Source organism: Gallinula chloropus (assembly GCF_964237585.1).
Source record: "Gallinula chloropus genome assembly, chromosome: 7".
NCBI lineage: Eukaryota > Metazoa > Chordata > Aves > Gruiformes > Rallidae > Gallinula > Gallinula chloropus.
The window spans coordinates 8,518,175-8,806,532 of NC_140092.1; the positions used below are offsets into that span (position 1 = coordinate 8,518,175).

At 42.1% G+C, this 288,358-nt stretch overlaps 1 protein-coding gene across 3 annotated transcripts; it reads right to left on the bottom strand.

Moving 5' to 3' along the window:
• Nucleotides 1–13,484: 13,484 nt before the first annotated feature.
• Nucleotides 13,485–180,554, bottom strand: PPARGC1A (PPARG coactivator 1 alpha; the record flags this gene model as incomplete). 3 transcript variants are annotated; one of them, XM_084266775.1, is made up of 13 exons in its annotated part: nucleotides 13,485–16,196; nucleotides 18,564–18,709; nucleotides 19,069–19,190; nucleotides 27,459–27,579; nucleotides 27,716–27,820; nucleotides 28,399–29,311; nucleotides 36,950–37,023; nucleotides 37,132–37,177; nucleotides 41,298–41,502; nucleotides 42,403–42,525; nucleotides 43,487–43,681; nucleotides 72,077–72,256; nucleotides 180,474–180,554. In XM_084266775.1, the coding sequence occupies 13 exons, from the start codon at nucleotides 180,552–180,554 to the stop codon at nucleotides 16,093–16,095; spliced, it is 2,415 nt and encodes an 804-aa protein (XP_084122901.1). In that variant the 3' UTR covers nucleotides 13,485–16,092. The 3 variants fall into 3 exon arrangements, with proteins under 3 accessions (XP_084122901.1, XP_084122899.1, XP_084122900.1); XM_084266773.1 differs by having other exon boundaries at nucleotides 18,564–18,715; XM_084266774.1 differs by lacking the exon at nucleotides 180,474–180,554 and adding an exon at nucleotides 77,391–77,438 and having other exon boundaries at nucleotides 18,564–18,715.
• Nucleotides 180,555–288,358: the final 107,804 nt, after the last annotated feature.

Consider the following 288,358-nt stretch of genomic DNA (forward strand, 5'->3'; position numbering starts at 1 on the left):
AGATTATTTGGCTTTCCATTCATTAAATAAAAATGCTTCATTGAGGTAATAGCTGATTTTCAATTTCCCTCCTCCTTTCAGTTTTAACACACCAGGCACTCAAAAACAGAGGACAAAAGCTGATTTTTTTTTTTTAAATGACATTTTCTATTTTATTCACAAGGAAGAGGGAGATGCAAGAAACCAGCTGATGGACTGCCTTTAGGTGTTTATTTTGGCTATGAGACTGAGAAAAACAGGGCTTGTAGTAACCGGAGATGCAAGGCTGGGGAGGAGCAGAGACCTGTGGGCCCATCAGTGATGGTGGAGGCTTCTCCTGAGGATACCTTTGCACAACTGTCAACACAGATATACCCAAATACACAAGCTCACAGAGGAAATTCTTATCCATCTGTGGTACTATATCAGTTCCTGGTTTAAGGTACAATACAAATCTAGGAGTCTGATCTGGGAGCAGTGACCTAAATTGGACCAGATTGCATAATCTGCCCATTCTTCAGGAGGAAGAACTCCACCTGCTCCATCAGGTCAAAAGAGGGGCATTAGATGAGAAGAACAAAGTGAATCTAGGCCAACAGCAGGGTGAATAAAAAACTCTTATAATCCCAAAGATGGAAATAGTTGTCTGTGGTTGTTCAGCCCCCACCAGTGGCTGAGCACCACACACAGGCTCACTTGCTCCCAGAGGAAAAGCAGACAGAGCCTCCGCGGGTTGGGATAAGGACAGTTTACTGACAAAAGAACCGTGAAAGGGGAACAATTAACACCCAGTGGCAAATTACACTCACACCCGGTGAAAACACAGAGTACTTTACTGACCTGACAATATCACAGAGCACCAACTGATGTGAGGACCAACTTGACATCCCAGCCACACCCAGCCTGTCCTAGAGGCACCCAAGAATATCCTTCCCCAACCAACCCCTTTTATAGGGGAGTGATGACAGGTGGTTTGGAAACTCAGGTCACCTGGACTAACTCAGCTCACCTGGGCTGGCTGCTTGGGGAAGTTGACTCTGGCCTGGCCAGAATCAGGACACTGTCATATGGGAAACAGCAGAACCAAGGAGAAAGGAGCAGAGGGAGCACTGCAGGGCTTTCCAGCATGTTGTCCAGGAACCCCTCAGGTTACTTAAAATGGATCTATGAAGGAGAATTAAGGAAAGTAAACCTACACCATACTGGGTTAAAATTAATGTCAGGTGTCTGCACTTCCACTAGAAAATGCTTAGGGACTTAAAGTTGGCAAAAGCTGAAAGGGCTGGTTTTAGAGAACTGTATTTCCAGCAGCCTGTTTTCCCCCATCACTGAACCCAAATTTTGATTGCACTCCTTGGCCTAATATTTGGCCTTTGTTTGCTTATGTAAATCAGGATGTTTATTGCAAATTAACATTATTGAAAAACAATTGCCATCCAAATTAACATTCTGCCTTTCATTTTACACCAAACCTGCTGGGCTTTTTTAGATAAACCCTGAATCAACTTAGCTGTAGTGTTTATGACTAAATGGATTCATTTTTTGGCAAAGTAGTGCTGTTTCTCCAATAGGAAAATGCCAGTAGCAATTCGTATCTATCAGACCATCCTCGAGGGTCAGCTGGGGTTGTTCCTGTGAAAGATATTATGCAGCTCTTTCCAGAATTTGTTCTTCCTATTCAAGCTGGGAGTATTTTCAGTGTACAGATATATACACACATATGCCCACATAAACATGTGTTTACACACACATACTCATGTATGTACACATACCATGGTTTATCTACATATTGTCAGAAGGGAGCATTGCATAACAAGGAGAAGGACAAAGGAGGGAAAGTAAAACAATGCCTGACTGCAAAAGGATGCCAAATATTAATCCACAAGAGGTTTTTAATTTCACATATCCAGCCGAATGGGCTGGCTGGAGGCTCTGCTCTGTTCTATTGTATGATTGTTATGAAGCTCAGCAAGGAGGCAGGAAAAGCCCTTTGTTACATATGCCCTAGGAAAACAGGTAAAAAAAAAAAAAAAAAGTCTTTTTATAGTAATATGATGAAAATGATATTGTAACTCTGAAGATTTCTGATGAACATTTTATCCTCAAAAAGCAGTTAATTCACAAAAGAACATCTCTCCAGCAAAGTAACCCAAACCCTAGAGAAACAATACGAGCATTTGCAAAGACTTTGTAGTATCACCAGAGAGGTCTAAATATGAGGACTGTTAAAGCATGAGCATCTTTGGAACAAGTGTCTTTGGGATCTCAGATAAAGCACTTTCCTAGAGCTTGGTTTTCTCGTGATTTCATCAAGGAGGTGATTTCATCAAAAGCTAAAGGAAAGCTAGTGCAATGCTGAAGTGATAAAAACACAAGGAAGAGATTGTAAAGCCATTGAAGGGTGCAGCAGGGGTATCTTCAAATCTTTAAATACTTTTTCCCTTAATAATAGACATTCAGTTGAACTGAGCAATTATTTCCCTTTACAGATCTGAATGGAAAGGTTTCTTAAATGGGAGCAGCTAGAGCTTATTAAATAAATCAGATGGTGCCACATGTTGTAAATGCAGTCAGATATAATCGAAAGAAATGACATTCACTAACTTACCCCTGAAGAGTCGTGGCAGCAACACTCAAAACTAGAGTGGGATCTTTGAATGCTGAGCCTGCCTGTGACACAGTACAAAGCTCAGACTTTAGCATAATTGTCGGTGTGGGTGTCCTGAGCACACCTGTAGAAGTCAACGTGTTCCCACCATTTTCTGCAAAGCTATAGCAATTTGAGGTGATCTAGGAAGGCTGCACTGAGAAGCAACCTCCTGCTGTTGTATCTAACATTAACTATTTCCATACAGAGATGCTATTGAGAAGTACCAAAGTGTGCTGTAATAAATAAATGAATGAACAAACAAACACGTTCTTAAATGTAGGAGCTGGAACAAATCCTTCCACCTCTGTGAACTGAATGGGTTGAAGGTGTTGAATGTGTTTCCTGGCTTATGACCAGGGACTAGAAACAACATTTAAAATACCGCAGCCAGCTATGAATTTAATAATAGAATGAACATATGGAAATGGTGAAAATAACTCAAACCCCTGCTCAGCTGCCAGATATGGCCCTGTATAACTGGAGGAAGAGTTTCGTAGGAGTTTATTAGCTAAAAGTGTCTATTAACAGTTCACATATCTTAGACTGGATACACCATCCCAGATTTAAGGAAATGAGAATTTCATTAAAGTTGAAGTGTTCCCTGATTCTACCCACACTGTGATGAGCCTGGGACTCTTTGCATCCCCAGGCCAATTTCCACTCTCAGGAAGGAGCCAAGGTGGTGTGGAAGTGCTTTGGACTCTACAGTCTTGGGGACACATGGTACAGGCAGAGCAATTTCAGTAGGTGTTAGGTCAGCGCGAACAAACAGCAGGTACTGCCGCTTTCCAACTTTTAACTGTTTGTAGGCTTATTGGGTTAAACTCAGAGAACCTGAGTCTGCCCATTACCAACAGCTTATAGAGCACACAAATCTCTTTCTGAATAACACCTCAAGGTGTTATTTCTTTTTCAGGCAGCTCTGAACTCAGTTACTATGACTGCAAAAATGTAGAAAATAAATTTGAGACAAATGACTAGAAACAATCGAATTACCACAAGTTAAGCAGGTTCTGCATCTTCTGACCACTTTGCAAACAATTCTGGTGAGCTCTCAGGACCAGAAAGCAGAAGGCATCCCCATTCATGATGGACCCAGGCAGGAAGGCTCTTTGCAATCATATTAGCCAGGGTGCAAGTGGAATCAGAATGCTTTGCTGGCCTGCGGGAAGTAATTCTTCCACAACATAAGGCTGTAGATGCAGCCTATAGCCTTGTTCAGAGAGAAAACTGTTACTGGAGTTTATGTTTTATTGTAACAGATGAGTTTTTCAGTGATGAATCACAGATAAGAAGTCTACCTGCACCTACATATTCTACATAACAGGGTATTGATATGTATATGTGCATATATACACACATCTAAACATGCAGAGGTGTGCCTACCTTGGCTGAAGAACAGGCATGCCAGACGGTTACTGAAGATTAAACACACCTTAAAAGGTTAAATGTTAAACAAGTCTTGCAGCCCTAGTAAAGGAACCAAACATCCGTATGACTTTCAGTCTGACCAAAGGAATAGTTTCCTTGGCGTTACCTGAACCTGTGCGAGCAAAACGGAGCAATGGAAATATTGCGTAATGTTTCTCTGCACACAGGAAATAAATAGTTCCAAGGGCCAGATACTGCCCTTGGCAGTATAAAGTAATAAAGACAGACATAACCAGGAGAAAGAGAAAGTATTTCCTGTTCTTTCAAGAAAAGCCACTTTAACAAGACTTGACAATCCACCTTCCCATATTCAGAGGCACTTGAATTGACAATATCAGCTCTGTAGCAAACGACATAATCTCTGGACATCACCATATCCCCACTTTACTATGTTCTATTATCATTGAACGTTATGACTGGTTCTTCTAGAGATTCACCACTAACAAGCATAATAACAGACAGATTTCCATGCTGCCTGTTGCTCTGGATTTTGCACAGATCTTCAGATCATTGCCCTGTCCAGTTAAACCTAATTTTATTTTTCTCTATCTGCAGCATTTTTGAGCATGGAACATCTTAATTTCATGTTTTTGTAGAACTGTTCCATGCACATTGTGGCACAGAAAAGACCCTAAATCTAAATAAAAATAATGAAAGCCAATAATTAACTTTTCTATTAGCGAGTGAAAGTAGCATCTGTGTGTTACATGCAATAAACACAAATAAGCCAGAATAATCTCCAGCCTTGTATTAAGATGCGAATCATCTATTTATTACTTTGAGTATAAATGTTCCATTGCTATTTGCACAATGATTAAGGGTAGTTTTCAGAAAATAAATCTGTTTCTTAATAGTGCAAAGAATGAGAAGGATGGAGAATAAATGGGAGTTTAAGGGGATGCTAAAGTTCTCCCATGAGCTTGTATGAGATTTATGTGCAATGTGAATAAAAAATGTATATGACAGCACAGGATTCACTTCGTTGTTGGTTCCTATTCCATTTGTCTAGCCTAGCTGTATTCTCTGCCTCCCAGACATGTAGTGAGTCTGGCATTGTTGAGCAAGTGATGGGAATAAAGTGCCAGTCAGCAGCTATTCGTGGCAGCTTAACCTCACGCGATCTCATCAGACCCAATGTTGTAGAGCAAGACCAGTGCCATGAGATTCAGCGTAAAAGCATAAATAACTACCTGCAGAGCTACTTCTGCTAGGAAGAGGCATCCTAGGAGGCTCACTGCAGAACAGTCTTATTATTGCTATGCCTTTTCCATTGTTAAATGAATATGTAGGTTCTTCGATTATATATCAGCTTTCATATAATGTCAACAGCTTAGTAACAGCACAAGTAAGAGCTGGTGGGACTGTGATATACATCTGATAAGCCTCTCCTGGCAGCTTCAGAGCTATGAGGCTTCATGCTCAATTCTTCATGTCCATTCCCTGTCCAGTCTCATTAAAGTTTCCTCAAAAATCTCACTACAGTTGCCCAGTTATAAATATTCAAATGTCTAAATCCAAAACTACTGCCACCTTATTAGTTAGATGGACAGCGTTTGAGTGGCTAGGAAATAATACCAATGTTATTGAGCCCCCAAAGCAGAGGATTCCATTGGGGTTTTTTCCCCCTCATCTCCTAAGGGGATGAGTCTCAGGTGCTTCTGCCTCCTGCCCATGTTGTTTCCATGATGTTCCTATTGCTCACACGCTCCTTCTGCCTCCATTGTTTCCTTCGGACTCCCTTTCCCCAGTATCTTCTGACCATGTCAATCCATTTCAGCAGGATTTGGCTGTGAGATAGAAGCCTTCAACATACTGCAATCTAGCATCCCACCTTCCCTGGATGTGTTTTAAAAAAGGGTAGATAAGGTACTCTGGGATATGGTTTAGCATAGGATGGGAACGGTTGGACTTGATGAACTTAAAGGTCTTTTCCAACCTTGTGATTTTTATTTCATGAAACCAGGGGAAGAGGCAGAGGCAGAGACAGAGCCACTCTCCGTTATCACCACTGCAGAAGGAAAGGCTGCAGAGCCACCTTGTTGAGATTATTACAAATCAGAGAATCCACATGGGAGAGTGCTGCAGTAAATCAGCCCATGCATGATCTACTGCTCAAGGAACTATTTGTGGAAGAAACCCCCTATTTGTTAGCTGCAGAATTATGCCAGCTGTTGGCTCAGGGTATGACAGCCATTACATGAATGGATTCCTCCCATGGTGCTATGGCCACCCTCCCACCGGGGTGTCGGCATGCTCTGCCAGGCCCCTGGCACCCCACAATGTGTCTCATGGTTGCCTTGTGCTCGTTGAAAGGGCGCATAGCACTCCATCATGATTTGCATAACTGTCATGTATCAGAGGGCAAAGCGGTGGCTGAGGCCATGACATTGCTAGCGGGTAAAGCCGAGGGCTGTGGGAAATGTCAGGAGAAATATCTGCCAAGCTGGTTGCAACATGGTGCCATTTGCTGGTCTTACCCCCCAAAACCCTTTCCTAGCTCCATGTAAGTACATAATTGTGCTAGAGACTGCTGATGAGCTGGCCATGGGAGGCAGTTTATTCATGGCTGTGTACATGGAGTAGGAACCCACACCACACAAGAAAATCCACCTCATTCATAGGAAAACACCAAGTTTCATTCCAGAGTCATGCTGATGTATAAACCATACCGTAACAGTTTGTCCTTCTTGAGACAACAATGGACAAAATGAGTAGTCTGACCAAAAGTATTTCCTGAACATGGACACACGCAACTTCTTTAGGAGTGTCCAAAGCATGGGTCTCAAACCACACACATCCTTGCCTGTTCAAATGTGGCTCCTCACTCCAAGTCATCCTACGAGACCAAATCAGGGCAATTCTTTTGTGGGACTGCTGGGTGATCCAGATCACTGCAGTGTAAGAGAATGACTGTGGAAGATTTGTCTCATAGACTGACTACAGCTATGGGCCCCAACTTGTGAAATCACCCTGCCTGCTAGATCATGTGTTAGTCGCATGAGCAGTGCGTGAAGAGCAGGAGTGGAGCCACATGGAGTAGGTACGGCGAAGGCCTATCCTTCATTGCGCGGAACGTGGCGCTGTGCCAAAACTTGACTGGGTGCCCTGACCCTGAACAAGAGATAAAAAAAAGAACTTGCTGAAATAAAGACTGCGTGATCACCCACTGCCAGACAATGAGAGACTTGGACACTGTGGATACATGGTGGTGACTACTCTTGGGACTCTATCCTGACTACTTGCTTAATTGCTACCTTTTCATTTCATTCTGTCCTATCACTGCTACTTTCCCTTCTTTTTATAATGAATGCTGTTTGAGGTGAATGGCATTTGCCCTTGTTTGTGTCTTAAGCTTGCTTTTGGGATAACATCGGGAACATCCCCAACATTGGATCAGTACATGCACAAGGGAAGAAGATGACACAGGCTGCTGCAGCTATGTTAGCTGTATTGCTGTGGGATATAGATTCACACCCAGACCGAAACAAGAGAAGGCCTATGATTTACTGGAGTACAACTCTACAGTTCTAGCAGCTAAAACTTCTGCAGCTTGGTCAAAGAGCTTGACTAGCAAGCACATTAGTGGCACATAAGCAACTTCAAAGTAGTGCGTGGATCCTGGTAAGTCACATGCCTCCTGCTGAGATCAGGCAGGACTAGATGTCACTGCTCTGACATGGGTGCTGCCAGTAGTAGTCTCAGAAACCCTTGCCTAAGCATGGCCAAGCATTTCTTGTTTTCCAAAGAGTAGGATCTAAGAACAAGTAGATCTTTTTTCCCTCTAGCGTTCAGAAAAGCTGTGGCTCTATGTTTTAGAATGGCACTTCTGAATACTCTTCTTCCTTTGACCACACAACAAAGTACAATATATTGCAAAACTCTGATTCCCTGTTCACCCTTCCCAGGTCAGACAGGTGTGAGCATATGCAGGTATGCTTACCCTGTACTGCAAGTGAACTCCTTGAAACGAGGAATTGCACCCCTGCTTCCCACTGAGAGTTTGGGCATGCTTCAGCAAAGCATCCCACTCACATTGCTGTCACACAGTGGGAGCTGAGTCCCTCCCACAGTTTGCCAGCAAGCTGTCACGGGGCAATCCTGCAAAGCCGCAGCTAGAGGTTCCTGAAGAAGCCATCACACTGTTTTTAGCCAAAATGCCAGCATTGCAGAAGGAGCAATGGCAGCACTGCAGCACTGCAGTGAAGTTTTGCACCCTCTGCAAACAGGATACGTAAATAAATGGGTTTCTATCTATATGCCATTGTGTGCAGATTTGGACAAAAGAATTGTTGTGATGTGCATCATTATGTCTCATTATGTGATTGCAAGTAACCTTTTGTGTAGCAGACACAATCCACGTAACACGCTGTGTGACCAGTTTACAAAACCAGGCTCCTTCAGAAGGGCAAGTAATTAATCATTATTCAGCAACAGCACTCACCACTCCACTACTTGCTGGCAGGAGTGTATAACTGAGGGCATGCCTAGCGACGACAATGCATTATTCATGCAACAGAAAACTACAGTTAGCTGGGGTGCTCTTCCAATAAATGGTTAAAGAAAGGAAGCACTCTGGTAGTTTTCAAGTGTGTGGCTAAATATTTTTGAGGTCTTTTTTTTTAATTATTTTTTTTTTTAAATTTACTGCCAACACATTGCATGAATAAGCATAGGCCTGAGTTGCAAATGCAGTAGGAAAGAATTAGTGTAAGGCACCAACGTGCATTTTTCATAATGCCAAAGTCAATAATCCGAGGAGAGCGAGATCTCTCGAATGCCTTGCCTTGAAGGTATAGCGCAGTAACTTTATGTCTGTAGCAATTTTATTACTTTATCAAGCGCTAATTTAATAGACAATGGAATGCACATTGTCAAAAATAGATTGTAGCAAACACCTTATTTGATTAAGAGTCCTAATAGCAATTTACATAGTGCACTCTTTAGGACATGGTTTTCTTCATATTTAGCTTTGGCTTTCATTTACACTACATCTGGCCGATGATCTATCATGACGCAAATAAGGCACATGAGATTATTTACATTTGATCACTGTCCACTATTTATACAAGCCGGGGTTAATGCAAGAGGCTGATGAGGGCTTAGTCGCTGATTTTGGAGAGGCTGGGATTGTACCTGTTTTCTGTTCAGCTGCCTCTGTCACAGAGCAGCTCAGTTCCTCTCCACTAGCAAATAACGTAAGAAAAGAGTACACAGACTCTTCTATTGTCTTCTTCACCATGTGTCCATTCCAGAAAGATACAGTCACTTTCAAATTCCATTATTTACCACACCCAGCTGTATGACTTTTCCAGTTGAGGGCATTAGTGAAATTTATTTTTGTTTTTCTTTATATGGGAGTCTTTATTTTGCTTTTAATTCTCTCTGAATTTGGAAGAGCTTAATTCCTCAGGCCAAATCATGTCATAAAGGTTATATATATATTTTTTTAAATAAAAGGGAATCAGAAATGCCTTTGTAAAACTATAATTTCAGAACCATGCTGAAAGCAAGCTGCAATAATTAAAGGGAAACTCAAAAGTTAAACGTGTTGAGGAATATGTTTGCAGCTGCAGAAGCAATATTCATAACTTCATCATATTTTGTAACTGGAAAACAACCGACCTCGCATTTTGCTTTGGGTTCAGAGATCGCTAAGATTTTGGGTTGAGGTTATTCGACTAAAAAAAGCATCAGTCGAGGAATAAACATCGATCGAGTGCAACATTTCCGATTTATATATATGTATTCCACCCAGCTGCAGTTTCCATAATTGCATTGCACAGACACCAGCCATTCAGCGGAGCACATCATGTCCCCAAAAATGAGTCTGCTTTCTCTTTTTTTTCCAGCAGAGTGGTGTAAGGAGAGCACAGCGACGGGAAGCGCCGAGGATATATTCGCTTCCTTTCGTGGAGGATTTCATTTTCTTCTTTGCTGAGAAGACTAGTCTCCTTTGTCCTGAAGTATTAACAAATATACCATCTCCCAGTGAAGACAGGCTGCCCTATGTCTATCAATAGAATCTATATAGAATCTTTTCCCTTAGGGATTAATTCAACTTTTGATTCAATCTTTCTGAGCTTTAAATTACGATGTTACAAACCTCCAAGGAACTACTGTACTATTTGTGACCTTCTTTATTACTTTCTGCTGTTTGATAAAGTAGAGAAAATTGATTTATAGTTTAGTTTGCTTGTGAACATGGAATATCAATGGTGAGAGTGTGATTCACGGAAAAGCAGGCGAAGTTTGCATTGGTTAAAGTTTAATATAGCAGTTTATTAATTAATGGCGAAAGACAATAGATAATAATCTGGAAGTGTAACCTGAGATAATACCGATGAAGCAAGGCATCTTGCTAGAGTTGGATTTTAAATTTCCAAACCATTTTCTGCAAGGAAGAATTGTGTCCACCACTTCCACTTCTCTTCCCTAAACCTCCCACTCTTCCTGTTGTGACCTGACAGGTGCTTCTGTGTTTTCTGTAAGCATTAAAGGTTAAAGGCAGCAGGCAAGGCCGAAGTTTTCCAAATGGAGCCTAAAATTAGGTGTTGGTGTCTGTATTTGGATTCTTAGGCCCCAATCCAGGAGTCTATTTTTATTCAAAGCAGCCGAGCACTTGACTTCAATAGATCTAAAACCACTTGCGCTTAAGTGCTTTGCTGAATCAGGATGGACTTAAGCACAAATGTAAATGCTGTGCTGAATTGGGGTTCTAAATATGTGGCTTGATTTTAAAAGTGCTGAGGCCCGGCAGGTCTAATTGAAGTCAATGGGAGCTGGGAGGTGCTCAGTGTTTCCGAAAATCAGGCCACTCGCTGCAGCGCCTGAATCTGATTTCAGGCGCTCAGCCTGAGCAGTCACCGTGAGAGAAAATGGCAACCCAGGAGAACAGGAGGTGGGAGGGATGACTTCTTAATAAGTGAGATCCTGATTTTATGCAATAAACCGTAATAACATAAAATGAGGGGCCGGGAGCAATTTTTTCCTGGAAACCCAATAGAGTGCTTCTTTGCCTGCATCACAGTGCTGTGCAAAAGTATGAAACACACAAACACATCCAATTAAAAAGCGGAGTAACTGGAGAAATACTGGGATAAATTCACGCCTTGTGGAACTGCAGCAACACCGACAAAGTACATCAGGGATGGATTTGGCCCACTATGTTTTGAGCATTAATTTGGTCAGGAGCAGTGAGTCAACCACGCAAATCCCAGGCAGCGAAGAACTTGGTGCCACTCCAAGCACCAAGCACACCACTGCAGCTGAGTAAACGGTAAAAACGCAAAAGCCAGATTTTTTTGCAAGTGAAAAGACATAATTACAGAGTATGAAATAAACGGTGATGTTAGGAACACAGATGAGGTGGAGGTTAGTTGTCTTGAGAAAGGCAATTCTTTAAAGTGACTTCAGTGGTCTTCTCTACCTAAAGAACACAACCAGCCTACCAATGAGCTGCGTAGGCGGCCCTGCACTGCTCCTTGCATCACACCTAGGTACCTTCTGAGGCACACTTCAAGATGAGAAGACTCAGTCATACAGGTTTGTGCCACTAAGCCCCCAGAGAAGCTGTTGACACAGTGGGATATGCCTATAGCAGTAGGAACTGACCCTGGGCAAAGCAAAGCAAAGCAATTCCTTTCCCTTTTTATGTCCATCTGAATGAGAGAGCTGTGAATGCCATTTACTGGTCCAACCTCCAGCTGTTGTCCGACAATGCCAGCGTGGAAGTCCACAATGACACACCCTTTACTATCCAGGAACAATTCAGAAAACCCATGCTTGTGCATCCACCTACCTGTCTGATCCTCCTAGCCTATTTGCTGAGACAGAGAGGCAGGTGAAGGACAATCGCGGTGGTGCTCTTTCCTGGTCCAGGTATTGATCATCTCAGGATGGAAGATACCAACCATTGTGGACTTATCAGTCCTTACACCACCTGCACAACTTGGATCCAAGCAAAGCATGGCCACACAGAAAAGTCTTTACATTCCCCACCCTTTCCTAATTCAAGCCAGCAACTCTTAAAACTCCACTGAGCATTTTTATAAAGTTTTCCCACCAGGCTAATGTCATCCCTTTAAAAGCCTTGTGTACTCACAGGAGAAAGGCAGGTACCACCTTTCTACTGTTGAATAAATAAAACCAGTGGTTATGTCCCCTGCCCAAAGTGCAGCAATGCAGACACCATCAGGACTACTATTTGAAACCAACTAGGATGTTAGGAAGAGTACTAGAAAACAGGTGGAGGGAGGGGAACCTGTCACTTGTGATAAAAAAGAGAAACAGAAATGGTTTTGGAACATTCGTTTCCCTTTATTTGCTCAGTGAGGCTGATGTGTACTGCACATTAGAAAAAAAAAAAGAAAATCACAGGAATTTTCATACAATGAATTAAACCACAAAAGTACATGTAGAATTGGCAGGTGGAAAACAGCCCAGCTTGGGCTTAACTAATATCTTGCTTTCCCTGTTCAGCATCGTCCAACCAATAGCTTTACATGTTCATCTACTGTACAAATCTTACAGTAGCTTCAGCAGGTCAGTGATTCACATTATTGAAAATGTCTGTCACATAGGTACAAATTTAGACTCATCACATTATATTACATGGCTATTCTAGGCCATTTATAGATCAGATCTTATACTACAGTGATTGAAGTTGTCATTACAGCCATCAAAAAGGACACATAATCATTACCTACTGTAAGCTCACATCTGAAGGGATGAGAAGAAGGTGTGGTTGGTTTTGGATTTTTGGTTTGTTGGGTTTTTTTTTTTCCAACTGACCCAAGTCTTACACCCCAGAGGCACAAACTTTCCTCTCAGTGCTGCTCTTGGCAATGGCAGCCCAACTGCTTTTCAAGTATTCTTCCTCAATCTTAGCCTCCCTCTGCTTGGATTCGGATCATTTTATGTTATGTAGGCGTTACTTGCTTACAGCTCAGGGAAAGAGCATAGTTTCTAAGTACCAGTTCAGTTACCTGTATTGCAGATGTGGTACTTACCACAGCATGAAAGCAACAGTACAATCTTCATCTAAAAGACACACAGAGCTATGCTGCAATTTGCCTCTGGTGACAATGCAGTACATGTGCTAACTGAAATGTTCTTGGGGGAGAAAAAAAAAGAAAAAGAAACACCGAGGTTATATTTTGATGGGTTACGTACTACAGTGTCTACAAAGGATACAAATAGCTTTATTCAGCATCCTAGCTCTACATTAATTTCATACGTAATTTGTAAATCCACAGAGGAAAGCCGTCTTCAAGATGAGAATGTTTGCCAGGCCAGTGAAAAAAAAAAAAAAAAAGAAAAAGCTCATGTCATTATGCTTGCTTGGTGAAAAAGAAATATCCCCCCCAAGCCCCACACCAATTTATTTGTGTCAGCAATCTAGGGCAAAAGAGAATGTATTTAAAATTCAATCACAGAAATTTAAAGGCAAAATAGGTAATGCATCTGGTCCTTGAACACATAATATGATATACTAAATATTGATTTCTTAAAAATAATTTATTGCTTTTAATATTTTTCTTTACAACAGAAGATACTCAAAATCCAGAAAGGAAAATTGTAAACTTTTAGTTTGGCATTCACACAAAGTTAAAATACCTGCATTTTTAACCTACAGAGCAACAACAAGAATTATGCAGATTAGAGAATGTTACAGTTGTAACACAGAACCTTCGAAAAAGTTCTTTTTCTTCTTTTTTTTTTTATTTTTTTTATTTTATTGCTATCTATCTACTGAGAAATAAGAAGCCAAAAAATCAAGCAAGCATCCAACAGGACAGACAGTGGAATCTCTCAGAACACAATATGCTGGTGATAAAATGAATGCAGCCATCAAAATTAACTGCACCGGCATGGGGGTAGAATCAGTTTTGTAAGATTGGGAGTGGGAAAGGAGATTAAATAGTTAGGCGTGCCATACCTTTAAGTGGAGTCATGAATGCCAAACAGTAATAGAATACCAAATCTATACATTCGCAAGCAAATTCCAAACTTTGCTGATTCAGTCTAGAGACTCCGAGTTCAGATGAAATTCTGATGCTCAGAATAGCAGTAGTTTACTCTTGTGGTTTTTTTCTTTCCTGAAGTTTCTATTTAATTTAGCAGAAGCAATGTCATCAGCAACAATGTCATGGGCACATCTGAGGCCATGCTAGTGCATAGTGAAAAAAAAGAAAAAAACCCAAACAACCCACTGCTTCTGCAAAAGCTGAATTTCCAAACGAAGCACTTACTCCAAACTGACAATCCTCATGCATCCTAGGTATAAAATTTCCACTGGCCTTTTTCTTATTTTAGTCATCTCATAATTTATAATAAATAGGATAATTGTAACTGATAAATATGTCTCTTTAGTAAACAAAGGAATGAAGGATCGGTATTTATACAGGATGCATAACTGTAAAAAATATAGATAAATACCATCATTAAACTCCGCCAATGAAAAGATTACTGGCTTCAAGAACAGTGTTTACACACAGAATTACTGTAAAAATCATACTGTACTTAGTACCTCAGCATATTTTTATCAAATTAAAATCACAAAAATTAAAACAAAACAGCATTTTAAAAAGATTTTTGACTTCTAGTTCCAAAACTACTGTTGATACATAAAATAAAAACATTTCTTAATGATCACCCATTTGAGAGACTTTACATAAAATTATGATATCTCCTAGAAAAATTTAGATGAGAAAATTTCATTCCCCTAACAAATTCAGTGTATAAAACTGCAAAAGAAAATCAAGCAATGAGAAAAATGTGGAAAAATACTGCAGAAGTGGTTAATACCTTTTGGGCTAGGATAAGTCTTGACAAAATTCTTACATATGCTCACCAAAGAAGGGATGAATGTGTGTAAAGCGTTTCTGCACTCACACGCGCACGCACATGTAGACACGCACACCCTCACCCGCACGCTCTTCTCTTGTTTTTTTACAATCAAATATATATAAGCGTAAGTTCAGCTTTCTACATATGTTAGTGTACAATAATTGTTTCACCTCATATAATTACATTTGAGTATTCTTGATTAAGAAAAATTCAGCAGTTTTTGAAAAGAAGGCTGCATTTACAGTGCATAGCTGTAACAAAAAAGAACATCGTCATACAGTATGTACATAAATAAAAATACTCCATTTAACATTTGTAAATACTCAACTACTTTAGAGAATGTAGCAAATAAACTATCTGTGCACACACCCAGATAGTTATATCCAACTCTCATTAATAATGTAACACCACGTCCGCTCATTAGAATAAATCGCTGAACAAGCTGCACATTTGACCATTAACAAGGCTTTGAAAATTTTGCTGTGGAAGATCAACATTGTAGACATTTACATGGGTGTCAGAATTAAAAGATGAAACTTCAAAATATTAAGGAAGCTTGAGCCTTTCATTTTCCCTTCTGCAAGGACTAAAAACAAAAACCCAAACCCCAAAAAACCAAAAAAAAAAAAAAAAGAGAGAAAAGAAAAACCTTAAAACACAGCTAAAACAGATTGTAGGCTGCTGGGGCCTGTGGGTTCTTCTGGATTGTCGTATTATCACTGTGTTGTGAGAAGAAGCTTCATTTAAAAAAAAAATATAATGCAGTGTCTGATTCCCAGACAGCAGCCGTGGTTCTCAAATATTTTTTTTTGTTTGTTTTTTGTTCTTTTTTTTGTTAAAATGCAATATGTACAGATTTTGCAGTTCATCGTTGTATGCGTATCTCTGTGGAACTGCTGCCATGTCTCGTGGTTTGCATCGAACTTGCGAGGAACGCCCGGCTCCCCCGCCACCGATCACCCGCGAAAACAAAGCTGACACCCATGGACACGTGTGTGCTTACTGGACAGCCATCCTGCCTCTCCACTCGTCGAGCAGCTGTGTTCATGTAAACCATGGTTTTCAACAGAGAGTGTAAAGTAGGAGAAATTCCTAAGTATGACTTTTTTAATTGTCCATTATTGAAGGACGTGATGTCCGTGAGGTATTCGCCATCCCTCCATTTTCCTCAGGTGTGATGCATGTTACCTACGCAGGCTCCGCTGTGCCTCTTTAAGTAAACTATCAAAATCCATGGAGTCATACTTGCTTTTAGTGGAAGCAGGATCAAAATCATCTGAGTTTGAATCTGAAACCCAAAGAGAAGCAAGTTCAGGTCAGAGGCCAGAGTGGCTGGCGAGTACTTGCATTATTTTCTTTGTACAACGGTACGAATGAAACACTGCAGAAACAATCCACTCATGACCACAGCTTGGGATGATAAAAGCCCAGAAATGGTTATTGGAGAAGCTTTATATACCAACAGGGCTTTCTGGTAAGAATCAGGACTTCACAAAAGCAGTACACTCCGTTGAGGGGGACATACCATAAACTGCATTTGCATACAGAGCAGGTAAAACCAAAACAGTTTCTCCAAGGACTTGAGCACCAACACACGGCTGTGGATAGATCTCAGAGTAGTCTGGATAATCTTGATAGATGTTTTACCCAAAACTCTACCATTGTTTTGTAGCTGTTGTTTTGCAAAACACAATATCCAAGACTCACTTTTCCTGAGAAAGGCAACAGGAGGTGGTTCTCAGAAAGCCGGGCAGCTGGTGGGCAGAGGACACCACTGCTTCTGCCTGCTCTGCTTTGGGGTCTGTACAAGTCACTACACCTCCATAAATCTGTTTTTGCCTCTGCTCTGACTTGGTTTGGAGTTTGCTTGTTTAGAGCATGAGCGACTCATGGCAGGGCCTCTGCACTGCCATAGAAGCAATAGCTGGTGGGCTCCTCAGCTTTTTGCAGCATATGTGGTAAGTCACAGCAGCAGTAATGGTCCAACTCCTGTGACCTGTGATGCCTGCTACAGCTTCACTAGTTGTTCAGACACAGCCATCAGTCTGTTCCTAGCACAGAGGAGGGATTGTACGTTTGTGGTCATACAGCTCCCGTATGGCAATTATTGACGTGGCTGCAAGCACTGAATTTCCTTTTGGAGTCATCTCTGCTTAACACTGACTCTCCCTGGTTCCTGTGTCACAGCTCCTTTATGAGAGTGCCCTTTACTTGCCATTTCTTGTGTTGAATTAATGAGAACTCCCCATCTACCACTATAAGACACATTGTGCATTAAATGTTCATTACAAGTTCTGTTAAGACAATATCTTCTCACAGAGGAGAGGTGTTAAACTTCTGACTACTATTTTCAAGTGTTTTCTTTCTTCTGTACTCAACCCAAGGCTGATTAATTCTCTCTGTCCTTGTACTAGCTCATGAATTTTAAAGTTCATCCTGCCATTTCCTTAGGTAGCTCTATCAGATACTCTGCAAAACACAGGGAATGCACTCTGAAGTAGAGAAACTCAAGCTGTCAGCAGGACAAAGAGAAAATACTTTGCTCACAGATACTCTGGGAATCCCACTCAGTACGGAGAGACCTGCCAGGGAATACTCCCAGTGATGAATAATGTTCAAGAGGGTTCCCTTCAGACAACTTATTTTAAACCCCAGATTTTCTGAGATACAGAGATGACCCTGGCTTCTACTGCTGAAGATAAGTCAAATCAAGTCAAGACTTCAATCTGTTTTTACTGTTTTTATCAGCCTACATTTCGACAAATGCCTTGCTACCTTTTATATTTTCAACATCAACCCTATATCTCTTCAGCAGTCAATTGCCTTTTCTTAGCTTCACATTATCTGTTTAGCCACTGAAGTGAATTATAGCATATTCATTGTGAACAATGCGTATCATCTTTATCATTTATTCTGAAAAGACATCAATTTGTTAGAGAAAAATATATCTGTATTCACTTCCTGCGTTGTACCAAACCAAGGGCAGCAGATACAAGAATTCATTAGCACTATGTTACAGGGTTATGAGAGGTTTTAATAACTGTGGTCATTTATTCATAAAATCCCACAATATCTGATTAATACAGATTCAACAGCAAAATATCCTTTGCTGTATTATTCAGAAAAGAGTATCTATCTCCCATACCTTCAGTTCCTTCATATAGATAGGTATCAGGACAGGTTTAACATTTAAAGAATACTTCAAAGTTTAAACGGTAATTGAGTAAGAGGTGAATTTATAATATATTATGATATTACAGGGGATGTTTTGGTAGCCTGTGTGGTCTCTTTACGCCTATATTTAATATCAGTGTTCCTGCTGCAAGAGTCTGAACATCTGCAAACATCCCTGCAAGGGGAAGCATCACACCTTGACCCAGAGCCCAGGCAGAACCATACATTTTTGCCCAGGTAGGACTAGGACTCAGCTTTCAAACCTGAGGGACTATGGATTGTGTTTAAGGAGTGTCTCTGGTAGGTTCTACATATCTGCAGCACAACTCACAGCAAAGTAAGAATCACAAGGTAAGGCATCTACTTTGTTTTCTGCATTTAAACAATAGAAGCAGTAAACAAAAAAGAAGCAAACCCTACCTACTGCTGAGTTACAAAGTTCCAGTTATGTACTTTAATTCACATAAAGAAAAATACATACCTAGGTCTGCATAGTTAGACTTGCAAAATTGCTTGCGTCCACAAAAGTACAGCTCAAAGTCAGGTTCATTTGACCTGCGTAAAGTGTATCCATTTTCAAGAGCAGCAAAGGCGTCACAAGTATAGCGGTAGGTGATGAAACCATAGCTGTCTCTGCAAATGAGAAATACAGTTGTGAACAAAAGCTGAAAAGAGTTAATGTGCATTAGTGTAACCCTTTCCTGAAAGCAAAACTTGCAGGAGATCCAGCAGTGGAAATGCCAGAAGTACTGCATCCATTTATCAGCATGATTGTCCTGTCATGCAGCTAAATACTTATTTCTGGGACAGGAAATCTCAACTAGCGAGATTAATAAATAAGGATGAAAGAAAATAAATAAGGTTTTGAACTCAGCATGTCATCTGTCACAGCACTTACACTGGTAACTCCCATACCAGTAATCCTACTGCCATAATTTTTTACATATGGCAGCTCCCAAACAAGAAGTAATCTCAAAAGTTCTTACCCATCATCCCGCAAATTTACTGTGCACTCCTCAATTTCACCAAAAACTTCAAACCGGTCCCTCAGTTCTGTTCGAGTTGTGTCAGGTCTGATTTTACCCAGATAAATCACACGACGTTCTTCCTATTGAGAAAGAGCAACAGGGAAGGCGTATTTTTAACAAATGTGTAATAGAGATGAACTTATACATATATGCATGCAAATAGACACACACCGATGTGCTGAGGATGCATAATTATATTAATAGTCTCCTGTGGAAGACGTACTGTGTATTGCTTATAAGTCAAATAGTTCTCTCCTGGAAAGCATCTATGGTATTTAAATGACACTACATTTGTCAGGCGGTGCGCTCCTGGAACGTTTCTCTGCTTGCTGTCACTGTTCTGCTGTACACTGACAGCTCCCTTTGTGTCCTACTGCACCTTCTTCCCTTCAACCTCCTTCTACCACTTCCCCTCCAAGGCTGTAAACTCTTCCAAGACCAAGAGCTCCCTTCTCCTTGCCATCTATGCAGTAGTGGACAAAACCCATCTTAGTTGCGCAGTACTAAAATGTACGGACAAATACTTTTCTGAGGATAGAGCCATTTAGTGAGCTGCAAGCAAAATGAAGAGCAGAAGAGAGATCTTCAAACCAGGGACCTTAAGGTAATCAGGGCAAAGAACCACCAGCTCCACACGGCTTGGGTGCTCAGCCTCCCTGTCTCAGATTGCTTCTGGCCTGAAGAACCCTGGCACTACCAGCCCTCCTGCTCATCCTTTACACACCCGCACATTTGTCCCATAAATTGAACCACCACCACCACCACCACATTCTCAGCTGGCGTAAATCTGTCAGTCAGCAGAGCAATGTCAGTTTAAACCATCATCTTTGGCACCTGAGACTTGTGCAGAATTTAGGTGCCGAATGCCGAAGGAGCTATACTGACTGCTGAGAATTCATGACTATCGTAACCTGGAGGTGCCTAAAGGCTAATGGCACCTCAATGTGCGATGCAAAAGGCTCTAGGGACCTAAATATAGACTTGCATTTCTGCACAGAAACATCCTAGCCTGAAGAGACAGGTAGCTTATAGTGTTACAATTCAGATATAGCATGAAATGTAGCTTTTCCATGAGTCCCCACAGTGGTATAAGGCACAAGTCATTCTTGGACCACGGACAATAGGACTGGTATCAGATCAAAACACAAGTAGAAACAGAAATGATCCTGATGCTTCTTTTTCACTTTTTTGAGTGCTCATTTGAGATAAAGAGTTATGGGGGCCAAAAATCTTGGCTTACTGTTCCCAGGAGAACACTCTTGGGAACTGTTTAATGCAAAATAAATAAACAATTCCTTCAGAAGGAAGCTGAAACTAACATAACTGCCTCCCAACAGAAACTCCTCACTATCACACTCAGTCAATTGGTTTTGTTGACTCTTTTTCTGGCCTCTCAAATCTCAGGGGCTCAGAACCAGTTAATTTAAGCTGCTGAGAAACAAAAGTGAGTTCAAAGCTACAGAAAACAGATTCAAGAATCAAACATTCCTACCCAAAAATAACACCTACTAAGGTATGGGACAAAAAACGACCACTGCAACCACCTGGGCTCTTTCTAGCTCTGCAATCTGCCCAGCAAAGTATCTGGTTGATTTGATTTACTCAAGTATATTGTCTCCTTAATCAATGGGATCAAGTAAGTACCTCATTTAGATGCTTGAAAATACTCCCTCTTTTGGTTATATCAGGTGACTGCCTTGGTAGTCCTCTATAACCCTATTGGGACAGACATTTTAATTTTTAAATGTTATGCCCTCTGAAGTACGTAGTCTAAAAGCTGCACTTGTTCCTCTGCCATAGCAGGGTGTTCTGGGGAAGCTAGCATGGCTAAAAAAAGTCTAAGTGTGCTCATGGGTAGCCATAAATTTAGGCAAGAGGGGTACTTTACAGACAGCTGCTGCTTTTTATCTGTCTCTACTGTGTCCCAACCCAGAGCCCTGACCCTCCTGACAGAGGAGTGTCAGTGGGGCTTCTATGATCTAGGGACTGTAGGGCACAAACAAGGGACATCTGCACTTCTTCCATTTTCCCACTTCTGATTCTGCTTACTTTCAGTATGGTTGGGTGCCATAAACTTCAAAACCAGGGAAATCTGCATATGCACAGTAATTACTTTTTCAGACTGCTTTACCAAATCAAGGATTTAACCGCACTGAAACACTTGATAAGAAACAATTCCATTGATACTTGCTATTGAACCTAAATGACTGACCAGATGGAGCAGAACATAACATAGCAGACTGTCTAATATACTTTAGCTGAGATAATACATCTCGACTGAAAAAACATAATGTTTCACTCACTGACATGGAGATTGTTATATTACAGTGTGATGGAAATAACTACTGCACGCGCTTCCACAAGTCTGTGTGCATGCCTGTGCAATTCCTCCTTCTTCTACCCCTCTAATAACCTTTATATCTCTAATATCCCTTTAAGACAACTGTAATAAAACAAAACTGAACAATTAAAAAAAAAAGCCTGTTAAACTATCATTAAGGGAATAAGTTAAACTTGCAAAATTAAGGAAATTCAAATTTAAAGCTGAAATGTACCATATGTCCTCCAGTGCGCACACATGAAGAGATGTTCTTTCAGGCATTTTTTTAAAGCAGAGTGTCAAGATAGCATAAGATACTGAAGAATAGAGGAGTCATACAGCCCTGTCTTTGTCCTGGCTATGGTTTATTTAAAGCAACTATGAAGAAATTTATTTGTATTCACAGAGACATGTGTCTTTTATTCCCATTAATAACAAGAGCTATACAAGCCTAACAAGATTACAACATACCTCTAAATGTTAAAGACCTTTATTTTATAACAAGTTACATGCATAAGTCCATATGTGCATATTAAGTATGCTTTTTACTGCACATCAGAGGAGATGATATATGACTTGGGAACCTAGAGAACTGCAGAGAAAAGCTTTTCTTTTCAGTTCAATGTGGGCAGAGGGAACCTGCAGGAAAGCCCAGAAGATAGTGTTCGTATCTCCCTCCCAAAAGAGCAGATGATTTATTTTGCATCATAACCTTTAAGGTAATTCATTGCTTTGCCAGGTAAATAAAGGAAGAAAGAAAAGTCCAGCCAACTTCCTTGGGCCTAGCATGTCTGTCTTCTTTCAGCTTCACTAAAGCTCTTATTAATTTTGCTTTTTATTCCTTGCAGTAAAAACATTTGAATATGATGTGGCAGAAAATCTCAGACTGAAAAAGGAATATTTAAAGTCTCAAATGAAAATACTGCAACATCAGCATGCCAAAACAGGAGCAGGATATACCTTACACATCTAAGGGTCAATAAAGGAACTGCTCATCCTGTAAAGTGTTCACTGGAGCCAAGGTTCCTTTTGTCTTGCAAGAGCTTTCTCCAAAATGTTACTGCTTTCCCTTCCTCATTCTTAATCCTTTATTTCCCACAGAACTACAGTGCAGCCCATTAGGTGTATTAGTTTTTATGCACGCTTTTGCACTATGCTTCTTCACCCCAACCCTTGTTTGCTTTGCCTGCCTATGGTGCTGCTAAGTGGGGTCTGTGGGAACTGAAGGCAGCCACTCCAGGGGTAGCACCACACAGTGCTACTGTCCCTGTTTTCCCTACAGCTTTTTGTCTGCATGTCTGTGGTGTGTGCCCCTAGTTCTCCAAGACCCGGGTAATGCTCTTTATGAAGCTGAAAGAAGAAAGCTGGGGGCATTTTAAAGCTGGAATCTACCACAGCCTTGCCAAAGACTCTGATGCTTCCTCCAGCTAGCTGAGTGCCTTCCATGCCAAATGACTTCTCTTCCAGCAGAAAGCCATGAAGACTGCTTTCCTTAGAGCTGGAGACCAAACACCACTTTGAAAGTGCAATGGGACTAGTCGGATAGAAATGCAATGGATAGAAAAAGACAACAAATCTTAAGATTCTGACATAACAGGAAAAAATATTTTAGATTTTGTATTGAAGAAGAATACTGGACTAAATATGACCTGTGGACAAGCATGAATGGCAAAAGGGAGATTCATGAAGACTGGAAAAGAAAGAAAGAACATTGCACAGAATTTTCAACTGCTGCTGGGTGGCTGAGGACTGGTGCAGTGCAGCCATCCTCCATGGTGGCTGCTAGAAAAATAATGATGGACTAGTAAAACTCACGATCTAGGTAATCTATTTGATAGGTTTTCAGCAAAGGTGAAGTGGCTGGGACCAAAGCCATGAAGATGAGCAATGGCAAAGAAAGTCCAAACTCAATATACAATGTATATCGGCTCCTTCATTAGTGGGAATGCACTCCATTATAGGCTGACTCTGGGTTTAGACTTCAGAGAAGCCAAGCACTCATTTCTGAAACCACCTTTCTCCTGCCTTCCTGTTGTAGAGCAATTTAGGTTTTTTTTGTTTTGAAACCATGTGTTTCCTTCTGCTTCACAGTGGACTCACAGTGCATTCATCTTCTTATGTCTGTAAGCTCTCTGGGACAGGGACTCTTGATACTAGCCTGATGGAGATTGCCAGCACTTAGAAATGAAAAGCAGTAATGTTAATAGTAATTTTCTACTCAGGTATAAAGCTGATTTTGCCATACCCCTGGCAGCAGCCAGCACACACAGTAAATGAGCAGAAGAGAGGATGTGACAGTCTATATCGCTGCCACAGCAGCAGAGGAGTGGGGATCCAGAACACCAGGCTAATCCTCAGACAGTTTAACCTCCCAGCCCTGGTGCACCACATCAATGGGGAACCATGAACTGGTGACTCCATTGACTGAACTCTACTGACTGTATTTCTGAATTTCCCTTGGAAAGTATTTGCTGCAAGGTCTGATGAGATGCTGGACTAAAAGCCCACATGACTCAGAAATTTCCTGTGCTGTATCAGAAGACAAAAATGGGTCCTCAGTCTTCTTAGCAAAACACTGTGATCTGCTTTGGTTGGGTGTTGTATCCCAGTTTCTACAAAGCCCTGAGTAGGCTGCCCTGCCCTGTAGTTACCCCTTAAGTTTCCCGATGAAACTATATCCACTATGATCTGGTTAGCATTATAAAGTTAAGCAAGTCTTGGTATCAGAGCATCCTTATATTCAAGGAGGATCCATTCTAAAAGAAAATGGGGACACAGTGAAATAAATCAAGATCGAACTAGATTATATTAATATTTTCTCAGGAAAAAGAGAAGAGGAGAAAGAGAAAGCGAAAGAGAAAGAGAAAGCGAAAGAGAAAGAGGAGAGAGGAGAGAGGAGTGAAAAGAGAGGAGAGAGGATTTTTTTCTCACTCTCTAACTGGAAAATCCTTTTGAGCTCAGCCCATATTTTTCAGATGTGACTGCACAAAATTACAACCCACAGCACAATAAAGGCACTGAATCTCCAGTACCCATAGAGCGGAAAAGAAGAACAAGGAAGAGGAGAAGAATGTTAGTACCTTTTGAAGTCAAGCCATCTGTATATATAGCTGTAAGCCTGGGTAGGAATTCAGGAATCCATAGAGTGAAATCCTAGCCCAGGCTCCTAGCTGACCTGAAGCTGCTGCAGCAAAGGTGCTGTGAGCGAGACTGTCAGGGCAGCCATTTAAACACGCCTCTGCCACATGGCATGAGCACAATCTTCTAAAACAAGGCTCCTCAGCATTCTGCCAATGTGCCTTCACATCTGCCAAAATACAAGCTGTGCAGTCAGAGGGCACTGCTGTATGTATGGTTTTGAGAGATCAAAATATGTGATTTTTCTTTCTCATTACTTTTTCCTAGGTTTCCTACTTTTTGTTACATGGAGGCTAATTCTAGATTTGAACCAATAATACCTGAATGGATTTTAGCTCAGTCATAATTTCCATTCCCTTTCCACTGTGCATCCTTTCTACTGCTAACTCCTGAGACCTTAGGACTGTGCTTCTCATGGAGAAAAGCCATATGCCCCGTGCAACACCTGAGGCATTAGTACTGCCCAATTTTGGGCCACTCTTTTAAGAATATCTGGAGGTACATGGCCATGAATCAAATCTTGCAGCACAAGAATGGGCTAAAAAGAAAATAAAAAGATTCCCCAATGCAGAGAGCAAAGAAATCTAAATTTATGGGACTGTAGAAAGAGCTCAAGGAAAGAAAGGAGTTTCTTGTGTCTAAAAAATAAATGAGTTGAGTCCCTCAAGAAAGAATAGAGTGACACAGAAGAGACCCGTAAGCCAAAAGGAGTATAAAAAGGAGCAGAGAATGTTAGCAATAATACAAATTTTATCACTGACATCATGAGATCAAGGGTCTCCTTTCTCTGCTGTCCCATAACCCCCACTTATTTGCAGAGGGAATAAACTGTCATGATTCAATACCAATTTTTAAAGTGCTGATAGACTTTGGAGAAAGGAGTTAATAGGATTTCATCCACCTCTCCTGCAGCTCTTAGAAGGTTGACTGGATTTAAAGTTTTTTGCAATGTTCTGTTTATTGATAATTAATTTTTATTTCTGATTTATTTATGTTTATTAATAAATAATTTAAGTTAATTATCATGAAAATGCTCACTTTAGAAAGAAAATAAGTTCAACCTTCGTTTTGAAATGTCTAGGATTCTTAACATAGGAAGTTATGATGCAGCATATCTGCAGCTTTTAAAATTTTTCTTTTTGTTTTTTTCTTTTCCCTTGATGAGCTAGTTGCCAAATATTTGTTTGCATTAAACTAAATCAAATTTTCTACCTCCTCAGGAGGTTTCAGGTTTATTTATGCCAGGAAGGTACCGTAAATGAGAAGTAGCGAGATACACCCATGACAGAGGTCTACTTGAATCTCTAATTTGTGTTAGATCTGAGAGAGAACAGCCAGTGTAAGTTATGATTGCTGGAAGGTAGTGTTCATCTCTAAGCAGATGGAAGCCAGATATTTTAAAACTAACTACAACAATTGACTTAAATATAGCCCTGTCTGAAGCCAAGCAAAATCATTCCATTGCTTTCACTGAGTTGCAGATCAGCACAGCAGAGCGTGTTACAGCTCTAAATCTCATGCGTTACAAAAGACGTGTTATCACCCACACTTTCTAGATAGGGCACCTGAAGCAGAGAAAAGTGAAGCAATTTGATGAAGCTCACAAAGAACAACAGTAGCAGAGAGGAAAGTCAGAAAATAAAGGTGTCTACTCTCTGCCGTAACTTCCCATTGCCACAGATTACACCAGTATCTGCCACTCAACACACTCCCAGTTCTGTAGGTTTAAATATTAGGAGAAACGCTGCCCAGTGTGTGACAAATCACTTTTTACTACAAAGTCCACTGGAAAAAAAGACCTGTTCATTTTGGTGAGCCTTGGACAGAACACTAAGGGAAAATCTGGAAACGATGCAGTGTCCCAGTCTGCCCCAGCTCATGGAAAAGCCAGAGCATGGCCATAACAGCAGTAAAGGTACAGCAGAACAGAAAGAGCTGGACACAGAAAAACAACCATAAAATGTTAAGGCAAGCTACCAAATGGGCTTTAACAACTACAAGAAGAGTCCAGATTTACAGCAGCTCCCAATATAATTTATCAAAACCATCACATAGTTGCCAATGGGGAACTAAAAAGGGGCAAAAGCCACCTGTCCATTTAATAGCCATTTTTCTGTCCTGCTGCTACGACAGCCAAGAGAGTCACTCATCCCCACATGGGTATTTCCTTCGCCTCAGGTATTTCAGTTGTTCCACACAGAACATTGATGAACAAAATAATTAAATAGTACATATTCATTATGAAAGGGCCAGTGTTAAGTGACATTTTCAAATTGCATCATGTCTTCAGACTATTTGTTTTGCTAAAAATAACTAAAAAATTAACCGAGTCATAGACAGGAAAAAAATTAAACTCATGCCTTTGAATTCTAGTTTTGAATTGTTATCTGCACTGTCTGTCTAGACAATTACAGCTACTATAAAAGTCCAGCAATTGGTATTGAAGCTGACTCCTTACATTGCTTATGTAAAAAACCAGAAATATAGAAAATAGACATTGATTACTGGCCTTCTGATAGGTGATATATGGTATAGAATGCAGGTTCACTGACAGATCTGTGTAACAAATGGACCAGTTCACTTTTTACAGCCTGTTGTTTGGGATGAAACCTTTTTCCAGTAAGACCTTTGTATCTGTTGACTGCGATAAACTTAGAGACTTCCAATTTACAGAACCAGAAAAAATTAGTATTGAAACATCAAAACACAAATAGTTATGAAAACACATATTTGCCTAAAATTCTAAATACCAAGAAATACAGATAAGCAGATTTTTGTATTTTTCCTGTTATAGAAAAGGAAGAAAATAAAGTCTGAGTTCTCGCTTTAGAAATCTATGAAAAGAAACAGAAATCTACTTCAAAATGAAAGTTATCTTCACAGTGCTTACAATTGCTTTCTGCCTCTGTCTCTCCCTTTGTTTGGCCCTTTCAGATTCCCGTTTTTCATACTCTTTGCGGTATTCTTCCCTCTTCAGCCTTTCATGCTGATATTCCTCATAGCTGTCATATCTAGGAAACATAACTTAGTCATTAAATCAAGCACCTGCATTTGTGAATGTAAAATTAGTAATACAGTTTCTGGAAAGCTTCATTATCTCTTGAAAACCATCTGCAGAGCAAACTAAACGCATGCAATATGCACTACCTGGGTCTGCGACTGCACGGTGATCTGGACCGCGATCTTGCACGTAAGGGAGAACTTCTGTATGCTCGGTGTCTACAGTGGCTGGACTCATAATAGCAACAAGATCTGCAGGAAGAAACACATTCACCTCTGTCATTCAGCTTGAATCCATTGACACCATTTTATATCTCTTCCCTGAACTTACAATTTCTTCTAAGCTGCCAGTGAGATTTTCCAGTGACAATTTGCGATCTCCTCCTCAACTAAGGGGCCTCAAGTGATTTCCCCCTCTTGCCCTTCTGTAATGTTCCTTATTGAGGCTAACACAGAGGAGAGAGTCAGCCACTGTCAACTTCATCTGATAGGGACTGCAGCTAGATTGGCACTGGGCAGCTCGCAGATAATGGGAAAGGTTAGTTGTGTACATCTCTCACCAATTGCTCTGCTGCTGACCTGACCGGCTCCACTCAGAAAGTGTAAACTTGGCAAATTTAAAGGATAATGGCAACAAGTGGTTCTGCAGCGACCCTGTAACCTTCAGACTTAATCAGCTCAGGAGCAATAAAACAAGGTGCACTGGTTAAGTTATTTCTTATATTTTCCTTTCTGTCTTTCATTCTTTCTTTCCTTTAAGTTGCTTTATGTTTTGGCTGGTTTCCTGCCTCTTAACTGTGATGATGATATATGAATTTGCTGTACTGTACCTTGAAGAGGATCTACTACAGGGCGACCTTGATCTCGATCGGGAATATGGAGAACGGGAACAAGACCTGCGTTGAGGAAAGGACCTTGATCTAGAGCGTGTCCTTTGGGATCTTTGAGAAAATAAGGATTTGGGTGGAGACACTGAATCTCTGCATGGAGAGTTAAAAGAAGAGCAAGAAGGCGATACATCAAATAATGAATAGGCTTGTGTCCCATCCCAAGGGTAGCATAGTTTATCACTTTCATCTTCACTGTCATCAAAGAGACCATCCATTGCTAGTCCTGAATTTATAAACATAGGTAGTTTGGAGAATTGTTCATTACTGTAATCACTGTCCCTTAGTTCTCTGGTCTTATCTGCTTCTTCATCAAAAACAGCTTGGCTGGGGTGACCAAAATGCTTATTCAGTTCAGCCCGAATTTCCTGGTCTTGGAGCTGTTTTCTATTATTACCATGGGATCCCTGCTTACTTGTCTGTAGAGTCTCTTTCTTGAAATACTGGTCTTGTTCTAAAGAAGAACAAATCTGACACTGCCACCCAGGTGAAGAATCCTTAAATTCTAGTTGTCTGGAGTCCTGAAGTTCCTGGGATATTTTAATGTGTATTTCCGATTTTGAATTCACAGATTGACAGTAGTCATGGTCACCAAACAGCCGCAAACTGGGCCGTTTTGTCTTTCTCTCCTCATGTCCACTGGACAGTACTGTAGTCTTGCTGAGCTGTGCATACAGCTCAGACTGTTCTGGACCCTTCTTGATTGGGTTATTTCCTTGAGAACCGGAAGACTCACTATAGCGGGGCTTTTTTGAAGGTGGTACAACAGTCTTGCATGATGACTTCGGCTTAGGTGAAGTCCTAAAAGGATTATCCTGGTTGGCTTTATGAGGAGGGGTCGTAGGTGGAGTTAGGCCTAAGGAGAAAAAAAGGATGAACAGAGTATTTTTAAGCAATGGTTATAAAGGTGGGTCATGTGCTTCTTTAAAACAGACACAAAGCAAGACCCATTCTGTGTCACTTCAATTTAACACTACTAATACTGGAAATGAGAGTATTTAGGGTGTGAGACACCAAAGGTCTGGTACCAACAATAGCAACAGTACTAATGCATTGCCATTAACCGACACCGTAATTTCTGCCCCTCCCTTCCTCCCCAGAAATACGCCTGCCTTTCTCTCTGTAGATTTTGATAAAGAAGATCAAGAGAGAAAAACCAAAAGACGTTTTTGTTACAAATCAAAAAGATTTTGATATAAAAAAAAATCAAAAGTCAAAAGTCTGGCACTGTCAGAAACCTAAAGAAATTAGCAGACAAAAACCTGAATAAAAGCAAGCCCAAGAAAAATACATGAATGCTCCCAAAGAAACCTGGGCAGGACCCAGAACTTGAATGTAAGGAAGTACAGCAACTCTACAACTTGACTGCACTGACTCTTTGTCTTCACAGTTCATTAACTTAGTAAACCATTGCTGTTTGTATAATACATTCTTGTAAGCATAACTAACACACTTTACCTGAAATGTGGTTCTGCAGCTGAAACCCAAGTGAACAATAGGACAACTGCAACTATAATGAACCATCGCCTTTCTAGCTAAATGTTAGCAAGAGTCATGAAGGAGAGAGTCAAAGTGAAGCAGGCAAGTATTCAAAGACGAAAGATACCACTAACTACCAGGATTTTTCACATAACTGTAATAGATTATATCGTTATGGTGAGACAAAATTGCAGGAAGGACTACAGACTATTGCAGTGAAACCTGGGAAGCAAAGCAGCATGTTCCAATTATTTCTATAAGGCTAGAATATAACTGTCAAGGTTTTCTGTAGAAATCACAGAACTTCTTCAGACTTTATAAAAGGATAATGCAGGACACTAGTGCAGAGTAACAGCAAGCTGTGACCACTGTTCAGGAAATAATTACTCTTCAGGAAGGTTGCGTTTTTAAAATTTGCTTCTGCACTCCAGCGGTCAATGCTGTCCAAGATTTCTTCTAGCCTGAGCAATGAGCTTTCCATTACTTCCTCAGTGAGAATGAAAAGAGAGTGCAGGAGGCTTACAGGAAATGTGTATTTCAAACATGGCTATAGAATTTTGTTTTGCATTTTTAACCTGGCAACAGAGCTCAGCAGATCAATGCAAATGGAACGTGTTTTATAGTGTTTTTCTGTAAAGAAGGAAAAACGTCCATCAATGTGCAGTGCTCCCTAAGGAGCATAAATGGAGACTGGGAGTCCCATTGAATTAACTGCAATGAATTTGTTCCAGGAAAAGAAGAGGAGATAGGAGTTCCAGGGCATGAATACTTGATGTAGGAGAGAAGTTTGATTTTTGGTTCATGGTTATGGCTATGTGAAGACTTTGTCTAAAGCCACCAAAGTCAGGGAAACTAAGGCTGATGCCTAAAACTCCAGCTACTCCAAATTTTATTTGAAAAATGAAAACATTTTGTGCAAGTCATCACTGCTAAACCATTACAATCCTCATTTTTTCTTCCCAAAAATTCATTAGTCTGCATATTTTACACCTTATCCACCTCCTCACTAATGAAGATTTTTGACTACTAAAAGAATTTTTGATAAAATGAAGAGAAAATTCCTCTTCAAAACTCTGCAGTATGTAATTTCTGGGTTAAAAATTCAGGCTTGGATTCGACAACAATTTGTGTAAGCAACAACTGTCCAGTAAAAAAATTTAGATATCTCACCCTTACTCGTGAAATTATATAGCCCCAGAGAAGCTCTGGCATTAGTCACTGAATTTTTGGATGTAGTTTTAAAGAAAGAGCAAACCAGGTGAATATCAATTCCAGGCCCTCCTTGTTACTTCCAGCAACCACTCCACAATGAGCATGCATATTTAAGAATTTCAGGCAAAGAAACTCCAGAGATAATCCAATATTCAAAATAAAATATTGTTTCCAATTCCACTTCTTTAATGCTAGCCCTGGCAGGCAGTAAGCTAAACACAGAGCACAGTGATTCCAGAAGCCCTACAAGGAGTCCAACAGTCTTTAGAGGGGGCGGGGGGAACCGATGATAAAAACCCTCGCGAAAGTACAGACTGAGCTAAATTTACTGGCACTTCTCTTGCTGGCAGAACTGTGCTGGGGACATCCTAAGAAAGGGCTTCCTCGTGGCATTTTGGCTTTTTTCCTGGTTTTCAGCAGAAGCAGGAAGCGCACAGGCAAGTAGGAACAGATAAAAGTTGGAAAACGTTCATTTAACGTTTTGAACAATCCTCCATCGGGGAATGGAGGGGGTGGGAGTGAAGTTTTGAATTCCTGTCACCGCTACAGAGTCCACCCTCAGCATGTCCCATGACCAGCGGTCCAAGCCATGAACTTTGAGAAAATCAGTCGACTGTACGCTTGCTCATCTTCCCACTAATCCCCGGTAATCTTCACGGAGGGCCGTGATCCCGCATCAACAGCGTTACAACATTCTATAACCATTGGATTATTTCATACACACCAATTTCTCCACCAATGTGTACATTTTAGCGTTGACAGTACAAGGTATATTCTGTGCTCTCTCTTGAACTTAGCAGGTTTTGACAGATTTATGGAAGGACAGATGGCCATTACGGGCTGAAGGCTGACAAGAGGCAGTTCAGAGCATTGTTAACACACTTGCACAAACTCTCAGCAGTGCAGCGCTGTGCAGAATGTAATTCAGACTATAGCTTTTTTATTGCTGCCTATTTTCTTTTGTCAAAAGAGCCTGCTGTGCACAGCAACAAATGGCTGCCATTACCCAGAATGTAATGGGTGTCAGACAAATCACGTAACACAAACAATCAAGAGTATGTAGGTCATATTTCAACAGAGCACAACCTTAGCAATATTTATGATTACTGCATTGAAATGTGCTCTATAATAAACAAGTACCTCTACATCACTCACACTTATGTACTTCTGCACAGCAAATCTGTTAGAAGTGGTACATACTCTACAATCATCCCCCTTAAACAGTCTTTTTTCTTTTTAAAGTAAAAGGCAAGTATTTTTTCATGACATGCTATAAAACCATTTTCTTTGTAGGGACTTTTCTTTAATTGAATGGCTTCGGTAAATGGTACGTTTGCACTTTGCCTTGCTCTGTCTATATACTACGAACTCACTCGGTGATCTTGCGCTTGAAAATAGAGTACATCAATTTGCCAGCACTGCTGCCAAAGCAGCACCCTCCTCCCTGTGTCTGTGCAACAAAAGGTGTTTGCATGTGTGCCGACTGCTGCCTTGGCCGAGTGACTTCTTCCAAGAAAATCTCTGGGAGAGTTTTGATACATTCCAAAACTCCACTAAAAAAACACCTTAACTGATTTAGCCCAGCTAGGTCGATAAGCAGAAATGAGGGGAGTGTCTTTGCATAGAATGTGGCATCTCGACTTTTTACAACTGATATGCAATGCTGTTTTACATAGACACTGATCTTTCTAAAACTCTACTGTACCTGTTAGCATTTAAATGTTTTATGACGTTTGTTGTGCTTTGAGGGGGCTGGGAATGAGTGTCTGTTGGGGAATGCAGCCCTGGAACCTTTCTGCATGTGCACTGGGCTTTTGAGAGGCATTGAAAATGAATTCTGTTATACCTTTTAAGTTTGAAAATGGTATGTCAAGGGAAACATTATTTAAGGCCACTTAAAACACTAAACACAAGGTAACAGCTCAATTCAGTATAAGAATCAGATGAGCTTTTGTGTGGCACGAGATTACAGAAACCAGGAAAAAAAATAATACAATTAAATAGCCAGCATACAATAAAAAAGCCCTACATGCTTGTTGAGTATTCAGTTTAATCCTGTTGTCAGTGCTGCAGAGAATAAACACAGATGCCTGAAAATATCAAATAATTTACTAGATTTTATTCCCTCTGGACAACTCTGCATCTCACATCACATTTTATCAGAAATCATTCTGAGGTTAAAGAAGTTCTTATATGATAGATTTTAAGTATTTGTTCTGACAACTAAGAGGTAACACAGATCTAGAGGTGGGCAAAAGTAGGGTATAAGTATCCTTGAGGATGCTTGTGAATTTCAAATCACTATTCAAGCTGATTGTGTTCATACAGCCTTTTCTGTCAGCTTTTTGGAGAAATCAAATTTTGCACCCAAGAAAGGCTGGTGCTCAGGTAAATTATAGGGTTCTGTGTGCAAATGAGAGACTTTTCACCAAGTCACCTGTTGTAGAGAAGAGCCTTCCACTTACTGGTTGAGCCTTAACCATGTAAACTCTATCTGATGACTTTGAGTATTTAGGAGTGAAGGGTTAAAAAGACACTGAGAGAACAGAGTGCCATGAATTTAAAATGCTTAGGAACCATGCCATCTAACTTCTGGCATTTAGAAGTTCAGCAGAAAGTCTAAGACAATAATTGAGGGGCCACTTGTCACCAAGAGAAACAGAGCCACCTCCAGAGGGCGAGTCCTCCTCCTAGTCCCTCTGTCGGCTGGTGCCCCCTCATCCTGACAGGTAACAGAGAGGAAAGAGGTCTTCTGGTGACACAGAAATGTCCCATGTTGCCAGAAGACATTAGAGAGGTTCCAGCCCACGGCCTTTTAGCAAGGCATTGGCGATGCAGCCTGCTGTAGAAAAGGGAAAAGTAGCTCTTGCACATCTCATACTCAGAATGAGACTTGCCTTATCCAGCACTTGTGATCCACTACATTATCATCACCTAGGACTTCCTCTATATTATGATGTTCTGTACCATTTTCCTTTAAATAGCACTAGAAATCAGCTTCAAGAGTCGAGATTTTAGATAACAGTGGACTTATCCCTCTATTGTAGGCCATTTATTTAAAGTGTATTCAAAGAATTCTTATGTGTGGCTTGAAAACACTTTAAAAAAATGTTTGTTCCTCGAATTTGACAAATTAATGATTTGACAGTTTTAGGGAAGACAAAGTTACATTCCCAACTCCTAACAAATCTGTTCTAAAGCTAGATATAACATCGGCAAGAGAACAGTTTCAGTTTGACTTTAGATACATGAATCCAAAATGTGCGTGTGACGAAGATTGATGGCTCATGTGGGAAATGTTTTTATTTATTTATTTTTCTACTTTATAGTTAATTCATCAGTGAAGGAACCAATGTTGTTTTCAGCAGAGAGATCAAGGGAGCTGCTATTTATATTAAAATACTTTGTGCTTCGATAGTGCGAGCAGCACTGCTAATGGTCTTTTCAATTCAGCAGTGAGATCAAGGTAACTCCTATTTAAATTATAATAAATAGAGCTTGTACAGTGCAAGCTGCCCTATATAAGGACAATGAGCAATGCGGTTATCTGGATATAATTTGGAGTTGCCAGGGTCTCACTAAAGAACTCCAAGGTATTATTAATCACTACTGCCACTATTTTTTTCCACATTTTTTAGGTTTGGGTCTGTTTTGTATTTTTTTAAACTGAAGTGGGTCCCAATTCTGCCATGATTTACTCGCATACGCTCCAAGTTCTTCAGCACTTGAGGTTGTTTCTGTTATGTACTAGTCTGCTTCCAGCACAAGCAAGCCCATGGCACAAGACACTACTGCAATACCAATGAGTTAAAAAGACATGCATAACCACTCATCCTTTACAGATTTATATACTTATATGAATATAAAAATAAAATCTATGTGTATCTAAAGGCAAAGATTAATGCAGCTACCATGTGTTGAAATTCAATCTCCTGAAACCTTCTCACCAGGCACTGTGAAGACCAGACAAGTGGACATCCAACAGTCACCATCACGTTGCTTGGTAATACTGCCCCGACTCCCTGGCCACACGTGCTCCACCAACTCATTTCTCCCGATTATCATCAGTACACTTTCCAGCTACAACTCTATTTACTTCAAGAGGGGAAAAAATCATGTTTTCATAGTACAATATTCCTGTTCATGTATTTGTCCTGTTGTGATGTTTCATCATTTCTGATGTATTTTTTAATGTAGCATTCCTGGTTATATCATCAAAAACAACTACAGAAACATTTTCTTTCCTTCTCTTTGCACAGATGATGTAGCAGAATGAATTTGGTAATACCAAGACCATTCCCATTGCCATTTTGGAGGCAACACCAGACACTATACAGGCATCAGACCAGCTTTTTCTAGTCAGCTGATGGGAAGAGCAGGCTGCTGACTTTCTGGCTGGGAGAAAACAGTGCTCCCTTCAGTGATTTCAACAGCTGCTTGTACCATTTTGCTGTGGTCACCTCATCTGCCCCTTTCAGTTGGCAGCACTAAGCGTCGACTTACCAGTGTGCTTACAAATGGGCACCCTCGTGCAGATTTGCTCTCCAGTAATGATAAAAGAGGCTTCTCCATGCTTCAAGCCTACTGGCACTGAACGGGATTATCCTGCTGCATACAGTGAATTTTGCCATGTTCGTGTGGGTTTTGCAAAAAAGACAGTGTGTTGGAAGGATGCTTCCTTTTTTTCATGAGAGGAATGATTAAGACTGTGGGTTTTCAGGACATGGCAGAGGAAAGCGTGCATGGTTTAATGATGAACCAACAGAGAAGTTGCCGAGAAAGTGAAATCATAGTTGTAGGGAGGTGAAAGCCCAAAGCACATACACAAATCCGGTGCTTGGGCCTGCTCATTTGTAAAGCTGCCACAGACATATTTTGCAGTGCCCCCCAAAAAAGCTAGAGATCACATCATTTACAATCCACTGTTATCCTGAGAGATACACACGCCAAGTCTTATTTTTCAGTATTACGCAACTGAGAAAGGAAACACTCTTGGCAACAGCTCAGGTGGAGCTCAATGTGTGCTCTTGTGCTTAGTTCTGGACACCTCAGGAAAATGGAGGCAGAACAGAGTTCAGAGAAAAGCAATAAACCAGATCTGAAGGGATTGACTTCAGCGGAAAGAAGAGCAGATGAATAAAATGAGTGCAATGGGTGATGCATGAACTAAACCAGCACATGATAAAAAAGAAAGTCTACAAATCTTTAAAAGGTACAAACACCAGGGATTTGAAAGGAGGATAAAGGGAGGTTGTGTGAAGTGTGCTAATGGAAAAAAGAAAGAGAAAGCAAGAATCTAAAATGAATACCAATTGAAAAAATTACCTCTAAGCTATGGAACATTTTTTTTTTTCAGTGGTAGTGGAGAAAGCTGTTATTTGTGACATATTAATCTAGAATTGACAAAGCACTGAAACATGCAGTCACGTACAGCCCTAGACCGGCCTGGAGACAGACTGGATGACATAACTTTTCCATCTGTAACATCTATTACACTGTGCTGTGGGGTTTGTCTTTGAAAGATGGTGCTCAGCAGTACACAAATCTATGGGGAAATGGGGAAGTATAACAGATAAATGGTTTCATTCATATTTTCCCAGAAATTATGCCCTCTTGTGTAGGTTTGGAGCCATATTTTCAAACACATCCCTTCTCAGGTTACTGGATAAAAACTCAATGCTAAACTGCACTGAAGTTAATCTACTGGAGATGTCTGTGAGATTGCGGTGTACATGTGGTATATTAAAATGAACAAGCACACACACCATGCTTAAAGGAAGAGCCAGCGCTCCCCACTTCTCACCTGCAGTTCCAGAGAGTTCCACACTTAAGGTTTGTTCAATAGTCTTGTTCTCAAATGGGGAACCCTTGGGATCACTGGAAGACAGGGCACATTTATAAAAACAAGCTGAAATGGAGTTGCTGTAGCCAAAATCTATTGAACCCCCCTCCCTTTTATAAATGTTTGCACTTTTTAGTACTTACTTTGGTGACTCGGGCGTCAATGGAAGTGATAAACTTGTTGGTTTGGCTAAAGGGAAAAAGAAAATGGTTACAGAATATTTGAACACTCCATAACATCCACTAAAAAGATTTCTTTTTATTTTGGTGCTGAAATCCCACATTAATCAGTTAGGGCTGAGCTCTGATAGCTCAATAGTCATTTCAGTGGATCTTAGATAAATAAGGAGACTCATCCTGATGCCCTCTTACTGGTACCAAAAGGGCACCTCAATTTCAACGATGATTTACATCAGTTACTGTACCTCTGAAGTACAGTACACAACCCAAATGCCAAGAACCTTTCAGAAGAAGAGTGGTACATGTTAAAAATCAATGAAGAACTCTACGGGATACACTGTGAAAATGTTATTTCTCTTAGAGTTAATTTAGACTACAGTTCACGTTTTATTTGGAAACAGGAGCAGCAGAATAACTACAAAGTAACAGAACGTTATGAATATTCAGTTAATTTTACTTCTACAATATACAATTTTATATATAGCACTGAGAATAGGTTGTTTCTGTGAGGCCAGAGTCCAACCAGTTACAGTCCAAATTTCTGCAAATTATCCTGCAAACTGTGACAAGGCACGGACATAGTCACAGATGGTTAAAAATGGGGTTGAAGCTCTCAGCACTACAATCCCAACGTACACAAAAAAACAAAGGTCTAGCTATTAAAAGAAAAAAAAAGTCTTTGTAGCTTTTATTCATGCAAACTTGTATTTTCCCAAAGCAAGCCAAGAACCAGGATATCATAATACAACTAAGATTCCCTTAATTGCCAGTAAAATGTTTAAAAATTAAAAATAATATTACTTGCAAATTTTACTTTTCAGAAGTTAGATTGATGTTTAAACGCAGAGCGCATTGTACCAAGAACAACAGCAGGGGATCTCTTCTGCAAATTAATTACTTAAGACAAAATGTTCCCCTTGAACACTCCTGCACTGCAGATCTTTTGTCCAGAGTGTCACTACTGCGTATTTCATATTCATTCCAGGCTTGGAGCTCCCATCAACATTAAAGGATTTTATATGCAAATTGATTACTTTTATAAGCTCTAGAGCTTTCCTGAAGTAATATTACTTTTTTTTTTTTTATTTTTTAAATTAACTCAATTCTCAAGAGCTGCATATTGTTTCTCCTCCTCCCCATATGAAAGTTGGGAATGGAAGCTCAGGTGTTCACCTCGGGTTCACCTTCCTCAGGAGTCATTGCTGGAACAAGGAGATGCACCTCAACGAGTTATTGCACTGCCTCTGGTTTGTGCAGAAAACCAAGTGTGGTAGGACTGAATGTAACCCAACACACCTTTGTGTGTATTTTACATTCATCTAGGGATATTCATGTTTGCCGGTGGCTACCTAAAAGTAAAACTGGCTTAAAAACCCCAGACCTCACAGCTAGGCTCTAGAATAAAGTTTTATAGAAAGATTTCCACATTTTTTTTTAGAGGATAAAAAAAATCTACATACTCTTACCCAGTTCAGGTTTTCTAAGGAAGTTTAATGTGTAAGAGGCATTTAAGCCTCTAAAAAGTCTCATTCTAGCTCTCATTAGTCCTGCAGACTAGTCCTACATCAGAATATATACACAAAATTCTGAAGCACTGAGACAGAGTGGAAATCTGCCAGAGATGGGCACAGAACCAAGGTGTTATCTCACACTCATGTGTATTCATTTTAGGCACATATCACTAAGCTCTCTCACCGAGAAATTCAAATACCAAAACACCCGTCAGTTTTCTTACTGCTAGGCAAGGGCTTGACCAAACAGTATTCCTGCAAAGGATTCGACCTCACACACAGCTATTGATAGTGTAAATATTTAGACAAGAAACTATCATTTTCCATGGTGCCTGTTTATTAGAGTTTCAAGGTGTGCTGCACTGTTTTTTCTTATTAAAAAGGATTCACATGAAGTTGCTTGTCCCTGTAAATTGAAAACATTCAGGTTCAAAAGAACCAAGTTTTCCTCATGGGCAAATTTCAATGCAAAACCACAGATGATCTCTGGCATGAATGGGTTTGTGGACTTTCCCGTGGGTCTGCAATATGTTTGCAACATTAACCCTAAAGGAAAATACCATTTGACTTATCCTTTGTGAGCTTTCCCTAACTTTGAAAGAAAATATCAGATCCTGATCTTTTTTTTTTTTTTAAAGAAGGAGCCAATTTTCTTATACTTTTGATTAAATGTATGAACAAATGAGTGCAGGTCTCTGAATACTGGTTAAATTTGCAAGGTTGATTCTGCATGAACTGACTGTCCAAGCTGAAAGCATTATATTCTTGTATTTGTATTACATGCTAATCCATTGATATTGAAGTCATATATTGGTGTATGAGGCAAATTTGATGAAAAAACAACATTTCAGAAACCTGTAAATTAAACTGCAGGAATTAAAGGAGAGAGCAATTTCTCTCTGCCTGCAATTTCACCTGCAATACTGCCAAAGTCACAGTCATCTGTTAAACACTGGTAAGTTAGCTATACGTCCCTTTGGACCTTCCTAACCTCTCCTTCTGCATTGTTTCCACAACCCAATGTGCCTTGCTTCTTTGCACTGAATCTACACGATCGCCTCAGCTGGGGAAAAAAAATTAAGCTCTGACTTGAATAGGAAGATATTACAACCTGTATTTATGTGTGTGCACATATGTCTATGTATGGGTATAACATACATGTGCATATAGCATGTTATATGTGATACAGCTTATTCATGCATCACCTGAACCCCCGAATCTGTTAATAAAGCCACTCCCCTCCCCAACTTCTGGCAGGTCTATGTTTCAGTACCATTCCAGTAAGAGACCCAGATTTTACACGTACAGTTCCGCCTGGATTTTGCTGTGAAACAGACTGCTGGAGCCATCCAGAAGGAGTGGCAGTTGGCATCTAAGAAGCTCTAGGGGCAGCTGGATTTCTTTCTTACAAGAAACATTGTTCAGAGAATTTGAGACCATAATGGGGAAAACTGTACTTAGGATGTCAGAATGTACAGCTGTGAGAAGGGTATTTAGTGGTGGGAAGGGAAGATTATTTTTATTAAGTTTGCTTGTACTTCCTAGTGAAGAGTGAAAAATTAGATTTGAAGGGGGTTGAAAAAGCAGAGAGGAACGAAAGGAAAAGGAGAAAAAAAACATACAGAGTCTGCATTCTGCTTTAAAAATACCAGATTAACACAGTTAGGGGCATATCCTGATCTCTGTTGCAGTCAGATAACTTCCATTGACTTTAGCAGAGTCATCCAGGATTTGCACTGATGTGACTGAGCAATGCACCTGGTCTTACAGATGCCAGGCCAGTATGTATACATAATTGTGTTTTAAAGTAAGAGTAACTTTGAAAAAAAAAAAAAGCTCCCTTTGGCCTCGAAAGCTTTAACAGCTTTCCTTTATCTTGGGAAAACAGGCAAGGACAAGGGGGAGAGAAAGAGAGAGGGAGGGCTCTAAGTTTGTGCCTCTCTGTCACAGAATCTACTTGTAATACAGACCAGTTCGTTATGCATCAGGGGATACTAAAAGTCAACACAAGTCTTTAGTTTGGGCCATAAAGAATCTAAAAAGAAAAAGAAAGATCAGGATGGCAGCTAAACTTTCAACTATTTACAAAATAAAATTACAAACTGGCATTCCAGCTTTAACAGGAATGACACATTTATTGCTTTCTCTGTAGCAGGGAGAGCACTATTTATTGTCTCTGAAGGACTATGTGGCAGGTTAACAATGCCTTCAGTTTTACACTAGCAAAAAAAGAAAGAAGCTCACTAATGAACTGGCCTGCCCAGCTTGTTTAGGGGTATAATGATTTCTTAGTGGTACAGTACTCCATGAATAAATATCTCCAGCTAGCTTGGTACGTTACCATGCGCTGTTTGTTAAAACTTTTTTCCCCTCTGAGGTTCCTTTGCTGAGGTTGAGGGAGATGGAGACAGGATTAAAACTATTTAAAAGCTAAATCTAGCTAACTAATTCTCACTTCATTTTACGGTTTTAAAACTCTCCCTACACAGAAGAGATGCTGGATTTACAGTACTAATCCAAAGAACAGAAGAGGTACCGAGGGCATTCACAACTGCGGTATTTCAGCTTCCCTTCGCTGCTGCTTGGCACCAAAGCTGTGCTCTGTGGTCCCACACCTACCTTGCAGATGATTTGTCTGAGACTGCAGATGGGGCTTCCTTTTGGAGGTGCATTTCTCTTTGCTGCTATTCCTGTTCTCTGCTGGTTTGGTCTGAGGAGGGTCATCATTCGTAGTCAGATATTTGAGAAGTTCAGAGCAGGGACGTCTTTGAGGCTTTTGCTGTTGACAAATGCTCTTCGCTTTATTGCTCCATGAATTCTCAGTCTTAAAAACAGGGCATAATAAAATAAAATAAAAAAAAGCTAAAATTAGTGAGCTGAACCTTATCAGAATGGATATAGGTTTTCTGAAGAGATGAGATTTTCAATGAAGTGTTCAGTCTAAGTGTACTAGATCTATGAGCTGTGAATAATTGTTTGCAGAACAAGGAAAGAAAATTACATTTAAAATTCCTAAATGACATTTATGCAGCTTTTTATTTCATTTCTCCTACATTTCAATGTTCCTACTCAGCAACATGTAACTAACAAGACCCTACAGCGCCTTTACTGTGAACAAAAAAATAAGCTGGTTTAAACCTTAATTTGCTGCTGATTGCTTGAGCCCAGTATTCACAACTCTCTTAAGTACCCCTAAACGCTCCGTTTTCAGTTACAGTGAACGGCAAGACAAACATTGTTTAATACTGCCTGCTAACAGAATTATGTCAGAGTCCCCATTCTATCCAATTAATGGCTGATATACATCTTTTGCCAAGAATCCAGTGTCATTTTTCTTAGCTCAGACAGCTGGTAAAATGGCAGTCCCACATCCTGGAGTCACTCATAAACAACACCAGCCCATCAGCAAATTTTATCGTACCCCCTACTACTCTGTGTATCAATAAAGAAGGCAAGAGTAACAGACAGTGGGACTACAACTGAACTACGCCAAGAGAAAAAGCATAAATGAAATATTCAGAGCATAAAGGAGCTCAGGTGATTTTCTGGAACCCAGTCTATAATCTGCTCACTTTTTTTTTTTTTAAAAGCAGATGCAAGATAGTAAGCAGATTAATACAATACATATAGATCTACAGCTTGCTTGGCTGCTGAAAGCATAAAAGATCTTGTTACACTACTTTTTTTTCTCTTTTTTTCGTTATTACAAAGATTAAGTTTGTACCTTAACAACCACAGGGCTTGTTCTGATCCTGTGATTAGTGTTTGCATGGTTTTGTGTGCTGAGACCGCTGCATTCATTGTAATTTAGCTGAGTGTTGGCTGGAGCCAGCAAGAGCTTCTTAAGCTACAAACACATCAGGGAAAGGGAGGTGGAAGGAAAAGAGTAAAGTTATGCATCTTTATGGATTAAAATGACTTATCTACATTTTCGCATAGTTACTTAAAATTAGCCATATCAATTTCAGCAAGCAAAGTGCAATAAAACAGAAAGAAAGGCTAGATATTCCCCAGAGCAAACTGATTTCATTTTCTTCTGGCTGGGCAGCGTATTCCTGCTGCCTTTACTGCAGTATACTGCAGGGCAAGCAGAAATGGCAGGGGTCTTGGATTTCCAACTCCACGGCAAAACTAAATTCTCGGTGATCTGTTTGACAGAAGAGGCCTCTGATCTAAACAGAGATGCCAACTTCGACAGACTAATGGTTACAGTGGTAAGACACAAGCACCTGGCTCTGCTTCCGCAAAAGCCACCGATAAGGGGCTTTCAGCAGAAACAGAATCACATCTCAAACTGGTTTTACTGCATAAAATGCATATAAGGTTTCACTCACATCCTCATGCAAGGTTCAGGTTTGCCCTGATTAGCACTAAGCTGGTGCACACTGGTCAAATCAATGTTTAAGGCACAAAATTAGCCCCACATCCCGCCAGACTCAATGGTCCTTCCCTTACAGATCACCAAAAGTGACATCTAAGCATACATACAAAAAGAGCCCCAAGAAATGAAACATGATTTGAAAACCATTGCCCTGACTTATTTAAACAGAATGATAAGCAAAAGTGTCAGCCATTAGCACAAGAATCTCAAAACCAATCTCTTCAACACACTTTTTAATAGATTCTCTTATTAGTCATCTCATGGCTATTTGGTGGGGGTTTTTCCCCACTAAATTTTCAGTTCTTCACTTGATTTTCCTTTCCAGTCTAAATGAAAAGTCCAGACCATACTGTGACTACATCATACCCATGCAGCGGGTAGCCAGAGGCACATCCAATTCCTGTTAAACAGTAGGAAGGGTTCTTACTAGAGACGGCTCTTCTGCCTCCTGAGTTGGAGGGGTGCCGTCGGGCATTGGGGAAGGGCTAGTGGCATTTTCGTTGGTCACATCTCCATCTGTCAGTGCATCAAATGAAGGCAATCCATCCTCATCCACAGGGATGCTGTCCAGTGTTTCAGTGAGAACGGCTAGCAGGTTTGCCTCGCTCTCTTCATCTATCTTCTGTGGGAGGGGATAAAACAAAGAGCAGAACGAGGTGAGAAGAGAAAAGGAACAAAAGGATACCTCCATATGTTAAAAAGCAATCAAAACATAGATAGACCAGCCATTGAAAGAGTAACCTGCAACAGAATCTCAGAAGATGTAATTATTGGCAATAAAATGATCCATCTCTGCATTCAAGAGAAATACCTTGGCACTTGCAGTATACTGGTCTAGTTTACTTTTCTTCCACAATTCTTTTTTTTCAATCTGGTGTTAAGAACAGTAAGTAATTACCCAGAGATTGCATTACAGGATGCGCCTAAGCTGCTGACACCTAATGATGGTGTCAGCCCAGGCTGTCTCTTTCTTTCTCTCTTCAACACCAAACACCAGCTAATTGACCTGACAAAATTACAAGAATCAGAGTGTAAGACAGCTAATCAGAAGACCGAAATGAATCACCAGTGAAATTTTGAAAACCTTTTTCACATACATGGCCTGGTGTTAGTGAGAAAGGGTTTCCCTTCTATACCTCTGGAAATCCTTGCTCCAAACCTGAAATGAACACCTTCTCCTTCCTGAGCGTTCTGGCACAAGAATAGGGATCGGGACTCATATTGTAAATGGCAGGCTCTTTGGGTTTCTTTTAAAGTAGTGTGTTAGACAGGTTGCCTTTGAAGCTGTCCTTTCGAGTTATGTCATTTGAATGCTCAGTGTGACTATTGTATGCATTTGTCTAATTCAGCCTGCAATTACAAAAAGTAGATTAATTCCTAATCAGATGTGGCTGTAATGTTAATTTGTATTAGATATCCTATTTCAGCAACAAGACTTCTTTTTGTCAAATTGAGTAAATTTAAATGCCTTCCAATTTTTTAATGAAATATCGTCCCTACTGTATATTAAGGTACAGGGCCTTTTTGGAGTACTGGAAGTTCTGAGGAATGGAATTGTGTAAAAATCATTATATTTATTTTTCAGAAAGATTGGAAATTGATCTTGACAGATCAATTATCTAGGATTCCTAGGCTGATCCTAGTGCTGTTCAAGTAAATGAAAAGCCTTTCACTGATTCTAGGGATATCAAATTGGGAGCTTTTCCACCAGCTTCAGAGTGGCTCATCATTCTCCAGGTTCACACTGTGAAGAGATTTCAGCTGAGTTCAAATCAGTTGAGTTTAAAAGTGAGCCAGCAAGAAATATACCAGTAAGAGAAACAAAGTTAAAAAGTCATCAACAAAACACTGCCAGTTACACCTCAGGAAAAAAAATTAAAATCAAGTGAATCTGGGTATCCTCATAGCATGACTTTTTTCAGTAATACTTTTACCAACCGGACTCCAACCAGAGATACTCATAAACCACACAGATAATTGCTCCTGCCAGGCTCCTCTGCCAAATCACACCTAACGGCTTTGTACAGAAAAACTGTCTTTGAGCTCAAAAGCTATGGCAGGGCACAAACTGTTCTGGTGCTTACAGCATCATCCCCAAGAAACAAATAAACACTCAGGCAAAGCTAATGCCAAGGAGAAGCATTTGCTTAAAAGGCCAAAAGGGGCTTGGCCACTGAGAAAAAGAGTCTAAGTTACATGCTCTGGTGATCTTCACCATACCGGGCAGACACGTGCACGGTGTGGTGATAACTCCGTGTGCAGAGGATGGAAATACGCAGAGGGGAGCTACCTTGTGAATAAAACCATGCTCCAAATCCAGCTGTTCACAGACACTTTTTGAAAAGAAGAGAGGAAAACTATGGTATAATTTCTAGAAGAGTCAAAAAAGCCTATATTGGGGAAAAAAAAAGAGCTTTGCAATGTAACGAAGCACTGACTTTTTTTTCCCAGTTGTATTTTAAGCCCCTTGCAAGCAGTGGGTGGTGAGAGCCACTCCTCAGCCTCGAGGTGGCCACGGGTGTTCTGGTTGTCTGACCCTCAGCCCCGCACCAGGAACTTCTCCAGCAAGCCTAGCTGGTGGGGTGCACTGCTAAGCCCTGCAGCTTATAAAACTGACAATGAAGTTGGATGTGTTTCTATTTCTAACAGGGAATGCCTTCTTTAGTAATAGCATGCCAGAAGAAACCCTGATATTTGCTATTAGCTGCTCAGCTCTCATGCTTTAAACAGACATTCAAGTGCGCTGACATTCAAGAACAGAAAGTTGAGTGGACACTGGTCCTCATCACAGCAATTTCAATTAGTTTTGTACAAGTTTCAACATTCAAACACCCTAGAGAAAGCACAGGATGTGACAAAGAGGACTCTGTTAAACAATTAATGTCACTTTCCATTATTGCTTCAGTCCCAATTTACAGAGCAAATAAATCAAAGTCACCACAGATGAAGCACACTAGCTGGCTAACACATGTCTATTCACAAACGACATGGCAGCAGGAACACATTAGTCAAGAAAATGACATTGCGAGATAACCTTTTAAAGGTTTAACTACGCTATTGCTCCTAAATTGCTGTTTATAAAGAAAAAACATTATTAGATACAGCAGAAATGGTGCTAAGGGGAGATGCGAAGGGAGAGATGGTTGGGTACATCAACGTCTGAACAATAATCACTGAAGCAGCAGTTTTCTGCTTTGCTATCGCAACCTGAGTCTTGGTGTTGACAGCACTGGGGAGAAGCAATGCCACGGCCAAATGCAGGTTCTTTCACAGTTTCAGCACTGTCACCGCAGAAGTTCATGTTTCAGACTGGCATCCAACTTGAGCATTGCACAGGCTCAGTGAATCAAGAGGAGCTGAGCACCTTTGATCTCCACTGAGGTGAGAAGCAGCACTGTGTGCTCTCAGAACTTCACTCTGCCGCATCCCTTACTTCCAAGCAGGATCACACTGAAAGGGTTTGCTTCCGTCTAAAGGAGGAGATCCCTAGTATTGAGACCACCTAAACAAACTACAATGTCTAAGGAGAAGGGGTGGAGGATAATCTTGAAAGCAAAGCTGCATGGCAAATACATGCCATAATTAAAGATTTATAAACACAATTCATAATGGCTGCACCTTGCTAAGAAATGGATCTTTTGAATGCAGAAGCAGTTAACCATCACTTTCCAGCCACACCACAGAAACTTCTTAACATCCTTGGTCATTAGTTTAACAGAAAGACTTAGGGGCCAGAGGATTTTTGCCCCATGTAAATTTTCACCACAGACACTTCCACATTTCTGACAGCAAAACTTTCTAGTGTATCAGAATATTATTAGTTCTGAAAAAAAAATGAGATTTGGCATGGGTGTCACTGTGCATGGGCAAATGCAATGGGGAAAGCTGGCTAGTGCTGCAGAGTGACAGAACACCAACCAGTCTTCAAAAACAAGTGACTGAGGTGCCTAAAGAGCATGAAGAATTTCTGACTGTGCTTTTCTCTGCCTTTGCATGTTTTGCTCTAATGCTTTAATATTTCTGCAGCACTAAGAATAATTCTTTGTCTGAAAACACTTTATTAGTTGTGTAACAATCTTATTCTAATTGGGTTTCTGCCTTCAGTAAAATGTCTCCAGAGATATTCTCTCTTTGGCCAGTGAAAAGCTATATGAAATGAGTTGGTAATTTACCCACACAAAGGTATTTAAATCTTCTACCCCTGATAATTCTTTCTCTTTTGCTTATTCTTCCTATTGATGGAGCTGGGTTCACCTCATGGTTAGCTTTTTATGTCTGTAATACCTGTTACTTTTTGCCGATCCTATTACAGAGGCCAAACACTGAGCTGTAGTGGGGACTCAGCCACATGTGTCCCTTCAGGGTGCACATATTCAGCAAAGTTGTGATTTTATTTTTCCTCAGAATTCCCTTCCTCTAAAAAAGTCATGCAAAATTTTAAAAACATCGTCATTACCATCACCAGCCCCTTCTTAAAAGCCCTGAAGCCAGAGTGCAGATGTCCTCCTGACTGAGGACTCTTCCGTAGCTCTATCACAGTCAGCAGCACAGTTATGCTGATTCACTCAAGAGAAGGGTCAAGTCCAGCATTTAGAAAATCTTTTCCAAATGTTAATACTATCTCCAACATCTTCCCTCTGGTTGATTCCCCCCCACCTTTCATTTGCAGTTATTACATGCACAGCTTTTGCTTACTGTATCTTGAGGACTGAAATCAGCCAAACAAATGATGGTTCTAAAGTTTCTTTGCTGGTAACTTGCACAGCACAGGGGCCTGTTGTGTTTCATACTGAAAGATCAGGGTCTAAACTGCAGTACTAATCCATGGCCCCAAGGAGCTGGGAGCAGTGGCAGCTTGCCACATCTTCTTAAAAAGCCCAAGAAACTTTGGGACAGATCCGCAGCTGGCAGAAGCTGTCACCGCTCCAGCAGCCCAGCTCAGTAGGCAATTCCGAGCAGCCAGGTGTACACCTGAACTCATGAGGGATTACCATTTCAACATACAGCCTCAGTAGCCTAAGATCTATTCATAGCACAATTAACAAAGAAAATAAAAGATTCTCCTCCAGCTGAAAATATCCAAGCGATCTAAAAATACTAATAACATTATGGCACTACTTTCAAAAGCACAAAAATGACTTGTGAGCACATCTGGGATTTAATTCCTTAATGACACATTTTGAAATAAGAATGTCCTTAAGATTCACACCCCTAGGAGAAATGAGGGGTAAAATTCATCCCCTTTTTGCACACAGGGATGCCCAGCCCCCAGCAGCTGCCATCAGCAAACACGCAGGAGGAGGGGCAGATGGTATCCAAGTTTTGCCAACTGAGTGTAAGGAGCCACAGGCTGGGCAGAAACACAGGGAAAGTAGTAGGAGGGAAGGGATTAGGATGCAGGCTGCTTCCTGCTCCTGCTAGTGAAAAAGAAGAGCTGAGGTCAGGGATGGTAAAAGGGAAGAATTACAGCCCAAGTTTTCCCTTTTCTGGAGCATAAGAACCCAACCTCCCCTGGCACCGGCACACACAGAGCTGTCATGGTGATTTTGCTGCCTTCTCAATATGCTGAGCAAGGCCTCCTTCTCCTCAGCTTAGAGGTGGCTGTACCTGGAAACATCTTCTCCCAGGGCCAAAGAGGAACCAGTGGTCCAAGTAGAGCATCACTTGTTTCACCCTGCCTGCTCACAACCAGCCCCATGCCATTGCATTTCAGCTTTCATTTTACTGTTAAATGGCTTTGCAAATCCTCAGCGTCCTGCGCTGTCTTACAGTAAAAATCCACATGATGCATTTGCATTAGAACGTTTTTCCAAGGTCTGTTAGTCTGGTCCCCAAGAGACACTCTCATAATTGAAATGCTTAAGTCCAGAGCTATCAATTATCTTTAAAAACAAAATGGAGTCCCACTAGGAGAAAATTACAGCCAGGTTTCTTTATATGTAGTAGAAATGCGGGGATTAATTATCACCACCCCTGTGCAAATGCCTTTAGGGTATGGGAAGGAAACAAGAGATCTTTTCTTCTTGAAGGAGACAGCTATACTCACATGCACCTGTAGGCAAGGACCAGTTGAATCCAGTGCTTGCCTTCTGATTTCTGCAGTCCCATTGTCCAACATACGGACTGTACATATATCTCATCTATAGGACCAAACACATGCCTGTATTTACATAAAAGTATCACTCCAGCTTGATTTCTGGAGATACTGTACAGACGTGAAGCATTATTCTCTCTCATCCTACTCTCCCTCCAAATGATGTTAAATAGTGTAATTATACACAGTGAGGATACAGCAATGCTTAACCTCCAGAGCTAGATCCTTGGGGAGGAACGATCTCCTAGCATCGCTCCAAGGGACATTATGGCACCACAGGAAGGACCTGTGCAAGGTCTGCAGGCTGGAGGAGACAGGAGCACCTGAGGCATCTATTTTGCCCCTCCCTTCTCCAGGACATAACAACATAAATGTAACAATATTCACATACTCAACATTGTGTATATTTCCATATTTTTCAAAAAGTTCTCATGTTTAACATTGGTTACTGATCTCAGGTTACTTTATCTCTGGAAGAGAGAGCTGCTCACCTGACACTGTAAAGCTTCTGTCGAGTACCTGGGATTAAAGCATCACAACGCAAAACCACAGCACAGCCCATTGGCAAAGAGGGTTTTCTTTAAGATCGTGCCCTCAGTCACCTGCAGTATTGCCACCATAGCTCCTGTGAAATGGACTATCTTTTCAGGCAACCCCCTAAACTTTCTGCTATAAGCCAAACATGTCAGTTTAAAAGAGCCTACTAAATATTCTTCTACCACAAAGTCACTTTTTTTTATTGCTTCTAACGAGTTGTTGCAGTTCAGAAGTTTCCATTACAGCCTGGCAATTAAGTTTCTAATAAACTGAAGAGCTACTAATTGACTTATTCATCTCACAAACGGAGGATCTAGCTAGCAACCTGTAACCTGTTTTACATCTTCTGGCCAAAATTCATTCACGTTTTGCAAGCCATTCCAAACTTCATTTGCGTAAACTGCACCCTTCCCCTTCACGATAGTAATCTTTGATTCTGGGGAAAAGACAGAACAAACAAAAAAATCATCTGAGAGAAAGCTATGGTGCCATTGACTGTGTTAAGGGGACAAGGATAAGATATTGCTGTGTTGGAATCAGTGCAGCGACAGTAGACCCAATATCAAAAATTTATGGTAATTGAAATCACAGAATCTTTGGAAATGCAGTCAATTTGACTCAGTATCAGAAGGTCACTCTATTCAATTTATACTTGATGCTGAGCACAATATTGAGAAAACACCTGAAAGCAAATCATCTTATCAGCAGTTTGGGCCTCAACATTTACTGACTGTAGAGGCTAATTTGCTGATTACTAAATAAATGCATTACCTATGTTTTGGGCCAGGTTAGCTCACCAGAGGGGCTTTTTAACTTGTACAGAACTTGACACTGTGAAAGCATTACCAGGAACCGCGTGTCCATAATGCTGTGGCACATCATGGACATGCTAGTGTGCTGTCTTGCCCAGCGCCAGGGAAGACCACCTGGTCTTCAAAGGAGGGAAGCTGTAGCAGGAGAAGATTTGTCATGTCTTCTTGTCCAGTTTGCAGTGGGCTAGGTTTGGGCAAGCTCTACACTACTGAGGCACAAGACAAAGCTACCCAGATCTCTGGTGAGGGGAAGAAAAGCAGGGAAAGGGCTGAAGTGCAAAGTTGGGGGGAGAGCCTGATGAAGAGCTGCAGAAAAAAGAAAGGCTGGGAGAGTTTTCCTTCACTGTGCAAGACGGACAGAGAAGCAAAGGAGGAGGTGAAGCTTGCATGCTGCCAGCACTGCTGGGGAAGCAAGGGCGAGCAGAGGAGCAGGTGAGATGCCTCTGGGGAGGGGGATGCAGGATGGGCAGCCTGACCTGCATGAGTGGCTCACTGCCTGGGGTGAGAGAGGTTGCACAGGCTGCCCTCTAAGCCCACCACCCCAGAGCTTTCCCCTGGAGCAGCACATGGTACCTCTGACCCATTCTCCCTTTCCCTTTTACAGGCAATCGTTCATGCACATAAGGTCCCGAGCAACACCTGAGACAGAGATTTTTAATTATTATTATGCACCTAAAATATACATGAGGATCAAGTCTCACAGTTCCTGACCAAGGGTGCCAATCCAGGCAAGGCCTAACTGGGAATCGGTATAGCAGAATGACAGAAGCAGGGGGGGGAGTAAGACTACAGTGTCAGGTAGGGAAGACGTTTGGGACTCTCCCTGTTGCAGAGCTTTCAGTGATGGTGTCAGCAATATTTCAGTCCAAATATTCAAACACTGCTTGCTCAGATTTATTTATTTACTTGATTTATGGTACATGCCCACACTAATCTCTCTATGCACCGACATCAAATTTTTCACCATTCATATACCTTTGTTAGGCAGCGTGGCATGTTCTGGGGAAAAAAAAGAACCCCATATACTTTGCAGTGATTATTTCACACACATAATTGATGTAAAAAACTTCTTTTTCCTCTTGATAATGACAGATATCTCTAGAAAATGCCCTTGAGTGGTAGTATAGGCCCTTCTTTTGCAAACTATGAAGCATAATCTTGTCGCTTTTGTTCATTCTCTATTCCAATGTTGCATTTGTTTTAGTTTTAATTATATTGGATGTGTCAGGATGTCTATCATAATCCCTACTTCTTTCTAGAGATTTATGACTCTACATAACTATAAATTTCAGAGTAAAATTATGTACAATATAGCAAAGGAGTTACATATATTTTTTAATTTTGTTCAATTATGCAGAGACTGTGTTTTGTGTGAACGGAACACACACTCAAAAATTCCTTTTTAAACTGCAAAATAAGACACTGCTATCTGGTGCTTTTACTGTTAGAAAATTGGAATTTAATTTGACCAGGAAATTAGCATTTGTAAAGTATCAACTTCATTAAATGCTTTTTATGATGCTTTAATTTTTCAGTTTGTTCAGCTTCATCAAACTACCACCAGGCCTGCTGAACAGGTACAACAAACACAGGTCATTTCTCACAGAAAGAAAAATACCAGTTTTCCTTAGACCTACAGCTTGAATGGATCAGTTCATCATTAACACATCTGGGCTTCCCATCAACTTTTACTGTGATCTAACTGGGTGGCTGCCATGTGGTCTGAGCTGGCAGAGTTTATTCCGACACAACACAAAAAACTTGTTTATGAGGCTAAAGATGCCTTTACTCTACTTGTTTTACCTATGCAGTTGTACTCCTGTCTTTAAGTGTCACAGCAATGGCTCCGACAGCCTCCTGGTATGTACCAGCAGATGTGTTGAGTGAAACACATACCATTTAGGGTGGTAGTTCAGCTAGATAAAACAATGAAAGATAGCAGTCTTTATCCCTAAAAACCCCATGTGCTCCACTCTTAACAGGCTGAAAAAGTCTCAAAAAACATCAGTGGCATTCCCATGTCTAACAAGATGCTCAGCTTAGAGAACACCCCAGGTACCCATACTGGAAGCGTCCTAGGCTGAAAGCAGTAACAGGCTCCTTTATAACGAAGCACCAAGTGAGAACGTGGAGACGCCACAGTAAGGAAGGTGCTAACAGGTATAGGGTTTAACACAGCACTGAGATCACAGGTGCTTTTTGCCAGGCTTTTCAGTTGGCTTTTACAGTCCCATGAAAACAAAATGTAAGCTTGTCCCAGCAGGCAAATAAGCACTCACCTCAAAAAGCAGCAGTTGAACAGTGCATCCTGGTAAAGCCCTACAGCCACCGAGGACACTCTCCAGATGAGGAGATGTGTCTGCATTTTCTGCCACTTAAGCATTTGGATTCATTTAGATGTCCCATAATATCCTTAACTATGTATTTCCTTGATTTGTCACTAGGTGTTAAAACTTTAATGTTCTTTCAATGCAATTTTGTGTATGTGAATAGAATCATAAACTAGAGATGGAGATTTTAAGGCAGAAAACGTTAAAAAAAAAAGATCAGAGCAGAGCTATCTGTTGCAAAGCATCCTCTAGAGTACGTCCACTGCTGGCTTGTTTCTAAGTTTCCTGGAACTCAATCGTCTTCACAGAATATGTTGATAAAATGGCACTGAACCTAAAATACAAAAATAATTTGCACTGTGGTGCATGCTACAGTTCCCACCACAGTTGCACCTCTTCCATTTATTTCTTAGTCAAAACTGAATATATTGCTCATTCTCTGGTAGTCTTTTAAAAGTGCATGTTCCTGATCACCAGCTCTCCATCTGTACAATGAAAAAGACTATTTTTCTTTATGAGGCACTGATGTTAACCAGTCCCTGTTGCATCAGAAACAGGGAAAATCAACCTGGGCATTTTTTTTTCCCCTCTTCTCTTCAAAAACGTCCCATGACGAGCAGTGAAGTCCATCTGTACTTATCAGTGAACTAAGTATCATTATTAATTAGCCCATAAGTTCCTTTAGGCAGGGACTGTCTTTTTGTTATGTGTTCACACAACCCCTTTCACAATGGTGTCCTGATTTACAATTGAGCTTTGAGATGCTGCCACAGCATCTATAATAAATAATTTTGGGTACTTCTATTTAAACCTGCTTGTAATCAAAAGAAAAAGAACTTGGGCCCAGATGTTCAGCCGCTGTAAATTAGGGCCTCTCCACAGGTTTTAATGGAGCTATGAAGATTTACGCTATCTGGGGACCTGGTCCTCTGCTCTTCAGGTATGTTGATGCCGGAGATGAGAGCAGCAGCTCCTGCATACTGTATCTGTACCAACCTGTCCTGCCAGTAATGGCAGTCCATCCAGAGGTCAGCAAGGGCTAATTCTTCCTCCTTATCAAGTGAGTTTTCAAGCTGCATTGCTATGACCAAGAAGATGAGTTTAAAAGCGGCTTGGGTTCTTCTTGCCTATGATGTGGTAGATGCTGTGCTCACATTTCCTAATGGAAATGCACTGATGTATTTGTTTATGTGAAGTGTATCTTCAATCTAAACATTATCCCCACTGAAGTTAACACAAGTTATAATTTGAGCCTATATAGCTGCTAGATGCACAGCCAACCTCCACCACGCCCCTACTCCCCCCCCCCAGGATGTGCCTAACCCCAGGAACAGTAAGTGAATTGCAGCCATGTGACTACCAAAACAAAAGTGGGAACCTGCAGCTCACTGACTTCAACACAGCCCACATTTGAAGTCAGTGAGCTGCAGGTTCAAAATGAGGGGGAAGAAAGAAAGAAGCTGTGGCCTGGAAACAGCCCAAGATGCAGGAGCAACACTACTGATCCAGTGTCCTGGGAAGGGAAAACTTGTTTAAGTGACAATTCTGGGGACAGAAGGCTGAAGTTGCTACCCTACCAATAACCCAGGCAGCACAACCTCTGTTTCTGCCTATTGTGGTCAGAGGGTGGGATACCACACCCAAGGCTTGCTCAGCGTGCTGAGAGGAGCGGGTGGGACCACTCATGTTTAGGTAGCAATAAAATCCTGTTTTGTAAATGTAGGTAAGGATTACACATACACACACCACTGGAGGCGGGGGGGTGTTGGGGGGGGTGGGGCAGGAGGAAAGGAGAGACAAGAAGCAGGGAGAGAGAAGTAGACATGGTAGCACTTCATTCTATACAATGGGTGGGGGGGAGGAACCATACAGTATTGCTACTAAAAAAGAGCTATCAGTAAGTGAATACTGTTGCAAAGCTTTATCCACCTGAAGAACAAACCACCAGCGTGCAATGAGCACCACAGCATTTTACAGCTGCATGTGGCCTTGACCCCCTTGTTGCAACAGCAACGGGTGCCCCAAACCCGAGTGCCAGCAGCACAGGGAGCGTAACACCGACCCCAGCTTGACTCTCCCTGGGATTAGAGCGCCACAAACCAAGCGTCACCAGGGGAAGTCAATGGAGTTAAACCAGGACAGATTAAGTGTAAGTGAGAAGCGAATCAGTCCCTTTATGTCTGCCTTTCCTTCCCCGAGAAGAACAAGGTATGTCGCTTTCTCCTCAGGCACATCGATAGCAAGGTCCTAAACTGCCCCGACTGGGTTTCACTGGTGGCAGTGCAGAAACGTTTCATTCCACTGGGCTGGGCTGTAAAATCCTCCTTTCATTCCTATGGTTCCACAATTTCCACACAGCAAAAGCCTGACATTTTGGTCTCTGACAAGCAACGCTTAATACTGGTGCCTTTGAAAAAAATGTCTGTATGAAGAAAGCTCTTAAGACAAGGCTGGGCGTTTTCACCACAAAAGGTTTGTTTTAGCTATCTCTCTGCCTCCTGTAAGACGGAAATCAGACAGCTTACTGGCTTAGCTTGTTAGGCCAGGTTAAAGGGATGCAATGCTGAAAGGCTCTTACAGAAGCTTACCCTTGGACTAAAAATAGCAGGCACTAGAGAATTATCTTAAATACTACCAAACTTGTTCTGCACTGTGAATGCAGATAACTGTAATATGTTTCCATTTTTGGTAGTTTTAGAGCTTTTTAAAGTTATGCTCGCTTTAGCTGACTATTTAATTAGTTTCTGATTCTATTTGCCACTTTTTCTCTCAGAGATATAGCCTGAGGGGTACTTTGCCTATGAATCCTTTGTATTTAGCAGCGTTGCTATTGTTAACATCTAATGAGCTGTTGGATTTGCCAAACACTCGGTATAGGTACAAACGCTTCTTTGAAATATAAATGTTTAACACATAGCAAATAGCAAATCAAAAGATACTCTAACGCAGCGTCCTCACTCTCTCATTGCGAGTCTCATCAAAAGAGAATAAAAATAAAAATCTGCTTTATAACATTTAATTCTGAAATTCCAAAGTGCGTATCTGAGTGAGACATTTTTAGCTCGCTGCCCGGGACTTCAGAAGAAAACTAAATGATTTTTGGTACTCGCACATATGGGCAAGGCTCCACAGTCTGACGCAGTTCCCTCTCAGCTGAACTGTGCAGCTATCAGTGTTTTCTTGGGGGTTAAAACCGCAAGACCCTACAGTCTTTAATAAAGTTATCTCATCTTGAAAACATATAAAATAAGCTGTTTGTTGTTTTGGGTTTTTTTTTTAAGGCTACAAGCAGTTCTCTCTAAATAGTCTTAGAGCAGGACACTGGATCATTCATTCCTCATTGAAAACAATGAAAATACTTCAAAACAAAGAAACTCTAAAGCAAAGTATCAATGTTGTCAGTCTTTCCTTACATTTTACTCATTCCACAGCCAATCTTAAAGGCATCACCAAAGAAATCAGTCATGCGGTGTAATGTCCCTTCTCAGCTCTCTGCACTTCTGCAGATAACACCATTGTGGGTACTTGCTAAACAAGCACAGATCAGGAATGTTACCAGAGGCAAGCAGCAAGTGTCTCTGCACACTGATTCTTGCCCATTGCCTTCCACACACTGTCCCAGGTTCTATGCCAGTCACTGTTAATATAATTTAAAACCCCCACCTTGGGTAAGGCCAACTTCTAGAGACAAACACTGGGCAAGGTAAAGCTACAACTCAACCAGCTGAACCAGTCCCTTCCCTTACTGGGCAGGCTTTGCATCTGACTGCCATGGAGCTGGCAGAGCCTGTCCTCCCAGACACAATTTTTCTTTGACTCTCTTTTCAGGGTGAGAAATGTTTTCACTCTTAAATAGTGGTGGAATTCACAGATTCCTTTACCAGATATATACCCAATGCTTTTACAAGCTCGCGCATCGTGGCATAACCTAGCCACATGTCTTGCAAGTGCTGTTAAAACCCTCCATATGTCTTCATTTGGGAAGCAAGTTTTCTTTTTGAGTCAGGAGTTAAGTTCACAGCCTCTCTGTCAAGTAAACAACATGTCTGTTGTCACCTGGCTGCTGAGCAAGCCCTGTCTTCGAAAATATGCACTCAGTGATTTTCGCCATCTATTTCTTAGCCTTTCCTGCTACAGTCACGCACCAAAAATAATGCTCCATCTTCCTCATGATGATTAACATTACTATCCACCTCCTGCAATTTAAAGTTCTTCTGGTTAAGTGTTACCCTAGCACCTCAAAGACAACCCCACTGTGCTGAACCATCTCCAGATACATCAGAAGGGAAAGTATCTACAGAAAGTACTCACAGATCAAACAGACAAGATCAAGAAAGGAGGATTATAATCCTCACTTTATAGCAGGGGATTTGATGTATGGAGATTAGTCAACGTCTCCAGGCCCGAGAGTGCCAATAGGCACGGTGGAGGGCAGGGCTCCAGCCAGTAACACCAGGCTCCCCTTCAAGCAGGGCACATTATTTCACCAATGCCAACAGTGCACACACTGCACAAAAGAGACAAGTTTGGACAAGGGGGAAAGAATACAATCATGACCAAGTTCAGCAGTGAGCACAGAGAAAATCTAGCTTAACATGAAAAGCTGGGCCACAGCATGTGTGTGTGTGTGCCCTCCCCCCAGCCCCCACCAAACCACAGGAGGAAGATGCTATAATAAAACAGCAACTCAACAAGCATCTTGGGGGAAAAAAGTGTCCACAAAAGATATTTTTTGAGTGGGGTCTCATCATTTTGTGTAACTTACATTGGGAAGATAAAAATCAGAAAACATCCAAAGCTGGTTGGTTTAAGTCATTACCAGTACACCTGTCACACAGACAGGTTTGCCCCTCAGAAAGACAAGCAGAGTGCACAGGACAGTTTATGGGGTGCCTGCAATGTCCAACCACTTTCCAACCAGAAAAAGAGAGAAAAAGCTGTTGAACTACTGACCCCTTTTTAATGTATACTTTTCCCATTCTTTTCTTTGCTAGCGAAGACACTACACTTCCTGGCTACAGTAATAGCTCAAGATCAGGGATCTTCTGAGCAGAAGTGACAGCCTGAGATGTGGCACTTGTTTGTGGACTTTTGTATGTAAGACTCTGTAATCCTGCAAAGGTCATTACGAAGTCCATAGGAAGCCAGACAACAGCAATGGAAGAAGAAAGTGTCATTGGCACAGGATCAGGGATAAAATACTTTCTCAAAGGCATTTGTGGGATATCAGGCAGAGTGAATTGGAATTAGGATGACGAATCATGCCATTAATGCCAGCAACAGATTAAGTCCTGATGAGTTTCCTTGTGTATCAGGTGGGAGAAGCCAGGCTAGACATTGTGCGTGTATTGAAGCAAGAAGGTTAGTGATAAGATATAATCTAACCAAATCACAGAATGCAATTTGGGAAGATATTAAAGAGCTACAGAGGCTGCATTAGCGGGTATGTCTACTACCTATAGGTACAATTACACCCTGATGCAAAACAACTATTGGCTTCCAGAGAGGGAGAAATAAGGTGAAGCGGCCATGATCCTTCACTAGCTGAGTAGCACTCAGGACCAGAAAGGACACCTGAATATACCCAAAGGCAGAAGTACTCATGAAGCAGGAGGTAGACACCTCCAGGAATTTAGAAGTGTGCAAGTTTGGCACCAGAAGACACATTTTCTTTGGAGAGAAATAATTCAGATGGATCTGAATATCTATATAATGGTCAACAATATTTTGTAGGTTTTAATTCCAAGTCTATGAGCATTTTGATTCCTTTACTACTAAAGAAAAGCATGTTATCATGCCACACTGTTGTCCTGACATCTTCCATATACATGATTATTTTGCTAAGGCTTTTCCCATAAAAAAAGGTCTGGCCTACCCATTAGCAGTTTCAAAGGTAAGAAATGTATAATTTTAGAACCAAACCCAGCACTTCCAATGAAAACTACAATGAAGCCATGCAAAATTTGACCAATTTGCTGTCTTAAAGCATCATAAGAGAACTTTGGCTAGCCGTACATGGTTCCTGTGTGAAATGTAAAAGGTTGCAATGAAATCTGCTTTTCTTTTTTCAGGTCAACCATGCTTAACTTTTAGATTTGACTCTCTAGGGGCAACCATGATGAGGACTAGTGTGGACTATCACCAGATCCCAGATACTTTAATTTTCACAGAGATCTGAATTCTTTTTTTAAACTGGGAATATACTAGTATTGTTAGGGAGGGACTGTAAAGAAATAACAGTACATGACAAGCCTTGATCAGAAATGACTAGAGAATAGAATGCAGTTCTGGACCATACATTTGAGGGATGTCTTTATAAGAGCTCTTTTAAAGACTGATTTGGGAGGAATTGGGAAAACCTAGCTGCTCTGTGAAAAGGGAGAGAAGGGCAATGAGTTTTACTGTAGTATCTTGTCTTTTGCTGACTCAGTGAACACACATTTGTCATTCAAAGACAAATTAGAAAAGGGCATGGATCGTGCTACATAGATGCTCAGTCTCAGTTATCAGCCAGGTACAGGCAGCTTCCAACGTATCTACCTCCAAGTGCATCTGAAAAAAAGGCAATCTCTTTTGGTGGATGTGGACAGAACGTCTTTGTCAAAATTTCAGTTTGAGCAAATACTGCAAAGCGGTTTAGCGCAGGGAGGATTTGTCCTCACAGAAATTGACACAAATTCCTTTAGGACAGGGGCAGCCACCCCAACCACATAGCTGGGATTGCCAGCAGATAGAATTAGGAAAACTGGAAGATAACACTGTGGCCTAATGTAAACTCTTAAATCTGCTGTAAACAGAGCGGTAACATTGGCACACAATAAAACTGGTATCTGTCATTGCACTCCGAGAAGCAGGTGTAGGGAAGGACAAGAGACATGGGTGGATTTTTGTTCATCCATATGAATTATGGTTGGGGAAACAGCAAATTGAAGGAAGCTGTGGCAAGTATCTGACATTACAGTGAAGGAGGGCAAGCTGGAATGATGGTGTAGGAGGGAATAATGGGATCAAGTGAAAGGGTCTAGTTTGAGGTTCCTGCTACAGGTGTGGTGCAACCTGGAAAAACAGGCTTGGGAAGGTAGCATTCTTGCATGTTTAAAGCTGGACTGACAGAAAAGCCCAATACCTACAAAAACATATTCTAAAGACTTTCTGACAGGCCTGTTGGACCAAGACGATCTTTAAGAATATAAATATACACACACACACAATTTTCAAAAACAAAGATTAGGAAATGGAAAATATCATAGGTTGAAGTTTAGGGGTAGTTTAGGGATAGGTCATCTCTAGCCAGAGTTCATGGCCCCACAGGATCCCAACTGCCTCTTGTAGATTTACTCCAGTGTCCCTCCATCACTTTCCCTGTGTCCTGCAGGAGAAGTTTGCTCTCTCTTAGAACAGAGCCTAGGAGAAACATCAATATTGAGTGAAAGCTAATAAATCCACCCAAAGCACTATGCAGAGGCATACTTATGGCCTTGCAAAAACTAGTCCTTATCTGCCTGTAAGAGCAGTGTATCAGAGCTAACAAGCCCTGTCTGACTAGTTAAAGGGTAGTGGAGTATCTTCTAAATGACAGGATTTCTTAGTTTCCTAGTCTTCTGGGGACTTTGGCTGGTTGGTTTTTAAAATCTTAATGATTATTATTGTTCTTAGGTCTGGATGTAAACAAGTCTCCATGTTGATATGTACTAGTAAAGACAGCTTCTCCCCAGGTTTAGTAGCACCAAATCATGTTGACACAAGTGCAACTTCAAACTAGCATCGCCTTGCCATGTTGTAGGTTAGAACTTTATTCCCTGGGCTGGGCAAGCTCAGCAGGCTGTAACTGCCTCTAGCTGGCTGGGAGGAAGAGTAGCCTGGTTAGACAGCAGTGCTCCCAGCCCTCTAAAGGAAGAGTAACTTGAGTTTATCTTCACTTATAAGCCCCAAGGATCAGCTCTTCATTCACTACCTTTGCTCCTTCCACAGACTTCAAAGTGCACGCCATAAAAGAGGGAGAGGCTGGTCACTAGTACACACAGACTATCCCCCTACTACAGGGGTTTTAGGCACTACCACGAGACAGGTGAATAAAAACTGTGTTTAGTAACTGGGAAAAATAAAATAAAATAGAAAAAGTATGGCCTGGCATCACAGCCAAGGAACCCAGTATGCCAGCTACTAAAAGCTCACATGGAAGTACTGCAATTAACTTTAATTCATGGGATGAGATTTTCAGGAGGGTTAGGTATCCAGTGACGAATGCACAAAGAAGTAATGTGCTGCCAGAACTGTAACAGGAAGATTGCACAGAAAGTTATGCCTTATGGATGATTTAGCAATATCATAGATAGCGCAGGCTCCAGCAAAAAGAGTGAAATCATCCCTATCTTCCCATTTGTCGGCAGAATTTTAACAAGGGGCTCCTGGGAGCTCTTGGGGGCTTCTCCATGGCTCACCAGACAAATTAACTCATCAAAGGGAAGGTAGGGATGATTAACTAACAAGAGCCCCCTCCAGCCCATCACTGGCACATGGTTATTTCACCCAGATGGTGTTCACCTACCTGAAACTGGTAATGACAGTCTTGGATTGGATTTACAGAAAAACATAGATAATAAGGTGCTGCAAGAGTGACACGATAGGAGTTATTGGTCTGTGATGCTCTAGACTGTGCCAGAGGCAACAGCGCCGTTTTGTAACGTTAGCCTCTGTTTTGTAATGTTATCCTCTCCACCCGAGAGATTTCCTGCTGCAAATGGGAGACTTGTCTCCAGAGAGGCATTTGACCTGACCCTTCCTATATGAGAGTGGCATCAGCAGCAAAGAAAATGACAAGAGATGGCAACGCTCCCATCACATACAAGCAGAAGCAGTTTGACACCCTTTCACTGGAAATGGATGAGTGTCTCCTGTAGTGCTAAGGACCATACACTATTTTCTTATGCCTTAGAAAAAAAAACTCCCCAAGTTCTCCTGGCATTTCTCCAGATGCAATTGAAGTGACAATCGGTAATGTTTTGCCTGATATCTTCATATTAGTGTGAAGAGTGCTTGTTGGGCAGTCAATACAGCCATGAAAATCCACATCAGTCCTTGTGGGGGGCAGACACAAAACACGAAAAAGAATTTCAAAAATGCATAAGCATTTTTCTACCAGATAGGTAGAAATAACAGCCTATTGCTCTCTTTGTGCATGCCTGGAGGGTCAAATGCCTTACAGGGCACATCCGACCAAATGTCAATAAACACTTAAGTAGTCTTGTTTTATAAAAATTTTTTTACCTGACAACTTCAAGATTTCACTAGTCTGACAACAAACCTGTGAAAACAGACAAGCTAAGGACCTGTGGAAGCTAAGACTAGCCCAAGAGGTATGTTTCCTTACATGAAAACTTGACATGAAAACCAAGGATAGATAGGGAACACTCTTGAATGCCACCCACTTTCCTCTGAAAACTAGGATCAGTCATGATGGGCTTCTTGCAACAGACATACATACCTCCTAGAGATTCCATAGTTGCTTAAGACTATAGCATAAGATTTTACAAATGGGTTCAGGAACTGATCACCAATGCTAATAAAGTATCATTGGCATATGCCAGGGAAGCGGCAGCAGAGGAACGCAGGAATTATTCCTCAACTTCTGGTTCTAGGTGGCCCTGGCTGAGCAGGTGGGGTTGGTCCAAACGACCTCCTGAGGTCCCTTCCCCCTTCAACCACTCAGTGATTCTGCAAAGCCCTCCCCTGCTTGAAGGTTCATCCTTCATCCTTTTACCATCCACAATGTCACCTGCACACCTCACAAACAAGTTCTCCTGAAGTGGAGACAACAGACCCAAGGTCCTCTTCACTTGTCTCAACCCACAGAGCCTGGCAGAGTGGAGCACATTAACAAGCATTTATACCTACATGCAGCTAGAATAAATTCTGAATACTAGAAGACTTTAAAAACTCTCATCATACCTGCTTTTCCCTTATGGTCTCTGACTGCTCTGCAGAAACATGCAAGCCTGTAGTGTTCTCACCAAAGCAAAAATACCTATGTGAAGAGATGTCACTTCCTCTATGTTTATTACCTGTGCTCTCAGATGCAGCACCTGGATCATTATGTCATTACTTAACTTGGGAGAACAACATTATTATTGTTATTATTATTTTCCATAAAGGTTTAGGAGTACTTTCAGAAACAATTCTGATTCCCTCCAGGAGAAACTACTGTTCCAGGATAAAACTCCCATTGTTCCTTCTAGAAGCTCACAGGGAATTAGAATGTGCCTCTGACCAAAGGAATCCTCCAGATAAGCTTTACCACCACTTCCTTACAAGTAATCTCTTGGGTGAGAAAGAAGTTTTGCACCCAATTTCTCTATTTTCAGGCAAGTATATCTCCTGGAGGAGAGATTTGCAGCCTATCAGACCATTTGATGGGACTACCCCTCCAAATCTTATAAAGATTTAATATTGCTGAGCTCTCAAGAAGCAGATGTGATAGCAAGAAGTGTAGAGGTGTAGGAAGTTCTCTCTGCCCATATGACATCTCTAACCCTGTAATGTGCTTGGAAAGGCTGATCCTCCTGAACTTCATGTGATGAGCATGATGGCGGGGAGCAGTTCAGGAAACTCAAAGGCATCATAAATCAATAAGTCAGTAACATTTGCCCAAGGCTGCCACTGTAGCTCCTCACAGAAAATACTCTGTTCTTCTCATTATTGTCTTAGTGACTAGAAGTACCCATTACGGACCAGCGCCCCATTGTGTTACTTACAGTAAAGCACAAAAGCACAGATGTGTGTGAGGAAATGGAAGCATTACTCCAGTGCACCACACGGCTCAAGCTTCAAGAGAGTGCCAAAATCTCAATAGATTTTGGTTTTGTGCTTTCATAAACAAACCAATCATGGCCCTTCAGACTGATCAGCCAAAGCCACCAACTCTGCGTTGCAAAGGGGTTGATTTCCACCAAGACCCGAAACCAGTCCGCAAGGCTGAGCGGGCGCATGCACAGACAGGTGCCCATGGGTGCCGACGCTGCAGTCTGTCACTTGCAAACATAGGCATTAGGATCCCAAATGCACCTGTACAAAACTACTGAAATAAAAGCCAGGAACTGGAGAAGAAAGAAAAAAAAAGCCCCAAAAGCTGGCCAGGGCACTCCGGCAGAAAGGTTGTAAATTTCTAGTGCATCTGAGTGTTTACCACTGTAGTATAACAAGAGCTAGGAGTGGGTAAGTTTTTCACAGACACAGACACACACTCTCTTTTTTTGTATATTTTTTTTTCTCCTGCTCGTAGGGAAAAAAATAGTTTGAGACGATTCAATACCAAAACTTTCTCCCTGCAACAAATTCCCTCCATGTGATTTCCTCCTCCTGACCTACGCTTCCACAATAGGTCAGTGGCACTAAGAAAAAAAAAATTCCTAAATTAAACCTCACTATGATTTTATCCTTCTGTAATGGCGTGGGCCTGAGTTAATGTTAAGTGGGATAGGGCAGCAGGGAAAGAGGTTAAGATGGTTAAGATGGAGTGTTTAGTAGCAATTAGCAATGATGCACAGTGCAAAAATAGCAACAATTAAAAAAAAAAAAGAAAAAAGGTTACACTAGAAATAAAAGCATTAAGGGAAATAAATTTAACAGTTTAGCCAATTAGCATTTGTCCAAGAAAGGCAAACTTTCTGTTGCTGTTGTTAAGCAAACAGGGAAGAAAAAAACCAGAAAAATCTTATCAGGAATATTTACTTCCCACTAGCAATAACTCCGGGAATGTTTTTCTAACAAAAGACAGAGTCACTGTCCCACTTTTCTGCGACCCTCTCTGCAGTTCTAGGGAGAAAATATTTAGTTCAACATTATCGTAAGCTAGAATATGGCTCTATTTATGTGACAAGTTGACAACATACAATTTCATGCTTGTTGAACTGATCTGTGTTATATATTCACTGCGAATATTATGAAGCCTCACCATTATAAATATGAAACAGTATACACTTATTCAAAATAACTCCAGCAGTAGCAATTTATAGCTTGGTTGTTTGCGTGCTTATGAAGTCCAAATGCCACCTTAAGAAGCTGCATCTCACTAAAACAGATGTGGAGTGTGACTGTGACCAAAGTGGATTTAAAATGACCTCTGTGAAAGGAGGCTATTACATTTTTGTCTGTATGGCAGCTGACACCAGTTTGTATTTAGATACGTAGCCAGCGGGAACACAGTGTAACACGGTGTCCTCAAGGGCTGGTTTTAACATGGGCCAAGACATTTGTCTAATGACCTAATTAGCTTACTACTGCTCTGGTGAGTGTTAGTCTTCCCTCTTGCAAAAAGGACAGGTGCTCAGCTGAGCAGAGTATATCAAGCCACGGCTGCTCCAGGTGAAATATCTCCTTAATGGGACTGTGAAGGGGATCAGTTGCATTTTCTTGATCGCACGCCCGGGGAATGGTCTTGGTGGCCTCATACATCAAACAATAAGCTCTCAAAGCAATTGTTTTTTGCTCATTTGGGACTTCCTGCCTGCCTGAAGGTTTCAGCCAGCGTGCAAGGTTCTTGCATTAAAACAGAGATGCGTTTAGACAGTTTGTAGTTTGTCCAAGCGGGAAAGAAAAGGGAGCAGCAGCAGCACACCTTGCTCACGCTAGATACAGAACATTTGCATAAACTCTTCCCAATTACATAGCAGCTGGTTCGAGTAAAATAAATTCCACTTACTGTTTGAGCCTTTCTAAATGTCAGCATAGCTAGTCATAGATCATAGTTTACATACATCATCCCCATAGATGTAACGTTATTGTGCTGGGCTCCTACTTGGTAGACACAGAAACCCGAATCAGGCCAGAGACATCGGAAAAGGTACCGTGTTGGAACACACAAGAAAGGTGATGCTGCTCCATTAGGAATACAACATTTCTGGCACTTTCGCCCAGCCTCTGGTATATTCTTCCCTGGAGCTGAGGGTCTTTCTCCTACTTTCAGAAGCTGCTTTTATGATACATTGTTACCTTTTATTGTTCTTATAAAGTTTCCTATCCCAAATCTGCATCTTTTGCCTTTTATGTTTATTGTTGTATTAAACCTACAATGTTGTCTGTTTCCCTACTAAATCTATCCCGTAACCACATACTGTACATTCATTTCTCTAGGACCTCAGTAGCTCTTATCTGTTTGCTTTTATGATCTCTTATGAACTGCTAGGAATAGCAATTTGCAGCGCTGTTTGTAAAGTCATCTCAGCCTGAACTCAGCCTTCCCCTTTTTTTGCTACACTGCGATACTCTCTGCAGCGAAATCCCATTTGCCGTAGAATCATTTCATTACAGGATGCATTTGAGAAGGACACAAGTTCCCAAGTACACCATGTGTGCTTATCATGTAAAACATTCAATATGTATGAATCTGAATTTCAAAAACCCCTCCCTATTTATTAGGGCAGGAAACTACATGTTGATAGGAGAAGGTCCTGCGCTACCTTCAGATTCACCGGTATGCTGCCCGCTCTACGTCACTGCCCAGAGCTATTTGGTTTGTGCTCTCTGAGGCCTCAGACACGCTGCTATGCTGTTCACACAATCTCAGTGCTTTTAAGCACTTTGATAAGCTTTATTCTGCCATTATACCATCTAGAACATTAAACACAATGTTTAAGTTCTATGTTAAATCACAATCAGTTCCTATTAACTGTTCCAAGCTCCTCATTTTTATCAACAGTTACTTTATTAAATCCTTAATAATATAGATGGAATAGTTAGTTAATTTGTGTGTTGAGCCATGGATGTTAATTTGTAAACATAATAACATACTGCAATCATTTGCATAATAGCATTTTAATCTTTTTAGTAAAAGCTGTAATTCCCTACAAAGTACGCTGCAGTAGAAACTAAGTGACTATTGGTAATAATAAAAAAGGCCTTAAAATTCTGATCCTATTATAGTGTTGGAACATACCCAAACTGCTACCATAATCTCTGAAATGTTACTGTTCTCTGATTTAGGTGTCTGTGTCAAGAATAAAAATGAAGTATAACTGGTAGCAGTAGACTATTTCCTAAATGTAATTTAGTATTCACTAAGCACCAGCACTTTGCAAATAGCTCTGAGGCTTTCCTTCAAAGTTCAGAGCTCTAGTTATGCATATTGTGCGAGGTACACCATGCAGCTCACCTCCAGCCTCTGTTGTGCTGAATAGATGGCTACGATAAATCATGCTGATTTGGCACTGAAGGGCATCAGCCATCAAGGATTTGACTACTATGTCTTTTTTTTTCCCTGAGATTATATCTCCTTGAACTGCCTGCCCTGGGCTACTAGTTTTGGAGAAAATTAAAAAGTGGAAAAAATGCCAGGGGAGGCCAGTACAGAAAGTCTATACAGGCTCGGCTCTCTGGAAACCCATTAACACCAGTCACAAGACTGGCAAAGAAAACATTGGTGGCTGTTTAAAAGTCAGGCCAAGTCATTTTACGCAAGATCTGGTAATTCATTAATCAATCTGGCTGCAAACCTTGAATGAATAACATGAATCACAGAATCTTAGAATCTTAGGGGTTGGAAGGGACCTCAAGAGATCATCGGGTCCAACCCCCCTGCCAAAGCAGGCTCCCTATCTCATATTACACAGATAGGCATCCAGACGAGACTTGAATATCTCCAGAGAAGGAGACTCAACCACCTCCCTGGGCAGCCTATTCCACTGCTCCGTCACCCTCACTGTGAAAAAGTTCTTCCGCATGTTGGTGCGGAACTTCCTATGCTCCAGCTTACAGCCATTGCCCCTAGTCCTGTCCCCACAGACCACTGAAAAGGGGCTGGCCAAATCCCCCTGCGTCCCAAGTCTAAGATATTTATAAACACTAATTAGGTCTCCCCTAAGCCTTCTTTTCTCCAGGCTGAACAGACCCAGCTTACTCAGCCTTTCCTCATATGGGAGATGTTCCAGGCCCTTAATCATCTTCGTGGAAATAGTGAAAGAGACTGGCAGCACCACAGAACACGAGAGAGTGTATAATCTGAACCAATGCAAATCATCCTGATGATGTTTGACTCCCCTCTACCCATCATCATCTTCCTGATGCAAACCCTTCCAAATAAATAAGAAATCATTTATCTCCATGTATTTCCCTGCTGCCAGGGGCAAGCCAGTATGCATTTCACTGTGCATCTCCTTCTCTCCCCACATTCTCATTGCTTGTAATGCAGAATTTTTTGGCAGCCTACAATAAAACATAGTAGCCTATTTAGGCTTTCCAAATTCATGGCATGTAGCACGGTCTTGAAAAGTAACCTGAGCTACACCTGTGCAAAACAATTAAAAATGAAGTCATCAAATACGGTGAGCATCTCTCTGGAATACAGAGTTATGTAAATAAATGAAAACCACAGAAGGGCAAAGCAATGCGTGTTTTCTGAAGCCTTTTTAAAGGCTGAAGTGTTTTGCCAAGTATGAGAATACCACACTTGCCAACCTTTATGATTTTACAAAAGTTCTTTATACTTTAACAGGTTATGACCTAACTCCGGGCTGCATTTGCTCTTAACATTAGTTTTTGTAAGCAGTACTAACAAACAGATATAGCCACCATAGATACCTTTTTTTCTCCATAATGCTAGGCATGGTGCATAAATAATTTTCAGTATGCCCAAACTTACATGATAGGGTTTGGTATATTTGAAGATGCCTTGGGTGACAACAGCTTTCACCAACAAAAAGCCTCATTTGTGCCACGTTAAGTTGTACAGTTGTTCATGTTTTTGTATAGTATTGGCTGTGAGAACAAAAACTAAATGTGCTGATCTTCTAAAAGCAGCCAAATGAGTTTTTTACAAATACGATTTTTTAAAGTCTTGCTCTTCACAAAAGCAAATCATGCAAGTGAATGATGCAGTGAACCAACTACATAACTGCTCCTGGGTGACTTGTTAACTATTTACTTGCATGAACTTGTGTCAATAGACAGTGCCCTCAGGGGCAAGAACTCCTTCATTTTATCTTTCCAGTAGTCAGAACAACAGGCAAAGAAAATTAGGTGAAAACCAGAAGCGACCAAGCCGTGAATAGAAAGAACCAACCAATTCACAACATGCATATGTACACACATTGATAAGAAGTGCTTCCATGCTGGGGCAAACGGTAGGTACAGGCTTGATTTGGGACTCGCATCGGTTACATTGGCATGTGAGTAGAATAACACAGTGATGAATTAGGTGTGTCTACAAGATACCGGTGTGTTTTAATAATAGGGTGAAGGCCAGTATCTCATCACACCTAAGCGGCTGCGAGCAGGGATTTATACTCAACAGTTACATACTATCTAGGCTAATTGGACGTTTATCTCAGTTGGCTCCTGGTTGTTACCATAACTATTAATAATTTCTAGTCTGTGAGACTCCCAGTGCTACTGGGAGTGTCCAGGCTTGTGGGTGCTTGGCTCAAGTGAGCTTCCAGGAACATGATTTGCAGAAAGCCTGAAAACTCAATGTCTGAACTGCAAGCCTTCAAAAAAGAGGGCACCAGCTTTTGTAAAGGGCTTTTGAACAGCGGCGCTCATCTAGACAATGCCACATGTACTACATTAATACCTCAAAGGAGAGTGCGCTTCACTCAAGGTTAGGTTTCGCAATTAACACTTGTGCAATTAACACTGCTTTTGTACTTCTCCACATTCACTTGCCATTCTGATTTTTTCCCTTCCACGCTGAACAGACCGTATTTCTATTCTTGTATGACAAGGCCTCATCTGGAAGCTGCAATTAGATACTATTCCAAAGGCAGGAGAGTAAAAAGTGGAAAAAAAAGAAGGTTTTTTTAAAAATGAAAGCTAATGTAGATCAATATGGAAAAATCTAGAGATTACCAAATGGGAAATTCAACAAAACATCCGTTCTCTCAGCTAAAACAAATAGTTCCTCACAGAGTATGTGAGAGCGTCTCTGGAGGAAGAAGACATCTTCTTCTGTTCTTGAGCACCCCCAGTTGTCACATTACAGAGCGGCAGAGGCAAGAAATAGTGCAAGGTATCCAGCTGCACGATGGAGAATGGGGACAGGGTTAACGTATGGGAGGAGAACATAACGGTTTCACTCCCAAAATCCTAGGCCCAGCAACGTAAATAGAACACGCTAGGAAGCTGAGAATAGTCTGATCTCGCACTGCAGCATCACGAATTGCTAATAGAGCATAGTGTGTCCCTACAGGTTACGCATGGGCCAAGTGGTGCTGTCAGAGAGCGCCGCTGAGTGCAAGGAAATCCAGGTATCTGCAAAGAGGACATTAGAAATTGCCCATTGGGAAAGAAGCAGCGTATTTTCATTTCCAAACTATTATTTCTGATATACTAGCTGCTGACTAGAAGTACTTCCCCCATTGCACGGCACCTATTTCTTCACACTGGGGCTGCTCAGACTGCACCTGAACAGGCTGGTGAGAGGCGACATGCCATGACCAGTACCTGGTGTCACCGTTTCCCAACAAGGCTACATACAAGCTTTTCTGTGTGCCTTGCTGTTTGCAACATGCTTTGATTTTTCAGAACAGGAATTGTCTTATATAGGAAGTGACACTTCCTATACAAGGTGTATAGGGGAATCATCACTACCCATATGAGACAATTTCATACTTAGCAGATGTGGCCACCACAGTCAAGCAATGAGCCTGTGGTCAAGTTCCACTCGTTTTACTGGAACGATTTGTGTGCTTCAAGGCAGTAGATGCTTAATTATATTACTTCTCAGGAACTTACATTTTGAAAGTGCGTATCTTCAACTGATTCTCCCAAAAGAAACATGTCTCTGCACTTGGCTTTCAACGAATGAGGAAAAATAAATCTCGGTTATGTGAAAAGCAAAACCATGTCCTCTCACACCAGCTGCAAACGTGTCCGCTGCCTCCCTGCTAACAACCATGCAGACCAGCACACCAACACCCGGTACCCTGCCTGAGGCAATACAACTGCAATTCAAGAACAAGCCGGGTTTGGAAACTTTGTAAAACAAGGCACGGAACATTATACAACTAATGAAAACAGAGGGCCTAAGCACAGGGTTTTGCAGGGATAATTTCATTTTGATTTGAATAAAATTAATTCCAAGCTACTTGGGTGTAAATTATAGAAATTTAATAGAGAGGACCAGTTTCTGCTATCAGTTACACTGGTATAAATCCAGAGCAACTTCATCTGCATCAGGGAGAGCACTGTGGGTTTAGGGCTGTATACAAAAAAGAAAAATTTCATTCAGGACATCTTGGGTAAGCATTTTGCTCTACGGTTTCAGTTAATCTTTTCCAGCCTTTAAACTTCACCGTGATAATTCGGGGCTTCCCCAAGCCAGCGGGCTATCTGTACTTCCTGGAGCTGCAGTACCTGCTGTATTACAGGCAGTACCATGGCTTGCTGTTGCATAAGATCTTCCTGCCAGCTAATCAATTTATTGTCCAATTTCCTAGTCAGTGGATGATCTATGGCATCTCCAGTCATCAAGAAGGGAAGGTTAGGGTTCAACAGGGCCATGGCTGTCCCATAGCCATGGGTAGAGAATTACAGAGGGTTTACACCACAAAAGAAAGAAGACTGGCGGCTAAGAGAATGAATGTAACTCCTCTCGTACACCCTGATCCTCAAGGCATAACTGTAAAGAAAACTTTTAAATCTCTCCTGCCACCTTTCAGCTCCTACTTTAAGACTGCTCTCCACCATGAGATCTACGAAACACACCAAACTACGTGCTGGTTCCTGAGCTATGGACTGCCTTCTCTGCCACATCCACTTTTTTTCTCTCCTATACATCAACTACGGGGACCTCTCAATTTCTGTGCAAGTAGAGAGTGGTAGAAACCTTTACTAGAAATGTTCCAGCTACTCATCAGCTACCTGCTGTGCTGCACCCTGCCTCTTATCAGGGAATGCAAGTGGAAGACAACAAACATGTTTTGACTTTTGTTGTTCTTTGCAGCTGACAGTTGTGCAATTCTTTGCTGTGATGCCCTAAGCAGTGTGCACTAGGGCCCGTTAGCCATTGCCTTTCAAAAATCAAAAGTTCTGTTTAACAACTTTCAAGACATTTTCCCCTCTCTCCTGATCGCAGGCCTGGTTTTGATCACAAGGATTAAGGGTGCCAGTCAGAACCCTGTAACACACACCACTGCATTTGTTGTCTCTTAATGGGATAAAAAAATAAAACTGTTGTCCACTGGGTAAAAAAAAAAAAGTAGAGAAAAAACCCAAGCAAGGACTTTGCAATGTGCATTTGCATTGCCTTGCCTTACCTCAAATATATTGGCAGATTCATTGTTGTACTGATTGGAGATGATCTCCGACTGGTCGCTGTACCACTTGAGTCCCCCCAGAAAGCTGTCTGCATCCAGGTCGTTTACATCTAGTTCAGAGAGGTCAAGTTCTGGGAGATCTGGGCAGAGAGGCTGGTCTTCGCCAACCAGAGCAGCACACTGCAGGAAACAGCAACACAGAAATAGTTTCATTAATTACCGGGAATCTATTAACTTTATTATCATGTGATAAGAATTAAACCTCAATTAAGCTATGGCATAAGGTCACTAAAATTGACTCTTGTTTTCTGAAAAAAAGAAAACAACCCCACACCACTAAGTATTAGATCACTGTTTGCTCTATGCAGGTATGCAAAGGCAGGGGGGAGGGGGCAACAGAAGGGCATGAGCCACCTCCTCTATCACATCTCTGTCCTGGGGCAATGGCTTTCTTTCTCTCTCTACTCTTTGATAACAACAGTGTTCAAAACTTTATTAAATCCAACAGCAGAGGCCAAAGCATGGCCTTATTCTCCTGCTTCAGAGCAAACCAGTGCAGGTAGAAGTTACAGATGAATACCTCTGGGCAAGGTCTGTCACGCATTTCCTGATGCATTCAGGTTAAAGAGGCACAGCCTGTTACAGCCTTCAGCCCTGGAGGCTAGCTCAAGCTGGAGATAGTCACACTTTTACTTCTACGGATCCTCACTGTAATCCTTGAGGTCAGTCATGATGGTGGCTACCATATGGGCATAAAACGTACGGGTCAGTGATGCTGCTGTGTGCTCTTTCCCTGATGCACTCAAAGATGACCACAGACACCCAGTTACATGCCAGGGTCCCAGCAATCAAACTGTGTCCTGAATATCCCTGTTCACCTTTGGGTGACAGGCATAATAGTTCACACCAGCTTTCACCTACTTGGTGTGAACACATATATTGTCCCAGTCGGCTTCCTATGTATCCCCAGACAGTGGCTGCAGTGAGGGAACACAATGGATTTTCCTCCTCTGGCAGCCTCTGATTCAGCAATCCTAATGTAAAGGGTCTGTGAAACATTTGGGTTGAGGTAGTAAACAAAGTCTAGTCTGCATGGATCCTCTTCATCAGTGCAAAATGGTTTTGTCTCCACGACTTATGAAGAGTGCAGTAGTAAATAGAAATAAACCAGAAATAAGTGTCCTTTTATATGCTAGTATGAAGCTAGATAGGGTATTGACTGACCTACTAAGCAAGAAAAAATTAGTAACACACATCCACTTCAGCATGGCAATTGAAATGTTAAAGAGTATCCACCAAAGCCATTTCCTAATTATGGAAAACACGTAGTAACAGCTTGGCAAATAGCGGAGCCCCATACGTCAATGCTGCTTGATGAAGCAATTCCTCCTGCACTGCACTGTACCACGTACCCTTGTAACTCATCTCTGAAAATGTACGCTGATGTGGGCATACTGCAAACCGCACACACAAAACTGCAGAGGCACCAGGCACTGAATGGTTAAAGCCATTTAAAGTCAGCTGAGTCTAAGGGCTTCCAGCCTGAGTATTTCTAGCGCTGTGTTAGGAACGGCCAACAGCAGGTCCTCCTCGCCTCCCCGTCAGTTGACTGGGTGGTTTGAACGATTTCCCAACTTCTGTTTGGACTGAAGTCAACCCAGAAAGTGCCACTTTCTGCAGAGATGTCTGTAGGGCACTAACAGAGTGTCTGTGGATGTGAATCGCTCGGTACGGGTTATGTCACTCTCGCAAGGACCGCCTTTCCCACCAACGCGAGCGGGAGCTGCTGAAGGTGCATTTCATTGAGGTTTTTGTCCCCGGGAATCTGGGCGCGTCTGCAGTGCGCGGGCTGGATGCAGCAGCGCAGCCACGAGCAAAGATTTTGTCTGTTGGCACAAAGACCCGGTGCAGCTGGTGCGAGCTATAATTTACCAGACAACTTCTACATCTACCAGGCCACTACGAGATAATCACAGAATAGGCCAAGGGGCAAGGGATCTGCGGGGCTGCAAAATGAGGCTCTGAAATAGCACTCGCTTTTCTTCCTATTATTTTAAGGGGCTGCAGAACTTTAAGAAGTCAAAACCCCACTTAAATAATTTTCAGCACACACAATTTTTATCATTATTTCGGTAATAGGGAAAAAAATATAAAAGAGAAGAAAAAAATTAGAGAGTTCCCTCTTCTTTAGTGCGAGACACAACCTTCCGGCAGCAGTCTTATAATGCAGAGATGACCTTTTTTGATGCTTGGCTGAAATCTCTGATCTCATTAAAGGATAATCTAGTTTTTGACTGAAAAGGTAGATTCTCAGCATCATTCTCAGGTTTGTGTTGCGGAGGTCAGTGGCTTATAACTGATGCCGTAGACTTCTAAAGTATCCTGCTGATCTGTTACTGCTTTCGTTTGTAAAAATAGCTTCACTCTGTGAACCATCTACTTAAACATGTTTACTTTTGGTAATCTGCATTTTTAAATTCCTACAGCAGGCTTCTGAAGCAATATAAACAATGGTATTAAAAAAATAATAATATAATCCTGCTCATGGCAGGTTTCATTTGCCTATAGCGATTGCAATGTCCCCTAAAAATATAGAATTGCTGAAATGAAGTATATATGCTCTTGCCAATGTTGACATGATAATAAAATCAATGTTTCTGAATATGACATTATGCTTCTAATCTGAGACACATTAGTAGCAAGTGTTCCTGTTATTAATTTATATTTGGCCTTTGGATGATGCCAGATTTAACACTCCAAGTCCTAAAACTGTCCTCATCTGACACGCTGATATTTACTGTTTGCCTATACATCTGTAACAGGTGCAGCTGCATTGCTAGCATACATTTTACTGTCTTCCCACCGTTATTTGATATGATAGTTACTCCACAACTGTAGCCTTAATTTTATAGTAATATTTAGGAGGATAAAGCAGTCACTAAACACAAAAGACTAATTACTGTGCGCTATTTCACTCCAACAGACTTTTTTTCTCTTAGTTCAGGCGCAAACAATAAATTAGCTTAACTGCACTGATGATAATGAATCATTATAATTAAGTATAATTCTCCATTAACCTTTTGGACGTTTTTGTGCCTTTGAAGGTAAATTAAAAAAAAAAGAAAGAAAAAAGAAAAAAAAAAGACTGGACTTGTGCCATACTAATTATATTAATGAAAATATAATCTGCTTTTTATTTTTAACAAGTTTTTCAAACAGCCAAGGGGATGAACTCAGGAAAGAAAGAGAGACTTGACAGAAATGTGTGTCATGTGGATTCTCTCTATCAATCTTCGGAACCTTACTGTACATCACCTTCATTAAGCTGTGAAGCACTGGGGACACTGATCAGCTACAGTGATGCAGGCCTTTAATAAGCAACACGCCGTCCTGTCATTATGTGAGCGAGAATATAATACATTTTACGTTGACAACAAACATTAATGATTCCAAAAATGAAAGCTGCCTCCAGTACCTGCCGCCCGCGATATTTTAGATCGGTAAAGGTGATCCCCGGAGCCAAAGCAGCACGCAGACGCCTCTATGCTACAGGAAGTGCAATGCAGGAGCACGTTGGTAAAATCCTACCCACAGTTAATCCAGCCACCACACAATTAATATTAAGATCAAACCCTTTGTTTTTCTTACACCCCCCCCTCGCCCCCGCACTATGAAAAAGTCATTGACATAAATTATCTATTCTGTTACTCGATTGAAATTATTGCAGGAACTCCAGTGATTAAAATAAATCTTCAGTATTTCCATGTAAGCTGGTTCCTCAATCAGCTCCTAGCAGCATCAGGAATAATACATGATGGAAAAATGAAGCTACGGCAGCTGAGACCCATGCTACAAGCCAGACAACAACCCACAGGATACTCCAGCTACTCAGAAACAATTAGGACTTTGGAGCCAGAAAGTCATCCACTTACAGCCTTGACTCATAATAGCTACAGGACATATGAATTATCCATATCTATTCCACTTTACCAAGAAATCAAAACAAGATAAGAGCAATTACAATATGCAAACAGAAATCAGCGGATACAATGGCAAGCTGCAAATACTTAAAACACGACAAAAAGACTCGAGAATCCTCATGCATGCTCCTCCAGATAGGAAAAAGAGGTTGAAGAACAGGGTAACATTTTTACTTTAGATGGGTAGCTTTCTACAGCACGCACATCTTGTTTAAAAAGCATTGCCTGTAACCTGTTTTTCCCTCCCCCGTTGCCCGAGGGGAGCATTTTAAGCACTTATTCCGAGCTTGCAGCCAGAGGGTTAGTTCCTTGGAGCAGGTCTGTATTTGGGCTTCCTCTCCGTGGGGTCCAAAGAAAGTTTGCCTCGCTTCCCAAGTTGCCCGAACTTTGAGGTAATGCTCCGTTCTGCCGAATGCAAACATGCAGAAATCCTCAAACCTCACTTTATACTCCAGAGATTACCAGGGAGCTGCTTGCCTTTTTATTTTTTTTTCCTCCCTGTATGAATTGTAGCCAGCAGAAGCTGTGGATTTGATGTATTGCCGTCTATTTTTACACAAGCAGCAGCAGCGGCGGCAGCAGCAGCAGCAGTTCACACAGTCCTGCATAAACTCTATTCTCATGGTTCATCCTGTTGTCTCTGCTGTACAGTGGGATTTAACCGTTTGTGGGACTACTCGGATTGACTGCGAACCCTGCTCTACGGGACATTAGCTACAGCGTCATTATTCCGACACCACAAGAAGCAGGGAAACGTCTCCTTCCAGAAATCTCTTTTAAAAGCTTCTAAAGCCAAACAACAGGGTATTCATTCTTGTGTGTGCGTTTGAATTCTGCAGCTGATAAACAAGGAAAAGATCTTTGACAGAGCACAGCGAAACAGGCGATTAAAATACGAAGCCGTTGGGTAATCTTAACTTCTTATTTTTTTTCTCTCCCCCCCCCCCCTCTTTTTTTTGAAAAAGAAATGTTAATCTTATTCTAAATAAACATGGCATTTTTCCAACCAGGCCACTAAACGCCACTGGAAAGACTTCAGACACCGATTCATATCAATATCTTAGAGCATAAATATTGCATATGACAGGAAAACGAGCCAGAGGCACATGAAAATAGTTTCCAACTGCAGGAGATACTGATGACAGGAGCTCGGCTTTGATTTGCTCAAGGCATCGCAGAGTAACCTTAAAATAGCAAACTTACTGGAGTTAAGATAAGATTCGGACTTGTTTGCAAAGTACGCTGCCCCGGCCGTCCTGCCGGCTCCCTGACAAGCCCACCAGCCCCGCCACTCACCCGCACCCCACACACCGCCCACGCCACGCACCCCTCACCTCGAGATCACTCCATACAGAGTCCTGGTTGCACATGTCCCACGCCATCCAGCTGCGGAGCGACGGCAGGAAAGCTGGCAAACTACAGTCCAGAGTCAGGCAGGCAGGCAGCAGACACTCATGCAGGCAACGAGACCCTCTCTGAGAGTGAACCGAAGGCACCTGTCTTACTACTGTTCCCCGTCACATGACAAAGCTATTAAAAAGTAGGCTGGGCTGTCACTCATCCAGCCTTCTGGTGCCGCTGCTCCAGCCCGTGACGTCACCCAGGGGCAGACCCAGCCTGAAGTGAAGTAAATCTTTGCGAAACCCGCTCAGACCTCAGCGGCCGCGGCACCACGCTGTGATTCAAAGCAGATTTCCACGCCACACCCCCGAAACTCTGCTCCTGCCACTGCGTAGCTCCTCTCTCTCACCATCATTTTAATTTCTTCGCTTGCTTGATTTTTCTCCCCCCTCCTCTCTCTCCCTTCCCCCCCTCTCCCCTCCCACCCCCCCCCCCAAAAAAAAAAAACCCGACAGGCAGAGCTGTGCTTATTATAAGGAAAAAGGGAACTAACTCCAAGCCAAGCTACAGCCTGTGAGCACTGAAAAGCCTGAGCCTAACCTCTGCAAGCACCCACCCCAGCTCGGTGGCACAGTTTCCTTCAGAGAGGCTAGCCCAGAGTTTGGCAAAAGTTACACCACCTCTGAACATTACCCCTCCCCTTCCCCTCCCCCCCCCCCCCCCCCGTGAGATTTTGCATTGCCTCAAGTATTTGGGTTAGGCTAACGGAGTCTCCACGATGTCAATGCCACTTGGTTTTTCCACACCAAATGCATCAGAACTACCCCCTCCTCCTTCCTCCCCCCCGCAGCATATCCCAGGAATGGAGCAAGCATCTATAAAAGACATTCATACAGTTATCTCACCTGCTCCAAGGAGGGAGCCTGATCCTGTTCCCAGCTAGATTACAGTATTTCTCAGCTGCTCTTTAATCACTTCTTTATCTCAGTGTTCTCCCCCTAGAAACCAGGGTGCTTTTTCCTATAAGCACCGTTGCCCCGGGGTGCATTTCTGTTTAAACGCTATGCACCGACCTCTCTGACCCAGATCCAGTGTTTTCTCACAGAAAATAAATTCTAAAAAAAAAATTCCCCATCCCTCTGGTCATGCAAAAACCCAGACAGGCCGTTAGCAGAAGCCTCTCCTCCTGGAAGCCTTTCCCAGATAGGGGCTGCTGCAGGTGCAACTGGTTTATGTTGCCCCATTGCAACGCGTACCAACAAACTCCAGGCATCAAACTGAACCACAAAACATTGCCTGCAACAGGGAAAAAAAAAAAAAACAAAACCCCAAACAAACCACAAATAAAGGGCTTGCTTAACTATCCCCACCTGCCTACTTATTGTCTTAAGTTGCAGGGCTTTTTTTAATTAGCCGGGCGCAGAAAGTCTCGTGAAATGTAAGCACTGGCTCCGTCACGCTGGGCTACCAGTCAAAGTCACAAAACTATAATTGATCATCTTCCTTGTCATGAAATATTCATTTTCATTGTTATTTGCAAACTTGAGTATTCTAAAGGCTAAATGAATTCAATTATTATACAAGGCTATGGTGATTTTTGCCGAGAGAAAAAAAATAAATAAAAAGAAGTACAATTCTTGCAATAGCCTTTTTCCCGCAGACACTGGAAGCTTCAGAAATGGTAGGAGGTCTCAGATATATTCTTAGCTTATTTGTGTTCCCTTGTAATTCATTATTGCCAGTCCCGATAAAATGTACACTTTTCCCAGCTTACGCTTAAGTTGCAAATCACATCACACTGTCATATTTTCAGCAAGCACAGATGACAAAAATGGCATTGTTTTTACTTTACTTAATTAAAAAAAACCACAGCAACATACCGAATGACTACAGAAAGCCTTTCCTACAAATGATTAAATTAACGGTATTGCTTTGCTCTCGTGACGAAAAAAACCTCATTTCCTTCCCAATTATACGCTGATTTAATGATAAAACTGCAGTAAATTATTAAGATCTGGGGCAAAGGTGAGTACCTCTACCCCTCGAACAGTCAACTGTGAAATAATGCTGGGCACCTGCCTGCCTGGAGTGGAGTCGGTTCTTATTAATTATTATCTGTGGATCCATGGTTGGTGGAATATTCTCCTTCAATACCTACTTATAATTGTGTTCATTGACTGTGCCGAATCCATCATCTGTTTTTTTTGAAGTTTCATTCACACCTTTTATAGAAATGTATTTACACTGGAACATTTCATATTGCTGTTTTGGATATTTTGACCTGCTCATGTAGTTTCTATTTTCTACATTTCTACTTCACTGCTTTCCCTTCAAATTAGCAAGTTAACTGATAAATATAAACTGTGACCTTAGCGGTGCTCTCGCCACACAAGCTTTAAAGATTGGAGAACTTTCTTAGCGCGCTGTAGACAGTGCGAGCAATAGGTAATAATAACAACAGAGTCCCCCTGAGCTTTTCTATGGCCCTGTCCATATTAGAGCTTGAACTTTGCTGGCAGTTCCAGCATTACCTGGAAGGGATGCCAAGCACGCGTCCAACTACAAAAGACTGCAAGGTTTCAACGAGGGTTCCCCATTGCTTGGGAAGATTTTTAAATGTTTTTTTTCTATTTTTAAATCACAGTGTAATCCCAGCCATGGTATAAATTTACTCACTAGGACTTCTTCCTCCCTCCCCCCCCCCATGTTTTAATGTGGGGTTTTTTGAGTGTGGCGCCCCTAAGAGTGGAAAAGCGAGGAAAGGCTGTTGCAGGGGTGTAGTTTGGAAATGGCACAGCCTGGGCATATGTAAATGAATCCTGTGAAACCCAGCCAGTACCTAAGCTGCTCTCCTCAAAGGAAACCTTGTCTTCTGAACATTCCTTAGTAACTTTAGCAATGCTCTCCCCTCCTGTTTTGACAACACGAAAGAATTGCACAAACATCTTTCCTGGGGCAGTATCTGGGCACGCACACCTTATTTGGTTCCATAACAAACACATACAAAGAAAACCCTCTTTCACCTGCCTCAGTCTGCTGCTTCGTTTGACCCAGTCTGCCCTGCTGAAACGTCTGTCATCAGACCACCTCCTCGATCACTGCGCTCTCCGTTTGCACGTTCCTTTGAACCCGGACTCAGCGATTCCCAAACCTGGCCTTTTCTTCTGCAAGGGCCATAATTCAAGAAAGTTCTGGCAAGCCTTCCACCAGCATTTGGGCACAAATTCCCAAATCCTGATACATTTTTTAACAGGACAGGAAGGTATGGCTGCCTGCAACAACAGGGAACAGAATTTAAAGGCCAAAGCCTTCAACCTTCTGTCCTTGACTTTTTCCTGGATTCAGCAATCATTTTATATCTTCTTTCCTCTTCTTTCACCCACACTGTCTGACTATGCTCATGTTTCTATTCCCTGTAATTTAGATTTCTCAAAGAAACTGTTAATTTTAAAGCCTCTGTGATTTTGAAATCCAAAATTCATTCCCTTCATCGTGACATTCCTTGCCTCCAAGACCATGGTACTTGCTGCTTTTCAGCAAAGTTTGTTACTGTTTCAGCGCAGTGAGGACAACCAAACTTGCATATAAGTAGTGCTGGAGTTTCAGCAAACTGAGGTTTGCAAACCACTTCTCACACCAGTTCAGCCCCTTCTGCTCGACCCTCCAAGAGCAACCGACCTTACAGCAGAAAATCAGCCAGTGCTGTATATAACTGCACTCCAAAGGTGTGTTAGCATGAATGGTGTTCTATATAAAGTATATGTACCCTATTAATTTTTTATGAGAAATCTTCCTTCTGTGCATCTTTACTCTTATTTTTTTGCACAGTCCAGTGTTTGTTTTCCACCTCATTCTCTCTGTTCTACTTCTGTTTGTTTGCTGACTTTTTTTTTCCTTCTCAGCTTCTTTTCCTTATTTATCTAGTTTTTCCAACCCAGAATATGCCCTCAAGAGCATAATGCAGTGAGTTAAACTCCTTGAACCTCTGGGTTCATCAGTGCAGTAATTCTATAATGGAATAAAGGAGAATGCTCTCTCCCATTTTGTTAGGGCAGTTATAAACTGAGTTTTTTGGGTTTTGTTTTGGTTTGGTTTTTAACAGATGGAAAACACAATAGTGCTCAGTACCATCTCTCTGAAAAACTCAAGAGATCTGGGTCAAATTAATTCCCGGCCCAGCTCTGGGCCACAGGCTGCTGTCTGAGGAGCTGTATATGACAGAGTCCAAAATAACTTGCTCTGAACAGCAATGAGTTACTGACATTACTGACACCAGGCTGAATTTTGCCACAACTGCCTCCACAGAGCAAGGGCTGGAACAAACAGCACCGAATGCCAGGGGAATACACTTGCTTGGTCACGTGTAAATGGGCCTGACTGAATATTAGCGTTAACCAGGCTTACAGATATGCAACTCCTAACTGGGTACCTGTAGTAAAACCTTCCAGGAGTGCCTAAGCGAACCAGGAGCACAGGCACCCACTACAAGAAATCTCCCTAAATTTCCCCATACCTCCCTGAACATCTCCGTCTTCACAAGCATATTTCACTTACTCATTACTGAAACAAGAAAAGCAAAAGTCACTCCAGCTGATTGCATAAAATATACATTTGTCACTTGTTTCCCCCAACATTTGGAGCATATGTTCTCCAGGACCCACATTTGCTGTGATTTGCAGGAAAAATCCAGCTTGTCAGGCCTGTTAAAAGCAGAATGAACAATGTCTTTCACTTGGGTGTTACTGTTTCACAGAGAGACTCATCTGAAAAAGAGCATCCCCATTTAAATTTATTGCCCCTATATGTTTGAGAAACAGAGCCATGAAACACATCAGTTTCCTGGGGAGGCTTTGGTGCTGTTTGAGCACAGACACACAGACGAGCCAAGGAGACATATTCCTATTTGGCAGCTTCTTGCATGTTTGCAGGGCCGGCAGGACCACATCAAAATCGTAGACTGTTGCAGATCTTCATTGTCTCTCCTTTACTCACCTAACCGCTGATATTTCCTTGGAATAGAAGACATGACAAAGTTCTTCCCCTCCCCGCTTTTCCAACCACATTATTAAACCTCTGGGAAGAGACCAAAACATGCTCATGCCTGATGCTCTCAGACCCAGGGAACTGGTTTCTGGAATTCCTGTTTAGCAGCTGGGGGCATCCCCCCTGCACTTAGAAGCTATTCTCCTTCCAGTTCCCTTCCTAGTCTTTCTGGGATACTCCCACAGCCCTTCTGGGGTCAGACAAGTGTCTTCTCCAGCTCCAGCCACAAAAGTTAGAACCTAGTGAATCTTGAGGGGTACACCTTCTATTTGTAACCCTGGAAAACCCCACCCAGATCCTTCTCCTTACTCTTATTACCATCCACTTTACACCATCTGCCCTGTGGCACCTCTAGTATTACTCTGGAGCTCTTGTTTCCTAACCTCTTCCTCACTAATACCAACCTAGTTTTTACTGAGGTTTTTTTTTGGAGAGATATCTGAAGAGGATGATCCCAGGAACAACCACCATGGGTTTGATATCTTAGGGTACAGTAAAGATTCCCTGATCCAACCGTAAGCAATTCAGGAGGAGCTGAGGCTGCCCCAAAGCTACCATCCCTCGCTGAGGCTGCCACCCAGCTGCCACACTGCCTGTGGCTTTGTTTTCCCACCTGGACATTTTAGTCACCAAGCTGGGACCTCTGGAGCTCAGAGGGAAGCCGTGGTGCTTGGGCTGCCACAGCAGCGCAGGAGAGCACGCTCCTTGCCAGCTCCACACAAAGGATCTGGTTGAAGCTGGCTTGCGGTAGGTAGTTGAAAGAGAAACCATCTCCTATTTCCATAACATAGCCTATCTGTTCTCTACCAAGGCTGGGGAGGCGGCTGCAGTGGAGCACGCAGGAGTCTGCAGCACAGCACTGGAGAGAACAGTAACCTTTAAATACTCTAAAATCAAATCTTGTTTTACACAAAACCGCTATGGTAAAGTCGATGTGAATGAAGCACCTTTGAGTGAAGGAACAGAGGGAAAGGCAGTGGACAGCTTTACTGCCTCCTAGCAATTTTTTTTAATAAACTAGAGATGACAGACAGCCTTACCAACACATCTCTCATCTTCAAATAAGACTTTCTTCAGACAGAGCTCAGTGGAACTGAGTCAGCCTTTTTTCTTGGGCCTAGCTCTTGGCATTTTTCATGTTAAAACAAAGTATAATGTGGAAATAATTCTGAATTGTGCTCATCTGATAGGATTTTAGTAACACAGGCCACAGATGTGCTCTGCTGCAAATTTAGGCAAACAAAATAAAATTAAGATATCCCACAAAAGTACTGGAGTTGTTGGGTGGGTTTTTTTGGTGGTTTTTTTTTTTGTTATTGTTGTTGTTTTGGTTTGGGTTTTTTGTTTTTAAATAAAAAACCTGCTTATGCACTAAGTCACCCTTTATAGGGCTATGCCTGGCTGCATGAGCTCCTGCAGACTTCTCTTGGTGGGCTGCAGAGCTTCAAGTGTGCAGCAGCTAGCACACATCACTTGGCCTCTGATGGTCCTGGACTGCAGGAAATGCCCCATTCCACCACTGCCCACAGCCCCTGCACCCCATTTTCCTGAGTCAGCCAAGGACAGGCCAAGAGGAGATGGGGTCACCTCACTACAAGAGCCAGTGCAGTCTCACACAGACAAGGCTCCTGAAGGATCAGCTTCCCCTGACCTCCTAACTAGTAGTTCCTGCCAGCCAGAATTGAGCCCTGAAGATATTTTTAGACAGAACCCTTCATGAATTGCAGTTAACTTGCAATATGCAAACTAGTGACTAGTGCTAGAGGAATCCCTATGGGTTTTGTGGTTCCACTCTCTGCTCAAAAGTCCAATTATTCATTTTTCTTGGAGCTGCAATATTAATCTAAAAAAGTTGCACAAATGGCAAGAGATGTCATCCTCCCTTCATCCCCAATTCAGATAGTTGAAATAAAGGAAGATAAGCATTTAGCCCAGGGGTTACTAGCTGTATCAAATGCAGCTGTAAACCTTTGGAGGCTGACCCTCCTCCAGCAAAGCTCTGGAAGAGAAATTTGTCAGGACTTCCACCTTTGACTCAGGGCCAAACTCATAGAGATGGACTAAGAGAAGTGCTAGCCATAGAAAGTTTTGGGCTGAGTTAGTATTTTATTTTAATTTATTCTATCCAAATCACTTGCCTGCATACCTGTACAGTATGCAACGATGTAAAAGGGGGGTTTAAAGTGGCTGGAAGGGTCGACTGCTCTAAATCCTTTGGAAGAGAATGGGAATTTTAAAATTGATTTAGGCAGGCTTTGAATGGGACCTTATCACAGAAGATGGAACCAAACCAGTTCAAAGCAGAAACTCTTCCACACATTTCCACCTTTTTAAATGTTTCTTTTTTTTTTTTTTTAAATTTTCATACTACTCAGGCTTCCCCAGCTTTCCCCAGTGAATGGAACAAGGCATAAAGCATCGGGATTGCGTCAGCTGTCACTGTTTTGAATATCTTTGTTCCTGAGAAATTTAGTATTTGCTGAATATCCTTTGCCCTGGGGCACTGGTTAGTCTCATGATTATTTTAGAAGTGGATACCAGAGAATATTTGTACCTCCTCCCAAAAAGAGCTATGACTGTACTTTCATGACTTCATGCCAATCAACAGATAAGGCAAGTTTGCTACTTTTCATGCTCATCCCTAATGGATCTCTACCACCATAAAATTCCCTGACAATCTGACACAATTATACATTATTTGTTGTCTCTGCTCTGTTGAACTCCACATGCAAAACAGCAAGCCAAAGCAATGCACTGAAAGGACCGAGTAGGATTGCCACTGAAACAGGGACTTCATCAGAGAGCACCTTCCCCTTTTGCCCATTGCAGGCTCCCCCTTCCTCTCTGAAGAACAAAGAACCAAGTAAAAATAGCAAACTGCCTGAATGGAAGATTATTTTAATTTATGTTGCAAGTTGCTATGCAAAAAAAAACCTCTGAAAAAACCAGAAAACCATCACCAAAGAGCACTTCATCATAATACTATTACCAATTTATTAAACCAAGATTGCATAGACTGGAGAAATGAGTGTGACATCTCCCCAGGGGTTTTCTGGAGGTAGACCTCCAGCTGTTTCATTCTCACATGCACTCCTGTTTACAAAGGCACAGAAAAATGTTTGCACTTCAGTTCAACGCAATACAATCTTACATTGTTCGCAGGTTTTCTTTAAGGCAGGGTAGGAGCGGTGCACAGTGAGGTGGAGATGTACTCTTTGGGAAGACAGGGCTACCATCTTCCAGGGAGACTGGAGGAAACAGGCGGCGATTGTTAATTTGTATCCTGGACAATGCTATAAATCCAAACATCGCTGACAATTCCTGCCCAGGAAACATGCTCAATTTCATCTCCCGTAAAAAGGCGAGCAGGGAACTAAATAGCAACACATTTTGATTTTCATTTAGCCACTTTAATGATAGGTGATGTTAGAGGAAAAGATCATTTATCTTCAGATTTATTTTATACGAGATAAAAGGCCTTGCCAATTTTTTAAAATTCATTTACACAAGTGAATAAATCTTCCCAAACAATAAGTGGGAAAGTCATATTTCTTTAACTTTGCTAAAATCTGAAAATGCTGATCTTGGAGTGAAATAGATGGCACTGGCATTTTAATCAAGAATATAAAGACTCCTAAATAAGAGGCACAGCTTCACCTCAGAAAAAAAAATCTCCGATTCAGAGAACAGCCTTTTTTAATGCATTTTGTCAAGAATCTCTGACAAATCAGGAGAGACACGTGCAATTTTTATATCACCTTCATTTCTAGATCAGTCCCAATGTGAAGGCTACCTAAAAATAGACTGAACCTAACCTTTCAAATATCTATACTGCTGCATACCAGAAACGCAAGCTTTCAGAGCCTTGTGCTGTGTCTCTCTTCTCCTCCAGCACATTATCCCATGTTGCCTATCGTGCCCAGGCACGAGCCGAGCGGCGGGTTGCAATGTGCAGAGCATTGCAATACGCGATACGTGCTCATTCGGAACGTGCAACAAGACCACCAAAACCAGCCTTCCCCTTTCGGCTCTTTGAGTTTGCCACTAAAAAGGACACTGACAGCCCTCAGCCTAGGAAGCGGGCGTGTGGAAATGAAGCTGTGCTGGCTGACCCAGCAGCTCTGCTCGGAAAAAGCAAGCTGTCTGGGTGTGCAGCGTACCACTCTTAAAAATACAACGGGGAACAATAAGCTCTTTTGTCTTATTGTTTGCTACAGCGCTTGCAGACACACTTCTACCCATTTAAAGATGAGACTTTCCAACAGTGCGCTGAACTCTGAGTGACTGGTGTAGAATTACAAGACAGCAGGATACGCGGTAACTATTTCTTTGCATTGTACTTTCTAAATTGTGATTCTGCTTGGCCTTAACAGTATAGGTCAAATTCATCCCAAGCACAATCCCAGCAACTCAGGTCAGTGGTACCTGAAAAATCAATAGCATTTAAGTTGATGAAGTTACAAGCAGGGTGATTTTGGCCCAGGCTGTACAAACGCTTCCTTTTATTGTATATATTCTTCACTGGGTATTATGCTTCAGTGAATGCATTTTCATGTTCTCTACTGCTAAACACTCTGCTTAGCAGGTCCTGAAGCCACACCAGGAGCTGGAACAGGAGAAATCTGTACTCAAGCAGGTTGTGGGGCTGCCCTGAAGGCTTTGAGTGACTGTGACTTTTGCTTACACGAAATAGAAAATCACCCTTGTACCAGTTGTTAGCTACCTACTCCTAGCAGGAACGAGCTTGAAAGGACTTGCTTGTCTTTGTTTACTGTCATGCTCCACTCCAACAGAGTCAAAAGTTTATCAAGGCATTTTACTCTGTCAAAAAAACGAACAAAATAACTTACACTGATCAAACAATGAAACAAAGCAGAAACAGGCTAAATGAATTTTTTCAAAGATTTTTGGATGGAAAAAGTCCTACCTGCTGACAGGGAGGCAAGAATAGCAAACAAAGGCACAGGAATAAAAACTATTCAATAAAATATCGATTTCATTATCACCACCTATTCAACTTAATTTTCTTGGCATCCATATCCCTAATGCAGGTTTGTGATAGATCGTACAATCACTTTTTAATTAAACCCTACTGTGCTTTGTATTAAGAACAAGGCAGTAGACATTATGGCACAATATATCTACCAAAATATTTAATGCTTATCCTTTTCATTTTGGTATTTAAAAGTTGTTCTCTTAGGAGGTGGTATCAGTATTTAACAACATTCTTGACAGCAAGTATAAAAAACAAAAAGCTTCATACTTAATCTCGCCATGTCAAAACTGAAACCCCTTAAAATAATTGCTTTCTGAATATATGGTATTTCTATTGCATTATTTTATTATTACCCAGCTTTCAACATCTTAAGATGCAAAACTTGTTCCCTCTCTCACATACTGATGAAATACGAAGAGGCACGAGGTTAGAAAACTGACGTTCGACCAATACAGCTGAGTGGTACATGAAAGAGGTGTTCTCATGTTACATGAGAAACTTAGTGAGAAGCTACAGAAGACTGGAATCTTCCAGGGATGTTAGTATTTTTTCTAGTTTTTAGGTTTTGTTTGGTATATTGCGGCTCTGCTGCTTGTGATGGGGCAGATCCTGTAAAAGACTAGCAGCAGCTCTTCTTCCAGTAGAGTACTGGCACTTTTCAGAGGGCAACATTCACTTTAATTACTAAAATGTACCCACCTTCTTCCAAGGAAGAAAAGACTGTTGTTGCATATATAATGTGGGTTTAGTTTTTAATGCCAGAAATGAATCAGTAAACATAGTTACATTATGGTATACTATTTCTTATTCTGTACCCATAGTAACCAAATTAATCTCAAGGCACTGCTGGCATTAATTCAATCTGAAGCTCATACTTTGGATTTCACATAGGTGCCTTCATCCTATTCTTCTTCTCAACTAATAAAATGTTAATATATGGCAATATATTTATTTCTGGTTCAGTTCAAGTTGAGGAGTGCAGTACTTTGCAGAAACCTAATTAATATCAATCATATATCACAACACTGCATGGTTTAGTATACCAAAGAAATGGTGCTAGCACATGACCATGAAACAGATGATCCAAGAATTCCTTTCTAGCTGCAACCTTTCTGTCTCTAGGATGGTGATAACCAGCTTTTCCTTACATTTCAATCTCCACTTAAAAAAACCCTGTAACATATGGCCAAAGACTACACTAGATATATCACATACCCTATAGAATCACGAGGAAGGAGATCTTGAAGCATGAGATACTGATGGCTCCCTCTGTACCAACATGAGTTGGGCACCACTGGCATTAAGTTAGATCCTGTGGTGATCCGGCAGTTTTCAGCAGCACTCACCAGTATGTTTTTTTTTCCTGGGACCTACCAGCCTCAAGCAATAAAATTCCAGTTAGTGAAAACACATTGCCCAGGAATTACACTTGAACCTCTCAGGAGACAAAACCAGCTCAACAGCCACGGTGTGGCCATCCTACTCCAGACCATGACAAAAAGAAAAGCAGTTCTTTTCTCAGGGCTGAATTTGGGCAACCTGAGACCTCAGGGACACTACTACACAAATTTCAAAATCTGCTGTATTCCTTATAGTTGGAGAGGTTTTACATCAAGGTTCAAGGGAAGTTCACATCTACTGGAGGCTTTTTCTTCCAGCTGCTTGCAGTCTCACTGATTCCCAGGAGCACTAGCATCCCCAAGCATTTTGCTACTTTCAAAATGCCCACATATGAGAAATAATTGCAGTTCCCACCTTGATCAAAACATTGCCAGAGCAATAAGGCCAGATTCTGACATCTTTATTCACCACGTGCAGTATGCAGTCCCATCAAAACAGTGAGCTGGTGTGAAGAATTAAGGTAATACTTCTGGATGAGCAGAGGGAGTGTGGGGAAACCCACAAACCAAGTGGAGATCCACACTCTGCAAAGAAGCACTGTTATGCCAGTGTTGTTCTGCATGGAAGCTCAGATACCTAACCATGTGGTGTACAGCTGTAGCAGGGCTTGACTTTGGCTTACAAAGATCCTCTGTTCTTGCAAAAGTCACGTGGATGTTTGAGCAAGCCCGCAGCCCAGTTGTGCCAGCAAGCACCATGCCCACCAGTGCAGGACACAGGAGTCGCAGCAGGTCTCTCTGGCAGGGGCTTTTCTCAAGGCTGTACAGAGAGATGCACAAGCCAAGGACTTTAAAAAAGGACCCTGACCCATCTCAAGCCTGCACATTGCAGGGCTGCACGGAGCAGCTGGGGTTCACAGAGCCCTCCTGATCATTTTGGGTCCTGCCTTGGTAACAGAGCAGGAAGGCTCTTGAGGCTCCTGGTGTGTCCCTGGGTATTCACATAGAGCTCCCACTGGCCTTGAGCACTGCCCATATACTGCATCCAAGGGCACCACATAGTCCTTCACTTTTACCAACTGCTACAAAATAAAAATTCCTCGAATGGCTCAAACACATACCAGTTCAAGTCTGGGTACTTTCAGACTTCTTCATTTCTCTTCCAAATTATGTGCTTTGCCAGCTTCAAAAAAACAGATGGAAAATACGTCCCTAAATGTGCACCCTTGTGATCATTCCAAAAGGAAAGCAGCACCAAGTAGCTTAAAACGTTTGCTAGAAAAAGTCTTTTCCATATCATGCAAATAGCAGACAAAAATAACTGCCAGGCAATTGATATACATACAAATATTGGTTATTTTAAACAGTAATTTGTTATTGAGGACATCTCACTGAAATATTATAATATTCAATTTCCTCTACATTTGCATGGAAAAGGAGCTGGAGAGCGCATGATCATTCATTTAACTATTACATAAATACGTCTATCATAAGATCACACGGCTTTCAAGCCAGAGTTCAAACACATGTTTAATGCATGAGCATATGATGAAGAAACTTGTGAACTCACAGGTCTCGTAGCCCGATCTCAATCAGATACAGGCTTGGTGTAAATATGTACAGTATCATGTGCTTTCCAATAGCACCGTGTCTCCAGGGAGCAGTCTGACATCAGCAAAGGAGACAGGTGGTTCCCTTTCCAACCCAGGAGGGGGAAAAAAAAAAAAGGAGTTAAGACACTGTGTAAATATAGCAATATTTTTTCCTCGGTGTTTTGCTACGGTTTTCATCCCTTAATGAAACTTCAGTGCATGAACAATTCTCATAACATCTTTGCTACAAATCAGTGAGTGGATGTCATGTCCTAAGATATTTATAACCCTAAAGGTAGTGGTAAGTGATACTGTTTGGCAGCCTTGGTTTAGAAGTGCTGAAGATTTTTGCCTTTTGGTTTGCTAAGAAAGGAGTTCTGAGAAGCCACAAAAACCCAGTTTCCTTGCTCTAAATGTATCCCTTCCCTACAGCAGGTCACTGGTACTAATAATGCCCAGAAGAATGACAAACAACAGTCAATCACAGACCCAGAGCAGGTCACAACTGCTTTTAGCCAGCTCAACTTTGTAAACTCTAACAGCGTGAGATATGCTAAACCCTGCACAATCCACAGTTGTTTGATTTTCAATCTCACATTACAAGAATTCACACATATGCTAACCTGCATATAGAATAACCCAATTCAGCCTTTCTTCCCTATCTGTACATAGATACTTTTTTTACACAGTGACAGCCACTGCCTCTTAAACCATTTTCTTTTGTTGCATTTCCTTAGAAACACAAATCTTGTTCCTTGGCAGCAGTTGCTGTAAGTGCTGTACCACATGCCCAAACTAGTTCTCACTCACAGCTTTAATTCACAGTAAGTGGCACGAAAGGAGGTCAACACTTCTCTGAAACCACTTTCAGTTCTTTGCTGCTTCAGTATCTATTCTATAAAGCCATCCGCCCTAACTGAAAGTTGTTTCTCATATTGCATCCCTTGCCTTTTTATTATTGTCATCTTTATGGAATGGGCTGCAGAATATACGATGGGATAAAAGAAGATTATTCCTGGAATCACACTCCTGGTCTCCATTTTGCAATAATCTAAAAACCTAAGTTTTAAAAAAGAAATAAAATTAATACTTTCTCCAACAAAAACAAAATACAGCTTGAATGTTTCATTTTTTCCTTGCAGGAAGACTCTATATAAGTGGCATCTTGAAACTCAGTGTCAATCATTTTTAGTTCAATTTGCTTGCTTACAGAAAGATTATTTTTTTTATCAACCCGACCAACACATCATGGAGGTTGAAAATCAAACAGCCTTCTTTTTGCTGTGATGCATCACTGGCAAGAGGAATGGCCTTGCTGACAATATTTTGCTGTCACATTTGCCTCTACAGCTTCACTGCCTTCTCTGTGATCAATGAAAACAGATTTTGACCTCATCTATTTCATTTCAGACCATATTCTGCCCTGAGACACGCGAGTACAACCTATCATAGTTATAGTGGCAATTGGGGCAGAATTTGTTCCTTTCCTGACAATTCAATACGTGATTCATGAACCAGAATTGAATCCAGCTCTAGCCTTCCTAGAGCTCCTCCAGTTCTTTAGCATTAGCATTGGTAAAAAAGCAGCAAAGATGAATTTATGTCGGTCGTATCAGCAGAAGTGGCTGGGTAGTCAATAATCAGGCTGCTCAGCAAGATGCTACCAGACCAAAAGTTATTGTATTTTATTTGCACAGCATATTCTGTAGTCTTTTTTTCTTTCTTCACTCACCCCTCCGGTGTTTAACTAATGGGATCATAAGACCTGGAAAAACACCTTCTAGTCTTGAACATTTCTAATTGGCTTAATAAAGTAAACAGCTAAAAAGATAATCCGCTCTACAACCATCACCTTCAAAAACACAAACACATCCCACTAGACGTGGGATACTTCGTGTACTCACGGGGTATGTAGTTGCAGGGAATAACCGGATGATCAAGTTTCTCATTAATCCCCAAGACAATGGACCACTTTTGAAAATACAGACTCCATTTATATTGACATGTCCCTCCATGGGCCAACACTTGCATGCATTCATTCACACAACTCCCTGCACAGCAGTGGTGAGAACACTTCAGCATACAAGGTCCGAGAGGAACACATACAAATGCCACCTGAGACATGCAGTGCTGTGCCGATCAACTTATGTTGTAGGGCAGTCTCCATGAACGACTTACAGAGGGAGGTGAGTCTGTTCAAGACCACCCAGGGAGCTTTGGCACTTCAGAGCCATCACCAGGAGCTCATGTTTCGAAGACTGCAGGTCCCTGGTGTCTCACTCGAGATGACAGGCATTGCATGGGTATATTGCATCATGATTTTCTGCAGGACTGAGTTCTCCAGCAGAGGCAAGGTTGACATCACTTTGAAAACCTCATCCAAGACATCTAATGAACTGCATACAAGAGACTAATCTACAGTAGATTTGGCATACGGTAAAAATAAACTCCTTAATGTAACAAAAGCACTAATCAACATATTGCATATTAGGCCTGCAAAGCGCCAATTATCTGATGAAGAGCAGTATATACTAGATGGTTCCAGTTCCCTCAGCCATTTAACTATTTACATCAGTGGAAGTTAAGGAAAACAATGCCTCCAGAACCAAACGTGAAACACACATGGAGAATCTGAGCAGAGATTTCAGTTCAGATTTGAAAGTAAGAGGAGAAAAAAACATCAACAATAAAAAACCAACTATACAGCTCAGGGCCTCTAACTCCTGTCCCATATTGCTACTGTACTGGCTATGAGAAAACTTTTTTTGGAAGGAAATTATTTTCATTTCCCTTATCATGTAAGTAAAATGAATTCAAAGCAAAACACACAGCCTGATCCTGCCCTTCTCCAGCCCCATCAACAACAGCCTTACCACAGATTCCAGCAAAGCAGGATTTACCCTTTTGCCGCGGGCTGTGCTCTGAGCCTTTAATTCAGTAACACATTGTTCACCAACTAGCCCAGAGACATTAGCTGTGGTTTCAAGCACTATCCATTCCAAGGGTCCACAAATACCCTCTTCCTCCACAATGCCCCACCAAAGATATGAATAATTTAGGGGAGATTTCCAAAGGCCCAGAAGGGAAACAGAGTATCTTCCAGGGGGTTTTATGTGGAGTGAGACAGACCTTTCTGGGTTTGAAAATCTTCCTTGTAATGAAATAAACACAGGATCACCCTTCTCTTCCTTTCTTTTCTAGGTAATGACCTACAAAAGGGTTTGAAAACTGGCTTGGAGAGGGAAGACAGCTTGTGTTTATGGGACTTGTCTTTAGTTTTTGCAGTTATTTCAGAGAGTTCCTTAAAATTTTCAAAGATTTGTGAATCTTACGAAGTCTATCTATTTCCAAGCACAACATCTCTGCTTTCCATTTCTTTTTGTGTCTTAGTGCATTTAATACACTTACTACTAACTACCTGAATGCCCACTCAGTGCTTTAAACGAGGCTTCAAATATGCCCTGGATCACCACCAGCAAAAATCTTCTCCTCTTAAAAGGAAGCAAAAGCCAGCACAACTTTTTGATCTCCTACTTTGCTGTTTTGTAAAACTGCAAGAGAACATCTGCCATTAAGGGCTGAGCCCTGCTCCTCTGTCAGCCAACCAGACCAAGAAGGGGCTGCGCGTCGCACCGGCTTCGTGCTCGGAGGCAGCGTGCAAGAGGGACGCGCCTGGCAGAAGTGCTGATTCACTGCAGCGACCACAGAGGTTGCTTAGTAGCTAAGCTGGAGGGGGAGGAAAGACGGCACAGAGAGGGGGGCATCTGGATGGGTGCAAATAACTGAACGGGAGGAAATGCCTAAGTTGTGGCAAAGGCTGGATCCCTGACATCTCAGCCTCACACATGTGTTCGTTTATTGGAACAGAACCTGTTACTACAGCTCTAGCCATAGGGGGAAAAAATACTTGCAAATGCACAGAAGTGATGTAAATCAGAACTGCTGCTCTATTTTACAAGAAATTTTCTCCATTAATTAATTTCGTGACTTAGAGCAAATGTGCATGGTTGGAAACAGGGGACCCTGCTGATACCAATCTCACAGCATAGGATACTTTTAGTTTTTCTCTCTGAGATATATAGCAGATGTACTCCTTGGCTCAAATCCAGGTGCAGACTAGGTGCTTTTGTGGCTAAAGCACTTCCTTCTAACCGGGTTAAGGCTACTAGTAACTTTTTCTGATTTGGAGTTGCAACATTCTCATGAAAAAAACCCAGGATTTTAAAATCCAAATTCTCAGAGCTGTCACATTTATAATTAGAACAATCTGATATGATTGGCATTAGTGCGAGGTAGGAACATATCACAGAGGGCCAAGCAGGCAAACTAAACTATTTCTCACCCTTAAAAAGGGGATTCTTCCAAGTAGAAATGTCAGTAGAGTCACAAGGGCTCTATGCAAAAGTAGCACCTCTTCATCCTCATACCTACTCTTAGAGAGTCCCGTGCTGCTGCCTAACTTAGCCCAGCAGACCATACCACCCACCGCAGCCCTGACAACAGCCCTGGCCCTCTGTGCTAAACCCAGGTCCTCCTCCAAGTAGAAAATTGTTGTGGAACTACCTGTAGCACCCCAAAACCGTACATAACAAAAGCATCTCTGTTGATATCAGAAACAAAAAGAGATGCCCCCACACTGAAAAAAAAATTAAGTTTGATCAGTTTCTCACAGAGTCACTCTATGCAGTGCCGGTTGCAGGTGTAACTTTGTTACTTTCTGATGTAAATATTTTTGAGGTCCTCTACTCCTATATAAGAGAAGGGAAGAGGAAAGGGAACAGGAACAGGAAGGCTACTGTAGGAACAGAATTGGCACACAAACCAACAGCAAACAAAATGAGAATGCCTGTAAGGAACCTGACAGCACCAGCATGTTCAATGAAAAAAACCAAAAAAGAGACTGCAATACAAAAGAAACCCTGAATGCAGATACTAATATTTTTTTCCCCCCGTGGAAGAGGATTTATGATGCTAGATTTTGGTTGTCTCTTAATACCCACACCTGGCTAAATACAAATGAAATTAATTTTACAGCTGCAATCTTTCCACATTTTGCACATGGTGATTTGCTGAAAGAAACCCTATCACAAGGTGTCAAAAAGGAACATAAAACATAACATGCAATATTTTTTGAGAGACATCAACCGTAATTATATGAAACCTAACAAAGCTGCTCCAGGGAGAGGTGGATGGAGTTGCACAGCAGAGTGCCTGGCCCCCCGTGCAGAAGGCAAAGCTTGATCCAGGCAAGTACAGTGGGAAGGCCACAGGGGCTCACACATATCAAATAATAATAGTAATATGTCTCTTCCTTCTGCCACCCGGTCACTGAAATCAGTGTGAAAGCAGCATGGAGATGAAAATGTTGTGGTCATGGATTAGGCTAGAGCTTCCTACATGGCCTGAAATGACAACCATCATCCCCCATTCTTTTATTTCCACACGACAACCCTCACCCCTCCTATGTCCTAAACTAAATGACTGGTCTTGAAAGTTTTACTAGTACAGCCAGTCCTCATTCTGATCTATTTAGTTTTTCCTGAAAAATCAGTAGAAACTGAGTCCACAATGTGGACCTGGTATTAATGCACACCAGCAGCTAGCACTGTGCCAGTGCTGTGTGAAAAGAGATAGTGATAAACTTCCAGTAAAATATAATAATTTTTGGAAGACCACATCTGAGAAACAAGGTCTGATACTTATTTCAGAGTTAGGTTAGGAGTAGCTTAATTGCTCACAGCCATTACCCTCCTTACCCCATGCCCAGACTATGGCAAAGTTTCCTGGTTTAGTGCTTCAGAGAATGAAAAATGGTGCTGTGCTTTAGGCTCCGTGATACACCTATAAAAACACATCTTCAGGAAAGAAGTATTTCCCTCCTTGCTATTTGCTGGTGAGGGCAATAGCATTAACGCATTTGGCTTGCAGGCCTGGAGCTGGGCATGCCCAGAACAGGAGGGGAGCCATCCCAACCAGTCACGGTTGTGCTAAACAAGCATCAGGCCCTTTATAACACAAAATCCACAATTTCATAAAAAATGGTAGTGCTGAAGAAAAATCCCTCTTCTTGGTATTAAAAGGGCAATTTACTTTCTGGTGTTTTACCTGGCCCCATATTGTCCCAAATGTGATAAATTAGTGGCTATAACTTTGTTACAGTACCAAAAGGTCCCAGTTTTTCAGATTTCACCCTTCTTTGAAACTACTTGGCTGTACACTGGTGTTAGCACTGGGAAAGGTATTGCCCTTTGAGAAAGCAAACTAGTACATCGGCTTTCCTGGGTAAACTCTGGAGTGTGAACCTTTCGAAGTATGAAAAACGACAACTAGTTTTTACAAATACACTGAAGAGAACTCTCTGTAAGGTTTTTATTTTGCTTTGGTTTTTCGGCATTAACACTCGGGCTTGCACTTGATATTAATCCCTCCCATATTTCTCAGCTCTTGTGTAGAAAACACAGCCCAGTCCTACAACTGCGGCATTTTGAAGTCTGCACAACACGCTGTACATGCCATTGCTTGACATTTTATTGACAACAAAGGCCCGCAGCACGGCAGCATTTTTAGAGATGGGATTAACATAATGAACTCCATCTCCATGGGTTTTTCATGGTATTTCTTTATATATAAGAGCAAAAAAAGACCCAAACCAGAAACAAACATTTTTTTTCTACTCTTTTAGGACACAGTCCCCTCTGAAATAATGGGATTGTACAGTCCTAAAGGGAAGAAAAGTCTGTAAGTAAAGGAGTATATTTGTACTTGGAAGGAAAATATAAGTGCTGAAGAACTAAGGAAAAAAGATACTGACATTTCTACGAGGCAAGAAGAGCCCAAGTGTGGTGCCTGCACCAGTATGGCATTATAGGTGATGGCATAATCTCCACCACGAGATGGTAACACAAACATTACTGAGGCTTCTACGTGGAATCTCCTACTGCCCAAGGATGGCTGAAAATGTCCATTTGCAGCAACCCAACACATCAAGGTTTCAAAGCTCCTAAAAATACATTAACAAAATCCAGCAGGTTTTGCATAATCTCAGTCCCAAATCAAACGGTCCTTGTGCCTGCGCAGCAATCTCAGTCCTTGTGTCTGTGTCTGTGCAGCACGCACAATCAGAGGCACTGAACTCACCCTAGGTTAGCCAGATGCCCATCCCATGTTTGCAGGATGGTCCTAAGCTCAGAGAAGAGAGTAATCCCCTGTGCAGGAATCAGCAGTTTTGTCTGTAAGGCTCTGATCTTCCCCTCTTAAAGCTTCAAGAAAACTCCTCAATGAAAAAGGGCTTGGCAGAGTTTCCATCTGTTCTCGGCTGGACTCGCTAGCCAAGTCTGAAGCACAGAGAGCTCTATTTTTTTCCTGATATTTAAATAAAACTCCACAATATTCATGTTTTTTACTCAATGAAATGGAGCAATCATACAGCTAGAACTCCAGCCTAAATGTAGCTGCTACAAAATTAAATGTAAACAATTAGGATGTACAGTTTCTGCTTTTTGTGAATTTTCTCTCTTTCTTTCTGGTCTGTCCCTTTCTGAAGTTCTGCATCCCAGTCTGCCTTTTTTGTAGTCTTTTACAATCACTTAAAAAACTACTTAGGTATCTACATCAGTAACATATTCAGATCCTTTTGAGGATGACAACAGAAGAAAATGACAATTTGGTCAGTCCTCAAACAACAATTTAATGAAATTAATGCTGCAAAGGTACCTTAGTGAGGGTTTAGAGAAAAACTAAGCAGTAAGCCTGGCAAAAATCACAATGTCCATGAACTGCAGCAATAACCCGTCTGCAACTGAATTGTCAGCTTAAAGTTAACACACTCTATTCACTGAAAAATTAGAGATGCAAAGTCAACATTCCAACTGCTTGCAGAAATGAGGGAAATGTCCCTGGTCACTGTGAAGTAGATGGTATTCAGCACCTTTCCAAAAAGTTCTGGCAACTTGCAGAATCGCAACTCTGTTTCTCTAAGAAGCTCTGAGATACTTTCTGAAAAACAAACACATTTGTAGCCCTTGTCCAATCTCTCCACCCTGCTTCACAACCTTTTCTTAAGGAAGACAAGTAAATCACATTGTGGATGGAGGCTGTGCTCATTTTCTTCCCGTACTTCACTGTGACCTGAACCCGCAGTTATATAAGAGTGGGAAGCATGGACAATTCATTCTTAATGCTAGCTCAGTCCTGGCCTCTCCTGGGCACTGGCTGAAAATAATACTAAACCATGATGAATCATTTACAGTAGCTTTATGATGTGGATTATCATTCAGAGAGGACTGACCTGACCCCATCACGCTCGTTTCATGCAGCAACACAGACTGGACTCCAACCAGAGTCTAATATACGCCACCCACATTGGCACCAACGCAAATCATTCAGTCATCTAGGAGGCTCACAGTAGAATACGCTGATTTAAATTTATCTTTGTGTTACATGTTCAGTAATTGCCATGTCCTTGCCTCTTATGTTGGCATAGGTACTGCTTTAAAACTGTAAGCTGTCCGGGCATATATGCAGTTTTTTATTTCAAGCAGCTTCCCAGCTCTTATTTTGAGAGGGATGCTAGCCATTATGAGAAAATATTTTGTTAATTAATGCTTCCAGTAGTTGTGCAGATTTCTAATGTCTTTGCTAAAATAATGGTCCTTTATTCTGCTTCTTCCTCCAGACACAGATTCTGGTCATAAGACCTGGGAACAATTTACCTCCTCCTGGACACACGAGGTCCTGTGCCACCGTGCAATGCAAAAATGTGAGCTTCTCAGTCATGCAGGACGTGGTCATATGGCTGCCCACTGAATTCCTTCTCTTTCCACCATCATAAAAGGGAGTGCAAGATGCTGTTGCCATTTATATTCCACTGATTACACAAGCTATTTTCAAGGCAGGACTCTGCTGCTGCATTCCATGTCACAGGCTGAACAGATTGAGCTTTTTTAGTGGATTCTGTTAAAATGGATGTTGGTTCTGATAGGACAAATTCATCAGGTAAGGAGCTTTTACAATGAGTCATTTTAAGGTAATCTTTTGTACACATCCTTTTCAAATAACTTGAACTCTCTGAACGATAAAAGAGCACAAAAACAATAGTGGCTGTGAGTGGAGAAGAAATGTTTAAAAAGCTGGTTTTGTTAAATGTTAACCCAGAAAACTAAACTCTGTCTGATTTTAGATTGGATTTTTTGATGCGTATTCCAGTCCTTAGCAATTTCTTACAGATGTGCTTTTAAGCTAAGAGAAACAAAGGTTTTATCTGCAGGACACTTTCATTTTCACTCGTGAACTGTCATTATCAATCATTTATGTTTTCTACTGAACTCCTACACTAAATAAAAAGAGAATATAAGAATAAATCTTTTAAAAAGAATCAATTTGCTGCACATCAATCCCTGCAGGCCATGTGCTCGTAAGTCAATAGTTTCAAATGAAAACATCTGATCAAGGTAATACACCTGTTAAAAAGCATAAAATTCGAAACCCAATGGTAAAATATAAAGATTATGAAGCCTCTTAAAGGAGCCATCAAAGTAAACTATTACACAGATACATCTGCTTCACACCAGCATCCGTTCCATCAGTGCCACTCACAATAAATGAGCATTAGGACAAACATTTCATAGAGCCTCTGCAGAAAACAGGTTTTTCAAAACGTGAGTAATTCAGTTCAAGATGAAAGTAATGGTTTAGCCTTCTGTGCCCTTTCTAATCAAGGATGTCCAAGCAATGCAAAATATTAATGAACAGAGCTCATCACAAATCTGTGCATTAGCAATTTATCAGTCATGTTTTACAGATGGAGCAGGCTGAACTGACCAGAATGCCTGAGCACACTGAGAGCTGGGCTCAAGTGCTGACCAAAGCTGACAGGGAATCACTACTACTGCTGTTACTACGCCTATTACTATTACACAGTTCAACTGGTTGTTCTTTTGTTTCCTACCCCAGTGGCTCTACCTCTTGCAGGTTTCCTGGCGGAGGAAGTAAAGCCCCACACCAGTATGGACATCCTTGTGCTCTTGCATGTTCCCCTGCCAGAAATAATGCAGATCCCACAAGGATGCTTTTTGCCAAGTTCCTTACTTGTGCATGTGCTGTTGGTAGAACCAAGGATTTTTGTTTCTCTTTTGTTTCCTTTTTATTCTTTCTTTCTTTTTTCTTTTAATTTAAACAAAGAGTGCCCAGGGCCCCATCTGAGGGATTTTTCAGCCCCTTTCCTAAAGCTTCTGGGCCTTTCAAGTCTCACTTGTAATTAATCTAAACCATGTTTTGTAGTCCTTAATCCTCATGATCGCAGGTGGGTTTGGGCCAGAGTTTAAAATGGAGGGAATGGTGGATACCAGCTGTGTGTTCCTGCTTCAGCCTTCCTTTCTCAACCTTTCTTCTTCATTTTTTTTTTTTCTGAGGCTGTAGTTTTGCAGACAAGAGGAGAAATATTGCTGTGAATGTAGGGCCAGAAGAGGGGCACAAATTCTCCTTCATGCAACATATTTCGACCAAGCCAGTGACCCATCCTCCTTCAGTTTCACAGCCCAGGGAAAGCCTTTCATACCAATGATAATACTGATTTCACACTCCTATATCTCCTCTCATGCAAAGGGAAGCCAAACCCAACACCATGGGCAAGAATTGTCCATGGTTGCTGTGAGGGAGGGCCACAGGCTGGGCTGCAGGCAGCTGCTGAGGAGAGGCAGCAGCGGTTGGGCATGCATCAGGAGACAAGCCATGGACTCCATGGACTCCATCTCACCAGTGCTTTGCCTTTCACTCCAGTGGTCACTGGTATAATGTTACCCTCTGTGTTACCACACCAGTAACACTACTCCTGTGACCAGAGCTTCCAGGCGTGGAATTTAAATTCTTCCCACCTTTGACGTTACCTCGTGAGGGAGAGACACCAGGGCCCTGGCCCTCTCAGCCTGCCTGCAGCCACAGCCCCGAGACTGTATTGCCTGGTATTCTCACACATGGCATTTAACACATCTATCAAAGTGGTTTAACAGTCAGGCCCACTGTCACGCTTTATATAATGCCGCATTTTTGGCATTGTTTTCAAAATGCCCCGCGCAGGTGTCAGCCTGTTTAAAGGGTACAGTATGTGTGCTCCCCTCGCCTTCCCCGTCAGCGCGTGAATCGTTACCTCTTGGAAAGTATCGCCGTAGCACTGCTGACATTTATGTAGAACAGTGAGGTCTATTTTGCCAGCTATGACTTCAGCGCTGTTCTCAATAACTTTAAAGATCAACCATAACAAAACAAAAAGGCTGCAGAATTTTATTGGCACGTGCTGCCACCAGAAATACAAAATACGGGCACCTGTCACAACCAATCCTTTATTTAAAAAAAAACAACCCAAAAACAAAAGAAAAAGGAAAGAAATCAAAGCAAAATAAAAAAGCAATCACAGCCTGTAGAACTGCTCCGAACTGTAAGGCCACATTAAACCAGAGGAATGAGTAAAAAGGAATTTTGACTGAAATATAGCACCCACGGTAAACTCAGTGACAGCGGGCAGGGCAGGGTGCCTGCTGCGGGTGTCGCCCACAGAGAGACAGAGCTGCCCTGTCCTGGAAAGAATGGGTTAATATTAGCCGCGTGTTATACTCAGCGATGCCTTAAATAATCATCACATGGCTCCTGTAATCTGTTCCATGCTGTCAGCACTGGGTTAGTCATAATAATATCAGATAAGGGCTGTTCAAAGTGACATACTAACCAACATGAGAGCCACATGACTTTCTGGCTACATGGCTGCCCTTCACCTGAACTTTGGCTTAGATAGCTTTACACCAGCCCAAGGTGCGCTGGCAGGACAGGCCGCTTCCCTGCACCTGTGCTGGAAACCCTCCTGTCCCCCCAAGCACCCAGCAGTCAGTCTTCTGCAGAAGGGAGGTCTGACTGCTGGGGGCACCCCCTGGACACCCCTTTCCATTTTTTTTGAGCAGGTGCCAGGGCGAGGGAGGCACTTCTGGCAGGGGGCACGCAGGGTGACTTTTCCTTTTTTGACCAGTGCTTCCTGACTCTCCCCTGCCTCCAGCGCTGGAGGGAGGTGTGAGCTACCCTGGGCCACAGGCAAGGCAGGAGGAGGGACACCCCAGGGGGGCGAGGGAAGGGGAGTGGGGGCCACAAGGAAAGGGGGCAAGGCTGGGAGGATCTATGACAGGGAGGGCAAAAAAGGGGTGAATTGCAGTGGTCAAAAGAAGGAAATAATAGAAACAGACACATTGGTGACAGAAAAGGCACTAAATGAAAAGGGACAGTGCTGGTTGATGCAGGCCTTGAGAGACACCAAAACAATTGAAGAAAAGCCAAGAGCTCCAGCTACAAATCCCTAGGCTGGAGGTGCCTATGGCCACCCACCAGGTGCCTATGGCCAGCTCAGGGACATGGAACAACCTCCTCTATACCCTGTGAACCACAGCTCATAGCCACTGCTTAGATGCCTGGCTGGCTTGGGGGACTTAATGTAATCTCCCCATATAGCTGTCTGCTGCCTTAGACTTCTTTTGCACTTTGTTTGCCTTTTTTTTTTTTAATCTTTTTAGGCAAGGGAGCTGCTTATTTTTGTTTATGGGTGTAAGGTTTCCTGCACTATGGTGTCATGGTGTTCCATGATGCTAAATTAATGCAAATAATTAATCACACCAAACTCAATCCAGCAGCAGGCTATGAGCTGGTGCTGACCAAACCAGGAAAATGGTACAAATGCCCTGTTTAAACAAGAGGTGAAGAGAAGTCTGTTGCAGGGCTACAAGAGATGTGAAGACATCCTTCTTGACAAGTATCATGTCATCCTGCCAGAGCTGCAGTGGTACAAGATCGCTCATGTCCTAAGGGTTTGCTCTCAGGCTCTACTAGGGTGCAGCTCAGGAGTATGGCAAAGCTCTGGCAGCTGCCAGCCTGGCTACACGGTGCTGAGAAGCTCTCCAGAGAAGGCAAGGGGGACAGCTGGACAGCCAAGAAATGAGAAGAACTGTGCAAGGCTAGTGCAGACTCAGTTTGGGAGAGGGCAAGGGGAGGAAAAGGAAATTTAGAAAGGAACTGACATGTGAAGGAAAGGAATTTGAGGAGATAAACAGGAAAAATGAGTAAAAGAGGCAAAAGCTATGAAAGGGAAACATAGCATTACTGAGAAGTAAAAGAAAATGGAAAAATAGGGACAAAATGAATTTTGCTCTATTCTCCTGAATTATCTCTGTCCTTACAAACTGCAACACACTCCATCTGTACCTCCTACAACAGCAAGGTTTGCTTCCCGAGGAAAAGATCTGAATTTTGAATCTTACTTGCTAAGTGTCTAGTGAACGTTAATCCCTGTAACGTTAAACTGCCACTGGGTACCTAACATATCCCTGCATTAACCTCCTGTTAGCCAAAAAGGATGGTGTCAAACAAGTGTGGTGAAGCCAGGGCATTCAAAGCAAAAGGGAGAAAAGGGCAAGTGTTTGATACCCATCTGCCAGCAGTCAGCTCAGGCTGGCTGCAAGGGCTGCTTACCCAGCCCTTGTCCTGCAGAGAACGGATAGGAATGGCTGGATCAGGCCCCAGCTGGCCAAGCAGGATGAGCTGTCTCTCAGTCACTCAGCAGAGAGGAAAAACTGCACAACAGAAAGACATTCCTTCTATGACACTTACGAGTCTCTTGGATATTATGCTAATACCTGATCTCTTGGGTATTTCACAGAAAGAAGAGAGGGAAAGGGTGCTCACATTAAGACTTGCATACAGAGGCTGGGGCTGCCTACAGCCAGTGGATGTAAACAGGCAGCTCTCCTGTCAGTTAAAGCCCGAATCACTTTATGGACATACCTGTCTCGTTCTCTTCACTGCACGGCGAGATGGCAGCAACCATGCTCTTAAGTCCTTAAATTAAGCAGGATAAATCTAGGAGCATAAATCTGTTTCCTAAAATTAGGTAGCCCCAGTTCCTGCACTGTTCTTGCAAAGAATCACCTCTAGGATATGGATACTGTGGGGAGCCTATCTGGTGTCGTCTCAGGAGCCAGCACCCTTTTTCCATCCCTAACTGCAGCCTAAGAGTGTTTTCTCTTCTACTGACACATGTCAAAACCAGTGTTACACAACAGTGAAATGACTGGAAACAGCTCCCTGCTTTTTTAAGACCTCTAACCCTAGGCAGGGCTGTGGGATGCACTCACATCTCCCTCCATGAGAGGAGAAAGGTATGTTAGCCCTCTTCTCTTAGCTGTGCAGAATTTTGTTCCAAACTACGCCATTTATTATTCATTATTATTTAATGGGACCAAAGAATGCAATATGTGTAACCAAGAAATATGCCAAGTAATGTTCTTTCCTTTAATGGCTAGATCAAAGGGAAGTTTATGAGGCTGGTGCTGGCTCAGTCAGTAGTGGCATTTGCCCCAGATCCTCTGCAGCACACCTTGCTCAAGCACACTGTTTAAAAAACTTTAAAATCAGGGACCAAAAGGCATTCTAAGTTCACTTGCCTTCATGAGCTTTTTTTTTTTCCCCCTTTCCAAATAAATGTTTTTAGAAGACATTTCTCTAAGCCAACTTGCAGTAAATGCTTAACATAGCATCTCGGGTACTCAAAAAGCAAACAGTCCTTGGAGAACACTCTTCTCCTCTCACTGTAAATGCATGCAGTGGGTGATGGAAAGGCTCTTAGACCTGCCAGAAAAGGGACAATTTTCTGATTTTTCTCCTTTTTCCTTTAGTGCCCAGCCACTTTATCAACAACCAGATATCCCCCCCCGCCTCGCCCCCAGTAAGATTTGTAAACGTCTTTGGAAAAGTTGTAAAACTAGCTCTGGCAGGATATGCATTCAGACTAATGCTGAAGACTCTCAACTGTGATAATTTAGCAGATCATTAATCCCACTCTCTAAAGGAGGCTGTAAAGCAGAACTAAATATGCAAATCCTCTTGTGCTTTAAACTTGCATCTGTCTGTCTGTCCATCCAACTATCTATCTATTGTAGTGCAATTCTCCTAAGATCGTGCTGTATTCTAATCCATTAATGTAGCTCAACTGGAGCATACAAGATGAAATAATAATAATAATAATAAAGTGGAGGCCTCAGTACAGTGGACAGTCTTGCAGTCTTTATGATCTCCACCTCATGTGCAGGAAGGGGGTGCGCACAGCACTGGGGGTTAGTAAATTAGCCTTTTATCACCACCCACTGACATTCAAGCACCGATTACCGTAAGGCACGAGTGCAAATGAGGTGGGTGGCCTCTTTCTTGTCCACTTCGCTGCACTGCAACGCAATCTGGCATGACCTCCAATTCCTATTCAGGACAGCCAATGCTGTGGTATCAGGGGGTTTGGGTATTCTGGCGTGGCTGCAGGTGGTATGCTTGCACAGTAACTACCCACACAGTGCCTGGGGCTAGACATTTTGCTCACATGAGCAATAAACTCCCTCAATCAAATGTAACTAAGTGTATGATTTACCATTTGCAGCTATTCTAGCATGGAACTATTCCTGCTTTAACTTAGATTCTTTCAGGTCTTTCTTCTGGCTTTAAATCAGAATCCTAAATGAACATTTAAAAATGTAATGATCTTTGCTCCTTAAAAATTGCAGTATCAACGTCTATGGGGCACCTTCACAGCGAGTACTGCAGTGATTTTTAAGATGCAGCACAAATGATAGAGTGCTAACAAATGGGAAGTAACATTGCGGGTGAAAACTCAACAAGCAGTCCTGGACCCTGCTATAGGAATGGGAAGTCCAGGTGGAAGGAACGTCCCCCATCTCCTGAGCAGTTCTGCTGAACAAAATACAGCAAAAAGAATATGCAAAGCTCACAGAACTTAACCCAGTGGAAAATACTGGTTCCTGCTTGAACCATAGGAGCTCTGGAAGGCAAGAGATGCCTTATTTCTGTTCAGGGGAAAAAGGGGCACTGTGCAGATGGGGAAGACCCAGCTTCAGCAGTTTGTGTCAGGGAATAACAGATTTATTCTAGGTTGGAAAGCCCTGTGGGGAGTTTCAGCAATCTTAAGGCTGGAACTAACACTATCTCTCCAGCAGCCACAGGACTCCAGTCCTGTCTGGAAGTGCAGCTGATGCTCCCATATGGGATTTAGCTGCTGGCAGAGAAACTCTCTGATTTGCTACAGAAATCTCCACTCTCCTCCCTCAGTCACTTCAGTGTGCTGCGAGGAGAGCTACTCATCTAGGGAGACCTAATGGGCTGTGTCTGCCTCTTAGACCTTTAAAATCTTCCTATTCCCTCTCTGAAAGGCTTCTGCCCAGACTATTCCTCCGAGGCACTGTGGTCTAACGGGCTACTTGGGCTTACAGAAGGTTCCTTCCCAAGGACTGCTGCTGCCTTCCCATTGTCCCAGTAGAAACTGGCATGGTCTTACGTGGAACTTGCCACTGGACTTTGCACATCAGAATCTGATGATGGCTGAGACCTGTGGATATATCCCAGTGTGTTGAAAACAGTTGAAATTGCCTACACATGCCATGGGGAACTTGTATATTTTCTTTCATAGACTCAGAAACCTGCAAGTACTCCAGAATCCAAGTAACTTTGTCTGAAATCTCATCTAGACTGTTTCCTGGGAGGTGGAGAGACAAAAAGAGATAGGAAGGGAAGGGAAGGGAAGGGAAGGGAAGGGAAGGGAAGGGAAGGGAAGGGAAGGGAAGGGAAGGGAAGGGAAGGGAAGGGAAGGGAAGGGAAGGGAAGGGAAGGGAAGGGAAGGGAAGGGAAGGGAAGGGAAGGGAAGGGAAGGGAAGGGAAGGGAAGGGAAGGGAAGGGAAGGGAAGGGAAGGGAAGGGAAGGGAAGGGAAGGGAAGGGAAGGGAAGGGAAGGGAAGGGAAGGGAAGGGAAGGGAAGGGAAGGGAAGGGAAGGGAAGGGAAGGGAAGGGAAGGGAAGGGTACTTATATACGAGTACCTTTCCTTCTAATGGAAATGAACTGGCAGTAAAAATTAGTTACATAGTTACAAATATTCAATGCCTAAATATTATTATAGTGTCCCATGTGCCTAGGACTGCTGCAATATGAAACAGCTCAGTAATTTAAAATAAGAACAATGGGGACTTTAAAAAATGAAATCCTCACTCACAATGCACACAGACACATTAAGCTATTTGTATTTATGATTCGTGTCAGCTCTGCACCAAGAGACTTCCACAAATACTCTGACTGTGTCCCATGCTCTATTACAGACACTGGGTATTCAGAAGAACAAGTTTGCTAACTGAACACCGTGATAACCACAAGCAATTATAGGGCTGCTTTTTTTTTTCTGCAATAGTTTATCACGATTTTAATTATATATGAAGAAAAAAATTGAATAATTAGCTTTATAAAATGTGCCATTTGCTTCAGTAAGTGTTAAGCTCTTTTCCTCAGTAAATGAATCACATCCATCCAAATTTCAGGCTCACAACAATGAGCTGCTCAAGAATACAATGCAACCTATTCTGAAAGCATCTTCTCATTGCCGAAGACAAGGAGTTTACAAAGGGGATGGCAGAAGTAGCCAAGCAGTCTTAGTCTGTCTGCTGCCTACAGGATCATCCCCAAATTCAGCTTCTTGCCATTTGTGAGCCACAAACGTGGTTGTGAGGCGGCATTTTACAGAGTACTACAACATACTGCAGGATGCTGAATGCAGTATGTCTGAAAGCAAAGTAGAAGAGCTAATAATTCTGCTCTTACAACACCAGCATAAAATGTACCCCTGCAAAGGGAAAGATTAGCATTAATTGCCTGTTGTCAAATTCATCATTTTTCCCAATTTATTAGAAGTTTTGTGCATTGCAGCACCACCAGAATAAGTTTGTGAGTACTGCAATACACCACTCCTTATTCTCCCTTTGGCAAATTAATACAGATATTTTGCCTTATGATAATTCCTAATTAATAAGAGGTTTAGGAGAAAGTCCCCCTCATTTGGAACTCTGGTGCTATTATTATTGATTTGAAATTCAACTCTTAAATTGTTTTTTGTTTTATTTAAAAAAAAAAAAGGAGATATGCAGCTCTCTCTTTACTACATCCCATTTATGGCAAGAATACTTAATATTAGTAAATTGGTCCCTTTGGGAATCTAAATGTAGGCACATATAATAATACATGTTGAAAACCATAATTCTATCATAATCACTTCTCATTTGGGGTTGTTGGTTTTAGTTTGGTGGGGGTTTTTTTGGGGTGGAGGGGGAGGTGTTACTTCAAAAAGGAGGCTTCCTCACTGAAGATTTGCAGCGAGATTTGGGTATTTACATAAACAATTCACATTTGGAGTGTGAGCTTATTCATGCAGAAGTAACCCTTTCATATATGAAATTCTTAGGTGTAAAACCACAGAGTTAAATAAACTTCAGTGCTACAGATTCACTTCAGGTAATCTGTACAATTTTCTGCATAGAAGACCAGCAGGTCAGCCTGAAAACCACTTATGAATGATTTAAAGTATAGGAAAAATAATACAAGCCTGTACATCAAAGCCCAAGGCTATATTTTCAAAGGGTACTTAGTGTAGGTGACTCATGTGCGCGCCGTGTTCTCACATCTTCCAGGTTCTCTGAACAGTGGTAGGGACAGGCAATTTTAACTCATTCTGAGGCTGTAACTTCAGTCAGTGGGAAAAAATACGAGGCAGACTCCAGAGTCAGCAGAAGCTTCCCACCTAGCGCACTCCAGTGAGCAGGAAAGAAGGGTATGCGCAGGGGAACAGAGGAGAGGCTTAACCTGATTTCCTAGTTCGTATTTCCAGCTCTGCTGACGCACACCCAAAAAGGTCACTCACATGCGATCTGCCCGAGCTGTCGCTGCAGGGACCTCAGCGCTGGCAGTTCCCCCCCGCCTCCACCACCCTGCTCCCACACCCTTCCTGGCAGGAGGGAGCATCTCAACCCCTTGGGCATCCACCAGGTCCGCAAAGCGCGACGGAACCAAGAGTGGCGGGGCAGCATCTGGCCTGCCGTGCCTCTTCAGAGGCACTTGGCATTCACATTTTAAAATATGCAGGTTTTCCCCAAGAGAAAAGGAGGAGAGGGGAGAGTATTGTCTTTCTTTAAAAGGATAGTACATTAGTGACGATATTTTTTTTGTTAGATCCCTGTTTGTCTAGTTGGGGAATTTATGGACTTTTAAAAATAGATTTTGCCAAACAATTGTGTGGGCAACTGCTGACTTGCAGTCTGCAAGATATCTTTCCGTCAGCCCCGGGAAGATTAAAGCAGGTTCTATTTTCATCACAAGGGAGCTAAGGATGTAGGCACAAAGGAGAAATTCACTTTTTGTCCACATCAAGCTGAGCCTCTTGCCAGACGATGCAGCGTTCGCTGCAACAATTGCCAAGATAATGTGTTGCCTTCTATAGCCCCTTCAGGTTGAAGAATAGCCTTGTTCTGCTACACGTAGAGAGCAGGAGTATTTCCCAGTCCCTGAGTCTCTAGTTTAACGATAGGACAATTTCTTTCCTAATTTTGCATGCCAAAAAGCTGACAGAAAAATAATATTAGTCTACAAAGGAGCAAAATCTTCCTACATCATACACAAGTGAGGAAGGAAGTAGAGATAAAATAAAACATCAGCTAAAAGATCACAGCATTGCTTATTCTTGTATCTTCTTTTAAGTCCTGATTCTAATCTCAGCAGCATGATGCTCAGAGAGAAAAGCAAGTCACAGCCTGGCACCACCCCTCTTAGAAGGAAGAAGGGGAAAGGAGCCCTGCCAGCATATCTGTACGAGACAAACCATGCACTAAACAGGGCTACAAGGCCTCAGGGATAGAACTGATCTTCTCAGCCATCAAATCCAGGCCCCTGGTGTCACAGGCTACAATGTGGTGTAGCCCCTCTTGCAAAGCAATCACCTGCCCCCATAAAGGATCTCCCCTCCGCAGCAGCAAGCTCTTCCAGAACCTTACCCTGTTCATGGTCTGAACTTAATTCTTCTAATTTTCAACCTACCTTTACTTGTGACTACTTTATACCCATTTATTATTGTGGCAACGTTGCCTGGTAGCTTGAACAGTCTTTTCCCTTACTGGTGTGTTTATCCCTCTGAAGTATTTATGGTAAGCAATCAAATCCTCTCTCTGCCTTTGTTCTGCTAGGCTACCCAAGCCAAGCTCTTTAAGTCTCCTCTCACAAGACAGGCTCTTCATTCCTCTGATCTTCTCTATACCCATTCTAACTGAATTTATCATTTGTGCCTACAGACAACCTGAATTGTACATAGCATTTTTGATGGAGTCACCCCACCAAATATGTAATGGAAATAGCATAAGCAGAAGAGATATGGGACATATCTACAGGACACTGCTGGTATTCTTGGATACATAAAACTGTAAGCGGACTTGGCACTTACTGACTGTCCTGGTTTCAGCAAGAATAGAGTTAATTTTTTTCCTAGCAGCAGGTATAGTGCTGTGTTTTGGATTTAGGATAAGAATTGTGTTGATAACTCACTGATGTTTTTATTGTTGCCATGCAGTCCAGGACTTTTCAGCTTCTTCTAATGACCTGTCAACAAGAAGGCTGGAGGTGCCCAAGAAGCTGGAGGGGACACAGCCAGGACAGCTGACCCAAACTGACATAAGGGATATATACCATGTGATGTCATGTTCTGCATATAACTGGGGGTTGGCTGGGCAGCTCAGGAACTAGCTAGGCATCAGCTTTGGGTGGTGAGAAATTGTGCTGTCCATCAGTTGTTCTATATATCATCACCATCTTCTGTTTCTTCTTCCTCTTCTTCTTCCTTTCCTTCCTACATCTTCTTCTGTTTCATCTTCTTCTGTTTTGTCTTCTCCTCCTTCTCCTTTCCTATTAAACTGTTTCTCAACCCATGAGTGTTACTTTTATTCCAATTTCAATTACCCCCTCCCCACCCCACTGGTGGGGGATAAGTGAGTGAGTGGCTGTGTGGTCCTTTTAGCTGCTGGCTGGGCTAAACCATGACACTGACTCAAAGACATAAATACATAAAAATGTAAGTATTTAGACAAAGACAGGAAGTCAGACCACAGTGTTGCATAATAAGAAATATAATTATTTCTTTGTTTTGTAAGGAAACTATCATTTTACCCTGAACCTAAATGTAACTTTAGAGGAAAAAGTTTACCATGCAACCCTACTGAACTTAAACCACAGCTGTGCTCCCACAAAGTGCCATCCTCCTCTGTCTAACAAGGGGTGGGCCCTGTGCTGCAGTTCTTTCCAGACACAGTGAACACCTGCAGGAAGTGCAAAATGTAAAGGCAAATTTGGGGAGAAATCCACCATCTCCACATTAGTTGCCGTATCTTTTTCAGCTAGATCTGACCAGTTCCACTGCTGCTGAAGAAGCAGACACAGAGACAGAAGCAGAGCAGCTCACTAACTTTCTGATGATACCCCCTACCCCTCCTACTTGCTAGCAGACACAGAGACCCATAGGGTAGGTATAAGAGCATTCTACCCCCTCCCCATCACTAAGGCCCCCCAGCACAAGTTTAACTAAAAGAAACCAAGTGGTGCTGTACAGGTAGCGACTGCATCGAGGTATCCCAACAGTCAGCAGGCTTTCAGCAACATCCCACATAAGGCTGCAAACACTCATGCCAGTTAATTAGCAGTGGCATTAAACAAGAAAAGGGACACTGACCAGGACATTGGGGTTAACCTGAGCCTATGTGAGCTTTGCCATGTGATCTTTTATTCCATCTGTTATCAACATACTTCAAGAGATTAATCCAATACTCACTATTTTGAATGAGCAGATACCATTTTGTTACTCCGTATCATACTTCACAAGTCTCAAATGTTCAGCGTCTGATTGACAGCTTGAAGAGGTGCCACAAGGTTAAATGACAGCCTATCAATTTTTCAAGGGCAAGAAATCCTTTACGAGACATTCAGGGGTTTTTTTCCTTTTAGCATTTTTCCATTGTTTGCCTAACCTAAACCTCAAGCACACACCGGAGTTTAAGGACGTGCTGCTGTAACAGGAGCCATCAGTCAGCAACGAAAAGAAATCTCAGTGAGATGTACCATAAACCAGTCACAAAAACACACACAAATTAGGGTACCCGTACCCTAAGACATCATGGCAGGGTCTGTTTGCACGGCAGAGCCACTGCTGTTCGCTACGCCGCACGCAGTGTTTGCGCACGCTCACGCACTCGGGCGATAGCCCTCCCATCAGTACCAGAAGGGACTTACTTCTGTGGGCGCCACCTGCCACAAAGGCACCTTGCTTCTCTACCCCTGACACAGAGCTTTACACCAGATCAAGGACAGCACGGGAAAACTGATAGCTTTACTAGCCACAGCTAGGCGAGGGGAAGATGAAGCTGTGAAAATCCCCACGCCCGAGGAGCTGCTCTACTGGACCGTGAGCGAGGGCAGCCAGACAGAAACATGCAGCCAGGCACACGCAGCACTACTTTTCTTTATAGGAGGAGACAAGTGATTTCCTGGCATATGTGCAAACGCCTGGGAAAATGCCGATACGAACATATGAGCATTGCCTGGTACCTGGCACGGCACGCGAGCCTGGGAAGGCGGATTGGTGCCCCTCGTCCACCTGAGTGAGAGGCTGGTGTGCTAAGCACTGCTCCTTGCCTCCTCTTGCTGGGCACCCAGAGTGCGTAGGGTAGGAGCTGGACAAACATCGATAGCAGGTTTTTATCAGCCACTGGAAACGGGGCCGGTTACTATCAGCTAGTCATTAATCTGGTGTTATGCTGCAGGTCAAAATGTCCTTCTGTTTAGACCTTATTGTCAATGTCTTCCACTTCCTCAGGATCATGATTTACTGTTTGGAGCGATGTAACTTCATGTCACTGTCACTTTCACTGCATGTGTTCTGCTCTTTGCCTCCGAGATGTCTTGACACCCTGATACACAAAACAGAGACTCAAAGATGGTTGTAAATACTGCACTAGGACCCGCTCCTACAAAGTAGAAGAGAATCTAACACAACTAATTGCATATGTACGAGGGAGAGATGGACTTGAGAAACTTGTAAAGAAAAAATATTGCATTAATAAATTAAGAACTGAAACCTGCCTAAAGTTCAGCTGTATCTACTGCTAGAACATCTGAATGATTGCTGTAATTACTATAGATATCAGTCCCAGTCTACAATATGGCATCTTGTGCTTGTATTGTCTTTCCCATCTTTGCTGCACTACTCCAGCTCCAAATGCAACTGTTGCTGAATTTAAGCCAGGGTGCCTGGAAGGCAAGCGCCGTATTTTATACCTCTATGCTTTTGGTGTTTAATTGGGTCCTAAACTAAATATGCTGAATATATACTTAATACAATGTGCTAAAGAAATATTCTAGGTGCATTTAGAAAAGATTTGTTTGGTCAACTAAGATGTTTTGCAACTGTAATTGCATTATTGTTATTGGCATTTCTAAATCACTCTCTGCATTTCCTTTGGAATAAATGTCTCAGTAGCTCACCGGTATAATGTATTACCATGCTACAAAACTGGAGGAACACATTATATATTCATGTACACTTGGCTTTAACCACTTACAGTCTAACAATGAAGTAAGGATTATTATGCAGTAAGTTTGCTGAATCATCATTCTTTTAAACCATAAATATACTCGGCATCTACCACAACATCCACTCTGGTAAGAAACTGGATAAACAGAACTCACTCACATTTTGAAATTGAATGGACAGTTAAAACCGAATTAGCCAGTCAAATAATAGCATTTCAAAAATATAAACTGCACTTCACAGGCTGTGACATAACACAGCCACACTCTTCTTGCAGTATGGGAAGGGAAAAGACTTAGTGTTGTGCGTGTTCCTAACACCTATACATTCATTCAAAACCAGGGGTTCATAGCAGACTTTACTTGAAATTACAAAAAGATAGGAAGTTCATTTATGCTACATTTTCTGAAGCATCACCAACACTGCAGCAAAGCAAGGGAAATCCAAATCCATTTTACCAGCTTCTAAATGTGACGTGTATTATCTATGTGATAATAGCCTCTGTCAAACGGTATCCAGGACATTTCCTCTCCCAAAAAACACAATCGAAAACAAACCCAAGAAACACAGGAGAATAGAACAAAAAAAGGATAGTCTTTAGAACAAAGTGACTGACTACACTGCATGTGGACAGGAAAAAAAAAGCATGTTTAATTTTTCCACTCTAGCAGTTTAGTAATGTACAGGGATTTTCATTGTTTCTGTGTATTGCAGTTTTGTTAATAGGCAAGTCCCTGGCATATGCTTGTATAACACAAAACATATTTGGCTTTAGCATTAATAATTTCTTTAATTACTTTTTTAGCAATTGTGTCATTTTTGCAATTTTTACTCACTATGTGTTTCACATTTTGTATTTTTTAACCTCTTGAGAACCTGCTCTTCAATATTTTGGGGCGTTTTGTGTCACAGGAATCACCAGTAGCAACAGTGGAATTTCAAGAAATTCAAGTTCAGAAGACATGGGAGGCAACCCTGCTTGATGCAGCAGATCTCTTGGCCACAGATCTGATTTTGTGTGGTGCCTGGGAAAGGGGGGGTAGCCCATGCTGCAGCCTAGCAAAGCTTCTAAGCACGCACTTAACTTTAAGCATATGATTACTTTAAATTACTTCAATAGGATTATTCACACACTCGAATTAAATGCTCTTCTGCATTTCAGCCCTTATGCACAGTGCAAAGTCTGTCTCTGCAGGGGCTCCCAAACTGCGGAGGGTATGTGGGAGAGAAGGGTGAGGCACCTGTATGTTTCCAGGACCTTACGCAGCACTCAGGTGAGATAAAGAAAAGATGTTGGAAACTGCAGCTGCTTTCCAATGCTGAGATGGGCGCCTCTTACGAGAACCAGGGAGGTTTTTTTAAAAGTCTATTAAAAATGTATTGATAGAAAGTCATCCTTTTTTTAGAAATAGACTTATTGATCAGAAATCTCTCGTTCCAACTCACATTTTGTCCAGAAAAAACCCCCCACATCATTCTCCAAAAGCTCTTCGATTCATTGTTTGGTATCTCATGCTTTTCAATGATATTGGGCTGGGCAGATGGCAAGGAAAGGCAAAATAACCTACCTGCTCTTAAGAGCAAAAACTCTGATATTCAGGATTTGGAAGTATTAAAAGAAAGTTGTGTTTTTTTCAGGTTTCCCCCCCACACTGGTTAAGACAGAATAACAGCTCTAAACTATTTCCTGACCAGCTTTTGTTTCCTGATCCCACACAGCAGCTCCGTTACACAGCACTCGGCAGCCCAGGCAGGCTGGATGAAGCCGGGGAGAGGAGCTGCCCTTTAAATAGACAGCACAGCTGCACGGAGGTTGTTCAGGGATTTAAGTGTCAACCCCTCTAACTATATTAATGGGAATTTGAGGTGTAAAAAGATACCACTGATGCAGAGGAAAAAAACCCCACTTTGATCTTGTGTTTCTTCGGCATCAGAACCAACACAGAACAATAGCATGTACTCTGAAGCTTTCACAGGTATAATGCAATATAAAGCCCCTTTATGTTGAAAATGGTCCTGAAAAACGAAGAAAGACCGATGCTACTCAAGGTAGTTTAAAATGGGGCCTTACTTGTCTGCATCAACACTTAAAGCAGCGGGGTATGAAGGGTTTTGTTATTTTTGTACTAATGAAGACCCCCCCAAAGCCCGCAAGGATCCGTACTCTACTTCAGTATTGAGGGAGTGTGCCAAGAGGCCATGCATTATATTCCCAACAACGACACAGAAGCCTATAGTTTTGCTGCAGTCTTGGTACTTTCACTGTGTGTCACTGTGCATCAGCGTTAGCTGAAGAACCCAGAGCGTGGCTAACGAGAGAGAGAGAGAGAGGAAAGTAGAAACAGTGACATATGATTTTTCCTGAAACATCACCTCTCTCTTTTCCATATATTAGGAAAAGGTTATGCTCCTTTTGCTCAGAATTATAAAACAAGAATGTTAATACCACAAAGGTTCAGCATAAATCAATTTCCAACTGCTAAATTTATTACAGAGTGCTTGTAATATGTTATCTGAAATGGGAAACAAATCCAAGGCTAGGAATTTTTGCTGATACTTTCTAATTGTGTTGAAAACACTAGATAACATTTATGTTTCTATTACGAATTGCTAATTTTTTTACACCTGAAAACCTTTGGAAATACATTTTCTTATCTGCAGTGAATACTAAAAACTGATTTATACAACTAGAAATGTTTTTTACAGTGAATAAAAATTACTTATGATGGCATAAAAATAGCAAAGTAAATTATACTTAGCATTTTTAATTTCTAGGGGAGGTATTTTAAACTATATCCTAGATTAGGAGTACTTATTACTACTGTTGTTATAATAGTCGTTACTATTATTATAATATGAATTGGAGCAAAAAAAGCAGAAATCCTTAAAACCGCCTTGCTTAGGATCTGAATCAATGCCTACCAAAGTTGAAGGGGTCTCAACAAATACTTCAGATACACTGTTAAGACTGAAGCAAAGATCAACGTGATGCATTTTAAATTCTATAATGGTACTTTTAAGAGTGCTGATTATTTATATCATAAGAAAAAAATATATATGTATGTCTAGTTCAGAGTTAAATCTTGAATGCAGCAGCCTAAACATAATCCCTATAATTAATAGATAGTCCAGCATGCTGGCTAGGCTTTCCCCTCTGAAGCAGATAAAGTCATTTACAAGAAAGGAAGAGAAGGAGGGAGAAAATACATTTTTCTATCTGATTTAATGTTTTACTGCAACACTTTCATTCATACTTGGATGTTTAAAAATATGTTTTAAAAGATAGCCAGCATTTCTGTTAAAATTCAAACCTGAAGGTATTTTTATCTCAACACGCAGGGGTTGTGCAGACATCTCAGGAGCTCTAATGAGAAGATACCTAACCAGTCTGTTGCGGGGATTTGTCCAAACCCAAAATTACTGTACCACATGGCCCAATATTGGCAGTATCTGTTGGGCAGAGCGACTGGAAGGAAAAAACCAGGATCCTATGCAATGTGAAGAAGTCTTCCTTCACTGTCTGATCAGAGAGGAAATATAAATGCCATTGCATTGATTGAAGGGGAGGAATCGCACACCATGCGGTCACACAGAACGAACTCTGCAGCGAGCGAGAAGCTCCTGGATTTTTGACAATGAACAAGGCAGGCAAGTGAGCGGACACCTGGTCATTTAAAATGCACCAGGATTTGAATGGTGGGCCCGGTCGCCAAATTGCTGCTGTGGTTCTGAGCCAGAAGAAGTAAAATGTGTTTCCCTTATACATTTCAGCTGTTGTGCTGTATCAGAAGGCACTCAGGGCTGGAACGTGAAAACGAGCCCAAATCGTCCTCCTGGATGGTTTTTCCCACAGTTGCTACAGCTTTCACTCTGCAAAATCCCATCTGACAAATACTGCCATTAGTGCATTACCTTCAAATTAGCCCTAATAAAGTCCTGTCCCAGCCCAATATAAAATAACAAGTACTTTTCCTAATTGCATAAAGCGCAATGTTAATTCCAGCAATTGCATGGTCAGTGCCACAGGCAGATGACAGTCTTTGTGCGTATGGTAAGTACTTCCAACCTCTAACTAAAGCCCAGCATGTATCAATAATGGAGAAAAGCTTGCAGTTTTTCTTTGTCTGCCCCAATTCACACCAGAAGTACGCATCTCCCATACAATTTGCTTCATGCTGGGTTTTTTTAGCAATTCTCTGGCTTATTCCTAAAGCTGACTACATGAGGAGTGCCTGATAGAGATCTCCCCACTGCAAGTATAACCTTCTCGTGACTCCCTCCTCATCCTCCCAGTCAGAACCACAGTGGGACATTTTGGTGCTCTCAGCATCTTCCACCCAGTGCTTGATGTCTCTGGGCTGCTCCCATCTCCTGCAGCACCACTTATCGGGCCATACGGCATCGCCTCATGTGCTCTTGGTGCCCCACTCCACCTACGCCCGCTGCGGCTCTGCCTCTGCTCACCAAGAGTTGGTCTCAGGAAAGCTCAGAAAGTCCCAGTTAAGCCTTTTCCATTCAGACACTGCTCACACACTCTGTGTAGAGAAAAAACCCCTCTTTATTATTCAGCTTCATGTCCTACAAGTGAATATCCAAATGCAGTGGCATTCATCAGAGGGAGTTACTGGAAACATTTACGCTAATTACGCTCCTGTCTAAATTGGTTACTAATCTTATATTATAGTTAAACTACCAGAAGGATTTCTAAAACAATAGATTTTTTGCTAGTTAGTGGTTTTTATCAGACAGATAATGGAAGAGAAGAAAGAAATAAACTCAGGGAGGTACAATTACATCATCTTACTATTTCAGCATGATAAACAAAATGGTATTCACTTCCCTCCCCAGAGTGCTATGAGGCTTATTCCATTAAGGTTTGTCAAGAGCTTGGATGGAAGGCCCTGTAAGTGCATGGTGTTATTAGTAAATATTAAATAGAAAACTAGATTCTAATTATCAGGATAAACAGGCTGAGTTCTGCTTGGCTAAATGCACTTGGGAGAGGAACCCAGGACCACCAGCACGCCGTAGCATTGTGCATCCTTATCGGATCAGACACCTCTTAGCTTCCAGACAAGGTTTGCTCAGATTCAAACCTGTTAGGACTAAAATTCATCATCCCTATCCCTTCCCCACCCCAAATAAAATTTTTACTCCCACTTTAGTGAGCACTATGCAGAGTAGACTGATGTAATTTATTTTCCAGGCATCCCCCCAAACCTGCTCATCATTCTGTACACCCGGGACAGAAACACAGCACGCAGGTACAGTACACAGAGCCTCTATGCTCCTCTGCCCAGCGAGGGTCCCTGCCCTTCCAAGCACAGGGTACTTGTGACTGCCTTGATCCCTGCATTCCAGCAACAGAAAGAAATTCCAGTTCCCTGGTCTTTCTGCCTTTCACCACAATGGAGAGATTAAAAAAAAAAAAAAAATTAAAAATTACCCTATAAATGTTTCAGTAGAGATAAAAGAGACATATAAAGCATTTGTATAATGCTGCGCTGATCAATCAGAATTAGAGATAAAACTGCCCTTAATATCATGTGTGAGTAAAGGTCTAAAATATTTTTGCATTGATCATTCATGATTAAAACTAATGTCATCTGGTAGCTTTGGTGTTTGGGTTTTTTTTTACCTTTGCTGTCAAGTCAAGCCTGTGCTGGGCACAGCCATCTGGGGCTTTACATCTTCCCAAGCATGCTGTGCAGTCTGATGGCATCTCTTGCGTAAAAGCCATAGACTGACAGGGATTCAACGGAGACACAATTGCTGCAGTGAAGAAGCTTCTTTCACATCAGGGGAAAAAGGTGGGGGTGGCTAAAGCTCTGGAAATAGCATTTCTGGTGGGTAGAACACAAGCCTTAGTAAAGACAGAAGACCCTTCACAAACAATGTCTTCCGTTTTGGGGGAGCAATAGTTTCACCAGCTTTAAATGTCCTTTAAAAGAGGGGCAAGCAATCTGTACCTACAGAACTGCTCCCAAAGTCTGCACACAACACGGAGCCCCCAGAGTGTAGCTAAGTCGTATTAGCTAGTACCTAGTCATGTATTTTGTTTGAAGGGAAAACTACCTTCACTGCACTCAGCATTAACAACCCCACTGCTGCAAAGGTAACAAGCTTTTCCCACCAGACATGAGCTCAGAGATGGTTTGAAAACAAAAATATTGAATTAGTGGCCTCTCACCAGTGGGGACTACTTACTGAAGAGCAACATTTGCAAGACTGATGGTTTGGGCTTTCATACAGAAATCCCCCACTAGAAACCAGGTCTTGAAACACCAGCAAAACAACTAGAAGCAAGAACATTAAGCATGATGGTTTGCAGCCTTCCTACCTCTCTCCTCCGACCCATAATAACAGGCTGAATTCAAGCGAGGAAGCAAGCAAGCAAGCAAACAAACAAGTGAGAGTCTATGGAGATTTAACTTCGGTCTCCTTCAATAATCCCCACCAAGTGGTGCTCAGAATAGATGGCTTTCACCTGCAGTGCTTCCCGGATGAGACTGAGGGCAGCTGGGCCAGAGCAGCCTTAGCAGGGAAGCCCGCTTCAGGAACACCCAGGTGGGGCTGTTGGTAACTCAGTAGGATGTGTGCTTTATGCATGAAGCAGCACCAACCTTACCAGCATGCCAGGCTACTTCAACAGCTTGGGTTTTTAGGAAAGAAATCACCACTCACAACCATTTATCATATTCCCTATTCATATAATAGCTATAGATTCACTATAGATTCACTACAGGCTGCAAGCAAGCCCTGGTTCTGCAGCTCGTTCTTCAGCGGTTAGGTGTGCGCTGAGGATGGGCTGAGGCATCCTGCAGAGGTGGCACCATCTCCTGCTTCTCAGAAACTGCCTTCCAGCACCACGCAGCCTGAATCAGGAGTATGGACTGAATTGGAACCATGCAATTTTTAATGCGTCTACTTATTGAATTTTTAATTTGCAGATTATTGACTGTATGGACTGTAATGGCTTTGAACAACAGGGTGAGTGTGTATGCCAGACATCTGAAGTAATTCTGTGTGAAAAGAGATGGCAAATTGCTGAAGCCTTTAATTACACTATTATTTAATAGTATTAAGGAAGGGCCTGAAAAAACAGAATACTCTCCCCCTGCACATTTTTCTACATCTCAATAAGAAGAAATGCCATTTGTGTCAGGGGAAGGGAAGGGGTGATTCTGACTAAATACAACTGCACACAGCATCTCTGGATGGTCTGGGATGAAGGGACGGGCCATAAAGAAGTGATGGTTTCAGCCCATGGGATTTTGACACTTTTTGTTTCTATGATCCTATAAGCCCCTGACATCAAGAAGCCATTAAATGAAAAGTAATTAATGTTCTGCCCTGCCTTCTTCTATGCATGTATAGACTTCAAACAGAATGGTGTTGTCCCTGATCACCACATACGTCTGCATATCGTGTCCTTTATAGATACAGGGCCTGCTGCCACAGAAATGGGGACAGACAGGTTTTCTTCAGCAGAACCCTAACAGCACATTCAGCACAAAAGTCCATTCGCAGGAATGGAGCAGCAGCCATGGGCCAGGTCATGCCAGGAACTCCTTCCTGCTCTGGCAGCAGGGTACCACTCTTCTTTTCTTTCCTCGTGATTTTATTTGGAAACAAAAAGAAACAACATCCTGTCATCAAACATGAATAAGGCATAATTATCATAGCTACGTTTTACCTACCACAGTGAACGTTATTACTATGTGAAGATCACAAATATCAAGCCTCCAGGAGCATCACACGAGAATGTCATAACTAAGCCTACGTCTAAAATAAATGCCCAGGAAAACCCTTCTCAAAAATCCCTGTCGAGGCTTCATACCTACATGCAAATGCATGTTATTAAAGGCTGTTCTTTAAAAGATTTGAGAAATAACTTGTGCAAAACCAAAGCTGGATTGGTATTCCAGGGGAAAAAAAGAGCAAACCTGCAGAGCACTAATGTTTTGCCATGACTTCTTTCAGACTGGTGCTGCTGGAAGGAGCCCCGAGTAACGGCAGAACACAGCTCAGCTGAAACACACTGCAGCTGCTTAGGATGTGCTGCCATCAGAAATAAGTCCGGGGCCCAGCTCTTCTCTCTTTCATGCCACCGACTATATGCCTGACTTGTATTCTTGCTGCCCCTTGCCAACAGCTGCATCTCATGCAGGGAACTCGGAGCTCCATCCTAAAAAGCACCTCTGCTGCCCAACAAATGAATTTAAGATGAGCGGGTGTCGGTGGCTGCTTCAGATAGATACAGTTTTACTTACTGCTGACCAGCTCGTGCACAGAGGTCTAGCAGTGCTGAAAAAGAAGAGACAATGAACACGTACCCGATTTGAAACTGAAATGGCACGCGGCAGGACAGAGCTTGTTGGCGGAGCGATGAGCCAGGGAAGGGAATTTTACAAATTCCTTTCAATGTCAGGTCCTTAACTTTGCAGTGGCTGTTCTGTGTACCGAAGTTTTGTTTCATGCCCTATATATATTCGCCTTTCATGGAGAGAAGGCTGGGGACTGTGCTTACTATTCTTGGAGTGCTGTCGTGGATGGGTGGAATACTAAGAGAACCACATCTGAAAACGTACGCTCGCAACGCCTTATCAGTATTGGACATACATAATTTTTTCTTGCAAAGTTTTTGCTATGAAATTGGTTGTCACACAAATTCCCGTGCTTCTCCTTGTTTGTTTGTTTCCGCTCCCCCTTCCCCCCCCCCCAAACCCACTACATTACTATATTTTTGATGTCCATTTTAATGTTCCTTAAAGATAAACCAAATCGTCTCTACTAAAATTTCATGCACCCTTTTCTTTGGTGGAACAGAACTGCATTCTCCCTACATAGTAAAATTTCACATACATTTTAATAACTCCACCCAGATGAAAATATCCACCTGGAAGCATGAAACGCTTCTGCCTTAATTGAATGTAAACACAACCTTCCCCAACACACATTCTCTCAGGTGAAAGTAAGTGCGTGCTCCATCGATGTAAAGCACCACTGCTCAATTTGCTACCGTGGGATGTAAGAACACTTTACTTGCAGTAGGTGTAACCCTGGCCCTCGCCTTGGGGTACCCTTGGAAAACTGAAACCTAAGTTTGAAAAAGGTTTCTCAGCCAAAGTTTTTGATAAATTATATTTTATCAAATTACAGTACCAGCAGTTACCTACTTGATACAGAGACTTAAGGGAATGTTTTACAGGACCAGAATACACTGGTGTGAAGTGTTCATGATAATGCAAACTGCTGACTAGGACTGCTAGACCACCAAGAGTTCTATTCTTTCAATGATCTCTGTTTTCATCTGAAGCAGAATTCACTGCACATTTTCCACAGCCTGCTATAAATGAGAAAATGGAAGAGTTACTTTGCAGGTTTTTTTTAAAACAAGGGCTTTGATTGATTGCATGTGGAAATGCTGAACAATGAACCAGTAATTTCCATCAATAGCATTTTAATCTCTCGAGTAAGGTGCTCAACCAAGCCTTTACCTGGTCTTTGCAAGGTTTACTTTGAAGAGACTGGGGCACAGCACAGAGATCTGCAGTGGTCAGGGCAGAGGAAGGGCAGGGCAGTGGTCAGATGTACAGGAAGCGATGGAGAAGAATCCACCAAAATCTTCGCTATTTAAGAGTGCCGAGGGTCTGAAAATGAGGAGTGTTTCAAATAATCACATGAAAGCTCCATGTGGAGCCTGGCTTGGCTTATGCCAGCTTTGACAGAGATGAAGCAGGGCTTAGAAAAGATGTACAGGCCTCAGCCACAGAAGAGCACACACAGATGACTTCCAGAAAAGTTCTTAAGTAAAGAGCTTCAGTACAGCTAGTCACCACAAGGTCCTGGGATGATGATTGCAGCGATGATGATGATAACAACAACAAAACCAACACCACCAGCACATAATAGATACTACTGTAAGCAAAGCCAACTAACAAGTGGGAGAGTTGCTTTCTTTTGAAGTGAAAGGGAGAGCTACTTCTGCATCAAGAGATAGCTACTCTGATTTCATAAAATAGGTCCATTGGACACAGCAGTCAGCAAAGCAACTGAGAAACCAAAGAATTAAGACAGCCAAAGCACAATGGAAAGACACAGCACTCTATTAATAATGCTCACCTTTAAAGAAGCATGATAGGACCGTGGCATTTAATATCAGTGCTTATCAGAAGCATCTCAAGAGATTTCAGCTCTTTTAATGTATGTCTCACAAAAGAAACACCACTGAAGAGTGCTGACTTCAATGTTTTCCTACTGCTAACAGCTGCCTTTCAGGGAAGATCCTGTGAAGCTTTCCTCTTCCACATTTAACTGACTGTGGACTTCCACCTTTAATTGAATGGGACTCAATAGCAGGAGCAGAGAGAGTTCAAATTGTCCCTTTGGGGATTCACTCACCAGAAATTACTCATTCATGCCATGACATTTTGAGGGAATATCATAATGTCGTTTTGGACACAATGTCATAACTTAGAGGAACAGAAGAATAAGATGGAAACATCAATTACGATAAAAGAAAGGGTGTAAAAATCACAGTGTGCCCTGTGTCCTTCCTTTCACCAGGAAGTCTCAGTTTGGAAAAGGCTGCTCTGTATCAGCAGTCACTGTGTATGTCCATGATCGGGCCAGCACCATCACCTGGGACAGGGACACTTGCGGACTGTATCCTGCTGATTGACCCACCTTCATCCCACCCAAAATCCCCTGTAGGATGCAGGAGGAGAGTGGTATCAGCATGACCTGGCCCTTTCTGACAGCACAACAAAAAGGTACTGACATGGCTACAGCAGGAATGCTTGTGTGGTGCAAGCAAAATGCAAAGCCTTTATATACACACGTATGTGTATGCATATATGTAAACATATAAAGGCTGCAGACAGTTATTCTGGCATTTCTACGTCATGTGCTGACACTGAATTACATTAGCAACACCACACCACAGTGCAATGTTATTTTTTCAAAACATGAAAAGTAAGTGTGAAAAATAAGGCAGAACAGGAAAAACTATCAAAGCTATCATGGGAAAGCTTGGGGGGTTTGGGGCCTTTAATATGGGGATATAGAATCTCACATGCATGACTGATGAGACAGAAGCTGAGAGATAAAGGGAGTTGGGGGGAAAGGAGTGGTGGATTATGGCTTGAAGAGACAGATGACCCAACCCTAGCATGCCTGCATTAAAAGCCTGCATCGCAACCCCCTCTCTGTGTCTGGGACCTGCTACCTAACTTTTATTAATTAAGTATAAATGCTAATAAGAACGAGTTATTTTCATCACTGTTAAATATGTGAAAATGAATCCATCTGTTTTTATGGTAATCAGACTTCAAGGAACAGGGCTCTTAAGTCTGTAAAAATACAAACCAGTGCTAAATGACACCTCTACCTTCAACGCCTGATTCGAAATTACTCACTACTCTTTATATATAATTTCACCTACCGTGTAAATTTTCACTTTTCATGTGTTACAGCTGCTACACCAACGTTAGAAAGGCACTCAACATTTTACAATAGTGCACTTAACGACACCCAAGTTACCACATTTTCAGTAAATATTTGTAGAAAGGCTCCTTCCAGGCCGGATGGGCTGCCCATTGCCTCCCACCCTGCCTGCCCCTCCAGCAAGCTGAGTGATGAGGATAGCCAGAGGATAATGTGTCCCCAAGCTGCATGAGAAAATCTTTGCAAAGACTTAACTGGGGAAAAAAACTTGCACGTTAGGGGTTCGTCACCATGTTACTATAATTACTCAGTATTTCAGTTACTGCTGCACCTTCAATTCATTTAGTAGGCTTTTTAAATTACAGTTCATTTATTAGCAACATTTTTTTTGCACAGAAGGTTACGATGGTTTATTAATCCATCAATGAACTCCCTAAAAATATGATCAATGATGCTGCATGAAATGTCATTCTTTACACACTTTAGGAGGTTTGGCAATTAGCACTTCAAAACATTATGACTGTATTGAAGGTTTAAAAAATACTTGTAAAAAAAATACAGAACCATATCCCTGAAGAGTTCTGCTGAATCAGAACAAAACGCTGTAAACCTTACCACCTGACAACACTACTTTTATGAAATTATTCAAAAATGCATGTTATTTGCAAAAGTAAAAAAAAAATAAATTAGACCCAGGATTTGATTAATGAGACTGTGTCTAGAGCAACTTCGTGCTGCTGCGGCTCCTTAGAATCGCGGTTCAGATGTACCTTAAAGCCTGGGAAGGACTGCTATTTTCCAAAGCATCTTATTAAAAGAAAACAATCTGACAGCACTGCCTGCTCAATACAGTGTGGCTCCGAACGGGGAGAAGCTATGAAACACATTATGGTTCGCTTTTCTTGGATGAAGAGAGGCTCTTCAATTATAAAAGTGTAAACGGGTGAAGATTGAATCCCGGCAGTGAAAGTACCATAAATACACGTCTCATCACTCACTGCACGCGGTGTGCAGAGACGGCGGCAGGCAACACCTTGCTACAAGCTGAGAGAGAGTTAATGCTAGACACCCTCTTGCACTGCACCCACATTGCATTCGAAGGACGGCACGCTTTTCTGAGACTCGTTTTAAGCATACTGCTTACTGTAGCAGTGTGCCAAATATTTTGGTTGATATTTAAATAATTCATGAATGCTAAACTCATCTCTTTTTTTTAATAGAAGAATAAAACTGTCATATTCAGAAGCTGACCTTTTTACTCTGCTATATAAACCCATTAACAATACAGAAAAACATATCTCAAACATAAAAAGCTTTGAAATATCAATTTAAAGGCTACTTTCTGCTATATCCGTTATTGTAAATGTTACCAAGAAAAAGGCAGAAACCAAAAATCAATTTTTAATATATTTCTTCCTACCACAGGGCATCGGAAGCACTAACGGTTTCTGCATCTACATGGCTACTCTTACAAGCTTTGCTCTTCCCACATTTGCCTTTAAAACATGATTAATGTATGTTTGCACATACGTTTAAAGTAATTCTGGATGTAAATTAATTAACAATAATGCAGTACACACAAACAACTTTCCCATTGTTTGATTACCCAGAATAACAGTTTGATATTTACATAGCTGCTGCAACTTAGGCAAGAGAAAATGTTGCACATTTTTTATTAGCTAACTGGATTCCCAGTTTGCTGGCAGGAACCAGACTTCTGGAGTTAAGTTTTGGAGCCACCCCTGTTCTGCTGAACTCAGCAAGCTTTAGTATAGGTATTTTTGGGGAAAGTTTTCTGCCTTTAAACTTTCAATGGCCCAGGAAAACTGATTAGTGTTTAAAACTTCAAAAGAAAATAGGCATCTCAATAAAATCATCAGGAAGGAGCTCCATCAAGTGAATGCTGTATGAATGGCCTTGTGCAATCCAAGCATAGAAACGCTCCCTTTCTTTTTTTCTGCTGCTTCCAAAGAGTCTCCGTTTTCCCTCATACACAGGCACTTCTGCATAGATTGCCCTGCTCCATTTTTTAAATCATATTTCATCTTTTTGCTCCCATTTTCTCCAGTTTCCAGGCTTTCCTCACCACTACTGCTCAACCTACTCTGACATGTTTATGGAGGTGAGGATGGAAATTTCCTCTGTAATCAACAAAAAGAAGTAGGTGCCTTTGAAAGCCTGAAGAGAGAGAGATCTGGATTAGAAATCTAATTAATTAGGGATTAGGAACCTAAATTACATGGACCTCTCTCTATTCACAATGTAGGTATTTATTTCAGGAGGTCTGGTTCACTATGTGCCTTGATCAGGAGGGTGAGATATCATCTAGATATATTCCTTATGTTCCCATAACATACTCTATCATAAGTTTCATGACCCATTTTTCTTCCTTTCCCTCCAGATCAGCATCCTGCTCAGCAATATAATATATAAGTGTATATTATGACTCTATGAATAAAATGATACCACACAAAAATCCATGCAAATTGGTAACATTTACTTCAGCCCAGAAGTAGCACACTAGGCTAGGCAGCAGAAGAAAGACAACTGGAGAGCACTGACAGACTTTGAAACCACTGCAGGAAATCATCCAAGCATGTTTGCTCGGGCTTTGGGTTTTTCTTCTGGTCTTTTATCTACTTTTAAATACCAGCAACCTTTTCAGATTGTGCCATGATTAGAAAAGTGATCATCAGGCTACAGGTTGTTTGTGGGAAGTACTGGTCCTGGTATTATTGGAAGAATCTAATGTGGAATATCAGTATTACAATAACATACAGTAGTACAGTAGTACAACAATATTACAGAAGTATTATGCAAAATTCTCTCTCTAACTATACACACACATGAATTCCACAGCGCTGCATGTCCAAAACCTCTTCCTCAGTCAACTGATCAGACTTGGCTCCACAAATGCAAACTGGATAAATATTACTCTCAACATACCAAAAGGAATCAATGAAAAATCCAACTTTTCCTATCACATGCAAGCCATCATTAATTTTAATTGTTACAATAAAAAGCAGAAACCTAAAAGGCCATGAAAAGTTATTTTGTTCACGTTTACAGAAAGATGTGAGCAATCCAAAGGATTTACTATTAACTGTACACCACATAACTGTAATAAGTCTGCTGAAACTATCTTGACCTGGAGCTTTACATCTGCCAGGTGTCAGCTGGAAACTGCACTCGTAGCGTATCACAGCCGCACTTCTGCATATCCTAAGTATTACCACAGTGCCTTGGTGCACTGAGTCCTGTCCCCACTTTTAATGATAACCATGATGCCATTAAAACATAGTTTTCGTTTTGGATGTGACCACTGGGAAGTTACAGGCACAATAATTCTCCCATGGGAAATGTCATAGAGCCCCTGTAAGAGACCTAACTCTTGTCAGTAAGAAGGGAGCACAGCCTTCCTAAAACAACGTGGAAAATGCAAGGTCTCTCAAGAGAAAAAGATTTAATTCACTTTTTTTCATGTTAGTTGTTGCTACCTATTGATGTCCTAAACCTGCTGCTGAATACCAGGGAGTTCAGAGTAAACAACCATAAGGTAAAGCTTTTACCAGCATGTATCTGAGCATTAACTGAAATGCCTTAAGGCGGAGTAAAAATGCTTCTGCAACATTTACATGAGATGAATAGAGCATGGGTAAGGAAAGAAAAAAAGGGGTATTCCCAACAGTTTTCCTTACATGTATTCACATCAATTCGTCTTCAAATACAATGACTTCTTGACTTGAGTTCTCAGAATTAAAGCCCATTGCAAAGAACCCCAGACTCTGAGAAAACATGGCTTGATGAAATACCCCAGAAGTATTTTTAACAAAATAGCACTTACAGGATTGGTCTTTTAAAGGCAGGTTTGGAAGACACTGGGATTGGTTGGAGTTTTTTTCCCCTTGAAGGCTCTCATGGAATATTTGTCAGAGAGACTTTGGGATATGTAATTTAGATACATCATCCTTCTGTGTACAGCACACACAACATCGGACACACAATTATAACTGGATCTTAATCGTCCTTGCACCCTATCTTCTGAATAATAACCTGTGTCATTACAGAAAACCATTTTTTACTGCAAATCTCATCCCATTCCCACTGCAGTTCCAGAAAGCCACACCAAGTCCCAGGTAACATAGGAGAAACTACGTGGGGAGCCCAGCCCTCATCCCCGGTGGGGCATGGGGTAGGCTAAGTGTTTCTCAGCAGGGAAAGATGGTGAGGGACTGGTTGGAAAGCACTAAACCCCACAGTCTCCAGGCCAGCTTTGGGGACGAAACTGTAGGTTTGGTAGAAATTCTAATTTCTTTCTGGCAGATGCAATGTGTCAATCAGCAAAGTGCCATAGCTGCTGTCTGCAGCCCCTGACAACTCTACAACAGGGATGTGTTGGGACCATCAAGCTTTCAGCAGCTAGGGATAGGCTGGTATTGACCACATGTTTTTAAGTTTGATATGGTTACTCCCTGTCACTTCTCTTGCCAGGGACATGTACCCACATATCCACGGCACGGCTGATGGGAACAGCACTGCCTGGGTGAGGCTGTAAGCAGCAAGGTTAAAACTGATAAAATCCTTTAGGATCAAACTTGTGATTACACTTATTGTGGGGAGACTTTCCATAGGTTCTGGTACCAGGGGTCCCAGCAGGGTCCTCCATCCCCTGGGAAAAAACAGGGGGAAAACAGTTATAATCTGAATTAAAGGCTCTCAGCAGGAAATGCATATCACTTCCAGGCAACTTGCAGCAGAAGCTAGTGATCTGATTCGTGAGGAAGTGTAGCAAATTTCTCCTCTGAATTTGTTGGGATCATCTTTTAACCCTGGCATCTCAGCTCCCTTTTTTCACCTAGATTAAGGAGCTATCTGCTACTGAAGGTATCGTCTTCAGGTAATACCTTGTAGACCATCATCTCACATCCTCCTCTTGGACAAAGTAAGTAGATTGAGCTTCTTAAGTCTGTAATTGTAGGGCCTATTTTCCAGAGATTGAGTGAATTTGCTACTGACTTTAATGCTATCAGGATTTATTCTTGGAGCCTCAGCCGGGGTAACTTCTGTGCTCAGAGGTCAGAAGAAAATGTAACTAAACCATCGCTGAGATGTTCTGATTCCAAATATCTCCTGCAAATCTCTCACTCTACACTTAATATTTTGCAATCTGTTTTAATTAAGTCTCAGCAATCAGAAGAGAAAATCTTTCAAGTTTAACATTTCAAGACCGTGTGAAAATGTTAAATGCTAAGCCCTTCTGTATGAGCCTTATTCTGTTCGTTAACAAATTTCCAATATATGAAACAGCTTGTTCAAAGGAGATAAAGAAAAAAAGATTGGTGTGGGTAATACCTCGTGGCTAGCACACTCCTAAAATTCAGTTATTTACCAAATGTTATGCTGGTAACAGTGGAGTGCTTGGCAAAAGCCAGGCAGTAAATCATATAAAACTGTACTCCCATGGAACCTTAATTTTTGCATTTTATTAGCCTTTAAACAGTTTCTGCCGGTGTTATGGCCTAAAATATGCAACACAGTTCTAGATACCAGAAAAATAAACCAAGAGATCAGAAAATAGCACTAAGAATTATGGATGGGTTTGTTTCCTCCCAGTACAGTTCATTCTATGCCTCTGAAATTGCAAACAAACTGCTGACCTCCTCATCGTACTGTGGGCTGGACCATTACTTCCGTATTGCCTGTACCTGGAGGGGCTGCTGGTGGGGAAGGACTCACAGAAGCCCATGCAAGGAGTATCTTCATGGCTGGAGAACTGGAAATCAAAAACTTGCAGACATGTGACAAGTCAAACTGGAGATCTCAATATTTGGGAAGCCTCAAATTTACTTTATTTCCCTCACAGATGGGCAGAGCGCTGTAACAACATACTACACCTCTATTATGTGGAAGTACAACACACTAACCATGGGTTGTATTTATTTTGACATAACTTAAAAGGGATATTTTCTTCCACATTCTCATCTATTTTTGTTGGCAGACTGAACCTCGTACCTGTGAAGAAGTGGCCAGACGCCTCTATACAGATGCTATAATATGAATCCTAATAGCTTTACTGCTGAGCGATTGCTGTTTGTTTTTATTGTTCATAAAATTTGTATTGATAACTAGTTAAGCTGTATAAATGATTCCCTCATATGACTTTCCTAATAATCTATAACAAGCCGTGAAATCTACTATTTGTGGTAGGACCCACCCTTGAAGTCAGGTGACTTTGTCCATAATTTTGAAAGTAATACTATTGTAAATATTGCAGCAAAGTATGTGATATAAATGCAAGTGCACCGTAATATCCACAGTGTATGTATTAATGCAACCATTAAACAGAATAGTACTGCCACAATACTAATACATTTTAGATTATAGTAAGCAGAACTAATACACATTAGGTTACATCATTTTCCTACAGTAATTACTGGAATACTACATTATCCATAAGAAACTGCCATCTGCCTTCAAGAACGCCATTTATCTGCCATTTCAGAGCAGCAGGAGCACAGCTGGCCTCTCTGGAGACAGAGTTCCTGCTGAGGAGCAGCACTCAGCATTTCAGCAACGGCGGAGCTTCTTGGGACACTGCCTTGGTGACGCTGACTCCTCGGAGCCGCAAAGGTACCACCAAGATGAGAAGTTCTTTGGGAAAGGTTTGCTTGCAGGAGCAATCCCACCCGGGAGCTGTGGATGCCTGGCACTTCTGGGTCCTCTTGTTTTCTCAGGCCCCTCCCCAAAAAATCTAGCATAAACGCCGAGAGACAGGACAGGAGGAGTTTGGCTTTGTGATGGTGAGAGGCAAAAGCTTTTTCTGATTAATTTACCTGATTAATGCTGATCCTGATCAATGAAGATGATGAAAGGCCATAAACTCCTCCTGAGGTACTCAGGGCTTTTCAGCTTACATAAAAAGCTATAAATATTCATTTGGTTTAAAATGTAAATTGAAGGTCCTCGTTTTTAGGGCTGCCCTAACTCCTGGCCAGAAGCAATCCTTATTCCCCCAGAATTCTTGGTCTCAGGAAAAACACAATGGCACAATGTTGCCTGACAGGTGGCCCTTAAGGGACTGAATTGAGCATCTCTGGCCACCAAAACAGAGGGTCTTAATTTCTCACTGCATTAAATGGAGAATCCCGATCCCACAGGGAACACATTTACAATGCTCTTGGCTTGTTAATTAAGCGTCTTTCTGAAGTTTCCCTGATCAGAAACATAACAACTATTTTTCCATGAAATTTTGTAGGAAAAATATTCTGTTCAATACAAGAGGTTTTCCCCTTGCAGTAAGTGTGCAAAGCACGGAGGGACACTGGGAAGAAACACACAAAGCTCTAGGAAGGTAGTATTGGTAAGAAATAGGCTTCTTGATCTGGACAGCCAGGGTCTCTATCCCAGCATCTCACAGTCCCACATCTAAGACCTGTTAGCTTTATGTCCCTCGTTTGTGAGAGATCTGAATCAAGAGCACAGGACTTTCCAATGCACGCAAAACCTTGCATGATATTACAAAGCAAGACATGTGCAAATGCCATTAGTCTCTCAGAAAATCTTGCTTCTTCCATTTTCTAGACCAACACTTCTTACATGGGCACTGCATCCCCCAACAGGACATGCTGGGAGGGGCCAGGCAGTGGCCACCTCAGGCATAGGCTGGGCTGACGGAAAAGGCTTCTGATGGACAAAAGATCTTTGCTACATTTATGATTTGCTCCCTGCACTGACATGCCCTTCTTCACTTCCAGCAGGCCCCTGAAACACATCTTGTTCTTTCCTCCTCCAAAGAGGAAAAAGCAAAAAGCAGCTGAGTTCAGGGCAGGGCTGAGCATGTCATGAAGCCAGATTGCCCATTCCTTCTCTTCTCAGTGCTCTCTGCTAACTACTTTTCTACTATTCAGTACTTGCTCCATCCCAGCCACATCCTAAGGAAACCGCTGAGGAGGTGACAACAAGGAAGTGACTAGGCCAGCAACAAAGCAGCAGAGTAAGAACTTCTGGACTCAGGCAGCATCTCTCTGCTCCCTCCCTGCTCTGTCTCCCACTGTAAAACTGGTTCTCAAAGCAGAGACGAATGGCAGAGACAGACAGCGTGGCAAGAGAGAAAAAGATGGTCAAGTAAAGTAACTCTGAACAGTATCTGCTCCAGGAGAGTTTTGGCCCTATAGCTAACAAGGGAAGCCCGTAAAACATAGGTAAATCCCAGGATGAAAACTGTGTCCTTCACACCAAGGAACAACTCACTGGCTGGTACTGAATTGATAGCAACACATCATGACATTCAGGGCCAGATGATTTCCCCAAATAAAAGGTGTTCTTCACTTAGACTAGGTCCCTACCAAGGCACAGAAAGGCTCAGGACACTAAGAACTATACAGGACACAGACCACTCCCTGCTCAAGTGGCCAACTGGGGAAGCCTGCATCCCATGCACTGAAGAGAGCTACAAGGATGCCCACAGGCCATGCCCCTGCACTGCCCAAGCGTGCATCAGCTGGCTCTATGCCTGGGATGAGGTGAGGCACACATCCGTACCTCAGCTCTCCCCACCACAGGGAAGTGCTTGTTTGAGGATGAGAAAACCCTAGGTGACCTACGCCACACCACACAGCACACAAAGACCCCACTTCTCCAGGTCCCCCTGAAGAGCAAAAAATTCAGAGGAGAGAGAAGGTGTTCCCCTTCAGCAGGGAGATATAATTGACCACTCCAACAATTTACCACGGCTTCTCAGGCATTCCCAGTCACGGCACTTTTAAATCAAGGTCGGATGCTTTATTCCTGAAAGAAATGCTCTTGTTCAAACAAGAATTATTTTAGGGAAGTTTGATAGTGTATGTTATAAGCGAGGTCAGACTAGATTATCACAGTATTCCCTTCTGGCATTATAATCTATGAATCTATAAAAGAGAAAGGATTTAATTGATGAAGTTTAGCCCCATTAGCCCCTCATTACCACATGACACTGTCATCGTTAATCTTTGACTCCAAATGACTATAGATCCAAATTCAACCTTTTCTCTCTAATTTTATACACATTTTATATCTATGATATACACACATGGTTTCAAGGGATTATAAAACCCTCCCTTTACCTTTCCCCTGCATTAAGTACATGGAAAACATTACAGATTTCAGAATTACCCTATATACAGGCCACTAGCACGTTTTTTTTTCCTGAAAAGGCTTTTTTTTTTTTTTTTCCAGTAGATTTTCAAAGATAAGGAAAAGAAAATTGATTCAGACTGGACAAAGACATCCAGGGATTGCTATGATGAAGATTGGTGCTGTGTGGAAAATGATGGGCAAAAGCCATACCCGGGTAGATGACATAAACGTACAGTGACAATCTTAAACAGACGCCCTCAGCCAGATACAGAGATGATCGTAACACTGTTACCAGGGAATAATGATTTATGAAAAGTCTTGTTGAAGCTTGGTTTTGGATATCAAGTAAATTCTGAGCAGCAATTTTCTTACATCCATTTATAACCCATCCAAAAGTTTGCAAAAAAACCCAGAAATAATTGAAAGCCTTCAGACAGGCCATTAATTTTATACCCCCTTGTATCAAGTCATTCCAATTAATTTCTCAGGCATTTGCTTCACTTTTTAACTATTCCTCCTGTCCAAATTTCATCCTCAGACAAGAAACAGTATTCAAGAAAATGTACTGCAGTGGAGTGGGTATTTCATCTAGCTTCATTACAGGCAATGAAGGAAAACAATCTGTTGAGTTCACTTCTGTTTGGATTGGCCTGCCACTGAAGAACAACTGTGATTTAAGGATAGCTGAGACATGTGGAGTATATATATATATATACATAGAGAGAGAGAGAGAGAAAATGCAGATGAAATACTGAGTTGACAGAAGTCAATGGCAAAACTGTTAATTCTATTTCACTCCCAGCATACAGTCTCTCCCCCAACCTGCATTTCCACTTCATACTGCAATTTTTATTTTTAGCCTATAAGAATGAGCAAGTGTGAATGCAGTGGTCTATTTTTCAAACGTTAAAACTAAGGTTCATGGAGACAATTTCTTCAGGTACAGGCGGACCTGTCCCGAACCTCTGAAAATAGGGGTTGAACCTTCCTGATGCAGGACAGTACTCCCGGTGTTGGGGCACCGTGCAGCAGCTCTGCAACTGGGTGTGCTCCTGTGTGCATTACTAGAGGACACACACCAAAAGTCTTGGCTCTGTTTTTCTCTTTTCCAAATTAGAAGTGGTCTTTCTCTCTTTCTTTCTTTCTTTCTCAAACGGGCCACTGAAGAACAAATCCATGCCCCATTTTCAACAGTTTGCTGCTCAGAAGAACAAAGTAAAGAAAGATATTTATAGCCCAAATCTAAAGTAAACCATACCTGAGAAGCCGGATTAGACAAAAGTCCTTTTTTATCTGAGGTTTTTGCTACAGATTAGGGAGGATTAAGAAAGCATCCTGCTCTCACTGTCGTGTGAATGACTGCAGCAAAGCGGAAGTTTTAGCAGGCTCTCCATTAATATGAAAGGCCAGCGATGTTTAAAGGCAGACACAAAAGAAGTTTTTCTACCAGCTTGTGTCACTTCCTGAGAGCTGACAACAGAGAGAGTTCAAAATAAGTAGTTTGGGTTAATAGTGTACTTGCATGTAAATACATAAAAGCTTCAGTGCTGTAAAGCTAATTTAAAAAAGGACATTTCTCTTTATAGTTCCCCTGGGTATAATAGAAGCTATGATATTCTTTCTACCATAATGTACGTTTCATTAAAGAGCTGGAGCTATAATTGTCTACATCAGTACGTAGCAGCAGACTGGATAAATTGTCCACATAAATTGCTTAATACAACTCCAAGCCCGTTTCCAGAGCACTGGTGACTCCTACAACTACATCGGTGAGCCCTACCTGAGGTTACGCAGCTACCTGCAGCTCTGCGGGGCTTTGGATGGACCCAGAACAGCCCCAAACCCCCTAAAACCACCTGGTGCTGAACTCCTCAAACACCACCACGTTTAACAAAAACATCCACAAAAGCATCAGGCATTTAAACCCATTCCCTATGTTCTGCAGTGGACACGATTACGTGCCAGTAATGTTGTAGATTTATGTGACAATTATGTATATGAAGCGATATCCAGGCTATTATCATTCTTAATAAATCAATAAAGTCAACTGAAAAATTAAACTGAGCATGTATGGAACATCTGACAGCACATATATTTCAGTCTCTTAAGCGCTGTCATTTTCATTGCAATTTACTGCCTACCCTACAAGAGGGTTAAATCAGAAAAGTGAATAAAGCAAGAGAAGAGGTCTCAGAAACAGAACTACAGTGCACTGAATTGCGATTTACCAGTAAATCAGCATGGCAGAGGGAAATTTTTGTCATAACAGGGCTGTAACATTTCTTTTAAAGCCAGTTTTGTCTTGAACCTGAAGCTAACGTTCATTAATGGCAATTTTAGGACTGTACTAAAATATAAAATATACTACAAATGTAGAGATGTAATTTCATTGGTTTAGGGTTTCTGTGCATTATTCCTCATAAAATATGAATGCCGTTATCGACTTAGTAGGTAGGATGCAAAGTATCTTCTTTTTAAAGCCAAAGAGGAAAGAGGGAAACCTCCGAGACAACAGCCATTTTCCAACCTAATGTGTAGACTCAGCACTCTCCCGACTGAGTTTTTTGATCTCAATCACGTTTTGACTTTCTACAAGCTATATTTGCATGCAGGATTTAAGCTTGTGTATATTTTTTTTTTCATCCTGCAGCAAAATACAGAGGATTTTCATTTAGAATGTCTGGTCTCCTCTGAATCACACGCCACAATAGATGGTGCACACTCATAGATTGTGCCTATATAAACATATAGAGAGGAATATTATCTTAAAGAAATGCCTCTAACGAACACGTGGAAGTTTGCAGTTGTTAGTTCACGCTGTTCTAAGCCAGAGAGCAGTAACAAAGTAAGTGGCATATGCAGTACATCCATGTGTACCAGGGTATTAAAGGCTGCTTTGAGAGTGCCTTTACGAGCCTCTGTATTCCCTGCCCTCTTTTGTGGAAGTTATCGCTGTATTAGATGTTGTTGAACATATTTGATATGAAAGCATTGTCTGTTTGCTACCAGTATCTAACGAGTATCTCCCCTAGAGTTGCCAGCAAGGTGCTGATTAATTAACTGAAGTAGTGAAGCTGAATCGTACAACAGCTGTTTAGAGAATTGTCATTAACTCCGTCTCTTTCCCCATCTATTCATTTGCTTGCAGTGCTACTACTAAATTGGAAATTTGGGTGACTTTCCAGGGCTCCTACCTTGATTTGTCCATACTCCATGCTGAAGGAAGGGGTGGCTGGTCCAGGCTTACTTAGCCAAAGAGAAGGGAGGCGTAGGAAGGAGGGAGAAGAAGAAAATAAACTTCCTGGAAGTCACAGCTCTGCTGTCACTTGTCAACGGCAGCTGACAATAGATGGTCCTCCAGGCAGAATGTCAAAACGGCAATCGCATATATCCTCGGCTGATTGAGAGGTTCAGCGGTCTGTCAGCCTCTCCCCAGGACCGCTCGGCGTCCCGGGGAGGCGGCTCGGCTCCTGCGGCCGGCGGCGGCACGGATAAGGGTGGCTAAGCAGCTGCAGCCCACTCCCACGGTGTAATGACACTTGGCAGAGGATCCCAACCTGGGCACCTCGGCTGCCCCGCTGAATAAAGATGATTATTCAGGAGAGTATAATCTGTATTAAGTGGCAGATGGGGGGGTGGGGGGAGTGTTGATGGGACACGCATTTTCTCATTAAAACATGCTGGATAGGCTTTCTGCTCTTGGAGGAGCTGCAGATTTCAAAGGAGAAGGTGCGACGACTATTTTTTGCATTATAGGCCAGGCAAAATTAATGCAAGGCAAAGTTTGGCACGCTCTCCTCCGGCTGATCACCTGATCACCTGAGTAAGCTCAGCTTATTCCACTTGACGTGGTCTGCCGTGACACGCTGGAGATCGAAACGTTAACAACCAGCTGCATCTCTAACTGCTACTCTGTGCCATTTAATTTAATATTACGCTTCTTCGCATGGGCCTCGCTTTATTATGCTTGAGAATTATGAAAACTGGAAATTACACATGTGATTAAACACCATCTAATCACTCCGTGTACTAAATAAGCCAAAATGCATTGGAAAATAGATCAGGTACCATTTTGGTGTGAAACAAATGAATGCAGGAATGTATTGCATTGATATAGATGGAGCATCTGCCTCGTGATAAAATTAAGTCTTGTGACAGAAATAAATCACTGTAGGGGCGAATGCAAACCATTATCCAATAGGATTTTCTCTTTTCTTCTTATGTGACAGGACTTATTGGATTCCCTGATGTTAGACAGCCAAGTGCATCCACGATATGATGATAAATCAGGAAGACTACACGATTTGAAATTTAACAGCTACTTATTTTTGAGATGTTAAGATAAAGGAAAAAAAATACTTTGATTTCTGCAAGTAACTATTAAATTGGGAATCTCCTTTTCTGATAATCTGATACTCTGTTACTGTGTCATATCATCAAACAATGCCAACAACCAGCAGTGGGTAAAATAGATTTTGGACTAAGATGAATATGGGAACCACTTATCTGTCTTTTTTTCTTTTCCAATATTCACAGTTTTATCTAAAGAACACCATATAAAGGTTACTGTTGACATAAAAATGTACTGTTCTTATTACATTTTCGTTTTTGCATGAATATATACTTAAATGGAAGGAAAAAATGTTTTTTGTTGCTACTTTCTACATTTGAATGAAAAAATCCATAAGCTATGTTAAAAATACGGAATAAATAATTGGAACTTCAGCATATATAGTGGTTGATAAATGTGATTCACAAAACATACCTTCATGTTTTAATAGCTTTCCATTGTTAGAAGCATGCTATTAATTAGTGAAAAATGGATTCATCTATCCAGGATGCACTTGTGTTTCTTGGGTTTAACCCTTTTTTCACTATTGTGACTTTTGGATGCTACCTCAAAACATTAGCAAGAAAGGAATGTGATTGAGGGAAGATAGCTAAGTAAAATTTCTGCCTGTCAGACTTCAGGGAGCGTCTAGACGATGCTTTAGTCATATGGTTTAGTTTTAGGTGGTCATGCAAGGAGCGGGGAGTCAGAATCGATGATCCTTCTAGGGTCCCTTTCAACTTGAGAAATCCTGTGATCCTAGGTGTGTTCTTAAGCAATACCATAGGAAATGCCACTTAAACAAAACAAGAATCACAGTTATGTGAATAAAAAGGTCATGATTAAAATGCAAACAAGCAGATGAAGGTAAGGACTATCAATAACAGCACCACTAAACACAATCCCAATCCAGTTGCCTTTGGTGGAAATACAGCAGCAACCTAAACCCTGTGTTCTCGCAGGTAGGCAGTGACGTCACCCTTTGGGCATGGCGTCCAAACATGACTGTCACCATAAAGCCACTTTCCCTGAGCTGCCTCTCTGCAGCCTGCCCTGCGATAAGCTGCGCGGGGAGGGAGGATGGTGGGGAGAAAGCACTGCATGTTGATCACTTGTAATTACAGTAATCTCTCTCAAAAGCTTTAACTGCTCTAAACTCCGGCTGTCTTCAGCCAGACCTAACATCACGCGACACCACCATAAAAGCCATTAAGGAAACGTGAACTACTTTGGCTGGGTATCAGCCTCCAGTGAGCACGTGGTGCTCAAACATGGGGCACTCCACGCAAGGGCAGGAGATACTGTAAGTCTTACAACCCATTGGAAGCAATAGCACTACTAAAGCTGGGCTCTGCCACAACACAGTTTATCATCATGGGCTAAACAAGGAGGGCGGGGGAGTTTCCTCACAGCCCAAGCGAGGAAAAGCCAAGTTGTTTTTAATTACTTGTCCCACCCTGTTTGGGAAGCACCGTGCTGCCCAGGTGAAAGCTAGTTATTATTTGACATCCTCTGGCTGACAAGGACATGATAACTGGCACTTGCTGATGTACCTCTGGGAAGGGACAGCGTCAGCGCAGGCAGTTAAGCATCCCGCCACACTGTGTGTTAAGAAGCCCGGATACACATGGCTTCTGCAAAAGAGACATGTAAGAAGGAGGGAAGACAGAAAGATAAAACTTTGGGGGGTAAATAAAAAAGACAGTCTTCTGGAGACACGTATCATAGGGGGGAAATGGGGGCTGAAAGAAATGAGACAGCAAGGTAAAGCAACCAGCACAGACTGGGGGGGACAGAATGGCTCTGCCAGAAGCACAACAGCCATCTAACATCAGCTTAGGTTGGGCCTGAGGAGGATGCATACAGCAGGAGAGTTTTGCCCAATTTTTCAGCGCTGTGGTAAATTCAGAGTAAGGTACTAGGTGGGCTCTAAGGCTGCCCTGTATCCAGCCTGCCAGAAGACAACTCTTACCTCCCAGTCAACAACCCAGTATGATATGTGGGTCTGGTCTCAGACACGCACTGTTGGCCAAAGCAGGCTGTTCAGACCAAACAGAATTCCTAAGAGCCATGATTACTACTTTGAGGAAGAAGCAGACTTTGCCTAGCTGTGTTTGCAACCTTTTCAGCGATATTTTAGTTGACAAGTTTGACAGATGTGTTCAGAAAGAGCAAGTTTTAGGTGACTAGAGTGCAGCAGTCTGTCCCATTTGTATCACTACAGATGTAAACCTACAATAAACTCAGCAGGCAACTCTCACTTCTACCCTGAAATAGTGGCCTACCTCCAAAAGACAAGACACTCAGCATTGCACCACCAAAGCCAAAAAGAATTTTGGACCCAAGGGAGCAAGAGCAACACCTGACATATCCATAATTATCTGTCAAAAATACATGCAGCTCCCCAAAATACTGTTTGTAGCACAAATGTCGAAATCAAGTGCTCGAAAAGGCCAAGAACACAGAGCTTGAATACTTTTGTCTCTGTGCAAAAGCCTTTAAATAAATTTTCTTTCTTTAATTAAATTAATAAACATCATTAAGAAATCTCCACAGGTTGACACAAGAACCTTGTTATCATCCAGTGTTTCACGCAGAAAAAACGTAACAGTGTACCAGAAAACACTGAGTTTTTAACTAAAGTTTGCTTAAAATCATTCAATCTCAGGAGGTTTTGTGTGTGTTTTCATTGCAGTTCTTCAGCTCTCTCCATTGACTACACCTCTGCTGCCACCTCCCGTGGCTGCACCACAGTGAGCCCTTGCAAAAGCCCCAGTGCAGGCAGCTGTGGGCACATGGGCTGTCCGTGGGGCAGGGCTGCCATAGCATTCGGTCCCCACTGTCCTCTCCCATTGTATCTCCTTATGGTGGAAGAGCAAAGCCAGCTTAGTCACCTCAGAGCCAAAATGGAGGAGCTGCTGTTGATCGCCAAAGAGTTCAGACTTCCACATCACTCTGAGACCTGGGCTAGCAGGACAGTATAGACACAGGCAGCCTTCCCTCTGCCGCCAGTGTAACCTGGTTCCAAGACCACTCTTACCTACACTAAATTTAGGCTGCTGGCTCAGGAGCAAAGATGTGTTTTCTGGAGCAAAGATGTGTTTTCTGGCAGACTGTTCATTTAGATAGCTTAGAGTAAGCTCAGCTGGAAGACCAGATGGCGAGATGGGCCATGGTGGAAAATGGTGTGAGATAACCTTTTTTATCCGCTATGATCAATATATCAGTGGAAAAATCTGAAGAGCAAGAGGAGAGAAGATGAATACATGCATAGCAAATTGCATTTCAAATTATTTCCACCAAAAGTTTAAGACTAAATTTGTTTTAACACCCATCTATAAAATCAGGGCATAAAGCAACCAGTATTTTATCACCAAGAGCATTCAAGTTTGGTTGCCCTTCAGAAATGAGGAAGATCAGGCTATAATAGCTTTATATGTGAAAACAGTCTTTGATTGACAGAATCTAATCATTTGAAGGGCAGCAAACCCACATTAGGAAGGCAGAATTCTCTGTTCAAGTTCTGGCTTGCAACATCTATTAGCATCTTAACATTCACTTGTACAAGTTTTTTTTCTAACTGAACGTATCACTATTCTGTTGCTGTGGTGGAAAAATAGCGACCTTTCTTTCCAATGATAAAAATATGGGGGTACTTTTCCTGTAGTTTATAGATCTTAGACTGTAGGTCATTTTTAAAGGGTTTTCCTTTTTAGGTCCCACCATTTATCTTTTCATTCTGAGAAAAAGCTAGTTTATTTAGCACAATAAGACCTTCACATAACTTTCCCGTATCAATTATTACAGCGACACGGCAACTCCCGTGTGAAAGGTTTCCTGTAATGTGTCTTGTGCAGACAAATAAACACAGGGAGAAAAAAAAAGAAGTGACAAAGTACACATAACCTTCTTGCTGTCTATCTTACAAAAATGCCTACCAGCAAAGAGAATTAATTGGAAGTTTGATCGTAGAAGGAAAGCCTTGTGCTGGCAACCCAACGTTAACATTATAAAACTGCAAACTGAAAAATCTGAAGGAAAAACCATGATGAAGCATCTTTTTCAAAAATGATTTGGGGTAAGGTGTGGGGGTACAAAATCCTATAAATGATTTTTTTTGCTGAAAGCGCGTCATTAGCATTTGACTGGCACTGAAATAATACAATTCTCCATAAAAATAACAAGTAGCTCTGAATAGATAATCAGGCCATTAGCAGGATGAACACCAAAACTCTTCCTAGCGTGGTGCTCTCGGTGTATTACTTTGTCACCTGAATATCCTAAGAGCCTAGGTGTGCACAGAATCCTGTGTACATGAAGAGGTGCTGAGACTGGGGAGATCTTTCTCATGGTGTGCATTTCTGCTGTTGGCTTTGTCCTGATGTCCCCTTCAGAGCAAAACTGAGTACAAGTGTCCCATCCCAGGCTACTTGTTTAGGTTTAGGTTGACTACACAGAAATGAGAGTCTGTTTTAAATCCAGCGATTACCCCAGGATACCAGTCCACCCAGGACGATGCATACTGTATACATCAGGATTCATCAAGAATAAATCAAAGAACGGTGAGGGCATCTGCCATAGCCCAAGCTGGAGGAAGTATAGAACCCCCTGGCAGAGAAGACTACAAGAGACACATATTTGGTTTGTGAAACAGTCCCATACCGGGACACCACAAGTTTGGGGCAACAACTTGAAACTCCAGTACTGCTGAGTACACAGGTTACCCAGGAACCTGGAGCGCAAGCAACCAGGCTGGCTTTGTGGCATACATTTCATGGGAAACACACTGCAAACTGTACCTTTTAGAACAATTATTGCCTTTTTAAGGACAATTATGTATTATGTATGATGTATAATTTATTCTGGAGGTTACTGGTTTATAAAAGAGTCGTGGGCAAACTGCCAAGTTATCGTCTGAACTGTAGTTATGAGTAATAACAAGGGTTATAATTTACATTCGTACTCTGTTTTTAAGTTAATGAGCTATCCAGTATGAAACCCTGCACTTGGCTTTTTGTTTCTACGCTTTCTTATATTTGAGAATACAGCTTGGTTTTATAATTTGCCTCTCAGATATGTGGCACTTTAAATGCCTTTTACTAAACTGTCAGGGTAGTGACTGTTTGCCTGAACACAGAAGCCACTGTGTGCTCACCCATGGCTCTTACACACAGACCTCAACATTTGTACTTGATCTGGTCAAAGAGGAAATACTACCAGGACAATAGGATTATACCTGCTGAATTAAAAAAAAAAAAGATGGAAAGAAAGAAAATCATTCTTTGGGTTATTTCCACTGGCACCTGGCCACCAGCCACCAGGACAAGGTGATTCAATGCAGCATTCATTTTAGAGTGCAGTGCCTCAAGTAGCATGACACCCAGTTGCAGCCTTGGGGATGTGCCACGTCCTGGCATGGGACTAATGAAAGTGTGGCCCTCTGGCCTAGGGGTGAGAATGGCAGTGATTGAGCCACGCTGTAACATGTGCTTGGTTTTCACCAGCTCATTTATATCAAAAACCTGGATTAAATTTAGGGCAGTGAGAGACTGGGATAACCTACCTGGTGAGCAGTCTTCTCCTTTTTGGTAACACCACAATAAAGTAGAGTTGAACACCAAGGAGGAGATCGAAACTAATGAAGTAATGGACTCAGTGAGGACAACTGAGAAGGAGCTACCAGGATGTCCTGGCAAAAAAATTAAGAGGCAGAACTGATGTGAAGGACAAGGACAGAACAGCAGAAAATAGAGAGACTTGTTGTTAAGAGAGCCACTTATGTCTATCATCAGAGAATAATATTTATAAATCCTGAGCCTGGCTTTGGTGAACATAAGCCTTGAAGGATCACCAAGCTTAATTTACCCTTCATATCCACGACACTGCTAATGGTAGCCCAGAGGTACCTCTGCTTCCCATAAGAAACCTGTAATCACTTCCCCTTCTCCTAGAAAAAGTAACAAATTATTAAGTCCTTGGCACATACAAAAGAAGCAATAATTAGATGATGCCATGCCTGGACTTTTCGTCAGTCATCTTACAGTCATGGTTGTTAAGTGCAACTCTGGTGCCAAGCATTAATTACCTGAAAATTAGTGCTTGGTGACGGACCAAGTCTTTTCTCATCATAACTCAGTACCCCCAGCCTAACTGTATGGAAAAATTAAGCCCAAATATTAGTCAAGAAAAGGATAGTGGAAGGAAGCATGGCAGAAGGTGCACTGAAAGTTGTGCTGATTCATTCCTTTCTTACCCCAGTATCTTGTTCCCATCTCTGAGGCCTCACTTTATCCTCTCAGCCCCAGGACTTGTCTGAAATGCCTGAATCAGGACAAGGGCAGCTGAGGGCTCCCACTATACTGAGGAGAGAAACAGCCAACTGCAGGGTGCGATTCTTTCCAACTGAAGACCGAAAGACACCTCTGCAGGTTCCACCTGCTGTCCACTGACTACTCACGGAGCCAAAGGCTGCTCCACAGTGGGATGGACCCAGATTTCCCGACTTCTCTTTCAAACCCAGCAAAGACATCTTCTCTAAGCAGGAGGTAAGGGCTGTGCCTCAGTCATCCCTCCCGCTAAAGCAAGAAAATATTTTAGTATCTACCTGAGAAGAGACAGATGAATACTGGAGGTAGGATTCAGCTCTCCATCACAATAGGCTTTCTTCTCCAGCTTTCACAGGTGGTACTGTGGTGGTACTGTGGCAGCCCTGTGAAGCCATGGAAAGCCCGAGAGTAATGCTCAGGCAGCAAGGATGGACACCCTGGGCTCAATCCTCCCTTGGCTTTACATTTGCACAAGTCAAGGCAGATGGAGGAAGCTGGATACTTTCTTCTGCAATGTGAGTTTGTTCCAGAGTAAATCTCTTTCACACAGTTACTGGATTACCCACTGTCCTTTTTGTCTAGCAAAAGCCTTAAGAGATTTGCTTGTCACTTGCTGTATTTCCACGGGACAAAATCTCCTCTTTCTAAGCAGCCTTCTACAAGCAAAGCAGTTATTTTAGTCCTACAACCCAAGCACAAGAAAAGGGGAAAAAAGGATTGTCTGGAAGAACTGAAGGGTCACAAAACTTCCTGAAAGAAACAAGGTCAAGGGCTTAAGTATTCACTAAAAAGGTATGAGATCCAGAATATTTTTCTCTGCTTGCTAGGTTTTGAACCCTAAGGCTTTGGAGACTCCTTGCTTTAAAGACCCCTATCAATACTGCCCACACAGCCAAACATCATTAAATACCAAGTAGAAACCTGGAAAACACCCCAGGTGGGAACCCCAACTCTTACGCTATGCTCAAAAAATGGCATAGAAACAAGAGTGAGCTACCAAATCCTCTGGCTCCATCACCACCCTGGGAGACATGGGAGCTGGGTGGACAGTGCTCCCAGAGGCCACCCACCTCACAACTCAGTCCTGCTGCAGGACTTACTCACCACGGGTGCTGCTGTGAGCATCCTCCATGGAGTTGTTTACTAGAGGAAGCAATATTCCTGAGAATAAGCACATCAAAGGTATAGTGGACAGAGTCAGCATTAGGCTAACGTGTCTCTAGATGAACTTCAGCTGCTTCAAACAAAACAAGGAAACTTCTACGTGATGGAAAGATGAATGAAAGCTGGGAGCAGTAAGGAGAGGGAAATCACAGAGGGAGGGAGGGGAAGGGTGTCCCTGGATTTGGCAAACTGATGGTCTCCACTAGGACTGCAGCTGGCTGCTCTTACACTAGAGAAGCCCTGAAGCTACTATCATTTATTTGGTGTCTTGAGCAGTAATCACTCGGGAAGCCAGGTGTCATAAATAGTTCCCAGTGGTCCTCCCACTCTGTGCTGGCTCATGCCAGAGCATCAAAGAATCCTGCCCTGTATTTCTGGTGTTTATTTTAAAGATGCAATAGAAACATGCAAAATATTTGTGTTTGTAACAAAAAAAAGTATTAGTAAGTTGTTAACAGGTGCTTTTAAAGACAAACCTAGAAAGGTTTCTACATAAGAGATCCATACACCCCTTGAATATTAAACTGAACTGCTTAGCTTTTGTTCCTCAGCACACAAGGCACCAGTATTCACACAAACACACGTGCAATATATGATGATGCTGTGAATGAAATACAAAAAGTGGTATAAATTCCTCCCATGGTAATTGTGTAGTGGGGATGTATTAGAACTGGCCTCGGTCTGTTTAGCTATAAAAACAATGCAGTTCATTAGTCACTCTCCTGTGCTACTCAAATTACAAGACGGGAATTTTAATGTCACTTTATATCACTCCTCTTTAGATAGTTTTAGCAGGAGCCCACCTAAATATTAATGTCCTCCATTGATGCTCTTTATTACCCTTTATAAAACAATTGTCCTAAACCAGCTTCAGTGCCTGACTGCAACATCTGGCCACCATCACCCACAATAGCAGGGCCAGCTGCAGAGCGAACCTGCTCTCCCAGAAACCAATTTCAAACCACCACACAACACGTTGCCAGTTTCCAACTCCACGGGACCTTGCCTTTGATTACCTGGGATGTCCAGATATAGGTCTTACATGAAGGTTTTCATTTGGCTTGGGAGGGTGGGTCAAAGAAAGAAGATTCTGCAGAGAATAGCTTTAAAACCTCACAAGGAAGCAGGTTTGGTTTCTGTAATTAAAAGTACCCTGAAACTGCAGCTCAGACTTTGCTGGAAGGAGCTCAGCTGAGGGGTAAATACAGAAAATGCTTAAGCTTTTTGCAGCTGATGCTCAGTCTTGGCACAGGCGCTAGGAACTAGGCATAGCTTTATACATTACCCCTCCTTTTGGGAGGGAGTGTCCTGAGCATCTTAGAGCAGAGAAACGCATTGGTGAAGAACATCAGAGGAAGGAGAATGTTGTCTAAGTGATGGCACGGGCTCTGTGACGAAAGGAAGGCGCTTGCTCTCTGGAACTTGGTGGTACCCACCGAAGGCCCTTTGCTGGTGCAGATATTGCCCACCCAGGCCAGCAACTGCAGCCGCCCCTCAATCTCTCCTGGCATGAGGCTGGCTGCCTGCTGTCCCCTGTGACTGAGATAAAACACGCTGCCCCAGTCTCACAGAGTGGCAGCTTCTTCAGTGGTGTGCTCAGACCACCCTAAAATCTCCCTGATTTTGATAATTATGTGCAATTGCGTTTGAGGTGCTGTAACAGATACCTGAAATTAAACCATTTTGGGGTTCTCTCCCCCCCTATTGCTGTGCAGCTCCACATCCATGCCTAGATAGATGCAGAACAAAACAGGACTCAGCAAAGTGTTTAAAATGTCACAGGTTACTTTTTTCATATTTCTACACAGATCTTAACGCTTTGCAAGATGTAACCAGGTTTCTCCCTCGCCCTGATTTATGGAAACTTCAATTTAAAAGAAGGGGAAGGAAATCATGCCTTACTCTGCCCTTAAATGTCAGTCAACCTTAAGACTAGGGAACAGGTCCCTACTTTTCAAATGTCAGTAAGACTTCTCATAAAAAAAACATGGGCGAGATGTCTGTATAGTTCACATGCCGTATGATCTCATTTTCAAATGTTTCTGATCTTTCCTTTCTTTCTTGGTTTGGCTGGCAGAGTAAACCAATTCACAGCGCACTCCCATCTGCCGCTCCATCATAAAAACAGTCGCGTGCCCCCTGATATCTCGATCTTTTAACACTGCCTTTTTTTCCTCCTCTCCCCCCCACCCCACCCCCCCATTTTAAACAATACCTTCAAGTTAGCTTTAACACCTTCAGAAAACAGTGCCATAAAAATAAACAAAAGACCCAGGACTAAAATTGAACATAAAAGTTCTTGCAGATATTGTTTCTTGACAAATAACCTCTCCAAACATCATAAATTGTCCAAAACCTCTTAAACCTTTGCTCTACATCACCCATGTAGGACTGCAAAGGGAATACAGCCAAGGAACTGCAAGCTAATTGAAAAATCATTCACTTGAGATACGGTAAGTATCGTGCTCCAGTTCTATGAAAGTATACAGAAACTTGACACAAGTGGCATCCTCCATGAACTGAGCAATTGACTAATCAGCAAACTCAAAAGGAAAATAATCTGCTTTTTCCTCCCTTGCATTGCCAAATTTGCATTTAATAATTCATCTGAGGTGAAAAAAAAAATATTAAAAATAAAAAAGAATCCTTCGAGATCCATTGGGTGACACCCATTTCTTCACAGCCTCCAGGACTGCTGCCTCTCGAAAATACACCATCAGTATTGACTGGTAAAGCTGGTATAAGGACCCAGGAGCTGCTATTTCTAAACCTCTATTATTCAAAGATCGTTATCACAGTTTTCCATTAGCAGAAGTAAGTAAAAGCTTTGGTGTATAACTGACAATGTTATTTTGGGGAAAGGGGAAAGAAGGCTCAATATTGTACTGCAAGAGGTATCCTATTGATCCTGACTTTTTATAAGATTTTGTGCCTTTTTTCTTTTGGCCATTTAACATCAACTTTGCCTATTATTAATTTTACAGTCAATAGGAGCTTCTGGATTTTACAGGTGTGCTACAAAGGGCAACACCTGTAGAAGCTGTTATTTGCCTGATATTTTAATATTCTGCACTCTCTGTCCCCCAGAAGTCCTATTTAGCAGATTTAGCATATCTCTGTGTACTACAAAAACATGCCTGACACTTGCATTTTAAGCTCTGTCCTTCCACTGGCTTCATGATGCAGTGAAAATAGGCTGTGATGTCACGTTTCCCAAAAGTCTGCTCTGTGCACTAACAGCATTTACCTTCAGACTCTCCTTTCATGCCTCAGTAACTGAATTTTTCAATGTCACTAGTCACCTCATCCTTCTAGTCCCTTTGAAGCAGTAGGTGAGCACACATATGCTTGGCCATGTATTTCTCTGCCTCGTATTGGGATAGTATAAGTGTAATTGTATTCAGAGAAATACATCACACTGTCCGTTCTGGAATCCCTATGAAAATAACATCAGGGATATTGACATCATCTTCAGAAGATACTTCTGTTATCTCTTTCAGAGGATCACAGCATGGGTCATCCTCCCTATCTACAGTGACAAGCCGCTAACATGACAAGACAAAATATCCTGTTTCTGGAGGTTCAGAACCAACTATTGATGAAGTAATCCCAGTTGAAGCTCTGTGTGCTTTTGTGTCTTGCACTTTAAAACATGTGTATGAAAATATACAGCAAAGCACTAATAAAAAGCCAGAGGAAAATCTGCTTGGGCAATCTCCAGAGAAGGAATACAGACAGTACAGACACGGTGCAAGTAAACAAACAAAAAAGTCTCAATGGGGCAATTCTATTAAAAGCACTGATTTACACCACAGAGCATCATACCATGTTTTTCCTCATAGTAGGGTCATTAAGTAGAGAGAGAATCAGGAAAGGAGAGAAATGTAAAGGGAAGCAGAGGGAGGAACTGGATGGATGAGGGGTATGTAACACACGGTCTGGCAAGGGAGAACAACCAGCCGGATGATGGCCATGTCCAGACCCAGGAGGAGGTTTCACTCCAGCTTCAAGTCAGCTCTCTTTCCAGGTAAAAGAATGAGTTTTTCATTGTGTATGGCAACAAGGACAGTCCCACACCTCTTCTCTAGAAAATCCACATGCACCTCAGATGCATTTATTGTTTGTTTAGGCAATCCATAGTTTCCCAGTTGGAAATATTTCTAGAGATTCTGCTGTTGCCAGCTCTGTAATTAGCCAGAGACCTTGAAACAGTGCTTGCCAACCTATGGTTCTACAGACCCCTCTTAATCTCCATTTCTAAGGAGTCTAGGGATGATTGCTACCAAAGTGATACTGCTAGCCATGGATTTAAACTTTCTATACCGAGGTTAATGCATCCAGTAGAAACATTTCACAGGTCTTCATATCAGGGATGGCTGAAGACTATCGCGGTCTAAATTCATGAGCTTGTTTACTCATTCATTTTGACTTGCAAACACTCAAACAAGTCTGTCCAAACCCAGCACCTGAAATTATATTCTCAACTCCCTGAAATCTCATTTTCTCAGCAATTTCTTGCCTTTCCTTCTTCATGAGGTGTGTTTCCCCACCTTCTCCCAGCCATCATCCTACAACTGTGCCTTTGAAGCCGGTGCTCCTGGAATCCAAAGAATTCCCTGTGGATCATAGGTGCTTCATGGCACTGACTCTTAGAGCCCAGGATTCATTTGCCAGGCCAGACACCAGGGAAAGTATTTGGGTAGTAAAAATGTATTTATTATTGTAAGTGCTGAAAGTTGCAACAGATGTCTACAACTGGACATCCAAAAATACAGGCCGTTTTAAAAACAAAATCATCTAGTTTTCTGTGCATGAGTTCGTAATACATAAACTTACGAAGTCCATTTTGAAATCCACGCATGGAAAAACAGACACACTCCAAAACTTATACTGTGTATTTCATGATGAGCAACCATCATCACCTGATACAGGAGAAACCTTAAGACAAAAAAAAAAAAAAATGCCCTTACCTCCTAGCCCTGCTCTAGCTTACTAGTGCCTTACTCCACCAAGACCCTGGGGATGTTACTTCTGAGCAGGAGACACCCGGACTCCCAGGGAGAGACAGAAGAATCTGTCCCTGCCGTCTCCAGGCTGCCCAGCTCTCATACTCAGCCAACTGAGACAAACACACTCTGTATTCTTACTTTTTTTTTTTCCTTCTGATGTCATTAAAAAGGAAGAAAAATCAATACAATTAAATACAAAAATACAGAGAAGGAAATTACAAAATATAATGCTAAATATTTAAATAGACGGTGCTGACCATTAAGATCTTTAAGGTTTTATTATTCCCAGTTCACAGTGTAAATGGATGGGTTACTTGCAAAAGAAGTAGCCAAATGGTCTTAACACTGGCAAAGCAAACTGGTAACTACGAATAAAACAGCAATAACGGAATAACATCCTGGTAATGCTTCCTCCTGACTCACAGCTTCTGAGCTGCAGCAATTTCCAACCTGAATATGCAGCCAGAAATAATGTACCAAAAAATGTGGCTTGTTATGGAACTCTTTTGCTTGGGCAGTCTCTTACCCCAAGTGACCCGAAAGAGTTAAACACCTCTGTGCTCCCAGCCTTCTGCCGCAAGTACTGTCATGGGCTACACGGAGCATAATGCAAGGACACAGAACCACTGCCAAATATTTGTTATGCCTCACATTTATGTACATTTATCTAATCTCCGATATAATACAGGCTGACAGTATAAACAGGCCATCTGAAACTAATCCGTGCATGTTCCAAGTGTATGTAAATAGTCTTTCCCTCAGTTTGTTTCCTTAAAGTATGGAGCCTGCAATTATCCCTCACAGCTACAAAGGAAATGACATGTTACTTACTACTTTTAATAAAGATAAATTCAGTCCTGGTGACAAGGGAGTTTAAACCTGCAAGGCTCTAAGGAGCAGCATAAGATTTTCCAGCAGACCCCAGTAGAGATCTTTTGTCCCACAGACTCACTCATTTTTAACCTCTCCACTTGTTCCATCCTGGCCCCTTTTAAACACAGGACGACTCCTACTGCGCTCACTCATGAAATCCCTTTCTGAAAATTGTTGCTCTTCAGGTACTAAATGAGATAAATTAATTCCACCAGATGTGGAAACTTGGACTTGAGGGGGAAAAAAAAAAAAAAGAATGTACAAGACACATCTCTGCATTTCTTTAACATTAAACTTCAAATAAACTTTGAAACTGCTGATACAGTCAATTGCACATCAGCATCTTCATGTCATGGTTGGATCATCGTATTTTGGGGTACAACAGAAATCTAACTAGAACGGGAAATTCTCAGATTAAACAGCATTTTTCCTCCACCCCTCTTCTCATCGTTTCTCATGTTTTGATGCAAATAAAATGCCACCCAGATTTTCCTGGGACATTTTTTGTCTGGTCCTCTCTGCTTAACTTATTTTGACGTATCTGTAGTATCTATTTAAAATTGTCTCTCCCTCTGTCCAATACCTTAGCCTTTTACAGATGGATATTTCTCCTGTGCGTAGTCACAGGCAAAGCAACTAAGAAAATACCATGCAGATGGTACAGGATGAAGAACCGGGTGAAGCAGTGGTTCAGCAAAAACAGGAAAGCAAAACTCACTAGTCACAAATGTGCTTTGTAAAAAGAAAAAATAAAAAGAGAAAAAAAGAGAAGGAAAGCAAGAAAGACTGGGCTTAAGGTGACGTACCAAAAGTAGCACTATCTAGTACTTCAGGAGCGCTTGCACTATTGGTCCAAGCAAAGATTTGGCTAGTCTTCGCTATCTGGGCTACATCGACACACTGAGGTCAATCTGGGAAGTTGCCACCCAGGTCTGAGCTTCACAGCACAGCACAAGAGCTCCCCGGCTGCCCTCTCACAGCTATTTTGCTGTGCCTTGGTGCTCCAAACCTCTGCTCATGGCTATCTGAAAACACATCTCATTGGTCTTTGTGCCAAGACGTGGTAAGACACCTTCCCAGGTGATTGTGCCGACCACAAAACAACTTCCATGTCCCCAGAAAACTCGTTGCAGTAGAGCTGGGGGTTCTGCGGTCCTCAGGGGATGTGACTGGCTGCTGCAGAGCAAAGCGGCGAGCTTCTGCTCTGAACCTAACCCTCAGCCAGGTATTTACCCGTGCAGACCTCTTCCTGGGAGAGTGGCAAGACAGCAGGTTTAAAAGCAGAACAGGAATGAAGGATTAACAGAGCAGGGTGCTAATGAACTGTACTGAAGACCCAAGGGCTGTGTAATATTTGCACACAACCGACCTACCACGATTCAAGTTAGAAGGGTAGCGGCTGGTTCGGTTGCGGTATTTCTACAGAACTGTTGTGATAACGTACAAATACCTGTTAAGACTGTCAGGCTCCTGAAGGCTTCTCATCTGCAGCCTGTTCTTTTAAACATTCATGGCCTGCTTGCTCCAAACACGCGTGCTAGTCCAAATACCATTCAGGTGATTGATGCGATCTCCCAAATTAAAAGGCATCCATTCATTCTGGCATGTGCTACATCTAACTTTTACCCAGGATGTATCTATTTGCTCTTTCTCAGATGAACTGCAGTGGGAGATAAAACTGAAAGCAATAAACAGCTAGAGATGGAGCCCTGAAGAGCCTAGGACTGGCAATGTAATGTCCTGCCAGGATACTGACCTTTTATTTTTCTAATGAAAACACAATGAAATGGCACTAAAAATGTGAAATGGTCATTTTAACAGCATTTAATATATCTAATCTCAATCACTAGCTGTACCACCCAGCGTTTTGAAAACTCCCTGGTAATCACCCCCCGGTGCCATTTCAAGCCTTCCCACGTGGGCTCACGGCTTTCTGGCTCCCTGTGGGAATGGCAATCCCAGGTCTCACATCCCAAATGAACCCAGGGAACCTAGACAGCACCAACTGGTGGATCCCTGTGGCTGGGAACAACATCCCTGCTGCAAGGTGGAAGGTTCAGATCCTTCTGCTCCTCACCCTTCAGAGGCTTCCTCTGAAGGCTGCCTCGCTGCTGCTATGGGTATAGGAGGAAAAGGACTTAAGACCATCACTTCATTCTTTCCAAACCACTCTACAAAGCAGTTGTAGCTAGTAACAACTGATTCAGCTTAAATTCAGATGAGGAACCTCAAGCTGAAAGTTTGTGCATCTGGTTGCTGATCCCCATACCAGCTTCAGCAGTAGCTTTCAAGACCCATATTTCTTGCCCAGCTACAGGTTGGGAACATGTTATTTGAATTTATTTCTTTGTTAAATCAGCTGCTGTGTGTTTACATAATCACAATAGCAGCACTATCATTATCAAGCTGAATTTCATGTGGTATACAGGGAATTTTATGGCTGTTTTAATAAACATTACACTGGTTAGAACTTCTATAAAATAAACCATTTTTCAAGTTAAATTTCCCTTTCTTAAGTGCCAGACTGCTAAGAGGGGCAGGCAGATGGAAGCCTTGCTACAAATCTGATTGCCATGGAGGGTCCACCACCACCACCACCACCACCCACTGGAAAGGCAGGTGAGAATTAATGCAAGCTGCAGAGGAAACATGAGCATGCAGAGCTGTACCACGGAGGAGCTCTGAGCCACTCCTGGTCACTCCTGGGACCAGTCCCTTCCCAGGCAGTGTACTTCTATCCCTCTAACCCTAGCTGGCTTCCTGCACAGAGTGGGTCATCACCTCACTATTTGAGCAACAAGCCCAACTGCAAAGGCTTGGTCTTGCAGGAATCAGAAGACGTACTGTCTTCAAATCACACTAGCTAAGTTTAGTTTGAATATTTATTCCAACACAAAGGTAAAGCAGAAAAGAACCTGCTGCGAAACTTTCCAGGCATCCTTCATCATTAATTTCTGACAATATTTAAATGTCCTTTCTTCTCCTGCTAAGTGATATTATATATAAAGCTCACTTGTTACTTACAGATTTATAGGTTAATGCATAATGACATTTTCTTCAAAGTTTTACAAAACCCGTCATTATCTCTAGACTTAACCAGGCCCTTCCCAATAGAGTAGATTCACCCCAACTGCCTAATTCATCCTTCATGTTCCAGTCAAAAATTGACAAATGGAAAACAGAGGAAAGGATGGTGAAAAAGAGCCCTTGAGGACATCACTGGGAGCACTCCCTTCTATAGTAAAGAAGAAAGAAGGCAAGGCAAGCAACTTTCCTTCACTCTTGCAGAAAATAATCTCAGTCTACAAGTAGATGGAAATTTAATACTAGAACAGTCGTCTTCTACTGAACAATTATTGGAGACAGAGTTGCCATGCATGCTATTTATAAAAAGATACATTAACCTATAAAATAGAACTGGAGAATAAAAATAACAACCAACCGACCCAAAATTCAGGTTCCAATTCTCTTCCTGAGATACAAATAATTCTTGTTTACTTAATAAAAAGTGAGATTAAAAATCAGAGCGAGGTATTCATGTCATGTGGGAAGAGAATCGGATCCTCAGATTATCCCATTAAATGCAAAAAGCCAGCAAAATGCTGCAAGAAAATGGTGTAATAGAAAAGGGAAGTCTAGCATGTTGGGCTTGCATTGAAAGGGAGCTTGTAAAATAAAACCAGCACTGCACAAAGATCTGATTAGCTCCCCAGCTTCTATTCTTAGACAATCAAAGCACAGGGACAGCCAAGGCGATGTCTTTCCAGTTCCTGTAGTCTGAAGACACCGTCTTTTAAATAGAGGACTTCACCATCATCATTCACCAAGATGAGTTTTTATGAATGACTGAAAAAAGGCAGATCGTATGCCATAATTTGCATATGCTAATGTACTGAATTTAGAGGTCATGGGGGCAGAAATTTCAAAGAAGGGTCTGCACGGCAGTCAGGGTACAAATGGTCAGGCTCTAGTTCTGGCAAGAGTCACAATGGTTCTCCTCCACAGTCAAGACTAGCCACTTCCACCATGCTGCTCCCGGGGTCATGGTCCTCCAGCCGAGGGAAAACTTGGCTTAATGGAGAGTAACTTTCCTACTAGTGCCAGCATGGCTTCTGCCTGCTCTTACACACAGCAAGGCAAACAGGGGGACCCGGCCACTTCTCATTAGCTCCCTGTGGTACTCTGTCTCCTTTCTGAAAAGCCGGTGTAGGATAAGGGACACGTCTGGATATACAAACCAGATGTTTTGCCACCCTGAGCAGTTCAGCAGAAAACCCCAGCCTTTCCCTGATACCGAATTCCAGTAATACTGATGGAAAATTTCTGATAAATATTGTTAAAAGAAGGGTGTTGCCTTAACAAAAAAGCAAATACCTACCAATTGTGTAGAATTCTTCTGTATTTTCTTCAAGACACAAGCAGTTAACTGTCCCTTTTCCTCTTTGGTTTCCTACTTTTCTATTTACCTAAGGTTTTTGGGTTTTGTTTTGGGGTTTTTTTGGTGATGAGAGGGGAAAGGAAGGCAAATCCAAAAGAATACGAGCTGAAATAGTTTTGCTGGTGTTAACAGTTCAGGGAGACTTAACCCTTTCAGTATTTTCATGAAGTAAATGTTCTGTTATGAGGCACTACAAATTTATTTATCAGAACTATCTGTCAATTTTCAGGCAATCTGTGATTTTCAACCTGCGCAGTCATGATTAAGGGATTATCAGTGGAAGAGGTTGTGTTAATTCAGTGACCCTTAAGCATAATTAACAATAAATTACCAAAATCTAACTGACAAACCCTTCTGTATAGGCTCTTTGCGATGGCACCAGCAGCATTACAATCGCAGTTCAGCATAGCCAAGGCTTCTGGTGGGTCCTTTTATTCCATGGTCCCTCAATCAAATGCATTCCTCACTTTACTGCATACCAGGCAAAATCTGTTTGCTGATCTTCAGGGTATTATGCAAAGCATTTGGGGAGAATGACAGGAGAGAGAGAATTGAATTTTGAGGCATTTGTTTGATCTATCGCTTTGATGATTTAGGCTGATTTATATGATGGGTTTGGGTTGTGTGTGTTACGGTTTGCATTTTATGCAGCATTTTTCTGTGGCTGGATTCTCAGCGATGTTCAGTGTCCTGCATCTCTTAGTATGAGACACTGACTTCAAACAAGTAAAAATCCCACCATTCAGCCCCTGCTTTCTGGCAACCCGTACTAGAATTTAAATAAAAACTGTGCTGTTAGAAAATCTGACTGCACTTGAGGCACTGACCACTTCAAAATATTGTCTTAACCCTGGGTTTGTGTGATTTTAAGCATCAAAACCCCATTCCAAATCCCATCCAGGAAATCCAAAAGAAGACAAGAGTAGCTTTCCACACATGGGTCTACTATGTCGTCTGAGGAATTGGACTCCTATGAATAGAGTATGAAAAGTCTTGGCCACTCTATTTTAAATAGCTGATAAATAAAGAAGGGGCATAATAATAATTAAAAAAAATGCCTTCAGGATTCATTCTCTGACTCTCTTGCAAGAACCCTTGCATCTTATTTTTCACATATATTTTTATAGCTTTTTTCTTCTTTTGTGTTCAGTTCCTTAAAAATAAGTAGGAAGCAAAATGTTCTTTTGTTCCTTAAAAATAAGTAGGAATCAAAGTGTTCTTTTGGTCAAAAGCTATTGTTAGCATACATTTTACAAATCTAAACAGATGGGATGGAGGAGTCTGTTGTTCTGAGAACTGATTTAGCGCTGGATCACTGAGAAGGAGCATCTCCATTCAAAGAGCAGCACTTCTAAATTAATGCCAGGCTTCATTACTAAATTCCACGTTTATCTTAAGAGGTTCCCACACAGTCATATCCCAGCAGAAGTATCTCTCATGCTGCTAAAAGCAGCAAAATAGAGAAAAAAAACCCTCGCTAATCACCTGAAAATGAGAAGCATCAGTCTCTGCAACCTAGTTCTACAAGGCTTTTTGTAAAAGGAAGCAGTCACCAGAGTAAACATCTGTGATCAAACACTAATTTAGCACCAACAGAAAATTGACTTCAAATCATCTCTTTGTCACTGCAATTGATTAAAAGTCAAATGAAAATTGATAACATGATTTTCTATGTGTGAATGTGTATGTGGCACAAACTCTCAAGAGCTCTATTGGCTTCATATATTGACTTTTTTCCAAATAAAGCCTTTTAAGAGTACATTAGTCAGTCCACTAATAAACTTAAAATGCAGCCTAATTACACCAACACAAGGCATTAATTCGCTCTCAAGACTGTCAAATTTTGGTGCAAAAACTAAATTCTAAAGACAACCTTGAACCCAAATAAAGCAACAAAATGCACAAAGTATTTCATCATTGCTGGGTTTTTTCATGATGAAAAAAGTTGGCTGCTTCTCCCTTATTTTACTCTTCATTTTAAACTTCTGCAACATTTTATTAACTCTCCTCCAGTCTCAATGTCACATACTATTGTTCTTCCCTAGTCTAAAGGCTTTTTTTTTTAAGTGTGGGTTACAGATGTACGTATCTTTTTTCTTTAACAGATTATTTTCTGCATCACAGAGCAAATGTCACTCTGTATCGACCCCTGAAGAGAATGTAGCCAACAGAGTACTAAAATGTTATTTCATCCACTCTATGGAAACTGATTTTTTTTAATATCACATGTAAATCCAACAAAAAAAGATACTCTGCAACTGAATGTCTGATTGCTTTATTATTGCATATTCCAAACTAGGAGCCAAAATATCTTGCAAACAGCTTTAATTCCACTAATTCAAATTTCTATCTTCGTTTCTATTGACGGGAATATGCACAGGTATAAGAAATGGAGACAAAAGCATTAGAGCTGTTTCCTTTACAAAGTAAAGAAAGCAAACTTCATTCCTAATCCAACCATAACAGGAAAACCAAAATCTTTACAAATAAACTCACTGAAATAAAACACGCCTTCATATTACGGTAAAGTTCTGCTACAGCACCACAGCCATGCCATTAGCCGAGGATCTACGTGTAGCTGAAGCAAGAGAAATCTATGGCAGAAAGCATTACAAGGTACCATCTATCCCTCTGTCTTGGAAGAGGAGGGGGGACAGCAGGAGGAATAAAATCTCCAACCACAGATTTTACTTTTGGCTGTAGCGCTGATCAGGAGAGATGGGGAATACAGAGATGAAAGGGGGGCCATACTAGATGGCAGCAGTAACGAAATGAACAGAGAGGACAGAGCTGAAATGGGAGAAGGAGGCTTCCACAGCTTTTGAGGTTGGCTGGCCAAACTTAGAAGAAACAGGAGATGTGAAGAGAGAGCTAACATGGTGCTGCTGAATGCAATGGTCAGCTTCAATCTTTGAATGATGCTGTCTTTGCAGCAAGACCTAGTCTTACCTTAATCCTAAAAAGATGACAAGGACCATTTGATATGAGAAAAAAAAAATTAAAAAAATGTTAAAGAGAGCTTGCTCATCATGAACAGTGTGGGTTTTTGCAGGTTAGGTTCCAGCAAAGGCTCTCTGGGTTGAACCAGTGTACAGCATTCGCTGAGTTTCAGCCTGTGATAAGCACCAGCATATTATCACTGAAAACTCTCCTGTTCTACAATGCCCATAAAATCTAAAAGCAAGAGTTAATCTGCTAGTGAACTGGTACCACCATCCATCATGCTTCCCAACATGCTTATTGCTTCCCCGTGTGTTCACAGCTTCCTCCTATGGCCATATGCCTCCCTCCACAGCTTTTTGCCTCTTCTACCTGGGACAAAGGCTGATCACAGGGTCTATGGGCATGCAGCAAGGACCTTAGAGGCATTCAGTCCCTGAAGTGCCTCTGTAGGACTGCAGCCCAACAAGAGCTGAAAGAGGACCTCGAAGAGACTGAGCAGGTGGGCAGACCTCCCACAGACCGTCTGCCCAGCACTATATACCAGGTAGCCCCTGTCACCTTCTGTGGCAAGGTTTCTCAAACACTACACCACAGCGCTTGCACAACTTGCAGCATTTCCAGATTCCAGGAGTGGCTTTATGAGAAATCAGATGCAGAGTTTTTATTGAAGTATTCACATATATAAAAAAAAAAGGCACAAGGAGGGGGATGGTCAGGCTGTCCTTTAACTTGATGCAAAGTTCAATACAGATTCGGGTTGGGCATATTTTCTCACCAAAGTCAAGCTGTCCCCAAACTGCAACATGCCACCAGAACCTGCTTGTGAAGGCTGCCAAGAAGAAACTATTGTCAGGAGAGAGACAGCCCATATAGGCATGGCTTGAGGTAATCAAAAACCAGTTAGGTTTTATTGCCTTCTTAATGGTTGGAGCATCCATGGCTACAAAGTATGTTCCTTTACTTGTCACTTCCAAGCAGGGCCAGCAGGACTTTGAATTTATACTATGGCCTGGACACTTCATCCCTCACCTCTGTGACCAGCTGCCTGACCCTCTGCTCTCAGTGCTCGCACAGGCAATAAGTACATTAGCTGCTCATTTCAGCAGCAAAGTTTGCACATGCAAATGTTATCACCTGTCTGTACAAGTGGTACAATCCATGCAGACTGTAATTCCTGCGTCCGCTTTTACATTTGTGCCATCATTTACCTTGGCTCTTAACAATTATTATTCAGCATTTCAAGTGCCATCTGTGCTGCTGATAAGTAAATGCCTTCAAGTATATTGGAAACCGATTTTCTGAAGTTTTGCCTTGTACCGGGCACAGCCAGCATCAGAAAGATGTTCTCTATGGAACCTGACATGTATTAAGCTGTTTTTTCATTGGGATTGGTGTATTCAAATTTAAAATGTGTATATTTAAGTTACCAAACAGAAAACAGGCACAGATAATGAAGGAAAATCACTGCATCCCAAAAAGCACTTGCTCTCTCTGGGTCAAATTCAAATCCACACACATGGGAAATATTCACTCGCACCAGGAATGACTTTAGTCTTATAACAGTTAACTGTATCTTGAGACAAAACCCTATGAAATAAGAAAAAATATCTGTAAGCTTAATGCCAAAATGCCTCAACACTTTTTGACATCTACATCAGTCGCCATTAAAATTAAAATGTGAAATATAATGACTGATATCCGCAAGACACACGAAGCTGACTACTCTAAGATGCTCAGTGACAGTTTAAACTAGTCGAAGTGACACATGGGAACAGATCCAGACTAACACGTCTCTGCCCACCGCCTTAGTGTAAATGTCAGCGTAGAAGTAGAGTCCGTGAAAAAATATCTTAAACGGACTTTTTCTCCCCTTTAAAAATCAATCATTAACAACTGTTTGCCAATAACTCATGTTTTCTTTTCAAATGAAATCATAGCTGGTCATAGCCAGCAATTCATTCATTCCTAGAGGGGTAAAGCCACACAAGCACATGGCAACCTGCTCAAGTTACAGACTTAGGTAATCCATGCTTTTTAAACAAAATAATAAACCGTAAGGAAGCCACAACCACATGGACAGAACTGGAGCACAAGTCACTGAACACAGAGCATGGTAAAAGACCAAAGTGGGAAATTCCACTGGTTTCTCCTCCTGCTGCTGGATGGCATTGCTGGCTGACACGGCATCATTTCCATGACGGTCGTGTCAGGCTATGCCAGGCACTGCCCAAATCATTTGGACAAACCCAGCAAAGCATGGATTTGGCACCTGGAAAGTTTAGTGGATGAGAGGTGTGGGTTAATGTAGCCCCAACACCAAAAACCAACGGTGTCCAGCCTGTGACCCAAGCAGATTTGATGCTGTCAGGAGCCTGTGAAGGTTTGAAATTAGAAGCAAAGCAAGGGTGAAATATTCCAGCCCGGTTCATGTACCAGGATGCCTTTCCCGGCCAGAGACCTGCCACCTCCAACATGTCCCAGCAGCTGACTCTGCACCGGGATGGAGGAGAGGTGAGGAGAGGCTGCAGAGAGGCCCCTAGCATGTCCTCCATCATCCTCCTTCTCCTCACTCACCTCAAGTGAGAGCTCCACGCAGTTTAATTACAAACCACAGACATGTGCAATTCTATTAGCCAGCCTAAAGCGCTGGCATTAGATAAGCTTGTGCTCTGAATCCAGTTACTAAGACACTGCCAACAAGCTCAGAGATTCGGAGCCTCTTTTCTATGCAGGTCCGTTTGGCCTGGAAATAGCATACATATACACTGACTTGAGTTTAACAAAGAATGTTAATTTGGGTCAGTGAACTACCACTAATTGAATTCTAATAGATGTCACCATAACTCAAGTGCTCCAGCTCTCTCAAGCAAAATGGCAGTAGACTGAAGCAGGCGCTTCTACGGCACCAGGGGAGAGAAAGTCTGTCCTTCAACTGCCTGGTTTCTTCCCTTTCCAGTTTTAACTACTGTTCAGTCATAATAAAAACCAAATGAGATGCTGGCTTGACAGCTCCCTCAAAAGGTTTTCAAGAGAGGGTTTTAGTTTTTAAGGGTGGTGCTTACTCACTCCAAAGCTGAGCAAACCTTGAGCTACTCCATACACAGGCACAGCTGCAAGGATTTTGAATGCAGAGCTAATATACTTTAAAAGCATGACAGACTAGTGCCCAGCCCCTTCTTCCAAGATTTGAATTCTTTTTGCCTGAAGACAGCATCCATGTGCTGGCTGGAAGCAGTAACCCCAAAGTGCAATTCTTCCCAAGATTTGTGGAGCCCAGAGGCACAGGGATGGCGTGAGACTGCACACAGCCTCACACCCAGCCACACAGACAGAGACGGGATGTATTCAGAAGGAAAATGGGAGTTTATTTTAGCTGAAGTAAGCTTAGTGTGATTCACACTAGCTTAGCCATGGCAAGGCTCCTTCTTAGCTCATCTAAAAGTAAGAGATTTACAGTCAACAGACCATGAGGGTGCTGGTTCGTGCCTCTGTTAAGATGGAGCACAGAACACAAGGTGAATTTTCCACCGGCTTGCATCCTCTATAGTCACTCATCCCTGCGCAAAATGGATGCGAAACTGCTGCTGAAGAACAACAGTGGCATTTTGCACAGTTATGAGAAGTGACACAGGGGGCAGGCTGCTGGAAAATCAGGCCCACTGAATTCCCCTCACTAGGTAAGTCTGCAGTAACAGCTGGCCCCTATGCAACAGGCCACACTGGTGATGCTCACCGAAAAATATTAAGCAACTGCTGGAATCCAAATGTAAAAAACCTCCAAAATTGAGTTGTCAGTCTAAATTCACTTATATGGGACAGGCAGTTACACATCCAAGCACTTAACTGGACCTTCAAAATAGACAAATGAACTCACCAACTGAGCACAAAAAAATATTTCGTGGTTGGAGGGGAGGAAGAGAACAAATTCCAATTCTTTTTTATTTGCTGATCATAAAAGAAGAATCAAAAATAGCAGATTCAAGACGTCCAGGTTCCAACAGGTACTGTCAAACCTTCTCAGAAGAGTGCCCTTTCTAATTCCTCTAGATTTTAGCCACATGTTACCATGTGCCACTGCAGAGAGAAACAAGCAGAGAGGCAGATCTGACAAATGAACTCTCCATTTGGCCCTCACACACACTCACACACAGACCGCTGCTAACAGAAATGCTGTCCTGATAGGGCCAACACGGCTTCAAAACGATGCCTGAAATGTCACAGAGTCACTCCTAATTAGACATCCATGAGTTTGACAAGATACACATGCCCTGTTCATGCCTGGGGAATGACCTGAGTTTATGCAGTTTGCATCAGAGGTATCAGACCTGGATACTGCAAAACCTTCTGGTCTCCAGAGAGCAGAATGAGCATACTGCATATACCAGCCACCTTTAAGTCGTATGTTCCTTAGTGTCATCCCTCTGGGGATCACCTGAGCACCAAGTCCTAGGGCTGCAAGCACCGAGAGCACAGAGCCCTCCACCACACAGGTTACATTGTGCAGCCAGATGCTCCATGATGAATCAGGACCTTCAGAAAAATAACACTGCATTGGCTTCTAAGGAGCTGCCTTAGATGCACCTCCACACACAACCTGTGATGTGCCTCCATCATGAGACTTGTACGTGAGTAAATTCAAGCCTTGCCTTGACCCTCATAATGTTGCTTAGGACTAGAAGGAGGAGGGAAACAAAGCAGTGTTCCCCTCCTTCTGCTGTGTCCTTCTGAAATGCCACAATTTTAAATAATGTTCACTGAAGAATGCAGTCATGGTGGGCAACACAGAAGGCATTAGGGGAAACTATGCCTAGCTTTTCCTCTGCTTTTGCCTTTCCACTGCTATCCAACCTGACCCATATTGTCCATCTTCATTTATGGCTTCCATCTTCCAACTTCTTCATCTCACCCTTCCACTAGCCATCAATTCAGCACCACGTGCCTCATTTCTCATCACCACTGTTATGCACCTTCCAGTTAAACCTCCTTGGCCATGCAAAAAAAAACAAAAAAAAAAGCCCTCAAATAACTACAGATAACATTATATGCTTTTTAATAAACTGGTCATATGTATTTGCCTATTCCAGCAAAGGAAAAACCCACAGCTCCTTTCCCAGCTGTGTCACACAGTAAGCTTCCATGCAGTTTGTGTCCACCGTGAGTCAGTGGGCTCGCCTCTGCATTACTGCAGTAAAGGTAAAGACAGATGTAAAACTGAGATCCTGATCATCTGCAGCTTTAAAAAAAAATAAAAAAGGTCTGGCAGTTTTCATCAGAGGAACAGTTTTAAGCAGTGCCCTGCTGCACAAACGCTGGCTTCCGTTAACTTTTACTGCCATTTCAAGGGGACCTGTAATATTTTGTCCTGAACTGTTGCACACCACTGCAGAGTTCCGCTGAGTAGCTGTCAGATTCAGCACCAACACAGGAGGTGCCTCCGTAGAGAATATAATAATCCTTATGTGTGGTTTCTATATTAATTTATTTAATTTGCAAAGCTCTTTGGGACTCCGCAAGATGAAAGAAGCTACACAAATGTAAAATATATCACCATTATTGCTGTTTTCTAACTAGCATCTTCCATTTTGTAGTCGGTATTTTTCTCCCATAGTGTATGACCTTGTATTTTATCTAAATTAAATCTCATCTTGTTAATTTTTGCACAGTTCTTTAAACTCTCAACATTGTTTTGTTATCTCTCTCTCTCTCTCTGCCTTCCACTGTGTTTATGATCCCTCTTAATTTGGCATCATCTGCAAATTGTATTGCTCTGTATATATTGTTTAGGAAAGTATTAAACAATATTGTGATCAGCACTGACCCTTGTGAAACCTCCCCTGATATTTTTCCTAAATTGATGTTGTAACATTTATAATTAGGTACAAGAGGACACAAGAAAAAGTAACAGGCAGCAATTAAGGAAAGGAAAATACAAGCTATCAGTAAAAACTCCGACAGTGAAATCTATGAGAAGGTACAATAGCTTCCCATAGGAAGGTTGAAAGTCCCAATGCTTACTAAAAAATAAATTCATGGTAAATACAACACTAAATAACAATAATGATGATGATGCACATGGTGTAGATACTGCTTGATGTGTTCAAACCCCCTCACCAAAAATAGCTAGTTTGAGGAAATCATGAAAATTCTGGAAGACAAAGCACCCAAGTGTATTTTCTTTTTCTTTTTGCATATGTAACAGCCTCTCCCCAACCAGCGTGACTCAGGGACAAAGCATTCCTGCAAATAAACCTGCTCTACCAAGGGGATATGCATATGCCTGAGAAGAGGACAGGATGACCTAGCACTTTTCTCCGTTGCTGTCCCCTGCTCATCCCGCTGTACGCTCTCTATGGGATAAGCTCTCAGCCACCAAACCCCACCCTTACAAATGCCTGTTTGGATTTTCTTTTTGTTTTGTTCTTTTTCCTCCTCTTTTTTAATGCAATAAATATAGAGGGTAATTTCAGTCTGCTGGCAAAAGATAGCACTAACTCCTTTGTGAGGGCAGCCTTGAGAACCAACATTTTGAGATTCAGCAACTGCCAGGAAGACTTTCAAAAGTCTTGGTTACTCCACTTACTCTCTCCAGTCAAAGAGGCAAGAATGAAAGCAGGGCTAGTCTCAGGACCAAATCCATTTGTATGAGGGTACCTCATACAATGGACACACTACACTAACACTTCGTCCTGCCTAGCCTTTGACTAAAGCAATTAAAGGAGATCATGAACAAAAGGTAACTGATAGGAATTTGGGAGTATAAAAATGTTTGTTACAGGATCTTCCAGGAGTAGATGAGGACTCTAACATCCCAGCCCTGTCACCTGAAATCATTTCATTCATGATAAGCAACAATTGTAGAAAGCACAGCCATCACCCACGTGAATCTGCGCGTACGTTCAGGAGAGACAACCACTCCCTTGAACAAAATTCTCATTCACAAATTCTGCAGCTGGAAACAGAAGACCTCCTCCCCAATAAAAGCCTTTCATCTTAGTTAGTCAATATTCCAGTTATTTCACTTCCGACTCCATCACAGCTTTTGGGTTGGCAGTGCAAGCGACTCCGATGCTCCACCAACCCCATGGGTAGTTAAGAATGTGCTGGCAATTATGTATTTTACTGGTCTGACCCTTTCCACCTCATTGTGTACATGCTTAAAATTAAGCATCTGGTCCAATGTTTTACTGGAACAGAGCCACTGCCCTTGGATTCCTGAAAGTTCACAGTCCAAGCACTTACTCTCTCCATGGGTTTTGGCAGCCACATGGTGGCCCAATATCTATGTTGACATCGTACTATGAGATGTCAACAGGGTTAATTTCTGGCTCATACTAGGAAAACCTCAGTTTCACAAATCAGTAAAACTGCAGCAATGTGTTGTGCATTTCAAATTCTTTCAAAGGTTAGACAGCAAATATCTATAAAGGAGGATTTATGCTCTAGGTGTGATTATGGGGAGAAAGAACTAATCAGAATATGGGGACACACAGAGGGAGTTAAGACTCTCAGCAAGTGAAGAGGGAAAGGGAAAAAAAAAAGGACAACATAGCATGGGAGACAGCTAGATACTTAGTCCATTGGTTTGGAGCAGGAACAGAAAGGACACTCTGAATACTCCAAAACCTATCAATCTCACGAGGAAAAAGAAATAAACTAAAAAGGGGGGGCTGGAGTTATGTTCTTATGTTCTCATTCCTACAGCCAGAGAGAACATGCACAATGCTTTCCAAAAACAGGCCAAGAAGAGGATGTAAGTGCAGCTGACCCAGGCATCATGATGGAAGGAGAAAATTAGAAAGTGATGGAAGGAGAAATCATGGAAAAAAGCTGAACAAAAGGAATGCCACAGACCTACAATGTTGTTCAACAAGAACTCTACAGAAACTCTGCCTTTGCCAAAGCTGGGTTAGCCTAGTTGTATGTCTTTTAACCCTAGAAACTGTAGGCACCCACATGACACCAGATGAACACTTTCAGTAGCACTGGAGGTGCTCCTCACTAACTTCTGCTGCTGGAGTTTGCATGGGGTGAGAAGTGGGTCACAGTCATTGGAAAAAGAGGGAACTTATCACAACACCTTGAAACCTTGCTGTCCTTGCAAGCCTACATGGCTCAGCTAGGCATAACGACTGGGTGCAACCCCTTGTCTGCTGCTGAAACCAAACCAGCAAACTCTAGGTGGTGGATAATCTTCTGCAACGCTTGCAGTGCTGCCATCTTGTGTTTCCACCTGTGCCTCCCTGCTTAAAACTCTGCTTCCTTTAATTCCTAACAGCTCTCTCACCGGGTCACATAACAGGCTTTGCTAAGGTTTCGGGAGTCACTTACTACACCCCCCTTTTAAAAAGAAGACATTTTTTTCCCCTCCGTATTTTACACGAGGTTCCCTAGAAGGATGTGTGATAAATGTGATGAATTTAAGAATTAAAGCCACATTAGAAGGCATTGATTTTCTTTACAGTAAGATGAGCCTCTTTGGGAGCTGGATGGAGGTAGCAAACTGAGCAGACACAGCATGATTCTGGCGAGGCGGAGCATTTGGGGAATTGCTCCCGCAATAGGAAAAATTTGTTTTAATTAGGTTGGTTGGTGGTTCCCAAAGCAACGTGCTGTGAGTGGGAAGAAGAAATGAGGATGGGACTGTAAACAGCTTGTTGTGCTCTCAGCCTCTGAGTCACAGCACGGAGAGGGAACTTGCGCTCCTGGCTCTGCTGCCAGAAGAGTCTTAAGAACGCGAGGAGGGGCGAGGGAGGCGATGCGAAAACGTCCTTTCCCTTTTACTTTACTCATGAATTGCTTATAAAAGCAGATGAGGTTTTGCTCTCCTGGACAAGGGAAAAGATTCGAGGAAGAAGATAATAAGAAGCAATTAGGGCAGCAAAAATATCTAAGAACAAAACTGACCAAAAATAATAAAATTAAAAAGTGAGTGAGAGAGATTTTGTCATTCTGTCTTAGATTATGTTGAGGAGGCTGAACTCAATTTTATTGAGAAATCAATTCTAATTTGGCACTCCACACGCTATCTGGCAGAGGACACCGGTAACAGTCTCCATTGAAATCTGCCAGCTAATTTACTTCTGCTGACTTTACACTAGCAAACAGAAGCAGGAAAAAGTCGTGTCGTAGGGATGACATTTCCCACTGAATATCTTGTACTAATACGCATTCTGAGTCCTCCTACGCCTGCTTTACAAACCCATCACCTTGCAAAGGGAGATGACAAAAAAATAATAAAACCCTGCCGTGGACAAAACGGTCTGAGCACCAGACTAAAGGTCCAGCACGTATCCTACGGACTGGGCTTGCACATCCTCAGTTTGGCTGGAAGGAAGAGCTTGGGGACAGATCAGTTGCAGCAGGAGCTAACCATCAACCATCGTCCAGTTAAAACTGACTGTTGAAGTCCAGTACCAGCAACTTTTATAGATACCATGTCCTGCTATTGATTGTCAAAAGGAAAAGAAAAAGCAAAAAGCAAAAAAAAAAAAGCAGCTTTTAAAGGACGGTGAATTATTGAGGAAAATGTGTCTGTAGATATTTCAGAAATGTACTGCATAAAATTTATCATGGGTTACGTGTCTGGGAGCACAAAATGTGCCGTTTAATGCTATGCTTTACTGACCTTTAAGCAGTGGCAGCTATCCTAACTGTATTCACAGCTTATGTGTATTCACTCAGCATTTATATCAAATATCGTTTATTTTTATGAGGTTTGTGCCACTGAAGATTTTACTTGCACTGAGAAAACTAACGCTGAGTGGGTTGTTCATACCATTGTTTCCAAACTTAAATATAACCAACAAGTTCAGAGTTGTCAGTCCACAAGCTTACTAGTAAGTCCTATGGACAAAGGGCTTTATTTCATTAAATAATTCTTACATGTGGACAGAATTAAAGAGGTGGGGGAGGGGGGGAGGGGCCAAGAAAATGGTTTTATTCTTTTGATTACTTATTGCCTTTGCCTTCAAATGAAACCTGAGCGATCCCACCTGCCTGGTACAATTACATTTTCTTTCTCAGGGAAGGTTTCTGTCTTCAGTTAAGTAATATCCATACAAAAGCCCCAAATTTAGAAGTGCACAATGACTTACATTTCCTCACTCCATTTATAAACCAGGTTCAGTGCTCCATAAGGACCTGATTTCACCCCCTCCCTCTCAGCAACATTCTTTAAGTCTTTACAAAGATCCATTTTCCCTTTCTTATTCCCAGAAGCCTGCTAAAACTAGGGCAAGATGGCCTAAAATTACTATTTTCCTCAAAGTCCCAGAAAACCTAAGGCCACCAGCTCCTCTGCCTTATAGCAGAGCTGCACAAGCCATGTGAGAATGATGCTGGGAGTGCTCAGGCACCCCCTCACCTCTACCTTTGGAGAACCTCTGACTTGTCCACGCGAGGACACGCTCCCACTTAGTCTCGAGACCTGGTTCATAAGAAAACTATGGACTTTTGACCTGAACAGGCATTTCGTGTCTCCAGAAACCCGATGCTGAAAAGACTGAACTTCATCTCTGAAAAAGGAAATAGGGTAAAAAATGAATATAACGACATTGTTCTAAATAATTCATGTTGCAATCTAATGCTATTTCCTTTTGTATTACTGCAATCTTCTTAAAAAGATATTCTCAAGCTGTTTATTATAGCAATAACTATAATTTTTCCTTCTCTTTTAGCAACAGTGCTTCACCCATAACGTCGCCTACAGATAACGTATTAAAGATATAAATAAAATAACACAGTATAGGTGGTACAGAAACATATAGGTTGTTAACCAGCCAAACAAAATGTGTTAAAGAGTTGGATTAACTAGAAATGGTTATTTGAGTGTCATCTGTCTTTTGATTTCTCCATCCTCGGCTTCCTGTTTGTCTCCATCTGCATTTGGTTTGACATTACAACAATGCTGTGAATAAAATCTAAACACATTCACACTTTTCTTTTATTCACCTCACTGGAAGGAAGAAAGGAGACGAAACAAACAGCCTTGAATGACCAGAATATAGAAATCCAGCCCCCAAATTTAAGCACCCTGTCGCCTCTTATTTTTTGTCACAGCTCTGAAGTTTTTCCAGAAAGCTGTAATTTCCTTAAATATAAAAATCCATTTTAAAAAATTCTCCATCTCTTCTAGGGTGGACTAAAAATAACCATGAGTGCAATTATTACCCTCTAACCTCTAGCTTTGGTTCAACTGCATATGCCGTCCTCAGGAAAATCTCCAGCAGCAATCAGTGCTGCTATTTGTATTACAGCAGCATCTCTACACCCTTGCCAAGACTAAGTCCAAGTGAGGTAATTTCTTACACAAGCCTAATGTAACAACAGATAGTCCCCATCTCAAAGATTCTGAATGCAAAAGAGATTTTACTAAATATATACGACAGATGAGGAAGGGGCAGGACAAACTGGCACGGAGGGATATGAATGAAATTCCAGGTTAGACAGTGCAGAAATCATGCTGGGTGCCACAGCTTAATGCCCCCTTCTTGAAAGCTCCATCAGCAGCCTCATGCAAGCTGGACGCTCTGCACAGGTGAAGAAAGCAGGGCTGGCAAAACTACCACAGTTATATTTGAAGAGGGTTAGCTTTAGATCAGACATAAGGAAGGAATTTTTTATGATGAGAGTGGTGAAACACTGGAAAAGGTTGCCCAGTTAAGCTGTGGATACTGTGCCATTGGAAGCCTTCAAGGCCAAGTTGGATGGGGCTTTGGGCAATTTGATCTAGTGGAAGATGTCACTGCCCATGGCAGGGGGTTGGACTGGATGGTCTTTAGAGGTCCCTCCCAACCCAACAAACTCTGTGTTTGCCAGTAGCATCATCACCTTCATTACAGGAGACCACCTCTCCCACAGGCTGTCACCCATCCTATGCATCGTGCTGTGCTCTTTGAGGGAGCCCAGGCAATGAGGAAGGGGATGAGATGGCATTCAGTGGCAGGCGGCACAGGGAGTGAGGAAGCAGGAGGTGCCACTCAACAGGAGGGGTCTGCAAAACAGCAGAGACAGGCTCTCCCAAATCAGAACAAAAAGCAACAGCTTTTGAACATGGAAAAGAAGGAAGCAAATCTTTCATGAGGATAGGCATGGACTAGGCCAACACGCTGATGTCTGTATTTTCAGGAAAACCAGACATTCAGAATGCCCTTTTCAACCCTGTTCTAGCACTGCTCAGGTGCATTCAGACCTGTACCACAAACACCTTCCAACAAAGTGCCTTTCTTCCCCCTGCTACAGTCCATCCCCCAAAAAAGTCATTGCCATATGTCTCCTGAAATCTGCCCCGACCATCCCCACCTCTACCTTGATCTCCTTGACCTGCTCTAAATAACCACTGACTTTTGCCACTGCCACAAGCTTTCCCCATCAAGACAGCACTGGATTTCAGCCACATTTTCACATGTTTATGCCTGTGCTGCAAACTCAGCAGGAAAGTACTCCCAGCTGGTTAGGGTGAGACCATTCACAAGGCCTCCACTTAGCTCACACGAACAGCATTTGTAGGACTGGCTCCCTGAAATGCCTCAGACAGCACCACCGTCACATGGCCATGGCACAGCAGCTTTCCCTACCTGGAGACACTATTCCTGGTATGTTTCTGTATCTGCAATACCGAAGCATATTTTAAGACAAATGCTGTTCTAATTTGCTGTAGGCACTGAAGACCAACACGCATTTCAGTGGAGGAAGTTATGTGTTTTAATTGGTTTATGAAGACAAAGCATATGCCATGACACAGTTAAATGATTAACAGATTCCTACGAATGCCTTTGGCATAGAATATCTATACATTCATTAGCTGGAACAATTCATCTTCTTGATAAAACTAAAATTAGTTATACAGCAGGTTTACTTTTTATGATTAATAAATGATAAAAATCTAAATTATCCATCTGAAATGACTGCTTTCTTAGCTATTAATCTCACATTTATCAGCTCCTATAATTCACGTTATTAGTTGAAAAATCAATTTCCCAAATATTTTTAATTTCCTTAAAAAAAAAATCATAACGTGGAATATGAAGTATCACCTCCTTCACTACATGACTGTGGAATTAATGTTAATCAAGATATAAAAAGAAGATGTACTATTTGATGACTTTGCCATAAAAACCAAACAGATCCAATGCACAACTGTGCCTACACTATGAGAGTCCAAAAAAAAAAAAAAAAAGAGGGGGAAAAAAGAAATTGCTCAGTAATAAAATAGCCCTAACAAAAAATGTGTAGCAGTGTATCAGCTCAGTTGGATTTTCCAGCTCTCTGTAGCTATTTTGCCAAGAAGCAAAACCCAGCTCACTTTGCAGAAAACCAGCTTAGGGCAAAGCAGAGTGGATAGTACGTTAAAAGGTCAAAATTACAGCACTGTCTGTGTCCTGGAGATGTGGTTGACACATCACAGGTTTAGCTGCAGGAAAGGAGTTGGAAATAGATCCTTCTACCAGCTACTGAAAACGGTGGAGGCCTTCTGTCCTCCGACTAAAGTGATCAAGGAAATCTGTAACAGCTCATGTACAAACGCTGTGCAGCGTTCCTACTGAAGACCACGGGATGAGTAGGACACAATTGCTTAGCCATATCATTTCTGCTGTCAACTGGTGACCATCTCTAATTCCAGTAGGACTGGAGAAGTCTTCTGATGATCAGAAAGGACAAGTTTACAATTTTCTAGGATCTGACAAAAGGTGGGTGGGGAGAAGGAAGGATGAAGTGGAGGGGTCCCTGGCTACTCATCACTTCAGTAGCAGCTGAGCTGTACCAGGTGACACTGACCGCTGGAACTCCATCCCCAGAGGTGGATGCAGGCTAGGAGGGGTGGGGCAGACAACGGCGGTACCCTGGTATCTGCTGGAAGGTGAATCTGATGTTGGTGCTGTCTGCCTGACCAACTGCTTGCCTTCACAGCTCACAGTGAGATTCAAGGCTTGTGAAAATCCCCCAGCAAAACAGGAGAGATGAGCCCACAGCCATAACAAGACAAGCGCTGAATTTCGTGCCACACACTTATAGGAGAGAGGATCAAGAGAGATGTATGATTCATCAGCCAGAAGTATTAAAAAAAAAACCAAAAAAAAAGTAGCAGCACATTTTTGTAAGAACACGTTGAACTCCTAAAGCTGCATGAACTCTGAGCTGCATGTTGGCCACACACCCCCATCTGAAATGCACTAGAACATATTTTAAAGACCAGTCACACAACTAAAGATATTTTTTTCATCTGAAAATAATTTGTCCACCAGTTTAAAGCATGCCCAGGAGTAATATTCTGTGCAAGTAAGGGGCTAAATTAGCCAAGAGATGTAAACAAGCTAAACTCTGCCTGGGATAACCTGGGAAGAGGGAGGTGAACGTTGCTTTTAAGGTGCCAACTACCTGCCTCCAGAGCTGGAATGTAACTGCCCCAAGTCTGACACAAAGTGGACCGGTCATGGTGCAAACCCTTGATGGCACATTTAAACTGTGGTAACACCAGAGAGGTGGGTATGTGATGGCAATCTGTGCTTTCCTATGAATTCATAAACATGGCTTAAATGTAAAACACTCATGTCTGAGAGATACCTTCTTTATCCTTAAATATTTTGAGAGAATAATAAGTAGAGTAGGAGAAGTGTTTCAAACAGCACAGTCAAAAATGTTACTTGATTATTTCTGACAGTTGTCAAATAAACTCTTTGCCAAAACTAGAAAGTTTCAGAAGAGCTGAATAGGTACAGAACAAAACCTCCATCGGAGCTTGAGCCAGGGAGCCAACAGGTTTCCTTCAGCAAACCAGGAGCTCCTTTTTATCAAGGCAGACAGTTAACACAGGCTTCTCAGAGAACCATGGGCTTAAGGGGTTCAATACACAGGGATGGACTCCCCAGGCTTTGCAGAAACGGAGTGGTAGAACAGTGCCAGTATTAAAGTATGAAAGCATCAAAGGTGGCTATGGGTGCTCCTCATGATAATGGAGTGGGGAAAACATAAAGCTTGAATGACCACACCAAACCCAACTCCCTGGTGAAAAACGCTGGCTAGTTAACTGAAGTTATTCTCAGACCCAGATGTTTGTACATCGGTACACTTCACGTACATAACTCAGGAGAGCACAGCATTCATTTATCAGGTTAGAAAGAAGCTAAGAGGTGTCCGGGGGAAACAGAAAAATAGGGTTTATATCATTTATATGAATACACACGTGCACATTTTTTAACATAAATATGTCACAGAACAAGTAATCTTCAAATGAAATGCCTGTTTTTACTATCAAATGTCTTTAATGTTAGAAAAAACATAAACCCAGCTTATAAATAAAACCACATAAACACTTTGGTACGGGCAATAAATTGAGAATAATTGACCTTGTCCTATCAAAGGATGAGTGTATCTTTAGATCTTAAGCGCTGTGAACAGTTATGAACAGGCTTAAAGTACTGAGCAGCAGCAAGCTAAGCACAGCATGCACAGTGCATTTCACAGGGTATTAAATAACCGAGGTCGGCAGAACCTCTCCCTCAGTTTAGTCTTTACGCGTTTGATTTCAAAAACTACAGTCCATACAATATCACACGTCGGTCCCATTTCTCTTTACACTAATTAGGTATTTTATTATCAAAAAGACACCTCATACTATCCCAGTGCATCTATGTCTCTCTTCTGACTGCTACGTGCCCGAACCCAGCTTTCAGAAGGACTGGCACTGTCGTGTCTCACGAGGGAATATTCCTCTTCCGCCACACTGGATGAGGAGCATCACTTCCTCAGCTGTGAGGAAAATAAGGCATGTTGGTTTATCCTCAAACTTATGGATGGAGTAACTGGCAGCACTCCGAAAAGGCATCAACATGTCCGTATTTCCCAAACCCCAGTGCCTAACATCACATGTAGCAAGTTGAGGAAAGGCCGGAGAGTGCCTGGATAACACCACGAGTGACCCAAATACCAGCGCCAGAGTCTAACAACCCCAAGCTGTTAGTTGTAGTGCCATTCAGGAACAGCCTCTACTCTTCAAATAAGCTGAATTTTCTCTCGAATGCTGCTAGATAACTGTTTCCAGTGTTACTATCACACTTTGAAGCACCTTGCATATGCATTAAGTATACAAAATCAAATAAAACAACAATAGAACCTGCAACTCTAGGCAAAAATGATAAAAACCTTCCCAGTCCAATACATTTCTATTCAGATGCTGATCATTTTTTGAAGCCTCTAGGATTTCCTTTGAGGCCGCTCATGGTATGGAGGTGCAGCCAGCCCACCCATGCCTGGGGAAGCTCCTGCGAGGCTATGCAGCCCTGTACCCACAGACCTCATAGAATACCTGAAATATTGAATTGGCAACAAAATATGGATGTACGGTTAAAAATTAATCCAGCAGTAGATCTTTTTATGATGATTATCTTGAAATACAATGCTCAAGGGAACAATAAAAAAGCGAGCAGTTTCAGAAGTTATCTGTCTAGGGCAACTGAAATGTGACTGTTCCTCCCTTATGCAAAATAGAAAAAAAAAAAAGAGAAAATAGTAAGACTTCATCACAACTTCACTCCCTGAAGGAATTTGGTGTTCACAGGAAACACTGTACAGTGGTGCTATTGGATATACCACACCTGCATCTTGAATACTTCGAGCAACAAAGTCAATTTTTCCCATATTTTCGCATCCGGTACTGTGGAGGAATATAGGGAAGACTTGTGGAGTTATGCAATTAGTAGCAGATTATATTCCATGCCTAAATCACCAGGTGTTTAAGAACCTTGTCTTGGCGATCACCAGCACAGAAGGATAGTGCCATCAGCACTGTGATCAGTCAAAAAAAAATTTTAAAAAAAGGTGTTGGCAAGACTTTTGCTCGTGTTTCCATCGCCACAGAAATGCATGCATGTCCTCATGGAAAGAGGAAGAAAAAAAACCCTCAAAATTTTGACAGCTTAAAATGTTGAATTGCTTTACTAGATATGAGAGAGCTAAATACTCATTAAGTTAGGAATTAGAAATTTTACAAGGTTTAAGAATGGCTACTCTCGAAGGAACAGGAAATAACATGAAATTTTCACCTATTGCTTCAGGTGGGTATTTCAGCACTACAATACCTTGAAGATGTGCATGCACACCTAGGTGCACGTGCCCACAGAGTTGGATAGCTACATGCCTGCATGTGCAAATCTCATATTTACAGTGATTGCCCAGTGTTCTCTTCCAATTCCTACTACCTCAGTGGGACCATGACGTAAAGGACAAGATAGGTCATCCTGTCTCTTGCACTTTGTACTGTGTTTTGCCATGCTCCCAACTCTACTGAAGCTTGATAAGCTCTCATTTCAGCCAAATTACTCCCACTTCCCACAAATGTATAGGAGAACTAAAAATTAACTGAAAATGGCAAGACGCACCCGCATTTATTATTCTGTAGGAAACAATCATCAAACTGCTGAAGCCTCTGACAAAATACCTATTTTTCATCAACTGCATGCCCATCTTGATGAAAGATCCCAAATGACTCTGGAATGACTTAAACCTTGTTCTATAGCCCTCCCTCTGCATCACGGGCAGTGTATTTTAGGCTATACAGTAACGCAGCATATCAAGGACAAAGCTTAAAGCAAGCTCGAGACTGAGGCCGTTCTCTGATTGAGCCATCAATTAGGAAGAAAATTGTGGCTTTCAAGATCTCAGTATGTCAGCAGAGGGATTCAAGGCTCCGACAAGTTGCTGGGATCGGTGTGCTGCTCCTTCATCAGGACATTTCAGATTACTGCTCACTCTCATTTGTGGAAGAAAAATTCCCTTTTAAATCAACTGGAGTTCCTCTGGCATCCTGTGAGAGCACAAATTTCCCTGAATGTGTAATTGCAATGGAAAATCCATTTGTCTCTATAAATATGCAGGACTTTTTTCTTTAAATATTGACATCCACACCCTTATAGATTTCTTAACCTTTAGTCTGTCCACACAGTTGTGGTCACCCAAATATGTGCCTGGTGCCTGGTAAAACTGTGCCAGATTTGTGACAGATCTATAGATCTGTCAGATGTCAGAAGCTGTTCCCAAGGAAACACCAGGAAAAGGGATTATAGGAGGTTTTGAAAACCTGTTCTGAAGGTCTGCTAAGAGGAGCAAGAAAGCCCACCTTTCACCATGGAAAATCAAAAATAGATATAGGCCACTACAGCAAAGTCTGAGATGATGAAAACAATACAAGATAAAAAGTTAAAGCTAAGTGATAAAGCCAGAATTATGACTTTAGCAATGCTTTTTTTCTTTTTTTTTTATTTAATAGAAAGCAGACACCTTTTGGAGAACGCAATCCGTTTTCCAAACAGTTTATCCCCTTGAAAGAAAACACTGTAAGCTTCTTTCTTCTTTTACTTACAAGCTGATGTTTATTCATGTGCATGGGGCTACCGCACAGACCTCTCACAGCATGACGAGTGCGCTGGCTGAAAGGTAGGATAGGAGATGACTATCGCCAGAATTTTTAAGGCAGGATGCTCAAGCTTGGCTGCTTAGCCTATATTTAGCCTGCTAAATAAGCGGCCTTATTTTCCAAAGCGCGAAGCCAGAACTGCCACGTCTCTCACTATGAGAGGGAGACTCGTGCAACCCGCCACTCCGATGCATCTGCCTCACGGGTCCGGGACCGCTCTCCTGCTCTGTGCCCCCCTGTGTGTGCCACCAGGGGCTGGCTGGTTCCTCAGCCCGCCAACAGCTGAGGCTGTGACCGTGTGGCAGCTTCAAGGTGTGCTAATTAGGTCTCAAAGGCAGTTCACAGCCGTCACAATCTCCAGCCGCAGCTGAGCACCAGAACCTGCCTCCTGTCCCAGGACCACACGACACGTACCCACCACCACTCAGCCTGAAGCACAGATCTTGCATGCTGGAGCCCAAGGAACTGAAACGTCTGTTGGCTTCCCAGGATACTCAGCACTTCAGAAAATCAGGACACTTATTTAGGAGACTAAATATGGATATAAGGGCCTGGCGCTAAAAAAACTTGTCCCATTTAAGAAGAAAGGATGTACACCATCACCTTGGAGCTCCCCAGCAGATAGGACTGAAGCGGAGCTCTGGCTCTGCAGCGCTCACTAAATCAGCTCCTTTCAAGACTGATGCTCTGTCCTACCCTGGGACTTCTAAAGACCTTGCAGTGTGAAGAAATATGGGATGAGTTACAATCCGAGTGGGAACTGGATAACCCTTTCCCAGGGGCTTCTCTGAAAATCTCACTCACATGTAACAGGGTTGCAGTCCCAGAGCAAAACATCTAGAGTTATTATGTCCATGCTCCTGCCAAAGCGAAGCCAATTGAGATAGCAGCTTTGCTTGGGAAGAAGCAGAGCAATAGACATATTGTCTCCTCAGAGATAAAGTCCCACCTTTGGAAGGGTGAGACTTCTTCCCTCACTTCACTGCCATTGCCATCCTGTAATCACGCAACATGCTCTCACCCAGAAAGGAGGCAGAAGCTGCTAGACTGGAAATTAATTCTTGCCATAGCTCACTTGGTTTCCAACCAGGTACTGCAGGAAAATTGCTTCCATGTTTTCCCAACTCACTCTTCACTCATCTGACCTGGCAGAAACAACACAAACCAGAGAAGCAGAAGAACAGATTTCCAGGTCACTTAATGGGTGTACAGACTTGCTGCAGATGCCTCCACAGCCCCATCTCTCCTCCCTTCTTTCCCTTGTCTCCTCCAGCTCTTCCACTCCCGCACCCACTTGCGGAGCCCAATTCTTTGGGGCAGTGGTAGTCTCCCATGCTGTGTCTGCACAGTGACCACCTCCTCTCAGATCCACACACCTGCTTCCACAGCGACACAGAGAGGAAAGATCATCTGGCTTCCACATTCACAGCATCCTGATTTTATACTTGATTTCGTCCATGATACAGACGGACGATCGGAAAGGCACCATGACACAAGCCACAAGCAGTATTACAGGGAACATCAGACTCCTCTGAGAAGAGATTTGTGTTTCCTTCTCTAGAGCAAAGTTATGGGGGGACACACCAAACGAAACCAGCTATTCTTCTGGGGGAAGGGAGCATGCCTTGTAGCATTTACACTGCTGCAGTAACTCCTGCCAAGCTGGGACTCTTGCACAGCTTCACCTGAGAGGAACAAATCAAATCACCACTTTATCTGAATTTTGTATAATGGCATCACCAAAATAATAATAATAATAATAGTAATAATAGTAATAGTAATAATAATCTTCTTTAAAAATCCCTTGTAAGAAGCAGCAAGGGGGAAAAAAAGAAATAACTTGGTGACACATCTCTTGAATATTGTTGATTGACTAATTAAAATGCAATAGAGCAGAAAAAAGTGCACAGACGATGCTTAGGATGTAATGTAAAGAGCAATCACAACCACTCAGTGGGGCTTAGCAGGTCTGAAATGGTATCTAATTCTGCAAACTCCAGAAAGGTACTGCATAATGTAAACATTATTGCTCTGCACACTCTAATGAAAACTGCCTGCCTTTGGATTGAATCGCATACACGTCTATTGTGAGTCCGGTACAATAAAGAAAACAAGCACTGTGCATTTAAAGATGCTGCCTCATTAAAAGAGACTAAAAGAAACCCCTTGTTACAGTTACTGTGACACAATTAAGTAGCAGGGTGACAGGTGGCGTATTATATTTTTAACGGAATCAACTTGCATATATATCCAGGCACGAGCCACATATTCCTTTGATATTACAGCATGCACCTGCAACTTGTTATTGCAAGGACCTTTATTAAGCAAGTGTACATTTAGTAATGCCTGCAGATTTACAGAACTATTTACTCATCCTGTGATTTGGAATGCGTGGCTTTGGAATCTCACAACTGTTCTTCCCAAGAAAATAAGAAGATAACGACAACTGCTCTCACAGGAACGCGCTCTCAGGCACTGCTACAAATAAACATACATGTTTCACCTACGCTCAGGTTAAAAAGTTCAGAGATTTTTAGCGCTGAGATTTAATCCGCTTGCAAGCATACGGCTTTGTATCACTAACCTGCCAGCTAGCTTCCCGGCGCAGCCCTTTTATCCAGTTTTCTTCTAAGTCCTTATTCTCTCTCGTGGATGTTTCATCCATAGCTGATGGAGCTTGCACAAACTCGATTGGCCACTGGCTGTTACACTCTCTTTGTAAGCCTTTACCGAGGCAGCAGCAAGTGCAGTTCGGAGACAGACTGTCATGAAGAAAATGTCACACCACGGGTGGGGGGGAGCTGAGGGGGGAGAGGGAAAGGGAGGGGGAGGAAAGGGTCGACGCAAAGGATCCACACGTGAAAAGATTTGGGGAAGTGTGACTGCGGTCTGACACGTTCCCGCTGGTCCAGCAAATGCATCGCTGCAGCCGGGGAGTTCGCAGGCTAATGACAGAGGGTTGGTGACACTGTGGAACAGCCCTAATTAGATGTAAAGTATAGCAGAACTGCTAATACTACCAGAAGTATTCTCATACGCCTTTCCCAAAAGTAGGGTTATATTTTTTTTTTTCACATATTGCAATAATTGTCTCATTTGCTGTCATTATAATTAAGACTGCATCGGGGGGTGGATTCGAGCGAAGGAAATACAAATAGCTGCCGGGTCTGTTTAAAAGAATATATTTCAACATATCTGTTTGAAAAGTGCTTCCTGAGCCGCTCTGCAGCCAATAAACATGAATAATAATACAGGCCATTTTGATAGAAATGGGCTCATTATCATACTTGCTGCTGAGCTCTTTCCAAGCTCAGGTTCAGCAATGCAGAAATGGGTTCAGCAGGACACAACCCCAAAACAGAAAAAATTAGTCCCTATGTAAGGAAAGAAATTCCTGGAGCTTGCTCTCGGTGCATCGCACCTAGAGATGCCTGCCACATACCCTGAGCATGGCTAGGTTTTCTTTATGATGTTCTTCATCATTCCTTAACCGAGCACCACCATCTTTCATCCCACCAAGAAACAGTTTAGTCACCCCATCAACTCCTTAAAAAATCATCTGGACTTTTTACCGGAGAGGTGTGGGGGGGGAACCCATCAGAGTCAGTGCTGCTACTCCATTCTAGCATTTATCGTGGGTTAGCTGAGAATGCTGAATTCGTTGCATTTAGGAAATCAAGGTTTCAGGCAGTGACAAGGAACAAAAAAATAAACCCCTGTACTAAACCCCTGTTTTCCTGGAAGTGCTGCTTCAGTACGAAAAACCAAAGATGAATTTTTGTGCATGCTTTTAGCTGAAACAACTATTTCCTGTAAAAAAAATCTGCTGTGATATCTTTAAAATCCATAAAGTTTATGACTATTAGAAGGATATGTATGTATATATATATATATATTAAAAGTGTAGACTATTGGCCATTCACAGTTTATTTAAAAAGCAGACCAAAAAAAATCAGATTAATTTTTAGGGCTTGATTGTTTTTTTTTTTCTCCTGGGGATCTTTATTTTAGGTTTTGACCCCTAGTCACCCTTCCTGGGCTGAGTTGGACGGGGCAGCTGAAACACAAATAAAAGCCCCTTCTTTAGCCTCTTTCTTCTAGACTGCTGGAAAACATTCCCATTTTCCTCAGGTGTCTCAAATGTCTATCACCACAAATTTCGGGCCTTAGGCAGCTTGGCAATGTCTTTGCCTTAAAACTGAATGTGCCGAGTGGTATTCAGCATAAGCTGCCTACATCGTGGCTACGACATGAGCCTTCCTCCTGCAGCTCCCAATTCCTCCTCCATGGGGTTTTGGGTCTTTTTTTTCTCTTTTTTTTCTTCCCACCGTTCCCCTTTTAGTTAAACACGGGTGATGGAAGGAGCTGGGGCAGTGCAGGTCTCTGCTGCGTTCAGTGTGACTTTAGGACTTGTGTTACACACCGGGAGGGCGGGTGAACACCGGCTCCTCTTACACATATGGATATTTTATTTTTAGACCCAGGGAGCACAAGGTAAAGCAGTACAAATGCCGGGAGGAGCCAGATGCTTACACAGACACAGAGGGGTGTGTCAGCCTGGCAACAAGAGAGATACAAAGGGACTTTTCATTCAGGAATTACTTATTAGAATTCTGCATACAGGGTGGGGAGTGTGTGGAAATAATTAAGAGGGACACCAGGCAAAGGTAACCCAAAGCCACTGACCCACCGCAGGGCAACGCACCCTGTCTCTAATGTCACCCACGGGCTGGCCAGCAGCAAAGGAGAGCCTGAACCACAGCAGCAGGGTGACAAAGGGCCAGCGGTGCTGCAAATACTGAATCCTACCTCCCAGATGATAACAAAATATAACGACGACAATGACAAATCCTTGAGATGAGATAAGCCGCGCTTTAAGAGCGCTGTCATTTGCAAAAGGCGGCATCTAGGCAACAGCTGGTCTGATTTTGGAGGAGTACAATAAAAAAATTTAAAAAACAAAGCAGGAGAAATTCTTGCCTTGCTCTGCATATGGCAAAGACAGATGCAAACCAACATACTGACATATTCGTATTGGGCCAGGAGCATAATTCTAAATCTAAGACGGATAGCGCACGGAAAGGGCTTGGCGATAATTGTAAATATTAGCAATGCTTCCAATCTAAACTGCTCTGGATTGCAATGAATTATTTCGTGACTTTCCCTTGTCTTTTTCACCACCATGAAATAGCCCAAATTGTGTATGAGCTGCAGGAATATGAAGACATTTATTGATGGAAATCAAACTACTTTTTTCACCCACAGTGTCTTTGATATGTTAGAGCCTGAAGCAAAGAAAACATAATAAAAACAATATATAGATGAGAACTTCAATTTTCTCCTACATATGAATCTGTCACTTATTTGCTAAGAATCAAATCTAACTCCACACAGTTAAAGAAGCTCCATACATCATTCTCTATAATCCAGTACTCAGCTCAAATGTACCTTGCTTGAAGTTCATACAACATACTTGATTTTACACTACTCTAAACAAAACATCTCTGGATATTACAGCTCTGAGTCTAAAAGGCTTTCGTTGCAATTCCATCTTCAATTGTGTGAAAAGTGCTAGTGTGAGAACAGATTTATCAGCACAAGGTAACAAGGATGCTTCAGAAGCCCATCCTGAGGATCAGATTCGACTGTAACCACAGGCTAATTTTTTTTAATATATCCACAATTTATTACTGTGATACCACCATATAGCTGCCAGCAGTGTGAAGAAACGTGAGAAAAACATGAGGGTTTTTTGAACACTGAATAGCTACCCAAGCACATCCTGATTTTTCAAAATGCTTGAACTGTGAAATAGGTGCTGCTTCTGGGTAAGGACTGGCTGCTCACACTCACACAGCCCTTACAGACCCATCTGCCCAAGCACAGTAGTGTTACCTATGTTGGACATGGTCAGGAGGATACATCTCTACCTTGGCAAGGTTGCCCAAAGCTCGAGGTCAACCATCTGCTCTCCAGTGGCATGAACAGGAATGGCAATGGAGCAGAAAAGGGTTCGGATGCCTCCTGGTGACCTCAACACTATAAAGAGACTTTTTGAAGCACTGAACTCCACTCTAAGGAGACTCAACATCATGCTGGACACTGGCAAACTAACTGATACGGGGGCTGGAGGGATGCAAAGATAAATATGAGCAATTTTCACCATCTCTTTCAAAAGATATGGTGAGGTCAGCTCAGACACCGCACAGCATGTGCCCATCACAATTCAATGCATTTCTTTCAAAGCTCTGGTCTCCTAGCAGTCCTAGATATGTCCATCTTTCATTTCCCTCTCCCTAACTACACATGGTACTCTGATCTCTGTTACCAGTTCCACATGAATTAATCACTGAAGTCTAGTATTTGGCATGCATCAAATTCCTCCTACAGTTTTGTTTTCCTGCCATGCATACCCATTGCAGCCTCCCAATAACTTTTGTTTCTGAGTTTTCTCATCAGAGGACAACGGTGTGAACTAGTAAACTTGCTAAGGGATCCTTGGGACCTCTCCATGCAGAGCAGCTTTACGCATTTCTGCCTCTCAGATTGCTAGTCCTCAGCACATAGCGTGCTTTCAGTGCCAGACTCATGGCTGGCACCTTAACCCGTCAAAGCATGAGATTTATACCAAAACGGTCCCTCTAACACTTTCTAAGAGATTGAAGAGGAAGAGCTTATAAATGTCTCCAAGTGCAACCCAGATCAAGGAGCATTGTATGATAATACATGAAAGGGTAACAATTTGTAGCACCACCTAACTTCTAACTATATGTTGTTACTGAGGGTAAAATTTAAGTTGTCCTTGAATTAAATCCAAGCCATAGCTATGTCATTTCCTACACTCCCTATATTAAAGATATTCACACAGTGCTTCTTTTCATCAACACAGCTCCTTTCCAGGAGCCTGTATCAACAGGCCAGAGAGCAGTCTATGGGGAACGGTCACCTAACTTGCTGTACTCAGGATATGTCCCAAATACAGCAAGCCATGGACAACTTCTAGTGATGATACTCATCTCACCTGCTTTGTGCCACCTGAATGTCACCTGTCCATATCCGAGTCAGGTCCCTTTAGTAAAGGAGAGAGAAGGAAGCCCCCTGCAGTGGGCAGGTCATTCCGCTTTAGCCCAGTACTCACCTCAGGCTGAAACAAACCACTACCCCGTGGACATGCCTTTGCAGAGAGTGGAGGAACTCAGGGTGATTCTCAGACACACCTAATGCCAAAATGGCCAAGCTGGTGCAGAGGACACACCCTCCCCTAGTTCTGTGCAAATGCAACATCCTCCTGGACAGAGCTTACTGTCTATACAAACACCATTCCCAGATACTCTGCCATGCACTACACATGCCCCAAGACTGACCCATACACAATGCAGGTCAGAGTGTGTTTGGGCACCTCCTAAGCACTCAGAGCTTCTCCTTAGCACAGACCCCATTTCTCCCAGCTCCAAAGCACTCCAGCTTCTTCTCCCGTACATCTGAGATCACATTAAACTCACCCCTGGTAGTCACATTCCCAAAACCAAACTCAAAAGATAGTTTAAAAGCTACCAGTGACAAAGGAGACCAACTCCTGCTGACCTTCAGCAAGACTTGGGCTCATGAAACCCTCTGATCACTCCTGGAAGTACAGTTTAGGCTGTTACCCCCAGCAGAGCTTTCTGACGCTGGCTGCTGAAGGCATCACCCTCCCAAGGGTAATCACCCCAACTCTGCTGCAACCCTGCAGAACTGACTGTAGCACCTGGAGAGCTGGCAGCGCAGCAGATCAGCACAGCTTAGACATACCTGCTCTCATATGTACTGCTGCATGTGCTGCTTAAATCGATTACCTGTTGACAAGCTATAAATAAAATTGCCATTAGAGGCCCACGACGTGTGATGTTCCACAGGCTGAAGCAGAGCTGTGTTCTCCTTACCTTAACCTAAGTGTCCTTTGAGCAGAGGAGCTTGCTTTGTTTTGCTAACCAGTCAAGGAGGAGCTTGTTTCTCTGTCTTGCCTATCTGCAACTTCTAAGCTCCTGCCTGAAAGAATTACTCATTTGTTAGTGCCAGACTGTCATTTCTTTGAAAGTAGAGCCACGAGATCTTAACAGACTGGATGTACATGGCTGTTAAATTTATTAGTTAAGAAAAACAGCAAATGACAAGTGAATAAAGCACTCCTTGGGACGTCTGGACTACGGATTTTGTATAAATCAATAGCAAGTGCTATAAAATGTCAGAAAATACCAAATGAGGAGAAAGGAATCAATAGATACCTTCTGAATTAAATGAGTGATGAATATTCTTTACCAACCAAAATAAATTAAACTACAAAGCCCCCTTCATTAAAGCAATATCCAGCCTCTTACTTGAAACCCCAAAGGAAGGTAATTCAGGGTTAAGGCTGGAAGTTCTGTCCTTAAACAGCACCTCTGAGGAAGAAGGGGACAGGAAGGAGGAGCAGGAAGGGAACAACGAAATCGCTTTGACACAAGTTGAGAATGAAATATTAACTCAAACATGTTCTTCTTCGTTCTGAATTCCCTTAACTTTGTGGGCCTGAGTCAAAAAAGGCAGTGGCCATCTTTCTGTAACATGTTTGTACCATGATTCTGATCTGGATCCCTAGGTAGTAATAGAAGACCAATGCTAAACCCAAGAACAGTTAAAAATATACTAAATCCCTTATCACCAACTGAGGGTGCACTTCAGAGGTCATTCCACCACCTCATTAGGAGCTAACATGGAGTAGTGGCCTGAAGAATTTAACTGGTTTATAGATATTTTGCCTTTGTGGCTCTGGAACCCACCCTTCTGTAGTATGCTAGGCCAGGCACCAATGGAGACACAGCCACGCCATAGGGATGGATAAACATGTAACAGAAGACTTGAGTTCACACTCCACGCTTTTGTAACAGCAGTGGGTCTGCCCTTAACGTAGTGTACCACATCATGAGGGTATGTATTTCTGCTTTTAATGGGCAGATTTATAAAAGCCCACATGTAACGCACAGCCATGACCAATTACTTCCTGCCACATGTGCACTTTCCATTCTTTTTAATGACAAAAGAAACCCATACAAGCTAAGATGCATACAGAAGAAAATAGAGATCACACACAATGGAAATACACCTACATATATATATATATATATATATATATGTCTTTCAGCCTCCTGTTGAAGATTGTATACAGTACTCCTCACTCCCTTTGCAGAAGTAGGTCAAAGAAGGGCAATGAAAATAGAACACAGAAAATCCCTCCTATGAAAAGTGACAAAAAAAAAGGGAGGATTTTTTTTGTTTAAATTTAAGGAAGGAAATCATTAGCGTGGGACATGATACAATTTTCTAAAGGTGGGAATGGTAAAAAGGCAGCAGGTCCATTCTTTCTGCCTCTCAAAACAACAAGAAAAAGGTGTAAAAACAAAGTCAAAGGTGGCAGATTCAAACCAACAAAATTAAATGCTCTTTTGCAAAATATGTAATTAGAGAGTGGAACTCTGTGCTGAAAGAAGAGCCTGAGGGCAGGTACGTATCAACTTTGTACAAGTGTTAGTGCAGCTGTAATAGTAAGAAATTCAAGTTTAAAGCAGATACCACTAACAAAGATTACTGCATGGCAGGACAAGCCAGCCTGCAGAGGTGGAGATTCACAACAAGCACAATGCAGGACTGGCATGTCTGGCTACTCTGATGCTCACCAAACCCCTCTCCACCCTTTGCTGGAAACACCTGGTGCCAGCCACTTTCAGGGACCAGGCTCCACCCAGTCTATACGCATTAGAGAACTGAAGAGGTGTAGGAGTTCCCATGGCCTTACAGATTTACTTGGGTAGGTAGCTACCCTTCTTGATGTTAGATACACAGGGGAAAAGATTATCAGCTGCCAGAGCATTCTCAGGGTTTACAAAGTAGTAGCTTTATCACATTTATAATCCTCAGTTCATACAGACTGAAAGGTAAACATCAGAACTGAATCTTACTTCTTTCCATCTTATTCACCTAGGCAGCATCTCCATTTAGTATCTGCCAGTTTCCTCTTTCCAACCTGCAAGCAAGACACAGCCCAAAATCTCAGGGACTACTAAAAAAAGCTGAACACAAGCCTGTGCAGTTGCCTTTGGGTCCATGATTCTGCTCCAGCAGGACTTGTAGGACTTCTGGTAAGAGTTTACAGGATCGACTCTCCCACTCCAGAGAGCAGAAGGTAACGCTTTCCATTTGTGAAGAGAGGAACCCTTCATCACCAGAAGAGAACAGGAATATGTGCTGTCCATCATACTGCAGTGGACTCCAGGAGATCTGCCCTTCCTTTGCATGGGCAGGATGGATAAAGCCAAAAAGGCTGTCTCATTTCTCAGTAAACCAGAAGAAGTACAAAGAATACAAAAGAGGATGCTGGCACCCACTGCTACATTGAGAATGCTCATCAGTATTTCTCATAGGGCTCTAGCAAAGCACATTTGTCATAAAGATTTAGGAGAGCCTAACCAAATGCATGAACAGTCCACTCACCACTCCTGCCACCCCAGCACAGCCACGGTTTCCAGCTAATGCAGCAACATGGCCTTAATCTCACTCTGCCCTTTCCTGACCTCACTCAGGAGATTTGTCCTGCCACTGATACCATTTCTGGGCAATGCTAATACTTCCCACCAAGATTATAGCTGGCTTCACGCACCTGCTCTGTTAATCCCTTCTGACATCTCTTCCAGTGCTGGACATAAACTAGCCTGAATCCTTTGCTGAAGCCTCCTTACTCATCCTAAAGCACCTAGAGGGAGACTTTTGAGGATGATCCCTTTGCAGCTCAAAGCAAGAGATCTATTTCATTAAAGCCCTACCTGTTGTTTGTTATTGCAATAAGCCTTCTCAGTGGAAAGCAAACTGAAATTGTGCCAGTTCACTGGTGCTGCTTGCTATTTCAGACGGCGTCACGAGCCATACGGTCTGCTGGTATTTGTGCTTTGGTTTCACTGCGTGACTCCAACCACTCAGGATCTTTATGAAAGTAATACTTTCCAACCTAATCTACAACTAAATTAATGTCAGAAGTAAGACAGTGCCCCAAGTGATCAATAAGTGGGTTTTTCCCTATAGAAATATTAGAAGAAACTCACATCAATAAGCCTCTAATTTATGTGGCAATTCAGCTCTTCCATTTACAGCTTGAATAACTGGCCTTTGTATAGGATATTAAATTACTAAATAACATGTGCTAAAAGGAGCTTCTCTGCTGCAGCCCCTGACCTGCAACAGCCACTACCTTCTGGGCCCATTAGCAGATACTGCGAGGGACCTGAGATGTCCACCTCAACCAAGTCCCATTCAAAATCAGTGCAAAATTATTTCTAAATGTCTTACAAGCAACTAAATGCATTATAGCCAGACCCACTTTCGGATTTAAATGAAGAGTGCTGGTATTGAGCCCTTTAGAAGATAAATGAATGATGCTGACTTCGATCTTGTCACCATCTCTATGCTCACCTTTAAAATTATATATCGGAAACAATATCCCATTGAATATTCTTGGTCTATCAACTGAGTCATATAAAACCAGGCTACAAAAAGGACGGCTGTAAGGAAAGAACAATCCTTCACTAGATGGATTAATAGGTCTCTTTCATTTCTAATTTTTATGATTCCATACAAATTAGAAGACCTGAGAGCAAGGATCTACGTGGCTAACAGGAAAAGGGTAGAGGAAGACCCATTAGGTTTTTTTTTTAGCCCTGATACAATTTTAGGTCAGTATTAGTTGTGGTGAGGAGTAGTACAATTTGATGTGCTTGGTGGGACCTGCAGACTGTTGGTCTTGGTTTGTGCCAGCTCTGACACTCCAAGGGCAACAAGTAAAAGTAAACCCAACCTGTCTGAAGGAGGACAGCCCCTCCTTAACCTCTCAACTGCCATGGGATCCATGGTGAAAATGGCTAAGAGTTTTCAAAAAAATGGTCTTTGACCCATAAGGATTTTATTTTCCTGGGGACAAATATCAATTCAGCATCATAGTCCAAGTATTCAAGCTTCATTTTGATCAGATCAGCCTATCCTCTTCATTCTCTGGGCTAGCTTCACCATTTTTACTTACATCCCCCCAGAGAACATGGTGCTTCATGGGACAGCTATTTTACTCCCCTCTTCTTTTCCTCAAATCCTTGGCTGATCTTAGAATGCTCTTAAATTCTTTGAAAATTAGTTTTTAAGATAACAATTGCAGTAAGGAAGAAAGGTGTTGGGCTTTCACACAACCACTTTCTGCTTAGCAAACGAACTCCTGGAGCTCAGTGTGGTCACCAATGGCTATTTTCCATTTCCCATTTATAAAAGGGCAACAACTGCTGTGCTGTGTTCAAGGCAGAGCCTTATCTTTTGCACACTCTATTCCTCCCTCTCATTTATTATGCCACTTTTATTTAGGCATTATGATAAAAAGCAGGCATTCCTGCAAACTAATAATCTTCCATTTCTCCACCCGATCAATGCCGACGTGGTGGAGAACTTCCAAGTGTCTTCAGATTAATTTCTCACATATCATCACGGACACTTGAGCAACAAATAGCCTGCTCCATTCCTGATAATAGAAGATTAGTAACACTAACAATGTACAGAACAGAGGAAGCAAAAATGGTATAAATCTTTCATGCAGTATATTGCATCAGATCTTGAGGCAGGTTTCCTAGTGACAGATGCAAGTTCCTGCAGCCTTTGTGTACTGCTGTAGGATACACCCTCATTTTGTGAAAGGGAAGAAAGCAAAAAAATTATATTCATTGTCATTTTCCTCTCATGTCCTCTTTAAAGTGGAACTGGAATGAAGTTTGCCTGCTTTTCTTTCTGAAGTAGGACTTGGTGCAAGCCCTGCCAGTAAATCTCCATGTGACACCAGCCCTCATCATGATGATTATTGTGGAAGTGTTGCGGTCTGCTAGGAATTTGGCCACACTTGAAAATGACGCCTTTTTCTACTTAGTTGAGGGTGCAAATGCTCCAAAAACTAATGGAAAAGGAATACTTGCTTGTCCCCTCCCCCCCTCAAATGGATATCCAGCTAGTAGTGAGAGCAGTCTGGCTGGTCTACATGATTTCTTTGCTTACCCCTTTCACAGGAATGCATGTAAAAACAATGGCTCTAGCAGATGTATTAATCTTAATCATACAAAGCTTTCCTAGGCTCATCACAAATGTATCTGTAGTCCTCTATCTTTAGCATTCAATACCCTTATATTGTAGTGTTATCAAGGACTATTATTAATGTTTTAAAATTATTGCTATTATAATGGTAACACCAAATATCACAAACATGAAAGAAGGAAGGACTAACATTCCCCGTGTCAAGGAAGTTACCAGTATCATCCCAAATGATGGAGGCTAAAGGAGACTCAAAAATTATGAAATCAAACTCCCGAGACAGACCCAGATAGACTTGAGGGAGATTGCTTTGATTTGCCTAATCCCACATATGGTTTACCTACAGATAGTGAGAACCCTGACGTGCTGTCCACCCTGTCTGCTTCCACAGCCATCAGACCCCCCTCTTTCACTTTGCAAGAGGATGCAACAAGCACAAACTGTACTCCAGCTCTGAAGTAAGGGGTGGCTCAGACCCCCTGCCTAACACACAGCTCTGCACTAGGAAGGTGCTTACGGATCAGAAGCGCTCATACTGCAACCATTTTCAGCACTGTGTCTGGATTTGTTATACAGGAATATTTCCAGCTCTTTCTCATTAGCTTGTGCATCTTCTAGAAAAGCTCACCACACAGCGTGGCATCAGCACTGCTGGGAATCCATCAGAACAAGGGTGTGAATGTGGGGTAGTACTGTCTTTAGGAAGACTTCTTCACTTTGTTTTGTACAGCAGAGGCAGCACTGGTCAATCTGCATGATAAGCTAGAGTACAGAGCAGGAGGCAAAGGAGAAAATGTAAGTACTTGCCATCACCACTGCAGTATGAAGAGACTGCACAGGGTATGGATGGAGGAAGGAATATTACACCTTGTCATAGCTTCCTCTTCGCACAGCACAAGATAGATGCATTAGCTACGGAAGAAGAAAGACTGAGATTGTTTATTCCATGTGTTCCAGCAACCCTCAGACCCACAGCTTCGATCTCCCTAAGGCACACCACCATCTCCTTTGTTCTTCTTCATCTGTGTGAATCTGGGCAGAAACACATTCCTGGAAAAGGGCAGGGGATACTCATCTATTCCTCACTTTTATCTATTTCTCTTCTTTCTTTCTTTCTTCCTTTATTTGAAATACCCTGGTTTGTGTTGTTTAGTTTTTTCTGGGTGAACCCAACTTGCCCTTACCTTGTAGGCCTGTTCCTTTGGTCCCTTTTGGTATCCTTTCCTCCAAAGGAAGCAGACCTACAGCAAGGACATCACACACATGCGCATGTTGACAATGAACTGGCCTCATTTAGATGGGTAGCACTTTCTGATGATGCTCCAGGAAGAGCATGTCAGCTGTAGCTGGGCCCTTGGCACAATGACAGCGTCAGACTTAACCAGGTACTTTCTATGGCCTTACTGCAAACATCTGCTGCTACTGGCCACTAACCTGGTGAACCAGTCCGCAAAATCCATTTTCTTTGAGGTTCTTTTACCTCTTCCTGAGTCCCTTCCAGCCTCTTCATCTCTCTTTATCCTCACAGTAAGATACCCTCCCTCCCTCATCTCCTCCCAAAAACCTTTTAAAAGAAGAAGACTAAATGAGAAAGAAGATAGCTTTCATACATTTTCTAAAAATCACTGCTTTATTTGTTTTGCCTGCATGCTTTCCTTCCACCCCCTCCCAATCTGCTTTGTCTATATAAATAGATCACTTTTAAACAGAGACTACTTATGACTTCCTACTACTGCAGGGAACAATTCAATAGGGTCATCATTTCAGATGCGGTCTGTAGGTGCTGCAGTAACGTGATGCTCTGTCCACTGCAACCACAGGGACAAGACAAAAGGCACAGCAACAGTGACTAGGTGGGGGGGAAAATGAGGAAAAGGGATAGCATCTAGTTCAGCTACTAAGTGTTCATAAATCCTTTGAAAGCATTGGCCCACGTGCAATTTGGCCCACAGAAAAAAAACTGGCATTAGTCATCTGTCAACTGGTAACTATGCTTATAATAATTACGTGACTCTATCATGAAAGGACTTCATCACTTAGATGTCAAGGGGTTACCAAGTATGCCCCCTAAGGGGCACACTGGGCAAACAAAACTACAAGGAGAGCAGGCATGAGGTGTTTTTGGGTTCAGTGAGCTGATTCAGCCCTGGCGGTAAGCTAGCATGTACTCCTGACCTCTATCACAAACCACATGAACCACGTTCATAACTGTTACAGGTGCCAGTACGGGTGCCACACGTGCAGTAGTGTAAGAAGAACTATTAGTAGAAGAAGAGCTGTTTTATTATTGAAGAGCCCTGCAGGTACTCACGTTTTAGCAACAGGCGTAGCATAGGAAGCCTGAATACCCACGGCCATCAGAGCAGTTGTGTGCAGCGTTAGCACTAAGTGGATTTGGCATAAGCAGTCAAAACAATGTGCGTGGCTAGCAGGTAACGTGGCTGTCAAGAGGCAGCCTGGTGAAGCACCAGCGTAAGGGAGTTTGTCAGCTGTGCAGCAGCGGTGACAGTGACCAGCGGCAGGAGGGAGCAGACGAAGAGGGGAACTAACTGCTCACATCTGGTCTGCGCCGGTGGCAGCGGGCACGGAGGGCTCTGGGAACGCAGGGATTGCATCTGGGGGCTGCCCGCCTCCCCGGGATGCAAAAGCAGCAGTGCCAGCCTGGGGAAGGATACTGCCCACGCAGAATGACTTTCCCATCCAAGACTGACAATTCAGGGACTCTCCTTTTGTTCTCATTTACTTGCAAATAATGGTTTCCTTGTATGCCTACCAAACAATATTTACGCAGGACTGGATATATAGCTCTCATTAGAGCAAATACTACTACCTAAATTGGGCTATTTGTGACTCTGCACCTCGAGTTTCACTCATCCCTGGTCTGAAGTGCACTAAAAGCACATTATTACTGCTTAAGATGCAAACTACTATGCTGAAAAATACCACTTTTTACCTCCAGTGAAAGAAGTTAAAAATTAATGGTTAGTTGAAACTAAGGTGAACAGTAAACAGAAACTCCTTGTGACCATGTGCAGGCTATTATTCCCAATCTGTAATGAGGTTATACTTACCACTTAGATTAATTACTCTTATTCTTCTATCTTAATTTATTTTACGCTTTAGGAAACCAACATGTCCACTAACCACACTGTATGTGATAAAGAAACACAATAAAAGCAATTTCTCTCCTAGCCCCCCCAAAAAAACCATTCTCAGTAATGCATTTTTGAATCCAGCATACCTTCTCCTAATGAGGTTTCAGCATGCCATAAATAACACTAATGAGACTTTGTCTTGCCCATGTAATATATTTCCTTAATACAGCTTTAGATTTTCTTATGTTGCATGGAAAACTAACAGTCACGGAAAGAAATGTCCTCCAATAGCACATTAAAACCAAAAGTACAATTAAATATAAATGAATTCAGTAATTTAATTGCACTATTGTCATTTTTAAAAATTCAGAAGAAAAGTAATGGTGTCATTTTTTCTATTGGTAAATAATAGAAGTGCTGAGGGAATCTGATAATATTTAAATAAACATTATTGTGACTATACATGATACAAAGATACCTTTTATTGCCAGGTAAATTCTGTGTTTGCTAATAAATAGAGAGCTCAACCTTTGCAAGCTGAGGGACCAATCCTACAAGCGTTAGGCAAAAAGTCCCAGGTAAGGATGTAGGATTTGACTCTACAGTTTCACAGAGCTAAAAGTCTAAGCGCATATTTTCAGGCTCAGAATGCAGATACTTTAAATATCATCTGCAAAACGCAGCCATTTGCAGAGGTTTACAGTGAAACAATCTCTTAGGTTGACAAGCGGTATGTATTTATGCCATCTGCAGATCCCATCATTCTACACGCAGGCCAATGTTGTCAGGGTGGAATTTTTTCCTCTAAAAATACCAGCTCATTGTTTTTTCCCCCTCAAAAAAAAAAAAAAAGTATTTTTGCAGAAAAATTAAATTATTATTTGGGGCAGTATAAATTTGAAGCTGACTCTATTTTTAAAGATCAATTGAAATGTTACACCTGTCACCTCCGTCACCCTTTTCTCCTCAGAAAGCAATGTAAGGCTTATGGAAAATTTCAGTGGGACCACATGGAGAGTTTTACCATTGATTTTCATGAAAATGAGTTAACCAGTAGCTCTTTCTTAGGATTCCACCTTTAAAATTCAGGAAACATCTTGGACTGGGCCAGGCAGTGATGTAAAGACAACAGGGGGAGACGAAAGAGTTGCAAACTCCACCAGAGACATTAACTTACAAGAAAGATGTGGCACTGACAGTGATACAGGCAAACACAGCTATGGGTATAAAAATGGAAATAATCAAATCCAAAATGGGAGCGAAACTCCATTTCCGTAATTCCTTCAAGTCAGGAGAACAAGATGATCACAGCTTCCGACTTCTGAAAGAACCGGCACACCAAATTATAGGTTGGGCATCTGAAAAAATGATTAAGCCAGGGTGGAACTATATGGCTGAAGATTAGCAGATAAAATGACTTACGCACTTCAGAAAGAGGAAAGTGATTCATGCAAATAAGAGCCTATTCATCTAGTCTTACTAGCATGTAAGGCTTTAGAACAACTCTTCCATGAGGGAATACCTAAAAGAGGTGTAGACAAATGGAAAATGGCACAGAAATCAACCTGGATTTATCAAGAGCAGACTAAACCAAACTGATAGCTTCCTTTGGTATGAGTAATTTTCAAGATAACGTACCGACCTTAACTCTCTGGACTCTGGTAAAGTATTTATTATCTACATGAGAAACCCTCAGTTAAAATAGAGATGATGGTTTAAGAGAATAACTGTGAAGGAAGCAAGAAGCCGATCAAAGAAAACTCATACAGGGCTTCGGTGAGACCTTCTCTGGGCAACTGTGCATGGCTCCATCTGTTGGCTCTTAAAATGGATAAAAAACCTTGGTGGGTGCAGGAGAGGATTGCTCAGGCAACCTTAGCATACAGAAAATAACTATGATAGAAAGTAGACAAGTATTATTTAACCTAGAAATGAGAAGGCTTGTAAATACAGCACTCTAAAATGGACTTCCAAGAAAAATAACATGGGTGAAAAAGGTAAACGGTTAGACTGAGATAAAAATAATCCACTGATTCTTTATACCTGAAAGAGTTTTCCTGCCTTTTTCCTAGCTAAATCAGTTGATCTACTACAGAATATAAACCCTCCACACAAATGTTGCTTTGGGTTTTTTTGTTTTTCCTGGTTTACTGACACTAAAAAAAATTAAAAATTGAAAAACAAACTGTTTATGGCAAATCTATGTGGTTTATTTTGGTAGGTATGCATTAAAAAAAAAAAAAAACACAAAGCCTTGCTTTTTGTATGTCTCCTCAGAATTCAGAAGGTTTTATGAAATCACAACAAAATGTGGAGACATCAAAGCCTGAAGGGTTTTGTGTTATGTTTTTTTCTAAACTTCTCTAGTGAATAAGCTCAGATTACACATCATAAATCAACAGCAGTTCCAGATAAGTGTGCAAGTCCCATGTGTTACTTCTGAAGAAGGAAAGTGACTCCTGACAAAACCAGGTCCTCATGAACACTTGCTCAACGTCCCATTTTAATTCTACAAGTACAGGCAAGAGTCAGGCTATTAGAAAAATCCCACAAAATTGCAAACCATGGGTCAAAATAAAGTCATGTATTTCTTAAATTAACGTTCCCTCCCTTAAGAAGAAGAAAAAAAAAGGCCTTCAGTGGATGAAGATCTACAAGCAATATTAACCACACCTTTCAAGATGCCATAGGCTGGTGCCTGCTGGTGCTTCCAGCATTAGTAAGGGGGACTTTGTGACCATAAAGTCATAGTAAAATGCTGAATTTAACACATAAGATCAAATAGCAACCTTTTAAATCAAGTATGAGGGAGAAGTAAACTCTAAGGGCAGCTAACAGAAAGACAAGGGGAGCAAGGATGATCAATATTAGGATTTTGATTCTAGGTCTAGATAGATAGAGAGATCATTCCCCAATGTCCCTTTCTGGCAGGCAATATTAGCAGAAGTGATGTCAAATATTGTCATTTCATATCCAGACAACTGGCATTACTATCTCATTCGCAAAGTATCACCTTGAAGAGGCATGCCTAGACATACATTGGGACACAAATCTGACAGGAACATCTCTGAACTCCCCTGCTTAAAGATGCAGCTGCACTTTGTCAAACGGCTTTAACTCACTTCCAGTTGGAATCTGACTCAGGATAATGGTCCTTGTATTTCACTGAGGTTATTTATGATGCATCTCTTTCCCACCCCCCACCATCTCCCTTAGATATTGTCTATGAGCTATTTTTTATTCTTGCATCACTCCTGTCTTTCAAAGATCCAGTAACTGCTGAGAAGAGATTAATGAGTCTTCCCATTAACTTTGCTGGAACTGGGTTGCTACTGCTTAGCTATGGCCAGACACAGGGCACCCCAATGACACCAGTAGCCTGGAAGAAATTGGCCTCCATGCAGCAACCACGTATTTAACGAGAGGTCAATGACAGATACCAGAGTGTTTGATTTTCCCTTTACATATACAGCTCTTCTTATGTAAGGGCTATGCTGGTATAACCCCCCCATAAGGGACCCCAGTAGCCAGGGGCTCCACACAGCTGCAAATCTTGTGCCAATATGCAATGTTTAAAGAGCATGGACCACACAGAAAACCAGACCACAGAGTAAGTGCCACATTTCGTTGTGTTAGTTCTTACAGTTGTCAAACTGGTCAAAAGTTAAAGGTCCTCTTTGCACTTTTAAGAATACATTGTCCTGTTGTGCTCACATCTCTGCCTTGGTAACTTCCAAGTGAGCCAACTCCAACACCATGCTGCTCCAGCAGAACGGGCTGAGCACCCAAGGAGCAGATCAACGCACACAACCTGACGTCCACACCACTGGAGGGCTTTCACCTTGCCTTGGCCATGGTGTTCTGGCAAACCTGCACCTCCCAGCTTACATAAAAACTCACAGAATTTCTTTACTGCAGAGGTTGATACTGCTTCAGCAACCATCAATAAATATGAGATGGGTAATCAACAGAACTCCCTCCCCCAAAAACACACATGGGGCAGATTAAGTGCAAGTCATGCCAACATAGTATGTTTTCCCTCAGTTCTATTTCCTAACATGCCAGATATACTGCCTCCTAGCACAGAAAATGGCCACTTGGGCTAAAACTATCCAAGAGACAAGAAAGTCATCATTTATCCTGGCCTTGCTAGAAGATGTGTATCATGTAGCATCAGTGATGACTTACCAGCAGTGTCATGCTCTACAGCCAATGTATGCTTTTATCAGGTCTTCACTTACGAAGGATTTCATTGCATGCTGTTTTAACTTAAATAGATGCATGCAGTCCATAATTTAATATGGCTGTAACTTTGTCATAAAATCGTTGGGGTTGTTTTTAGTTTAATAACAGGATCATTAGATAATACTTTCTTCAGGGAAGATTATAGTAGATTTATTCCTGTAGCAGTATTTCTCAACATGTACTCTCTGTGTCTTTGGCCACCAGATACTCCCTTTTCTGGAGGAAAATAATCTGTAACGGAATGTTTTCAGAAACTGGTAAGTTCACCATCACTGAAATACCTCCTCTTATTTTCATCACAAATAAGACATTATCTATGACATTGAACTTAATGTACAGACAAATACAGTAACATACCAAATTTCTCATGCCAGATGCTGGGTAAATTTAGGAGGAGTCCCGCGGATTCACTGAAGAAGGAGCAGACAGTGCTGTGCTTCCAGAATTTTAACAACGGGTTTATTCTACTGCTTCTGCACTCAACCGCCTGCTATTTCAGACAAATATGCAGATCAAAAATTACTTACGACCTTAAAACAAAATGCTTTAGGAAGTTGCAGGAGAAACAACCATATTGAGAAAAGTACGTACCGAGAAGAGCAGCTCCAGAGCTCAGAACTGAGCTTTGGCTGGATCACTGGTCACCATAGAATGAAAAAATACTGCAGATCTGAGCAAATGAAACCCTTTGAACCCATACTAACTTAGGCAAAGTTTTGTGAGAAAGGGCACTCTTGAGGTATTTCTTACGTTTTCTGCTTCCATTTTCTTGGAAGTATCACAAATAAGTCTCTTTCAAGGTACTCAATAATCCAAGGCAACAACAGAAATCCTGACAAAGATATGGGGATAAAACCAATTATTTTAGGACTCTGGAGGGGGAAAAAAGAGAGCAGCTTAGAAAGGTCCTAGCTTTAAGTACAGACGTAAAAGCATTCTTATTTTTTCACTCATACCATTTCTTCATTTCAATCAATGGTGCCAGATAAGGCATTTTCAAGTGAAGGTACCAATGCACTCTTCAGCTATTTCTCAAGACTCACAGCATCACCATTTTAGAGAAGATGAAAAATCTAAGTGTCCACCTCTCATTTCAGCTATTTTGTGTATTATATCTGTGTGTGTATATATATATATATATATAAAACCCACCAAACTAAGAGTTGGGTTTTCCAGAATCAGTCCAGTTTCTGAGCCACATCTGGTACCCACATCTTTATGAAAATTTAAATCAGCACATCTCCATTATTTCTGTTGGGTATGCTTGTGACATATCACAAACATGCCCTTATCTGAATGTGAAATGCCTGTTATCTGGTAGACAACATGTATTTTATCATGTTGGATCAGAGCCTGCTCTGTGAAGTAGAATCCCCATTTTGTAAGGGTGCATTTCTGCTTGCTACAGATAACAACAGAGAAATCACAAATTCATTCTTTCCTGTGGTCCAGTAAGTAGCTCCATTGCCTCTTAATGGTTCTCCATACAGAAACCAAGAGGCAAGGCTAATGCTTGGGATTTTTTCTTACTGCAGGCAAAAGAAGGTGGAAAACATGTAGAAGAGGATCAGGCTGAGGGGTTTATATCAGAGGACATTAACTTCACTCTCAAAAGGAAAGAAAAGGAAGTCATGGGAACAAGACAAGGGTTGACTGGTGTCTTTCTAGTATCCTGTCACACTTGAATGAATTACTTGGCTAAATGCATTTTCCTTTCCTTTTTGCTCATATGGTCCATGAAAGGGACCCTCACTCCGCGGCTGAAGCAGGCAGGACTAGGAAAATGGGGTGCTGGTCACCCAGATTACACAAGCACTGTTGCATAAGAAGGGCAACAGCAACCTCAGTCTAGGACACCGCAATGACAAAAAAAAGTGCTGAAAATGATAAAGTTATTAAAACCTTCTTACTCCTTACAATCACTTTAAGTAAATTCTTTACATTCCTACCCTGGAAGTAAGAAATCCATCCTCTGGTTTTACTGAATCATTAAATTTTCCTTTGTAATTGATGATACCAAATTTCTTCACTCCTTCATGACAACGGTTGTTATCTTAATAGGGAAGACCAGATCTCTAAATACCCGTCTGCTCAGTGCCAATCAATCAACTAGACATCCACAGAGCTCTAAAACTAACATTTTACAAATTCTAGCTATTAATACTTGTATTTAGCTTCAGTGTACTTAGAAATAATTAATGTTTTCAACAACACTTTGATTTAAGCATGTTGTATTATTCACCGAAGTTTGCAGACTGGAAATGAAAATGCCACAGTCTCCAAGGACGCCACAGGCAAAGCTGGGGATGAAGCTTGACTAGCTACTCCTCACCCACCCACTAACTCACTTTTAAGAAGCAGAAAAAGCTGACTGCCCACTCTCTTGAATCTTAAGTTTTGCACCCATCCTGCAAGCAGCCATACATTATGCAAAGCAGGCAAGAACTGAGCTCCGGACTTTTAATTTTCCTCCATCTGGGGACCAGTCCTGCTTTTCCGCAATCTCAATGCAAATCAGAAGTATATCCATTGGAGTCATTAGCATTGCATCAGTCAAATCACCGCCAGCAATATCAAAACTGCAACGTTTTAGTCTAATAATGATGAAACATAAGCATTTTAGAATAAAAATATCATCATATGTGGACAAACAGCGGAAGAATTCCAAGGATTTTGAGTTGAGAAATTTGATCATCACCACCCAGTGTCAGAGTCATCCTTTTTCTTAAAAGAAAAACCAAAAAATCAACAAAATCCCCACTCAACAAAAATCTAAGGGTGTAGAAATATAATAAATTCAAATGAGGTATTGGTTTCTAAATAATAAAGTTAGACATTTACAAATGGTCAATCACTGTTGCTCAGTAAGTATCAGCACCATACGTTATATGGCAGTAGATAGAAACATTGATAGATTGCAGATGAAGAAATGCACCTCCAGGAAGTTAGGTAGGGCATTCTCAGTGAAGCTGAGTGTCCTACCCTTGAAGTAAAATGATAGGAGAAGAAAGGTTTTTGGTCTATGCCAAAACAGGCTGATTCTTATAGTCTTCTCTCAGCAAAAGTAGAAGTATATCAATAATCAACATAAAATCCAGGCAAACTCCCATCTCAGAAGGTCAGGCAAAGCACGATGAATTTGTATCAGTTTGAGACCAGAAGTCTGTATCACCCCTACCATGAGCTCTTACAGCAGTCCCAAGGGAGATGTATGTCCCATCAGGAAATGGTGGTAGAGAGGTAGAAAGTGGGAAATTCTATAGGACTACGTAATTTGCCAGTTACCAGGCCAAAAGTGAAACACAACTGACTCTGAGATTTATTTTCAAGATGATGATGTTTCACGCAGTGAGGGACTCTTGCCATTCCTAATTCGAGAGGATGGTGATTACTGGCACTGTTATGCTATGTGCCTCTGTGAATGCCTGCTTTCCAAAGTAGGTTTCACTTCTTTTTAAAAATTTGTGTTGAGAAATACCACTTTTCTAGGCAGCTCTTGTGAAATCGTATTGTGCTATACAAAGCTCTGGCCAAATCTTGGGGGTGACTCAAGCATTCGTCTTGGAACCTTTCAAAGAGCATATAAAATCCAGGATGCCTCCAAAATGTCTGCTTTTGTAGGACAGGAATAAGAAAATCGGTCCTTTGGTTGAAACATGCAACCAGCGATCATGAAACCGAGGGGCTCGGTGTGTTATCAGCAGTTAGATACCACCGTGCAAGGTGCTACACTGTCCATAGAAGAGACCCTTGGTATTTATAGTGACTGCAGGAAACTCATACAGGACAAGGTTTCCAGGAGCACCTGAGGAGCACACTCCCAGTTTGCAAAAGACATCCTGTGTTCAGAGTTTTATTTACCTTTGGGATAAAATATGGAGAAAAGCTTTGCTATCGCCTGCGTGACTTAACTCCTGCCCCAGTCTTCCTATCCCTGTACAAAAGCAGGATTCCATTATATGGCTGTTGAGATGTTTAATTCATTCCTGTCTGAAAAGGACCTTGGATGGAGGACGTTGGAGAACTGCACGGAAGCCTCATAAAGCAAGGGGTAGGTGAAGCAACAGAGCTGCTTGTGCATTCGTTTCACTGTCTGAAAACTGATGTTAAGGGACAACAGTCATGTCAAACACACTTCAGGAGTTGTTGCGAAACATCAGGAGGCAAAACTGAGTACTCACTGTGGGAATTAATGTGTGTCCCAAATTCCAGCCCAGTGACAGTGTCTGCAATCCCAGGCTGCATCAGAGATTCTTCCCACTTTGCAAACTAATATGGTACATATGCATACATACGTGTGCACGCATATGAATTATTCATATACAGTATTGCGTTCAGTTTATGTAAGTAAAAAATGAGCTGAGGACAATTTTGCAGGGGACACGCCACCCTCTCCCTGCTGCCTCTCACACAGGCTCTCACGGAGCAGGTAAGTGCTACAGAAATCGGCACAAAATACATTTTGCCTCTGAGCATTTGGCTACTCTCATCTCTTTCTGGAATTAGAGTTATGACCATCTCAAACATCCAGATGAGAGGCCAAGGAAAATGTTTTAAAGTAACATAAAGAGTTATCACTACTTACACATTCCAGACTTCTGTTCAGCTGCAAATACATTAATGCAAGCAAGAAAGAAGAGTGTGATGTGGGAAAGGAGGCTGTCTACAATTTATCACTGCTGTGCAGACATGCCCTGAGAAGAGAGCTGTGCTCAAAACCCAAATATAGGAACATCTATATTAGCAGCAGTTATTTCTGATTTGGTCTGAGGGACTTTCCAAACTCAAGGGGCTCACAATGAAGGACTGGCCAGCCATGAAGAGCCTGCAGTAAAGCTGAAAGGACATGTAAATTGCTCTGATATCCCAACAGACTTCTGCTGTTTCAGGGATGCTATTCTAATCCCAAGAAGCAAGGAGGAGCCCCATTTTCTGCTTTGCTCACTGATGCACCATGTTCCTACTTGGGCTTTATCAGGGGCTCTTTATCTGCCAAATGTGGACATCTCCTTATTCCGAAATTACAGTGGAGAATTCAAGTTAGGAATGATTTTGCAAATGGTAAAACTGCCTAAAAAAGCTGAGTCTGAGCTGGATCAGATCCTCAGCTGGGGGAAATTAGTGCCAGAGTGCAAGATCCAAGCGTGGGATGGGTTAAAATTCCTATAAGAGTATATTCTGTATTTTATGAGGGCATTAATAAAGAAAGGCATACAAAAATTATAGTTTTCTAAAAGGTCAAAAGACAGCTCTCCGCTCCTTAGAATATATTTTGCACAATATTCAAAAACGATGCATAACTCGGAGAAATAACTCAACCATAATTCTGCAGTGGTATCTTCTTTGACACCTAAAAAGTGTACCTTTGTGAATTAAACATTTACCAGTAAAGAAAAAGAAAAAGCCTGTCAGTACTTTCTGAACCAGCCACATGAGCAAAAGTTGCAGAAACTGGCCCTCTGAAATCGCTGTTTATTCTCACTATTATGTGTTTCCCAGTTCTCTGTCAAGGTGTGTTTGTGCGTGGCCGGATAATTTAAAGCAGTTTTTCTGAAATAGAGTTCTTCTGCCTTGCAATGACCTTACTCTTAAGTGTCTGCATTATGATGTAATTGTATATGTGTATATATATATATATAAGGCAGGCAAGGAAACTTGCAGTTTCTCAAACCAAGCCTTTCACCTTGTGTTCGATTTGGATCTCTCCTCTCCGCTTTACGGGACTTTCCTCCAGCTCTAAAAGCAACCCATTTTCTCCTTTTTCCAATAACAGAGTGTCTCTTTGCAGCCGATCACAGGAGCTACTCCAGCCTACCGCTCCGAGGGCCAACATTCAGCCTTACAAGTGGAAAAAAGAAAGACATGCACTTACCAGAAGTGAAAAAAAACTTTCCAAAAGCAAGCTCTAATCTCACTATCTCCAGTTGTTCCCAGTCTGTGGTTTAATTTACTGCTGGGTTAGCAGGGTGTTCCACAATGCCTCTCATAATTACTTTCTCGAGGCTCTAATTCAACTGCAATCACCCACTGCGGAAGTTAGAGAATTGGATCGCGGCTCTGCTAAGATCCAACTAAACCACCCGAGCGAGGAGCCGCCCAGCCCCCAGAGCCGCTTCCCTCGCTAAGGTGAATCAGGACCTTGCTGATCCATGCGGTGAGACTATCTCCTAACCGACTCCTCTGCCTGCGCATCGCAGATACCTTGTCTCTGAGCCTCTGGAATCATTTTTGCAACGGAGGAAATATTTGTGTTTAGTTTTTAATGTGGTCTAAAGAGTCACGCTAACAACCAGCCCGGCGGAGCTCCCTTTCACACCCACGGCTGGCCAGCTGGGTTCATGGCTCACAGCTGGCCAAATGATCTAGATAATTAAAGAAGAAAAAAACCCTCTCTTTGTTGTTCAGGGATTTCAGCCTGTTTCATCAAGAACATTATGTCCTTGATCTATCTCTGCTCTTTTTTAGCTTTTTTTTTTTTTTTAACTGCCAGATTTAAAGGCCACCACAACTCTATGGAAACTGCCTATCACCCATCATGGACCATACCTACATAAAAGAAATGTCAGGACAGGCGACTCTCTAACGAATGCTCAGTAGAGTTCCCTTCACTCACGAAAGGCCACGTACCGGATAGGGCACACGTTTATGGGCAGCTCCAAAATGCCCACTACGGGCAATGCAGGAAGCACACGCTGCATTCACACAGCCTGTCGCTCCCACCCTTAACCTTGAGAATGTGCATCGTTGTATCTGCAGCACGCTCTCCCACCAGCTTCACACATTACATAGGGGGGTGGCCTGACCCACGGTGGCCCCCATAGATCCTCACTGAATTTGGCGGTCGCATCTGTGTTGACTCCCATGCCTGCTGAACCAGCTACTTGTCAGGGAGGGACTGAAAAAGGCAGTGGCATGAATTAATTTATCTCTGCAATCTGCTTTGACTGTCACTTCCCTTAATACCCAACACCCCACACAACTTTGAAGGCAGGCCCAGGCTCACTGCGTTTTGGGAGGACGCAAGCTTGTGGCTGACAAACATGGATTTGCTCGATCATTTAGCACAACCCTCTTCTCACTTTTCGACCACAGAACCAATATTCAACAGCACATGCTCCTAGTGGCAAACAAGAAAAAATCCACCACACACGAAAAAGAAAAGAGAGATTTCTATTAGGGAGTAGCCGGGGCAGTGTGGGGGTGGTGGAGGGAGGAGGGTTACAGAGGGGGAAAACCCTGATTTACAAATTTCAGTGTGAAAAGTGGCTTGTAGCATGATGACTTTGCCAGGACAACATACCCTGCAGCATATCTCCGTAGTTAAGTAGTGCAGAATTGTCAAGTAATACAGTGCTGCTAACAACGCTGTCACACAAGCACTGTTTAGTCAGCAACTGCACCTATATGACACTCCAGGCTTGATGAATGCTTAGGTTCCCAAATGAAATGTGATACCTTGCTAATGCAAAAGACAGCCTAAACCACATTACCCCCCATGCGCATCCTACCGACCTTAAATTCGGTGCCTTTCACGATTAACCTTCTTGCAACTGGAAGATTTACCATAATCCCACTTAGCTATTTTCAAAGTGTACAAACTCTGTACGTCGGCACTGTTACTGCAGCTGACTGCACAATTTCTTCCAGTTTTCAGAAGGCAAACAATATGGTTTCAAACGCACTCGGCTTGTATCTCCGCCACTTGACCTCCCTAATTTAGAGCGCGAGCCCCCAGTGTGGCAGTGATGCTGTCTTTGTTGAGCTGTTGCTCTGTGATAGCTAATACATGCATACATTACTGCTGACATTTAAAAACATTCCTAACAGTTTGTGTGAGTACATGGTAAACAGATGCTATGGGATTTTTTACCCATTATCAGTCATCTCTGAAGACTGCAGTAAAGTGACAGGTTGTTTGAGACTCTTCGGTCTAACAGTAAGAGATTTATTTTTAATAGAATATTGATATTATGGCACAAAATGCCATTTGGTGTTTACTTTTTTTTCCTCCTAGAGCTGCAGTTTAGCTTTTTTTGAGCTTTTGCAACACTCTGTTATATCTACTACTCTATTTTTTATGAAAAAAGTTAGAGACTTTTATGAACTCTCTGATTAAAGTACCTCCATCTGAATGCAGATTAAAAGTTCCAACACCTGAGAGCACTAAACCAATGAATATTTATATAGAAAAACAGCAGATGAATGCACTTTAAATCTTCAATGCAACTCTAGTCATGGGGTTTATCTTATTTTAGGGCTTACTTTTTATTAAAATGAACTCTTGCATATTTACACTACAGAAATAAATGTTATTTGCAAGCACAATACAGTAAAAAACTCACAAATGGATGGCCTCAGTGAAAAGTAAATTTACTCCTCAAACTGATTTACTTCTTTATCAAGTATATATTTAAGGGGGTTTTCCTTGTAGCTTTAGTGCAGTGTGAGTGTGTTCATATTAGCTGGTTTTGATTTCATGCTCATTTAAGTCAAGCAGTGCTCATGGTGTTACACAAACCACACCAGGGAAAGTCACATCAAAACCAGTGCTCTTTTGGCAAGAAGGACCATTAGCCTGCTTTGGCAGGGGGGTTGGACTCGATGATCTCTTGAGGTCCCTTCCAACCCCTATGATTCTATGATACAGCTTCCCAGGCCGTACTCAGTATCCCACACAGTGTCCTGCACAGTATCCTTGGACTCCAATAGCTGTGTTATACCGCAGTGACTCGCTACGCTTGGCTGCTACAATGACAACAAACTCACTCTGTACCTTGAAGTTACCATCTGTCCTGCCAGAAAACACCCAAAGTGATCAACCACCAGCACCTGAACCAGTTAGTCCCAGGAATGGTACAGGACTGACAGGTCACCCCAAACCCTGCGACCTCCCTCAGTGTTGACTTCAAACCCACCTCACTCAACACCTGTAGTAAAAGTCAACATTGTCATTGACCTGAGTCCCATGGCAAGCCAACGATGTCCACTGAAAGGGCGCATTAGTGCAAATGAAGATCAATAGCGACTTCCATTCAGCACTGGAAGGAACCTTGTGTCTCTCTGTGTCCTTCCAGTGGCAAAAATCCTGTTCTCTTACTCAAAGATTTGCACCTCATTTGAATCAGAAGAAATACATGGTTTCAGGGAGCTGCAGCACCACTGGGAATGAATCTTGATGCAGCCCAAGTATCTGTTAGCCAGTAAACCTCTCTTCTCTCCAGATCCTGTGTTTTGTAAAAAGATTTGTTGCACTGTCTCCAAACCTATGCTGTTCTATTTTGGTTTTAAATGTAACCTTAGAAATAAATGTTTACAAATCAGCTCATTGTGTCTTTGTTTTGAAGCTTAAAGCCTCACTTTGATTGCTGCCTTTTTGACATTTTGCATAGGAAATATGTTTGCATGTTCACAGCGCTATTGAGACAGCAATTAGATCACCATATTCCAGCTGTTACAAGGTTTTGTAATGCATTTTCCAATAAACATTTTCAAGAAAACAGAACTATTTTAGTATGTCAAGCAGATACGTTGGGATTTTTTCTGTTCTGCTTTGTTGTTTTTTTTCTTAGTCTCATGTTTTTCTGCGTGTTACCGTACTTTTTTATGTTCCTCTATTTCACTTCTTTTAATGCCACGTAAATAAAAAAGGTCAGGTTTTAAAAGCAGCGAGTGGTTTGAGGAGTTCTGATTTTGGGGACCTGGGGAGCTGAGCTGAGCCAATTTTCAGAAAATTGAACTTTTTCTCTAAGGCTACCAAGCACCACAACCGCGATGGCTTTTAAAATACCTGCTATTATTTCTCTGATCTTTAAAAAGAGACATTTTTACCATTTCCAGGAACTATCTACCTGCCCAGCTTCCTTCCTTCCTCCCTCCTTTCCTCAACAATTTGCCCACTTCAAACAAGAAAAAACACATTTTTCTTCCCCTGCCTTCTTAAATTCCCAACTCCCCCGACACTGAAATGATTTCCAGCCCCACAGTGGAACAAGTGCATTGCACACAAAGGCACCCAGGCGCGAGGGGGGAAGGCAGGGGTACCCAAACCTCAGGGGCTGAACAGAGCAGAGAGAGCCGGAGCTGTGAAAACCTTGGTGGTCTCTGAAGTAACTCAGTCAATAGCCAGGTTGATGGCACACACCAGGCAGTAGAAGTTGCCTTGCCTGAAGAGCGAGAAGATCTTCATCCTTTTACTTTATGTTTAGTATTAAATAAGAGTTACGAGGATTTTTTTTCTTTCTCACTTGGTGGTTAATCTTTCCTGGAATACATAAAAAACCCAAGATGTACCACTTTGAATTTATTTTAATTTTGCTTGTCACATGCTGCTTTTCTTGCTTTCTCACTGTCTTACACAAGAACTGTTACAAAGATTTTTCCTACTTGCTGCCTCGCGCAATAAAAACAAAGCCTCCTGTTATAAGACTGCAAAATATCTACTTCCCTCTAGTTGCAACTGAGCTGGCTGGTCCATCTATCTTCTGTGTTTTGATTGATCACTATGAGCTTGGTATACACTAAGGACATTGGCACATTGATTTATTTTTTGGGGCACTGTCTATCATTATCGGGGTATAACTGGATTCTTTTTCAACGAAGACTTGCAGACCTCATGGGAGGCTTCCACTTACCTCCAGGTAACTCCCACGCTTGCACAGATGCTCACAGCGACTCTACCAGGCAGGAGGCTGGTATATAAAACCCAAGAAAGAAGAAAGCCTGGCTACATACAGGCCAGAGTTGGTGCCTTCCCACTGCTTCGAAGGGCTTACCACTGCTCCGTCAAAGTCTCTCAATTAGAAGCATGAGCGTGTGGGAGCTGAGGCAGAAGAGGTTATTTTAAGTTTCCTTCTCATCTTCTAGGAAAATGAGCCATTATAAATTCCGCAGCTGCCTGTCTGTCACTGATGGGACATCACCAAGTTGGGGCCATTTCAACCTCCCTCGGGTTTTGAAATAATTATGCGTGATTTTGTCACATCAAGATGAGTTTATTTGCAATTCCCAGGCGCCGTGCATGTCCAACGCAACCTTGCTCAGCACTCCAGCGCAGATAACCTGAAAATACTCCTTGTGAAGAGGGTTTGCTCTTCACATATTTCACCCAGTCTGAAACTACTACCTCGGTTGCCAGTTAAACAAAAGTATTGATTTTAAAATTGCTCTTTTAACCTACAAGGTAGTACATGGCCTCTGTCCAGCATCTCTTAACTTTTTTTTATGTTCTTGGATGTACACTCGAATCTACTGAGGGAAATCTGTCACTTTTCCTAAGTTTCACTGGCCAGTGTAAGGGAGTAACAGCTTTTCCTCAGAGGAATTCTGTCCTCCTGGAAAAGCAGCAGATAACAGTAAAAAAAAAAATTTTAAAAAAAAAGAAAAGCAGACTAACAGTACATTTTTACAGTAGGTTATAAGGCTTTCTTTTTATTGCTCTATCTTACTGTCTAATGAACTCTGTGACAATTTCCACATTCCAATATTATTTTATTACCAATTAGTTATGTTATGTAAAATACCCAAAGATACACTGTATGAATGATAATATAACCTAGCAAATGCATGGCAGTGGGAAGATTCTATTGCATCCTAATTCTTTGTATGACAAAAGGAATCAAAATGGTTTCTGCAGTTGCTGGGTACTCCAGGTAGTTTTGCCAATACCCTGATTATCTGAGGAAAACTGGAAAAAATTCTGAAAAAAACCCTACCAAAACCCAAAGGCAGCTGTTATACCATTTTAACCTAATAGGCACTGATATTTTTCAGCCTTATTAACACGAAAGACCAAGTATGAAAATATGTGGACCATCTTCTGCCTTCACCCATCTTATTCCCTTATATTATTTAGCTCATTTTCTTCAACAAGTTTACTTCATATTTACTTAGACAATACTTTGTGTCATTTCAACAACAGTCCATGAATGCTGGAAACAGCATACAACATTCTCTAGGTTAAAAAGGAATGAGAAACCTGGACTTGCTTATGAAGCCTAGGTGAATACGAGACACACAAAATTTATATGAGAACACTGTAGTTCAATTCCTTCCTTGTTACTACTTTTGCAATTACCTGCACATACACTTGCAGTTTTACTTTTCTGACCCATATTATTTCATGAAAAATAATTTGGAAAGGAGACAGAAATCTAGCAAGAAGATATCCAAAAAGAAGCTTAACAATCCCCCAGAAAAAGACCTTAAACTGGAAGAAATTGCCAGGACCAGGCTCTACCAAAAAGCTGCATCATAAGCCAAGACAGTTGTATAAGTGGCTGATTAATGGTATATTTTACCCATTTTACATAACACATGTATGTAGAATGAAAATGTGACCCATGGAATTGCGCAACCCTGGTCACTGGTGCATTGATTCTTGGAACAACTGTGACAAGAAAGCATCACCTAGTGAGTAATACAGTCTTCTGGAAAGAAAGCAAGCTGCTGCTGCTGCTCAACACCGCTTTCTATAATCTGTCCAGAGCAAGACGGGCCATTGGTTTTTCTTTGGATGTGCTGTTACAGGCACTAGAATATGCTGAGCCAGGAAGCTGTTAGACATTTCAAGAGAGAAAATACGTTAGAGGACCAGAGAAATTTGACAGAAAATACGTCCCTTGTTCTTGTGGGCTGTTACATCCACATTACACAAGCAAGACAGCTTCTAAAAGATGGCCATTTCCTTTCAAAAGATTTTAAATGAATACAAGTCTTTTGTACAGGGATGAGTTGAGTGGATGCCATCCAGGAAGCACAAGGGAAAGACTTTACAGATAGATGGGTGCAAGAGAGGAGCAGATGGACTGACAGATCTGAATGCTGAGCTGCTAGTTAGAATCATAGAATAACAGAATGGTTTGGGCTGCAAGGGGCTTTAAAGGTCACGTAGGTCAAACCTCCTGCCATGGCCAGGGACATCCTCCACTAGACCAGGTTGCCCAAAGCTCCATCCAACCTGGCCTTGAACACTGCCAGTGAAGGGTCATCCAGAACCTCTGTGGGCAACCTGTTCCAGTGCCTCACCACCCTCACAGGGAAGAATTCTTCCTAATATCCAATCTAAATCTACCTTCCTTCAGCATAAGGCCATTACCCCTTGTCCTATCACCCCCTGCCCTTGTAAGCAGTCCCTCTCCAGCTGTCCTGGAGCCCCTTTAGGGACTGAAAGGGAAGTATAAGGTCTGCCTGGAGCTTTCTCTTCTCCAGGATGAACAACCCTAACTCTTGTCTTTCAACAAAGCCAATAACAAGCAGGCACAAAAACTAAGTCGCAAACACTTCCAAAGCCTTAAGACAGAGGTGGTGAAACACACAGACCTCACAGCTGTCATAACAAATTAGATGGTTCCAAAGCTGAGGAGATCGTTTGATAGCAAATTACCTCAAATAATGAAAAAGGGGTAAGAAATGAAGTCACCTAGGGGGACAAACCAAAACCCATTTCTAATATCCCCAGCACTCCTCTCTTACTGAGATATCGCCTCTTGTTTCCCTTCCACATTAAGTCCAAGCAATTCATCTTCACTTGGAAAGCTGTGCAGTTTTGACCCTGCCTGTGCTTTGTTGTCCTGGTTGCTGGTACATCTTCCCACTGCCTTGCAGCGCCTGCATTCTCTATCACTGTCCCTTCACGTCTCCCCGTTGCACCTTCTTCCCCTCCTTCACAAGCAGCACACCTTCCCTCCTTGCATGCCATACTCCTCCTCAAAGTCCTTCAATGAAACAGTACAAAGCTTTTTTTATAACATGCCAGAAAAAGACAAAAAAAATGCAGAAAAGAAACAGAATCACCTTTAGACCAAATCTTTATCTAATCAGCTAACACCTTGTAAAGATATAGGATGACATCCTGCTGTGGGGCATTGAGCTCAGTGCCTGCCAGAATTAGGTCCTTTGACTGAAGCTCATCATGTTTCAGCTAGGGCAAGGCAAAAGGGGGTTTTGAGCCTTTAAGAATTCAAATGTCTCACTATTAATCCATACACTATCTTCCAAAACAAAAAAGCAATGCTCCAGCCAGATCTGAAACACTTCAAAGAGGAAACGAATGATTCAGTTTAGCACTTTCCTGAAATTACCATTGTACAGAATGAAAAATTCCAACACAAAACTGTTACAAGAAACCATTTGCTAATAATACTTCTTATTGGCTTGTTTAGCAAAAAATTCAGCTGTTATTAGGGGACTTTTAAAGAGACATGTAGAACTGAAGTCATGCGAATGCAGAGGCTGGAACCTGGCATTAAATTCAGTTTGCTGCTTTACTGCACCTTGTAAGCATCTACAAGAAAGCTGTATTTCTGTACTCACGATTAGAAAACCTATTAAAGAAAAGTCATTTAGGATGAACACCCCGCACTCATAGCCATAGGTGTCTACTTCAGCTAAATTAAAAACCATGGTGTTGTCAGGTCATAAAAATCATCAAAATTTTAGTTACAAATTACACCACTGTAAGTGTCAGCATCTTTTCCACAGATTTAGCATTGTTTGAAGATAAACTGAAATAGAACGGTGCAATACTTAATTGAGCTCTCAATAGCACCATTGATAAAAGAGCATTAGTGGCAAAGACTTTAACTATGGCTACTAAGATGCTGTACATCAACAGAATGGATCAAATTTTCTCTGGTGCCCTAAGGCCTTTTCTGTTGCTCTTGTAGCATAAAGAGGCTTAAAGACAGCAGACCTCAACCTCAAGGATATTTCCTGTGTAACGAGATTTCTCAGGCAGTAAATAGCTGCAACTACCTCTGTTCCCCAGCATAATAAGCACATGAAGGTAAGGGTGATGCTCTGGACTGTGTGTTTCCTACCAACAGCTCCTAAAGTTAGGCACTCTGGGCAAGTGCAGGAACTACCCAGATCACAATAAAATCTGAAACTGCTTAGGGGTATATTTGTTTCCATCTCTCTTTGCATGCAAAGGGGTGGATAAACTAAGTAGTGAAGCTGCAGCCACGACCTATAGCCCTGCTCTGTCAAATCTCTGTCATCTGGATGGATGATATTGCCAGATGCTACTTTAGTCCTATGCTCTCCTGAACCAAGCAGGACCTTCAAGAACTGTGGAAATAAGGCCAGTGAAGTTATTGCTCTCAACAGCACAAGGGCTGGTCAGGATGATGAATACCTCACTTTTATCTCCATAAGATCTGGTATTTTCATTTTTCCAGGAAGTACTGTGAAGTCGTGCGATAGGGTATAAAAGATGTTGATGTATTCAATAGAAACGCACCTGCATCTAAATCTGCTCCTTCATGTTTTACAGAAAACCTGATGGTACCATATTAGTGCGCAGTTGTAATTCATTGATGCCTAGCAGAATGAATGAATATCTTTCAAGAAACCCCTTGGAAATGCTGATGACTAGCGACTATTGGTACAAACCAGTTTTACAGATCATAGAAAATCAGTTACTCATAGAAAGCATGACAGATACAGAATAATCTTACTGTAGATGGGAAAAAAATTGTGCATTATGATCCGTAAATCGATAAATATCCAACAAATCAGCAACACAAACAAGATGAGAGAACTTTATTTCATCTTCAATCAGAGAGTAAGAAATATACTGGGCAAGGTAGTTTTAGCAGTAAAACATTTACCATGCTAATTTTCTCCTCATCTAGTAACACTGATCCTTTGCATTTCAATATGGTTTTTTCCCCTCCTTCGTGATCATATTTGTATCTGCAGAACTTTCCAGCCCAGGATGCAAGCTGTGAAATATGTTAAGCTGGTGCCGGTTTTGTTTTTTAATAAAACAGAAAAATGACAATATAATACTTTAAAAATCAATATGCTCTTTTGCATTTAAAATAACTTACGAACATATTTTAAAACCACAATGTCAGCAAAACCGAGCTGCATTCAGGTGGCAGAAAGCAAATGTAGAGGTGTAGTGAAGAGTTTTAGCCATTGCACAGAAGAAGGAAAAATCTCCCACTTGCAAAGCAAAAGGGGGATAAATCTTGACACACGTATTACTTAGCACTTGCAAAGCCTTCTTTTTTTTTTTTTAGTATCCAAAAGCATTTGACAGGAAGGAGAAACTCTTCTCTTTTTTTGGTCTATATGCATTGGCACGGGGTGAGTGACCGCAGAGAAATCATACAGAGTATTTTTGCCCCTAATATTTATATATCAGAACTCTATGAGCTCTGGTCACCTTTGACATGGGCAGATAGACAAATACTGTATAGTTATAGTCCCTGGCTTTGCAGAAGGATCTCAGAAGTGTTACCTTTGCCCACATGGAGCTTCTGTTCTGCATTTGTTACCGGTATTGGGTGCCTGGGTACAGAGAGGCAGGGAAAGCAAGTGGGACTGCAGGGTCCTTCGGGTGGCTTGGGTCACACTAGCACGCTGCAATCACCAGCACCTCTCTCCCAGCTCAGTGTTCATACTGTTCAAGTGTACGCATAAACATGCTGTGTAGGACCCCAGACCCACGAAGGAACACTGACCGAGCAGTATCCTTTCTTGGAAGAACCTTCTGTCATAGTCAACATAAAGTGCAGAATGGGTGTGAAATGTCAGTTTTCATCCACGGTGAAAACTGACATTCATGACCCCCTGTTTCCACCACCCAAAGAAAAGCACATGGACAGATTTTTATGCAGTGGGGATTTAAGTAGTGCTTCTGCAAGCACTAGGATTTATTTTCAATTCATGCAATTTAACCTCCATCTAGGGCTGCCGTATGTCCCTGCTTCCCCAGGCAAGACCTCTTTTTCCACCTGAAAGTTTGTCTCCAGGTGAAGAAAGAGGAATTTGGCTGGATGCCTCTGATGTACAAATCTCTACAGCCAGGGATACGGATGTCAGGAAGTCCCAAGCAAATGCTTTCAGAGCATGTGCAGGCCACCTGTGTAGTCCCTATGCCCATATCTCTATCCAAGAAATGATACACAAAACTAGGGCAAATCCAGCTCCCTGTCCTTATCCCACAGAAAAAAAAATATACAAAAGGAAAGCCTATTTGTAGCTGAATACAAAGCAGCAGAATTCAGAACCTTTGTTGTGCTATATCCACATTAAAATATAAGTTTGAGGGGAAGAGACAGAAAGACATATGTAGTTTGCAGATCAGCAGGGACAGTAGAGGAGTCCATAGCAGGCAGATACAGGAGACCACGTCTACAGTCCTCCCCTGTAACAGCACACAGCATTGCTTTTCTGCACATAGGAATCCCAGCTTCTTTCTGCTGCAACATTTCAGTCACACCCTTCTGGAGTATGTGTCATAGACACATCCAGAGACTTACCGCCCTACCTAGCCAGCGGACATCCACCAGCATTGGGATGGAGATGGTCCAGCTACTCCAGTGGCAGAAACAATGACTGCATTTTTATCTTCAGTACTTATTTTCGAATTACTATATTATCTTGTCTAAACTGCGCTTTTGCCAAGAAAGGTTGGACCAGATAGTCCTTGATGTCCCTTACAACTTGGGTTTTCTAGGATTAGTTCATAGGAGCTACAGTTCTGTAATCTGCTCAGCATCCAAAAAGCAGTGAAAAATCTCCACCTCTTCAAAATTTGGAGCAATGTAAAATAGTTGTTGTGCTTATCAAAACAACTGAATCAAGATTTTACAGCTGCTTTCTAGTTGCCCAAATATTTCTATGAGACACTAGTTAGGAGCCAGCATATGTTTTGAGAAAGAATCGTTTTCCCTCTGTATGTTAGCTTGCATGCATTATGGTTTGTACCTTTCTTTTAAAAGAAATGGGAGACCTCTGAGATATTATTGTACTCCACATTACCCAATTACCCTTTTTTAACCAGACACATTTGTCATCCTGTTGGAAAAATAAGTGTTTGATACTTAATCATATTCTCACAGACTTTGGCCACTATTACTTCTTAAAAATGCAGGGTAGATGAGGAGCTCTTTCATTATTTATTTGCAGTGCCTCTAAGCATCTATACTCGTGCTCTGCCTCTTGCTAAAGGAGTAAGATCAGTGGACATAAGGGCCTTACTTTAGTCCAACAAATGTGTTTCCTGAGGATCTTACCTAGTTGGGTACCAGGCATGCCTGTATAAGCAGAGTGGCTGTGAACTCTGATTTGGTAGCTGAAGAGAGAGAAGGAAATTCCAGCTGGACCCTTACAGGAGCTCTCTCCGATGTTCTGTTTCCTCCATGATGCATCCTACATGGTTAGGACCTACCCAGATGATGGTGGTGGTACCTGCTCACGTGGTAAAAGCCTGAGACCTCAGTGGTACAAAAGCCTGAGAGGAGCATCACTTCACCTGACACAGATTAAACAAGCAGCCTACTCAAGCATGGTGGTGGTTGCCCACAACCATGCTGAAACAGAGTCCTGATCCCTCTCTCCTAAGGAGTCATGAAGCAGGTGGGGAGGGGAGGAGCAGGGTGCGGGGAGGAAGGGGATAATTGTGTTCAGTGGAAAGTTCTGAATTGGACTGTTCTTTGGCATGTACAGAACAGCAGAAAAACTGAAAATAAAGTTTATCTGTTTCTACATTTGATGCCCTAGATTAGGTTTTTGGTTATAAATTTGTAGCATAAGAAAGCACGATGCCAGGAGGCTGTGTGGAAAGATTTAAAAATATCAGACAGCACAGGACACAGGTCTGTTCCAAGAGCAGTAGAGAGCAGGAAAGGATTTTCCTTCAGGTGGTCTCCCAGCCACTGACACCCCACACCAGCAGGATGAATGGCCCTTCACTCACTTGTTTCCAGCTCTTCCTATTAGTCAAGACGTGGCATGTTGATCACCATGCTCCTCATCCAAGGCAAACCCTGGACTCATAGTCCTGCAAAGTCTCTTCCCATCTGCACTCTCCCAGCGATTAAGGGAAGGCTTTCCATCACAAACCCAGCAGCATCCAGAAGAGAGTTCTCTGCACATCCTGGTGCCCCTTGCCAACCACCACACCCCTGCACAGGCGCCGCACCAGGCCAGGCCTGTCCTTACAGTGGTGGAGCTCCGTTTGTGGCTCAGATGGTGCTACCAAGCTTTCATTTGCTGCAGACAGAACCAAGGGGAGATAAAAATTTCCTGCTGAAGCACACTCCCCTTGCCCCGAAACCCACTTTCCCTGTGCCTCCACCATCCTGAACACGTGGTTCCTCTTCCTACCCCAGAGCAGGCAGCACATCTGCCCTCATCCAGGCACTGCTGCCCGCATCTCCATGTCCGGACAAGGACAGCCCAACCAACACATGCTATCCCTACTGGGAGGAAACGAGATAGTCCTCAGAAATCCTTGATGGCACCAGCGTGTCCCACAGGCACTGGGGAGGTGGGTTATCTCCCTCCCTCATGTGACTATGTGGAGCGGACCATGACTTCCCTACACTTAGCAAGGAGCTATCACAGCTCTTTATCCATCCCTACAGCCCTTCGGTTGTCTTCCAATTAGAGACTAATCACTCCTTGCCCTGTTTTACCCCCCAGGAGCATGCCATCTTTCTGCAGTTAAGTCCAAAGAGTTGCCAGCAAGGAAGGGTCACAAACACCACAGCCTCCCTCAACCCTCGAGCTCCTAACTGAATAGCTTTGCAGGGGGTACGGCTAATGACCATCACCGGTTTTATTGTGGCTGGCCTTGAATCAGCTCAGCAGAAAGGACTCATGAAAAACAGTATCCATCACTCCTGAAAATTGCCTGGCACATTATTATAGTGTGATAAGTTCAACTGCAGACCACATGCATTTTCTGGCTTTGAACAAATGGCACGAGTCAATTCTCTATAAATTCAAAATGTATATTAGAACATGGAAACATATTTTAAGTGGTTTTCACATCCTGCCTCTCTTTTTCACCCTAACTGCTGGAGATTAAGCCTGCTACTTTGCTATTTCAGTCTTTTGCCATATAACAAGACATGAAGAGAGTTCATTACCCCTTGTCACCCCCGAGTCACCTGGATGAGAAAGGAGGAAACAACATGTGCCCGAGCTGGGATTTTGAGGGGGGAAGGGAAGGGATGGAGGCAGGGGGAGGGCGTATCAGGAAACAGCTTTTTAATTGCGCTTCCTGAAAAATGCTGCTGTAGAGAAAATGACTGACGGAGAGAGCAAGACAGTCTGAAAGCATCCACCGTGCTGCAACCCACTCAGGGAGCTGAAGAAATAAGAGGCATTTTTGTACTCCGAGTGGCCTAAACAAATAAATTACAGTCTTGATAACCTTTTATTTCAGTGCTGTGCCATTTGTGCTACTCCAGTTGGATTGTGTCATTCCCAGGATAAATCCTCAATTGCAAGGGCTTTAAAATTGAGCTATAAAAATTTCCTCTGGGCAGAAATCTGGCAAAATGTAGCACAATGAAAAAAAGCAAAGGGAATCAGTCTAAAAATAGAAGTGAGTAAAAGAACTTGGGAACCTTTGAGTGGACAACGATTTGTCAAACTTTTCTGCCTTGTACTCTGGTGGGCAGAAGAAAGGGTGGGGGCCAGGCTGGGGGGGGGACGCATCGGTAACTCTCCTGCAGCTTCTGAGAGATGCACCATCACTGCCAAAGTGTGGGGAAATGGGATAGTGGCCAAACTGTCACTGTGAGTGAGGGAGGTCTCAAAGAGGGAAGGATGAGACAGGCTGAAATATGTCACATGCCGCTCAGCCTCAGGCAATTCCCCTATCCGAAGGCCATCCCAGAGGCTGAGTTACTCTCCTAAGCTTAAACTCAGTCTGCCTAATTCCTACCTACATCCCTATTCCTATGGTTTTCTACTGTCTGCCCCCACATTTAAACCTAACTCGGGTCCTCTCTATCCCTGCTGAGAGATGCCTTCAGAACCACCCTGCTTGGAGGCACTAGGCATGAGGTTGAGTCTGTGCTTTATTTCTGGATAAAACTTTAGTTTCACTCCATAGTTTACTTTCTATGTGCAAATATAAATAGCGTTAATTTAGGTTTGCTGCTAGTGGAACAAAATAGGCATGGCTGGGACAGCAGACATGCAACCAGTGGGTAGTCCACCAAGTGTTCACCACATGACAACATCCCAGGGAATCCCTTACTGGTGTTTACAAGAGGAAACGCCTCAAATATACTGCAGCAGTGAGGAATGATGGAAATCACACTGAGCAGCCATATCACAAAAAGCCAAGCCTGTGAAAGACCGTTCTCCCTGCAAAGTTGGGCAGACAGTTCTCAAAATGGGAACACTGCTTGGAAAACATAATGCAGCCCCACAGCATCACACATACCAGCAGCACTGCGCAGTCACGAAGGGGCTGAAGGTGACACTGTCAAGCCTTGCTGATATCCCTCCTATTTTTAAATCTGCCAACAGAGCTTGAGTTGCCTTCTGATCTCTGGTCCTCGCGTGCTCCCCGGGAACCATCCACGCAGCAGGGACAGACACGCTGGCACCAGCTCTGCATGTATGACAAGGCAGCAAGGCACCAGCCAAACCCAGTGCCATGGCCACCCAGACATCTTGTCACAGGGTTAGACTCAGACTAGATTTCACGATCACTTCTTAGCAGGGCCGCAACCCGATGGTAACGCAGCCCCAGAGCGATGAGCGGAGCTGCAGCAGGAGAAGCCTGCCTGACAGGGTACACCACGTCCTGTGTGGCTTTTAGCTTGTTTAGGGTACTGCCTGAGAAAAATAAGAGCTGAGCTACAGTCAGTGTTTAAAAATAAACAAATTTTCAACGTCGACGTCTCTGTAATACCGCAAGCCCAACGTAGCGCTTTTTAGACAAGGCAAAGTGACTTTTGAATTCGAAACGTGTTTCAGTCCTAATAACTTAAGGTGTCATTATTAACACATGCAAAGAATATGAAACAAACGCATTTTCTTCTCTTCCACACATTCCTCTAATACTGTAGCGTTTCATACACGTGAGGAGCAAGACATTTAGGCGGTGACCGCCAGAGTTAATGACATCAGGTACTGATGAAACGCCTCGGCATGCCCCAAAGTTATGCAAAATAAAGAACTCCTGATTTGAATTGCATCCAACTCTGCAACTCTCTATCTTCAGGGCAATCCAAAAGTAGATTTGTTTGAATGTTTTTCATTAAATGCCATCGTGCCACACTAGATAAGAGATTCTATTTGGACTAGCAGCCACTTCCAATTTTTCGCCCCAAAATAAAAGAGGGTTTATCAATTCCAATCAGTCTTATCCAGAATTCGTTGTCAAGTTTCAATAGCTGGCATGGATCTGACAACATAAATTCAGCACCAGTGTCAAATGACTAATACAACCTTGTACAAGAGGCCTGAATGTATAGTCCTGCTGGGATTGACCAACTACATTTAAAATATCAGCACTTTTATGTTATAATAGCTCCTATTAACAACAGTTGGCTGACATTAGATATATTCAGGCTAAGCATCAATTAAAAAATTGCTTATCTGTTTGAAAATCTGGAAAGCAGGTATAGGTTCTCACGCAGGCAGAGAGCAATACAAATGAAATAATTGCTGTGGTGTCCTGGGACTGCATCGCTTTGACTAATAGACACTGCTATTTTTCTATCTTCTTTAAGATAAGACCCTACATATATATATATGTGTGTCCCTGTCATGCTATGCTGCATTTCTTAATGATCATCGTTCATTTTTAAAATAGGATCATTTAGAGGCCCTACAGAAAGCCAGGTGCCCATTATACTGGGTATTACGCAAACAAAATGTAATAAAATAATTGTCCCATATAGTTCGCAGTGCAAGCAGCCATGAAAGGTGTCTCGCATCGTCCTATTTATGGGAAACTGAGGCACCGCTACATTGAGGGCATTGCCCAAGGTCAGAAAACCAGCCACTCACATCCCCTGAATCCAGGGCCATAAAGCTACACTAGTAGTAAATGCTGACATCCAAGAGAACTCATTAAACTCATTAAGGACTCATAAACGACCTGAAATAAGTGCCAACCAGTTTAAATGTTAAATAGGTCATCACTAACTGATCAAAATGCTTTATTCTTCATTGTATCCAAGAGTGATTTAAATTAGAAATACAGACATATTCCTAGGAGCAGGGACACACGGTTCCCTACCCATCTGCTCTAATCACTGCCCATCTTTATGCCCCGTTGGTTAGCTGCCCAGCTCTGGAGAAGTTTTGGGCAGCCCTTCAGCTCGGGGTGATGCACAGGGTGTGGAAGATGTCCTGCTCACTACCCACCTGCCCCAGAGACAACCCAAACTCTCCAACATCTCACCACAGCCAAACCTTCTGACCCTAAGCTACACTGCGGAAGGGGAGATTTTTTTTTTCAGCTTTCCTATAATTTGTCCAAAGAAAGGTCCAAGTGCTCATCTTGAGGAGAGAGTAAAGGGCTGCATATCTTGAGAGGATCAAGACCCATCCCTGCAGCTACCAGTAAAGAGTCAAAAAGGCAAAACGAAGGAAAAAGGTCTCTTCCCCTGCCTCTCCTATGGCAGTAAGCAGCTGAGTATGTAGATGTGTTTCTTCCCAGGAGGCTGGAGGGTTTTGGTTCCCACTTTTGAATGACCAGCGTTCTATAGGCAATGCCAAGGAAGCCTGTCTGCATGACAGACAACTCTGGGTTCAGCTCCAGAGGCCTTAGAGATGTTCATACTGCCTCCTTTATCCATCGTCAGCTCCACCGCAGTCAATGGGAGTTAAGAGCATTAAGGACCTGACACCCCCATCACTTACCAGGGGTCTCTGGCAATTCTTCAGGCCAGTTAACTCAGAACAAAATCCCCTCTGAGCCAGCCAGGACAGGCTGTACAAAAATAGCAGTAAACTACTAGCCTCAGTTGCACCTTCGCCTGTCTGAAGAGCTTAAGTTTCTGGTTGTCTGGTCAGATCTCCCGTTGTTCACTTCATCGTACGCATTTTTCATTCATTAATATAACAACAATAAGCTCTCAGTAATAGGATCTTGCCACTAGAAGATGATTTCTTGCTTTCAAAAATAAACATCTCAGTTTCACCTTCACATTGTTTTTATAATACAGTAGGAGATCTTCATCCTGTCAGGTTTTATTTTCATCCCACTGACATTACTTCTTAATTAAAAGAAAAGATAAATAGACGGATTCAAGCAGGTGCTACGGCTGATATGAGGCACAGCTCCTCGGGAAAATAAAAAGACTCAAGTCAGAGAAGAAGGGAGCCTGGCAGTCATTTCGTGTAGCCAGCCACGGGCAGTGGTAGGTGGCCTTAACTGGCTCTCCCATTTGTTTGTTCTGCAGTTTTGCAATGTCTTCCAGCTGTCATTTCTTTCTCCTTTTTCATTGTATTTATTTTTTAATGATTCTCCGCTGAGGAGTTTCAGCTAAGAGAACAGGGAACCAGCAGCAGCAGCAAAGCATCGTCTCTCCCCTCCCCGCACGCAGGGCAAGCGAGGATTTTGCATTTCATACATCATTTACGGCTTGCGGATGTGAAGCTGCCACCAAGCCCGCCCCAGCTCAGGCAGCATCCCACTGCCAGGAACAGCAGTTGGCAGCCACAATTCATAACGTCGCTGCAAGAAAATGGTGTGTGGGGGGAGAAGTAACTTCACCAAGGACCACCAGTTTAGGAAAGTCTCAGTCGCTGCAGAAATGAAACCTTTTTGTTAAGTATGAATATTCCCTTTCAAACCAAACAGTCCAGCATATGCCAAAACACTCTGGGCGTTAAAGGAGATGTAAAATGCACAATGCTTCACTCTCCCCTGAAAAAAAAAAACACTTTTTGAATGTCAGTTTGAGACATACCTCTTCACCCCAGTGACCAATACAAGCACTGAGGAGTGCTTGATCCTTTCAAGAAGACTGAAGAAGCATTAGAAAAGTGCAGCTTGGTCAGAGGGACAGAGACAAAACCAACCAAGGAAAACAAACAACAAAAGCAAAGAAGTTCTAAATGTACAGAGGCTGACCTAAAGGAAGGTGGTTAATGAGCAGTGGAAGAAGATGAACAGCACAGAGCGAAGTTAACTCGTTTTCTTACTTGAATAAAGACCTCCTCTGGTTTCTGAGAGCCAGGGTTTTGGGACACAGACACCTGGGTGCTCACAACAGGAGGCAGCAGAAGAGCCAACTGAAACTCATTTTTGATGAGCTGGCTGAACTGCTTCACTAGGGATCCAAGCGAAGATGCACTCCAGGAAGAAAAAACACATCAAATAAAGAGGGTTGAAGACAAAGAATCTGCTCAGGGACAAGAAGGTAAGGAAAGAGAAAAGACTGTCCAAAAGACCACAAAGTTTCATGAAGCTGGTGATTATTTTGCTTTAATTCAGGCCACGGAAATGTTTGATCCTCTATATAATCATAAAGCCTTGAAACGATCTGTCCTGCAAGGAAAATCTACTAAATAATGCAGAGTTCCCAAAGGAAAAGAAACCTCCTTCCATCTACAGAGGGATTTTTAAAGTGCCACATCAGAGATCAGAGCTTTTAATTGTATTTTGCATTTAAACCTAACCATGGGCCTACTGTTTCCTTTCACTAGGTTAAGCAGAAAGCCACAATTATTTAAGAGCATCCAAAATAAATGCAGGATAGCAGGAAAGAGAAAATTAGAAGACACTTAATTTTCAAACTGCATATCCTTAACTATAATGCCTTACTGCATAGTCAGGCTCTCACCCTTGGCTGCTGGGTCACCGATGGCCTTAGAGCAGGAACCCTTAAGTTTGCAGCTGAAAATCGAGCAGATCAGAGACACTGTGGGAAACACATCGCTGGTTAAAGCTGAGGAGCACACTGAGCATGCTTCTGTCAGAACAACATGGAAGACACAACTCATCCCGTTTTTCTGCAGCAGTGGGAAACAAGCAATGCCATTACTCAGTGACAGCACCACGTGGGACAGGAGGCAAGGCCGGGTGAGATGCTAACTGGCATTTCTAGGATGATGCAGAGACACTGGATACAAGCAGATATCCATGGGGTGACCCCTGGGCAGGGGCAGAGAGGAAGATACAGAGATGGGCAGAGAGGCAGGAGGTAGACCCACCCTGTCCTACCGCTGCAGACACTCTGGGATGACTGAAGCAAGCGGGCAGCCCCCCAGATCTGCCCTGGCTGTTGGGGACCCCCAGAGCAGCAAGGCTGGAGGTCATGGAAGCCTGGTGGTGCCCACCACTGCTATCAATCACATACTACATCCTTCCAGGAGGCATCCGTGCAAACCAGATCAGCAACCCCTGTAGCCAGGACAAGCACAGACCTCTCCTGGCCACACAATTCACCATTCAACCATGCTGTCGCATTATTGTCTCCTCTAGTCCTCAGTCATCACTCTTGGACAGGAGAGAGGGAAGCAGTAGGATCAAATCATTACACTTTTTCTTTCTGCTTTTTTGCTTCCATAATATACACAGAAGCAAGGCTCTGGTTTGCAAATTTCACATCATTTTCTCTTTCAGTAAAGCTATAAGTCACTAAGCAATGGAAATCCATAACCAGGAACAAAGGGGGAATTCTAGAGTTTAAATAAATAAAGAAATTTAAAAACTGGTGTTCAAGCATGTTTCCCTACACAGACTTTGTGCTAGTGTCTAATAAAATTTAATACATCCTCACCTAAGCATAGAAGACTTTGCAGGATGCAAGGAACACACTGTTCAAATGACTTTATTCTTCTGTTACTCATAGCCCTTTGATTAACATCACTTCAACTGGAGGAAAAAAGCCTAGCTTCCTATTCCTCCTTCTATCTTTTTACAATCTTTTTCATATCTTTTTCATGCAATGAAGCCAGCTACCTTTTTGTTTACCAGCAGACCCACTTCCATGTTCAAAATCCCACCATGCCTTAAATTACGGGTTGTTAAAGAGAGAGGAAAGGTGTGTTTAGAGAGGCAAAGTGGGGATCAGGGAGGATGGGCAGCTCTGTTGCTGTTTCTGCAAAAGGATATGTTTGGCAGTCAGAAAGAGCGCTGTGGGGAAATGTGTGCTGAGAGATGAGGAGCAAAGGGAAAACAAAGGTACTGGGGGCACTGCTGGGTTATTATTCCCAGAGAAGAAGCAATGACAGAGCCTGGTACAAATTTACGGCGGGAGCACCACTGACAGCTATTGAAGGGGATCCCCACAGGCTGGGGCCATGTTTTCTGCAGGGTTGTACAGAGAGTCACTGTCCTGACACTTGACCGATTTTATGTGGGAGCTCAACAATTAATTATGAGGCAGAAAATGAAGTGAGAAGGTTATTTGTCAAGGTTTCTGTTTGCTAGCTGCAGCACAGGGCACTGGACACAACAGGCTTCCCAACATCACTTCTTTCACATGGTTTTCTTCAAGCTGCTAACACTGGGCTTGGGCTCCCCATCAGGGATGTGCGAGCTCAGCCCTTTCCTTCCATAAAAGGCTTGGGAATTGCTGTGCCCCCAGCCCCTGCCCAGAGAGGAAGGTGCCCATCACTCCAGCCATCGAGTCCGGTGGTCGCAGCAGATGCTGCCTGGAGATGGCTGCTGAGATTTGGGCAGCCCCTCAGGACTGTGAGTTACATCAGGGCATCTTTGAATCTGCCAGCATCCCGAGGGCCCGATAGATGATTCAGTGCCACTTTCACCTCTAAAACACATATAGAGATGGAGCACACAAGGAACATTTAACGAGCCAGTAATAAACTGGCCACAATCAGAGGAGCAGCTTTGTTTGGGATTATATATACATGGATCTGCAGAGAAACTCTAAATAAGATCAATAGTCTTATTGAACACATTTTCCTCAGTATGTGCTCAGCCTTTCCAATAAAATGATTCATATAAAGCATATTGAGTAAAGCACAGGTTCTGTACACTCAATATATATATTGGATATTCAGTACCTCTTCAGACATCTTCCTCCTACCTGGCGGGCCAGGCTATGGCATATCTCATCGTTCCTACCTCTGAGTCACCAAATGAGAATCACCTCCTATGCAAGGAGATGTAGACTGACGTTTTGTGACCCTCCAGCTTACATGAAATGGCACTGGAAATGCAACTGGCACAGGGCAATCTGTCATGAAAAGCTCATGTATTTACCTTGCTGCGTTTTAGCTGTAGAGGTGATCAAACACAAACTAAAGATCAGTAAATCATCCCTCCCCAGGAACAGTGCTCCTTTTCTTTGGTTCTTCTTAGATTCAATGTAGGAAATACCTGGGATGTTTATATAATTCTGCTCTTGTCATGCGGGCCAGATTGCCTCTGGTGGCAGAGCTCCTGTCTGCCTGCCAGTCTCACTTCTCTTTCCCAACACTTCGTCCCATTGGAATCAATAGGTAAGGATCAATAAAATGCAAACGCTGCACTTTACCCTGGCTGCTTCAGACTGCCTTCCTCCAGCCCTGGAAATGCTGTAGCTCTCCCTTCACTGCCTCTGTAAAGCAGTTCAAGGGAAGAGGGGAAGAAAAGCCCAGACAGTGGCACCAGATTCATGGGTATCATTTTTTTTATGGTAGTCTACTGCTGCAGTAACCAGCAGTGCACCATGATAGCCTCCCAGGGCACAGGCTTTGTAGAACAGCAGCAGGAGCAAGGGCAGCCTTGGTGTACTTTCAAAAAAGCCAACACTGGAAACCCCTTCTCTGAGCTCAGCAGACTTCAACCACTGTCCAAGCAAGATGGTTTTAACCAGTCATTGTTTCACCACTGCCATGAGACCAGAAGCCTACAATTCCACCCCCAGTTCATTCCTTAGTCTCTTTTTGACAGGCTGCTGCCACCAACAGCTTCACCTTCTGCAATCTCCAGACCCCGCAAATCACTACTGGCAGAGCTGGAGCTTGGTAAAACAGCCCAGTAGTACAATTCCTTCTCTAAACTGGCCATCAGCCATACAGACACCAAAATAAGCCAGCCTTTCCCTCTGGGATTTCCAGAGAACTGGTCACCCATCTGTGGCCCCAGGCATGCTGGGGGGTGAAGGACAGCAGCAGCGGGCACAGCAAAGCTGTGGGTAGCCTTTCTTGCCTAAGTTGCCACAAGGCTCAGCAATTTGAATGCTCCTATTATTCCAGTACTTGTTTAGCTTTAACTTATTCTGGTTTATTTCAAACAATAATGTCATTTGTATGGGCATGATGCATTTCACTTCACGGAGAAGTTGGGGTCTCCAGAGACTCGCACTAAAATCATACTGATATTGTCAGTAATGTAATTGCCACACGGTCTCCATAGGCTTCTATTGAAATTGCTTTCCTCTCCTAATCTCAAGTAGTAGGAACAACATCCCAGCAGAGACTCCAAAGACTTGCAGTGGAGTCATGTTCCCATCATAAATGGTCTCATAATGATCCTCTTTAGACATTCTTTGAAACTGCCAAGAGATTGGTGCTGCACAGTATTTATTTTCCACAACGTTCTGAAAAGGACATTAATGTTCTCTCCCTTGAATCCTGGAGCTCACGTCCTATTAAAAAACTTTATGAGAAGTAACTACTGCTCCACTGCAGTCCCCCACAGAGCCTTCAGTATATATATTATTATTTCACAAGCTTCACTACTGAGTTGCAATGAAATTAGGGAACATACCTGGATGGTATCCCAAGGATCTGCTTTGCTCCATGAAGCAATAATAAGAGGGGAGATGGGAAAAGCATTCTTTCACCCAGAATGCAGACTGTCTCCTTGGGAGCTGTGTTGGTCCATGCACAACAACCCTAACTAAAGGGTTAGCACACTCAGTGGCAGAAGTTGCTGGATTTGTACAGTGGAGGCTGTAAATGTTATTTCCCTCCTTGTTTTCCCTGGTTATATATTACAGCCAGCTGGGTAAGTTCACCTGAAGCAGCAACATGCTGAGAATGGGGATTAAAACCCACCTGCCTGTAGAAGGAGGCTTAAACTGCAGGATGGAGGACAGATCCTAAATCTGGTCCACCTCTCTCTATCTTTGACCCATCTTCAAATCAGAGAAAAAGTAATCAAAGTTTCTGAATTTCTGGAGAAAGTTCTTTCCCAACAGGCAAGCTGAACATATGCTCAGGTTGCAGCACAAAGCAAATTTTGCAAGAAGATTTTGAAGTTCTTGGTCTCAAAAGGTTTTCAGTGGGAGTATCAGCAATGTTTTCAGCCCTCTACCAGGGCATCTCATATGTTATAGAGAGCGACACATAGCTCATAGAGAAAGGAGGACCAAACATGAACAGTCTTAAGGGCCAGAACTCCGGATGCCTCTCCTACCTCTCCTGGTCCTAGGATGCATGTAGTGTTAGCACCTGATGGCTTCCAGAAGGTCAGTTTCTGGAAGCCTCAGACTCCCCATCAGCAAAAGGAGACTGGTAAGACTACTTTCTGGTTTCAAGGATAACTGTCTGCCACACTCAGCACAGGGGATAAAGATTTAATTGCATAAAGAAGGAAACTAAGAAAACAGAATACATTATTCTACCTTCTGGGATATCCAACTACTGCTCTGCAGCAGAAAAGGGAAGGAAATGCCTTTAGTCAGTTATACTCACCCCAGCTATTTTACTCTGGCAGTCATGTGCTAGAAATCTCATATAAATGTCATCTCTAGCCTTTGGCTGCATCTGCCATGATCTTAGATGGGGCAGAGGCATTTCATACTGAACCAAAGATTTCTACAAGTTTAAAATAAAGCCTGATCAGCTCCTCATAGAAAACCACCGGCATAAAAATCTATCGCACATGTGTCACAGACATGAGGTGCCCCCTGAGTCAAAGGAACTACGTGGAGAGTAGTAAGGACAGGGTTTTTTCTTTAGCTCATTACACAATTTAGGAAGCTTATGAATATATAGCTGCATGTAAATATAAAAGATATAATTGCTATTAATAACAATTACTTGAGCACTGCAGAGAGAGATCAACGGCCTCATCTCAGTACCCATCAGAACCTGATCTGTTCCATGAAAACTTACAAGCCAACCTACGTAGTGAATTAACTGAGCCCCAGTCTCTACATATTCCCACTGCAGAAAGAGCCCTGATCTGCTGCCACTTCATGATGCAGATCTTAAAATCAGCGAGCCTATGACTGAGTATTATCTACTCTTCAGCACTGTATGCCTGTATAATATTGTGTATTGCAAACTGTACCCTGGCTTACACTGGTCCACTGTAGGGGAGAAGTAATAGTAGCTACATCTAAAATTTAACAACCTTAAGGGTTTGGTACCAGCCAGTTTGAAGTATTGGATTATTTTAATGTCAGGAAATAGTTCACTGTTTTATTTTTCATTCCTAGTCAAAATTGCATCTTTTCTACCCGTTAATGAACCCTGCCTAAAGTAGACATTTACATTCAGACTATTTACCTGATGCATAATGCTTTATGAAAAAAATCAGCTCTAAACAATACCACTAGAATTTTATTACAGCCTTTTGGTGCAAATAATAAAATCTTTCTCCAGCTAATGAACTGCCCAACAAAGCAAGTTTGTTAGTTAATAAAAATAAATGCTTTTAAAAACAATTGAGAGATTAGAAAAATATAGTTTTCAATAAAGACCCATTTGTACACTTTATATTAATTGACATATATTACTTTCAGATTTTCTGCAATTCTAATAGGATGGAAATAAGCATCAGGAATATTGGCTTTCCTAATAACTACTTTGTATTAGAATTTTTGTATGTATGAGAATAAACAAAGACTTCATTATTTCATCCAACAGGCCAGACAGAATGTCTGTTAGCAACTCACAAGACAGATAAGCACCTAGTGATGGACCTTCCCTGGTACTAAGCACCCTCCTCTTAGTCTTTACAGTTTGACCTTTATTTTTTAATCTTTGGAAAACATTAAAAAACAGTAAGAGGAGGACTCAACAGAAGGCAACCTGCCCCTTCATGGAGTACGGGTCTCCACTGACCCCTCACACGGGTAAATATGGCATAGCACCAGCAGATACTGCCAGTTTCTTCTCTTGCAGCCTCCTGCACTCTCCTGAGATGCTCTCCTGGTCTTTCCCCTTACTCTTCAGTTAACAAGGATCATGCCACAGTGTTGCACTCATGTGCATGTGTGTATGTATGTATGAATCACAAGACAAAGCTTTTTGAGGTCATGGCCTCTCTGCAAGTACTTTAAGAGTATTGTACTTAGAGACCAGTTAATGACACAAACTTAATGCCCAAAGAGCATCAAGATTTAACTTTAATTCTAAGAGATTAGACTGAAAACTGTTCATCAAAATGTCTGGACAATAAAATGAAGGGACATAGTTTTCACAGCTTCTAGACAGACTAGACCATGAGATTATGCCACACAATCTCAGCCATCCTGCAGCCTATCTCATTTCACACAGATGCCCTATTTTCAATCCAAAATTTCAGTTAAGTTACAACAGTTCAGCTCTCAGATGACCAGAGTTAAACACTCAATTAACTCAAATGTAACTCCATTAAATACCAAAGACCCCGAAAGGAGGAGGAAATCAGGTAAGATCCTGGCAGCAGAAAAATAGCCCAGGAAAGATGACCACACATTCACATCTATCTGACCTGAACAGACCTCTTCCCGTCTCCACAGGATGCTAAACAAGACTATGTCCATGTCAGTTGAAATCAACACCACTCAGGAGGGAGCACTGGTACCGTCCTGTTTCAGAACTGCACTTCCAAGGCTTTCAAGGTAAACAGTTATTAAACAAAGAATAAATTCAGTTAATTGTGGGAAGGGGAAAAAATCCAAACCACCCTGTTCCCTACAGACAACTTGCTTGGAGTCCTGATGCACAAGATTTTATTATAATCACCTTTGTGAGGTGGGACTTTAAAGGGGATAGATGTGCTGAAAGCAGCAAAGGCAACCCAGTTCTGTCCACAGCATGCAAGGGTAAGAGGTGCCCTGAGCACAGGACTGAAGGAAAACACAGACCCGTGCCTCACCGTGACTCCAAAGGGCCACAGAAGCTCTCCAGCAAGAAGTAACCTCTTCCAAAAGGGCATGCAACTTTATCTCCAAAAGCACAAGCCATGGCAAGTCCCACCCTGCACCTCATAGCAAACACAGCATTTAGCTGCCCTCATCGCTCACAATAAGTGTGTGTTATTTCAAGGCTGAATTTGTCAAACTTCAAATTCCAGCCACTGGATTTCATTGTGGTTTTGCCAGCCAGCCCAGAAAGTTGCCAGCCACGATTTCCAGCTAGCATTACTTTCCAGTGCATGCTTCCCTATCCTCTTCCCAGCTATACACGAGCTGTCCCTCATCCTTATTTAGAGACCAATTACGTGCGCATACCTCAAATTTATAGGTAGCTCACCCTGAAGACACCAGCAGCCTTGCCCGGTCAAGGACTGCAAGTCCAGACATGACTTAGGTGAGGTTGTAGGTGACTCTCAGGACAAAATCCAAGGGGCAACTATGACTGACTTCTAAAGGGCCAGTGTTTTATCCAGGGTAGCAGTTTTAATAGAAAACTTGCAAGAGTGAGAATTTCAACCCGTGTCTTGGCAAGTTCTCAGCTCAGGTAGTTATGTTCTGACCTTTCAAAATTCCTCAGAAGTTTCACTTGGAGAACTTAACCTCCCCATCCTGATGGACCTTCGAAGGCGTGAAGCTACAAGGGACTGTCCCCAAGTGATGCATGAGGGATCTCTTCCCCAGCAGCTCACCAGGTACCCTGGCCTCAGAGAGAAGAAATGTTAGCTCAAAGGCAGAGGAACCTGCAGCAATGCTGTTGAAATGGAAACTGCAATAAAGGTAACAAGAGATCTTTGAACACTGCAGCAGCATATGGAAAAGCAAAACATAAGAAACAAAATAGAAGTCTTTTCCTTGTAAAGACAAGAATGTTAACAGGTTTCCCCTCCCATTAACAAAGCACAAGCCTACAGGTCGTTAGCATTTGCACAGTAACCTTCAGAAATCTTCCCAAAGAGCAGGAGATTAGCACCACTCGCACACGCGTTGCTCAGCTGTAACACAGCAGCACCTTACGTACTCGTCTATGAAATTACAGCGCTCTGTATGTACACAATCGATGCGTAAGTGCAGTTCTATTTCAAGGGCAGTAAAACCTGAGACTTGCACAACCAGCAAAGTGAGAAACACAGCGATGTGAAAACATCTGAAGACTTTGCATCGCTTTTTAAGAAGTAGTGGTTTATAGTATAAATGTATTAATGTTTAGAACTGATAAAATATTTCTTTAAGTGCTGCATATTTTAATTTTAACCGTCTTTTCTCAGGGTAGCTAAAAAGTATCCTGTAAGGAAAGATGCTCCCCAGTGCAAAATCAATCACCTCATTTAATACAATCATCAAGGAATATCTTTATTAATGAATTATACAGAGCAGATTATACTTTAATATTCATAAATGCTACACTTCTTTGCTGGACCATTACTAAAAAGGTCAGGCAAAAAATGGGACCATTTGAAAAGGGGAAGAAATAAAAAGTGAAAATATTGCCTATTTTTATTTTATTCTCAGTGTTAAATTTATCTTTAACAAAATAAAGAAATCACTTCTACCTATGCTATGTTCAGCTGATCCCGACACTGCATCTTCCTGATACCTTTGCTGATTTTCTCACAGGTATCATTTGTCACATCCCCAGCCTGGCATCAAAGAGCGGTGGCAGGTATGTCTTGGAGATGCCCCTCTCACTCCCTCCCCAGTGTCAGAGCGCCCAAACAGTTCGCTTATCACCAAAAGGTGATACACCCAAAGGTGTTTCCTTGGCAGAGCAGTAAAATGTGCCTTTGTGACAGGCAAGTGGTCCGCTTCCAATGTGGGAAGAGAGACACTTCAGCCAGGTTTGGGGCTGCAGTTAAATCAGATCCAAATGAAATACTAATGTGGGCAGAGGACCCCCATACAGGTTTCTGAGCTGCTGCTGTACCACTATTTTCATCTTCTACAGCTGTGAAAAAGAAAAAAAAAAGGAAAGAGAAAGAAAGAGAAAAAAAAAAAAAGGCAAGTTGATACGAGAGCGAATTCTACTTTTGTAGCCAGGATTCAGAATTCATATTTGTCTCCCGAGCTTGATTCGACAGGAAGTATCTCGAAGCGAGAAGCCTCTAGTGTACAAGCGGTTTAAAAGATGTGCTCAGTGGTTTTATATTTATTTTTTATTGCTGCCTTAGAAGAAACTCCTGCCAAGATATCACACTCTTTAAGAAAATGCAATAGCTTCCCTGAGTAACTCTCACTCCAGTGACATCTTCTGCTCTCACACCAAACCTTATCCTCTCAAAACAGAAAGAAAGAACACATAAGACATTCTTTAACTGAGCTCAGAAGCGACTCACAGGGCAAATCCCCCGGGGTAAAATCCAGGAGGCAGAAACACAGGCAGAAGTCATACACTCTGGACATCACATACCCTGTGGGGCCAGGAAGAAAAGCAGTTCATCTGAGGGACAGGCAAGTGCACAGGAATGCACCACATCCACCATGGGAAGCAACACCACCCTGTTCCTTGCGGCACCTTCAGACACTTCACTTCCCAGGGCACAAGCCCCACTCTCACAGTGATCTAAAGAAATGCCAGCATCACTCCTGATTCGTGCCTGTGACCCAACCCATCATAACCCAATTCTTCCCACGTCTCCATTGCTGTTCACCTTCGGCTCCTGTAACACACCCCTAACCTGAAGCCTGGAAAAACAAGCTTATGATCCCGACAGTCCTTTCTACAGGACTGAGCCACCTTCCTCGTTAGCAAAGGCAGACCACAAGCGCTCAGTTCCGCAGGGGTGTGCACCGGGAGAACAAACCGCGTTGTCACCAGAGGAACCCTGCCCCTTGCTGAACACTGGAGCACTATTAGGCACATGGCTAGCATCCATGACAGATATAGTGCTCCTAAATTTAAAAGACCCATTTAAAATATTCCTAGACACAGTGAGCGCTTAGCAAGTTTATACTGAATAGCGTAAAAGAAAACAGAACAATTTGGTTTTCAAACACCCGGCACTGATACTATTGACATTTAGCTCCCCCCCAGCCTTAACCTTATCTTCTTTGTCCTTGTCTCTCCCATTATTCTTCCTTGCTTTGTTTACTTGCTCTTACTTTTCTCATCCTGTCATTTACACAGTAACATTATTTTAACGAGTACATTTGAACAGGAACTACACCAATTACTACATCATCCATTTTTGCTTAGCCTTTATAAAGAGGGGGTGAGGAAGGAAAGGAAAAGATTAAACCCAGCGCAATAGTTTCGAGTTCTTTGCGAAGTGCCACTGCATCTCAAGTTAAGCCTGCTCTGCAGCGAATGTGTAAAATATATTCAGTGCTGTATAAGTAATGACATATCAATTAACTGTGTCACAAGGTCTAAAAATATGCAAATTACTGTACTTCAATTAGAAAAATCTACATCCTTGGAGAATATTGTAAATCAGGAAATTTGGGAGACATTAAGAGTAATCAGTGAAGGAAAGCATGCACTTTTCCCCGTATCCTATTTTTATACATACATAATGAAATAATTATAGCTACACTGTATTTATGCCTCTGCAAAAATATTAAAATCTTAAGATCTTTACAATGATAAATTTAATCCACGTTACGTTTGCAGACAACATTAATTATATGAAAAAGAAATCTATTATCATTCAATATAACTAAGTTGAAACTAATTTGGACATGTAAATTAGACATACGACTTTTCCGTAGTAGCAATATATTAGAAAACAGAAATTCAGGACAGATATATAGATTAATTAAAGAGGTTGAGTATGTGAAAAAGGCGAGTATGTTTCAGTTGACTCTATAACCAAAAATATATATCGACCAAAAAAAAAAAAAAGGTATATATGCATTTTGAGAGAGAGAAAAAGAAGATCCTTATGTTTTAACAGCAGCTCTTCCGTGATTATTTTTCTGCTAGGAATTCTGCATCACACCCGAAGCCTCTCAGCGTAGGATGCACACCTGCAAATGTGTATGGCAGTGTCAGTTTTCAAAGACTAGGTCATTCACCACCCTAGCAGCCGTGGTGATACCTTTTGTTTGAAATTCAATTTGCATCTGTTTCAGAGATGCCATAAGAATGCATATAAGGAGCAGGCACATGACTTGGATCTGCAGTGGCTCCGTTCCCCACAAGACCCCTTAGCCTTCAATAACTGTACAGTCCAGCAGGAGACATTTCCATCACTGCTCCAGAAGAGGAGGAAAGGGCTGCCCTTGACTACTCCAGGTTTCCACATGCCAGAGAACCTATTCAGAAGCGTGTTCATTGTCTCCTATTCACTAGAGAGCTTCTCCATCTCCTGAAAGTCCTGCTGATCACAGGGATCAGGACCCTCTTTTTGGACAGTGCTCAACCACACCATGTCCCACCATGGTTCATTCACTGCTCGGCAGGCATTAGGTGAGCAGGCTGGGAGGCCACAGGAGATGCCTGGGACTTGCGGGCAAGGTGCAATTACCCAAGCAAACAGGTTCCCTTGCAGCCAGAAGCATACAGAGAACACACAAAGGCAGCCAAATTCCAGCACTGGAGAGATGAAGTAGACCAATATTCCACCATTAATATTGCAGGCTTTGTAAGTACTAAAATTACTCTTGCTCTTGCATTTATCTGAGGAACTAGGGGTATGCAGTGGCCAGTGCAGTCAATCACAGGTAACCAGGAAGAATCAGCAGCATGAAAGACACCAAACCAGGACTGAACCCTCTAAGCACCTTTGAGATGGGAGCTGAGGCCACCAAACCTTGACAAAAGGTGCCCAGAATACTGCAGAAGGGGTTTTCCTTACAAGTTTGTAAACATTAGAGGACTCAAAGCTCTAGAAGGCCCAGGGCCACATGGGCTTATTCCTGGAGTTCTCTACAAGCCACTCAGGACTCAATCCTGCTCGGAGAGAAGATGACATGTTTCTCCACTGACTTTGAGGAAAGCTGGGACTAACCCTTCATGAAGCTCACCTTAGACAGCTGCCATTGACCTATACACGCTGCCACTGTTAAAACAGCATCATCCACACACATCTGTCTAACTGGATCAGACTCTTTCATTTAACAAAATCAGAGCTAGACATGAATTTTTAAAATGTATATAGGCCAGTTTTACTCAAGCAAAGGAGATTTCCGATAAACATGCAAATAGGAATTTAAACAGCAATTTAAAAACCACGAATTCAATTCTCATTACTTATGCAAACTATCATGGTCTTGTCATGCTTTATTTCTCTGCCTTATCATTTTATCTATGGTATTTCCCCCCTGTCGCTGTTATTTTCTTTTTTTTTCTGTCATCTACATTTTCTGGACATGTTTTTAATGTCCTCACCTCCATACTTTAACCTTTCAGGTAGAACGGGAACAGGTATTCACATGTAACTAAAGGCATCTCCTGTAATTCCTGGTACATAATTGCAGGGAACTGAAAACTTAAAAGATATTATCGGTCAAGTAGTTTATCATACGAACCTAAGGGCATTAATAGGCTACAAGGAGAAAACAGATAGGCAGATAGATTTACAATTGCATTCATACAACTTAAAACTTTAAAAAGCTAGCAATGGTTATAAGGAATAGCTGCATCTCATTAGAAAAAAAAAAGAATACTGCTTTTATTTAGTTTAATCCGTGTTTAGATTTATTTGCCATATTTCTGTTTATCATTATAGTTTGGGAAAATACCAGAATATCCATCCTTCCTGAACTGTAGGACAGCTATCAGATAAGGATCAGAACAAATTCTAAAAAAAAAAAAAATCACGAGTTATGATTAACTCTGTGTAAAAAGAGGACAGGCAAGGGGAAAAAATACAAGGAAGAGAAAACTATAATCACCATCTACCATTCCTGGGGGAGGTGTGTGGGGGGAAATAACAAAAAAAAACCAAAACAAAACAAAAAAAAATCCCAAAGGAAAAAAAGCAGAACGAAGGAGAGACAGAAGTATATGCTGTAAATATAGCCAGCATACATTTTATTACCGCCTATGTGCTGCGACATCCCAAGACCTTGCAATTTAGTTGCCTATTATTTGCCTTTAAACATTAGCAAAAGAGATCTACCATTTTTGAAAGGTAATTATACTGTAATGCAGATGGCAGTAAAACAATTACACAAGATAAGCCCTTGCAATGATCTTTACAAAGCAAACCAAAAGTAGTACTGAATCATAAAAGACCCAACGTGGAGATGGCTGCATTGCAGCACTACCGCTCTGCTACAAGTTCCCTGCAAAAGTGGCAGAGCAATATTGCAAACAGCGTAAGCAGCAGACACAGTGAAGGTTAAGCACTTCATAAGTTTAAAGGATTCTTAATCCCAGACTAATCCTTTACAGTCTCTATTTGGTGTAGATCCCAAAATACTTCAAGTGCTACGGAAACGTTTGTTTGGGGTGGTTTTTTTCCCTCCCATACAGAGTTTAACTTTTACCCCTCTCCTGCTATCCACAAGCTCCTTCAGAACACTGTCATTTTAACAGGATTTTTTCCTGCCTCCTGAAAGATGTTGAGACACACGGTGAATGCAGCTGCTGAGGAATCATTAATTACTATTAATAGACAGCTCTGGAGAATGAAATGAACTATAGCAAGTAGTTTGTTTGACTGTCACATCAACGCACTCAGTATATTTATGACTTGTTAGTGACTCATGGATATTTCAGATGGCAAAAGGTGCCTCGTCAACCCACACTGATTGAGACTGCCAGTTCCAAACTGATCATTCTTGTTTTAAACCTTTACTGGACTTTCAACAAATCAGGGCACTTGCTGGTGATACACTGCGGATAGGAGCTAGCATCAGACATGCAGAGAAAAGAGGACACGCAAGAGATAGGATCTGATCTTTGCTATTTGCCAGTGCATAAAATAACAGTCTGTCATCTACCTTTTGCAGGTCATTTTTATCAAGTTGCAGGCCAAAATGAAATTTGACCTCCATTTTCCAGGTAGCCTGGAGATGATAAATTTAATGCAGACAGTGTAAATGAATGGTACGCTCCTAGGGAAAAGTCAAATTGGTGAGAATTATTAGCGGTGAAGTTTTTGCCCCTCTATTTTTCATTCTATTTTTCCCCTACTGTTTTGTGTTTTTTTTTCCATCCTTTTCCTGTATTTTTCTTCCTCTTTCACTCTGGTCTGACACCCTTTCCACCTGGAAGGATAACATTTACTGAAGCCATGCCTTGGTCACTGCAAAGCACATGTCTCGCCCCAGATAATTAAGAGTACAGGACAGGAGGGGCCCGATTCTGTCAACGCACCCAAAGGATCACGTAGTCAGAAAAACTACTTTTATGTAGCAAGAGAGGGTATGGCACAGTCCTTATGCAGCACTTTATCACACCACACTGTATTATTCCTATATTCCTCAAGGGAAAACACAAAACCAAAATGTATGCAAAGTTATGCCCACCAATGACACTCACTTAAGCCCACAGCTATCCTTACTCACATGCAGCATCGGGACCTCTTCAGAGCAATCTGCTTTCCATTACAGGTTAATAGAGGAAAGGTCCCTGCCCAGAACCTTTGGCTACAACCACAGCTGAAAAATCAAAACTTCATCATTTTGCAATAGATCCTTTTAAACCTTGACCAGCCTTCCAACAAAGTCAGTTCCTCTTTGGCAGCAGACAGCGAGCCTTCCAGCCGACAGTCCTCTACCGTTAATTGCTCTGATGAAGGAAAGAAATGAAGACTAATGGTGGACCAGGTGGACCACTCCACCTGGCTGCAGTTTCCATGCACAGTCAGCTGTCCTAGAGAGTCTTACAGTTATCTTGTGTTATCTCTCTCAATGCTATTTGAAAATGGTGACTTACTGCCAATGTAAATCTGATACTCCCTTGTTTAAGAAAATGTGGTTTTATTATTAAAGCAAGATGCCTCACTGGAGAAAATTTAGTACTGCAAAGAACAGCAATGGATATATTTCAGTATTATTATTGTATACAGGGTGCACTGCTTGTAAGAGGAACATCTGTGCTCCTAATTTTATTATAACTTCCAGTATTTATGACATCCAGTGAGGCAAGCAGCATGCACCATGTGTGTGCCTGAAAGATGGGGACAAGAATGGATTTGTAGGAAACTCCTGAAACCATGCTGAAACTCCACACAGCTCCACCTATTCCTCTGCACCAGTGAAGGAATAGCTACATACCACAGGGCCATAAAACCCCAATGGAGACCACTGCTGAACCCAGTGGGCCAGAGGCTTTGCATTCCCAGTGGTCTCCCCCTCTGGAATTCACTCTCAGTGAGGAGATGGGGTTGAGCACAAATACTAAAACTATCAGACTGCAATTCAAAGCTGGCAGTGGATCTTCTACAGTACTAAGTGCTGAACAGTGGAATGGCCCCAGGAGTGTAATCCTGAATTAAACTACATGAATTCAAGTACCCATAAGCAAAAGATGTATAACTGAAGCAGAGGGAATTAGAACTAGTTCCTTCTCTTGAAGGAACCAGATGCTTTACAGGCATATTGTAGTACCTCTCCACTACGGTGACAGATGCCTTAGTGATTCCTATAATTGGTGATGATGATGGTGATAAAGGTATGCTACTTTTATCCCACATGACCGACAAACATTATCTTTGAATCTCAGAATCTGGAAAAAGAGAGTGAGCTGGGTACCAGCTCTGTGACAAGCAAACACATCAAGGGAAAAGTCTGACCTGCCATCCATGGAAAAAGAACAACATGAAAAAGATTCTTTCCCGCTACTGCAGAGAAATAAGGAGTTATTCTGGGAAGGAGGGGAAAAAAAACCCTGTAAATACCGTTTTAACAAGTCCTTGTGGTTGGCCTATTCCTCCATGCGCTGTCGCAGCGATGTATCATACAGCTGTTTACACACCCACTGATCTGAAGTAATTCCTCTCCTCTCACACCCCAAAGGAGGCAAGGAGGGTCAACAAATTTTACATGTTAGACAGTAGTTAGAAAACATTCCCATGAGTACACACACTGCCCTCCATTTATTTGCCTATGGATCCCACAGCCTGTGTGCTTCCCAGGCATGCTCCTGGCTCCTGTCTAACATTCCTTATCCAAAGGATGTTCAGTAGCTTGGGCAGATGTAGATGAGGGCAATGAATGTCACAGACCGGCCAGGCATCTCTTCAACTCCTTCTGGCATTTCCTTTTGCCACCATCAGAGGCAGATGACCGGGGCAGGCAGCCCATAGGTCTGACTTCATAGAGCATTTCTTGTGCTTTTATGTAGACTGCAAACCTCCTCTGGGAAACTCCCATTCAGGCTACTCTCATGTGGATATCTTGTGGTCATGTATGGGGATATCTTTTGGTCATGTATGTTCCAGCCCACAACCCAGTTTTCAAAATGTATAAATTCACCTAAGAGATCCCACACTGCAATCATTCGGGTAAAATGCCAGCTGAAGGAAAAACAGAGACCTACTGAAACAAAAAAGGAACTGAGCAAGTGGAGTAAACCACGCCTAGGTAATGGCATAAGGACCACTGGAAAGAGGGAGGAGAGCATCCAGGCTTGTGCTGGGGCCAAGCCCTTGTCTGCTGCTGCACTGACACCTCTGCGATGAGGTCTGATGGGTCACCCCTGCTGCAGTAAGAGGGCAATTCTGCCAGTGAGCGCTCATTCCTTTGGAAATAAAAGGGGAGAGCTGCATGCACAAAGAACACCCTACATGCCAGAAAACGAAGAGGGGGAATAGAAGAAATTAAGAGGTGATGCATAGGAAAGGAGCTGAGCGAATCCACAATAAAGTTATGTGGCCCAAACCGTCCTCTGAACGCGCCTTTGCGGCCAGTGAAGTCCCTTGGGGCTGGGGATGGCCAGGGAAGGTCTCCCCAAGGCACATGGGGTCTCACCCCGTGTCCAAGGGGAGATGCAGGTAAGGGCAGCAGTGTGACAGAGCTGGAGCTGTGCTCTCGCTGCTGTTGCTTCTTCTGCAGGGGAAGGGCGGGGGCTGCTGTAATAAGCTATCTTGTCAAAAAGCGCGGTTTTGCCAGGACAAGCTATTTCCAGCAGTCCACCCAGGACTGTTTCGCTGTTGCAGTGTGTGGGTATAGCTGCATCAGCAGCCTGCTCCTAATGGAGACAGAGCTACAAGGCTGCTCTCCACATGGAAAAGGGCGGAACGAGGGCAGCCGGCTTGCCGCTTCACCTCCTCCTACTCCCGGACTCAGTAACGCAAGGGAGCCAGCTTCCCAGCCGTTCTCTGATGTTTCTGGCAGAGACAGGTCATACTGGAGAGGCCATATGGCTGTGCAGACATATGGATCAGGATTTCAGGCATTGTCTGACACAGAAAGAGAGAGCAAAACGTGTCTCTACCACCTTTGATTCATCCATGGCACTGGACGGTGCAGGATATTGCTCAGGGAAAATGAAAAAGGTAAGGTGGGGAACCTATGTGCTTCAGTACAGATCGGTTTGAGGAGAATCACAGAGGGCACACTGAAATTACTAAGAGTTGGTTTGTGGCTGGAAGGAAGAAAGACCAGAGAATTACATACCAGCTGGCCCCGACCATCGCTGGTTAAAATCCACCTTCACAGAGAAGACAAGAGGCTGTTCCCCTGTAACTGTTCCTATTATTTTAATGCATTCCAGATATGTGCTGTACCACAGCTTTTACTAATAGCAACTCCACAGATCTAAAAACCTGCGTACCACCGGCGAAAGCACAGTATGTCCAACACCCTTTCCCACACAGCCTTACCCCTGTCATCTGCCTTACGCAGCCTACAGCCCAACTGCAACCAACCACAGGAAGATAAAATTAGCCACGATCTCCATATTGTCTGATCCATCAGAAGTCTGCTATCATCGCGGAACAGCTGGAACAATTTGTGGCTAAGCACTTCAGCAACAGACTACAGCCTTGCTTATATCAGGATTTTCCAAATACAGAGTAGATCAAAACCTCCTGATCTGGATATTAAAAAAGTATTTCCGAACAGAGAGGTTGCAAACTTAGCTTCCTGTGCCCATGAAAAGAAGTAAATAGATACTTTATTCCATGTCCTTTAACTTCTGCGGTCTTTATGGAGAGTATTTCTCAGCAAGTGAGACATATTCATCTACGGGAAAATGAGCATTTTGAGACAGAACTGGAAAGCAGGCAAGGCTAAAACCTCCCTTTGAATTTTTATGAGTACTTCTAACAATTACTGAAATTTCAGACACCCAACACAGATAGTAATACCACACTTACAAACTTCAAGTATTTCTTGTATAACAAAACCCAGAAACTTTTTCACCCCAAAGTGTTTTGCAGTTAACAAAAGGCGGCAGCTGAGCCACTGCAAAACCCTGCCTGGGTCCCAACAGCATTGCCCCAGAGCAGCAGGGTGCTGGGGCTTCTGCTTGCCTCCAGAAAGACCCCCACAGACGTCTGATCTTTGGAACCAGTGAGTATTAAAACAGACCCATAGGGTGGGGCAAAATCCCTGGGAAATGTTGAGATTGGCTCCCAGAATGGCGCTAGGGCAACTTTACAAGTGTAAAATCGAGAAAGATCAAGACTCGTAGATACAGCAGGAAACAAGAGACTGATCCCGCTGGGGGCTAAGTGCCCTCTAAACTTAACAACTTCCAGAGGATCGGCACCTTGCGAGAAGGGCATCACTTCATAAGATCAACCTCCTCGGCAGGATTTGTGGGTGCTACTATTCTTGGCTCTCTCATGATTTCATGTATAATTTTGTGCAAGTACATTAACCTTGTTGTGGCTGAATTCACCCTCCGCGCTTTCCCTCCCTCCCCCACAAAGAGCCTTCTGATCTTTGGAAAAGTCAATACAGGTTGTGAGATATCTCCTTATAATTGCATGAAAAACGGTGGGCACAATTCTGCCTCCTCATTCGAGCATCCCCAGTGCTTTCCGCTGTGTCAGTAAGCATTACTGGCCATGAATAAATGCTACAAGGTAGGACCTTTAGCAGAGGGGGGGAAAAAGGATGCTACATGTCAATGCCAGCAATTCCCTGCATCTTAAAGAAGCGAGAAATATTTAAAAATTGAATTATGCATTGAGTAAAACAATTCTTAAAAATATCTGAAAGTCACATTCCCTTCAAAATACTCGGCCGCACACAAAACCTGCTCTCTGTTAAAAAGAACGCTCTTCAGGCTATCAAATCAAGCCTCCAACATTAGGAAATGAAAGAATTATGGTTGCTGATGCAAACTTAATTTGGTATCCTTTGCGTATCCATTATCCCACAGTCTATTTTTTTAACATTTTTTTAAGTGCCGTCCTCTTTCAGAGCGCGGGACGGATGGCGTTGAATTAATAAAGCAACCATTCAATATTTTGTCTTATCATTGTTCAGGGTACGGCCTCACGGCTTGTTTCCTGCTAACTATTCAAACAGTGCTCTGAAGACAAAATTATTAATTTCCTTATGGGCTTTTCTATAGCACTCATCACTTCAGTAAGTGAGGGCTTCACAGACTCTTCACTAATCTTCACCAAATCCCTGCAAGTTGAGGGAACTATTATTCTGTTTCATACATGAGGAGCTTACGCGCGGATAAATTAAAGCCAGAAGTGCCCACTAATTTAGGAAAGCCTGCCTTAAGATGTCCAGGCCATGATTTTTCAGACTCTTTAACATTATGCAGTGCTTTCTATCTTCAAAGCCCGAGTCTCATTGCTTTCAGTCACAGCTATGCTCTTCTGCAAAACAAGCCCTAGGGCTGAGGTTGGGCTTCCAGAAAAATGTGAAACACGCAATTAGTGATCGCCTTTAAAAAGCCTGTTTTAAGGGGCTTAGCATCACAGGGAAACCCAATCGTGGGGCCTCAATTACTAACCACAGGGCAAGCCAGCTCCCTACCATTGCAGCCATTCACCAACAGTCTTCAACCTCTTCCAAGGGGTAACACAGTCCCCTTGACAACAACTCCAGCTTGTCCACCTACTGTCCTTTGTCTGTGAGGCTTAAATCCCAGGGGAACAACCTGGCATCATGGGTGCAAGACTATTACAAAGTGTAAGAGGCAAATTAGTATTGCATGAATAAACTCAATTCCCCTATCTTCTAGTAATTCAAGAGCTTGTCATTTTATTACCAACTTTTACACACATTTTCCTTATCCCCCCAAAAAAGCAGGAAACACAAGAACTGTATCATCATGTGGCTATCCTACCACTTACTCAACAGGAGTTTTAAACGTTAAGTTATACCACGTAGACTTCTGCAGCTTGTAGAGTAACTGACAGCAATAATGTATTATCCTCACCGATGTGGACAAACACTTGAAAATGGATGACAAATACTCTTACCAGGAAAATTTAGAGGTATTTGGGAGCAGTGGAAGACAGATGAGTGTGGCCTTCCCAGTTTACATTCCTTAAGATTCTCAAAGTGATTCCGGTCTCCTGGCTAGCACTAACCACGTTCTTTGTCCTCGCTCTGCAAGCCCCAATCTTTTCATATCCACTTACCTGTCTTTTCCTTTCTCCATTACCAAACTCATCTGCTTTACCTGACCAGAGTCTGTGATGTACCTCCCAAACCACTGTGTGCTCTCTCTCCTCTCTCCTTTTCAACACTTACCCCAGTTCCAAAATCTCCCCATTCCAGTCTCTCACACATCTCTCTCCAGTGATTTTTATCATGTTCACAGAACCTTCCTCCTCACAATATGCCACTGTCTAAATCATCTCTTCCCCTTCTCCACTTTCCTTTTCCAGTCAATCCCAATGTTATCAGTCCCCTAGATTCCTCTTAGATAAAAGGCAGTTCCCTGTTCCTCTGCACAACCCTACTGGGCTCCCAATTCAGATTCATGTGTAACTCTTTCTTTGGGTACAGGATCCCCTTTTCACGGCCAACACCCCAACTATTAGTCTTACCCCTCCAATTATTTTTAGGCTTTTAATAAAGTCAGTCCCAGCATCATCCTCCAACTCCCTGTTATGCTTCTCTCTTTTTCATTCGACTCCCTGGCCAACCAGCCCCATCTCTTTCTCCATCCATTTACTGAGGTCTCCCCTCTTCTGCACTTCCCCCACTTTTATTTTCTGCACTACCTCACGTAGCCAACTTGGCTCTTTTCAGCTCGGAAACTTGGGGCCAGCCAGGCTTGGTGCAGCCCAAAAAGCTACAAGTACCTCTGAGACTCACTTGTCCCCCACCAGTTACTCACTTGCCACTTTTCATGCAGACACTGGCTTCTATCAAGCTGAGGCAAAAGCAGACAGATTCAAATGTAACATTGAAAAATCCCTAATAAAATATTTAAAGGACACATCCCAGTCTTTTTCTCCTTTAAGATTTATAAACTGCTCAAAAAATGAGGCTTGTTTTCATGAGAGCAAAAGGAACATCCTTGACAAAGGAGCCTCTACCTCCCTGGCAGTTACCAAACCACTGCTCTGAAGCACAAGCTGTTCGAGAAGTCTGAAGTGTTTCTTAAAAAGAGCAGAACAGCATGTTTTTGAGCACTTCATTTTCAGAAAGTTGCTAACTTTATATGGCATTCACAAGAAAATTCTTCTGGAAAGTTATTTGGTAAAACAGTTGAAGTTTTAAGCAGCGGAAAAGGGAATCCTTTAGAAGGACATGCTACAAAGCCTTAGAAACAACCCGTGGTGTCACCCCTTGCCCGCCTTATAACAAATCCAATAACTTCTCATTTCAACCAACAGAAGCAAAGCTGGGAAAGAAGCCAGAGATATACTTTGATGCTCAGTGAGGAAAGAGCATTCCAGAGTCAGGAGACCTTATTGGACAAAGCCCTCTTCCTCACATTTTCCTGGAGATGCCCTGAAAGTCAGCAATGCTAATTCTGCTCATTTTACCTACAGATGCAGGATGGCAGGCAGCAGCATTCGCTGTCTTCACTGAAGCAATTAACTATTATTCCGGATCCATCTGCAGTTCCCATTCAAAAATATATTGCTTGGGGAATCGGGTACAGCTTGAAGGCAATCCCGTTTTATCAAGGGTAGTGTACAAGTTACTTCCTAATAACGACGAACAAGAATGAAACATTTCCCTACTTCTGTAGCCCGAGACCTTCCTGTGGGCCTTTGATCATTCTAAAAAGCGTTTTGTTTCCGTGGGCTGGGGTTTTATAAGCTTTCCCTCATTTCAAGTTCTGCCCCAGCTCTCTTGCCCCTCCACTGTGGCCTTTCATTATGCCCAAGCTGCTCTGCCTATGGCGACTCGCACGCTTGTGAGCACACAAACACTTCTGTCATGCTGGACCAGTGAAACAGCCTTTGCAACTTGTGCTTGGCTGCAAAACACTTCGTAATTTTAAGGAGGTTGTGACTCAGTCTATTCTAACAGGTCCTTTTGAAAAATTTCTTTCCCTTGGCTGAAAAAGGGGGCACCACATCTGCCAGCTCCCTCCAGGTATCATCACAAGCCTGGGATAAAATAACATTGGTCTGTAAGGAACCCAGGTGTTCTCAGCCAGGCAGTAAGCCACAAGACTTACCCAAAATGTCACAAGGTTCTTGTCTGATCCTCTACCCAAAAGGTGCCTATGCCGTACATACATACATACACTCGTACCATAGATGGGCTGCTATGTGCTTGGTTTAGAGACCATCACACCTGAGAAACACAGCCCAGTGAAAAGAGGAAGAGAGGAAGTTACTGTTTAGCAACTATTTCCAGTGGTTTTAAATGCCTTTTTGAAAAACAAACAAAAAAACCCAAAAAACAACGAAGGCAAAGCAAAGCTCTCAGTTCTATCTAAACATGTAGATGACAAAGATGTTAACTAAAGAAATAAAGCCATGCTCTGAACAGGCTCCCAGCTGTTTGGCTGCAGTGAACTCTCCTTGGATGCTGCGGCGCTGAGCTGGTCCTAGGCAGGGACCTCAACTTCGCTGCAGCCTCCAGCCCCAGTGCTTGCTGTTACCACTTGTGTAACTCCAGCATCCTTAAAACAAAAGATGTCGAGGGGTTAAGGTGCACGAGGAACTGCAATGACATTGTGGCCCTTTTCTTCATCGCTAGAAGCATTATCAGGCAGCGCAATGAAGCCGGGAGGTGCAGGCTGGCATGTGAAATGGTGCAGGTTTGCTTCCAGCTTCCTTAACTTATTACCTCACAGGGAATTTTGGTTTGAACAATTCAGTGAATTCAAAGTCCCTCTCTGGAGAGAGTTAACCTGTGCTTCAGAGTATCTCATAGCAGGCTGGAGAAAACACTGACCTACAGCTCAGAAACTTCATTTTGGTGGGTTTAATACCAAGAAAATAGAAAATACAGGCACAGAGTTATGTGACTGAACATAAAAAGGAGCAGCTCACTGAGCACTGTAGCTATCTAGAAAACACACATAAAAATTCAGAGAAGAACCGAATGCGAAGCAATAGCACAATTTACTTACAATCTGGAATATCAGCAGGATTTTAGTTTGTTGTTTGTGGGTTGCTGGGGTATATGGTACATTACAGTAGAGCATCAGCACTAATTCTACATGGCAGCTCCTCAGAATACCATCTGCTTCCCCGGTAACTGTTAATATAGTTGTAATTATCTACTTCTAAGCACTTTATTGGGAATATCATTTGCAAATTAATCAACTACAGACCGGTAAAACAAATGACATGCTTGTCTGAAAACAACAGCATTATTTCAAATTATTTTCCTAAGGGTTGGGAAATATCAGCCACAGCCAAAGCTGGGAGCAGGGCAAGGAAAGGTCTATGTTCAGCTTTAAAGCATAGATTCTAGCTACATTCACCATGAATTTGTGGGGACACAGACTGACAACTGGTCTTCAGGAGCAGGAAATCAGCACTGTAAGATGCACTCCAGGTGCATCTGGTCTCACAGGTTTGTGAGAACCCTCCTCATTGCTCCGTACAATCCAAGATCTTCCAGGACTTTGCTTTCTCTGCCTTGGCACCTTGCTTTGATCCAGGCTCCTCCAGCCTCTCTGCCCTTGATTGCTTCCCTTTCCACAGTACCTTTGCCCCTTGAGCACAGCTCGTACTCTTTACTACTGGCTTCGATCTCATTGCTTGCTTTCTTCAGCAAGGGATTCTTAGCCCTGGGTACCTCCTTGTAAGTTTACACAACCCAGAAGCTGACATCATCTTATGATGTCCAATCTGAGATCTGTGATACAAGGCCAGATCAGGATTTACTCTTCCAAATCCCAGTTACATACTCATCATGTTGCAAAACTGAAGGCTGCCTAATGACTGTAAAATACAGGGTCAAGCTGCACCTTCTGATAGAATGAAGTAGCTTTAATTATTTGAAAGCTGGTTGTATGAGGAATGATGAGACACCACACAAAAGCACTGTCCCCACCGAAATTTCCAATAAGCTATTAGGAAAATGAATTTGGAGGACCACAATAAGCAACCAGGCTGCTATCAGTTTACTCATGCAGATACCATAAATAGCCCTTCCATGATAATGCTGTTGAGTGAGAGATTTTTAAAATCACTTAGCTTGTAATTCTTGAAATATTAGAAGCCTTGCAAAGTTAATACAATATTCTAGCTCAGTGAGCAAGCAATACGTAAGGCATGTCTTCCATGGCATCTGTTTGCAATGCCCTTTGTTTGGCAGCAGGTCTAACTGAAGCACCGTCTAATGGCAGACAGTGGGGTAAGCTGATTGATAATCGTGGAGTGCCATTTCTACATTCATGGTTGAAAGCCCACAAATAAAAGCAAACAGGTTATGTGCTCTGTGATAGAAGTGTCCTCAGATCACTGTATTCCAGCATCTCAGCACTTTTCTTATGCTTTTCCCATCAGCGCCTCTATCATCTATTAATGCAACGATCAAGGTTAAAAGCAAAAAGAAAGTACACTGTTTGGGGAGAAAAATTAAATTAATTTCTTTGGTGTGATAACTTCTACACATTGGTTCAGTGTGCTCAGAACCAGCTCCTCAAGCAAAACCCCTGCCTCTTGACTTCAGAAATATGGATCTATTTTATGTTCCTTTGGCTGTACACTATTCAAGGACCCAGATGTAACTTTATTAAATAACAGTTCATAGTAATAAGAGTTTATGTTCTTTAAAAAATTGAAGTCCTTGAACAGAAATCCGCTCAAGAATCCAAGTGTCAGACAAACAACTTGCTGGTAAAACTCAGCGACTAAAACAGTTTCTCTTCTTTCTCATTGCTGTTCAAGTGAGCAACGGAATTGTCCCCTATCATCAAGGCTGAGCAGCTACTACTAACTGCTGCTTTTGTGCATGATGAACCTTTTCTTAAGGGCTACAGTTACTGTGTATTATTCATCACCTCTGCTTTTAATATTTCATCAAACTTTATAAAACAGCCTGATAATTTGTGTGAATTTCCAACCAAACCTTTCAAATTTTTACAGTCATTTACAGATACACTTACAAAACAGAAGCATTTCATTTTCTTCATGTAAGGCTATGTTCTTCTAGTGGTACGATAAACACCTTTAGGACCAAACCTAATTGTCTCTTAACAAATCGCATAGCCTCTCTGTAGACATGAGGTTTCTACGAATGCCAGCTAAAGCAAATTTTTGGCCAGAGCAATGAATAAATGGCTCAGAAGTTAGCACCTATGAACAACAGTAAAGATTTTTTTGTTTCTGTAGCAAAAATGAGTATGTGGAGAATGTGTTCGTTACAGCATAGAATGTTCGTTACATTGCACTCTATAGAATGAAACAGCAAGAAGTCAGATCTGCTTTGTTTTCAAGGGCTTATGTCTGCAGACATCAATTAATATCTGGCCCATGAACTGTTTCTCACGTATTGCTGAGACTGAAGCTGTAAGTTTTGAGTACAGACTGCTGGATAATAACATCTGTAAGATAAGGACCTCTGTGCAGAAGTCTAACTCACAGCTTATGTCCCACTTATATACAAAATCTTCAGCTCATTACAGGAGAATCAGCAACTTCAATGATATCTCTATTTCTTGCATTAAATATGTTTTCCCAACTATTGTGCACTACAACCTTCTATTCTCTTATCCTAAAGGAACTTTACTGCTCATTACACCCTCGCTTGTTCTCCACTTAGTGCTGTGCTGAGACATTACACAGCGCTGCATGCCAAGGACCTACTCTTTACCTTCTTCCTCCCACCCAGATTAGCACAGCAGGTAGGAAAACAACTCCCTAGGGAGTCAGAATTTCATACAAACTTGGTGATCTTTTTTCAGATTTATTTATTCATAGGAAGCAGGTCATTTCATAATCTAAAGATGCTTCTCAAGCGAGACAACTTCCCAAATTCTAATTAAAATTTTCAACCTAAATGGGCAATGGGGAGAAAGGAAAAGGTGGACCCATTTTCTTCTTATTTCTAAAACACCACTAAACATAAACAAGCACAAGAAATCGGAAGAAATGTGAGAACAGCACTGGAGATGTGACACTGACCCAGCAGAGGAATTCAGAGCTAAGATAAATGCTCTAACCTTAATGCACCTTCACGGTGCCTAGTCATCTGCAGGGATCTCTGAACAATGAGTGCTTCTGCATATCAAGTGAACTGAAATACCTTGAGTGGGCGCAATAAGGCAAATTAAACCTGCAAGGACAGCTCGAGCTCAGAACGCTGAAGGGTTTGTCCACTGAATATTGGTCTTTGAGATCCCTTGCTTCCACAGGGTTAATTTTGCACAGGAAAGTAATGGTCTGTTGTGGGAACATCATGGGGTGCAGACCTCAGAAGACAGCAGATTGTCCGGTCTGCATTGGCTGATCCATCCTGTGCTCGTTTCCACACCTTCTGCTTGCAAGAAGCACCATTGTGCTCTGTGATGTGCCACACTGAGCTCACAGGAGGAGTTCAGGTGGCAGCACGAGGCTCGTTGTTTCCAAGCTTAACTGGAATCAGTCCTGAAATTCCTCCTACTAGTTTTCTCTAATATTTCTCTGCTAGTAGCAGGGCTTTTCTGCTGCACAGGACATCTCCTCTGTTCTCTAGAGCTTCTGCTCACTTTATAGCAATCCCTTGAAGGCCCCCTGAGGTTGCTCTTTATGAAGCAAGACATATTCTGAGTGGGCACAGACATCTCTGCTAGCTCTCGCACTGCAGCTTACTCATTTCCTTGCTCCGCTGTGGTTCTAACCTTCTTTCAGATTAAGAGCAATTTACATCTCTTTAACTAGACATATTGGTGTTATTACCATTGCAGTCCTATTGATTGCAATGCTGCACTTAGCATCACTGTTCCAATTTTATCATCCTTAGTCATTCTTGCATGACTGTATATTTATGTACAAGTTCTATTATTTAAATTAGTATATAACATTAGAAAGGAAGCATGACAGAATTAAAACAAACTGAAAAGCACAAAAGAATGATGCTTAAATGCTGAAAATAATGCCCTCCTTTTCTTAGATATATCAGCACTCAGTTATTTGGATTTCATTTAAAGGGAATGCTGTTGCTGGTTATTTTGAGACATTATAGCTGTAAAACAATGTAATCAACCTTGAAAACGGGGAAGTGATTATTTTAAATTTTCATATTCTGGCCTACAATACAACACAGAAAGGCAAAGAAAATGTTCCAAGTAAGTGTATCTGTAAAGTACTACAAAGACTTGTGACAGCCGGTGTTTACCAGTAAAAGACAGAGTAAGTCTAACACTGCTGAAAGTAAAAAAAAAACCCACAAAACAAACCTGTTTCCACCATATGATTGCAATAACTAAGAGATCATGAATGTATAGTCTGGAAAAATAGTCCAGAACTCTGCAGAGGGAGCAATGATGCATCATGACATCCATCAGACTCCATCACCCCATAAGGCATTTCATGTACAACACAGGAGAGCAAAACCGATCCGTACACCGAGTCACAGGCCAGAGGTTTCAGCCAGTGCCTGAAACGTAGCAAAACAGATTTTTCTAAATTTGTGAAGTGTCAGCTAAAGCCTGACTCCCACCATTAGCTTGGCTCTTGCCGTCTCCACCACTCTGTTTCTCCTTTTCAGAATAAAACCCACTCCAAAACTGCACACTACAGGAGAAGAACAACTGCACCTTTCCAGGGCCCCAGTTCTGACAAGGTTGCTGCTACCAGAACTGAAGGAAAAAGCTTATGATGGCCCCAAATGCTCACAAGCTTGTTGACCAGCTGGAATTACAGTACCTGTGTTCCTCTGTATGCCAAAATTATCTCAGTAGAGCTCAGGATGAACTAGGCAGACTACTCCCATTCCTGTACTGTAACAGTACACCCGTAATTCCGTGACCTCATTAAAAATACATACCTGGCATTCCCCTTAGGCCCACAGTGACTTATCTTAAAACAGTGCCAGTCAGTCTAATGAGAGACAGAAATACTTTGCCTTTCAAAAAAAAAAAAATTGATCAAATAGTCTTTGAATATTTGATAACCCAAATAAGAACATGCAGATATAGCACATAAAAATTCAGCTACTGCTGTAATCAATAAGAAGGCCATTCAGCAAATCCACTTTCATTAATTAAGAGAAGGAAGCGTTATTTCTTAAGACAGATGCAAAATGACAGTCACGTGTTATTACTTCATGTTAACATCTCGATCCAATCTGGGTAAAAATAGTATGTCTCATCTCTTTTAAACAAACAAAACCCCCACTTACTAACAGTTGGTGGGCTAAGTCTGACAGCATTTTAGTTGTAATGAGAAATGTGCTTTCACAGCCAGCCCAACCAACTGAAGTCAGTCCATGCATGGTCTCAATACCAGTTTGTGCTGTAAAGCCCCGCTGCTCCTTTCAGTGCGGACGGTAACCAACAAAGCTAAGTACACTATTGCTTGATGCTCACAGCGGGGATGAGGACCTAACAAATCCTTGGCCTTTCCCTTTACAGCCAGAAGGGAAACAACAGATCAGCCTTTTTAAGTGGTAACATGGGGTCTTGTGAGCCACCAACATATGAGAACTGAGAAATTGAGGAGACCATAGAGATGATTAACTATTGGTTCCCTACGTAATTAAAAGCCTGTACCCACTAAGACCTGACAGCTCCCATTTAAACCACCAAGGAAAGTAATTAATAATATGACTATAAAAATATAAGAGACCAGACTTTCCTCCGCATGCTGTTCATCACTCTACTCATTTTCCCTTTCTCAACGTACAGGTTTTTCACAGAACCGTAAGGATCCACCACTTCAGAGCACCCTCACCAAGCTACAATGAAAAGCCTCAGTAATTATCCAGTGACTTACTGGGTCTCTCCTAGTGTCTACCAATGCTCTTGCCCTGAACAGGGCTAGTGGTGCCCCATGTTGTCCAACACCAAGCTCTCCCCAGACTAGCTGCATGCCTCTGCAGAGGCTGCTTGTACCCACCTCTTGGCATGAAGGGGTACCAGCTGTCCACAGCCAAGCCTGTCCCATAATTCCTGCCAAGGGCTGCCTAGGACCATGTGGAGGACTGTAAGGAGCAGAGCATGCCAGCTGCACCTAGTGGAAACAGCAATGTGACACCTTATTTCATCACTCGGCTGAGAAAGGCCTGCTCTGATGTACAGACAAAATGTCTCCGAAGCAAAAATGCTTCAACCCCTGCTTTTATCTGTAAACTTTCCTCTTCAATTCCCTCCAGGCAAAACAAAGCAAACCAAATAAGCCCTAACTCCCCTGAAAAGAAAGGGAGTCATAATCCAAACTCTTTTCTTTTTTCTTTTTTTTTTTTAATCAAACAGCTCAACAGGGAGAGCATGTCAAGACTCTGGGGATACACTCAGGAACAGAATTCAAGCAGATCTAACCTAGATGCTCATGATGGACCAAAATCTGGCCTGACATAGGAACGATGGGGGTTCAGAGTGTAACAGTTTGGTAATTCAGAAAGACAGGAAAGAGCTGATCCACATAATCCAGTGAAAGTCAGGATCAGGATTTAAAACTCATCCCAACACATAACTAAAAGGCAGAGGAAGCAGAAGAGTGTGTTCCGCACAGTGCTAGTACAGGTTAGCACCTTAGCTGTGCAATTCTCCACTAAGCTATTATACTCTAAGAGAGAGAATTACAGAGGGTATTTGCTAGTTTACCACATAAACAAGACAAGCACCTACAAGCTGTCCAGAGCTTGTCTTGGTCTTAAAAGGACATTCTTGTCTGTGAAAGAGAGGGAGAGGTTAGTTAATAAAAACACAACTCATCATACAGTAGGCCAAAATGACTGATACATGACAAAACAGATTTGATGAATTGAGATAGTAATCTTCACAAAGTTATTTGGCATTCATAACAACTCAGAATTTATATTCACACTACCTGATGGGGGGCAGCTCATATTATTATTAACAAAATAACCAACAACTGATTCAGCCTCTAAGTCAATTCTATTTACAGTTTGTCATTCCATTATAACAAAGCGGCACTGGCAGAGACACAAGAAAAAGACTTCATCTTCATATAGATCATTTTTACATACAAGCACAGGCAGGCAAATGCAAACACATTTTTTTAAATAAAGGAGGGAGGTGCTACAAATTAAAGAAAGATCAGACACCTAAAATGGAGAATTGTGTGGTTTTAAACTAATTCAAGTTGGTCACAAAAGCATGCCCGGTGCAAATACAGTCCAGGCACTAGAGAACTCTTCTCCAGGCTATCACATTCTCATGTAACCCAGTAGGAAGTCCCCAGAAAGTCGTTCTCTGGGACAACAGCAGAGTGAGAGATGAAGCATTTGGCTGCAAAGGTAAGTCACCTAAGGTCTGCTAGCCACATCCTCTTAACATCTTATAACACGTTAATAAGATGGCAGGTATTAAAGTAGGAGAAAATACACAGTGGGATCCAATTCCATAGCCTTTCATTAGTCGGTCATATTGCATGCCACCCAAAAGTATCTCAGAGCAAGGCTAACGTTACTCTAACAGTCAAATTAACTAAGGAAATAGGCTTAAATTGTGGGTTACGACTGAAACAGAGATCCTTAAATTGCAGAGACAGTGGCTACAAAGGACTGGCATACGGGGTCTCTTAATATTCCGTGAAGCACTCGGGCTCGTATTTTTTCTTTTACAAGAATCAAAAAGCAGAATCCACTTACAAAAGAGCAGAGCTTAAAATTTAATATTAATCTTACTCATAGCTGTAACTTGGATTCTCTAACAACTCTTGTTCAGCAGGGAATCAATTCAGGATTTACGCAAGTGATGGTCTTGGCAAGCCCTCCCAGAGCAGAGTCTACCGAAGGTACTCTTCACAGACTATCAGGAGATCACAATGCCCTTGGAAGTCTCTCTAATTAACAATAAACTGCTTTCACAATTGAAAATGCAGCCTCAAACCCTAGTGACACTATGGATACGTCAATTCCTGATCCACACGCTTCATTGTATGCAATGTCTTTGGAAATCAAGGGCAACAACAACCTGGAAAATATTTTTCAACATTTGGACTGTTGCCACCAAATCAATAATGGCGGAACAAAATGAATTACAAGATTCCACAGCTTCAATCACAGAAGAAGTAGACAGCAAGCCAAAAAGAGAAACCACAACTTACGCTGAGAGACTAGTTGGACTGAACTGTATGTAGACTTGTACCTAATTACATCAGACTAAGGGCGAAAGACAGGCCGAATCATTTTATAGCTCGCACGGCACTGGTCAACACAAAAGGGTATCCAGCTCGTGAAACATGTAAGTAGTTTCTCTTGATCAGGCTAGAAGACTGACATGACCTCTACACCTGAAGGACAGCCAATGTCATGCATGAGGAAAGGGGAGGCTTTTACTCTTAAGGTTATTACAAGTTTCCTGAAAAGCATTTCCGCCGGATTCGGGTGTTCAACACTTACGGAGCACAGGCTCGGAATGATTTAGGGATGATTCAGATTGGAGAAGGCTGTGAAATACAGATATGTTAAACGAGCAGTTCTCTCAGAAAGAGATGATGTGCATTGTTTTGATACATCCACACTAAACATTTCTGCCCTGTCAAGCCTCTGCTCCATCAGCAGCCAGCTCCTCTTTCTTGCTCTCCACTATCTTCCCTTCGGCAATAGCAAACGTGGAATAAGCAGAAGTGTGGTTTTGGACAGCAGCATGTTCAGCTCAGGTCAGAAGGGAGCAGCCCATATGCTGGACATCCACTGGGGAGCGAGAAGCTTCCTCTCTTGTACAGATCACAGTGCTAGCTCGCAGAGAACTAGAATTTTTCCTCTTACCACAGGCATAGCCTTAAAAAAGACCAATCCTGCAAGATGCATTTCCAAAATGGCTGAACTTGTTCTCTAAGCATCTTAACCCTGTCCCCAAACACACACATTCCGACTTCCATTCCATGGCTTTAGCATCAGATATAGCTTTAGAACACCGCACTTCTCCAGCACGCTCTAATAATATCATTTCAGTGGTGCTGGTTGGGGACATAGTGCCCCTTATTTTATCACTGATGCTGCTTCTGTAAACCAAACTTATGTCTGGAATAAGAAAGTCCCACATCAGGGCTGAACATCGCAGGAATGACGACTCATGCTTACACCTGTATGACTGCTGGGTACACCAGAGAAGATTACATTAAACTTTCATGGCTGGTGCTTAGGTCAAAGAACCTGCAGCAAGGTACAACATCATCTACTGCTTTTTCGTAAATGCAGAGTGAGCCAGGCAAGCACACATTAACATTTACAAACACAGACTCAAATGTATGTGAGTGATACTGAGGCACTTGAAACATACATCCAACAACCACAGACAGGGACACTGACTGAGTTTTAATTTCCAAACATAGTTTGCCTTTGCTTCCATTTTCTCCCCAAGGAAAGGATACACTGCCCAAATAAGGTTGATAGCTTTAAAATCAAAAGTAACAAGCAAAATAGTGCCTAGTAGACTAAGCACTAAATGCATTAATCTCAAAACATCCTTTACTCTCCTTTCCAGCTGCATTCATTAAAGGATACAGCTAGCTCTAATACAGGAAATTATAGACCTTCTGTGAGAAGTGTATGTCAGGTGCCAAAAGCATTTAAATTCTATCTTTTTCCAATTCATGAAGCTCATTGTAGCATTGTATTGTTGCATTATTAGATTTATGCATTTAGCAAGCAAGCATATTATAAGAGTGGCTGTAAGTAATTATTCTTTCCCAACAGCAGGAACCAGAGTATTGTCCATGCTATGTCGTTTTTATGAGAAAAATAGTCTGTTTTTAAAAGAGACTTCAATGTTTAAATAAACATCCAAATATCTCATTTATTAATAAACCATAGCCCTAACTTCTAGGAAGAGAAAGGCAGATAGAAATGAGGACAAGTGGCATAACTGGTCCATTACAGCGTATTAACTATGACACCCCATGCAGAAAAGGTTGTTTGTATACTGACATCACGTTCACTCGGGAATTACCTACCCATAGGACACATTTTTAAATGCAGTTTTGAAAACTATTAAATTCAAAAGCAGATTTTTATTCTTTGTATCTTTTTTGATCTGTCCTCTTGAAGGGGTCACTGTGTGTATGGAACGTTCTGCCAGGAATATATGGTGACTATAATTATGGTAACTATAAATTATAGTTAAACTATACTTGATTAGTCTAACTGCTTAATGGCTGCAGCAGCTTGCAAAACTCCCCACACAGAGTGTTGCAGAGAACATTCTCAAACCTAAAATCCTGCTTCCCAGACATCTACCAAATGCCCCCCATTGGAAGTCTTTATGCACAAGGAATGCTGGCATTCACAAGAGATCTGAACTTCATAGGTGTCTCTATTTCCTCATGTTTTTCAACACATGTATCCGCTCTTCCCTCTGGTAAAGTTTCATACAGATCAGTGAGAGAGCTTTGCATAAGCAAGAATTCTGGAATACAGTCTTACATGTACTATGTGAGCCTAAGTATCCAATCCATCAGCTTCTTGCATATGTGACTCTCTGCAAACACTTCAGAGATAGCACCATCCATATATGATGTTCTTTCTACTCACTGTACAAAGTGAAATAAATGTTATGAGTTAAATGTATTTGTGTGTGGTATAACCAGATTTCAGGGAAATGCTTCATAAATCATTGAATCAAAGAATCACAGAATGGTCTGGGTTGGAAGGGACCCCAAGGATCACAGAGCTCCAACCCCCCTGCCACAGGCAGAGACACCAACCTCAGGCCTGGATCTACACAAGGTTGCCCAGGGCCCCATCCAACTTGGCCTTGAACACCTCCAATGGCACCTGTGGTATTTCAAACACGGGAAGGGACTTTGTTCAATTATTGACAAAATAATGGCTGCATCAGTCAAACCCCTGCTCGCATTTCTTGTGCAGGAATCTCATTGGAAGTATGTGGGTTACGCAAACATGTAGGGACTGAGTTTACCTAGGCTTGACTCTGTGAGACCTTACAAGACACAGAACAGCAGTGTAACACAAAAAGGCCCAGAACTGCAGCCACGTGGCATTATCGCTCAGTGCTACCGATACTGAAGCCTGCAGAAACTCTGCTGTGATTTCAGTCAGCAGGTGAACAAATCCAACGAGCAGATGAATGGATCCTAAAGTCTGTAAAGTCTACTGTGGTCTGCTGGAATGGAAGTCACCACTGAAACATATGGTGTGATTATTAGTGTTTTACACAGAAGAATCCCTCCAAGGAGTCAACAGAGTAAATGTTTAGTTTTTCATTTAATTACCCGATCCTTGCTTTGCTTCACTCTGCTGTCATCAGTGAAGAGTAGCAAGAAAAGATACCCCAGTAACTATCCTATTAGCAAGGCTAAAGAAGAGAAAAAAAGAGCAAAAAGTGCTTTATAAGAGACCATGCTTTTACAGGTGCTGCTGAAACGTTATTGCTAACTACCTGGGCAGTTTATAAATAAAAAAGCATACTTTTACACAATCACAAAATAAATTAAACTATCCAAAATTCATGCTGCTAATTAAAATAGTCCCTGTAGGAGGCCAAAGTAGTTACAAGGCTGAGCTAAACACGATGCTTTTTTATTGAACAGCAGCTGATTAATTTTGTACCCTATTTACATATATTTGCTAGTATCATCAAAACCTGGTAAAACACACAATTTTGTACTCATTAATTAAAGACTCCAAAGTGACAGTGGCCCATCAGTTTCAGGACACCAGTAAGCTCCCTTTCTTTTATAGAAAACTGGGAGCATGACACTTCCATCCTAAAAAATCTGTCAGCATAAGAAACTAGGAGTAAGAAATACACAGTCCCTTAAGTATCTGGACCAAAACAGTTTATGCCAGAGTCACAGTATTGGAATTATATGAGCTGTGAGATGCCCGGAAGGATCTATAAAGGGTTAAATGTACATTACATTACATGGTCTCCTAATAGAAAAGTGCTGTTCATGAGAGAAATAAACTGATCTCTTACTACAGTGCCAGGAGCAAGCTTAAAAGTCACTTTTATTCAGAAATGATCATTTTAATTTTAATGGATGATACAGTTTCATTTCAACCAGCTGTTCAAGATAAATTTTTCTCCTGACAATACAACTCAGAAAAAACTCAATACTTAACATCCAAGTTGCCTAAAAAGTCAATCTAAATACACCTCAAGACAAGTGATAATCTTGTCATGGTTGATTACACAACTTGTACCACAACTTTACGAGTTTATGGAAGCCTGTGGAACTGATTAAGCTCACTTGGCCTAAAAAAATGAGCTAGAAATACAGAGAGCTGTCCTTTCGGTGCCTTTATAGCAAGAATCAAAGTGAAAAATGAAAACCCGGGTAATGCAGACCTCCCCACCCTGCGTTGGCAGTCAGCAAGCAAGGCACTGGTGCATTTCAAGGTCTTGCAAGTACAAGGTCTCATTAGATACAATATCCTTAATAACCTAGCAGCGAGCCACTCTCAAGATTGTCTTTCACCCTATATTCCATATAGCAATTGAGAGCAGTCGGGGTGCCCTTGTTTTCTCTCGGATGAGCAAAATGAATTGGACCTCGGGAAGGCTTCTTGAGTGTAGACCCTTGACTATGAAATTTTCTTACTGAATTGGTCCGTAACCTACCGCTCAGCCATTCCACAGTTACTTAATTATTTCATTTTCGTTTCTACTCAGCACAGAAGCACTTCTCTATCAGACTGAAATCTGGGAAGGAGGTTGCAGTCTGCTCACTCGCCCTTATTTTTTCAAGAGCTGAATGAAGTGCACCAACACTCAGAGCAGCAGTGGCTGCTCATATCCATAGAATAGTTGCACAGGAGAATCTCCATTACCTCTTTGTGCCTTAGACTACAACAGGCTGCAATGACTATACCATTCCTCTTTGGTTTTGCTCATTTACCTGCTTATTTGCAGAACTCAGTGGTTTGCTCTAATTCTCTCCTGGCTCCCCCTTCTCAGAGCTCCACTGTCTGGAAGAGCCCCAAAGGATGCACCCAGCAATGGTGAGCTGCAGTTGTAACATGCTGACCCTCATACAGAGGCTGTGAACCCACACAAACCAGTCAGGACGGGCAAACACCAGTATTTGTGTTTGGGGAGCCCCAGATACAGCTCCCAGCCAACAGCGAGCTTGTTCAGAACAAGCTGTGTGACAACTAGGAGGCCAGGCACTGAGCCATGGAGTTGTGGTCTGCAGTCTCTGCTGTTCCTCAGAAGCACAAGAGCAGAGCTGCAAACACCAGCTGCTCACATGCAATTTTTACTCTTGGTACCAGGAATGGTATTGGATTTTTCATTTAGGTCTAATGTAAACTGGGAAAACTAACTGACTTCTTTTTCCACTGAAATGAAATTCACTTTTCTTTCATAAAAATGAATAAATGGTAATTGAGAAATATTGTTCCTGACCTTTTAATAAAATGTACATTTAACAGAGAGTTTAAGTTGAAGAGGAAGTTATTTGCACATGTGCCAACAGGACTGTACTCCAAGAGGTCTCTTTCAATAGCAAAAGAGAGACATAAGCCATAAATCTGTAAAGACATAATGTAACACAAAATTCAAGTTTGTACGGAGGCAACAGAAAACACAAAGTTTTTTGTCTCCCAGGTTCAGGCCAGGCTCATTTCCACCCACTCCCTGGCCATCCGCACTGCTATCCCTCTCTTGACACCCATGGCACACACTGTGGCTTTGTCCAGCAGTGACCTGTAGCTCAGATGCAAAGACAACCTTGCAAGTTAAAGAAAAGGAAGATCTAATAGCAGGAGGTCGAAACCACACAAAACCAGACTATATTTTTGTGGGTAATTAGCTGCTGGAGCAATTAGCATGGGCTGTGGTACGCTGCCTGTCATGAGCAGCTTCAGTATCAGACATTTACCCTAAGAGAAGCTATAGTGCAACAACGATCTGATTCTCGTGGTACTAGTTATGGATCAAACCAGATGGTCACAGTTGTCCTCTCACACGTTACCATCATGGATCTATGTGCAAACTTTCCTAGGCCATAACTCCCAATTGCTCATCCACTTCAAGAACTAAAACCAGACCCTCAGTAAAGAGAAGACAGTGCCAGAATCCTGCAGCATTTTATCACACATGGATTGTGCCTTCTATCCTTCATTGGATTCCTGTAACAAGTAGAAATTCACATGGATGCACAGTGGTGACAAGTCTGACTGACGATAGGTCTGATGATGGACCTCGTGCCACTAAGTTACAGCCCCAGGAACGCTAACCGCTCCTGTAATGCCAGGCATCGTCTTCTCCAGCCATGCCCACGTCTCCAACTTTCCACAGCCAGGACTGGACTGCGCCTCACTTCCTGATATTCAGTTACATCCTGTCGCCTCTGGAGCAAGGCCAAAGTTCTTCTAAAGAATGAAAACCAGTTCAAGTTAGAAATAGAAACCTTATAAAGTTCAGCAGCTAGATCACATTACATGTTAAGCAGCCCCCAAGCCAGCACAAGAGGCTGCTCCAAGTCTTCCTATGGCCAGCTCAGTATGTCAGGCAAAGGCTTGTACTCTGCTGAGAAGCAGGTAGCGAATGCACACCGAGGAGATCAAATGATGTTCCACTCTACACTGCAACACCGGTACAGTCCTCATAAATAAAGCAAACAGCTTTCTTACTTCAGGATAGATCACATACACAAGGCTTGCATCATGTGAACAGAGACTGTAGTGTGGTGTGACATGGAGACTATTAATTTCAGGACCTTCTGGAATGTGACATTTCACTACAGTACACTGAGTCTCCTCCTGACGCCACATGATCCAATGCCTTTTAGCTTTCCATCTCCACAGTTCAGCTGCTGTAGTGGAAGCACGTAGTGGGGCTGGATTTCAGATTATGTAAAGGCAGCCTCCCATCTATGTAAATTTTCAGTGCATCTTCAAAAACGCTGTTTTACTTCCAAGTTTTAACTGTGACCTTCCCATGCTAGTGGTGCTAAACAGGAGCCAGTCACTGTGCAGCAGGAGAGGAGGGTGCGCTGCTGCCCACACATCTTGCTCTACTCAGCTCATGCAGGCAGGCCACACAGCACCTGGGGAAACCTATTCAGCCAGCTTCAGAGAATCAGAGGGTACCTGACCACCCCAAAAGAGGCGCTTTTCGGGGCCAGTGCTTCTCAACTTGAACTACTATTCCTCTCTACAGCTACCTGAAAGGAGGTTGTGGTGAGCTGGGGGTCAGCCTCTTCTCACAGACAAGTAGTGACAGGACAACAGGAATGGCTGCAAGTTGTGCCAGGGGAGGTTCAGGTTAGAAATGAGGAGGAACTTCTCCAAAAGACTGGTTTGGCATTGGAACAGGTTGCCCAGGGAGATGGTAGAGTCACCATTCCTCAGGGTGTTCAAGGAAAGGTTGGATGGGGGATATGATTTAGTTAGCAATATAAGTGATGGGGGGGGGACGATTGGACTAGATGATGTTGGAGGTCTTTTCAAACCTTAATGATTCTATACCAGGAGCTGTCTGGTCATCTGGCCTCAGGTGCTCAGCAGCTCACTGCCAGGACACTCCAGGCACACAGCAAGGTGGAAGCGTGGCTGGGTCTTGGTCCCACGTTCTATAAAGCAACCAACAGAACTGCCCTCAAAAAACATGGTTAGAGCAAACCTGAAAGGGATGCAAGGACCCCGTCAATGCAGTTACAGATTTTGCCTAAAACAATATAATTCAAATTTTCTGGGACTTTCCTCAGCCATGATCCCTCTAAAATCTGGTGTCCAGAGTGCTCAGTGAAGGTGTGCTGAGTTACAACGGAGCTTTTGGACAAGAGAGTACACAATCTGAAGGCATGTGCTGTCTGTCTTTCGTTCCAAACTACACTGAACTCCCAGCAAACCATTTTAAAGGGGTGCCACTTTACTAGAAATCTATGGGATGGTGATTGCCCTAATTAATCTTCCTGACTCCAGCATAGATTAACTTTGAAGATCAGTTCTCAATACAGGCAACTACAGTTCACCAGTTAGGCAATAACACACAACAATGCATTTCTGAGCTGTTACAGCACAGACCAGTATAACAAAGTGCAGTCCTTCAGGACAACCGATTTCAACTGAACTATGAGCACAATTATCTTTCGGCTGCTACTTATTATTGCTCCTATTAAATGGAATTTGTAAATACAGATAAAGAAAACCAGACAAACCTTGACCAGACTTTGCACCCTGCCCTGAGCAACACATTCAGAGAAAACCCCAGCACAACCTTAGCCATAACTGCAGTATCCCTACGATTAATATTTCAGAATGAGAGTTTTGCCTGAAAGGACTACAAGAAGCAGCACAGTATCAGTACATATACACTGTCATTGATGGCCAAAGGGAAAGCTCACATAAATCTTGTAAATCCATCTCATAAGGGCATCAGAAAGGCCAAACGTATGTCCCTGTGCATCCGAAATCCATATAGCTTTAAGTATATAGACTGTCTGAGCACCACAGCTGTATTTCCAAGTCCTGATGCAAAGCCTGCTCCACAAAATAAACCCCAGTAGTGACCACTGGGATTTAAGTGACCTTTGGGGAATACAGAGGACAGGATAATAGCTAGATTTTTTGACAAGTGGCAATCACACAATCACTCACTCCCCAGCCCCACGAAGCCCCAGCAAAAGCATAAAGCAACCCCACATTTCCTGCTTTGTACTGGAGCTTTGCCTTTCTTACCCTGGACTTTGGAAAGCTATAGCTCAATAAACACTTACAAAATTTGGGGGAATTTCCCTAATAAGCATATGAAAACCAGAAAATATATGGGGCTGACAACTGTATTGCTTTCTTCACTTTTTTGTCTCTTTCTCTTTTATTTCTTTGCAGCTGGTGCAGGAGGCTGAGCAACCAGGAGCTGGTACATCATGATGCTTCAACAGCCTGATTATCATTCCAAAACCTTCTCTTTAGCATTGCATCCTCATATTAGAAATAATGTCCCCGTGCTTACCCTTCTTATATTTAGTGTACTAGAAACACATAATCTTTGAGCTGTATGTATATTCAACAGCACCATCAAATAAATTATTATTATGGCATGTGTACTTTTTCCCTCCTTTTCTGATTTATAATGGATTTTAGCATTGTTAAAACTGCAGTTAGTCTGTCTACAGTCTCATAATTCTTCTCTCAGTCAAATGAAACTGCACTCTTGCAATTTTTAAACCAAATTACTACTAAAATGTATAGAAATAGGAATTTTAATAAGATTTCCATGTTGCAAACATTTTAGCTCAGAAATATTTGGAGTCAGTCTCGGAATAGGATTAGCTCCTGCGTATTTTCTTTTAATTTTACATGTAAATTAAATACAGGATCTCTCATCATAATTAAATTTGAACTATTCAAGATTATGACTGTGAAAGTACTCTACACGCACATCTACACAGAATACTCCAGAGTCAGTGGATTCTGTAGCCCGCAAACAGAACATGCCAGCCCCACAGTCTTTGTAGCTTTTCAAACTCTTAAAAACTCGGAAAAACCTAAGATACAAGCAAGGGAACTGCTTGGCTAGAGAGAAACTCATCACACAAGCTTCTGCTTGAAGGCTCAGGATGATGCACTGTGTGTATTAGCAGGTAAACGAAAAGTACGCCGTGTTTTGATGGATTTTAGGTTACATTAAATTAACGATGATGATCTGACTGATTTGGATAAGCAAGGAATTGTAGACCTGGGATTTCTCCTGCATCACTGAGGTCAGTAATAGCTTTGCCATCGGTTTTAATGAGATGAGGACTAGGTAGGCCGCTGATGAACTGCAACGAAGTTCATCAAGCAAGAGTGGAAAAGGGGCAAGGGCAGAAGCTTGCATGCAGCAAGGAACTGGAAGAGAAACTGTGAGCAGAACCAGAACCTATCATTATTGTCACCAGTGGCTGCCCCATGTATATAATATAACCATATCACCAAAGCTGTTATTTTACCACAACCTAGTGCTTCATGTTTGCTTTTACATCTATCTGGTTGAACACAAAATGACCAATATTTTCAAGGTGATGCTCTGCATCCAATTATTGGGATGCTGTATGACATCTCACAAAGCTTAATTTCTTTCCTCTGAAATCTAATTTCCAGTTTCTTTCTTTCCCATATGTATGCATCTTGTACACAAAAAGAGATTCCAAAGGCCAGGTAATTCCTTTTGTCTGACCTCAAATACATAAACAACAAAAATGCTTCACCCACTGAAGTTCTTGCAAGCTTCAAGTACTCTACCTCCATGATTACCCTTCCTGCCAACAGTGCTCAGGACTGGATCCAGATGTTCTTCTACTGTTTCTGCTAGCTAAAGCCAACCTCACCTACTGCAGAACTTCACACAAATGACTGTACAAATAGAAATACAACATTAAAAGTAGCGCTAACACTTTTGTATGACAACAGACTGTGCTCTGTACTACTGTAGCAAAGTTTAAGTGTCTGTTTCTGCAATTCTAATTGTTCAGGTTTCCAATGGCACCAGCAGTGAGGAATCGGGTTCTAAGATGATCCCAACACTGGCAAGTCACCCCTTTACTTGAATCTGAGCTTCCAGAAAGTCCCAGGCTTAGCAACAGACAGATTGCATCAGTTCGAACAAGCAGCAATGGGAGACATCCTTTCAACAAAGCAAACCACAGTGAGTAAGATACTTCTCCATCCAAAAGGTAACATCTAGTTAACCTCCCACAAAGCCTCCACTGCCTACAGCAAACGGTTTCTGCCCAGATTGGGAAGTGCCCCTGTAGGAGAATCCTGCCTACTACTTGGTACGTTAGCATCTAATAACAGTTACAGAGCTGAACTATGAGCTTCAACTGCAGCAACTCGCATATTGTGACAAGGAAATAAAGTTCCCTATTATGGAAATCCTATATTGTATTTAATTATGTAATTATATTTTATTGTATTAGTGAGTGGTTCAGCACAGTAGCAACTGCTGGGATTTCTGCAAATTAGGAGCACAGAATTCATTCTTTCCAACAGCTGATTACTTTTTATGATTCTATGGGGTTTTTTTTCCGAGCTATGGAAATTATTCTATTTTTGGCCTATTTCTTGTAGACACTCTCCAGCAGCAGCGATCCCCTCTCTTGACACCATAATCCGCAAGCACACAAAGAATTTCATCTTAGCAGAGTCACTGGGCCAAATTAATCCCTAGCATAAACTCTTATAATTTATGCAAATGCAGGGTGATGTTTACATCTAAGATGAATTTGACCCACACCAAACTACAGCACCTGGGGTTTTGTTTCAATTTTAGAGCTGAGTCAAGTGTTCACAGCACTGCAGAGCGCTCGCACTCAGCAGAAAGCATAACATTTCTACGGATCAAAGACAAACTCCCACTACACAACCTGGCATTACACCTCCATGTCGTAATAGCAGTCAAGCAGGACATGCCACCTTCCCCTCTTCCAGCCCGGGGCAGGTTTTTTCACCCCCTGGCTTGAGCTAACACCTACCAGCAGAGATGACAAGGGAACGCAGGCAGAGAAGTGCAGTAACTCCTTGTTACTTTACCTGCCACACCACTTTCTCCTTCAACCAGCATACCCATGGCAGAAATGGGCAATTCATTTCAGCCAGGAACCTTTCAGAAGCAGAATGCAGAGAAAGACAGAGATGTCAGGGCTGTTTGAATCCAGGAGGGAAAACGGGAACTAAAACTGTGACACAAAACATACAGTAAATACAGGCAGCCCCGGTCTCAGCCACTTATAGAAATAAAATTCACTTCAGGGACAAGCACATGCTTCAGGGCTACAGGACAGCTACAGAAATATGATTTAATAATAAATATGAACACATTTATATATATATACACACTTATATATACATACACAAAGCAAAATACTAACTTGGTAAAGCTAAATAAACAGTAAATAATCCTTTATTCATTTTCTTTTCCGTGCCTTGGCATAGAGCCTGTGTTACTGTGGATTCTGAAAAATGAAATGCCAAACCATTTATAAAATCTAACATGCAGAGCCCTTCCCTTTGCTGACATTTTTCATAAATGTGAACAGAAGTAGAGGGACACAGTGAAACAGGGCTTGATAGGCAGAGTGTCTCTTCACAGTGAGACACTGACCAGCTAGAGAAGATCATGATCAATGTTTTCAGCATAGAAGCGAACGGGACATTCTTAATGCTCGGGAGCTGTGAAATCCTGGCAGCTACTTTTGTGCTTCAGTGTGGCTAAAGAAGCTTTTAAGTTAGAGACCTCCCAAACACACAGTGTTTGGCACCGTGCTTGTTCTCATTAGTCTTTTTTTTACTACATCTAGCAAAAATATGGAGAAGGTTCAAATGCTCATGAGTGTGTTCATAATAAACACTGCTTACCTATCGAACTCATTTCCAGAACAAGAAAAATGCTATTAATTATTCTGCTTCTCTCTCTATTGCCTGTTTTGTTCCGGTTTGGTTTCTCTGGAGTAAGTCTCACAGTGAGATTCTTGGCTTCAGTTCACATTTTCACCACCACTGGTACCGATACTGAATCACTCCCATACTGCTTAGAAACCCGTGTTAATCTGGGCACGCTATGCCCATCAGATTAATGCAATTCAAGTTAAACTAGGGTATGCTTTTTCATTATATCACCCTAACAATCATCTAAAATAACAGAAATAGCAACTTTCACCTGCTTTCATACAGATTTGATACAGCCATAACACACATTCAGCTCATGTTTGACTTCCACCTAGCATTCAGCAGGCAATTCACCTGCTGACATTTATTTTTGTTAAGCAATCTAGCAGTGGGTGCCTGGAGTTGCTTTTCTTTATCTACATGACATGATGGTATAGACAGACATTACTGGATTAGGAAATATTTCATTCCTGAAATGAAGTTAGAGGGTCAATGTCTAAAATGAGTCATTACAGATCTCTTCTAGGAGATTAAATATTATCTACCAACTGAAAACCAGTGATATAAAATGTGTAATTATTCTGCAGTATGTGATTACAGTATATTCTTCACATCACTTATTTCAGCTCTGTAAGTGCTACCAACATTTTTACAAACTAAAAATTACCAAAAGAGGTACCCTAAACTAGAATAAAGATTAGAAGAAGCAGATCCACAGTGGGATTACACTGGAGATTTTACACCTAGAGCTTTCTGGTGTGGAAAAGGGGGAGCAGGCAGGGCTTTTGTTTAAAACTCTATGATCAAAACAAACACAAAAAAAGCAGAGAAGTAATAAAGATCTCAGCTGTCCCTTGAAGCAAACTGAAAGAGCAGTTTCTCTATAAAGATCATAAATGTACATTACCAGGAGGAGGAAAAATATTAAATGACGTGTGACAAGCCTTGCTAGAACCATATTTTGACATCATCATTTCAATTAAAAAAATCCCACTAACTCTAAAAAGCATCTTAAAAGGTAATAAAGGGTACTATTTAATGTCAAGCAGACAAGAACCTGAATGGGAAGGATGTGGATCCTGCCTACCTCTTAAAGCATGTGCTGATTGTGGACAGGCACTACAGATACCATTTACATGTTGAAAGTCAGTAGGGCTTACTCTGCTTTCTCATTACTAACATGTGATAGACGCACAAAGAAAGATGCGAGATCAGCTGTTTACATCTCATGTCTCAGGCACTTGACTCAAATCTCTGAACAGATTTATTATTTACTTGCCTGTTAATAAAACTAGCAGCCCTACCAGTCAGTACTTTTCCCCAAGCTTTTGAACTCCGCTGAGATTTGGAGGCAATTAACATTCACCAGTAACAGAGCAATCAACACGGGGATATCTAATGGGACTGGACAGAATCCAAAACCAGGTATTAGGATAATAGTGAGTCACTGACATAAGGTTATGATGTTAATTTTGGAGGGGAGAGCAACAGTGAGTTTTCAATAGCAGTGTCTGTGATTGCTGTCACATTAACATAACATTCTTTTCTATATGGCTGTCTTCTGAATCCGAAACGTGTTCAAAACTGAAAGCAGCTGACAACATCCAGAATTAACTCTCTATTGCCTACTGCTAAAAAGCCTGCCCAACCAAATTACTCACATGACCGTTTCCAAATGCTTTTCTTCAATGAACAAACAGGAATAGTGGTTTTAAAATGCCAAAAATTGCTACCAGCTGTATCTGTATGCTACAGCTCCCCTGTATATTCAGGGAGAGATCTAGTTAATCTAAACATCATTAGATTAAAAAGCCAGGGACATTGCTGGAAGCAGTGACCGTACAAGGAATGGCTGCTATCTAATCAGATGTCTAAGGAATCGGGTTTAGGCTGCAGGCTGGATCCCATAAAGGGCTTGGGCACCTGGAAGTTGGGCATCACAAGGCATACATTTTTAGAAGGTCAGTCCCAAAAGGGAATCTGAAATGCCAAGGCAGACTCATAGGCACCAAGGGTGTACAGAAGCCAACCTCAGGGGTGTGTTGGAGGGAGCGAAACCTCAGAAGACTCACTGAGCACACAGCCAGATGGCCGAAGAGGAAAGCATAGCACCAAGCATATCCACCGTTTTACCCCCTTCCAAAATTCTGAGAGTGTTTGTCTCCATCCACAGCCCAGAACCCTCTCCTGAGCGTAAGCACCTACTTCAGTCCTGTGAAAGCAGCGGCAGCAGCTCTCTACAGCACCATCTAGCAGGGGAGATGCTGTCAGTACCTGTGACAACATATGCTCGTGGTTAGGACAACAGAACGGGGGGACACCTGAATTCAAACCTCTTCCCAGCCTCAGAGCCCTGTGGGCTCCTATGAGAGCACCCTGCCAACAGGTCATTGGTGACACTGGTGATGAGATGTCTCTCTTGGGAGCTGTGTCAATGGGGAGCTAGGCACTCATCATTTGGAGTGCCAGGAAGAGTAACATAAGCAACAGCCTCATTTTGTAGCACCGGGATTAGGGTAAATGGATCTTCCAGATGGGCACTGTTAGGATTAAGTGGCCTTGAAGATGAGTGCAGACCTACATGTCCAACTCCACTCCAACTGCATACATTTCACAGAAGTTTAAAACCAAAACCAAGGGGCCACAAACAGCAGTATTAAACAGAATTGTTATTTTTCACAGATTACTAGGTCTCAGAAAAGGCACTGTACAAATGTAGCCTCTTCTACAAACATATGGCATTTGCTATCAGCACCATATGTAGCTTCTGTACTTAGCGAAAGAGCATCCATTCTCGTAACATGTATACTGTATTTATTAAGTTATGCTGTGCCTTCCATAAACATCCACGGCTTTTACAATGTTATGTTCTCTGTACAAAAGCCACTAGAATTTGCCAAGTAAAAGCTAATAAAAGCACGGAAAGGAACTCAGTGTTTGGCTTACAGGGTTCATTTCACTTCATCCTGCATCCAAATGCAGGCATCAGGGGTGGGACACATCAGACAATTCACTTTGCCAGCAAACCAAGAACAGCATATAGAAACTAACTAAAATGACAAAAATATTTAGCTTCTCACCATGAAAGGCTGGCACAATAGAATATAACACATAAGGATTACACAGTTTTACCCTCCAGTCTGAAGGATCATTTAAAAATTAAAGACATCGACATGGCATTAGACACGCTTCCAATCGAAGCTGTCCGTATTTCTAGAAAGGCTGAATGTGCAGCCAGTTGACTGAAGGACTGGCCTCCTAATGCTAAATGAAAACAGGAATTAAGACTTCTTCCATTCTGAGGAGTTGTGGTTTTCTGGTGACCTAAAGCCCCAGTGAAGCCCCATGGCATTCCTGCCTGTTTGAGCACAGCCTGCCTCAGCCTTTCAGAGAGACTTCCATTCCCTTCACTGTTATGGGTGAATCTCCCTGCCTCCCCTCCAGCCCTCCCACCCCAGTGCTAGAGAGGTTAGTGTTGAAAGCTCAACTAACTGCTCTCTAGGACTGTTGTCTCTCCATGAAGAGCCACTTATTAGTTAAGAAATGCTTAACCTTACTGGCAGGTTTCAGCAACATCAGGCTGGCAGCATCCCCCAGCTTCTTTCTTGAGGGACTGGGGTAGTCTGTTGTATAAACACACAGGCAGGCACAGAAAGCTGAAGTAGCATTGGGAACCCTTACAGAAGCAAGGAGGACACCTTTTGGTTCCCACAGCATCCTGGGTCCCACTGGCCAGACAGCATGCCCTAGGTCAGGCACAAAATGCACATTTCACATCTCTCATGACAAGTTTCACCACCTCACCCATATCTTTTCTTTACTAATAGTAATGTGTCTTTTCTTGACTAGGACTTGAGCAAGAGGAATTGCTCAGATCCCCATTTATTTTTCACTATTATTCCTATCTCTTTACTGACCTGCACGTCATCCGAAGTTGGGTTTTAGTATTTCATGCTTCTGTATTCCTCCCTTATCCAAAAGGGCATTCCTATATTTGGAATCATTCTTAATAGCTCTGCTTGCAGCAACTCTTAGGCACAAAATATAGCACTTAAACAGAAATTATTCAAGAAGGGTCCAGAAAATACTGACTATTGTCAGCCTTGGGGAAAAAACAGTCATTTAAAATATACTGTGTCTTAATAACCTTCCACTGGCATCTGCTGCTGGTTTGAGACATGGTACCAGGTTATCAAGACCTCTGATTTGCAGTGTTGGCTATTATGTGCTTACGTTAATCTCAACCACCAGCTTACCCAATACTGTGTTTTGAGCAGGGGCTCAGGCTGCTCTGAGCCGGGCTATCGCACACCGGCTGCTTTCACAGCTCCGGAGGGAAGAATGTGAAATCTGTATTTTCTTCGCACAGTAAAAGGTAAAATAACTGCTCACTACCTATTTCTCTTTCTTTGCTGCAACAGTTAAATATTTTTCTACTACAGCTACAGGACTAGAAGATTAAAGGGCTAAGTGCAGTCATCCGCTTCTTCAGCATGGTCCCGCCACACATCTCAATCACTGGCTTCCCCCAAAGCCTCAGTGGTAGAGATTAAAGTGCTTCTGGTCCACGGTAATCCAATCAGAGCTAGAAGGGCTTTAATCTCTGCCATTCTGTAGACAAACATTTTGGCAAAATGCCTTTCTTACAGGATTCTGAATTCCACCTGGGCTGTGCTCTGGCTTTGACGGGGATTGGGGTTGTGTAGGATTATCACCCCACCCAGAAGGGTGACAATTCCTGCCTTTTCCCCTGGATTAAAGAATAAAACACCTAATGGTGTGTCTTGCTACATGGATAATAAACTGCTTCCAAACTGTATACCAGGAAGCAATGCAAATTCTCTAGACAAAAGATGGAGGGAATGCACTTTCTAATATAAACAGGGGACAAAGGGTTCTTACTGTTCACAATGCCGAAGGAGTCAACATTTAGGTCACTTGTCACCTCCTAAAAGAAGGAAAGACACCTCTTTAACTCAGCCATGTAGAGTGAGCCCATTTTTTTTAAATTAGGTGACAACCAATTGAAATTCTGGAGCAAAAGCAAGCCTCTCCAGCCCAGGGAATTTACATGATGCCCACAGGCTAGCACAAGACTGTTCGAATTCTGCCCTGTCATATAGATAGGATATGGCATGATCTTCCTTGAAATGTTAGATTTATGTACATCTGTTTGTGTCAACCACATTACTTATAAGCAGTGAAGGAAATTTTAGCCAGAGAGAATGACACAAGTATCCTGAAAAAAAAATCACCAAACTGTTTGGTTGTTCTTAAAAAATATTCACTGGCATGAGGTTCTGCAATTTCACAATTATTATTTTTTTGGGGTGGGAATCACTGATGAGATAAAGGATTTTCACTATCACCTTAATGATGACTTCTTATCACTACCTTAACGTATCACTTGCCTGTTCAGTGAGCAAGGCAGCATCATTGTGCTTGCCGCTCACTACAGAAAGAGAAGCACTGAATTAGCCAGTGTTTTTCATTAAAGACCAAGGGGGAAAATCTGGGGAGGGAATCAAAGGGGTAAAGGAAAAAAAAGAAAAAAAGAGAGAGAGAAAGAGATGAAGGAATAGTATTCTAAAGTCAACATGTAAATCTTTAGCTGTACAACTCCCACTTGCATTAAAGGGATTTGCACAGCTAAAACCTCATGCATCAAGTTGACAATACAGCCATAAAGATGTGAAATCTGAAGGGGGGTTTTGTTATGGTTTGGCATTTCTTAAATTTATTTATTTGGAAAATAGGTTTTTAAATTTTTATAACAAAAGGTGAAAGCACGAACAGCAACATGATTCCATTAGGCCCACACAGCCGGTGCCTGGACACTTAAAAGGATTTTTCCATCTGGCAGCTAGATACATGTCCCACCTGCTCTCTGCCAATGAGCCATTCGCAACATTTGGGCTGAATCTATAGGATTAATCAGGGCTACAATGTTCTCAAAGCCCCAGACCAACCCCTTCACCAGGAACCCCGGTGGCAGGGAGCCTGAGAGAAATAATCTAAAAGATGCCTTTGCCTTTTCCACTCACATTACCCAGTGAGGAAACAGCAGGTGGAAACTTCTCACCCAGCCCCCAGTCCTTACACAAGTTGTGCATCCTCACATCAGGTGTCTAAAAGTGAGAAGATAAATTTCCATCCCCCAAGCCCAGCCCTGGCTGTAGGCAGGTCCTCTAAAGCCAGAAAGAAAATGCTGTTGTGCTTAAGGGCAGTGGAACCACAATTGGGCTTTAGAAATCTGAGCTCGGATGCTCAGTGCAATTGCAGAAGAGTGTGGCAGCTGGGATGCTTGCTCCCTTCTCTCTGTCTAACTGACAGTGGGTCTGCTGGAGGTTGTGCCAAACTGTTGGCTACAGGGAGAATTGATCACATCAGAGCAGTAATTACTGAGTAAGACTGAGAAGAACTGGGTGTCATGGTTAGCCACAGCACTTGCTGCTTCACAAGGTGCAGAGGGAAACACTGCGCACCACATTTCCTGGGAGCACTGCTACACCACAGGCTTATTATTGGTGACAGGTTGCACCAAAAGACCAAAACTTAACTTTGTACTCTGAAAAAAAAAGGTGACCAAAAGTTTCTGAGATGTTTTTAAAACCTGTGGCAGGTTATAATAATTTTCTGCTTTCAAGTTACTAAGTAAAGTTTTGTTAGGAACCAAAAAAGGCAGAAATATCGGTCAGCATTATGCTAGTGAGACCATGTTAATGACACATATATTATTTCTACTTTTCCCACCTCCTCTATTTGCTTCTTGAATACCACTACCATCAACAATCCCAAGAACTGCAGCAATGAGCACATTTTTACAATACACCTCAAATATTGGGCAGTATTTCCCTCACCACTATTATCAGCAGATTTAAAGGTGACCAGACCATGTCTCAATCCCACTTACACTAGTTTTGAGCAACTGAGACTCTTGCCCTAAGTACTTGGTGTAAGTCCATCTCCAAAGCATGACAGTCCACCTGTACAGTGTTCCTGTTGCCATTTGATGTACTGACACGAGACTTTCACTGTATCACCCATGGTGTAAAAAGCCGCCGCATCAGTGAACCAATATCACTCGCCAAACTTCCAGCAATAATTTGCTCTAATCAATAATTCTCATGTAACATATTAATTGGCACCCTTTGCCACTTTTGTCTCCACGAATTACAGCATGCAATTCGGCCTATCAATTCACTTTAAAAAGAATGATAACATTTACTAACATTTACTATCATGATGAAGAGCTTATTGACAGTGAGGATTTTCCACCCAAGTCAATAAAATACAGATTACTGTTTAAAAATTAAAAGTTCAAAGGAATTGCTTAAGAAGCAAAATCCGTAATAGAAACTTATCAAAGCTAAATAAGCAATAAATAAGACAGTATGAAAACTGTCAGAGCAACTTAGCATCCCCATTCTATTTGCGCTTCATTTTATTAGCTAATCAAAGTGTCATATTATTTCTACTGGCATCTATTTACTGCCATGTAATTTTGATAAGGGCACCATCTGTATTTATAAAAGCATTATCTTAATAGCTCTCTAGCAATCTACAAACAGAGGTGATATTTAACTTTTCTAAGGGGATCAATTTTAAACCAGGCAAAAGGACTGATATAAGTCAATATGCTGTGTTAACACGCCGAGGGCCCTATTTGGATCTCCCCCTGCCATGTGCCGTTACAGCAGCCTTACACTGAAACCAAGGAAGGAGGTAAATTTGTTTGACATGCTCTGCACCCGTCTTTGCTTTATTAAGATGTACAGCCATGAATTTTGTTTAGCAGGGCTTAGAGCTGCCCGGATTTTAAATCCCCAGGAAACAAAAAAAAAAAGAAAGAAAGAAAGAAAAAAAAAAAAGAGAATTGTCACAGAGAACTATTTTGCCACGAAGAAAGTTTGTTCAATTGAAAGTGCTAATTGAGATTCTGTATGAATCAGGATTTCTTCTCCTCTTTAAAGATTCCCTAGACAATTTAAGGCTGTAATTTTTTATATATTAAGAGCAGCTTTGTTCTACCTTTCACACTGCATTGCTCCTATCCATGGAGTGAGGAGCTCTGACCCCTACTCCAGCTCAAGTCTTTCCCTTCTCAGAAGTGCCACAATCCCTCAGATGCCTCCCTCCTCCTGGCTCCCAACGCTTGCACTTAACAGCACAGCAGCCAACCTTCAGCAAAGAAAGACAAGGTAACTTCTAAGTAGAGTCTGCACCAGGGTGGATTCCCATGGACGGGAGATACCTCACCGACTGCCTCCATCCCAAAGAGGACCCAGACCTCGGCTCTCCCACTTTCTGGTTAAGTTTTTACACAACACTACTACCACTGTTGTTCTGAAGATGCAATGCATGGCACTTTGTGCTTTGGGTGGTTTGGGAGGGACATATGAGGTATAATGTGGGTCACTGTGAGCAGCTTTGCCACCGTCTTCTTCACCCTGCCTCTTTCTGCCACACCCCACACAGGGGCACCCCATCAGCTGCTCAGCTCCTCCCAGCACCCAGGGATGCCAGCTGCAAGCTCACAGCTCATTCAAAACCTTCCTGCTCAGGCACTGCCAGCACTACAGCCCAAAACTCTCTCTGACCATTCTTTAAAAGAGCTGGAGCTATGGGCAGCTGCAGGACTTAAACACCTCCTTTTTCAGCAGCTACTGAAGCAGCGACTTTGTGAAATGCTTATGTAGAACAAGGCACCTAAATGCTGAAGCCTCACACAAAGTTTAGGGGTGGAAGACTCCGTGGATTTTGCTCACTAGTTCTAGCTCTCTTTGGTCAATGTCACGGTGAAATAAAAATTTCTGCAGGATTAAAACCTCTGGGGGCTCAAATAAACACATTGCATTAAAATGTGGTTAGGAGAAAAAGAGCAGGAAAATGGAGTCCATCTTCCACTATGTGACAAGTACACGTCAAACAGTCTGAGACTGATTTCAGTACAATCATTTCTAATACATTTCAGTGTTAATTGCCATCTCCTATTTGACATAATAATTATACATAACTGAATAACTATAAAATTGCTGCCTTATATTGCAAATTAGTAATTATAGTAGTAAACATTAACAACATGCCATATATAAAATAGTGATTTGTATACTGAAATGAATTAGAAATAATTGCAATCCGTGATAATTAAAATTATGCAAACATTAGCTATCTAATTGTTAGGTGATTTTTTTTTTCATTTAGGTTCTCCTTTTAGAGATTGAGATCATTATCTGAAAATTCTTTAAAATGTGTAACTCAAAGGTTTTTTTTTAAATCCAAGAGGGAATGAAGACAAGACAGACATTCTCACTGAGCCCAAATGGGGATTTGAGGCAATGCTCATACACAGGGCTATCCAAGCAGGGCTATGAAGAGAAAACCTTTAAGAAGATGTCCCCAAAGAGGAACCCTCTCCTTGCTGAATCTGCAGGGTGGGCCATTACCCTTATAGCTCACAAGCTTGTAGCCAGAATTAGTCATCACAATTAGTAACCACAGCAACCTCTAAGATACCTTCTTGCCACCACAACCTCTTAGGACTTCTGTGTAGAAAACTACTTGGTGGAGGCTCCACAACATCCAAGGCTGTGGCTGGCTTCTTCCGGGCCTGTCTTACCCTTTCCTAAGGCAGGGGAGCAATGACAGGTGTCCACCTCAGACCCTTCCTCTCTTCGCAGGTTCTGTATCTCTTTTCCTCTTGATCTGGGGTATATGTGTCCTTTACTAAGGAATGGCCTCTTTCTCTCCATTGATCATTGTGATGTTCCCAAATACTGGTGTCTAACTTCAGATACAAGGCTCTGGAAATTTAGATTTCAGTGTAGATGTAGGTTTGGTAAAATGTTAACAAGTGAGAACTGGAAGGGAATATATGGAAGTTGGGCCAAAGTTAAAAATTAACACCTCACACAACCTTCAAATGATGACATAAACATCTAATACTGACAGCTACTGAACACCTTTAATTCCTATCATCTAGGAATAGATTAGATTCATGTCAATAGATTTAGATTCAAGTTTCCTCAGAAGTAAAATAGGAAGAACTTCTGTCCTAGCAAAAATTTTAAGCTACTTGCAACTCTTTCTTTCACATTTTTGTATCGTGTAACTTCATTCTCCTCTTCACCAGCGCTCATCTCCCTCCTATCTTCATTTCTGCAGTGCTGTAGAAGCCCTAATGGAGAGGAGGGGTTTGACACATCAAAGTTGCTGTAGTGTGCAAGCAAGGAATAAATTATGTTGCCAAAATGATGTGATATACCTACATTTATCTGCTAAAGAACATTTCCAATATTAGTGTAAGACTGGAGCACTAATCAGGAAACAGTCCAGACACATTATCAGCAACAGAGCAGTGAGAGGGGACAGCCCCTTTATGAAATTGTTTTCTTTGATAAAGGGAGTTTCTTAATGCTGTAAATCTAACTCACATGAGTGATCATATAGCCACAGGTACAGCACTCGTTATTAACTAACTAAAGAGTATGCACCAAATCAATTAAAAACAATCTTTAAAAGAAGGTACATAATTTAATTGTACCTAGGTATAGCTCTGTTCTAATTTATCTTCTGGCCACTTTCAAGGGATTTTACTTAGGTGTTTAATCTAACATTCATTGCAAAGGGTAATTCTCATGAAATTGCTATGGCACCTCCTGTATCACTTAATGCAAATGCTTCAGTGCCTCGGCAATGGAGAGGAGCTTTTTCAATAAAGACACACATCAAAGTGCAGCATGAAGTGCTCTCTTTGTTCAAGTTGTTTTAAAAGCAGCAAAATGTTTCACAGTAACGAGACATTCAGACTCTAACACCAGCTACATTTAGATGACAAATCACATTCCAAATAGTGGATGTACACTGCATGTCCACGATGTGACAAGGAATATGGGCTCCAGACTTGTTTTGCATATAAAAGCATGCCCAGACTCATGAGCTGGCACAGAAACACTAGATAGGAGCATGCCTGCATTATCAACTGACGTGCAGCATTAGGATATGCCTCTGACATTTCAAAAAAACCACACACACACAAAAAACCACCCACAACCAACACTTATTCTTGGCTCCTCAATTCAGATTTAGACACTGAAGTGGTCCAATCATCGAAGGTCACATAGCTGTCAGCACCCATTAACCTTACTATTTGTGTATGTTTACAGAGTAAATTTTAGCACATACCAAAGCAAAGAAGGACCACATCTACTGCACCGCCAGCCAGAGCTAAGCTTTTGCATTGTCTAGAAAATCATGGTGGTCAGGCAATGAGAGGGGAATTGCTTCCTGGTGAAGGAAGATTGAACCCAGAAGACAAGGTAAGAGCTGCAGGAACAGGCCCTCAGCCTGGGGTACCAATAAGAGCCCACAACATAAAGCATCCCTATTTCTGGGCAGTGGGTAGTCAAAACTTGAAGGTCCTATACAGAAGGACCTGGAGTCTGAGCTGGTTCTCATTCCTACTACAGAAGTCCCGGAGTCTTTTCACACCAGAGTTACTCCCAGTGCAGACCGATTTTGTCGTTTGGCACCACATGCCCAGTTTGGGAATGCAGTAAGCTGGGGCTGACAGCTCCCAAGGCCATGGGAGGTTTATATGCAACTCCAGCTGGCTCAAAAAAAAGTGTGTAGCTCCTCTTCCTGGGGAAAACTACAATATATTGCAGGAAACCAAAAACTGGGCAATTATTAACAGCTGTTCAACAGGTGAACGGGAGAGGTTTCCTGAACTCACTTGGCACCGCTTGGGAGGAGGGGAGAAGGGACACAAAATCTACCTTCATCCCTGGGTACTGAATTGCTTACCGCAGCCCTGATGGAAGACTCTGAAATAGCACCTCAGTGACAGGCAGCAGAAGGGGTTTCCAGGCAATCTTGCTGATACCTGCACATACATTTTCTCCATCTGCCAATTTTCTCTGGAGAAGGAGATAATCTGTTGCCTTACTCTGGTACTCTTCACTATTAAACGCAACCGAGGTGTTTTTGTTTGGTTTGATTTTAATTAAGACCCCTACCAATATTGCTGTCCATCATCTCAGAAACTGGCTCAGGAGGACACCTACTTCCTTTCACAGTTATTTTTCACCTTTAGCCTTGTGCTGAATATATAAAACATCACAGTGGGTATGGATTCCCATATTTACAGAATACCTATGTAAGCAGCTATAAATCTTTTTATTTAGAAGCTCTCTCTTCAGGTTACCATTACCATCCATCTGACTAATAAATGTACTTATAAATGTGCATGTTTTCACATCTTTCTTACCAATAGGGTGTCACTGTGCTTGCTAATCATGATACAATTATGCAAGACCAGTACTGTAAGTCTGTGCTTTCTTCCTTGACGCAGCGAGCTCTGTACCTCTTAGCCAGCGTGGGTTTTTTCATCTAAAAATGCTCTTTAGTTTTTTGCATTCTCTTGACATTAAATGAAATGCTTATGATACACTGAAGATTGGAATATGTTACTCTGTTTGTTAAAAAATAAAACCCATACACAAATTCACTATATAAATATCACCCTACTAGGGAAAAGACATTTATGGTCATGTTTGCACAGTCCAAACGCCAACACATCAGTAATTTGAAATCATTACTGATCTTTAGTTTGTACAATGGAGTAAGTAAAAATGTTAATTTAAATATCCTTCCACGCAGCAAAACTCTACTGACATCAGCATATTACCAAAACCAATTTTCTTACATCAACTCACATCTTCCCCTAATTCTGTAGCATAGCTCTTGGGAGTTGCTACAAGGTCTGTGTAAACTGAAAATCTAAATAACATTATGACGCCTGTTACAGAACTAATTTATAATGTAATACCCTAGTTGAATTTAATATCCTACTTATTTATTCAAGAAAAATATCTGGGAAAGATATGTCCTATCATAATGCAGCTGTTATGAAAATGGGAAAAATAAAGAGGAACTCTAAGTATGCATAACAATAATCAGTAAGGACAGGTACAAGCAAGAACTGCTGCCTGCCCATCACATGAGAAAAAGCTACAGTGCCTTAGCAGTTGGAATGTTTGTTTCAGGATTCAATTATTGACAAATCTACTATTTTACATCAGATCTGCAAGCTGAAAATGCTCCTTCTATTAATGCTATTAGCTCCACAGTACATCAGCATATAACTGGTGGACAAACTGCTGTGTCCCCATCGGACACCTTTAACAACTCCTTTTTTTAACTGGATCAAATAATCAAGCCTTGTAGCAGTATTTGTGAGCGCGTGTTTTCAATCTAAACACAGTCAGAAACGCATCATAACTTTCAAGTTAATGAAAATAGACTACGTCAGTGAATATCAAATTTAGCTCTTAATTCGCCTTTCCCAAGCCCTTCCAAGTGAATACATCTCTCAAACATAGTTTTGTAAAAATATTTAGGATCACAGCAGGAGAGAAAAACAAATAGGGTAAAATCATTCACAAAACATTTTTCTATTGAAGTGTCACTGCTGGATAAGCCCTGTTAGCTATTCTGGCAGAAACAGGATTTTATAAAAACTTAGCAGACCTGAATAGCATATTTATATGGCAGAGCTGAATGCCCAGAAAAAGGACAGCATCCGTTTTTAGCCAACTTAATACCCACCGTGGAGGCCTGCATAAATCATGTTACAGAAAATGCATAACCTTACTGCTTGACTTGAGCTGAGCTGCAGCCCAAGCTTGCAGACTCCACCTGGCACTCAGCAGAGCAGAGACAGTCACTGACCATCATGCTCTGGCAACTAACAGAGGTCACATAAATAACATTAATGGCACACACCACAAAAAACAAATATATATTTATATATGTATATATATGTATTTTTTTAAAACTATGTATATATATATATATATATATTGGTTTAACCCTGTTGAGTAGTCAAATTCCTTTGCTTACACACACAATTCACTTTGGGTGAAAAGTTGTCCTGAAGCTGCTATGAAAATGTAATTAATTCCCTGGTTTGGGCGTGTGCTTATGTGCACCCACATAGAAAGCAGTGAAACAGCCCCGACTGGAAGTCTGGGCCACAAAGGCAGAAGCCGGTCAACTCTACTGCTACCCTCAAGGGTGCTGCACTGTTTGAGGGCACAGGGTATGCCTGGTTGAGTTTAACAATGGCACCTCACTTGAAACAGTGTTTAGTCACAGTAAAAACTTTCAAATGAAGAGGAAAAGCCACTGTCCAAGACAAGTTGCAGAGGGACAATTAGATATTCCTCCTCCATTTCCTCCAAAAACCTGCAGTTCCTCGAAGAGAAACACACACACCAGCCTGACTGGAGAGACACTGCCTCCTACTCCCTGTGAAGATGACCTTAAGTTTTCTCTTAAAAACTGGCTTATCATTATCTTCCTTCAGGAGGTCAAAGGCTTGTCAGGCACTTGTCCTCATATGACATTCCCTCACATCCTCTGCCAGCCCCTAAAGGCCACAGGCCATGTGCTGCTGCCTGCCTGAAGCCCCCAGGCTGCAGGAGCTCCCCTCTGCCACCCCTGTGCTTACATACCTTGCGGTGGGTTTTCAGTTAGCTAAGAAAAGAAACAAGAGGCCAAAAAGCACAATCTCCAGGATCATGCAACAAGACGCACAGGCAAGGGTACAAAGAAGTGCCACAGCCACCAGCACTGCTCTTCTCCAAATACCCTGGAGAAGGACTCTTCCCCTGGAAGAGCTGGACTCTGCCAGCCTCATCCTCTTCCCCTGTCTCCTGTACTGCTTCAGAGACAGCAAGGTAGGAAAGAAAAGTTTGTTAAAATACAATCAGGAGAGCAGTAGAGCAATGACAAGGTAGGCTTTTCCATTTCCACCAGCAGCTATTCCAAGTAGGACTACCCAAAAATCTCACTGTTTAGTCTGCTTTACTCTAAAAATATATTTTTGAGGGGCAAAAAGTCATAATCAGGGATTAACTTCCCTTATACTTATTAAAAACCAACATTATGCATGGGTACCATTTGAGTCCAGTTAGCAGTAGCAGGCTCCCATGTAGAAGCTTTTTTCCATAAGCACTACAAAAATAATCCACACATCATTATTAAGGTAATAGACAGACTAGAGAAGTGCAAAGCACATCTAGGGAAATTAGACTGGGGGCAGGGGCAGGGGCTTTTGTGTAATTTAGGGGTTTTTACCATCTTTCTGTTGTTTGCATTTCTGATAACTACCAGAGCAGAAGCAGTCCCCGGTACACCTTAAATTGACTATATGGGGAATCTCCATAAGCTGCCTTTAGGCAACTGTAACTTCTTTCTTTTTCCCACCACAGGTAGGGCACAGAAGGGACTGGTAAAACAGGAGGTCCCCAGCTCTTGGCTCCTCAGGCAGGCAATAAACTTCCCCCGGCCGTACGCGGCATGAAGGCTCCTCTTCCTGCCTTCAACAAAACCTGCCTGCATTTTTCCTCACTGATCCTTCACTAGGGGAAATTATTTTGGACAGCAGCATGGCCAGCTGCTCTTAATTATAAATCAGGTCTCCAGCATATGTGCACAGGACATAGGGCCACTCGAACAGTCGGAAAGATAAAGCTGTACATGCGAGCCAACCCTCCGAGGAGCAAACGGTGGCTTAGGAGCTGAAGGCACCTGGTTCTGCACCCACAAAGCCAGTCCTTGCCCTGCTCAGCCCCTGCATCTTCCACCGTCCTTCCCCACGGGAAGCTCTCCCCAACTTAGAGCTGCAGGAGGACAGCAGTGCTTGAAACCTTCAGTGCTTTGCCATCTCCTTGCCAGCTTTTCCTCATTTGCTTTTAAGACGTTCATTAATAGCCGGATTTGCCAGGGGTCTGCTCTTCTGTAAAAACAAACAGGCGAATATAGCCCAAGGGCCAAATGCCTCCTGTGAAGTGCTACACTATGGCCTGAGGCCACTCTCTCCTCCTCCCTCTCATCTCTTTCAAATATTTAAAGATTGCAGAGAGGCAGGGACCTCAGGAGAACTTCTTGCCTGCTGCCTTGCACCAACACACCAATCGCAACATTATTTCAACAGAGTAATAATCAAGTCCACGTTTTTCATCCATGGGTGTCTCAAGAACTGATACTCAGTTTGAGCTCCAATCAATCAGACTGATTTACGCTAAGTGATGCTAAGGACCAAGAAACTCCCACCAAAGCAAATAGATTGCCTCAAAATCCTATTGTATCTTTAGATTTTTAGGTGGAGACTTACAAAAGAATTCAGTCAATGAGCTGGAGCTCACAGCTCAAATCGCCCCTTTTCTACAGGGTTTATTAAGGTTTTCACTTTTCTCTTTCCTCAGCGGCTCCTAAGTTAAAAAGTTCGTATCATTTTTAAGACAAAGATTTATGATCCCATCTACTTTATTCTGGTACACCTGCATCTATGCTTCAAATATTCACAGGTATGCTTATTACACTTTTTATTTCTTAGGGGGTTTTCCCTCCTTTTGCCTTAGAAGCAGACATGATTACAAACTTGAGGCACCCTTCTTTTCGTTAGCAACTTGGCCACACCATCCCTACAGTCAAAAATTAAGCATCCATTTATATGAGGAGCAGAATAATAAAGGAATGAAGGCTGCAGCAAAGAAGAGAGCGTGAGATGGAGGCGGAAGGGAAAAGGGCATTTAAGAACACCACAAAATGAAGAAAGGATGCACTATTCTAAATACGTAGGAAGCATTCACAGATAAATGGCAAGCAGAAAGCACTGGCTAGTGCAGCTGAGGCTCTAGCTTGGTAACTAGTGTGTTCGCTCCATATGTTCAGCAAGCACCGACCTAAGCCATCTGTTTCTTGTGTCTGTGGCAAAGGGAGCCAAAACCTACCTGATTTCTCACACCTGCTCTCACCCCCCTTCCCTCCCCAAATGGCAAATGCTTACAAAGAAAATGCAGCACTCCTCCTCGGTGGACACAAACCTCTGGAGCACGTGTGTGTGAGTCTGTGCTTGCGTCTTGGGAAGGAAGAATTCATTCCCCTGCGTTTCATAATGTGCCAGAAAAATACACAACATCTTCTAATAACTACAGGGCAGATTTTCCAAGTCAGGCATGTGCAACTGGGCAAGCCTAACTTATGCATGCAGATACCAGATGTGCATGCACAGATATCTGACCTGCACATGCACGCACAGATAATTAGTATTTCACAACTCAGAGGCACTGGGGCACAGGTTTATCTTCAGAAGTCGACTCTCACTCGTGGACTTTTACATCCCAATTGCAATGAAAAGATGTTCTTTTAAGTTGTTCATCTACATACTGGCATTCAGCTGGAGTTCAAAGCAGTTAGCCAAAGAAAAAATGTCCCAATCTTTCAAAAGAGGTAAGAGAAAAGTATGGTAAGGACATTTTAATCAATCTATATCCATCTGCTATATTAACAGCACTGCCATTTATACGACATCCCACCTAAAAACAGTCTCAGGAATGATTACTTTTAGTATTTGAGAATTAGATCCTGGCAGAGGGCAATTTAAGTGGCGCATTGAGTGTTTTATGAACATGCAGTGACAAGTAAGATTGCTGTACATGGGCAAATATGAAAAGGGAAATGAAAGAGCAAGGAAATAACAGAACTGAGAGACACTGTCGTACAAGGGGTGGACAGATCCTTACATCTTTCATCCTGTGATGGCTTGGCTGCCATTGGCTGATCTCACCAGAGACTGATGGAAGCAAATGATGAAGGGAAAAAAAAAAAGAAAAGAAAGAAAAGATTTGGGCTCTGACCTGACAAAGTCATGGAGCCAAGGTCCCTTTGAAAATCCTTATTTAGAAATCTAAAGATGTGACCTGATTTCAAAAAGTACTGAGCATCCAGAAGATCCCATTGACTTCAGTATAAGTAACTGCAAGAATACAGCATATCCTCTCAACTACTAACAGTTTCATGAAGCATGTGTCACCCCCAAGATCAGTGGGATGGGGTGGGTCCTTAAGCATCTCACAAGATCAAGTCCATCTGGCTAGGAAATAAACCAATCGCTACATCATTTATACCCTCTTCTTTCTCAATGACCAAAATTACAAGTTCTGCTCAATGAACAGTACTGACTTATGAAGCCTTAATGACACCTAATATATGAGTGATCAATATGTTTACACACATAAAATGCATCCTTTAACTCTGTACAGCAATCTTAATTTATGTGCTGTCATTGTCTGAACATTTTCCAAGGTTCTTCTTCATGAATACTGTAGCTGTCCTGAATCTCAGGATAGCCCAGTTCAGGTCAAGAGTTTTGGAACAGATACATGAATAAGCAAATCCAGCTGGCTTATAAATAAGAAAGAGGGTTCTTTTTCCCCTCTAAAGTAAAACAATGAGGGCTCATTTCAGAATGAGAAATACTTTAGGTTACTAGTCCTTTTTCTTTTTTTTTTTTCTTTCTATTTTTTTCTTCTTTTTTTTAATTTGGATACCTATACCATTTAAAACAACCATCCTGGTATATTCATATTCACCAATAGTTGATGTTCTCAGGGGGAAGAAATCCACTGTCAGAGCAGTAGCGATATACTGCTATCCCAAAATGCAAGTCAGCTTTGAATGTTTCAATGGCCTGATACCATCTGACCACTATGTGATCAGCCTTTTATATTAAGCGGACACCCAAGTGTTACTATAAAATCTATTTTTTTAATTATTTTTTCACTGCTGAATTGCTACAGAAAAGACTCCTGCTTCTGCCTTGTGGTGTTGGGTTCCAATTAAAAATTCTGAACAAACATCCCAAGTATTTTAAATGCTGGAAATACTTCACAAAAAAATGAACAGCGTTACATTGCAGTTAGGTACATAAGTCATATACTTAAGACTGTAACATTATACAGGGCTACATGTATAGGAACACATTCTCATACACATGTTCAGCAAGACAAAACTGAAAAGTAATCCCAAAACCTGTACATATTTCAGGGGGTTTTGCTGGTTTTGTTGTCGTTGTTAAATATGGATTCTGAAAGCAGAAAATGTTTCTGCTTTTGACTTTACTGTTTAGTAAATAATATATTCTAGTAAAAATACTTTACTTTTACTTTTTTATTGGGAAAAAAAAATAAATCCAAACAGTAACTTCTGTTTTAATACCATCAATCTTTACCTATACTTTAGCAATCTGTACAACAAAGAGGATGAGAAGAAACAGGTTTACAGAAGGTCTGGAAAACTTTATATCAGCCAGTGATCCTTCTCCCAGCCACCAGAGCAGTTACACCAGTTTCCCATAAACCATTCTGAGTGGTTGTGCATCTGTGAGACTACCTGAAGAGCGCCCAAGTAACCAAAGATGGGACCAAAGTGCACAGGCAGCATTTAACCACCCCACTGATGGCTGACCTCCACTGCAACTCTTCCAAGCCCAGGTCTGGCTTTTGGCTCCCTACACTCTTACAGAAAGCTTAGGGATGCAGCAAGGAATGAAATAAGGGAGTCAATGAAAACTGTTTGTCAGGTGCTATTTTTGTCAGGCTTGTCAGAGGACCACGGCAGACTGGGAGCAGAGACATTACATTACTGGTAGAAATGTAGTACAGCTGCCTATCAACAGGATTATTTTTTGGTTTTTTTTTGCCTGCCTCCTTGGATAAAAAGAGCAGTTATCAAAAATGAAACTCTGGTACCATAGTTAATAATATGAAGCTGGAAGGGCCACATCCCATTTGTCAGCATGCAGAAGCCAGAGAAAATGGACAATCCTGGAACTCCTACCCTGCTGACCTGCCACTCAACAGACTGATTTCTAATGGTTGTACAGATTTAATTTTACCCAGTCAGAAAATACTACAGGTTTAGCATCGTCACAGATTATTTGACACCCATCCTATAATGACGTGACCGCGTACCCATTGCACATCAATGTCAAATACCACAACTCAAACTGTTCCTTCAGCTGGGAATATTGGACAAGCAACAGCGAGACCTGTGGCACAGGGGTGTCAAGGCAGTTGCAGAGATTCCTGGTGGCCACTGCCCCCCATCCCGCTTTACCAGGCTCCACTCCAGCTGCAATGATGGGCACAGTCACTTTGAGATTGTGTCTACTATACTACTGGCAAATGAACAATTTAATTCTAATAACCTTCATTTTATTCTTCAAAATTGCAGCCATTGTACATTTTAATGCATCTCTCTTGCTTTGGTCGATTCGGAAACCCCTTCATACGTACAAATGTTTTAACCTGAAGGCAGGTCTGAATGGAAAGGGCATTTACCATTCTTTTGCCATCTGTTCAAGTCTACCTACACACAGGGTAGGTATTATTCACTACTGTATTTGCTGACCAATAATCTTCCTAAATGGTAAGAATTTGAAAGACATAGGATCTGACAACTGAGTATTTAACCATTCCTTAATATCAAGACCTCATTACAGCCTTCCAGTACCTGAAGGGAGCTTATAAGCAGGAGAGGATTCGACTTTTTAAAAGGATAGACAATGGCAGGACAAGGGGGAATGGATTAAAACTAAAGGAAGGAAGGTTTAGACTAGATATTAGGAGGAAGTTTTTTACAGAAAGAGTGGTTAGGGGCTGGAGCAGGCTGCCCAG